Source organism: Phoenix dactylifera, chromosome 1 (genome assembly GCF_051530095.1).
Source record: "Phoenix dactylifera cultivar Ajwa chromosome 1, Ajwa_hap1_PhDact_Kaust_v1.1, whole genome shotgun sequence".
Taxonomy (NCBI): domain Eukaryota; kingdom Viridiplantae; phylum Streptophyta; class Magnoliopsida; order Arecales; family Arecaceae; genus Phoenix; species Phoenix dactylifera.
This window is the reverse complement of record NC_143190.1, coordinates 46,818,286-47,032,245: the sequence shown is the minus strand read 5'-3', so window position 1 is coordinate 47,032,245 and position 213,960 is coordinate 46,818,286. Positions and strand designations below refer to the sequence as shown.

At 39.9% G+C, this 213,960-nt stretch overlaps 14 protein-coding genes and 2 pseudogenes across 35 annotated transcripts; 7 read left to right on the top strand and 9 right to left on the bottom strand.

Annotated features, from left to right (window-relative positions):
- Positions 1–15,391: 15,391 nt before the first annotated feature.
- On the top strand, positions 15,392–30,859 carry LOC103705641 (WD-40 repeat family protein / notchless protein). 2 transcript variants are annotated; one of them, XM_039125664.3, is made up of 15 exons: positions 15,392–15,668; positions 17,713–17,871; positions 18,056–18,137; positions 18,268–18,357; positions 19,567–19,692; positions 23,527–23,654; positions 25,296–25,495; positions 26,113–26,176; positions 26,620–26,730; positions 28,230–28,367; positions 28,989–29,131; positions 29,206–29,260; positions 29,699–29,755; positions 29,849–29,959; positions 30,495–30,859. In XM_039125664.3, exons 2-14 carry the CDS (start codon positions 17,713–17,715, stop codon positions 29,930–29,932), a joined length of 1,437 nt encoding a protein of 478 aa, XP_038981592.1. In that variant the 5' UTR covers positions 15,392–15,668; the 3' UTR covers positions 29,933–29,959; positions 30,495–30,859. The 2 variants fall into 2 exon arrangements, with proteins under 2 accessions (XP_038981592.1, XP_088560071.1); XM_088703945.2 differs by having other exon boundaries at positions 15,444–15,668; positions 16,467–17,871.
- A 2,863-nt stretch (positions 30,860–33,722) lies between these two features.
- On the bottom strand, positions 33,723–47,565 carry LOC103705640 (Protein phosphatase 2C family protein). Of its 3 annotated transcripts, none has more exons than XM_089924690.1 (11): positions 47,426–47,565; positions 46,551–46,999; positions 45,722–45,830; positions 43,317–43,353; positions 40,945–40,989; positions 38,605–38,657; positions 37,985–38,149; positions 36,201–36,284; positions 34,829–34,918; positions 34,668–34,715; positions 33,723–34,056 (listed from the first exon to the last, which is right to left on the bottom strand). In XM_089924690.1, the coding sequence occupies exons 2-11, from the start codon at positions 46,952–46,954 to the stop codon at positions 33,946–33,948; spliced, it is 1,146 nt and encodes a 381-aa protein (XP_089780816.1). In that variant the 5' UTR covers positions 46,955–46,999; positions 47,426–47,565; the 3' UTR covers positions 33,723–33,945. The 3 variants fall into 3 exon arrangements, with proteins under 3 accessions (XP_089780816.1, XP_008787673.4, XP_089780817.1); XM_008789451.6 differs by having other exon boundaries at positions 46,551–47,070; positions 47,426–47,557; XM_089924691.1 differs by lacking the exons at positions 33,723–34,056; positions 34,668–34,715; positions 34,829–34,918; ... (1 more) ...; positions 37,985–38,149; positions 38,605–38,657 and adding exons at positions 39,030–39,523; positions 39,602–39,617 and having other exon boundaries at positions 46,551–47,070; positions 47,426–47,557.
- A 1,548-nt stretch (positions 47,566–49,113) lies between these two features.
- LOC103705638 (B3 domain-containing protein Os11g0197600-like) lies at positions 49,114–54,468 on the top strand. 5 transcript variants are annotated; one of them, XM_089924688.1, is made up of 6 exons: positions 49,114–49,418; positions 49,531–50,083; positions 50,182–50,337; positions 50,492–50,647; positions 50,793–50,956; positions 53,901–54,468. In XM_089924688.1, the coding sequence occupies exons 1-6, from the start codon at positions 49,356–49,358 to the stop codon at positions 53,925–53,927; spliced, it is 1,119 nt and encodes a 372-aa protein (XP_089780814.1). In that variant the 5' UTR covers positions 49,114–49,355; the 3' UTR covers positions 53,928–54,468. The 5 variants fall into 5 exon arrangements, with proteins under 5 accessions (XP_089780814.1, XP_008787669.3, XP_008787668.3 ...); XM_008789447.6 differs by lacking the exon at positions 53,901–54,468 and adding an exon at positions 53,170–53,694 and having other exon boundaries at positions 50,528–50,647; XM_008789446.6 differs by lacking the exon at positions 53,901–54,468 and adding an exon at positions 53,170–53,694 and having other exon boundaries at positions 50,495–50,647.
- A 7,170-nt stretch (positions 54,469–61,638) lies between these two features.
- Positions 61,639–72,875, top strand: LOC103705637 (CDP-diacylglycerol--serine O-phosphatidyltransferase 1-like). 4 transcript variants are annotated; one of them, XM_008789439.6, is made up of 13 exons: positions 61,639–62,078; positions 63,492–63,681; positions 65,269–65,334; positions 65,633–65,692; positions 66,401–66,491; positions 67,123–67,177; positions 67,274–67,353; positions 67,471–67,587; positions 67,678–67,762; positions 70,850–70,941; positions 71,911–72,164; positions 72,274–72,362; positions 72,466–72,875. In XM_008789439.6, the coding sequence occupies exons 2-13, from the start codon at positions 63,518–63,520 to the stop codon at positions 72,591–72,593; spliced, it is 1,281 nt and encodes a 426-aa protein (XP_008787661.1). In that variant the 5' UTR covers positions 61,639–62,078; positions 63,492–63,517; the 3' UTR covers positions 72,594–72,875. The 4 variants fall into 4 exon arrangements, with proteins under 4 accessions (XP_008787661.1, XP_088560060.1, XP_088560064.1 ...); XM_088703934.2 differs by having other exon boundaries at positions 63,485–63,681; XM_088703938.2 differs by lacking the exon at positions 61,639–62,078 and adding an exon at positions 62,111–62,241 and having other exon boundaries at positions 63,485–63,681.
- A 3,751-nt stretch (positions 72,876–76,626) lies between these two features.
- Positions 76,627–78,358, bottom strand: LOC149768705 (palmitoyl-acyl carrier protein thioesterase, chloroplastic pseudogene; annotated as a pseudogene). The gene is made up of 3 exons (XR_016396566.1): positions 77,707–78,358; positions 76,883–77,016; positions 76,627–76,774 (listed from the first exon to the last, which is right to left on the bottom strand). The product of XR_016396566.1 is annotated as a palmitoyl-acyl carrier protein thioesterase, chloroplastic pseudogene (transcript).
- Positions 78,359–80,099: 1,741 nt separating this feature from the next.
- Positions 80,100–83,216, bottom strand: LOC103705636 (alpha-1,3-arabinosyltransferase XAT3-like). 2 transcript variants are annotated; one of them, XM_088703928.2, is made up of 4 exons: positions 82,578–83,216; positions 81,709–81,828; positions 80,407–81,611; positions 80,100–80,248 (listed from the first exon to the last, which is right to left on the bottom strand). In XM_088703928.2, exons 1-3 carry the CDS (start codon positions 82,720–82,722, stop codon positions 80,428–80,430), a joined length of 1,449 nt encoding a protein of 482 aa, XP_088560054.2. In that variant the 5' UTR covers positions 82,723–83,216; the 3' UTR covers positions 80,100–80,248; positions 80,407–80,427. The 2 variants fall into 2 exon arrangements, with proteins under 2 accessions (XP_088560054.2, XP_038981595.3); XM_039125667.3 differs by having other exon boundaries at positions 80,229–81,611; positions 82,578–83,215.
- Positions 83,217–87,457: 4,241 nt separating this feature from the next.
- Positions 87,458–102,602, bottom strand: ORC4 (origin recognition complex subunit 4). The gene is made up of 16 exons (XM_008789435.6): positions 102,487–102,602; positions 102,280–102,370; positions 102,146–102,202; positions 101,978–102,025; positions 99,582–99,632; positions 99,429–99,472; positions 99,235–99,298; positions 98,898–98,984; positions 97,547–97,638; positions 97,361–97,442; positions 96,905–96,990; positions 96,716–96,825; positions 88,516–88,608; positions 88,367–88,431; positions 88,136–88,279; positions 87,458–87,930 (listed from the first exon to the last, which is right to left on the bottom strand). The coding sequence occupies exons 1-16, from the start codon at positions 102,585–102,587 to the stop codon at positions 87,889–87,891; spliced, it is 1,257 nt and encodes a 418-aa protein (XP_008787657.4). The 5' UTR covers positions 102,588–102,602; the 3' UTR covers positions 87,458–87,888.
- A 2,852-nt stretch (positions 102,603–105,454) lies between these two features.
- LOC103705634 (oxygen-evolving enhancer protein 1, chloroplastic-like) lies at positions 105,455–107,226 on the top strand. Of its 2 annotated transcripts, none has more exons than XM_088703912.1 (2): positions 105,455–105,790; positions 106,283–107,226. In XM_088703912.1, exons 1-2 carry the CDS (start codon positions 105,455–105,457, stop codon positions 107,039–107,041), a joined length of 1,095 nt encoding a protein of 364 aa, XP_088560038.1. In that variant the 3' UTR covers positions 107,042–107,226. The 2 variants fall into 2 exon arrangements, with proteins under 2 accessions (XP_088560038.1, XP_008787656.3); XM_008789434.6 differs by having other exon boundaries at positions 105,460–105,824.
- A 2,269-nt stretch (positions 107,227–109,495) lies between these two features.
- Positions 109,496–119,272, top strand: LOC103705632 (sec-independent protein translocase protein TATC, chloroplastic). 8 transcript variants are annotated; one of them, XR_015968558.1, is made up of 5 exons: positions 109,496–109,923; positions 112,255–112,553; positions 113,251–113,541; positions 114,253–114,536; positions 116,398–117,358. XR_015968558.1 is itself a non-coding variant. In XM_008789432.6 (4 exons), the coding sequence occupies exons 1-4, from the start codon at positions 109,680–109,682 to the stop codon at positions 114,460–114,462; spliced, it is 1,047 nt and encodes a 348-aa protein (XP_008787654.1). In that variant the 5' UTR covers positions 109,534–109,679; the 3' UTR covers positions 114,463–114,730. The 8 variants fall into 8 exon arrangements, 2 of the variants coding, with proteins under 2 accessions (XP_008787654.1, XP_008787655.1); XR_603815.6 differs by lacking the exon at positions 116,398–117,358 and adding an exon at positions 114,615–114,730 and having other exon boundaries at positions 109,513–109,923; positions 112,252–112,553; XR_015968554.2 differs by lacking the exon at positions 116,398–117,358 and adding an exon at positions 118,546–119,272 and having other exon boundaries at positions 109,533–109,923; positions 112,252–112,553.
- On the bottom strand, positions 116,499–117,200 carry LOC148715342 (uncharacterized; annotated as a pseudogene).
- Positions 119,273–119,707: 435 nt separating the features above from the next.
- On the top strand, positions 119,708–121,433 carry LOC103705631 (ribosomal protein L7/L12 domain-containing protein). 2 transcript variants are annotated; one of them, XM_008789430.6, is made up of 2 exons: positions 119,708–120,468; positions 120,993–121,433. In XM_008789430.6, the coding sequence occupies exon 1, from the start codon at positions 119,841–119,843 to the stop codon at positions 120,453–120,455; it is 615 nt and encodes a 204-aa protein (XP_008787652.1). In that variant the 5' UTR covers positions 119,708–119,840; the 3' UTR covers positions 120,456–120,468; positions 120,993–121,433. The 2 variants fall into 2 exon arrangements, with proteins under 2 accessions (XP_008787652.1, XP_008787653.1); XM_008789431.6 differs by having other exon boundaries at positions 120,891–121,433.
- A 10,597-nt stretch (positions 121,434–132,030) lies between these two features.
- Positions 132,031–145,807, bottom strand: EMB1865 (CRS1 / YhbY (CRM) domain-containing protein). Its single transcript, XM_008789429.6, has 9 exons — positions 144,006–145,807; positions 142,534–143,023; positions 142,307–142,437; positions 135,559–135,903; positions 134,853–135,009; positions 134,482–134,774; positions 134,213–134,272; positions 132,350–132,427; positions 132,031–132,267 (listed from the first exon to the last, which is right to left on the bottom strand). The coding sequence occupies exons 1-9, from the start codon at positions 144,867–144,869 to the stop codon at positions 132,160–132,162; spliced, it is 2,526 nt and encodes an 841-aa protein (XP_008787651.3). The 5' UTR covers positions 144,870–145,807; the 3' UTR covers positions 132,031–132,159.
- On the bottom strand, positions 142,904–148,734 carry LOC103705628 (2-hydroxyacyl-CoA lyase-like). Its single transcript, XM_008789428.5, has 3 exons — positions 147,211–148,734; positions 145,767–146,100; positions 142,904–143,023 (listed from the first exon to the last, which is right to left on the bottom strand). Exons 1-2 carry the CDS (start codon positions 148,645–148,647, stop codon positions 145,786–145,788), a joined length of 1,752 nt encoding a protein of 583 aa, XP_008787650.1. The 5' UTR covers positions 148,648–148,734; the 3' UTR covers positions 142,904–143,023; positions 145,767–145,785.
- Positions 148,735–165,122: 16,388 nt separating this feature from the next.
- Positions 165,123–169,778, top strand: LOC120110518 (stress response protein). The gene is made up of 6 exons (XM_039125669.3): positions 165,123–165,450; positions 166,099–166,155; positions 168,501–168,754; positions 169,024–169,152; positions 169,265–169,327; positions 169,527–169,778. The coding sequence occupies exons 1-6, from the start codon at positions 165,237–165,239 to the stop codon at positions 169,608–169,610; spliced, it is 801 nt and encodes a 266-aa protein (XP_038981597.1). The 5' UTR covers positions 165,123–165,236; the 3' UTR covers positions 169,611–169,778.
- Positions 169,779–172,129: 2,351 nt separating this feature from the next.
- On the bottom strand, positions 172,130–181,144 carry LOC120110519 (histone chaperone ASF1B-like). The gene is made up of 3 exons (XM_039125671.2): positions 180,743–181,144; positions 172,990–173,105; positions 172,130–172,899 (listed from the first exon to the last, which is right to left on the bottom strand). Exons 1-3 carry the CDS (start codon positions 180,849–180,851, stop codon positions 172,561–172,563), a joined length of 564 nt encoding a protein of 187 aa, XP_038981599.1. The 5' UTR covers positions 180,852–181,144; the 3' UTR covers positions 172,130–172,560.
- A 2,836-nt stretch (positions 181,145–183,980) lies between these two features.
- LOC103705615 (uncharacterized) lies at positions 183,981–203,571 on the bottom strand. Its single transcript, XM_008789405.6, has 12 exons — positions 203,287–203,571; positions 200,643–202,061; positions 198,607–198,614; positions 194,439–194,614; positions 193,669–193,729; positions 193,489–193,587; positions 191,640–191,734; positions 191,262–191,375; positions 188,707–188,774; positions 188,478–188,588; positions 184,962–185,205; positions 183,981–184,286 (listed from the first exon to the last, which is right to left on the bottom strand). Exons 2-12 carry the CDS (start codon positions 201,956–201,958, stop codon positions 184,176–184,178), a joined length of 2,403 nt encoding a protein of 800 aa, XP_008787627.3. The 5' UTR covers positions 201,959–202,061; positions 203,287–203,571; the 3' UTR covers positions 183,981–184,175.
- Positions 203,572–213,960: the final 10,389 nt, after the last annotated feature.

Sequence of the window (213,960 nt, the reverse complement as noted above, 5' to 3'; positions counted from 1 at the left end):
ATTAGTAAAGTAAACTAGCTTAGGAGCTAACAGAGGAGAGACGGTGGATTAGATTCTCTGATTCTCACCGGACACCGGGAATTGGGAATCCAATTTGGGATCAGCCGATCAGTGATTCAGACACAGAGACACTCAGTGAGACAGTGAGGACTGAGGATGGTGGAATGTGGATTTTGGTCCTTGGAGTGAGCCGAGCTGCCGAGTGCGGACTGCGGAGTGCCGAGGAGCGGAGGAAGCCGGAGCGGCGGAGCCCGAAGGTCGGAGGAGCCGAGGACGGCGAGGAGAGCTGGAGTCTGGAGAGGACTCCTCTCAGAGGAGAACCGGGCGAGTGGCTAGATCCGGCCGGCGGCTAGCCACTCGCCCGGTCTTCCGACGGCCGAAGCCCGAAGGTTAGAACTTGGAGGACGGGAGGAGCCGACAGCCGAGGACGGCGACGTCGGGCGTCGGCCAGGGCCCAGGAGAGGAGATCCGGTCGGCGATCCAAGAGCTGGAGAAGAGATCCGGCCGGCGGTCCAAGAGCTGGAGAGGAGATCTGCCTTCTTGGAGCCGGAGGAGGAGGACCGAGCCACCGAGGACGGAGCCGGAGGAGGAGGGTTCTGCCTTCTTGGAGTCGGAGGCCCGGAGCCCGGAGGCCGGAGGTCGGAGCCTCGGAGCCTCGGAGGAGCCGAGGACGACGAGTCGACGAGGAGAGATGGAGCGGTGCTGCGAGCCTGCGAGTCTGCCGAGAACGGAGAACGGGAGATTGGGAATTTAGGATTTGGGAGAAGGTTCACTGGTTCTCCTATAAAAAGGAAATCACCGGCGGCAGAGAACTGAGAAGGGGGGAGAGAAGGAGGGAGGAAATGCCCGTTGCTTGTCATTTGTCAACTGCCGTAGCCGTTGCCCAGCCACTCTGCCGTTGGGGAGACGCTGAAGGCCGAAGGAGATGCACTGTAGCCGCTGAACTGCCGTAGCCGTCGGCCGTCGCCCACTGCCCAGCGCCCAGCTACGACTGTCACTTTAGGTCTCTAGCTATCGGAGATCAGGAGATGGATGGGAAAGGCAGAAGGCTACGGTCCGCTCAGCGGCTCAGGGGTGGGGATGTCACCATGTCAAGGAGTTCCAGGCTTCCAGAGTTCCAGCTCGGCTTAAATAAAAAAAAAAAAAACTATGCTGTGGCGTGTGGGAAGTGGGGACCATGGGGTGGGGGCCTTCCGTTGGTTGGGGGCCTTAGGCGACTGCCTCAGTCGCCTAAGGCCCGAGCCGGCCCTGCCTTACCGAACCCATTTGCCTTGCATGTACCTGATATTTACACTTGTATACATACCACATACACACACATATGTATATGAAATATATATGCGTACATGTTTCCATATATGCATATATATATATATATATATATATATATATATATATATAAAATAAATATATACATGTCAATAGAAATTTGTCCTCTTTACCTTTTATAATATAATTTTTTGCATGAATACCCTCCTAAATATCGAATTTTGCATGAATATCCTTCCAAAATTTTTATCTTTATTTTTGCATATATACCCATACCATCTAACGCCATTACAAAATTAACGGTTTTAAATTAAAATGACTAAAATATTCTTAATGAATAGATGTGCAAAAAAATATTTATAAGACAATCGCGATAGAGGATAAAAAAGTAATTTCAAAATTTTATTTTATTTTTAATTAAAATAAATATTATTTTTATTAATGGTGTTAGAAGAACTGTAATATCATGGCATTTGTACGAAAACAGTGTCTATGAGGGTATAGAAATAAATATAAATTTTAAGAGGGTATTTACATAAATTTGAATATTTACGTAAATTTAAATTTTTAGAAGAATATTCATTAAAAAAAAAAGATCTTTATAATATAGAGTTTTGGTTAATAGGATTACACAGCAGAGGAGATGAGTGAGAAAACCAGGGCCCAGGTTGAAGCTGGCTCTACATCACCGCCTGGTTTTGAGCAACCAGGTTGGGGTGATGGCGAGCACTGAGGTCCTGGTCTATTGTGGCCAAGGGTGATTCCAGGTGGTGCTGGGAGACGTGGCCCTTAGCCCCAGATGATATTGAAAGGCTATAGCAAAGGTTCAACAAGGGAGGAGTTACCTTTGACAAAGGAGGAGTTCCAACGACTGAGGTAGCCATTGGAAGCTCCGTCTGAATAGCAAGTTCCTTAGGCACCGACTACCACCGGAGATCATAGTCTGTGAACTAACAGCCAAATGGAAAATAGAGCATGGATTCCAGCTCTTTCTCGCATTAGCATAGATTGTGGCATGGGACCGTCGTTGGTTGAAGGTCATGTAGTGTTCTTTCTTTTTTTGCTAAGACGGGTGGATCATATCTGACAAGTATGGATACAGCCAATAAAGTCAAAAAATATGATACCTTGGAGTGTCAGCGGCAACTCCCCATCTCCAGCCCACAGGGTACTGCCGGAGTGATATATTACATAAGCAGCCACCCAATCTACAGCCCCATTGGCTTCGCGGTATACATGCTTGGCCTAGAAGGCCCCTCTATCCCTCACCATAGCCCAAATGTTTGAGAACAATAGGTGGTCACAGCCGTTACCCTTTGGACCCCCCAAGATCCAACTGATAATGGTGGCTGAGTCACCCTCCAGGATGATGGACCTGGCCTGTAACATGCACCGGGCAAGACGAAGGCCTGCCCAAGTAGCCCTCAGCTCCGCACTTGAAATCGAAGTGTTAAATAACTGACTGCCCCCAGCAGCCATAACCCCGGCAGACGAGTCCCAAATAACAAAACCCACACTGCCCCTCATGCTATCGTCCATGACTAACCCATCAAAGTTGACCTTAAGGAAACTCGGGGATGGGGCCTCCCAGGTGACTCTAAGCTCCAATGCATGGTCTGTAAGGACTGGTCCCTATAGCTCCACACCTCCTACGGGACCCTTGCAAAACACTAAGTCACACTAGCCCATGTGCATTGAAACAAGGCATGGTCCACCGTCTCGTCCACACCACAAACCTCACACTCCAATGGGATCCTTAGTCCTCGTCCCCCAAGAACAACTCTCGTGAGAAGGTCCCAGACCACTATCCAGAGGAACAGCGCAACCCTCGGGTGGAGTCCCAATCGCCAGATCTAGGCACAGTCCGACCCAGGCTCATACTCCCACCTAAGAATGCGGAAAAGATCGCCTACCCTGACGCTAGTTCTGGTAGAGGTACTCCACACCTGCACATCTGGTCCACCACTCTCTGGTAAAGAGAGGGATCGGACCCGCTCTGCCAGATGCTCTCGAAGAGCTGGGCCAATCGAGTCTCATCCCAACTGCCCCTCCGGGGGCCATAAGATCACAGACATGTAGGCCCTCCCCAGCCTCGACACTAACCGTAGTCAGCCAATGCCGTAGAGGGAGGGCATCGACCCATGGGTCCCCGGCCACATTGATGCTATGCACGTCGCCTATTAGCCATCGAGTGTGAACTGACACCATAGGCAAGTACCTCGCTACCTCATGCCACAAAAAGGAACATCTCCGCCTTCCTCGAGCCCAGCCCTCCGGGCCCACCCCCCATAACGGGCAGCCATGATCCGGCTCCAGAACTCCTGCTGCTCCAAAAGGAAATGGATAGCATGCCGGGCGAGGAGCAGCTCCCGCCTCTCCAGGAGAGACCGGACCCCTAGACTGCCCTCACTGAAAGGGAGATAGATTCTCTCCCATACCACCAAGTGCACCCCTCGACCCCCTCCATGCGAGCCCCATAAAAAGCCCCGAAGAAGTCGCTCGATTTTTAGTAGCGCTGACCTCGGCACCACCGTGTTTGCCATGAAATAAACTCTCAAAAATTAAAACTTAAAACAAAACCTAAATCAGCCTGCTCTGGACTCGTTGCACCAACCCGGTGCACTCGGATACCCGCAATCTCCTACCTGAGATCGGAACACCCAGGTAGGTCCAAGTTCCATCCTGCTCAGGCATCTCTGGAATCCTCCGAATCCCCCATCAAACCTCAGGCGACGTGCTAGAGCTAAAGAAGATGATGGACTTTTGGGCATTCACTCTCTGACCGGATGCAGTGCAGTAGACAGCCAAAACTCTCCTGATAGCCCAAGCATCCGCTATTCGAGCCCTAGTCACAAGGAGATAGTCATCGATAAAGAGTAAATGGGATATCGGCAGGGGCCCTAAAGCTAGGACGTAAGCCTCCAGTTCTCCGGTGGCGCACGTAGCCCATAGTGACCGAGACAAGACATCAGAACAAATGAGGAACAAGTATGGGGATAACGGGCATCCTTGTCGAAGCCCCATGGTAGATTTGAAAAAGGAGGATGGAGAGATATTGACCAAGATAGAAAACTTCGGTCCCCGGACACACCCTAAAACCCAACCAATCTAGGTCTCGTGGAAATCCAGACTCTCCAAAGGTAGCCTAAGAAAACTTCACATGATTCTGTTATAAGCTCGTTCCATGTCCAGCTTGATAGCCATTAGGCTTCGCCGCTTTGGGGCCCGCCGGAGATCCCACATCATCTCCTGGGCCACCATGACATTGTCGGAGTTACTCCTACCTCCCACAAAAGCACCTTGCTCTTGACAGATAATGTTGGGAAGGAAGGGCTTCATACGATCCATCAGTATTCTTGCTACAACTTTATATAAGATTGTGCATAAACTGATAGGCCTAAAGTGGCTTGGCTCCTCCGTGTCCTGATGCTTCGGTATCAACGTGACAAATGTGGCCTTTCAGTCGTCAGGCATACCCAACTGAAAAAGCACAAAACTGTTTCCACCACCACAGTTCGAACAATGCCCCAATATCTCTGAAAGAAGAAAGATGGGAAGCCATCTGGACCAGGAGCCCTATCCTCACCTAGTGCCCAGACCGCCTCCCGCACCTCCCCCTTCATCACCGATCGAATCAATAGCGCATTCTCAGCAGCCCCAATTTGAGAATTGGCCCTCGAGAGCTGGCCGGCGGCATCATACCCACTATCCTCTGTCCATCGAGAACGGAAAAAATCGAGCAAGAACTGGCTAATCGCCGGATCACCTTCCACCCGGTGGCCCCACGTCCCGCGGGGGTCAAATCATATTCCTCTACCTTCTAATGACCATAGATCGATAAAAGAAACTAGTATTCCGATCACCCACTCTGACCCACTGGATTCTAGATTTTTGTCTTCAAAAGATCTCATATTGACGTAGGATCGAGTGGTGAGTGGCGAGAAGCCCCCGGAGGCCCACCATGTCGGCCTCAGGGAACGCGCCCACCTGATGTTCTTTTCTTTGGAGGTCAGCAATCGCGGCCTCCACATCCTCCAACTTCTTAAAGATATCGCCCACTACCTCACGATTCCAACGACGTAGCCGTCGCTTGGTCAACTCCAATTTACATGAAATCCTCTGCATGGTGTCACCGCGAACCGGCAAACTCCAAGCTCCTCGGACAATGTTCAAGGATTAAGGGTAAGACAACCAAACCTTCTTGAAACGGAAGGGGCACTGATGACTGAGACCCGATGCCGTCGAGGTTAGCAATGGACAGTGATCCGAAGCAATCCGGGTAGATGACTAACCCTGTAGGAGGAAAATCTAATAAGCCAATCAGTGGAAGCAACCACCCTGTCTAGCTGCTCCCACACCCTAGCTCTTCCAGACTGGTTGTTACACCAGGTGAACTGCGGATCGGAGAAGCGTAGATCCACCAGGCCATTGCGCGAGAGGAAATCACGGAACTCCCTCCTCTCCACGGTGTCGGTGAAAGCCCTTCCTCCCCGTTTCTCGCTCCCAACTTGGATGCAGTTAAAATCACCCACCACCGCTATCGAAAAACCCTAAGTGATTAAGTGGGTGAGCTCATCTCACAAAACTCTCCTGGTCCTATGGTCAGTACTAGCATACACTCTACTCAAGACCTTCGATGTTTCATTAAGTTCCAAGATAATCATAAGGACCTGTTGGGAGCAGTTATGGAATACGTTAACTGTAGCCGCACCACGCTTCCACAAAGCCACGATGCCCCCGGACAACCCCTGAGATTCTACAGCATAGGACTCCCAGTCAACCTCAAACCGTTGTAATACACAGCAGAGCCCTCTACCAGAAAACCGCATTTCATAGAGAAGGCAGATCTCTGGACTGTGGACCTGTACCAGCCTCCTAAACGACGACATAAAGGATGGCTTTGCTGCCTCCTACAGTTCCATGCAAGAATCCTCATGGAAAAAAGTCCGAGAGGTCGGCCACAAGCACAACAACCTCCGAGCCGCCTCGTGATAAGAATCATCCTATTGGCCATCATCCACACTGGCCTCGGACACGACCTGCAACACTGCTGCCTTCACCTGTTGTATGACCGTCGGGTGATCCGCGGGCCTGCCTGCAACCCCCTCATATCCACTCAGGTCACCTACCCCCGGCTCCACAAGTGCAGGCGTATCTCGCCCACCAAAGAGTCACTCACAGGGCGGTCTACGCAGACTGGGTCCCCAATCATCCTAGTCGCATCGCCCAGCTCGGACCCGCCCGAGGCAACGTCCCCCTGACCCGTATCCTCCTCTAGATGGCCTAGGGTAGTATGAATTTCGGAAGGCGGATCCACCCTCGAGGCTTGGACCCTGAACTGGAAAATCGTGGTCACTCCGCCGACTAAGGTCTCCAAGGGATCCGTCACTCCCAACTCGCTGGGCACCTCCATAAGCCGGAAGGGCCCCTGGCCCCAAAACTAGAAGGCTGCCCCACTAGATTCACTTCCAGAGGCAGGTCCACCTAAGCTGGCGCCGGCCCCCGCAGGTCCGACCATCAGATCGGGCCCGCAGGCCCAGTGGCAGGCCCCATAGGGCCTAGTTGGGTCCTAATTAGGGTTGTCAACGAGCCGAGCCGAGATCGAGCTCTGCGGGCTCGGCTCGGCTCGTTCCAGAAAATTTCGGGCTTGGGCTCGGGCTCGGTATTGAGCCCTGTATTGAGCTCGGGCTCGCTTAGTATAGCCTGGCAAGGGCTCGGGCTCGTAAGGCTCGTTTGCCCGAGCCCGCGCCCGCCCCATCTCCATCGTTCGTCGGAGGCTCAGAGGAGAGAAGAACGAAGGAAAGAAAGAAAGAAAGAAAGAAAGAAAAGAAGAAGAAGAGAAGAAAGAAGGGAGCGGCCGCGAGCACCGCTGGCACGGGTGTCGGCCGCAGGCCCGGCCGCGGGCTCGGCCGCAGGGGAGGGAGTACGGCGTCGTCATCGAGGGCGGAGAAGGGAGAGCCAGAGTCTCGAGAGGAGAAGGGAGAGCTGGATCGGGTGTACCGTGTACGGCGTCGTCATCGGGGGCGGAGAAGGGAGAGGAGGAGGCGGCGGAGCTTCTCGGAGAGCTGTAATCGGGTGTACGGCATCGTCATCGTCGTCGTCCTCGTCATAGCCGTCGTCGGAGGGGAGGGGGCATCGGCTTCGGGCTTGGGGGCGAGCCAGCGAGGAGAACGAAGAACAAAGGAGGGGTTGGAACTTGGAAGCAGGGAAGGACGGAAGGTTCTGGACTCTGGAGAAACCAAAAGAAAAGAGAAGAGATTTAAAAAAAAAAGGTTAACGGGTTGGGTTCGGGTTAACGGGTTAAGTCCGAACCCGAACCAATCCAATTCGATTTAAAGAAATTAAATGGATTTGGGTTAGTTCGGGTTGGGTCTGATCTAAATCCAACTGGGTTCAATCAGATTGGGATTTAAATTGATTAAGCTAAATAAAATTTAATTGGGTTGAGTCCAAGTTTAATTGGAATCCAATTAAATTGTTAATTGGATTGAGCCCTCATTTGGGCTCGCGAGCTGCTCGGGCTCGAGCTCGAGCTCGGGCTCGGACTCGGATTTAAATGGGCCTCATTTTGGGCTTGGGCTCGGGCTCGTTTGACTAACGAGCCGAGCTCGAGCCGAACTTTTATCGAGCCGGGCCCGAGCAGCTCGGCCCGTTGACAGCCCTAGCCCTAATCAGTGGAAGTCCCCCGCCCATGGGGGCCTTCCCCCGATCCAACGTGCGCGGCCCAGCAGATTTGGGCCGCTCGCTAACCTCCGTGCGGCAGGCGTCGCGCGATTCACCGCGCGTCGCGGACTGGCCAGGCCACAGTCCGCACCGCCCATTCGACCCCGGCCTAGAGTACTACGACCCACATCCAGTAGCAGCCCAGGATTCCTGGGCTACTTCTTGTACTAACCCACAGGCTAGCCCATAGGCATAGCGCTTGGGCCAGCCTGCTGTTCCGACTGGCCGGCCCGCCCCCCAGGCGGCCCAACCCCACCCACTAAGGGCACAGAGTCAACACAGCCCACGGGCGAGTCGTTAGCCATGTCGACTCAGAAGCCCTCATCTTTCCCACCAGAGGCCGGCGCCCCCACCGCCACCGCCGACTATCCCTTTAGCGAGGAGCGGCAGCAGGCCACCTTGGTGAGCTTTTGCCAGCCCTCCAAGTTCGATGGGGACACTGGAGGGCCGAGCGGAGCAGCCGGGGAGGAGGGCCGAGAAGGGGGCGACACTATCGAGGGCTCGGTCGCCTTCCCCAGTTGCGGCGGCCCTTTCTCCCGGGGTGGCCAAGCGCGGGATGTCGCCAACCACGGGCCATAGATCGACCCGATATCCCCCTCCCCCAATGTACCCCCCTGTCGGCACCAGTGCCCCGAACCGGCATGCTGGCTCAAAGTGTCCGATTCTTCCAGACCAAACACAGAGCTCCGAGATGCTCTCGAAGACAAAAGGCTGCCAAAGAGCCTTTATCCTCCCAAGGATCCGGACTCCTGGGAGGAGGGGTTCGGTGGCGTCAATCGCCACCTTCACCCGGGCGAAGCCCATGGCTCGCCACCCCTCTATGACTCCGTCCACAACCATAAGCCGCCCTGCCTGTGCCGCAATACCGAGAATGGTCAAGGTCGACCAGTACTCCGGCGGAAGCCCAGGTAGCCAGAGCCAGACCACCATGGTCTTCACTGGGGTCTCCCTAGGTAGGAAATCCGGGGTCCACGACTCCATGGCTAGGGGTTGCCCCGCCACCACCCAAAGCGCCTCCGACAGGGCACGGTCTCGGTCCTCCGACAATCGGAACCGCAACACAAACCGCCGCCACCTCTCTTGTTTTCCTCAACCGGGCAGCCACATCCTTGGCTACCCACTCGACCAGCACCCACCGGCCAAGGCTCCGGCCGACCAGCGCTAGTCCCTCCCACTCCCGGCGGGCAGCCTCGATAGGCTCCTCCAGGAGCTCGAGGACCAACGAAAAGCGTTGGCTCAACCAAGCCACCTCCGCCTCCATTAGCCAGTGGGTCACCCAGGGCCCTGGTCGCACCTGGCCCCCAGGTCGCTCTCCTCTTCTCCCCGCGGCCGTACCTTTTTCTTGAGCTGCCACCTCCGCCCACGTCCCTGTCATTAGTGCCACGGTCTGCTTCTCGATGCATTGCCTTTGGTTGCGTCTGTTAGGAATTGTATCCTAAGAGTCAATCATCAGTGCGCTGATGATTAAATTTTGTAAATGAATTGACAAATTAATAAAATGTTATTTGGCATTGTTCATCATTTCATTGTACATCTTCAAATGAACTCTTATATGATGAAGTCCATAGGACTTGTTTTATGATAAAAAAGGATTTATCTTCAAGTCCTTAAAACTGTTCGCGATCAAATGATATGTTGTTACTAGAACAACAGCATTATCGAGATTAGGTCGTTGTGTGACATATACGTTGGTTGTCCTCTTAACCAAGAAGTGTGGAGACACTGATATGTCACACAGGTGAAGTGTAGGAGTACATTTCATTGAACGTGACCAATTTCGGAACATTCTACTGTCAAGAGATGTTCCGAGTGGATATGGGTATAAGTTTGGCCCTCTGACCTGAGACCGCAACCTGTGACTAGCAAGCAACTCACTGTACTTTGGTACCAGACTACTTGAATTTCTAATTCAGTGACGGAAGGTCACTGGGTATAGTCAAGTACTTACGTAGTCAGTTGTGAGTCAATATAGAATTGACCCCTTCTCGAAACAGGAGATAATGCCTTGTGTTCAATTTAGCAAAACCTTGGCTAGGATAATCCTTGTGAGAAGTCACAGGATTTCTAAAGTTGAATCACATCATGGATGCACTTATTACAGAGTTGACAGAACTCTAAAGTCATCCTGGCATTTAGAAGTCATAGGGATAAATTATACGGTAACCATAGTCCAAGGGTTCTTGAATGTTGCTTTGCGATCATTGGGCCTATCCGGACGTCGGGTACCATTGCTAGATGGTCATTTCAATTAGTACAAGAAGTTGTTCTTGTGCTACCGGCTTAGGTTCGAACCTATGGGGTCACACGCATAGAAGTTTCTAGGTTGATCAAATGGCTGATTAATGATTAAGAATCATTCAGGGGTAATTTGGTCAATTCGATTGACAAATTATCCTAAGCAAAATTTGCATTAAAATAATTATCGAATTATTGGAGGGTTAATTAGTAATTGGATTACTAATAAATTCAATTTGATTGAATTATTGGACTTTAATTAAGCCAAATTGAATTAGATTCAATTTGGGCTAAATTAGGGTTTGACTTAATTCGATCGGGTTCGACCCGAGCCGATTGGGCATAACCTAATTGATCGAACTTGACCCAATTGGATTGGGATTGACTCTAGTCAATTAAGAGTCATTATTATGAAGAATTAAGTGGAATTAATTGTAATTGGATTGCAATTGGGCTGATTTAATGAGCCAAATCAAATTGGATTCGACCCAAATTAATTTGGGTTAATTTGATTAAACCAAGATTTGTGCGGATTTTAAAGACCACATGTCATCGTAGGATGAATATGACTTAAGTCATGTTCACACTATGCGGACTTTAAAGTCCACATGGCGTCGTAGGATGCATGCTCCCAAATCAATTAATTCTCCTAATGAGATTAGGAATCCTAATGTGATTAGAAAATTAATCAATTGATTAAGTGGACACATGTCATGCATCTATGAGCACAAGGATTGGACACTTGGCATTAATCCAAGGGTGGGTTATAGTCTCATACTCCTAATAAGATTAGGAGAAGCCCTAAACCCAATCTATAAAAGGGTAGCAAGAGAGACATTATCAATTAATTCTCTCCTCTTCCTCTCCACGCCAAGGGTTTAGTGATTATGATTTTTTAAGAACTTAGAGTTCTAAAAAATTCAGAAAAGGGTCACTTCATTACTTCTCCTCTTCTCCTTCTTCATCTTCTTCCTTCATCTCATAAGATCAATTAAAGGTTGATTGATTTTAGAAAGAACAAAATCAGCCACAGTAGGGTTCCGTACAAGCTAGCACTTCCACGGGATCAGATCAACTCGGAGCTTCGCGTCGATCATCCATAGAGGCCAGACATGTGTGTGGCTACGAAGCTCGACTTTCAGATCTTCAAATCCAACCTCTTCATCATAAGGTATGAGATTTATTTTATCTTAGTTAGGTTTAGAACTTAACAAGGATTGCTGATTTTCTAATTCTATGATTAATCATGCTTATAGTTATTTTAACATAAATAATTTAAATATTCCAGTAATTTATTTTTGAGATATGATCTCCCTTGAATGCTTGGAATTAAAGAGTTTAATTCTATCTTTTTTCTGTATTTTTTTAGAAATTTTTAAAATTACATGCACGCAAAAACCGGCTTTTTCCTTTCCTTTCAGCGTCCACGGTCGTCGACCTCGACGTCTGCTCCCCTGTCGAGCCTGTTGACCCCGCCATCGGCTGCTTCCCCTTTGCCATGTCCATTGGACCTCCCTGAAATAAATAAAACAAGACACAAGTTCAAACCCTCCACTCACCCGCCTCTGGTAGCACCCCTACTGGCTGAAGAAGAAGCAATGGTCGCGAGCACTGAGCACACGCCGAAGCCGAGCCTCCTTGCACAGTTCACACATAGTGCCCAAGCTTCCTGACGCCTCCTGCGCTGAGTGTTGATCACGTTAGGCACGGAGGCTCGCTTTCCTCTGTCCTCAGTGAGGAAGTAGCCGTAAGGCGCTTTTCCATCTCCACAGATATTTCCTCACTCCTCGGATCGATCTTGCACACAGAATGTTAGAAGAAAAACCAAATAGAGCACGGTGCGTATTTGAGAGAAGTCGAAGCTGCGCCCAAGCTTCCACCGCATACTGCCGGCGAGGTCGGCCTCTGGGCTCTCCCCTGCTCCCCGGTGGGTACATGTGGCCGACGACAGAAGCTGCCAGAGCCAAAGCCTCCTTGGGTCGCAATAGAACCTCCTTGCCCTCACGGATCCTCAACCGCGGACAAAGAAGATGCTTGTCGAGCACTGCCTAGAGTGGGAGGGCATGATCATAACCTTTCACTCTCCTCGAGTCGCAGTAGAGCCCCCCTTCCGCCGAGCACCGCCGGCGAAGAGCTAGCCATTAGGGTACGAACAGAACCTTTCTCTCTCCTTGAAGTGTCTCACTCTAAAGAGTTGTTACCAATATCGGGCATGGCATGAGTTTCTCACTCTAAAGAGCTGTTACCAATATCATGTAGTGCTCTCACTGGAGACCTAATGACCCAAATTTGTGTCGGTTGCCGATGCTATTAAGACAGCACTGTAGGCCTCGCTCTAGGAGTACGGGGATAAGCTTATGGTATTAAACATATAAGGTTGCAAATGGGTCCGCGTGTTCGGCTCGAGTTCTAAAATTAGACCCAAACTATTTTATGGGTCGAGTCTGGGTTTACTGAATCTGAACCCGACCTGACCTGACCCATTATTTTTTTGGGTCTATTTCGGATTTGCTGGATCTGGACCTGATCCCGAACCGAACCAACCGAAGAGCCGACCCAAACTCAAAATGGAGTGGCATAAAACAAGCAGCACAGCGATGGGGTTTTGTTCTCCCGAATTCCTATTGCCATTCTTCATCCTCCGAGCGCCGCCTCCTCCGAACCCCTCCTCCGGGCGCCGCCTCCTCTGAGCGCCTCCTCCTCCGAAGGCCTCCTTCGAGCCCCTCCTTCGAGCGCCGCCTCCTCCGAGCCCCTCCTCTGAGTGCCGCATCCGTCGAGTGCATCCTCCTCCGAGGGCCTCCTCCGAGCCCCTACTTCGAGCGCCGCCTCCCGACTCCCGACTCCGGACTTCGCTACTCCCGACAGAGGTTCGATTCCTTCTATTTTTTTTTGTGTTTACAGTGATTTATTCTTTCTGAAGCTGGGAAGCATGATCCGAGTCCAAATCTGAAGTGTATTCCAAATGTTTCTGTAGCCATGATTACTGTTTGCTTACTGTTTGCTTGTTGGCTAATTTATTCTTTGATTTTATATCAGTAACCATGGAGTCACTAACAAGTAACAAGTGACTGAATTTTGGCCCTTCATCGATAGTTTGTGTAATTTTTCTTCTTTTGCAGCCAGTTGCTTCTACAATAAACACATTGGCAGTTGCTTCTTTTGCAACTATTGCTTCTACAAGAACTTATTTACGTGCACTCATACATGATTTCTCGAGTTTGATTAGCAATGGAAAATTATAGAATTGAATGGGAAAAAGAATATAGAAGAGTCATATCAAGATGTGTGCATTCTTTTTTAATGATGGACTAAGTACTATATGACTGAGGTTAGGTGACCCGGAGCTGACCCGATCTGACCTGGACCCAATTTTTCTGGGTCGGGTCTGGGTTATACATGGACCCGACCCGAATGACCAATTGGGTCAAAAATTGTAGGCCTGGACCCAACCCGACCCGACTCGATTTTCAACTAGGTCGGGTCTGGATCCAAAATTAGAACCCGAACAAGAAACCGGATCGAGTCGGATCACTCAGGACTTATAGATGTAGCCATATTAACAAGTTTAGGTTGTAATCTTGCAAACTCAAATACTTGATTTAGATGCCCTGTACTTGCTTCCTATTGAATTGCAAATGAAATTGATGAAATTTTATCTCGTTACATGTAAGAATTATAGTTATCACGAGCTTCATGTTATTGTGGGCAATACTCTACAGTAGCGCGACCGTGTCACGAGCCGGATCTGAGGCGAGACAAATCATGTCCGGATTCAGATTGTGACATTTAATGGTATCAGAGCGAACTCAGCCCATAGCTTATGTGGACTAGAAAATACTACAGCCGGATTCATGGAGGCTGTCCATGGGACTATCGTGGTGTTTGTAATTAGATTTGAATGGATTTGAACTCTGTCAGAACTTAAACGGGAGGAGTATGTGAGGATCCGTGCGGGCATGTGTTTAGTTCCACATCGATTATTCGCCAGAGAGATCTTGGGTACTTATACAGGATCAAGAAATCCAAATAATACCTTCCGGCTAACCATTTTGGGTGAGATCCTGGGTTGTTACAAGTTGAGTTACCTATTTATTAAGCACAACACCTTCAAGTTTCAAATCCTAACATGTTCAATAAATAAGTCAGATTCAGATTTGGAATTTTTGATACAACCACGTGTAACCTATCCGTATATGATCAAACCCGTATCTGACTCGACCTAACTTGATTATTTGGGCCATCCAATGGCGACCACCCGTATGACCAGAGGTGACCCGAACCCAACCCAGCCCAAGCCGCATGCAGGCCGGCTTGGCCGACGTCTAGGTCCGATTGCGCACTCGCGCCGTCCCTTTTGCATTTCTTCTCCTACTAATAGAGATGATCACGGGCCTTCTAGCCCGCCCAGCCCGGTCCGAAATTTTTCGAGCTTGGACATTAAAAAAGGACCCATTGGTCGGGCCTAGGCAGGAAAAGCGGCCCGACCAAAAAATCGGGCCAAGCCTGGATACATTAAAAAATAGCCCGGCTCGGCCCGGCCCGGCCCGGCCCGGCTATAAAACACTGATATAATATATTAAAAAAATTTGAGAAACCCTAAATTCCTAACCCAAATAATACCTTCCGGCTAGCCATTTTGGGTGAGATCCTGGGTTGTTACAAGTTGAGTTACCTATTTATTAAGCACAACACCTTCAAGTTTCAAATCCTAACATGTTCAATAAATAAGTCAGATTCAGATTTGGAATTTTTGATACAACCACGTGTAACCTATCCGTATATGATCAAACCCGTATCTGACTCGACCTAACTTGATTATTTGGCCATCCAATGGTGACCACCCGTATGACCAGAGGTGACCCGAACCCAACCCAGCCCAAGCCGCATGCAGGCCGGCTTGGCTGACGTCTAGGTCCGATTGCGCACTCGCGCCGTCCCTTTTGCATTTCTTCTCCTACTAATAGAGATGATCACGGGCCTTCTAGCCCGCCCAGCCCGGTCCGAAATTTTTCGGGCTTGGACATTAAAAAAGGACCCATTGGTCGGGCCTAGGCAGGAAAAGCGGCCCGACCAAAAAATCGGGCCGAGCCTGGATACATTAAAAAATGGCCCGGCTCGGCCCGGCCCGGCTATAAAACACTGATATAATATATTAAAAAAATTTGAGAAACCCTAAATTCCTAAACCACCCCCCCTTCCCTCGCAGACAGCCCGATAGCCGCCGCCCGCAACACCCCCTCCCCCCCCCCCGCCCCCCCCCCCCCCCCCCCCCCCCGCGGCGTTCCCTCGCTCAGAGCCTGATAGCCGCTCCCATTTCCGATTTTCCGCCGGTTTCCCTGTAGCCGTGCCGTCGCCTCTTCAACGACCGACCGGCGGCTCTTCGCGTCCTTCTCCCCCGGACGGCAACCTCCGCGGCTCCGGTCACCGACTCACAGTCACCGGTAAGATTTTTCTCCTCCTCCTCCTCCTCTTCGAGCTCGATCCCGGATGGATTTTGCCCAAGCTCGGAAGTAAAGCCCCATATAGCTTCGAGCCCGGATGGAAGAGAGAGAGAGAGAGAGAGGTGGTGGGGAGAGAGAGAGCTCGGAACTCGGAAGTAAAGTCCGGACTCCGGAGCTTCGAGCCAGGATGGAAGAGAGAGAGAGAGAGAGAGAGAGAGAGAGAGAGAGAGAGAGAGAGAGGTGGGGGGGGGGGGAGAGGGAGGTGGCTACGAGTCTTCCCCCTTGATGGAAGGGAGCTTGGAGAAGGATTTGGTTGGCTTGATACACACGTCTGAACTTGGGAAGTTGGGGACAGTAGTTTTGTTTTGGGTGGAGACTGGAGACTGGAGACTGGAGAGAAAGAGGGTGGAGGGATTTGGTTGGCTTGATACACACGTCTGAGGAGGGATTGGAGATGGACTTCCGGAGTGATCTTTCATCCCTTCTCTTTTTTGGTTTTGGTCTTGGTTTTCCTTCCCTCACATTGCTCCTGTTCCAGCTGGGCCATCAGGAAGAAAGATCGGGGGATTGGAGGTGGACTTCTTGGAGGGTGGAGATTCTTTTAATTTTCTCCTCTCGGCTTCTTCTCCCCTGAGATGGGCTCCCGAATCCTGATCCTTTTTTTTTTTTGGGTTGGATGGGGCTTTATTTTTATTATGATAAATACTACTATCCCAAGTAATGAAGGGATGGTTTGTTGATAGGATAATTTTTATGAACTGAAATTTTTGTATAATTAGTTGTATAATTTTTTGATAGGCTTATGTCAATGGCAAGCGAAAGTTCACCTATTCCTGTGACGGATAATGAGTACGAGGATGGAAGAATCTAGTGAGGATGAAGATGACGAGGAAGAGATGGAATTATACAACTAATTATACAACTAATTATGATTACATTTACTTTTGAATGTACAAAGATGCATGTTTGTTATAATGTTAATGGAACAATGTAATTTGTATTTTATCTAAATATGTAGTTGTTTAAGTTTGTAGTTTTTATTGTTGGGTTGTAATTTTCAGCTGGACAACAGTGTTTCATACATTTTAGTTTCTTTCTATTAGCTTGAAGCTGCAATTTTTTTTTTTAATGTTTGTAGATATTTCCAAATTCCAAAGTTTGAAACTTCCACCAATACTATCTATTTAAAATAGGCTAGTTATATTCTTAACATTAACCAATTAACCATTGGAGAAACAAAATAAAGATAGAAAAATATATCCAGTTTTAGAGAGCTCATTAAGCTGTTGGGCCATTTTGGCCCATTTTTAGATTCCAAAAAAAAAAAAAAAATCGGGCATGTCGGGTCGGGCCTGTTGGGTCGGGCCTGTTGGGTCGGGCCTGGGACCAGATTTATAAAGTTGGGTCGGGCCTGGACAAAAATTTAAGCCCGACAGTCGGGTCGGGCCGGGCCTGGGCATAGCCATCGAGCCTAATTTCTGCTGTAGAGCCCGGCCCGGTCCGGGTTTTGATCAGCTCTACCTACCAACCGCCCCGTGCCTCTTCATTTTTTATCTTCGTTGCTCTCTCATCAGAATCCGCCAAATTCCCGCCCCGCTCTCTCTCGTTGATACTTCGCACTATCTTTTGGACGAGGAAACTAAAATCATAACAGGTTTTTTAATCTACTTTCCCCAATCCCATCAGTAGTAATAGTCATCAGAGATAGTCTCCTCCGTCTATTTACAAAGCAAAGTTAGGGTTTTAACCATTAGGGTTTTTGGTTTCCGTCTCGGACCAAATGAATCCACCCAAACTGGAATGTTCTTTTAATCCAAAAAGTTAGCTTAGCTTGGATTAGAACGACTTTTTGTGATTTTTCTATTCTACTTTAGTTTGGCCTTTTATAATTACTTATGCTTCATCGTCTTAGTTCAATGAGTAAAACTCTGTTCTTTTCTATATGTTTGTTAGAAATCATTTTAGTTTTATATCGAGATTCAACTATTGGAATGGTGCTGTTTTAGAGGTTGCGATTAAATTATGTCAAATACTTGTTGGTCAGATGGCGGCAATGGATGAAGGGAGGGAGATGAATAGCAATAACACCGTGATGTGTCTGCTGACAAATCCTGAAGGAGAGCCACTTGGTGCTCCACTCTATCTCCCGCAAAATGCTGGTCCACCTCAGCTCCAGGAAATCGTCAACAAGCTTCTTAACAATGTAATCTTGACCATCATCTGCTTTTTTATCTTTTGCTTCTCTAGAATTCAGATTTTAAAGAAAATAATTTTTTTTACAAGAATGCATTTTTTTTGCTTCCCGCTAATTCAAACTTTCCATCCGTAATTGGTTAATTCCGGTCCTTAAAAAGATACTCAAATTTTTCTTCTTTTGTTTCTTTCAGGAGGAGAAGTTGCCTTATGCATTTTACATATCAGACCAGGAGCTTGTTGTTCAGCTAGGGACTTACTTGCAGAAGAACAAAGGTGTGCTGCTGTTTATATAGCATTTATATGGAGAGACTTGTTTTCATACTATTTTTTCGGATGAAAGCTTTGTACATTAATGTGATCATTTGCTACTTATTTGCTGATTTTGTATGTTTGAGTTCTGCAGTTTCGGTGGAGAAGGTTATACGCATAGTCTACCAACCACAAGCTATTTTTCGAATCCGTCCAGTCAACCGTTGCTCTGCAACAATTGCTGGTACCTCTGTTTGCCTGTTAATCTTTCAGTCTAAGCATTTTCTATCTTTAAGTTATAGTGATTGTGAATGAAATGTAAGTTTAAGACTCATAAATGTTTCTCTAAAAGTGATGTTATATGCATGGATATAAATCAGTACTTTTTGTCCTGACATTTTGAGCGAGAATACAGAAAGGCATTAAGTGTTTTAGATTTTTATAAGACAAATTATTATCTGTACTTGAATTTGCATATTTACTTTTTAGCCAGAAATTTCCTAGCTTTAAATGTTAGCAACTATAAAACCAATGCAATGCCAGTATAGAACATCTGCATTTTTTACCTGGCTTGTCGATGGAGAATATAAAAAATTGCTAGTTAGGTTGATCAGGGCTGCACATAAGGGTGTTAAACATGATATACATTTTTAACCCATTCACTATCAACTTAAGCTTTTGGAGTCTTGGAGTCAAGTGGTTGGTGCGCCCTAGATATAGAATTTGTATTTCTTAATGGATAGTTTCCTTTTAGACTCAATTTCAGGCATTTTGTCGGATAATTGTTTCATGTAGCTTCCTAACCTGTCTCTTGATTTGCCATGGTATTATTTATGACAGAAGTCAATAGGTTGATCATGTTTCCTCATTGTAAAGCAAAAATTTTTTAACTTCATTTTTTTTGGTGCAAAACTATTATATGTTCACCTGCTACATAAAAAATTCAAGGACTCAAGTCTTGGCGGGATGTCCCGCAGAACACCAGGATGGGGTACCATCCTAAGCGTCGGGACAAGACCGTCCCACCATTGTCCCAACATCCCGATTGGCACGGGTTGGAACATCCCCTATCCCAAGTGTCGGGATGGCGGTGCATTCCATTTTATGGGATAACCAAGACGGCCCCATCCCACGGGACTTAAAACCTTGCTTATAATGATTATGATTTGCTTAATATACTTCATTGGGCATAGATTCCCTCACAAAAAAAGGGATTATGATTTGCTGAATATTTCTGCAGCCTCCATGCAATTGCTTGCTTCCAAGTACTGATCTGAAATTGATTTCATTTTCACCAGAATGTGATTCCTTTTCTTCCAAACCTTTATCACATTGGTGTACTATTTGATTAGTTCTAAGTATTTGGATTCTATGTTTGCTTCACTTAAACCATTTTTTTAATACTGTGCTTTCAAAGCAGTAGCAACTTTGTTTTACTTTCCTGCATTTGCAGGTCATACAGAAGCTGTGCTATCTGTTGCCTTCAGTCCTGATGGACGTAATTTAGCCAGTGGTTCTGGTGACACCACTGTACGATTATGGGACCTCAATACACAGACTCCACTGTTCACATGCTCAGGTGATCATTTCTTTAATGATATTTTTCTTTGTGCTATGGTATGTTGCCTTACTAGTTTTTCCCCTGTGAGTGCTCTTATTTTTTTCTTGAAGCTGTGGCATATTTAATTGTTTTAATTTATGCATGTTGTATAGAATGTACTATAATTTTTGGGTAACTTTTTTCTTTTCCTGTTTGTTATTGTTCAATTAAATGCTAAACTCTTCTCATTGTTCTTTGTCAATGCAAATGCTGACCAGGAGGCTTGCCTTCTATAATTCTTAGTAACTCATGTAGCTTTATCTGTAGCTTGTAATATCTGTTGTCCTCAGACCTGTTTCATAACACAATCCAAACCTTGGCTTCTACTTTTGCAATGGACTAGTGATGCCCCTTAAACTCTGCAGTTTTTTCCTTACAGTATTTATCATGTTCAGATAAGGTATGACAGCTTAAATTTGGGCCTTCACCAATCAATCATGGCAATACCTTAGTGTGGGCCGAGCTCAGTTAGAAACCAAGGAACTACAAGGACTCAATCTCAAACCAGAACCTTAGTCTGGACTAGTTCTGCAAGTTCTTCTTGCTATTCTTAGTCTTTTTATCTCCCTTCTTTAATCTACAAATAGTAGCCTGTCCTATCCCAATCTAAAACTGGTAGCTGATAGGATTCCAGAAATTCAAAGGCTTTTTCTTAAGTGATTCTTGAATATAGAGATCAACTTTCTAACAAATCCATGAATCCGCAATTATAGTAGACGGAAGCCTTAAAGCAATCCCGAGGTATGAATATCAACTAATCCAAACGAACTCCAGCCTCCCCTCCCCTCCCCACAGAAAAAAAAGGAAAAAGGAAAAAACAAAAGGAAAAAATCCTCTTAGTCCTTCCAGAAAGCAGATTTTTTCCACCGCCTCCAATGGGGAAATTTGGTCGTGCATCTTTTCTTCTGCCTCTATTGGCCACCACCTGCTAGCTTTTTCCATTGAGAGAGAGAATATATATCAGCAGTGGGAGATCCAGGGATGAGTGATGGATTTAGTAGCTTGCAAGGCCTGGAACTTCTGCTTTGAGGTTGAGGGGCCCCACCAAGTGAGAATGACAGGTGGATTCCTTGTTGGCCACACGACTAAGAGAGAGAGGAGTAATGGGTGCTTCTTGCTCCTCTCAGCAGCTTGTGATCATGGTTATTGGTTAAAGGCGAGGAAGAAGGGAGATCCAGGATGTGTTCTTTCTAGGGCTGGGACTCGAGAAGGCATTGGATCCTAAGTTAACTTTCTCTTTCATTTCTTTTTAATTTTTATGTTTTGTTTCCTAATCCTTTATGTTGTGACTTGAACAGGTTAACACTGATTTGACCTAGGCCACTCAAATGGCTGAACTGCTTGGGACAATAGGATGAATGTTTTTCCAAAATTTTATCTTCTTGTTTGGTGAGTCACCTAGTCGACCTGTTTAGGTTTTAAAACATTAAAATATACTTATAGAAATGATGAAACAACCTTAACGTGATTCTAAATCCCAAAATATTGAGTAAACATAGCATCCATGGTCACTTTAGTCAGTGGCCAAACTAGCCTAAACCATGAAGCAGGACTGAAACTTATTAGTTTCAACCAAAACCAATGAAAAATACCAAAATTGATCAAAATCGTGTTGGGGGTGGCCAGGGTGGCGGATTAGGTTTGGCTAGGTTCTTCCTGGTACTAATGCAGCCTGATAGGCCTGTTTGGATTTTACAACATTGAAGTGCACCTGAAGAAGTTAAAAAAATGACATAAAAATGATACTAAATACCAAAATATTAAGTAAACATAACATCCAGGTTAGGATTATCCAGTGGTTAAGTTGGTCTAAGACACTGATGGTAGACTGAATCACTGAAACTGGTGAATTTTGGCCAAGACCAACTGAAAATGCTGAAATTGATTGCAACTTAGTTTCTGGGGTTAGTTTCAGCTTAGTTCCAGCTCAAACTGTTCAGTTTTGGCCCTAAAGGGATCAATTTCGGTTGAAACTTAATACCTTTTATGTATATGCATTTTTACATTCAGAAAATCTATAATTTTGAATACTAACTTTCAATTTCCTTCTTCCTTTCTTGTTAGTTTTTGTTTAAATTTATCTGTGCATCTGCTCATTTTCTTATGAATTGTATGGAGGGTATCATTTTATTTTTGTAGTAAATTACCAAGGCTTTGTATACTGTTGTCCTAGCAAATTCTTCATGAACATTTTTTAGGTTTAAGTGTCCTGTCAGTTCCCTTATAAATGAAGCTAACAGCACCTTGTCAATGTTTACCCGGCTTCTCTTTGTTTAGGTCATAGAATAGATTTTTCGTCCAAACATCAAAGTGCACACATAGCTAGAGCCAGCATGTACATTAGGTTCTGGTTTTCATGTTGGTATGTCAACCTGAGCACCTGGATTTTGTATACCACTCATTTTCAATGCAAGAAAAACTATTTTGATATCAATATTGCTTAATCACACTTAGGGGGTGTTTGGTATGGGGTGATCGTCCCAGGATCAAGGATGATGTGGGTGGAGGTGATGAGATCACCGCGTTTGGTTGCACCACGGTGATCCTACGTGGCGGTGATCCTAAATCACCTCCACTCCTCAAATCACTGCCCAACTCGGTGATGGGATACCCGTCCTTGAGGTCGGAAATTCAAGATCACCCCAGGGCAGTGATCCTAGGTTGAAAATTAAAGACAAAAATACCCTGCAATTTAGCAGAAAAATTGATATATCAATATACCATCAATATATATTATATATAATATTGTGTTGATATTATATATTATATTAATGATATATATATTATATTATAATATATTACTAATCATATTATTATCCTATTATTATTGAAGGATAATTTTAAATTATAGTAGAAATATATTATTATATTTTATATTTATATAATAAAAATATTTAATATATTACTCCTATTTACCTTATTTTTCTAATCAAAATAATTATTAGTATTAAAAAATCTATTATAAGTATAAATAAAAAAATTAATTCTATAATGAAAAATAACATATTTTTATAAGATTAATAATTTATAGAAGTAATAAATATATTTTTATAGAATATATTAATAATTAATATATTGATAAACATATTAATATTTTATTATAATATATTTTATATGATTAATAAATATATGATAAGGGTTACTAAAAGTAGAATATGTGACAAAATTATGAAGCTATTATAGGAATTAGCATATTGACTTACATTTTTGATTCATGAGAATTAAAAATACATAAAAAAATCCATCTAAGATATATCAGGGGTATTTGTGGTATTATATGGTCGGTGATCTTGGATCCCTCTACCATACCGAACAAGTTACTCATAGATATCCGCAGATTTTTAATCACTGGACTATGGCCTGCCAAACACATTGATCTTGGATCACTGGGGATCAAATTACCCCAGCATTTGGATCACCAGGGATCTTAGATCACCGTGGTGATCCTCTTGGGGTTACCAAACGCCCCCTTAGTGTTTCTTCTTCAACTGCTATTCAAATCATAGCCATTCATTGAAGAAATATATTATTTTTCATTATTGAACACCAATTAACTAATTATATGTTTTAATTCTCTTAGGTTGTTATCATAGAAGCTTTTATAATTCATTCAAAGGATACACATTTACACTCACCGCTGGCAATTGCCGTAAAGAAATTTCTTCTCGCGGATATTAAGGTCCTTTATTCATTTAAGTTTTACTAAAGTGTATTCATAGGAAACCTAAAGTAACGTAGATACATGTTGTTTTGATCTTCAGTTGTTACTGAATTCCAAATTGTCCTAACACTATCTTATTTTATTTTCCTTAGGCCATAAAAATTGGGTGCTCTCTATTGCATGGTCGCCAGATGGTAAGCATCTTGTGAGTGGTAGCAAGGCTGGAGAACTTTTAACATGGGACCCGCAAACTGGGAAGCAGTCTGGTGGTCCACTTATTGTAAGTCTGTATGGTCATTCTTAACTTGTCGACTGTCTGCATACTTCTAATTGTTTGTCTCGATATTGAGAGGTACTCATAGGTTTAATCTCCATTAGACCGAAGATTTATCGATGCAATCTTTGTTCTGTACAGAAGTATGAAGGTATAATCTCATGGCATATCTGAATGCAAAAGGGGGTGGCCCACGTTACTTGTAAAGTGTTGTGGTTTTAAGACTCTGGATTTAGTAACCTCTAAAGTAATTTATGAATATCGGACTGCAATATTCATTGCTGATAGGTAAATGCTTAACGAGAGAGCGGAACATATGAAAGAAGGGTTTTATTTTTATCAGAAATGCAGGTAGACTAAGTAGATTGCAACTTCTTGTGTAAAGTTCGGCCATCATAGTTCTCTAAGCTTAGCATGCAAGATGTTAGAGTAACATGCTCTTAGCTTAGCATGTGAGGCTTTTTTGCACCAAATTTAAGGGGATCGTAGGCATTATTGCTCTATGATTACATTAATTTCTTTATATTGCTCCATAAAATCTTTTAACATGTAATTGGACTGATAATTATTTGTTGTCTCATGTTTGGTCTGTTACTCATTAAATTGTATCTAAAGGGTCAGCCAGTTATAGGAGCATTTTAGCCATTTGACCAGTCATGTAGTGGTTTTCCTAGTTATTTAGTTAGAAAAAAGGAAGCATTGAACTGATACATTGACTGTAATCCCCCTTTCTCATTTCTACTTACTCTTAGTCATATCTTTACATTCTACTCATTCCTTGTCTCTTATATTTGTTTTCATTTTATTTTCTGTCATCGTTGGAGGGATTTTATGTTTTCTTTGGTTCAAGATTTGCAAGCAAATTGGTTTTAATTTTTTATTTGAAAAAGGGACCAGAGGTTTGGATCTTACTACTTCTGCTTGAGATCTCAAACCATATAATGCTAGGATGGTAGGGTAAAATGGTACACTACCAATTCACCATATAGATCTTCAATCGGAATGATTCTAAATCAAAGTATTTTTCTGTTCGTTGCAGAAGAGTTACTATCACATTCATTATCCCTTCATTCCACTGATTAGAACTCCTATGCAGTTGAAAAAGTTCCTCCCTGTGTTTGTATAATAAATTTCTGTTCTGAAATTTTTTCATACAATTTCTTAGAAACTGTTGGTCCAACTTTCACTTAGTATTTGTTTATTTTTATATATTACTTGAAATCAGTTTGAAAGAGGGTGAGCGTTGGCAAAAAGGTAAGATTTTTTCATGGTGACATAGGTGTGATGGGTTCAAAACATGGAAACAATGTTTTTGTATGTGGGGGTAAAGCTGCATACATCTAATCCGCCCTAGACTTGGCAGTGGCGGGAGCCTTGTGCACTGAGCCTCCTTTTTTTATTATTACTTGAAATCAGTTTGAGTTTTGTCTATTTTTTGAACTCATCCCAAGTGATGATTTCCCCTGTTAAGTCTGATCAAGTGGAATCAGTTTCTCTTTCCGCCTTGCTTGTTTTCTGATGCCAACATTTTTGTGGATATAGGTCAGGATTATTGGCATTTTTAGCATGCTTTTCTTCTTTACTTATTGATGACATATTTTTTAAACAATGTTTCTGATACCTATCTGTTTCTTTATCACATTTTAGGGCCACAAGAAGTGGATTACTGGTATATCTTGGGAGCCTGTACACCTGCAAGCTCCTTGTCGCCGTTTTGTGAGTTCCAGTAAGGATGGGGATGCACGTATTTGGGATATTTCTTTGAGGAAATGTCTTATTTGCCTTACTGGTCATACTCTGGCAGTGACCTGTGTAAAATGGGGTGGTGATGGGATGATATACACAAGGTAATATCTTGATTAGCATAGACTCTCCAGAGATTGTAGATTATATTTCTATGGTTTCGAAAAGCCTGTAAAGATTTCAAGATTGCCAATTTGGCAATTTCACACTACAAATTCATAGCTTATAGTGCTTTAGCTATTTAGTTTATAATTTTATTTTTTTCTTTGCAATGCTTTATTTTACTTTTCTTTGTAATGCATTCCATCTGATTCATAGTTCTTTCACCATTAGAGAAGTTGCAGGAAAAATTAATATTAAATCATTTGATAGATTCTACAGAGAATGTCTTTCCGACATTCCCATGTTAAATAATTGTTTTCAAAACACCTAAATAAAGTTGTTGGATTTTTCATATCTTGTCTCCATGGACATGGCAAGAGTAGAAGGGTTAAATTATGCTCTAGTATATATAAATGCTCTATAGATCCTTTTATATGTACCTTTCAGTTTTCAGTTTTAGTTGGTTTTACACAGATATTGGTCCCACTCCCCCAATCTTTATCTTTGTTTCTTGAATAAATTAGACCAGTTTTTTAGATTAACTTATAGAGGAAACTTTATATGAGCTTGGTTGGTCTACAAAGTAGAGTTTCTGAAATATCCAGTGTAACTTGTGCAGCTCTCAGGATTGCACAATCAAAGTTTGGGAAACTTCTCAGGGAAAGTTGATACGTGAATTGAAGGTAATGTCTTCATACTTGTGCTCATAATGGATAAATACTAGTTGCCGATTCATTTCATTTGCAGCAATGAATTGCCATGGGCATTGCCATCTTGCTGGATTTCAAATATTTTTCAATTTAGTATTCCAATTGTTTAATGACATTATTCGGCATTATTCTGCTTGCTATTCAAACCTTGTTGATAACATGAGCATTTTTAGAGAATTTATAAATAAAAATAGATGAAATCTTTCCATGTCACTTTGCTGTTTAATACTTATAATGCTAAACTAAGTACTTGGCTAGTGGCTCCTGGTTTTGCATTTGTTATCTGACATAGGTATTTCTGTGCTTTGTCTGATTACCCAGTGTCAAACATCACTGGTGTAGTTTAAATTATAAATGTATACTGCCTCATTTATGAATTTAGCATTACGTTCTTACCTATTGAATGGTGGATTCAGGGGCATGGACATTGGGTAAATTCCCTTGCCTTGAGCACCGAATATACTCTCCGGGCTGGGGCATTTGATCATACAGGAAAAACATATTATTCACCTGAGGAAATGAAGGAGGTACTCTGTCTTAATTCTGATATTTTTCTAACACATTGTTAATTTATTTTGAAATTTGTAATTGAAGAATGTTGAACACCACACTCTTGTATAGTCGAATTCATCATTCATTTTAAATTAACATTTGCTAAATCTATGTTTCTTAAAGCAGCAAATGGAATGCCCTGTAGGGCCTGTACTTGTAGTATGATCAAGGCAGTCATAGGCAACAGATCAATAAGATAGATCATTAAAACATTCCTGCAAAAAAAGATGCTTGTAGTTGCTGATTTCAAAAGGGAATACAAATTAACAAATGCAGAAGGGGAGTGAAGCTTAAACAAAGTTTGAATAGATATTAGGGATGGAAGGAGCCCCAAAGTATCAGATCAAAGCAAAGGATATTAGGGAAGCAATTCTTCTTGTAGAAGTTTTGGACAATGAGGGGAGATGTGAATAGATCTAGTAAGGAAGTATTAATTACTTGGCATGTCGATCTTGGTCAACATTTTCCCTCTTTCTTGGCGGTCCACGGCCTTTCTTGTGATATCCTCTAGTCACATTATTTTTACTTTGGACAGATGATAATTCTCCTTCTCTATCTTGTGACTTAATTTATCCTTGGCTGTAAAGAATGGGGAAAAGAAACTATAAGCTTACTTCACTTGGTTGTGTGAAGAATATAGAAAGGAAAAATATACTGGGAAAAGTTGAGGCATGATATTGTACCACATGCTGAACTTTGGCAAAAAAATAAATAAATTATTATCTCATGCATGCTGAAATTTCTTTTTTCAAATTTCAGGAGATAATAAACTCAATGGCAATGAGGAATTTGTTTGTCTAAAGTGTCACGGCTATATAAGGTCGTCAACATCATTTCTAGTACCATTGCTATCACTACAACTAAAAACACCATCATCACTAACACCACTGTCCTTGCTATTATCACTGCTATTGCCACCTTTTCCACCACCCATCACCATTATTGCCCCATTGATGCCACTGCACCATCACTCATTCACTACAATGACAATCATTACAATTAGCATCACTTGTCATTTCTTGATGTAACCGCTCAATAAGAGATTCTTAATTTTCTTTCTCTCTTCTTGTTCAAGCTCTATTAAAGATTCTCTTTCAGCCATATGCAATCAAATACAGCCTAATGTTGGGATCAAGATTTACATACTGGTTTTGATACCTATTCTGATATCCAACTGGTACACCCTGTACCATTTGTTTGTTGGCAGGTGTGCCTAGTACCTGTTCCCTAATTGTACAGTATGATACATGCTGTATCGGCTAGTGTAATCGTGTACAGAGAACCTTGGTGACATTAGTTGCTTGATTTTCTCTGTTGTTTAGGTGCACCATCGTTACATCATCCATTAGATATTGGTGGCTTCACCCACTTTCAAAAATTAGAATCATGTTTAGCATGCATCGATAAGCATTCATCATTATATTTTCCATCTGTTATTCAGTTGAGCATTTTTTTTTTTTTGCTGTTAATTTAGGCAGCTCTTGCAAGATACAACAAAATGAAAGGTAATGCTCCTGAGAGACTGGTTTCAGGTTCTGATGATTTCACAATGTTTCTTTGGGAACCTGCAATCAGTAAGCATCCAAAAGCTCGCCTGACTGGTCATCAACAGGTTTATATGATTCACTTTTTTTCATCCTTATTAATTATTCTAGCATTATTTCATTCTTTTATACTGAAAATAATAATAATAAAAAAAACAAAACTTACACAAAAAATCTCTATTGAAAGTTCTTGAATGCAGCTCTTTAATTCAAGAAGATTCTTTTTCAGTCCCTGTTCTTGCAATTACTTCACAAGATATTTTAGATATATGATTCGCTCTAAAAATTTTAACCTTCTTCAGATCTGTATTTAAAGTCAGATTTATATTTATAATGAAACAATATTTTTACCCAAATTGCCTTGAACTGTTGCAATATTTATGATTTCTATTTTACTCTTGGTGCTATTGGCCTGCTAAGAGTATTTATCAAGATTTGCCGTACTGGTAGGTACCATACCATACCGATACCGAATCGGTATGTGGTATCATATCGTACCGGCACTTAATATGTTGAACCTTACTTACCATATTGCATACTGACACTGTAATAAGATGGTACCGGTCGGTATGGGGTTCGATATCTAGGCAACAAACCTTTACTATTGCCAAGTGAATAATCTTGCTTTGTTCTTAGATTTATTTTCTTGTTAACATATCTGAAAATCAGATGATTTTTAAATTTTGCAGCTTGTAAACCACGTATACTTCTCTCCAGATGGGCAGTGGTTGGCTAGTGCATCCTTTGACAAATCTGTCAAGTTGTGGAATGGAATTACAGGGAAATTTGTCACATCCTTCCGAGGGCATGTTGGGCCTGTATACCAGATCAGGTTTTGCAAAATTTTTATGCCCCTTCCATACTCCTCTCCGATTTGCTAACATTTTTCCTACTTTCTTGGCATAGCTGGTCAGCTGACAGTAGGCTTCTGCTAAGTGGGAGCAAGGATTCCACGCTAAAGGTAGCTTTATGTATCTTAGCATGGAGCTTTGGCCCCTAATACAGTTGTCCAGATTATGATATATTCTTGAATTTTTATTATCTTTCCACAAAGAATCTGTGTGCTTATTTCATGTTATGGCAAAATATAAGACTAAGTTCAGACATACCTATAATTAGTTCTTCATATCATCTTTTGAACTCTCTTTAATTGCTGGCTTCTTCATGAATCATTTTCCTCCAAACTTAATAGCTTTTTCGAAGCTGAATATTTTGTACAACACTGTATTATGCTTTCACACTTAGAATGTTTCTTTTCTGTTTCAAGATCAATGGGCTTAACCGCTGTGTTGAAGGCATTTGTTACTCTACTGAAATGAATATGTAGTAGTAATATGGTCTAATATAATTTGTTCCACTTACGCTATAATTTTGTTTCGACTTGTGGTTTATTACCTAGGTATGGGATATCAGAACACACAAATTGAAGCAAGACCTTCCAGGCCATGCAGATGAGGTATTTCCTTTTACAAAAAGTCTGATTGATCTGATAAATGCTGAAGTTCCAAATTGATCCTTATCCTATTCTTTTCATCTGCATTTTGACAAGGTTTTTGCTGTGGATTGGAGTCCTGATGGTGAAAAGGTGGCATCTGGTGGAAAGGATAGGGTGCTCAAGCTGTGGATGAATTAGGCGTAAGGCAACTTGAAGCAAGTACAGGTACAGCATTTTTGATGGTAGATCAGATTAAGACATGCTATGCCGGAGTGAATGCATAGTATATCACTCCAGAGAGCCAATTTCTAACTTACATCATAAACAGTCATTTGCTGAGTACCTATACGCGATACAATCTATACCTGTTTTGGACTGAATTGTTTCATATGGACCATTAGAGCATTTTATGTCTGGTTCAGCCTGAGACATAATAACATGTAACGGGCTTTCTGACCCGAAATGTTTATAAGAATTGCTTTAATCAGTGTGCAGATGGTAGATATGCTATAACGTAATTGTTGGGGTTTATATTTTGTATTTGGAGGGCTCTCCAATATTTGATTATATATTTGGTTGCTGATATTCTTTTGATGATCAAAGTCATTTTTGTCATGGTTTTTGATCCATTTAAACTCGACTATTCTTTTCACTTGAGAGAACGAGCTTGTAAGGTACATCATGTGTTGCTAATATAAATTATTAAGGAAGAAATGGAATGGTAGGTTTGGATCGACTAAATGTAGAGTGTATTTTGCAGGACATACCAGATTGTTGCTTGTGTGCAGAATGCTCATCCCTTTGATCGAACTGGTTGCAAGTTCAAATGAGATGTCTTCACGTTCAAAGTGAGAGAAAGGCCCCGCAGCTTGGCGCCAATGAATAGTATGTGCTTCCGCCTTGTACTGGAAGAATTGGAAGTGCTACAGTGGAAGCTCAAGGAAGTCCAGCCATTACTGATGCCCATTATGGCCGCAACAGTGGAAGATTTTGGTGTTTTGTAATGCACGTTGTTCTTTATACTGCTCTATGGTGGATCCTTGAATAACTATTTGACTATTATTTAATGGTTTCTGGTAAGCATATAGGCTAATTGAAGTTGTTAGATTTTTTGGTTTCTTGAAATTGATTGTGGAGCTGGTCTTTGAGCAACCTTATCAGAATCTCTCATAGGGTTTAGTCTTTGCTGCGCGAGCTTTCCAGCACCAGAGTTCCAACTAGTCCCAAGATATCATGTACCGAGACCTGTTCATGTTCTTCGTATTAAAAATTCCAACTAGTCCCGGCATCTCGCATGGTGAGACTAGTTCACGTTCGGCATAGGCTTCTGGTACCAGATGTTCCAAGGCAATGATGAGAGGGAGGGGGAGAATCTTTTTTCTTTATGATGAAATGTGGGCTTATGCTAAATAAATAGATTACCATTCTTCTACTAGTCTACCGTCCGATCTGGATGGTAGCACTTATCAACCTTTAGGTGGTTTTCAAGTGATCTCTTTTTCTCATGTTCTTAGCCAAGGGTTGGTCATGTATACCTCTTTTTGTCAACTTTTTTTTGTTGTTGCCGGTTTTTTTGAGGTAAGCAAGTTAGTCTGAGATGTACGATGAATTTAAAATTATTCTATAATTAGCTCTTTTTTTTTAGAACAATATTTAATTTTGATCTTCTTTCTCCATCTAATTAGAGCAGAGCCAAATCCTTTGTGAGCCCTTCTTTTATCAAAGTAGGCTTATTCTAACTTTAAAAGTTTGTGTTTTCGTTCGTATCATTCTTTTTTTTAAGAACTCGTTTGGTTTGTAGAAGAAAAAAAATAATATGGTCAAAAAAAAAAATCTTATTTGGTTGGAGTTTTCATAAAGATAAAAAATTAGCATTTTCATGGAAATAAAATTTCTTTACTTTAGAAAAAAAATCCTGAGGGATGTGGAAAAACTATTTTCCCATCCGATGAAAATTGAAATTCTTTTTTTCCAAACTATTCTTAAGCTATTAAAATTCACAAATAAGATCTCTCTTTTTATTAAAGATGTAATAAGTATTTCATACAAATTTTCAGAAAAGTAGACGCCTAATCAAATATAAATCATTCTTAAATGTGCCATCATGTTATAGTCAACTAAATATGTTAAAATTATTTTTTAAATATTATATTATCAAAAATTAAAAAAATATTTTGATGATTCTTTTTTTGATGCAAACCAAATGAGTTCTAAATAGAAATGGTATGCTCTTATTCCCCAATCTCGAGTCCTAAATAAAACTGGAATTTGACAGAAGCCGCTATCAGGTGTTCCGACTAAGTCATGAGACAAATTTGAACTTCTCGGCACGTGGCTTGCCGGGACTAGTTCAAATTTTAGAAATGAATTACAACGGCTAACTCCCATCACCGGCGATGGCACGGTGGGGAGCGGAGCAAAGAAGAAGGGAGGAGGATTTGAGACGCATCCAGCTCCTGATAGCCGGCTGCGGTGGCGGCGAGAGAGGAGTTGGGATGCATCCGTAGAGACTCCGACGGTGCACAGCCGGCAGTGATGGTGGCGGACGAGGGCATGATGGTGGAGTCGTCCGGGCAAAGCACTGGCCTCTGTCCTTTCCAAGGCATCTCCCTAGCCTCTATATCCTTTCCAAGGCTCCTGAATGCCTCCCGAGGTCCGTATATTAATTTCTATGCGGATTTTTTTTCCGCATAAAAATTTGACGCGCATGTCTTACGTATTGTCTGATACGTGTATAAATTTTTTATGCGAAGATAAATCCATATAGATATTGATATTAGGACACTCACGTATAATATCCTCCGTAGGTCTCCAAGAAGGGAGATGGGGAGATTATTTGCGAACGCATGCATGCATCCTCTCTTTTTTTTGGGTACGTACGCATGCATTCTCTATCCGGAAGAATAACCACGTGGACATAAATATGGAAACCGCCCAATAAGAAGCTTCAATGCGGACGGGCTCATAAGATATTTATGCGGAAGAAGATCCTGCAAGAGTAAGAATGAGGACATCCGTACCAAATTTCGGGATTTTATTTTTCTTATCCTATACCATCATCAATATCATGAGCATATCGAGGGTTTTCTGCATCCCTCACTCCAGATCACGTTGCCCCCTCCCTTTACGGTTCCAATCCCCCTAATTTAGGGTTTCCACACCTCGAAACATCCAAATTAGGGTTTTAAAGAACCCTTCTTACTCCAATTCCCGATCTTGGCGGGGCTTGAGAAGAAATTACTTCCATTTTTCCATTTCCCGAGGGGGGTCAGGATTTATTCTCACCGGTTCTTGGGTTCGGTTTCGGAGTCGCTAGGTTTCCGGCCATGAATTCGGTACCGGAGGCCCACTCTAGGGTTTTGGCTGCAGGTATATTGTCGAAGGAGTGGTGGTATGCAACCAGAAACCGGAACCAAAACCAACGGCGACTTTTTTTTGGGACCTCAAGAGAAGAAGACCTGTCGCTTTCTTCTCGCTCCCTGCTCTCGAGGGCTCGCTTGGAGGCAACGGCGACAACGAAGGGCTCATACATGATTAAGAATAGCAGAAACCTAATATGGACACTCCTTAAGACTCGAACGAAATAATCTTGGTGAGAAAATTTGCACTTCGGCAAGTGGCGTAACAGACTGTTCAAATTTTAGAAGGGAGTTAAGATGGCCAACAATCTATCGGAAAAATGAGTCTCTTATCGTGTGAAGTTGCCAAGACTACATATGACACAGAGACTAGTTCATATTTGCCGAGAGTTTGGTACCATGAGTTTGATGAGTCTTGACAGATGGGTTGCCAATACTAATTTATATTCACCAAAATAGCTTGTTTCCGCAAGTTCCAACTAATCCCAGTAAAGAGAGAGAGAGAGACCCTGGTAGGCTTAAATAATGAAAATAATTCACAACAATATCACCATGTAATTCGGGGTCCCTACCTCACACTTGGATGTGATAGTTCTCTCATAATCACGAAGTATCTTTCGTAGCGTCTCTGACATAAATCTGATATTTTTTATAAAAAAATAATTATGATATATCTGCTTCCCTAAATCAAAAAGGATACCAAGTCCTCTAATATACAATATCGAAGGACTTACTGTGACTGCACTTTCAGGCTTACAAGCTGAATCGATGATTGCGTCAGGAGGTCATGGATCATTAGTCACAATTAGCCACAACACAAAAGTTGTTCACCAACCAAACTGTATGCATCAATTAATTGTGCCTGAACACAATGACTATAGCTGTGCAATTATCCTTGCAGCGTCGCTCACGAACAGCTTCCCTTACAAGGCGGCGGGCTGCAGTAGTCGCCGATGATGTTTCCTGCAAAGCTCAGGGATACAATGCCACGGTTAACTACCACTACAAAGCATTGCATATTACAAGAGAATACTATATCAGCATGTAGCTTAATGATAAGACATAGCCAAACAAGCATGCCATGATCTAGAACTTTAATACACGAATGTCCCAAGGAGGTAGTAGGAATATAGTTGGAGCTCAGACAATTGCCTTCATAAGGCAAAAGAACCCACAAATTCCTACAAACATGAACCCACAAATTTCTAAGATGGGTAAAATCTAACAACTGTTCAAATATGGAATCTCATTTTAAAAAATGATATAGATTATTCTATGATATCTATCTTTTTCTTTCATTCTTCTTTTTTTAACGAATGGAAAAACTACCAAAACATCCCATGGATGTACGTCATAATACCTAGAAAATGTCTGTAAAATAAAACAGTACGCTCACAAATATTGTGTTTCAGAAGCCATCATTCAGTTGCAGAGGTTATTTATATGCCAAAAGGAAAGGAGAAAATTGTTACACGTGCTTCAAGAAAACAGCAAGAAGTTGAAAAAATGGCAGTCCTGAACAGAAAACAGTAATACTGCTCAATAATCACTTAATATCTGTAATGAAATGTTACCTCTAACTGTTTCTGAACAAAATCAACAGCATCACTTGGTCCAAAAACCTGAATGTTTCAGCAATATTTGAGATTAAAAGGTAAATTTTATTTGGTCATCATGTGCCACCAAAACAGTTCTGTAACTGGTAGAGTGAGGGATTCTAGGACGTATCACATACCCCCCACAGTCCATCACAACCAAGAATGATGAACTGCTCTCTTCTTGTAAGTTCAAAAGAATGAACATCAGGGGTTGCAATAACCCCCACCTGCACAGTAGTATCATATATTGCCAATGTAAGTATCAAGTAATTTGAATATTTTGACTTTATCTGACAGAAGCAAGAATTTGAACTTGGCATAGATATTATAGAGCATTACATGAATGTCAACAGATCCTAGTTCATACTGGTCTTAGTGCTAAGATGCACATATAATATAACCAAGTTTTGAAAAACCAAACTCCCTTTACTGAGGCATAATGTGGATGTACCATACCTTAACGTACCGCAATATATCAAATCTTGGATAAACATTGAAAAGATATGGGGTACCATGGTATGTACCATACCAAGACATAACTGGTATGCACCCGTACCACAGTACTTCAAACCTTGATTATAATAGCTTATAATACCTAAATTGTATATATATTTTAGCGGAAACATGCATGTTCTTAGGTTCCAGTCTCATGACCTTCACCCAATGAGTGTGGAAGAAAAATCTGCTTCCAGTTGGAAGTAACCATCACACACACACACACACACACACACACACACACACACACACGCATATAATAGAGAAACTTCTCTATGTCAAGGGCTTTCATGAAAATTTGTTTCCATGTCAAAGTTCGATACCTATATGATATTTCTACCAGAAAATTAAGGAGGCATAAATATGAGAGAGTGCTGGCAATGGAAGGATGTCATGCCATGTTTTACCTCGTGAAGGGAATATAATGAAGACCACTTCATCCTTCTTTATACTAGTTTTATACATTAAGCTAACAGTGCATAGAGTCCATGCTAGTATGTTACATGCAATACTAGTTAAGCTGAAGCTTTGCTCACATATCTAATATCCATTACCTATAAAAGATAATTCTTGCTATATATTGTTGCTCTAGAGCTAGAATACCAAGGATAACATAGCATGAGATTCAGGGGAAAGATTAAAAGAGCATGACAAACCATAATATAGAATAGCATATGCAAGTGAACTTAAGCATCAAATGAGATACTTTTTTTCACACATGCGGAAGCAAGAAGATTAACACTCGAGCTAGTAAGCTTTGCCATGGTGTGAAAATTTCCATTACTTGAAGCCACGATTAAATCAACATAAAAGCAATGTTCTTAAACCACGAGTATCTATGCAGCCATCTAAGTTAGAAGAAATATGACACATCTTTTTAGTAATCTCTCTACGTTTCTTTAAAGACAAACGATCACTTACCCAAAATGGAATGAAAAACAAGAGCTATGGAGGATGATTTTTTCATAATGTATAAAAAATTCAAAAGAATAATTGGAATAAACATAAGGCAACCTTCTTGAATTGACGATCTCCAAAGGCTCTAGAAACCTCAAGGCGACCCTGCAATCGTCCATTAGGACCAACAGAACCTCCAGCCTGAACAAACAAGATATAAACATTATTATCCATGGACATTAAACAACACATTTCATGGATAATCCATCTTATACTTGAATATATATATATATATATATATATATATATATGAACATCAAGTGAATATTCACAAAATCAAAAGTGAATGGAGAAAAAAAAAAATAGTTAATATCAAGAATTTTATGTGTGATCTTACTAAATAATTAGCAAGCCTAGAATTTGCTGTTGGTAACCATTACATTTGACCGAAGCAACTGCACTTGCAAATGCATTCTCATTGATGCACCTGCAATTACTTTCAGGTGCTCCTGCCAATCTTCTATCAAGCATCTTGATAAACATACTTCTAGTAAGTACTCACAAAAATTGACTCCACATTTTTACACATTGTTATCTTAATTGCACGTGCTCCTGCCAATCTTCTATCAAGCATCTTGATAAACATACTTCTAGTAAGTACTCACAAAAATTGACTCCACATTTTTACACATTGTTATCTCTTTTTGAAAGCACAATCATCAAAAGTTTGAGTTATTTTATCATTATTTTTATATTCGATTTTAAATAGACACTTCCTAGTGCCCAGTTCAAACTCTGTGACTGTCACTTCCTGCTCCCACTTCAAGTTAATTGATATTCACATGAACTTAACAAAGCATGGCACAATTTATTTGAAACTCATCTTGAGAAAGCAAGCAGGTGAACTTATAATAATTCATATCAGCAGGAAAACACCATGAAATACAGGCATAAGAAGACCCTAGGGGAAGATGAACCATGTAATAATTTACTAGATTTTAACTAGATAATAATGGCTTGTGTTAAATGAAAACATAATGAGGCATTAGCAAAATCTGATGGCCAACACAGAAACACTAGAAAGGATGCAAGAAAACAGAAAATAAAGATATTTTATGGGAGCCAGACAAGGATCCCATTTGTAATTGAAGCAACTTGCTGGCAAAACTTAATGTTGGAATACACGTTATTGCAGTGATAGTTCAGAAAGAAAATATGGGAAAAGAAAGTTCAGAATAATAAAAACTTTGATATGATCTATCACTAGACTATGGCAAACATTTTCCCGAAGTTTTCAACAGTCAACAAACAAGATTAGAAACCATATGGAATCAATTTAATTTAAAAACAAGCAAAAAAAGAGAAGTGTTAGGATACATAGGGGAAAATTGGGGGGAAAAGTTAGTAAGAATGAAATATGTACCATCTACAAGTAATGTTCAGCAAAGAACATACAGATTTTGTTAGAACAAAAGGCGAGAAAGTTTAGTTTGTCTATAAGAAAGGTAGACAGCATGAAAATAGGGAACATGGGAAGTTTAGGCAGAACATGACACCTAGTTTTGTTCGTTCAGGTCAGACCGAACAAGCTTGGGAGTCCAACTTAACATAGAGAATAAATTTTCAGTAACTAAGCGTACAGATTTAAACAAAGTTCTTAGATTTAACAGAATGCTATGATTAATACTACCTATGCAGTATGTCTCCTTGCATGAGCTAATGAATAGTGAATGCCAACCACGAGATTAAGAAACATATGCAGAATATATCTAATGAAAACGAACATTGATTATGGAAGTTTTACATAGAACTTCTTTGTGATAGAATGACAAACATACTAAACAATCACTTGGATGACAAGTTATCGCTTTTAAACACCAACCAGAATATAGAGTTCGTACTTTTTGAATGCGAGCACGTTCTTGAGGATAGATAGCTTTGTGTTCTCTTGTCATCACAATGGCCTTCAATGTAGATCTTGATTCATTTGAGAGACTTAGGGATCCATCAGCAGAAGATGATCGCGCTAATATAGCCTTAGCATCTCCAATATTAGCAACTAAAACCTAGACAAATTGACAGTACATTGGAAAATATTGACAAATATAAGATCAGACAAAATCTAAATAATATATGACTAAGCTCATGAAGAAAGAATGCTTTTAAGCACCACAATCAATATAAAGATATCAAATTTTAAGATAGATAATAATGCAAAGAAAGATTTCAACAAAAACCAAATTGATTATTCTAAATAAATTATTCGATTCTTCCTAGTGCCAAAGATTTTAACTTTGTTAGAAACATTAGAAACTAATTTACTTTGTACATTTTAAATTCAACACATGCACATGCACACACATACAACAATATGTGTATCCCATAAAAATCTCTGAAAGCAGTACTCATATCAGTATTCAAGAAACAGATGAGAAAAAAGTGGCAGATCATTCAAGATGATATAATAGAAGGTTAAGAAGGTGGTGAATCAACAAAAAAGATGAAGGAAACAAAAACTAACTGTTTGCCCCAAGATCCAAACGCATACAGCTGTTGCACCATCTAGCCAATTCCCTGAGATTTCAGAAGCAAATTATAGAATAAGGTAAGATTTAGAATAATATCCATATTAATCAAATGTAGTACAAAAATATTTTTTATAGTTCAGGAAAAAAAATAAAAAATCAGAGGGCATTTAATAGACAACTGCAGATCTTAAAAAAAGAAAAACATAGAAAGTCAATGATTGACTAGGGCATTGCTTGTGCTCTTGACATAAAACTATTGTGGTGAGAGATAGACAAGGGTATAGTTGGTCGAACTTCATACATCATGGTGAGAAATGGACAAGTTTTGGCTAGGGCATTCATTGAAAATGAAATGCTACAACTCAATGCCGATAGGCATACCTCATGAGCCAGATGGATTTGTATGTGCGTGTGTGAAGTAAGGTCCGCTATACCGACCGTACTGACATACCGGTGGGCACGGGTACCGGTACGGTACCGGTATCGTACCGAACCGGATCATATCGCGCGGGCGCGCAGCCCCACGCATGCGAAATGCATTTCCGCGCGTTTTCCTCATTTTCCACTTAAAACTGCAGCCCGCAAATGCGTCTTCCGGCGCTATTTTCCTTGCGGGACGTGTTTCCAGTGCGGGATACGTTTTCTGCACAGGATTTTCTTCCTTCTTCCCGAGCCTTCTTGTTTCTTCTCCCCTCTCCTCCGCTCTTCTCCTCTCTCCTCCGCTCTTCTCCCGCGAGCAAGCCCCGAGAGGATCGCCCCGATGAGGATCGCCCCGACGAGGCCCGGTACCGGTAAGTCTCCTCTTTCTCTTCTTCTCCTCTTCCTCTTCTTCCTCTTCTTCTTCTTCTTCTCTTATTTCTCGTCTTCTTTCTCTTCTTTCTTCCTCTTTCTTCTTCCCCGATCGGTTCCGACCTACAAGGGGTCGAACCGATTTTATATGCTGTTCCGGTCGGTTCAGCATACCTTGGTGTGAAAAGAGTATTCCCTTACCACTTAGGTGTTTTAACTTCAGAAAAGGGACGAGGAGAAAAAAAAATGGTTAGGCTAAAAAGGTTTATGAAAATGATAATGCATGTTTACCAAACATTAACAAAATAAAAGAAACCTAATAAGATCATCGATGGCTATATAATTTAGCAATTTGTGATAGAGAATGTCAGAATAGAGGTAGGGATATTAGTTTTTGTGGAGTTATAGTTTTACATGATCATAGGGAAAGATCCTATAAGTGATGGACACCTATCATGTACCCCTTGTTTTATGGGGCTATGGGCCCTGATAGGCATCAAACAGTTCATTTAAGTTGCTAGCCTTTTGGCGTAGGCCTCAAACAAAAATGTGCTAAGATTTTCTTTTCAAGCCTTATTTTTAATGGGTTGGGTTCACTTGGCCAGTGTGGAGATTCATAAGAACATGAATGAAACTTTTGTGTTAATTAACAATGAAAAATGGGCTAAGTAGGGCTAGCAATTAGTCACATGGACAAGTGAAAAGTATGTAGCCAAATCAGAGTTCCAGAAAGGGGAAATAGTTATTCTTCCTAGTCCTATTTAAATTAGGTAATTTTTCCACTGAATTGCCTCAAGAATGTGTTTTGGTGGAGCTGGCTTCTTTAAATGCCATTGCACCAGAAGTACGAATATATGATCGACTACATCTTAATTTCTGTAAATGCTAATGCACCAAAAGTACAGATATATAAAAGAAGACACCTTTGAACGAGATGCCTGGATTAATTCAAGGAATGGAGGAGAGAGGGTACTTATTAGCAATAAGTCATCTAAGGATAAGATGATAAGTCATGTTTCATACTATAGAAAACATGGAGGACAATTTTTCACCAAAAGTTACATGTTGGGCATGCAACAAAGGATTTAAAAGTTGAGCATCAATAGACTGCTATAAGTTCACCAAATATGTTACAAAGACATCATTCTCCTCTAACTAGATAATGAGCACAAAACTGTGCATTGGTTACTCACTGAACAACACCATGAGAATATTCTTCATCAGATTTCTTGCATTTCTAGAAAGCTATATATGCAGTCATTAAGTCATATTAAGATAATGACAGTTGATAAGGGTACGGCAAAGAAGTATTAGCCAACATAAACTCTATAGGGCATTTTTTTTTGTCACCCTAGTACATTGTTTTCTTTTTTTCACATCTGACATTTGGCAGAAAGTTTTATGTTTAGTGATAATTAAAAGATGTGCCCTTGAAATAGAAATATACTCTTCAGGGAGCATTTTGGATGACAAATAGGCAAGGTATCACATTAATTCACATAAAAATGAGAATGTTGTTAATTCAAGAAAAATAATTTGTCTACCTTTAGCACTTTCTTGAAGTAATGATTCGTCAGTTCTCCGAAACCCTGTGGATTGAAACAAATACATCAATTAATGATGGCAAAAGGAGTTTCGCATTACAATGATTTATAATAAAAGGGAAAAGAACAACATACATTATACATTATTGTGGTAAACAACTAAACATAAAACAAGAAGATCGAAACAGAAGTAGATATAGAAGCACACAGCAGCACTGAATTAATACTTAATCTTGCTATGGTTTGAAATGTTTCTTTTGCACAGTAATAAAACAGGCATCCTAGAAGGATAAAATCCAGGTACAATCACTACCCAAAGTACCGCACACTAGAAATATATAATAGTACACATTCAAGACACCTTTCCTCATATTCCCACAGTATTCCCACAGTCCCACCACCACCTAATGACATGCCCAAATGATTTTCTTGCAAATGCATCATGTTTGTAGCTAAAAGGTTGACTAGACCTATATATAAAAAATAAAAACTAGTTCTCCCATTCTCTCAAATTTAACTTGTTATTTCATTAGAATAGATCAGGAATGTTCTTCAGTGTCCAACCAGACGTTTGTTAAAAATGCATTTAAGAGCCCATTCTACATGCTCAGGTCCCCCCAACTGCTTCAGAGCTCCTGCCAGGTCTTATTTTAAGCATGCTTATGTGAGTTTGCATGTGCTCATGCATGTGATACTGACTTTTTAATTTTTTTTAATTTCCTCAATAACATGCCCTATATAAAAAGCATGTGAATAAGGGGTAAGCTCACTTGCAACACCAACTAATTCTAAAATTTACATACTGATCCCACTACCCCAACCACTTAAAAAAAAAAAAAACCAAAAAAAAGGTGTAAGGGCACACCAATCCATGTAATTTCAAGCAATGTGCTCAAACTTTTGCAACTGGCACTCAAATTCTGCATAGATTTCAGAACTCACATATTGAATGTCTACTCTTATCTCTAGAAACATATTGGAAGTGCTTTACGATAAATGTATAAAAATTTAGGCAATTGGCAACCAACTAAGCAATTATCTTATCCCTTATAAACCTCTAGACTTGGTATTCTCCACTTGCAAGCAAGTTCACTTCTTTTATGCATACAGATTATTATTTCCATTTATGTTGGAGTACTAATTTTACATTCCCTGCATTTATCTGCTCATGGTCATTGCTTCTGCAACCATATATTGGAGAACATGATAATATTTTTTTACTTGTATTCAGCAAGTTCTTGCAAGAGCCATATCTGATTTGTATTTGTTTTTGCTTGTATCAAAATGAATAGTCTCCATGCTTCATGTTTGTATCAGTCAATAGGAAACAGACATTAGTATCTAGAACATCATGTACATATATTTGATCCATATTTGATCCATTTCTGTCCCTAAAGGATTTAGGAAAAAGAAAGTGACTTTCTTTTCCTAAGTCACAACCTATGAAATAGTTGCTTGGATCGTTGGCTGCCAAGATGGTTTGAGAATCAAATGGTATTAGTGTGTTGCTTTTCCCTAACATTCTTTGATCCTTAAGGTCCAAACAGGTACCAAAAAATTATCCTAATTACATGAACAAAAATGTAATCAACCAAACAACTAAGATGAAGCAAATTAAAGATAAAAGTGAAAGGGTGAATCACTTTACTAAGATAAACTCAGCTCAACTCAACCAAGCCTTAATCCCAAACTAGTTGGGATTGACTAATCATTTTACTAAGATGTACAGTGTAATTTGTGGTTGAACTCAATGCAAGGAATTGCTGCTCAAATGATATCTATCTTCAGGAGAAACTAACAGAGTAAATGGAATTATCTTACCAGAGCAATTATTTGAAAACCTACAGGCATAACATAGTCATAGCTAACAACAACATCACAAGAAATAAAAACCTCGTGTATGTAAAGAACAGACACAATCCCCATGTAACTAATTACTTCAAGAGACACACAAGCACAATGTCTATGTAAGTTAATAACAAAAACCATCACTACTTAACATGCATGTGCTGTTATATCCAAAAAGCACAGGTCATCACTATTTTACATATATATGTCACACTGTATGTTAAGGTATAATAAGCTACCACATCAATACTCCAAACACATGCATACAACAACACAATATTCAACTCAAAAATCATTCTAAATTAAGCTTTCTATAAAAGAAACAGCACCTTTTATCCAAATATTTGTAATATAATGGAGTTGCAAACAAAAATGAATCATAACATTAGATATCAAGGTAAAAATGATCAGCATCTAATCAATGCACTACAAAACGGCAAAAATGACAACCATAAATAATTTCAAACACTTCCATTACAACTAAGCATAACAGGAAAATACCATAGGTTTAGATCTCAAATTACCTTCAAGGATGGCCCTTTTGGCAGCTTTTACATCCATCTGCCAGAAAAAAAAAATAATGCACAAAGGATAACATTATAGAACACCACGTATACCCTAAGATATGCAAAATAATTACAACCATAGAATAAATAAAACTTTGAGCTACACATTTACCTAAAATACAAAAAGAAAATATAACTAGGAAGCATAATCAAAATCTCATGCCAATAGACACATATCCTAAGAGAGTGACCACCTTAGATCTGAGACCTATAGGTTTAAAGTCGTTGAATTGGATTAACCAGCACCATCCCTGTTAGACAGGGCATGGCAGCGAGGGGACATTGGTAGGACACTTAATCTGCAGTCCCATCCCCTCCCTCACCTTAACTAAGTGCTTCTCCCTCTTCCCTTCCTTCATTTCTCTCCTATTCTCTCATTCCTATTCTCCACCATCATTGGACCCATCCTTCCCACTGTTGTTGCCCACGTCTATCAGACCTTGGCCAGCAACTCCATAACCATCACGGGGAAACAAACCCCAATAGTCACCAAGGAAATAGATGAAGATAAATAAAATTTCAATTTATCTCATGGTTCTTCTCTTCACTCATATGGATGGCAAACTCCGTCTTGGCTATAAGCTTTACCAGGATTGATGATCTACACCTACAATCATGAAATCTACAGTCTATATTTTCCTACTCCTTTCTAACACCATAAAATGTATGTATGTATGTACGTATGTATGTGTATGCGTGTACATATATAATTTGTGGATTCTTGCCAATAATAGATTGTTAAAAAAAAACTTTAGTACTACTAGGTTATGTCATGAATAAAATAAAGCAGATGAATGTGCAAAAGAGGGGCAAAACAGTCACAGTTTCATGGAAAAATTGGGTTTGGTGCACCGCAAAACTTCAAAGAATAGGGTTAAGAATTGCAAGGATCAAAGGTAACTCATGAAATAGGCTATTCAAGATAAAGGAAGGCTTAGCTGATTGAGATCGGGTGCAACTAAGTTTAGAAAAGGCTTCAACAGGGAGCACTTCAAAAAATTTGAAAAAAAATATATAATGGAAACCATGAAAAGGTGCAATATGAAATTCTATGATCCAAAAGAGACAAAAGAGGGGGAAAATGAGGTTTGCATGCAACTACAGGAATAATCAGAGAAAGCATGTCGACACTCATTAAGAATGAAACAAGGACAAAGGAACAATTAAAGAGTGACAAAATGACTAAAGATAAGTAAATGAATAGAGGTAAAGTTAGACGAGCATAGATCGAAGAAGCATAGTGCTGCATCTACATCATAAATGGTTTCATCAAATCTGCTTAGCATCCTATGTTCTATGCTTCTATCAGTTTTCAGCAACAGTTGATGTATTTTCTTATAATCATCAATCTTGTAGAACTCATTTAGGATAAAGGAACAACTGATGAGTGACAAAGCTACTGCAAATATTTAAATCAACCAGGGTAAATTTTGCAAAGCATAGAAAAAAAAAGAATAGTTTGCATGCATGTCATAAAGAGTTTCATCTTGTGTTACATGGGCACTCGTGCATGGCTCCAAGAATATGTGTTCAGATACATATCCAAATCAGATACGCATCAAACACTTGGATCCTTAAATTCTTTTTTTTTTTCCGTTTTGCAGATAGATGGATAATTTGACTCTTCCAATAATGAGTTCAACACAACATAAAAATATCGAAAGTTACTTTTTTTTAAAAAAAAATTGGTCAACGATGTACATATTGCAATAATTTGCAAAATATCTTTCTTTTTGTATCTCTTAACAAATTAGGGAAGTTTGAACATATAGTGAAAATTCTTTAACTAATAATATATATACTCCAATATTTTATTTTTTAATAATATTGGAAATATATAATCTAATTAAAATTATTTTTTATGTATCCTTGTATCTCCTTTTTTACCTCTTGCCGAGCTACACACTTGGACACATCCAAATCCAATTCTCATAACATGTCCATCTAGCAATGGTTTCATCTAATCTACTTAACGTCCCATATTCTATGCTCCGATCATTTTTCAACAACAAATCAATGCATTTTCTTTTATACCATCAACTTGCAGCACTCACTTAGGACACCTTCTATTCAGTGATCACTTCTAAAGATTTAGGATCTGAAAATACTGATGTTCTGTAAAACATTTTGAGTTGTAATATTCTATAATAACTAACAGATATAAGTTAAGTCATTTCTTTGCTAATTTTTAAGCTAGATTCAGAAATGCATGAGATTAGTGTTTCGCAATTGGCATGAGTACCCAAGATGGGATATTTCAATGCTAGAGAAATATATTACATGAGATGACGCAGAAAACTAGAAGCAAACACACACACTACTTATGCGTTAAAATTTAGAGTAAACAGACAAAGCAAACACACCGACTCACGTGGTAGCCCTGCTACAAGAACATTTGCATGTAAATATCTCTGTGCATATTCAGCAGCCAAACGACCACCATGTCCATCATAAATTGCAAAATGTGCACATCTGCAGAAAAGATTTCAATGAAATAAATCACAAACACAATTTATGCATAAAGAACATAGAAAAATATTTGCAGCAGATGGTTATCTGCATCCCACATGATTGATAGATCCTGAAAAATGAAAAAACAAGAACAATTGTGGCACCAAAATGATTGATTTAGTTTTCGACTCACAAAAAAAGCAAAGAAAAGAAAAGGAAGAAAAAAAAAAAAAGAATATGACAGATGGAATGACATATAGTTAGGAGATTATCAAATATTCTAATTAAAACTGTAACAAGATATCTCAGCACACATATATTGTTAAAAAATCATCCACGAAAAATAACTAACATATGCAGCCAGCAAGTAAGTACTTAGTTTCAGAGAGCAGTTAGAAAAACACGTTTAAAAGATCAGATAACTGCAACACGACGAGGAACAAAAGCTTGATTGGGAAATATTACCTCTTCCTGAGAAAGCAAAACAGTTATTTCACAAAATGTCATGTAAAACAGTTTATTTCACAAAATATCACGACTTAAGCAAAGTATTCACAAACTGCCATCAGCATATTTCAGAAAAAAAAACAGGAGTGAAGCAATTCAAAATTCAAATACACCTAATACCATGCATGACAAGAAACTGAGAGGCCACGTCAATTAGTAGGACACATTGGGAAATTAAAAGAATAGCAAGGCAGCAATCACGACTAGGAGACAAGACAACAAACAAATGGGTACCTTAAGTGTCCGGGATATTCCAAGCTTGCATCTGGAAGAACCACCCATGCATCCTCCATCGTGTGTCTAGAACCCTTGTCTTCTGCTGCATCAGCTTCAATACATGACAGTTTGCAAGCTTCTTGATGTACGACTTTTGAATTGCACAAGCTTGCATCTTCAGATGCACTATTGATCCCAGGGATCTCAGTGTCTTTCTTGCAGTCCTTCAAAAGCTCTTGCAGCGAATTACTTCCATTTTGGCCATTTGTTTCATTGGAAGCTGGCTGGTTTCTTTCCAGCACATCATTTTCTTTCTCAACCCTTCCCTTTTCCCCACCTCCTACACCTAAGTCAGTGTCCTTGGTCCTCTTTGCAATGAAACATTCATCCTGGAAGCCGGCTTTGCGTTTATGATCAGCCATAATATTTTATTATTCCTCAACCCCAGACAGTTGAAAATCCGCGACCTGCTCTAAGACGAGGATCTGATAAAATGATTCTTCCAGGACTTCTACTTCTGTCCGACTATCACCAGAAGCTTTCGAATATATACAATAAGCATTACTAGATGCCCGTTAGCTTTATGCAATACAAACAAGAAGCTAGAAGATTAACCTTTAAAAGATTGTAAATGACTTCCAACCATACACAAATAGAGAGAGAGAGAGCATGAATCATTATATAATTGGGACATGCATATCAATGAATACATTTCGTCATCTTCATGCATTCATATCACTGATTAGAGATTTTCCACAGAATAATAAATTTAGCAGGTAGCAACGGTAGGGGAATGCTTTTTTTTTTTTTAGACTTCAGTGAGATTGCGGCATTGATGTAGTTGATGATATAACTCCGGCTGGAAGAAGAAGATTTAAGATGAATCAAATTACCTGAGCTCGACCGCCGAACGCCAGCAAATAACCACCGGTCACCACTCCTCCGGCGATCCCCCTTTCGGTCACCCTGTTCTCTCTCTCGGACCGGCTAGGTTTAGGGTTTCGGAAGATTGCAAGGAAACTGAGAAATAACTGGGGTTAATCTGCGAAACCGGCCTGGTTCATCGCACGGGTTGGTTATCGGGTACCGGGTTAATGGGTACAGACCCGTTTGTTTCCCCCGCTTGGGGGCCCGCCTTAGGCTGGGCCGCCCATATGAGTTGCCCAGGCCCACGCCCGGACCCGAACGAGCCTGAAACAGCAACCTGATCGGATACTTGAAGGCCTGAGCTAACCTAACCCGAATACGGGTCGGATCAGCCAAATCCAAGCCGGAAACTGACCCAGCAAGTCTAATAATATGCTTAGTTTCTGATAGCTGATTCTTTTCATTTAGAGCTGGAACTTCAGCAAATCTGGGATTGAATTGGAGAGGTCCGAGGTCCAATTCCCAATTCACCAAGGATTCTATGTTGTTTCTTGTCTTGCAAATTTGACCGAACAACCCCACCCTATTTTGGATGGACCTGTGATTTTGTACCAGTTAGGCTAGGTTGGGTTGAAAATACTCGATCAAGCTTGATCCAACTTGCTCCATCAAATTTAGTTTCATTTTAATTGCATTTTGAATAATTTAATATTTAAATTTTAGTTCTTTTATAAATTTTTTTTTTGAAACATACGTAAGTTCCTATAAAGTATGGATATTTCTAATGACATAATGTGTTGATGCCGGGTATAAATACTTGTCAAACACTTTTTGGATGTGTGCATGTTACCTATATAAAAAATCATATTTGTAAAATTAAAATAAAAATTTTGCATATTTTCTGGATACATTTCAGATACTTCTCTAGTATTTCTAAAAACAAGTGGAAGATATTTTTTCTCTTTATTGCCACCATTTAGTGATGAAGACTTAATTTTGTAGTATATGATGCCAATATTGATACTTATGACTAAGTGATGAGATTGTGAAGTTGATGCTATTTTAATATCCAACCATACTTTATAATTTTTTAACATATATATATATATATATATATATATATATATATATATATATATATATATATAAAGTACACACATGCATGCACATCTATGTAAGTGCTTCATAACTGAGTTCATTAGATATATCCAATTTTTATATTATTAATCTTGTATTCTAATAATTTTTCTCCCTTTGATTTCTTTCTTTATTTATTATTTTTCTTAAAAAACAACATTGAGAATAACAACAAATACAGAACTGCCTTTATAAGGATATTCTGGCCACTAATTCCAAGTTACTCAGTAGACTGCTTACCGAAAATATTTCCATAAATATATAATCATTGAATTGAAAAAGAAGTGCAGAGAATCTTTTTAGGTCGGGAAAACATCGAAGAATCAGCGTCAGCTCACGAGTTACCTTCAAAACATTCGTCCTCAGATTTTCTTTTCCAAACCCAAGACCCAATATATCCTACCACTAAACGTGCGTTCTTTTTTAGTACTCTAAAACTCTCCTACCCGATCAAATGCAACAGCAAATCTCACCTCAACAGTCCACTAATATACTGACACGTCGTCAATGTAACCCACAAAACACCACGTGTAATTACAGCGGTTCCTTTTCATACTCTACCATACACAGCTGATCCATTCCACCGTCCTGATTTAGTTTGATAACGAATTCGTAATCATTACGCTCATTCCCGAATCCCGACTTCGGCGCATCGCATCATAAAAGATCAAAATTCTAGGGTTTTAGATATTAGAAACCACGGACGCGCCAAGAAGAGGGGAGGGGCGGAGAAGTTCCCGATTCGAACCTAGCAAGGGGGCAAAAAACCCTGGAGGCTTCCAGAATCCCGAGTTAAAGCATTGAATCGATCGAACTCCCATGGCGAGAGCGAGCCCGCATTTCTTCAAGGTTTACTTCCCCCAGCTCTCCTCCGACCACCTGGTATGCCGTCGATCATTTTCTTCTCCATCTCCCCATTCAGGTTCTTTGGATCGAAGATCGAATTTTGATCCATAGAATATCTTGAAGTTGTAATCTTTTGTGGGTTTTGCAGAAAATCCCGCCGGCATTCCGCGAATACATCGAGCACGAGTTGCCGGGAACTGTTTCTTTGAAGGGGCCGAGTGGGGGCACATGGAATGTGGAGTTCGTAAAGACCTCGAAGGGGCTTTTGTTCGCGAATGGGTGGAAGAAGTTCGTCGCCGACCACTCGATAGAGCTCGGCGATTTCTTGGTTTTCCGGTATGATGGCGGGTTGCACTTCTCGGTGCTGGTTTTTGATGCGACTGCCTGCGAGAAGGAGGCGGCATTTCTGGCTAGGTCATATGGAGGAGCGCACATCACCATTGTCGATGGAATCGAGGGCGGCGAGGAAGGGGAGGATACTATGGGAGAGCATGATTCAAAAGCTTTGGTTTTATCACCAAGTGAGAGTTTCGGAGTTAGTCGCAAGAGGACTCTGTGGAATATTGATTGTCTTGCGATACAGGGCCCGCCCTCGAAGAAGGTAAACAAGAAGAAGGATTCTCCTTCCCATGAAATCGCTGCAATATCTCAAGCTGATTTGGATAGTTGGAATTTGAGAAAATCGAAGAGTAAGGCACCTGGTAAGAAAAGTTGGTTTTTTACTATATTGTATAATTATTTCTGTACCACTTTTAGCATATATCCAGATCATCAGATTGGAGTAATTCGATGGTTGTAGATCGTATAAGTCCATCTTCTGGAGCTTTGGCCGCGCCTCATGAGAAAGTTCATGCAAATACCACGAGAGAGAAGGCCTTGCATGAGAAGAAAACCGTCTCAAGCGAATATACTATAGCTGTGAAGAAGGCTAAGGCAAAACTTCAGCGTGGGCGCTGTAAGTTTTTTTTTATATATATAATTATGAACAAAGCTTTAGTGAGAAATTAAGTTTTAATGCTCATCCATGTCCTGGAAAATTTTTTTAAGTGTTTCTTCTTCAGCATTACTCGTGCAAGATTTTGCTAATGTACTAGATTCTTGAGTTCCAGCAGCTAAAACTAGTCCCCTTTCTGCAACATCGACAGCAAAATCCTTAAGTAAGAAAATAGGCAGACCCAGTAAAATGAGTGCCTTGAAACAATCTAGTCAGGTGTCAGAACGCTTAAAATTGCTCCCATGTAATGATGTAACTCGGCGTGGGGAAGGTGAGCTTTTGCCTTTCCAAACAAATATTGTGATTGTATCTTCTTATAGTTACCAATTCTCATGCTGGTGCAGTACTAATTTGATTGTTATAGATTATTTTTCTTTCAGTTAGTGATAAGCCTTGTATTGTCTTGCTTCTTGTAGTTGTGGCAAAGGTACAGCGAATGCCAAGTCTAATATCACAACGGCGGCCTGTCACAAAAGAGGAAGTAAATGAGGCTCTTGAACAGGGAAAATCATTCAAATCAAAAAATCCTTTTGTTCATGTGGTTATGCGGGACTCCTATGTTTATGTTAGCTTTTTCTTGGTAAATTTTCCTGTCTAATTCTCCTGCTTATTATTTCTGATTAATTGTTTAAGAGACCAACAACTTTAATGCATTTCCTTCTTCCACGTATCACCGCCAATTTTGCTCAAACTGGTTGAGTTTGTTTTGAGAAAGTGCTCATTCCTTCTTTTTCTCTATTTTTTTTTCATTTTGAATACAGCATGTCTGTTGGGAACTTTTGCAATTTGACCTATTTTTTTTAAAAAAGTCAGGAGATGGGAGAATAATTGAATTTTCAGATTATCTATTACAACAATTATCTCCATTGCAAAATCAGGCATGTTTGTTGAATGAAAGTGTCTCTTTGAAGGCGGAAGCTTTATGTCATTCAATTGTTGCATGTTTCTCTGCATTATATGCACTCATGACATACTGAGGATAGTAGTTCCTGTGTTAATTTAAAATAGCTGTTCTTGATGTTTAGTCATTCCCGTCTCATTCATTGCATTACTTTAAAGGTATATATGAGATAATCATAGCAGTTGATGACAATATGTAGGTATTGAAGCATGGCTGGGGAGGTTGTTTAAATATAAAAATGGTTCTTCTGACTTACAGTTGTCCAGAGAACCCTGCTGATATCAAATCTTTGGACATTCAATTCTGGCAAAGAGTTATTGTAGGAATCAGATGATACATCTATGAGACATACTTACCAATTTCTACTCATTCTAGTGCAGAGGCTCTGTTTTCTTATGCCTGTTCACTGCATGTTGGGTTCCATCTTTGGAAATATCCAACTCCTTTAGTTATTCAGGACATTTATTCTCTCTCTATTTCTGTTAGAGTAGTATTATCTGATGCAAGATAGGCACTAGGAAGAAAATCTTGAGAAATAAAAACATTTTATTAGGCATAGTCATTAATTTCTACTCCTATCAGTGCAAAGGTTCAGTTCTCTTATGCTTGTTTGCTCTGCATTGTTTTTCACCTTCATAAAGTATCTGGTTCCTTTACTTCTTGAGGATCTCTGTTCCCTCTATATTCTTTGTAGGGGAGTACTATCTGACTTAGGTTTAGGGTTATGGAATAAAATTTGAGAAATAAAACATGGTGCATGGGGAGTCAAAATTTATTATTTGCATTAATGGTTTATACTTCATACTCTTAACAGATTTTGGTTAAAAACTAGCTAACTGTAGAAAAGTGGCAGAAAAGGAAACTTCTGGAGAAACAATTAATTGATTCTGGCAATGCCCTGTGACTTTTGTTTCGTGATTAAATTCTCACATGCTCTAGACTAATTGTAACCTGCTCAGGACTAGTTGTCAAAGCAGCTGGAGAAATCCACCCACGGTATGTGAGGCTTAACCTCTTTTAAGGAGTAGAGCAGTCAATTATTTAAGGTCTTTTCTTTGGACAAAGTCTGAGCCCATATGGTTACTTAGACACTTCTGGTTACTGATGTCTTTATAATTCAGTTGATGTAAACGTTAAGTAGAAATCATGTAATTAGGATTTCTTTAGGTCATTTTTAAGAGTTAAGAGTTGAGAGTTAAGACACTAGTTTTCTGTTAAAATAATAAGCTCTGAGCAAGCCGTTTTGGAGAACTGTTAGAAAGAGTAAGAAGAAGAGGTTTTGGGTTCAAGTCCTGCGTTGTGCATCTCCAAAAATTTGGACTTGGAGTAAGAAAGAAAGAAGGAAAGAAAGAGAAAATGTATAGCACCTCTAGGTATGTTCAATATTACAAGGTCACTTGACAGCATATATATTCTGTTTGAATCTAGCCAAAGATCATGGTCACCTACAATCCTTCCTCTGAGAATAGTTCTCTGAAATGTTCTACGTTTAAATTTTGCTTGTGTCTATTACCACTATTTATAAATTTTTCTAATGTTAGACCTGCTGCTAAGGACTGAAGGGAGTAATTTTTGAATACATAATCTGAAATGGTTCCCTAGAAAAGAGATGCTACTAGGCATAACTTTTTATAAGATTTTGCTGAATCTTTTCATTTATTTCTAAAATAGAAGGAAAAGATCACGTCGTAATCCTTGAACAAAGACTTTTTTCGCTAAACCAGTTGGCCTGTAAACTCTGCCTCTTACCATTTTGCAAATGTAGCTTGTATTTCATAGATTCCAATGCCTATTTCTTGGAAGTTTCAGTTACAATATGTTTCGAATGCTGGAGGTCCTTTCTCTGTAGGTTTTAAACTTTTTAACTTTTCCTCATGTTGCATGAAATGCAGAACATTCCTTATCCTTTTGTAAGAGAGCATCTTCCCAAGATCAGTAAAAAGATGACCCTTTGGGATCCAAACGGGAAGCCATGGGCAGTCAACTACGTAAGCTATAGCAGTCGTGGTGGTTTCAGTGCTGGTTGGGGTGGGTTCTCTTACGCCAATAATCTGGAGAAATATGATGTTTGTGTCTTTGAGCTTATCAAAAGAGATCATATGAAGGTGCATATCTTCAGGGTGGTCAAGGAAATTGCACCATTGATTCGTAACACCAAGTGCAAAAGTTAAACTTCATAAAAAGTGTCCCAGTTCATAAGGCTTTTGCCACTACGGATTTAGGGAGGCTCAAATGTACGTAGCCTTAACCCCGCATGCAGGGAGGCTGTTTCTATATTTCAAATTACACCTAGATCACAATTTGCAAAAGTTTAACTTTGATTGTATTTTTCTAGTTAGTAAGCAAACTTGTACAGCTTCAATGTTTCTACCTATTGAACTAAAATATCTTGTGGCTTCAGCGGTATGTTCGTCTCATGTGTTACTTGTCTTTTTATTTTTCTTACGTAAATTTGAAAATGCTCCTCTTAAGCAAATCATGCTCTATAGCACCACAATCTTGTGTTCTGATTATCACAGATGATTGTAAATTGGATATGGAATGCTTTATTTATTTGCTTTAAGAGAAGAGCAAATCATAATATAAACTGATCTGACAAGCATTTGGTTTATATCATGATCAGCATGTGAACACTTTATTGATTCGATGATTATCTTCTTGGCCAATGATTACTCGGGACATGCGGGTTAACTTCTTGTTCTGATGTTTGGCACCTTTGAATTGGAGAGAGGCATGTTAAGTTTCTAAAGTTATGAATTGATAAACGCCAAAGCCTGGTGAGAAGCAAACAAATAACTGAGCAAAAACTCTATTTAAGGTGTTCAGCTATGATGTCATGGCAACAAAATTCTTTTCTACGGCCACCAAGCACTTGAAGGTACTCTCAACTCCTTGACGATCAATTAGACAAAGTGATCTCCAGCATCCTTCTGCTTGGTGCCATTGTGTGTCAATTGGATGTTCTTGCCACACAATTATGCAAGGTGCCTTTGTGACTGCGCTATTATAGTGGGCTCTGATTCTTTCTCAACTACTTTATCAGAGATGCAATAATAGTGCCTTAATCCTGTAAGTAGTAATTGATATCATTATTATTGTAATGTCGAACTTATAAAAATTCCTCATGTTGGGTCAAAACAAGGTGTTGTTCGATAAAAATAAATAAATAAATAAATAAATTTTCTGCTTAACTGGAATATTTTTGGTTAGTTACTGTCTAATGGCCGTAATAGTAGGTGGAACTAAGCTGGGTTCAGACTTGATTGGAGTTAAGGATGGCAGTTCTTTTTTTCAGCAAGAGGGTGGTGGTACTTTGCCATATTCACTTTAATGTGCTCTCTTCCATGAGATAAGAAACAAAATACATCAAGCAAAAGTATCAATCTAGTTAGACCACGAACATAATAAATATTCCAGTATCACTCAAGAATAGACCCCCTCTCCTAAGTTGTCATATACTGCCAAATAAAACAAATGGTTATGGCTTTGATTGGATATTCTGAAATAAAAAATCTAGCAGTATAATAATCTTTAAAATAACAGTTGGGTCTTTACTTTGTGGGAGAGAGAATCTGCACAGGAAATAAGTTCATATTGTTCCATTGTGCGACTAAAGGACTGCAAAAGTTTCAGCTGTGAAAGGTGGGTTGCAGGCATGGATATGCTTAAATGTGACACTCTAGGCCATCCATTTGTTGTTTTTATGATGTTCGTTATATTTATATTACAATGGTTACAATGGTATATATTACAGTAATGATCGTAACAGCCATTATTTGTTCTTGTCCTAAAAAATTCAATAATGCTTCTTTGCAATGATTATTTTACATATGTTCATGGTTATGTTGTTGAAATATGAGCAGATTCATTCTACTACAAATTGTTCTGTTCATCATTGTTTTGCTCTTAAAATTGTTTACCAAACTAACATTTTAATACAAAAAGCTAGATTTTCAAATAAAGATGAATTTGGTTTGCGACACATATGAACCGTAGTGCTTACAGGAACCGTTGATGGAGACAATTACTGATTGCCGCAGAACTATTTTGATTGTCATGTGAATATAAAAAGTGAGGTTGCATTTATTAATTCAAAGCTGGAAATTTTGCAATAATAGGCCACTTTATTTCCCATAATTTAGATTTGGACTCCTTTTTTTTTCTGAGAGAGAGATAGAACATACAGGGGACTACTTTTATTTTATTTGCAATGTGATCTAGTTTGAGACTCTAAAAAACTTTGCGTCTCGACATAGCAAATACATTCTATATTTGATCTAGATTCATGCCCTTCTATAGCGAACAAGTCACAAAATGATATTTTTCAAACTTTCATCATTCTTCTGACCTGAAATATTTTTTTCTAAGGGAAATGGTCTCCATATCTTCTTGAAGAAATTCATTATAGTTCATTCCTCTTGTTGCAGTTGGCCGTCTTCTTTCACCGTGGCATCTGCTTTGTTCTCATTAATTTTCTCTTCCACCTCTACTCCAGTTCCTTATGCCCGAGAGAAGCATTGAGCAAGCTCTTCAGGTACTATGATAATACCGCGTTCCATCAGATTTTTCTAAATTAAAAGAAATCAGTTTCTAGTGCAAATTGAGACCTTTGAGCTAAGCTGAACTAAATTCCATTTTTAATTAGCTTGGAAAGAACATACAAATATCAAACCTATTTATTCTCATGTAGTCTTAAACTTAATCTGTGAAGGCAATTGCTTAAAAATATGAAAGTAAAGAACAAAGGAACAAGGATTGGGCAATCATCAAATGAGCTAGCTCAATGTGAGACAATTTCCTCTTTCCGTCGCTGTCGAGAGTGACAACTCGATGCCATCCCACTGTGGGCCATGCTGTCGGCTATTTCACCCGCAACACCGGATCTCGGTAGAAAGCACTGTACGTAGACAAGCTGATTCGATTCTATTGGATCGCGCCAATTGCACTTCCGGTTAAAATTGGTTCACATTTTTTCTAGTTAGTGGGCCCCGAGCGACACCTGCCCGATGCGTTGACCGGTCAATTGGACCTCTGTGGTCCGACACCCACTGACTCCACGACTTTACCTCCTCCGCGGTCCATCCGGTGGGTCCCAAGTGAGATATTTTTTATGTGTTGAGGCGTTGGCACCGTCCGATCAGGATCCAACAGCTGACTGAGCGGTTAAAGGGAGAAAATCTGGTCCTTTTTTTTCCGCTTAATACGAATACATCCAATAAAATCAAAATATACTAGCTCGCGAAGTGCCAGTAGCAGCATCCCCTCTCTTGACCAAAGAGTGTACCCTAAGTGGTGGGCCGCGTAGGCAGCCATCCAGTCGGCCGCCCCATTGGTTTCTCTGAATACATGCTTAGCCTGGAAGGCCCCTCCATCCCTCATCATCATTCCTATGTTCCGGATCAAGGGATGGTTCGTGCTCTCACCTCTTGACCCCCCGAATCCATCCGATAATTCTGGCCGAATCATCCTCTAAAATGATCAAACTGGCCTGCAGCAACACCCTCCAAAAAGTCCGGCCTTTGGGCATCTTTTTTGGTTTGTTTTGGTAAGCATGATCCAATGCTTGAATAAATACATTCATGTATGAAATATTTAAAAGCTAGAGTTCGATAATATGATTCTTTTACAAGTCGCATACTATTTGCTTTCCAATCAACATTGTAGTCTCAAAAGAATAAAAGGAGACAATCATATGTGAATGTTATGAGGCCAATAACCAACTAATCACTATCAAAAAATCTCCTTTCGAAGTAATTTGCGAGGCTTTTAAAACATATATGCCAAATCTTCCGATCTATTTCAGAAAGTATGCTAGTTTTTGTTTACACGATACCTTGAAATAAACTTGCATGACTTCCATAAATAAGAAAGCCAATTCACATGCCAGGTAGAGGTGGCAATCGGGTCGGGTCAGGCATAAACAGGTCGGGTCAAATACAGGTCGGGTCAGAAAACTATAAATCTGAACCCGACCTGTTTATTAAACGGGTCAGAAATTGCAAACCTGAACCTGACCTGTTTATTAAACAGGTAACCCGACCCGACCCATTTAACCTGTTTAATAAACAGGTAACCTGTTTATCCAACCCGACCCGACCTGTTTAACCTGTTTGCCCAACCTGACCCGTTTAACCTGTTTAGACCTGTTTAATCTGTCCAACCCAACCTGTTTAACCTGCCCAACCCGACTTGTTTATACCTGTTTAGACCCGTTTAACCTGTTTAGACCTGTTTAACCTGTTTAACCCGTTTAACCCGTTTAACCTGTTTAGACCTGTTTAACCTGCCCAACAGTTAAACGGGTTAAACAGTTTAAACGGGTCAGACATCTAAAACCTGTATCCGACCCAATTAATAAACAGGTTAAACGGGTCGACCTGTTTACGACCCGAACCTGTTTAGGCCAAACCCAAACCTGTTTATGGCGGGTCGAACACGGGTCGGGTTGGCGGGTCGGGTCATATTTTGCCACCCCTAATGCCAGGTCATTGTGATTTATGTTTTGAGGCAAAGGAGTCTATTCAGAGTATGGCAACTTAGATACGGAGAATGACCCTAGTTCTAGACTCACAGACTTTTCCTTCTATATCTTTGGATGAGTTGCTTTTCTTTCTATATCTTTGGATGAGTTTCTTTGGATTATTGCAGAGAAATCTTCTTCTAATGCGAAATACTTTGAAGCATTTTTTATTCGTCAAATTACTTATCACATATAGTTGGCATGGAATGAACGTATATGTCAAAATTTGAGATAAAGTGCTTGATTGATTTTGCTAAAAGCTTCTACACAAGCTTATGAATTCCTCTATAATATTTCTTCAGAGGGTTCTTTGATAGTAGGAACAACCTTTAGCTCTTTTTGGGTAGTTTCTACATCCTCACGGATCTCTTATTTTACTCGGAAACCTCGACTTTCGTATTTCCTCAAAGTCAACTTTTATGGTAGTGTATAGGAGGGAGGTACTTTTGGTGGAGCATCTCTTATTATTAGAAGTGCTAGTGGCACTTTTTATGACTGCTTATGCTATTAGGATCTAAGACACAACTGTTCCAGTGGTCGAATTGCATGCTGCATGGGAAGAGCTATTTTACGCTACTCAAATATTACGTGTTTGGATAGAGATTCCCTAACATTGTTAGCTAGCTTTCTAATCCATTGCCTGCCGAAATTACGCTTCATCCTCCTCTCCTGAATTGCTGGCAATTGCTGCATTCAGTATTCACATTCGAGGTTTCTCATATGTATAAGGAAGCCAATAATGCAGCCATCAAAATGGCATTTTATGTAGCCGCGGAATCAATATTATGGAATTGTAGGATCCACCTTTCTGTTCAATTGTTAGATATTTTGTCTGTTGATTCCCGCAAATATATTTATACTTATTTAGTTTAATTTATTCAATTTAACAAAAAAATTAATAAGACAGCCAGCTATGCCACCTTGCTATCAATCCAATGTGGTGAACCACTGGGCTGCCCACAGCTCGGATAGAGAAAAATGCCAAAACAGGAGCAGCAAAAGTTATACCCGTAGAAACATTAATAATGCAATGAGTTTTTTTAGTTTTAATTTATTTAATTGTAATTCTTGGAATAAGTTTTGAATGGGGATTTTCTATCCGTGGAGAACTTAAAAGGAGGCTTGGACGGCAGCTTTGCGTCAGGAATAGTTTATAATGGCTCACCCTTGAAATGGTTATATTTTGTATAAGCAAACTTAACGCTTATTTTCCAAAGACTATTTAGCAGTGTAAAGTTTATATCAAGAATTATATGTGCTTGTTTTATTTTTCATCCGAATGTTGTCCAGTGAATGTTGAGTGATGAGGTCGGAGGGTATCCTCCTGAACCCCAGAGCTCAGTCCTCATATCGGGCTCAGACAGCGGAAGCGACTGCTTCTCCTCAAAGATATTGTCCGCTTTGAAGGGGGTTTCATAGTCCCTTCCCGACGTACGATTTTGTCCCACAAAAAATGCCTCTGAAAAGAAAGAGATAGCCTCTCTCCATTTAAGGAACAGACCTCTTCGCTATCTGGTCGATGTGGGACTAAGTTTGGATCCTTTATTGCTACAATATTGAGTTTTTGAATACAAGCCCGCATGCAATATATGGCGTTCTCTAAAGTTCACAGGAGGCTTCAAGGTAAGTTTTCAGCATAGCATCGAGCATGTCAAGACAAACATGAACTCGTTCTTTTGTGCATTGCAAATGGGTCTTTGGTGGAAATTTGGAATCCGTTTCGGGTTATAACTAAAGCCTGCCTTGCGAATTATACTAATCTCATCATGCCAACATGCCATATTAACTGAGAAGAAGATGGAAGAATTAATGTCGGGTTCGGCTAAAATTAAACTACCGCAAGGTAACTTATTGATATATTCTCTTGATGGTCATCATATATTGACAAATTGAGTTCTGGTTTTGGCAGATCCAAGGTTGCACGGGTTCAAGATATTGCAGAATTTTGGTAAAGGATAAGCTTAATGATCGAATCCAAGTATCCAGTACCTGATGCAAGAGCAAGTCAATGTGTCTCCAGCCACTGAGGAACGGGGCCTTACTTCCAACCAAGTGATTTCGAATTCGAAACGCGCGAATGTCGATTAAATTGTGGAGACCGGATGCTCCCTGCTCGGATACGGGGTCTGGAAGGGCTTACTGGTCTGCTGGTAGCCTCGGTGGTACTAGGTGCGACGTACTCACACGGAGAGTTCGTGCCGGAACCCAGAAAAGTAACCAAGCCGGGCCCACGGATGAAGAGGGTATAAGTAAAACCGGCCAGGGTATCCAACACACGATCATTTTTACCCACATCGAAAATTCTCCTGGTGGGATGAGGGCCCGATGGGGGCTGCTATGCGGGGATGGACCTCCCCCTCCCCCTCCCCCCTCCCTCTTTAATGCAAAAAAAAATAAAAAAAATAAAAAAAATCATTGTGTCTCCTTACCTCATCATGCAGCCTAAAATAATATATAGACTTATTTGAAAACTTGTCTTCGTTATGATATTTTCAGTGTTTATCTAAATAAATTTTTATGTTAAATTAATTATTAATTTTTGGGTTGGGTTTCGGTTTGTACTTTTGAGGGAAGCCATCAACATTAAAATTATAACACGAGTCGGTGTCTCTCTTCCCGAGGTATCCTGGTCGTGTACTCTTAATCAAATTAATATGAAATGTAATAGAGAAAAGGTGGCGGCCGGTGGCCAATTTATGATAGAAAGAGAAAAGCCGATGGTCATATTGTCGCCTTGCAAACGTTTGTCGCCTTGCCCGTAGTTTCGGGCTGGCAAGATGATGACAGTACTTTACGGAAGTTCTTTTTGTCCAAGTCTATCGGCTCGAAGCATTTCACGCTCGGTGATGCCATTCTTCGCGTTTAATCTTTCAACCATTTACCTTTCGTCGCCATTATTGCCGGCAGATTCCTTCCCTTTTATGGCACCTGCATGCACTGCGGCATACCTTTTACCGTCCTTCCATTTTCCCCTTTACCTTTTTCTTAAAGGAGTCATATCATGTACAGTACACTTGATATCTTATTTATTCTTTATGACTTCACACACATTATATATATATATATATATATATATATATATATATATATATATATATAAGATCTTCTATAAAACTTGACTATATTATATTACGGTGACATAACTTTTTTCTTTTTGTGTCTGTGCGCGTGTTTTTTCGAATGTGAAGAAGGAAAATCACCTAAAAAAGTTGTGTTACTTAAATAAATGAGTTAAAAGACATTTGAGGTCTATTTGAGGTCAAGCTTTATACCTTTTAAGCTTGAAAAAAAAAAAAATCTAAGATAGGACCAATGTCGATATGAAATAAAACTGAAAGAATAGTTTTCTAGACTTGCTTCATTTCTCAAATAATGGGTTATTGTGTTCAAATGGAGCTTTTTATCTCTCTTGTTTTCTTTTTGTGGTTAGTTTAGATGCTTAGTTTGCACATATTCATGAGTCCAGTCTTGAATAGGGATTAACCTTGACTGGTTTTCTAATAAAACAAAACTAAATTTGTGATTGCTAGCCTAATTAATTGCAGAAAGCAATGCTTGACGAATCTAGTATCTTACACATCAAAAATTTTGTTGTCAAGTGACATAGAGAGGATTAGCGTAAAATTTGAGAATCAACGCAATACATGGAAGCATAGTTCAATGTAAAGTCGTCGAGTTAGTATGAGTGAACTCTAGGAATATCTTGTGCGCCATATAGCATGTTTTGTCCATATTCCTTTTTGGTTCATCTGCAATCACCAAAGGCCTGTTGTCCATAAATCCAAAATTAAAGAAAAAGAAGTGATAAAGTGATAGCATGAACTTTCCATGCAAATAACCCCTTACATTATCAAGAACAGGAATAAATTCTCTTTCAAGCCTGCTGAAAGGTATAATATTCAAAGACAATATCCGAATTCCATATCTTATCGCATAATATAAGAATCCTCTTTTAAAAGATTATCTCAAGGGTTCGTGCGTATCCATGAAGGCATGATGTCTTCAGATGCCAAAGAACGTCCATGCCTTTTTATTCAGAGAAACCCAAAAGAATCCTCTTTCCATGCCCATCAAGAGCTCTCTCGCTCCCCATATCCTAGAGCTCTGGTTCTTCGCCTCTCTTCCTACCCTCCGTCTCTTTAATAAACTCTTCCTGCCCGGGGCAAGAAGCTAACGCGCTGCGGTCGTCTTGAACGATTTGGGCGGCCAGGATCTCCTCGTCTCGTGATCGAACGGAGGAAGCGAGCTGGTCGGCTCCTTCTCGTGAGTACCGAAGAAAAGGTAAAAGAAATAAAATAGAAAAAAGTAAGATGGCCAATTAAAGGAACCGTTTTTTTCCTGTGCTCCTCTTCTCGTCACATCTTTTGATCCGTCCTCTCTCCTATCTCCCGGATTTTTCGGTTTTATGATACTACCGGATTTTAAAATTCCCCGGATAGCCGCCGTATGCATTCAATTCCACTCCTTTTTTTCTCCCCATAATTCTCGATCAAACGTAGTCTTATTTTCTTGGATGGTTGCACGTAGTTTTTCTTGATTTTCTTGTTAAAATTTAAAGGAGAGGCCTTTCAGAGAGTGGCTTGGATTTCTATTTATTTTTTGTCATGATACTGTGCCGGGCGATTTAAACTCTCCCAAGAACAGGCTTTCCTGTTTCGTCTTATGGAGATAAACATTGCGGTGCTTGGATTTTATATGTTATTTGGTGAATTAATATTATTGATTTTCGGTTATTAGAATTGTAAATGGGTGAATAAAATCATTTTGCATTGGGTTTCTTGCAAGAATACCCTAATGAATGATCTGGGCTAACATGATATCTTTAAATTTCTGCTTTGAATTGGTTTCGCATGTCTTATGCTTCTCGATGTTACTGATGATGATGCTCTGGTGGAGTTGCATCCGTACAAACAATGCAAATGTGGAGTTTTTTTTAGTAAACATGTCATTTAGTTTTTTTAATTCAACATGCACTTGGTTATGCTGGTTAAGGTCAGCAAATGTTTTCCATCATAGCTGAAGTTTACTTCCATTAATTCTTGTATGTATGTTGGAGTAATGGGAGATTTATCTTTCCATGAGGTGGGGAGAATCATGTCTGTGATCATCAATCTCCATTTGTTGTAAGAGATTTATTGGTTAGTGTGTTATGGATGGATTTAGTCTTGGAGATTATTTGACCTAGACTCTTAAAAAAATGGTGATATTTTTGAATAGATCAGATAAATATATGTGTTGGAATGCTACTGTCTATTCACAGATTAGTAAGTAATTAAGTATTTCTTCTCCCTTTCTTCTTTCATTTTCTAATTTCTTCAGGTGGTTTTGGTGGTAGTTTTTGTTCGGCGATTAATGTGAAGCTGAATTTCGTCTCTATTTTTGTCTCTGGATTGCAAAAGACTTTGATGTTATAGTTTGTGACTTCTATGGATTAAATATCTGCAGCATTTAAAATATCTAGCAACTCATTTCATCATGTGGGCATATGTTGGTGTCCCCTGTCCACAAGAGGATACTATATGTTCATGTATTTTTTTCAATATAGTAGGAAAGTAGAGTTGGAATATTGATTTGTTATGACAGAAAATGTTTCCAAGTTCTAAGAAATTATGAGTGTAAAAGTTTGCGTTTGTATGCCAACATTTTCTCCCTCACATTATCATGCATTTATTTCTCACTGTTTCAAGGGAGCAGGTTGATAGTGCTAGAGGATTTTGCTCATGGAGGTCAATGGCTTACGACAAATAAATAGAACAGAACATGCTATTCAGGAGTATCATGATGCAAAGTTAGTGAACGATGTTGGTGAATTTGACCCTTGGACAGCATGGGCATACAAGCCTCGCACAATTTCCTTGCTGCTTCTTGGTGCAGGTCTTTTAATGTGAGTCTTTATGAATGTTGATATTTTTAGTTATTTTTTCCTTCTTTATGTTTTAAATGAAAAAAAAGGTTGCCTGCTAGTATTACTTATCTGCTTAAAGCATAACACAAGAGTATATGTAGCTGAAAAGATTGTCATGGGCTCATAAATTGAGATATGCTTACAAAATTTTCCTAATCAGATAACTTTATCAGGTTCAGAATTACCTCATTGTGCAAGTTCAATTTGTGCAATTCAAACTTCTATTGACAACTGCATGCTTGAGGATGTCAAGGCATAATGTCTACTCCATGTGCCTGCTAACTTCTCACTTAGGTCCTTTTTGCATACCAGGGACACCTCTATGGTTTTTCTAAACCCTAGGTCGCGTGGGAGGGCACGAGAGAGAGAGAGAGAGAGAGGTAAGTGACAGAATGAGTGTTTCACAAAAAAAAGGCGAAACAACTAAATCATATGATCTACTCTTCTTGTTTTCCTGAAGCTGTTAACCTTCATGAATAAAACTATCTAGTACCATAGGCCTGCCATTTTGAATACCTTATAATGTGTGTCTTTTGTTTGGGGTGTTTTTTTTTTTTTTTTTCTGGTGGGGGTGCACTTAAGTGCTATACCTTACTCTTCTTTTTCTCAGGAGAGATGGGAGGCACCATTTAAATGGACTGAGCTGCCTTATCTCCTGATAATTGGAAAATTGAGGTTGCCTCCTCTGTCATGGTTTAAAATAATGGAAATTATAATGTTATAACAGCTGTACGAAGGTTTCAGATGGGGTCCTCTATATTATAAATATTAATAGAGGACATTTAAATAATGGCCATTAGTTGACCGTTATTCTGTTACAATGGTTGTTATATAATAGGAAAAAGAGCTGTTATTTGTCATCTTTACAGTTATCTAATAAAACAATAAGTTTCTTTCAAGATTCAAATTATGATAGCAAGTTTCCCTCCAAAAAAGTTGGTACAAAGTAATTTTTATTGAGTGAACAATTATTTGGAAAATAATGCCGTTATTTTTTTTTATCATTTCCTGTTATTTTCTGTTATAACTCCATTACAGCAGCTTTGATAAAAGCCATCATTTTAGTATTAAACAATTTGCCTCTTCAAAAAAGATTAAATAATTTTAATTCACAAAGTATGAGGAAAATAACAGGATATGTTATAAATTCTCTGGTACTTTTTTGATAGTAACAATTTGATTCTTTCTCCTTTCACAAAACTCATCAAGAAACAATTCTTTGATAAAGCAGGATATGTTATATTTCACAGGTTGGTGGTGAATTTGAACTGCATATGCTATGAAAGAAATGCTGGGCTAACCTGAATTAGGATTTAGGAGTCGTATAAATATAATCATGCTAAGTGGATTAGCTTTTATCTTCTAACAATTTTTTAAAAAATCAGTTACTGAAAGGGAAAGGTGAGGCCATGCTTGATGGGCTTAACAAGCAGTAAAGTAAAGTCCAGTCTCAATAAATTATGTGTGCATGAGCTCTGAGAGAACATGGATGATATTTTTCTTTCTTTATTTTAATAAAGGAATAGTCGAATATCCACATATTGATCTTTCTATATGTTCTTTCAGTTGGGCAAGTGGAGCACTTGATCCAGAAAGGACTGCATCCAACGACACTGTCACATCCGTGAAGGGGTAAACCTTTCTGTTGATAAACTTGTTCGCAATGAATTTTTTTAGCAACAGTACACATTAATCTGGATGGCCTTATTACATCTGTAAGGAGCATCACTCTGCAGGACAGCATTGTTTTCTCTCATTTAAGTAAATCCCATTTTGCAAAGATTTATGATGCCTTATAGCCACTGATAAGGTGACATATGACTTGTTTGTTTTTATAATTATTTGTATGCTCTATGGTTTGTGAACTTCCGATTACCACTTCTAATGGAAAAAGGAAAAAGTTGCTTATCCCTTCTCTCTTATTTCTCAGGGGTGTCTGGGCAATGGTTGCAGTATTTCTCGCATATTGCTTGCTTCAAGCACCTTCTACGTAAGATACAATTTCTTTATGCTGACTCTAATGATTTTATGATATTAAATATCGTGGTGTAATTTGCTTAGTAATGCAAGGTTTTGCCCTGGAAGAATGCATGTCTAGGGTAAAACCTTTCACCATAAATCGGATGTGGAAATTATGAAGCATCATCATATGCTGTACTTGTAATTTTACTCAATACCTATAGTGCAACGTATGTTCTTACTATCATATATTTGTAGGTCACCATCTCTATGTCAGCATCTAATGATTACCTATACAGTTCTGTTATTATTAGTATCTGATCATTACAGAAGAGTTCAATATCCAATGTCAAATTAATGTGGGAATAGTTGGTCCAGCTTGTTTATTGAAGCTAAAGTTTTTTTCTTTCTCCATCAGAACTTTCTTCTGTCTATAAGATGTAGCAGTTGTGCCTTGTCATGCAATGACTGGTTTAGCCATGCACACGACCATGATAATATTAAAACTGCATTCTGTTAGGTAAATAATAAGCATGACCAAGAAATAATTATGAGAAAAGCTTGGAAAAATTGTCATAAAATTTGAAGTCCTTAGTTGACTGACAAGATGTTTCTAATGCTATAAAACCATGGTGAGATTATTTTCTGCAGGCTGCAGCCTGCAGCTGCTGGTTGTTATCTACCAATAAGAAGCAATAATAATTCCTTCTATTATTGTTACTGGAACTGTGATTTTCAGGGTGCTTATTAGGCCACATCCTGCTGTTTGGCGCCTGGTTCATGGAATGGCTGTTGTCTATCTTGTTGCCCTTACCTTTTTGCTCTTCCAGGTTTGTTTGTTTGGTTCCTTCTTTTTCTTTTGTGTGTTTACATGTGCTCGTGTGCGTGTGACTGCGTTATGCATGTGTGCCTGTGTGCATGTCCGTCAAGGCACAGTGATTTTTTTGTGAGTTTTTATTTTTTCTTTTTTATTAACTTTTTTAAGGACATCACTTTGTTTTTTTGTGCTGGTGTTTCCTATTGTCTTATTTGGCGCATGCTGTTTTACAAAATTGGACTCTGAAAATTGATGTGCTTGTAATTTTAAAAAATAAGGATTTCATTGCCATATGCTTTCTTTTTCTTTCCCTGGTATCATGTAAGATTTTTTTTTTATATTGATTAATTTTCTTGTGATATGTTTTGAAACCATGACCCTACCCAGATATCAGTTAACACTTCTCTGATTTTCCATTAGATTAATAGCTAGCTTAAAATGCATTTAATGTAAGATGCTCATCTCTTTCATAAGTTCATTGATGAAAGATAAACCATCTGACATGTTGATTGCCAGATGCTTTGTATTCTGAGCTTTTAGCCATGTTAACATTATATATCAAAACATAAAAGCTTATCATTCTTACTCCACATTATTGTGAAAGTTCTCTTCATGATAATCTCATAAATCATCCTTCTTTGCAGAACCGTGATGATGCTCGACAGTTCATGAAGTACCTTCACCCTGATCTTGGAGATGGTAATCCATTTAGTTATTAAAAGTGTTAGTTTGATGAGAGAAAGTTACTATTGCTGCAAATCAATAACTGTGAAATCCTTTACTATCTTCATGCAGAACTACCTGAAAGATCTTATGGATCTGATTGCCGTATTTATGTACCAGAGAATCCTAAAAGCAGGTTTAACAATGTTTATGTACGGCATCTTCGTTCACCATCAACTAGCATTTCTTCATTCATTTTTTGAAATTTCATCGTACATTAGCTTTTGGGATTCTGCGATTCTACTGATTTGGGTTATAACTTCTTCTAGGAAACGCTGTTTGATGAGTTTGTTCTTGCTCATATTTTTGGCTGGTGGGGCAAAGCTATAATGATAAGGAGTCAACCACTATTGTGGGTTCTGTCAGTTGGGTTTGAATTAATGGAGGTTTGTTTTGAATAATTTCATCACATATTGTCCCAAGGATTCCAATATTTTCACTTAATGCTGAAAGTTTATACGTTTGAAATTTTGCAGCTCACTTTCCGTCATATGCTGCCAAACTTTAATGAATGTTGGTGGGATAGTATTATTTTGGATATTTTGATCTGCAATTGGTTTGGTGAGAACCCAGTTCTAACACTCTAGCCTCACTTTTCAAATTATAATTCCTAGTGTCAGCTCAAATAGACCAGTAACCAAACGAGACTCATAAACATATTTGTATGGATTGAAAGGCTGTCTCGATAAAAAATTATAATTGTGTGGATCTTAAGTTTCAAGGGTTTTCATGAAGTATACTGCTGTTTGTTCAACTACGTGATATATATGATGATAATATTTTGTGGTATCATTTGAGAAAATCTCTCAAAAGTTTTGGACAGAATAGCATCACATTGATGTGTGTTTTTATAATGCTTAATGCATTTTATTGATGTTTTTGTTTATTTAGGGAAATAAGTTTAACTTAAACACAGCCTGACATGTGAAAATGCTATGTTGCCTAAAGGTGGTTTTTATTTGTTTAAAAAACTGAAAAAAAATACATATGTACACTTTTCTCTCTTGAATGCTTGATATTTGGTTTCTGCAGGCAGTCAAGACCATGTTTACCAAATATACTGCATTATAGTTATACAGACCAGTATTCAGCATGCTGAGGCATGCACTTTATTTAAGAGGAGGAAGATTAAGGGGTGACAGTTTTGATATAAAAATTAGATTAGTACAAAAGGCTTACCTGTTGAGAAGGAAGCATGGGAACTCAATGCACCAATAGTAATAAATAACAAATGCTGTTTGAAGGCTTCAAAATCAGGTCCTGCATGGCCACGGAATTTACCCCTCTGGTGTGTAACCAGATGTTATTGTAACACTTTCAAAGGGCACATACTATATTGAGCCAACATGGGCACCTGGCATGCGTTAGCATTGTTACTAGTGCACTTCAAGATCTAGATATTTGTCATAGACGCTTGGACACTTGGATACTTCATGACACTCCTTGAGACTTCAAATCAGCAAATTATAACATAATCACAATTACGTATCAACTTTTTTCACCTGCACTTCGTAGTTTTCTAGTCTAATGCAATATATGGCAAAGGTTTTATGAATCCTATTAAATTGCAAAGTAGTTGGTTCGACAAATTATTCATTGTATGAGTACATCTGTACATATAAACATATTTAGATATGTACATGCTGTATATATGTTGTGACATTTGAAATTTTGAAAATCATGTCTAACATTTCCAGATCCTCGACACCCATGACCCATGTTTGGAAACATTATTGCTCAGCAAAAAATCTACTAAATCAATTTTTTATTTTTTAATTAAATACAAAAGTTGAAGTATTGATATCGGTATTAGGGCCAAGGAGGTGCAATAGTTGGTGTTGGCAAAATAGAGGTGACACCAACTACATGTGTTGGCATGATACAATACAGAGTATTGAGAACTAGTTTCCCATCATTATGGTACGATTTGCTAGTATAGACCGGCACAAGTTGGTGCTACAACATGATTAAACAAAGGTTTTGTCACTAGTTTTCTTTTTTTTTTTTGTTTTGGCACTAAATGACATGATACAACATAATATATGCGATTAAGGTTCACAAAACCGATACCACGACCTATACTAGTTAGGTACCAGATTGGTACGGTAAAGATATTGTGTACTGTACCAACACACAATATGCATGCGGATGCGTGTCAAGCACCAATTCACCCACGAGCCTGGGACTTACCCTTAAATTGAGGGAGAGGAAGAGGGAGGGAGGCATTAGTCTGTTGTCTTACTAGTGTTGGTGGAGAGGATGATGGTGTTGGGCATGGTAAATAAGTTGTGGAAGCAAAGGATGCTGAGGGTGATACTAGGCTTGACAAGTTTGTAGCATCAATGCTAAGGCCGAGGCGATGGACAGCCATGATGGATGAGCTCAATGGGGTAGACATCGAGTGCAGCCAAGGGGATTGGGATCAGATGACGAGGGAACAGAACAGAGGCGAGTGAGAAAGAGAGAGGTGAGGGGTTGGATCACAATTGAGAGAGAGAGAGAGAGAGAGAGAGAGAGAGAGAGAGTCGGAACTCATGATAGGGGTGGTTTGGTCTGGGTCAAAACTGCTTGAAACCAGATGGAACCAGTCAGTTCAGCCCGGTTTGGTTTGGTTTTGAGGGGTCTGTACTTTGTCCCTTTTTCAGGAGCTTGAACTATCCCAGTTTCTGGCCAGTTTGGTTGCCCCGAATTGCCCGGACAGTTTTGCAAATCCTATTTGCTATGTTGTTAAATGATGAGCATGGGCTTTGGCACTGTGTCCTAAAACCTTGGTTATAATATTAAAATGATTTCATGATCATTATAATGCAAATCTCCAATGGACGTTACCAACATTTTTTGATGGGTCTTGTTGCATTAATTCAAAACTTACCTTTTCTCCATTCATTAATTCAACATTTTCTGTGGTCGCATGAGAGAGAATGTGGTGGGGGCAAGAAAAATCCTATTATTTGCTGCTTTATGACAATAATGAGCATTTTGGGGCACCCAAGGAAAGATCATCCTTTTGGGTTCACATGCAGGCAATGAAATTCTGCAGGGGCTTTTGTGCTGAAATTAATGTCTAGATTTTCATCTAGAGGCTGATCGTGCCTACTGTTTTGATATTTTTAGCACCCTAGTCAATACAAAAATCTTAGGGACATTATAAGAAGAAGTTAATTGGAGGGGACATATATCAGGTGTTAAACAGCCAGCTGTATCTTTCTTCTTTTCCTTTCTTTTTCTCCTTCCTTTTTCTTTGCTTCCTCCCCCACATATTATCCTTGTTTCTCAAACTCATTTTCCATTAGCAGTGAAGACAGAAAATTCTGTCCCAAAATGATGCCTTATTTTGGCACATATTGTTATAGTTGAAATGGTAAAAGATTGAACAATAATACCCTTAACGACTCCATTTCTTTAACCAAAGAAAAGACTAGATGCTTGTTGCTGATTCCAATATGCCATTTCCAGATCCAGACATTCCTCAAAAATCTCATTGCTCCTATGCATACCCTAACTCACCAGAGATTGTGTATCATTTTAAATGACATCCAACATGTTACTTATTCATTTCTTACTGCATTCATCATTTTGAAAGATATGCAAGAGTCCAATAATATCTGTTGGCTTGCGATGATAATATTCATTTCTCTTGTTATTTAGGTATCTGGGCAGGAATGCATACCGTTAGGTACTTCGATGGTAAAACATATGAATGGGTTGGTTTAAGCCGCCAGCCAAATATCATGGGTAAGGTACGTTGATGGCGAGTGCTTCGTTTCTGTCTATAGCTTTCACTGTAAGATTCCGAATTCAATTGCTACATGGACCTGGATATGAGTTTTGGTTATAAATACATGTCCTAGTGCTGGGTTCCTCTCATCTTTTAAAAATTTCTGCTTGCAGACTCTTAACCCAGGTGTCATACCAATACCTATTTCTAACTGTTGGGTGTGGGTAACAGGGGCATCGATGTATGAAGGGTTCATCAATAAATGTAGGATCTGGCAGCATTGCTTTATAATCAAGCCCATTTGGTATGTAAGATAGTTTGCATATAAGAAAACAAATCCACATTGTAATGATTAAAAGAAAATAAGTGGTTAAATTATCTTTCTGATGGATTTATATATTCTTGTGTTGATTGTGGAAGGAATATTTGGTGACCATATGGGAAGAAAATCAGATATTATTTATTTGAGGGAAAAATATTACTGAATCTTTGTTTGATAGAAAATATTATTCAATCTTCATCTTATAAAAAAGAAACTTTGAAAATCTCTGATGTCTGGGTTTTGCTGCTGGACTCTTTTGGGGAATCTTTTGCCCTTCTTCGTGATTAACAATCATATGTTTTTGGTTAGAATCATCTAATCATCCTACTGACCTTCGATATATTTTTGTTTAGAATCATCTGATCATCCTATTAACCTTTGATTCTATTTTCCTGTGTTAAAACCTCTGCTTGACAAGATGTGATAGGTCAAAAAGCATGCCTTTGTGCAGCAGATCATGTGGTGATTTCAATCCATGCAATTGAATCAATCACTTTGCACTTTAATCATGTTCTTTTAAATGTTATCTGATGTCACAGAGTGTGTTTGGCATCTTTTCTGCCTATTGGTTGGTTTGCTTAAGTCATAAACTAGGCTATAATATCCTGTATAGGTTTGTTGAGTTACATTATCATACATTTCTCTGACTCTTACCTTTTTCCTTTGAAGGTGAAAAGAACATTGGGCCAGTTCACACCTGCACGGTGGGACAAAGATGAGTGGCACCCGATGCTTGGGCCATGGAGGTTCATCCAAGTGCTCAGTCTTTGCATTGCTTTTATGACGGTGGAGCTTAACACCTTTTTTCTCAAGTTCTGTCTTTGGATTCCTCCTCGAAATCCCGTGGTTGTGTATAGGTTGATCCTATGGTGGCTAGTAGCAATACCAACCATCCGTGAGTACAATTCCTATTTGCAAGACAGGTCTCTCTCTCTCTCTCTTCCGTGCGCGCATTTAGTCTTATTTTAGCATGCATTTCAGGTATGTGCTTTCAATGCTCATGTGATAATTATATGTCATTAATGATATTAGAAAACCTGTGAAAAAGGTTGGAGTATTCTGTTGGCTTTCTCTAGCCATATGCATAGTGGAGCTCCTTATCTGTATAAAGTTTGGGCATGGTAAGTGCTAGCTCTCTGTCATGGAGGACTCTATCTTCAGATTGTTGTGATTGTTATATGGTTTGCAAATCACAGACAGTGACTGACAGCATTTTTTAATCAGGTCTGTTTCCCAATCCGATGCCTCCATGGTTGATAATTTTCTGGGGATCAATTGGAATGGCATTTGTGATTTTCCTGCTAGTTTGGTCTTGGAGAATTCATCAAACTAGACTGAAAAAGAGGCAATGATTTCCATCGCTTTAATTTTCTATTTATTCTTTTCTCCCATTTTTGTTTCCTGGATGCATACCTTGTATGTATGCATCATCAAGTTCTGTAAATGCTTAGGCTCTGCTTAGACTGGAAATTAATCCAGCATGTATAGTATCTTTAGATTTACATATTTTACCCTGCTAGAAATATCATTCAAGCCAGAGGTTAGTTTGCTTTTTCACTTATTTCTTCTATTATACAAAAGTTGAATACAGGGCTGGATACTGATCATCTAATAAAACTATGAGCTTTTGTCAAGTTATTATTTTTCTTAGTCTAAATTGCTCTTTTCACAATAGAAGGTTTAGCACAGAATGTAACTTGCTTTGTTAATATTGCATCGCAGAGAGCTTTCATTAATACTGTTTGTCTTAATTGTTATTCTTTTCAAAACATAATAAATTTACAAATAATGATTGCTGTTGTTTCTTGGCTTAAATTCATTCTGAAGATGCTTGTGTTTGCATTCAATGCCACAGGTGAATAAGAGTATGATTTTTTTCGATAAATACCACAACTAACAGTCAATTATCCACATAATTTTTTTCATAAATATGCAATTACATGTTTTCTGCTATATACTTTTTTTTCCAAGAACACATTTACTGCTATATGCATAGCTTGTTTCAAGCAATATATGACAATTTCCAGCATCAGTTTAATTACAGTAAATAAATAATAAATCCTTTGTGATGATAATTAGAAGATTGTTGTGAAGGAGATCATTCATCTGTCAGGGGGCCGGTTAAAAATATGTTCGATAAGAAGGATAAAGATGTCTAAATCACTTGTCAAAGAATGCAATTTGTTGATAAATAATGTGCCCTATTCTGCATAAAGATTGCTGGATGAACTGCATTAATTATATAATCCTACAGATGATGATTAGAAGATTCAAGTGGCGATCTTTCAGCTGTTAGTGAGCCGGTTTACAATATTTTTGATGAAAAGGACAAAGTTTCCCAAGTCACTTGGCAAAGAATACATTGAGGTTACAAATTTTCTGGCCTACTCCGCAGAGAGATTGCATCTTGCCTATAAGAGCCTATACCATGTAGCTTCATCTCGCTTCCATCCATCAATGTAGGTGAGGGATGTGGGCATTTGGATGGTTGTGGAATTAGGAATCACGTAGCTAAAATTTCTAAGCTTCTACATCACTGATGCATCAGGTTGGAGCAACCAGGATGAGCATTATTGAGAATTTTGGATCTTTTGTGAACTAGAGGCTGGGATATGGTTGTCATGGATCGAGTCAGCCATATGTAAGTATCAACGTAGAGTCACTTTAAGGTGCTGGAGATGTACTATCAAAGTTATAAGATACTTCTAGGATTTTGTTCTATAGATTTAGCCAATATCGATCATGACCTCTGTAGAAGAAACAAGTAGCTTATTTTATTTCTGGGATGAAATATGGCATTCTAGAGGTGTGCAATTAAAAAACTCCTGATTTTGATGATTATACAAACAGACTTTATTGATAATATTTATTTTGCTGAACCTTTTAGTTAATGTTCTTGTATTTGAAAAAAAGTGTTCTTTTTTTCAGCGAAAGAATTAATATTTTCATAGTGAAAGAGTTATCTATTGGTGTTTACTTTCAATTGGAAAGTAAGAAATATAGGCATCTGAATGCACCTCAATAAGAATGTATATCTTCGAAAAAAGTTCAATTTCAAACGTCTAGGAATGTTACAATACCATAAACAAGCGTAGTTCTTTTTCTTTCTCTGATTTTTGCAGTAAAGACAGCTCAATATTAAAAGTATAAAAGATAAGCAAGCTTTGGACATGATAGGAATTATTGATTTAGACCTAGGGACATCATGGAGAGTGTTTAGTTGTTCAGCCTATTTAAATTATGGGGGGCAATTAGGATTTGTATCGGTGTCAGGTTGAGTTTTGCTGTATCCACGATAAAAAAATTGTTTCAATTCTTAGATGTAAATAAGATAAATAAGGATTCTTGCTCAGCTACTCATTTTGAAGAAGATATTCCGTAGTTCTTTATTGTAGAAAATGAGTTTGGGCAGCCATTTGTGAAATGGGATTACAAGAATGAAGGTTCTCTCCTGTGTAATGGCTAAAGAAACTTCTTCCTAGGTGTTGACATAAGATTATCTGATATGTTGTCTTAAAAATTTGCATAGATAATGCAGATAGAGGTTGAATTTGCTTCTCAAAAGTAGCCTACTCATCAATTATAGGTTGAAAACCTCAATGCCATAGGTACTAAATAAGATGTACTTATGCAAAAATTAAAAAAAAAAGGAATGAAGTCGTGTATGCCATAGATTAGTATAAAGGAACATGAAAGAATTCTTGCATGGATATAAAGGATAAAAGAGGAAAAAGTATTCAAATTGCCTGCATTATGCCATGGACACTACTTCAAGTTTTGGATCATCTCAACTTGGAACACTTATTCAATTTTACACATCTTTCGATAAAATATTTCATCCAATCGAATCATCTGAACATAGTAGAATGAGAAGAAAAAAAGCAAAGAAGAAGAAGATACATTACCGACTACACATGAGCTAATGGTTTATTATTAGGATCAAAGTTGTGAAGGCATTTTCGCTTCACAAACTTCTTCAGGATCACACCACGTGAGCTCTTGTGCCATGAAATAATGGTATGAAGTGACAGAACATCAAGAATCACGACCTTTTATTTATGATATAGCAATGCCCAACTAAAGCCTAAGTTAAAGTATTTGATAGCTTTTTCCTCCATGTAGTCCTGCCCCTGACAATCTCTTCATTTCTCTGCTTCCCTTCGATTTGGAGGAGATGGGTATATCTTGTTGGCCATTTGTCGAAGGTGCCAGCTAATCCGCAATCATCAAGAATCTCAGATGCCAATGAATATCCCGTCAATATGTTGATATTATCATCCCTTGGAATTGAATCTTCATCAGGTTCGCAAACCGACTGCACCACGTCAGAACTACCACATTCCCTTCTATATTCTAGTATGATACTCGACAATTCGTGATTCTCCAAGAATATGTCAGGAATAGTCTGTAGAACACAACCACTGAGATTAGTTTCGATTCATCTCAATCACAAGAAAATTAGATAAGCAATCGGTATAAGGAAAATAAGTAATCAGTATATGTGCTTTTGTTAGGTATTTCACTATGGAGGAAAATCAGGTATGAAGCTGATAACCCTTACCTCAAGCATCCATCTTACATACTTAACATTATTCACATGGTGGTTCATGTCCAAATCACTCCGCTTCGGCTACAAAATCCATAAGTACAGTCTATGAGATCGGATCGGAAACATATTGTCTAGACAAGAAAATGATATTTTGGACATAAAAACATAGGATGCTTGAGGATACTGAGAAAATCCATAATGAAAGCCTTGATCTGAATTTCTTCGAAATCCTGCTCTTACCTCAGAAAGCTGTGAACAGGTTTAAGTTTCTAATTTTATTTGCTGCCCCTTGAACAAACTCTCGCAACTATGTTAAACTAAATCTGAAGGATAAAACCAGAACTTAAAAACTGAAGCTGGGGTGTCATAGTTACCGTTAATTAGTTACCATTAATTTCTTTGCAGCTGAACTACCTATTTAAATAAGTTATCAAGTAATGTTTAGATTACATTTAGTATCAAATCTTGCATCTTCTTGCTTTTATGATCTAACTTCGAGCGACCTCTGAGAAAAGGGATAGAGAACAATCACTTCTTTATAATTAGAGCTACACAGTTGGAGCTCTAGGTGCTGAAGTAAGTATAACCAAGGTTTCACCAAAAACAAAGATAGCGTACCTTCAAGTTGGAGTCCACATACTTTGCACTATCATCTAGCTTGATGATCTTTTCAGGAACTTCCTCTTTAATGGCACACCTTTCAATAAACCATGGTGAGATCTCATCTCTCACCTCTTCTGGCATCTTAGAGAGGCGCCTTGTCTGTTGGTTCATCATGACCCAAGTGCTGCTCATCCACAATATATAAGATTAACGCATCCATAGCAACATGTGAGCTAGGTCACAGGAGAAGAGGAAAAAAGATCATGCCTTGTTGCTCGAGCAAATGTTTGTCCCGTTAGGCGGTTCTGAATTAGCCAGTCTCTTCGCATTCCATTTTTTCCTGATCGCCCGACCCATGTGTCAATCTCCACCACCTCCCCCCTGTCCACAGTTGAACAGTATCCAGAAGTTACTCTATTGGATACTTGGTCAGTTATCATCTAGAGGAAGGAAGAAAAAGATGGGAGGATGAACAATAATAGAGATTACCAGATGGGATACTCATCGACTTGGACATGCATCCTGGTGACAACCCATATGAGATTGTTTCTAATCATACCATGGGTGGCTCCAAATCCATCACCAAGTAGACCCGACATCCAGACATGATTCAGAGCAGTTTCCTTCATTATGGAAAGCAATGAAGGCAAAAAACTGATCATGAACTATGAGATTTATTCATATGTACAGATTGGTGGGAGTTAAGATCATGGAGCAGATTAAAGCTTATCATGGGGTTACTATGTTTATTTGGTTTGATATATAGCTTTGCTTCTTGCTCACGCTCGAAGGACTCGTTTGATTTGCAAGAAGAGGAAGAGTGAAACTGTGGTCAATGAAAAATTTGAGAAATGGTTTGGCGCATAGCTCTGCTCTTACTCATGCTCGAAGGACTTGTTTAATTTGCAGAAAGAGGAGGAGGGAAACTGTGATCAATTGGAGAAATAACTTATGTTTGGTTGGAATTTTTTTAAAAAAGAAATGAGAAAGTAACTTTCTCATAAAAATAAGATTTTTCGACAGCTAGAAATTGAGATAATTTTTTTTCAAAAATATTTTTCAGCTTTTAAATAGAATGAGATAAGATTTTTTTTTTTGGTTAAGAACATAACATATATTTTGTACATTTTTTTTCTTCAAAAAAACAGATTCTCAAGTTATTATGTAAAAGCTACTTTTTTAAACATTATATATCAAGAAATCAACTTTTAGAAGAAAAAAAATTCTATGAACCGAAGGAGCCCGAAAGAGTTTGAAGTGCTCTTCCATGTGTTACTAACAAAATGGTACTACGGTCACATCGTGGTATTTACCTGAAGAAGATTGAGTATGGCCTCCAACGTGGCCGTCTTATCAGGGCCAACCTCATACGATCGGATGACTAGGGTCTGCCTGTACCTGACGCCGCCTTCGATGATGAGGCCCTGTCTAAAAGCATCCACTGTCTGCTTCTCCGTCGGTGTATTCTGCCGATTCTCTTTTATAGGGATGCTCTTGGTCACAGAGGCAGGAGAGGGGAAGGCTGGGCAGGCGATATTGGCTGCAATGGCAGCGGACGTGCCATTTATTTTGATGGAGCTGCCTTTGTTTGGATTATTGTTTCTAGGGCCATCCTCTCTTGCGGCGGAACACTTGGGTGGGTGGAAGAAGGCATAGGACTGGGACGCCATGGTGTTTAGGATTGTTGCTGTCGTTGCATGAAGGTATTGAGAGGAGGGAAGTGGAAACAAAGAGTGCTTTTTTCTAAGAAGGAAACGAGAATTCATGGCATTGCATTGCTTATATAGTCGTCTGCCAAGAATCTTAAGTCGGCGGACCGCTCCATAGATCGATCCTTGAGTTGTTACGCCAGGAGACAAGCAGTTCTTTTTTTTTCTGGATTTTCCAAGGCCGGAGGAGGAAAAGAAAGGCTTTTCTTTGTTGGGACTGGAGCTGAAGACGAAAAAGGGCCTAAGGATAATCACCTTTAAGGGTCGTATTAGGAGGAAAGACAAAGAAGGTCATGGCTTTGCCTTTGTTGGCTTTGTCTTTGTTCGGGGGGGAACCAGGAAGTACAAATTAGGTTGGGGACCTCAAGTTTCTTGCTCTGTGTCTCTCTTTTTATGCTTGGAAACTCTCGGATGTTTTACAACGACAGCCCAAAACCTTCGCACGATTCTTGGAACCACCTCTCAATTTCTACTTGAATATTGATAAGCTGGTGATCGAGGAGTATATTTTCTGGTGGGTTCGGATAGGTTATACTTGGCCCATGTTGATGTTGGCTCGGTATTTTCGAGTTCTGACTATGTATCGAACCCACATGCAATGCAGGCCAGGCTGCGTGGCGTCATGGATTTGTAGGCGGATAGGGGCCCAGGCCCGAGGCCTGTTGAGCCAGGCTGGCTTCGGGCCGGGCTCGGTCAGGTTGTTTGGGTTGGGCTCCGGGCTAGGCATGGTCCCAAGAATATTTCATGATGGGCCTGAAGCCTCCGTTCTCTCTCCCCTCTCCGGTCTCTCCTCTCTCTTTATCAAAGTGTGATGCGTATGACGTGGCTGTTATCCGTGCATAAAATTCTTATGCGGCAGCGAAACCCCATGGAGAAAGATATGCGGATAACGTATTCCAAAAATCGATCTTGCACATAAACTTTTATGTGGATATCCTTCGGCATAGAAATGTATGTGGAATACCAAGCGTATGGGTTCTATACCCACATAAAATTTTTCTATGGAATTAAATATTGATAGATAATAAATATACGGACATAAAATTTGTATATAGGGAGCATATCCGTACAGTAGGTAGGAATGTGGAGATGTCCACAGCTTATGAGAAGTGCTTCCCCAGTCCTGATGCTGGTGGCGCCTCCGCCCCTTTGTCTGTAAACCCTAGACCATCCTAAACTCTATCGGCCACTGCCGATGATCTCAATGCCTAGAGTTTCTTGTGCGATGCGAATGACCAACGTCAGCTTTGGTGGCGGGAGGTGAAAGGGAAGATGAAGGCGGTGGGGAACATTTTCCCTCTATTTGCTCAACTATGCAAAAACCCCTCCCTCCCCCTTTTCTCTTCTCACCCTTCTCTCTCTCTCTCTCACCCCTCTCTCCTCAAACTATGCCCTATCTTTCCTCCCCCACCCCTCTTTCTCTTGAATGATATTTTGGAGTTCAATTGGGGCTCGAAGCTCGAATTTTTTCTGGTCGGACCTGGGCTGCATAGAAACCTAAACCTACTTGTCTTTGTTCCACTTCTATGGGTTAGCCTGGTTCGATGAAACCCTTATTCAAAAGGTCATCGAAAGGACCGAGCAGTGCTTGAACTTCTTTCATCTATCATCCCCTGTTTGCATCAGGGCTAACTCGATTTGCCTTTCCTTGCCTTTATGAAGAGGCAGATGGGACAGCTAACGAGTAGATTAGTCGTGCTACATAAAATAAATAGTCAGTTCAAAGTGACAAAGTTCTGTATATTTGGACAAAATGTGCCTAATATCATCTTAACGAAACAACATTAGAAATGAACATCTTCATCTTTACCTTTTCCAACTTGAGAGGACTCTGCATGCTCTTGGAAGCATACCCTGTGGTTGCATAAGTAGTCGTTCATTAGGATGTATGGCAGGTCTTTTTCTTGCTTGATTCGACAATACTTATTTAGAAAGCGTTGACGTAGTGGGCTAAGAGCTAATCAAAAAATGTTCCTCCTCTGTTTTGTCTTCCTTCCTTTTTATAAGAACAAAGTTTCTGACCTTCCATTAATGATGTTTGATGCGCAAAACCAACGACTAATCCTTTCCCGCAAGTCAGGATTCCCTTGTATTCTTAGAGTTTTAGATGCCTGATGCATAAGCTCTGCTCATAGAATACACCATTCTGTACATTACATTGCATTATATTAACCTCATATTACACTCATGAACTAGTTTCTGAAAACCATATGCTGAAAGAATAGACTTAAAGATTCATAATTGTCTCTTTCTTAAAAAAAAAAAGAAAAGAAAAAAAGAAAGAAAAGATCTGAAATTGTCAACCTTTAAAAAGCTTCCATAATCTTATCGATGGAGATGCCCAAGAGCTTCTGATAGAACAGTCCTAAACCTCCTTACATCAAGTCTTATATTCTGCTTGTACAAGAACGTATCCCTCACAGCACCCCATCCCTGTTTGTGGACTGAGAGGGGGTCCTTAATGATGGGGTGGTCGCGAGGATACTGCTCCATTAGCGAGCTCTCCTCCAGACTAATCTCGTACTGCAAATACTTGAGTCTAGCATTAGATGCAGACCATCCAAAGTCATATCTAGCTATTCCTCCCAGCTGCCCCCATGGAACGATTTGTATCAGGACGGCATTCCTTGGAAGGAATACCATATTCGCAAGCCCAGCCCCGTGAACACCCACCATCACGTCGCAGGAGTTCACTATCCGAGCAAATTCAGCCATGTCCGTCCCTAAGCTTGGCTCCACGACAACAACTTCATATCCCACTTCTTCAGCCATCTCAACTATCTGATTGGTGTTCGTCAATGATCGTGTCCGCTTCCTCGATATTATCAGCAGCCTCGGTTTCCTTCCGGTGTGCTCTCCGGCCTTGGTTATCATCTCCCTCTCCAAAGAGTATGAGCTCCTCATGAACTGCGTCAAGTTGGCCATGGAGTACCCGGCCGGAGGCCTCGAGGGGTCGATGTTGAACTCCTTGTGACATCGAAGACCGACGATCACATGCGGGAAGCAATGGATTTCATCATCATCATCATCAAAATCGATGATTTTGTAGTATGAGAGATGCCTCAGCATTTGCCCATACTTCCTTATCCACCATGGCTTCATGTTTGTTATAAGAAATCGAACCTCCCCATGGTATCTGTGAGAAGTCAGGAAGAGAGGGATCAGCATGTCGGAGAAGTCATGGAACATGTTCCCGGCGTACCCTGCGGTCGAGAAGACGATAGCAGGAACACTGTGGTTGACGGTGCAATCAGGGGCTTCATCATGCCTGCTCATCAATCTTAAAGACAATTCCCGCACGCTGTGCAATGCTGTGATGTCCCCTTTCCGAGCATAAGGTTTAATCTTTTGCCATGCTTCATTTCTTCGAGAAGTATTAGAGGAAGCAATCCATATAACTGAGGAAGAATTCCCATGAATCCTTACATCACCATCCATTTCGCAGACAATCGACCTCGGACCCGAGACATCGCATGTAGGCCTGCTCTCCAGCTTGGAATCATTCCTCCCTGCATTTTAACAGGTGAGGTGCATTAGATTATACCAAACATTGTCGTCGAAATGTAACTCACTGAGTAGAGTTGCAAGAGGTGATCATGGACTTACCATGTTGCTTTGTGCCGGCGAGATCGTCTTTCTGAGATGCACTATTAGTACCCTTTCGACATGAACTCATTTCTTGTTCATGGCATGCAGGGTCATCCTCCAGTGTCTTGTTCTTGATCCCTGTGATACGGATAGAGGGGGTTAAAAACTGAAGCATTCTGTGAGAATTAGACCGCAGGTTTCCAAACTATAGGTCTCCACAAATAGGATGACTCACCAACAAATTACACTGGCTGGATTAGTTCTCAATCTAGACACCACTGTCAGAATTAATCGTTGTGCCTACAAAGTTCTTATACAGTTATACCCGAGTGTTCAGAGTCGAATTGTTCCTCACTTAGGCCTAATTTCGACTTGATCCTCCTGAAGTAATGGCACTGTTTTCTGATCCGAAAACTAAGACCATTGAACCTGCTCAACCAACATAATTTGTGCTGAATTGAGTCGTCAAGATTTTTACCCAGATTTAGATGGAACTGGATCAAGATCGAGCAAATCATCAACCAAACCAAACTGGTTCTGCAGCGCCATGCAAAAACTGATATTGCTCGTTTGAATCGAACTCGCCGACCTACCCGCTAGCATCGTTTTCAGTCACAACTGTTCAGTTTTCATAAAAATCTGACCATCGATTGCTTTAAGAAACAAGAAAATAGGTTCATCTCCTATCTCAGCTAGCCATTGAGTACCTTGCACTCAATGACTAACGTTATATTTACTGACAAACTGATTGAAGTTATAGGAGTCTAGACTTACTAATTAAGCATTTAATATGGATAGAACCTGTGGTGAACAATTATCAAGGGAAAGCAGGCTTTACTGAACAGGACAATAGTCAAGGATTAGGTGTCTGAGATTAAGGAACTTACAGTTGGAGAAAGAATCCATGCAGGGTTTAGTCATTGTGAGAATGGTCGGCGAGAGGAGGAGAAAGCATCCGACGACTGCCATCAGGCCAAGCTTCTGCAGCTCGAAGCGGCTGAGGTTTCTAGCCAACTTGAACTTGTACTCCATGTCTTGGTTCTGCCTTCCTCTATAGTCTTCTACTTCCTGCAGGGAATTGCTACCAAAGGCACACCAGAGGACCCTAAACAGCTTGTGGTGGAGCTTGGAGAGCTATGTTTTTTTAATCTTTCCACAAGGATGCTTGGTGCTCCTCATGATCAGTTTAGGCCTTTATATATAATACATATATATGAAATGAGTGATGGGGGGCTGTATGGTCGACCCATGCAACTACCCACAACCTAATTTTTAACTCACCTCTCAGACTTCGTGTTCAGAGTGATGGACTGAGTCCATGGATTCCTGCTCAGAAGGTCATTGGTGGAAGAAGCAGTGATGCTGATTGCCAACAGCAAGATCTGACTGATTTGTTAAGAGGGCAAGCTTGTTCTGAATTCAAGAGGGGGAAAAGATTATTTTGAATGTAATCATTTTTTTAATGAAAGAAATGATGGTGATAGTTGAATTATTAGTTTGTGTTCCCCTTTTAAGAAGTATGATCGAGATTATTAGTTACAAAAAAAATAAATTTGCTTGAAAAAAAGAACTGATGTCATGCCAACAACTTTACAGAGTAAATAAATAGTTTTAAGAAAACAGCTTGTTACATAAATAAATCTTCTTAAATCATTACGAGATACATGACTTCTTTGATGCCATGACACCCAATGCTCAGAAATGAACATCCTCTTTTTACTGGTAGAATACGCCCGGAGTTTTCAGTTTAAGAGAAAAAAGATATACCAAACGACAAGATAATGATAGCAGATATCTCATGCAATATTTGCTCACAGAAACAATGGAAATAAATACTCTGCTATATTTTTATGTTCAAAATACAAATGACAAAAAATTTCTTAAGTAGTGATGAACTTGGAATATTTACTTCTATGATTATGATTATGTATTCTAATGAAGTAAGTACTCTTAAAATGTACAAATATCTATAGCTATAATAGCATCTGATATAGCATATTTGCTTCTTTTTTAAATCATAAAAGAAAGTTAATACATTTCTTGTGTATTAAAGAATGGAAAATAGGATATTATACACCTAAAGCAAATTATATAATGCATAAGTCCATCATTTTCTTCACTGATGACTAAAAATTAGTTTCTTTCTTGAAATATTATGTACTGAAGAATAACTAGATCTTTGAACTAGTGTATTCTATTAACTCCGAGATTTGCCTTTGGGGATTTATAGCCCAATTCACCTGCTTCTAAAGTTTTTATCATGGCCAAAGACATAAGATTAATAATAAAATTCAAGTTTTTCCACTTGTGTATTGTTGAATACGTCTTAAGTTTGCAAGTTCTAGAAAATAGAACCTATAGAAAACAGTTCTAGAAAGTCGAATTAGGATACCAGTTCAAATCCACATTGATTCACAACACCGGTTTATATTGGCCTATCTCAGTTATTGTATGAATATTGGTTTGAGTTTAAATCGATTTACTTTATTTTATATATATATATATATATATATATATATATATATATATATATATATATATATATATATCTTGTAACCTTAAGAAAAGAGTGCGATCGAGTATTCTAGAGATCAGATGTACTAGAGAGCCAGATTTTATGAGGTAATTTTGTGCTCTGTAATATCTTTTTTTTATAGTGGAACTTTTGCATTGTCTGTACCTTTAAACGTAGGTTACTAGACCGAACCACATAAATATTGTATAATTTTATTTGTTTCTTTTTTTTTCTTGCTTCATTATTCTCCCTTCTTGTCGCAACATATATGGTGTATATATAATATGTTATATTTTAATTTTGTTTATCTAACATCACTAGCAACCTAGCATAATTACAGTTAACTTAAGATAGCATTGGGTACATGAAACATAGATTTTTCTTTAATGTTAATAATATCAACGATCAGGATTAAGTAACCATTTGACTTCTTTTTCTAAAGCGGTATAATTAGTGGAACTATAAAGACACTTTCGTATGATAAAAAGATTGACGCTTTCTAAATAGATAAGATTCTCCATCTCTCACCAACCGGTCTCCCCCCACCCCCCACAATGGTTGAAGGGCCTCTTCCAATGATGTTTAAAATACTGAATGATTCACTTAGGATATAGCTTACTTAGTGTAGGTGGTATCGTAACTCTCTGAAAGAGGACTAGGCTTTGGATCCTAACATGGAAATGGGGAACCCTTTCCATGGAAACAAGCATGCAAGGTATGTGAGTGTGCTGAACGACCACAAAATCGAGAAAACATAGCATAATTTGGGTCAAGAGCTAGAAAGATATCCTGAATATATGGCTCTAGTATGATATACTCAAATTCAATAGAATTTAAGCATGGATATAGCAATCATCATCATTTCTCTCCTGCTCATGCAAATTTAAGCATGGATTATGTTGAGGAAAGAAATATCTTCGATCATTTGAAGCAGTTTAGAATTCGGATCATATGCAATGCGCCATGGATCAATTCAGGAGAAAGAAATATCCGATAATATAAAAAAAAAGTTATAGCTTTTTCTGATCAGACAAAACCCCCATGTTTCCTTCTCCAAACTTGGTCTTAGCGTATACCAAGTCCCAGCGAGACACACCTCCCCTTTCTACGTTACACCGACACCCCGGTTCTAAAACTCTTCCCATTTTTTAATGTCATGGTCACAAAGGCATCTTTTCTCTCAAATTGTCGGTGACTTTCTACCAAAAGTCAAAAGCAATGAAACTTTCGTTTGATGATACATGATTTTGATTCAAATAATATGCGGTTCACATGGTATCCGCTACTGGTACGATCACCTTTAGCAACCTACATAGCCATTGGCTGTTTGGATTAGAGATCAAAAGAACACTGTTTATAAGATAAAAATAAATAAATTAAATAGAATTAATGTCATATCAAGTTGAGATTATTGGCATAAAAAAATAGTAAATTCATGCTATGAAGAAATAGTCTGCATCCAGCTTCAGCAAAAGAAAAATCTTGGGCGAGAGAAGGTTCCTGAATGGACAATTTACTAATTCTTTTGAGTATTTAAGACAGAGACCGGTCTCTCCAATTAGTTATGATAATTTACTTTTCTAAGGCCCGTGGAAGAACCAATCAAGGTAGGTAGGAACCTTTTCCACCATTTTTATTAGTTTATTTCCTCCTTTGGTACAATTATGTCACTCTTAGTTGATGTAATGATCTTTTTTCTTTTATTAAAGTTCTACTACTTTTTCTCTTTGCCACGATAGGGGTGTAATGCGATCAATAGTTTGTCCCCATAAAAGAGATTCCCAGGCAACGAGAAGTAATCGAGTCAGGCTCGAAAAAGACGTATCATATGACACTGGGCCAACGTAGAGCAAGTAGACCCAACTTGGCCTAACTTAACCGGACCTGATTCATCCCAACTTGACCAGAAGCACATTTGTTGACGAGACCCTGTGCAAACAAACCCAACCAAATCATACCAAACCAAATCCGTGGAATAATACTAGCTGCAACTAGACCGAAACTTCCGCTACCTTGACACGTATTCTTTGGGTTAAAAAAAAAAGAGAGGCAGGGCCCAATGTACTCCATTACGGTAATGAATAGAGTACAGAGAAGGAGAAGAAGAGAAGTGAGCAATAACTTAACAAAAATTAGAGCTCATTAATATCCTGCTTGAACTTTAAGACTTTGAAGGTAAGCAAGATCTTATGTTGGTGCTCAGAAGCCTCTTTTAGCCAATCATACCAGAGAAGATCTTTGTAAAGTCCTCTCCAGCCATTAACCCTAGCAAATGATCACCACCTCGTTTCTCCATATGGCTTGGATATTAACATGTCTCCAAAAAGTCCACAGGGCTTTCAGATTAATTGAAGAAAACAAAAATCTCTCAGCTGCAGGCAGTGAACGATGAGTATTCTTGCCAACTTGAGGAACCATTCATCGAGCTGAATAGACAGTGTTTCTGGTTTATAGTGTTGAAGTTTAATCAACAACGAATAATTACTGTCCATGCCACTCTCCTTGAGAAACCTCTGCTTGCCGGCCTGACCTAACCTAAAGTTGAATCTATCAAAAAAATCCATATATCATTTCCACATGGACATAATGGCAACCAATTTCAATCTTGCTTGATTTAAATGCGAAAGGTAAGAAAGAAACCCATCTTAAGAAAAAATGAATGAAAAATATTTTGAATACCGACTGGCTTTTGGCTCGTCACCAGGTTGATAATCACCATCAGTCAATGAAGCAGTGGATTCATTTGATGAAGCCATTCTTAAGCTGAGCCATAGATTTACAAACAAGAATGATCTAGGGGAATATCAGGAAAGATCTTCAACTTTGATAGGGACCAATATTACCTTGTTCTGCAACACCTAAATCAGACCAAGTCAAGTCAATCTTTGAAATTTTCAAATGGAAGGACCACATTGTGATTGCAGAAATTTTTCAAATGGAAAGTTGTTCTATTTCTTCAAATATCTCACAGAAATATATTAGAATGTCCACTACAAACCTGCTTACCAATGTATGTTGCGACCATTTCAACTTATGAGCTTGAATGCATTTCCAAAATGCATTGATTATGATGAAAATCATATTCAATTGAATGGTTAGCACCTAGCACAAGGAGTATTATGACACAGGTCCTTCCAAGCATGATGCACAAAATTGTGAACATAAAAAATTAGTGTGGAATGATTTGGAATATAACCAAAAACAGGAAAGACAATGGAGAATACAAGATGGCACTTGTTTCAACTTCTGATCTAAGCCAGAATTTGCCATTGGTTTTCACATTTCTACACATTTGTCAGAACAAAGAAAGCATCTAATTGCCCCTTCCTGTGTTTTCCCACTTAGACAACTTGTGTTCAATAAATACTGATAATATTTGACAGTTTACAAGCTGGATGCTAGCCAATCTGGTTGCACTGCATGCATATCTCCATATGCTAGCAAAGCATGATTAAAAAAAATTGTCCATGCATGGAAACTGATTAACAAACAAAAAGCATATCAGTCCAAGGAGGAAGCGCATCCAACATCAGCATGTCTTTCCTTCTACTGCAGGTCATTAACAGCTCACTGCCCACAAAGAGAAAGCAAACAATTTTCTCACCTCAAGACCACCAAAGTACCATCGGAGTTGGAGTTCCAGTCAATCAGCAACTTATGGAATAACAGAGAACACCAGCCAGTTACTTGTAACTTTCATGATCGAACAATTTCTGAAGAATAGCCTAGCAGAGCAAACTCAGCTGGGTCAATCTTTTTGACAAAAATATCATGCTACTCCGAATCACATACTAGTACATAATATAGAAAAGATTAATAATCAAAAACTCTTCACTTTTTTATAGAACTTTCATTGTCCGGATAAAAGTGTCAGGAAAATCAGTTATCTTGATCTCAACTTGCATGCTAGAAATGATAAAAGCAACTCACAGGACAAGAAGAGTTTGACTTCAACCCCTGATAAAGTTCACGAGAGGAAATCAAAAGTTTCACAGGGCGAAATTCAATGGATGGAGTCCGTCCCTTGCTGTCAGTAAAACCAATCAATTCCTGTTCTAGAAGATGTTCAAAAGCCTGCAGCATAAAACCAGAAGCTTGTATGTAATTTCAACAACATTCTTGAGGAAACATCTGCTCATTTTGTGAATTGATAATACTCACCCGTAAACAGACATTGTTTGCATAGTTGTCAGAGGTCTTATAAGCATCATGTATAGCTTTATATTCTGCAAAATACGGGACCAACCAAACTCAGCATTTTATTATCTCCAGAGCCAATAGTGTAGCATAGGAGCAAAAAGAAACCTGACCTTTCATTATAGAATTGAAGTTATATGAATTTTGTTCTTTGGTCTCCAACCTGTTCATGCAGACTAATATATATAGCTCTAGGATGGAGGCATCTGCTTGAAAATGTTTCAAATGAGACAACTAGCTCATGATAAAACCTTTGTCAATTTAAAGACAATTATAACAACTTGGGTTATGTGTAACATGAATCGGGTAAATCCACCAACATTCCACACTTGCTGTAAAAAATTTATGCCAACAAAATAGAACATCTTCAATGTTAAAGTACGATATGGACTTTGCATCAGTAAAAGGGCCAAGTCACCACCACACTTCTGGGAAGCATGCATGTTCTGTCAGCAAGAAACAAAAAGTCTATCTACATTTCTTGATATGGTAGTTTCATTGATACTTTCAGATACAATTTCCTGTTTTAGGCACCAGCTTTCATATTTCAAAAACAAGTATTACAGGATAAGGCCTTTTACCTATGGTTGTGCTTATCTAGAGAACAGTCCAGTCATGCCAAATTCTCTAGACAATTTTATTGTGATGTACATTTCCAAATTTACATAAGATTTTCTCATATTAGAAATTCTATCCAACTTTTTTGAGCCTCCATAGATGTTGATTAGGTTGATGATACTAAGAATCAACATTCCACAATTCACCTTTGCAATGAACAATTCACCTTTGATGATACTAAGAATCAACATTCCATGATTGCTCCTCTCCTTAAAAATAAAGAAGCAAGAGTGCATGATGATCCAGGACGATCTCCACCCATTCATCATCACTCTCTTCACTTTCTTCGTCATCCATTTCTCTCCAGCACTCGAGAGAGAGTCTCGGATAGTTCGAGAACGCGGTGCCCGAGTCCCATGTGAGAGGGAGAACGCCGTGTCCGAGTCTCAAGCGGGAGGAAGAACGCTGTGCCGAGTCCCATGCACGACGAGCCTTCGCATTTTCGAGTTCCACGCACGACGAGCGAGTCCTATGCATGACGAGCTCGGCGTTCTCTCCAAGCTTCCCCGAGGCATGCATGGGTTTGATTGCGAAAATGTGGAACGCGGGAAGCCACGTTAAGCGGAAGGAAGAAACCTTCTTCCGAGCCATCTCGAATCAAGCACGGCCCCCGTTGTGAGGATGTGGGATGTGGGGAAGCCAGTGAGAAGTAGTAGCCTGAGTCTCACGTCAATCAGTTGGAGGGAAAGACAAACAAAAGCCGGAGTCTGGAGGAAAAAGAGGGAGAGGGTTTTGGAGTTTTAAAATGTGAATGTAAGCTTCTGTGGCAAAAAGGGGGAATGCCTGTAACAGAGAGCTTGGGGAGAGAGAGCTTGTAACAGAGAGCTTGGAACAGAGAGCTTGGGAGAGAGAGAGAGAGAGAGCCACCTAGGTGTGCAAGAGCTCTTCCCAATAAAACCCATTGTTCCCAAGACGTTTCTCTCTCCTGTTTTGACGATCCTACCTCCCTTGTTCGGATCAAGTTTTGGTATCAGAGCTAAAGATTCTCACTTGTGCATAGTTCTAACCAAATCCGGCTACCAGGCAACCGGCGAACCTTTCTCCGTCTTGGAAGTTCATCGTCGGCCAACAAGGAAGGCCAAACCTTCATCGTCGATGTCCACCGACATCAAGCAAGCACCGGACCAGCTTGACCTTACCACTAAGGTTGATCGGCTGGCCAGCCAGCTAGAGTCCATCATTGCGTGGATCCAAACCCGGACACCCCCTCTGCCACCGGCGGAGGCCAAAGAGAATGACGGTGATTTCGCTCTACCGAGGGTGCGCATAATGGCCACCAAAAACAAGACTGAGGGCACCTCGGTTTTGAAGGAGGACGACGACCACGACCTTGATGGTGCAAGCATCGCGACGCTGATAGAAGGGAGGTCTCGACCTTTTAAAGTCGAGGCTAGAATTGACATTCTGATGTTCGACGGCACCGCCGATGCGGAGATGTTAGATTCCTGGATAGATCAACTAGAGACTTCTTCACCCTTCATGGATTTAGTAGCAACGAGAAAGTCGTGTTTGCACGGCTTAAACTATCAAGCCATGCATTGGCTTGGTGGAACTCCTACCTGAAGGACAATAGTGACAAGGAGGTGACCTGGGGAGAATTCTCTCGTCTGCTCCGCCAGGAATTCTACCCAATGGGATACTCGCAAGATCGATGGTTCCGCTAGCACAACCTTAAACAGCGCCATAACCAAATCGTGCAAGAGTACACCACCGAGTTCCGACGCCTAGCGGTGATGCTGGGCATCTCCCTTGACAATGAAGATGTCTTCACCAAATATGTGGCTGGTCTGCATCGACAAATTCAGAACAAGCTACGGCTGTACAATGTGACCGATGTCTCCAGTGTCAGTGGCATTGCCATGGCTATCGAGTTAAAGAACAAACCCGACGGACAGAAGGGCTCCGAAGGCGTCCAGAAAGAAACTTCTAACCATTTCCGTTACAAGAAGCACACCCGAAAAGGTAAAACTTCCTCTTCGTCGAATGTTGACAAGTTCTGCGAACACTGCAAAATCGCAGGACATGAAAAGGAAAAATGTTGGAAACTTCATCTAGAACTTTTTCCAAAGAAGTGGAAGAAAGATGACAGGAGCAAACGTACAACGGCAACGGCAGTCTCCACCGACACTGTCGAACTCGGGCAGGTCAAAGGTGTGGATAAGGGTTTGTCTCGGATGGCTAGGCCGAAGGAGACAGCCTCGAACCCGCCGACCGTACTCGATAAGGAGGAACTGTTCACCCTACGGATTCAGGTGAAACAAGAGGTGATTGAAGCCATCATCGATACCGGCAGTCAAAAGAACCTGATCTCGGCAAGCTTAGTTCAAAAACTGGGCTTGGAAACGACACGGCATCCACGACCATACCCGCTTGGATGGATCCAGAAAGACGTGGAGCTTAAGATCAATCGGCAGTGCAAGTTTCAATTCACCATAACCAACTAGTACATTGAGGAGGTAACATGCGAGGTGGTTCCCCTCGACATTTGCCAAGTGATCTTCGGCAGCCCCTACCTCTGGGAGCGTGATGCCATCTATTTTTGGCGCATCCTGAAGTATCGGTTCGAAAAAGATGGGAAGAAATACATCATCAACAAGGACAAGGCAAGCCAGGCCGTCGATCTAGTGACTGTCTACCAGGCGAGGAGAATGGTGAACGCTTGCCAAAAGTTTGTACTAGTGATGATCCGCCCGTTAGAACTTGAACGCAAGGTATCTGTACTAACCTTGTCTTGTAGAGAGTTGGAGAGTCAGTTGGGAAAACTACTCGGCGAGCATGCAAGCCTTTTTGAAGAGGCTTGCAGTTTACCACCCAAGCGGGCAGTAGAACATGACATCCAGCTCGTCTCCGACTCTACGCTTCCTAACCTCGGCATGTACCATAACTCAGTGTTAGAAAATGAGGAGATCAAGCGGCAAGTGAACGAACTGCTCGAAGGCGGTGTTATCAAACCGAGCAATTCCCCCTGCGGCTCGCCGGTGGAGCTTGTGCCGAAGAAAGATGGGGGGTGGCGAATGTGTATAGACTATCGCGCTCTTAATAAGATCACTATCAAGAATCGGTACCCTCTTCCATGCATCAATGACTTGCTGGATCAGCTGAAGCACCCGACCATCTTCACCAAGCTGGACATGAAATCTGGATATTACCAAGTCCGGATCCGCGATGACGACACTTGGAAGACCGCGTTCAAAACGCGGCAGGGGCTTTTCGAGAGGCTAGTGATGCCATTCGGACTCTGTAATGCCCCCTCCACCTTCATGCGGCTGATGAACGACGTTCTGTGGCCTTACATCGACAACTTCGTCATCGTATGCCTCGACGACATCCTGATTTATAGCCGCTCATGGGAGGAGCACCTGACACATGTGCGGAAGGTGTTCGAACTACTGGAACAGCATCAGTTGTGTCTGAATCGCAAGAAATGCGAGTTCGGAAAACGAACCTTAGTATATTTTGGGTTCGTGGTGGGCGACGGCGAGTTACAAGTCGATCCCGACAAAGTGAAGGCGATCAGAGGGTGGCTAAGACCCTGGTCTGTGACTGAAGTCCGGAGCTTCATGGGCGCTTGCCAGTACCTCTAGAAATTCATCCGGAACTTCTCTGTTTTAGCCTCCCCGTTGCATGCATTGACGAAGGCAAACCAAAAGTTCGAGTGGGCTCCGAAGCATGAGGACACTTTTCTCCTATTAAAGAAGATCAGCGAGGCACCTATTCTCGCCTTGCCCAACCTCCAGAGGCCATTCGAGCTCGAGGCACATGCGTTAGGGTATCCCATGGGAGCTGTGCTAATACAGGAAGGATGGCCGGTGGCGTATCATTATGAGATGTTCCAAGGAGCCGAAAAAAATTACCCGACATATGACAAGGAGTTGCTTGCTCTACATCAGGCAGTGAAACACTGGCGAGTCTATCTCTTGGGCAAAGAAACAGTGGTACACACCGACCATCGGCCGCTCCAATATTTGCAAACTCAGTCCAGGTTGCAACAAGCGCGTCATATGAAATGGATGACATACCTCCAATAGTTCAACCTGGTGATCAAGTACAAGAAAGGCATACACAACAAAATGGCTGACATGCTATCGAGACTGCTAGCCATAGCCCTTTGCCCGTCGATGGTTATGCAGGTGCAACCAACCATCCATGAGGAGTACACCGGCTGGTATGCAGAGGATCCTGATTTTCAGGGCGCATTAGCAGATATTAAAGCAAAGAGGCCAACCGAGTTTGCCCTACGGGATAAGCTCCTCTACAAAGGAGTGTTGCTCTGCGTACCATGGGCGGCCGAACATGTGCAATGGATACAGGAGGCGCACACCTCGAAGGTAGCTGCCACTTTGGAGTCATGAAGACTCTGTAGAATCTCCAGTGATATGTCTTTTGGCCACAGATGCAACAAGACGTGGTCCGATTTGTGAAGGGCTGCATGTTGTGAAGGCCGCCCAGTCGGGTTATACACCCCATTGCCCGTCCCGACACGCCCATGAGAAAGTTTCTCTATGGACTTCTTGGGTGGCCTTCCAAGGACGCGGTGAGGACATGACTACCTATTTGTAGCAGTCGATAGGTTCTCAAAAATGGTGGTGCTCATGCCTTGCAAAAAGACTATCACAGGTGGCGGCACGACTCTTCTTTTAGAATGTGTGGAAAAACTTCGAGCTTCCCGGCTCGATTATTTCCGACCGCGACAGTCATTTCCTAAGCAAGTTCTAGTGTTCTCTACGGGCCAAGATGGACATGAAGCTTAAACGGAGCACGGCTTTCCATCTACAAACGGATGGACAAACCAAGGTAGTCAACCGGACTATTGTGCATCTTCTTCAGGGCTACAATGCTCGAAATCCTAAAACTTGGGACGAAAGCATTGCTCTCCTACAATTTGCCATCAACCACGCAGTGCACAACTCGACTAACAAAGCTCCAGCCGAAGTTTGCCTGGGCTTTCTACCACAAAGTCCTTTCGACTTGGAGTTCACGATCAGGACTACACCACAAACCACCAGTGAAGAAGGTGATATGGTAAGGGCACAACGCTTCTTGGAGAACATCAGAAGAGTGCACCAACAAGTGGAGCAACAGCTACAGAAGGCCCAGCAAAAGTATAAGGAACGTCATGATCGGCACCGAGTCAAAGGTGATTTTCAGGTGGGCGATCTTGTTTGGTTGCATTTGGAAAAGAGGCGTCTGAAAGGTGAAGGCAAAAAGCTCAAACCCATCCATTATGGACCTTTTAAGATTCTCCGAAAGATCGGCGACAACGCTTGCCAGTTAGAGCTTCCAGTTTATATGGAAATGTACTCGGTTGTCAATGTCAAGAAGTTGAAGCCCTTCGGGCTGTCAATGCTGGACGATGAGCCCAGAGTGACATTGCCAACTATGGAGGACTTGGTGACCGAACAGGAGACTATATTGCCTGAAGACACTATCTTAGAGAGGAAGACGACCACAACCAGGCGCAGCATCAGAGAGACCTTCTGAGTTGGACGAAAGGGCCAGCGACCCAGTGAAGCAAAATGGTTCTCAAAGAAAACTGAAAAATCTTAGTTTCTCCACCTCCAGTTCTAGAACCAACAGGAGCTGACTCCTCCCAAAGAAGGGGAATCGTGATCCGGGACGATTTCCACCCATTCATCATCACTCTCTTCACTTTCTTCGTCATCCATTTCTCTCCAGCACTCGAGAGAGAGTCTCGGATAGTTCGAGAATGCGGTCTCCGAGTCCCATGCGGGAGGAAGAACGTCGTGTTCGAGTCTCAGGTGAGAGGAAGAACGTTGTGCCGAGTCCCATGCACGACGAGCCTTCGCATTTCCAAGTTCCACGCACGATGAGCGAGTCCCATGCATAACGAGCTCGGCATTCTCTCCGAGCTTCCCCGAGGCATGCATGGGTTTGATTGCAAAAACGTGGGACGCAGGGAGCCACGTTAAGCGGAAGGAAGAAACCTTCTCAATAGACATCACGAATCAAGCGCGACTCCCATTGCAGGAACGTGGAACGCGGGGAGCCACGTTAAGCGAGAGGAAGAATCATTCTTCCGAGCCATCTCGAATCAGGCACAGCCCCCGTTGTGAGGACATGGGACGTGGGGAAGACAATCAGTTAGAGGGAAAGACAAATAAAAGCTAGAGTCTGGAAGGAAAAGAGCGAGAGGGTTTTGGAGTTTTAAAATGTGAATGTAAGCTTCTGTGGCAAAAAGGAGGAGTGCATGTAACAGAGAGCTAGGGGAGAGAGAGCTTGGAACAGAGAGCTTGGGAGAGAGAGAGAGCCACCTAGGTGTACAAGAGCTCTTCCCAATAAAACCTATTGTTCCCAAATTTTTCTCTCTCCTGTTTTGACGATCAGAACGAAGGCTTTGCAATCCTACCTCCCTCGTTCGGATCAATGTTTCTTCCAACACTAGCGATATGTCATGTAATGAACCATATGAGGATAGAAGTTGTATAGCTTTGTTCCCTTATACTTGACTTATATGACATGTTTACTATATGTTGGAAACTGATTTTACATGTTAATAGCAGAATATGGTCATTACATGATTTCTCAATTCAAGATTTCCAATTAAATTTGAATTTCAATTATGACTGACAATGCTACAAACATAAAATCTCATAATTAATAAGATCATCAAAATAAAAATTGCAAAACTATTTCAGAAGCATTGTCAACAAATTTACAGAAGAAAGTTGAAGCTCAATATAGCAGAGACTTTAGTGGAATTATGTTTATTGCATAACCACCAAGGGATAGGGAGACAAGGGTGGAAACAATAATTTAGACAAATTTAAAAAAAAAACATTGCAGACTATTTTGATTTTATGAGAAAATGTTATAACTACTTGTAAAATAAGATAACTAATCTATGCATGGCTTTTCCTAACTCACATGATGCATATGAACAAAATACAGCTAAAGATCATGCTAGGGATTGTGGATAACTGCTCATGTCTCTCTACACATTATATTAGTAAGAACACTCTGTATTTACAAGAAGGGCACAAGGTTTGGAGCACTTGCTGATGGTGTAGAAGTAACTGATAAAATGAGAATTCACGTAATGCAATGTAGAATTTAGGTAATTCTGAGGAAACTCATGGAAGCTTATTCTCTGATGTATTCAGAATCTTAAGTACACAGAACATCATTTTACCTAAATCTGCAACTGGAAATGCTTAAATGGCAGATGCAGCCCTTGATAGGAAAGAAAGGTAAAGACAGAACTTGAGACCATAGTATAAATGTTGAGTGTGTTTCCAGCTACATAAGTGGTTACAGTCATGGATACTCATGTAAATTACAGGACAACAAATATGACAGTCTTCAATTAAATCACTGGATATCACACATATAGAGGGAAAAAAAAAAAGCAAGCGAAGAATTTGCATGTTGTTGTTTTATATTCTAATCCCAATAGAGTTGTTTCATTGGCATCAATAAATGCAAGTAGCCTGCTTAAGGTCATGTCATAACATTTGATCTATAGAAATTGCATCAGGCTTAACCAGAAAGATACAGAAGCAAACTTTCAAACACAATCCATTATCTGCTGGCCATGCCAAATTTATAATTGACATCTTCACATTAGAATAACAATGAAATGCTTCAAGTGTTGAGCTGAAAATCAGATGGAGGCCTTTATTGGGAAAAATCATCTAATAATAAATAATTCACAAGTCATATATCCGAGTGACCAACCTTTAAGGTTGTCAATCTTGGGTTGCCTGTAAGTACATAAATATGCACTTTTGAAGTTTTCCAGTGAGAGCAATCCAGACTCCATATCCATGTACGACACGGCCCGGAATCTGAAATAGATTTTTCTAGAGCTAAAGTTTAAACAAAAAAATGCCGAGAAGGATAAATTTGCAATATGGGAGAACTTACAGGAGCCTCAACAAGTTGCTAACTGATCCATCAACATCTAACAGTGAATCGACGATTTCTTTGAACTTCTTGTCAATTAAAATATTCTGTAACATGTCAAGGGCTTATTTAAAATTTCCAGGATTCTTTGCTAGGAATAACTTCTTACCTTTTCTAGCATTAGCCAAACAGTTAACAAACTCTAGAAAAAGCACAAGGGAAGAAAAGGTATTTGCTATGATACTACCATGTAAACATTCAGAAAGATTAGTGACGTCAAACAAGCACAAATAGTACCTCAAAAGCCAACAACTTGGATGATGACTAATTTTTGCATGAAGATACCACCATGCAAATTGGAGCAAGAACTAATACTTCATTGGTTTCAAATTATCATAAATATTATTCATAGGCTGTTTAGAAAACCTGGTTGGTATTGTTTCAAGCGTCCCAATGAAATGCTCAAAAGAAGGATACAGAGAGCCTTGCGTTGAATTCTGTGACATACTTTGAAGGAAAACTTGAATCTTTTGGCAAATGCAGTAAGTATTCCAATAATCTGCACACCACATGGGAGGAAGACAACAAGGATTATTGTGGAGCAGGTTGGAATAACATTCAGCATAGATATCCAAATTTTGTGAGAGGATATGAAGGAACCACCTTTGTATGTCTTCTTTTGAGGGAGGAACAAAAAGGAGTTTCCTGTGAGAGAACCGAGATCTAATTCTTTTTTCCAGAAGTTGGTCTGCATCCTTGAAAAAAAAAAAGAAAAAAAAAAACTTGAAGTAATAAGTCTAGCAACACCACTAATCCGATAAGTAAGATCACCTAGGTACAGTAATTGGAAATTACATAATATCAAATCACTATCTATCTTAAGAGCTAACAAGGTTATTCATAGGCACATTCGTATTGAACCTACATGTCATGGAACATATGCAGTTTCTAGATCAACATGCTTACAAATCAATTTGCTACCAATGGCATTTACTTTTGAAGTCTTGTTTCCTACTCTAAGGCCTTCCTGAGCTTTGTCTAGCTGTAGTTTACTGTTGTTTCCTTCTAAATAATTCTATCTTGATCATTAAGAAATTCTTCATGCATATAGAGGAAAAGGTATTATGTCCATTGCCCCATCCCACTGCTGAGTAATCACTCTTCCGTAAGATTATGTCAGTCATGTCAACTATGGTGAGGGCAGTACAGTTACTGATCATTAGCCAGCCCAGATGCTCCTCTGCTACAGGTGCCATGCTGTAAGTAATAGTTAGCCCAAATTCCTCCTTTTCCAGATTCAAACATCTGTTAGTGTATGCTAAAGTATCTGCTCTACCAAGCTGGTAATCCACTCCCGAAATGAATGGGTGACACAAAAAGCCTCCAGGATGCTATTAGCTCATCCAAAGGTGTGTGCACACTAGATGACAGCTTAAGAGCATTACGAGAATAATTAAAGAATACTCAAGTCTGTAGGCTGCTAGCAGCCAGTTTCCAAAAACAATGAATTTAAGGATTTCGGATTTTATAAATAGGAGTTAATACCAAAACACATGGAACTGCACCCACCTGAGGATGCAAATGATGTTGCAGAGAGTTTGGTAATTAGAGATATATGATTCAACCATGAAAGAGGCAATTATAGAGCAAACAATACAAAGCAGAAGAGGCAACATATAGCAATACATCAAATCACATAAATTCTTATTTCCAATTTTTCAAACATTACACGTTTATCATGTGTCTGAAGATACCAAAAAAAAGATGACAAATTGGATCCATTAGAAACTTGCTTTTCATTATTTGGGCATTCTGGCATGCAATAAAAAAAAAATTGCTTCTGCCTATTTGAAAGTCTCCAAAGTCTAACTATTCTCTAACCTAGTCAGAGCCTTATATGCATCATCATGGTCTCATGGCATGTTATTTAAAACAATGATCATCATATAACCAGCAGATAACCATTTAAATACAATTTTAACACCCTCATTTCATTCTAGTGTAAGTCTCATACCAAGCGACAACTCACACCAATGACTACAGCCTGAGAATTAAGAGTTTGCATTGCATCTAGCAAGCTATAGAGCAACCGCTGCTTTCCCTGCAAATCAGAAATAGAGTTAATTTTACTCATCAGATTAGTATATTGGCATCATAATTGGTAGTATTGAATAGGGCAAATTCTGCATTCTATATTTTATATTATAAAACACAAAGAACATCTGATACAAAATCATCACAGCATTGCAAAGACTGATATTTGACATATGCATGACTAATTATAAAAAATATTCAAATAGAAAATGACTTTTGAAAAACTTGGTAGCGAATATATTTATTTATCAGTTTACCTGAGTGAAGAGGTCAAATTCATCTAATACGAAAATGACCGTCTTGTGAGCTAAACCACACTCTCTGGCAAAAAAAAAAGGGTCATTGAAATGAGAGAGGGAAATTGATCCAACCAAGACAAAGTAGCAAATTACAAAAAGTTGCTAAGTATAACCGTCATATACAAAATGCACATCTGATTATTTGCACTCACCGTAACATGTCTATCATGAACTGAGAGTTATCATCAGATGAGGCCTGTAAAGAGATCATAATTGTAAGAAGCACAAGACTTTCTTATCTTACAATATGATATATATCATACTATTTTCAGCCCTCGAACAACAGAATGAAAGTTCAGAACTACCATTTTAGAGAATAATAGTTGGTGCTCCACGCATAATTGCCTAGCAATTTCCTTGAAGATCAACAAAAATGCCTAGTGAGATAATAAAACTAAAACAGGAAACATTTCATGATATCTCAATTTAGAAGAAATAAAATAAAAGGCATACTTGTATAAGACGGATCAAGGGCAAATGTTCAAGAATGAAAGGAGGCACCATTTTATGCATGCCTAACCAAAAAGTTCATCTATTTATTGGAACATCTTAGTAAAATGTAAGGTAACTTAAAATTGTCTTCCAAACAAATTATTTTCCAGTGGATATTATTCATTATTTTTCTAATCTATCAATCAGGGAAAGGGAAGAAAGGAAAAATAACAAGCATGGGATATATTTATCTTTAAAAAAGAAAACGATAACCAAGATAAATGTATATTCTCCAAAATCACAAGAGTTGGTCTCTGCTCCTTGAAAAATATAAAAACATTAACAAGTTAGAAAGCCAAGTTCATGCATATGAAACATATAGACACATGATATAAACTTATTAAGATAATGAAGAGACCAGGGATAGTTTTAGATACAGAATCGCAACCACCATACATGCATCATATAAGGCCATGCATAGTTCCTCCTACAAAATATGTCAACCACGACTTGTGCCATCGCTTTCATATTTAATATAGTAATTCACCAAAAATCATCTAAAGGATTAGCATAAAGATATGAATGAATGAGTATCTAGATGACATGAGTTGAGTGATAAATATAGACTAAATAAGTCCTTAGTCATCACAGGATCTTAAAAACAAAGGCATTTCACAAGCAAACAAGGGTCTCGCTGAAGATTTCTGAATTGAGATGATGTGCAACAAGAATGATAATTCTAATATAAAAATAAGAAAACGAATCAAAAATTCTCATGAGTTAACATGAAGGCCCAATCAGTCTCTGAATGCATCCATATTCTAGCTTCTACAGGTGTAAGCATAATGCAATTATAGTCCTAGTGACTTAAAAAATGTGAAAAATTGATAGAATACAAAAGGCTTATACAAGATTTTTTTAATTTCACCATTTTGGTGCATTCTAACTTTTAAGTAGAAATCCACTATAATGGACTATATGATTTGTACAGATCATGTATTTTTTTTCCTTCTTATAATTTGACCTGTCTCTTCAGAAATGGCTTGAATTGCATAAACAAATCGAGCAACATTCTGATTTGCACCTTTCATGGGTATCAAAAGAATTCTAGTAACTTTCCCATCACAGTCTTAAGACACAGAATTGATGCAAGAAAGAGAGCTGAACTTCATTCCATTGTTGTTAAAATTTTATGACTCATGATGTGGATATTACTATCCAGATCAAAATGACCTGAACAATCCAGATCCCATCCCTAGATAAGGATTAGTTTAGTATCACAAGATTTAGATCCTTATGATGGACAATAAAGACATGTGGATCACAGGATCCAACTTGATTATGTTATTTACATGTTAAATCATGGGTACACCCATTTTCTATGATTTCTTTGACTATGTGGTTCTTAAATTACTTTTCACTAATAAATCCTAAATAGTAAAATTAGCAAGTTTGTTATTGGTGTTCATAGAGTTAAAAATAAGATGCAAGTTTTTTAAAAAAAATTTACAGCCATATGTGTTCTCACTTGGCCCTTGTGGTTACTATGGAGTCATTTTGTTTGGTTCTATGTAACACTGCGTTTCCCATACCTCAAACCTCCTATACCAGAATTCACTCATTTAAAGAGCGTTTGATTAGTGCAATGTGCCCCACCATCTGTGCGCTTTGACTATGTGGTTCTTAAATTACTTTTAACTAATAAATCCTAAATAGTAAAATTAGCAAGTTTGTTATTGGTGTTCATAGAGTTAAAAATAAGATGCAAGCTTTTTTAAAAAAATTTACAGCCATATGTGTTCTCACTTGGCCCTTGTGGTTACTATGGAGTCATTTTGTTTGGTTCTATGCTACGTTTGATCTATCAAGAGAAGTTTTCAGTTGATGCTGTAAAAATTCCAAAGCAAGAGTGCAGATCTACATACTTTCAAAACATTCTTCATTCTTCCACATGTGTCAGGTATTGCAATCCACAAAACCTAGATCAACACCCAATATGCTTCATGGTGGAAATAATGGTTTCAGTTGGTCCACTTAACTACTGCATGCATAACTGTTACTTAGGATTCCTTTTTTTCCCAATTTTTTTAATTATATTTTGTTTCCATCCATCTTTTTTTTTCTAAATATGATTCTAAATCAATCTTTGAACAGAACAGAAAAAGGAAAGGAATCTAATGTACACTCCATGCTATCATACCAATCATAACAAGAAGTAATTATTAGATCAATTCTAGGAAGGAAAAAAAGATTTATATAAGGATCCAACCTTGAGCGCACAATTGCCATCGCTGTGCAGCAGCCCGTTCAATCTGATCTGAAACACGCACACCCGCCCCCATTCAATTACACAATACTTATCTTGCAATCACACAGACCCCAAAGAACAACAAGAACCAAATGCACTAAAAAATAACATATCCAAATGGGGTTGTACCACAGAGATCGCGTCAGGGTGTTCAGCCTTTAAATCCTCAAGAACCAATTCCACCACCTAGAATCCAAGAACAATTAGAGATACAAGTAGCAAAGATATACAGTATCAAATGTATAAAAAGACGTGTTTATCACCGCAATTTTTCCGGAGCCGCGGGGACCGAGGAGGAGGACGGAGTTGTTGCAGGCCTCTGCGATGGAACTGGAGATGAGGAACCTCAGCTTGCTGTAATGGAATGGGAAAAAACAAAGGCGACGCCTTTAATAACTTCTTGAGGGAAATTTTCACGGGAATCGAAGGGAAAACATAGGGCTTGATCGGAGGAGGAGAAGGAAAGGGACCTGTAGTTGCTCTCGGGGGAGGATTTGAAGGCGGCATGGGCGAAGGTAGGGCTGCAGAGCCGCCGCCGGAGAAGGGCTTGCGCTTTCCCCGCCACCGTCATGGCTTCCCCTCGCACTTAGGCGGGAAGCAGCGAGCCTTGTGCGGAATTTATATTTAGCCATATCGGTACGTACCCGATACGGAGACGAAACGAGATACCGCTTTACCTTGGTCGAGATCGGATGGCTGCATAAGGTTTAAAAGGTTTTTTTTTTTTTTTTTCATGAATACCCATCTAAATATCAATATTTTTCATAAATATTTTTTCAAAATTTACATTTGTATATATATCCTCGCCAAACACTTATTTTACTATTCTATTTTTTTAATCTTTATTTTTGCATATATACCCACGCCATCTAACGTCGTTAAAAAATTAACAGCTTCAAATCAAAATGATCAAAATATTTTTAATGGATAAATATGCAAAAAAAAGTTATAAAACGATCACGATGAAGAACAAAAAAGTAATTTCAAGATTTTATTTTATTTTTAATTAAAATAAATAAAATTTTTATTAACTATGTTAGAAGAATTGTTATATTAGAAGTATATGTGCAAAAACAGTATTTTATAAAAATATAAAAATAAATATAAATTTTTATAAAGTATTCACATAAATTTAAATTTTTAGAAGGATATTCATACAAAAAAAAATCTAATTTAAAACAACGTTAAATCCGAACCACTTGGCCTAACTAAATAGAAAAACTACTCCCAATTTTTTCTACCTCCTCTCTATTTTCCCGCATCTCTGTCGGCCTCTGCTAATAAGAGGTACTTTGGAGGATTATGATGCACTGGTTTGAGGATTAATACTTGCTAACTATTCATGTTTTTATTCACATATTAAAAAAAGATTTATAATTTAACATATTAAAATAAAAAGATCGTATCATATATAAGATGTTATGAAAATTTTAGCCAAGCATCAATTGTGAAACTTGAGATTATGAGATGTGCAGCATGAAACATGTACCATATATTAGCTATAAAATAAATACCACTTCGTGTTTATTGTAAGATCAGTCCAATCACGAAACAATATACACAAACGTATCTATTGTGCCCTCTTTCTTTTCGTTTATTACCGTGCATGTTGCTTTGCAGTTGGACTGGTCCACTAGCTGAGCAAAGGATCTGGTCCAACCAATAATCACTTCTTATCTACTCACCATAAGAGTAGATTTGGACATGAACATCGGGTATCTTAAGCACGTTGTTACTAACCCCCGCCCATGCGCCCCCCCCCCCCCCCCCCCCTCTCTTCCAAAATACCATGGGCCCCCCCCCCCCCCCCTCTCTTCCAAAATACCATTCCCATGGTTGAACTATTTGCCGCACGGGCTGGGCCATGTTGTCGACAAAGGGGGTTCATCCATGTCATGTCGTGGATCATTGAGACAAAGCCATTCTTGCATGTTAGATATCTTGTTCTCACACCGGCCCAATTCTTAGGTAACTGAGACGGTTGCCTAAAGCTCCGGCCCAAAGAAGATCCATTGTAGGGGAAGCCTCAAAGACAAAACACAAAGAAAAAAAGTCCTCTGAGTTCATCTTAGGCCGGCCCACTACAAGGAAGGCTTCAAAGACAAAACAGAAAGAAAAAAAAAAAAAAAAAGACTCCTTTTAATGAGTTTGCCTTAGGACAACAGGGTGATGGCTAGCCTATTTTGCTCTTATAAATGGTTAGTCAGCCTTTTGGACATATGATCTCTTGAATGCTACAACTAGTATGAGCAACTCAGGGTAGTAGTTTGAGCACATCAGGCTGGGCATGTTAGTCTACTTTTCTTACTGTGTTTGAGGTAAGAAGAAATAGAGACGCCAATTGACTGTTTCCCAAACAAAGTTTATCAAAAATTTTAAATAGGGCCATCAGGATGGTCTGATGCAAAACTATGAACTCATGCATGTAGTTTAGTTCCTTGACCTCTTACTCGAACAAATAGAGCTGAATCAAGTAGCATCCCAATAGATCTTGTGTGGCAGCTGTGTCAATTTTTTATATCCCTTGTCTATTTTCTTAAGGAATAAGTGTAGAACTGCAAGTGAGTTAGGGATGGGCCTAATCCAAATCCAAACTATATTTAAATTAAAAAAATTAAATCCAAACCTAATCCAATACCTTTCAGGATTGGATTGAATAGGTTTTAATATTAAATTAATCAATTCATTGGATTTTTCTTATCAAATCAAGTCAAAAATAACCTGCGCACAAATCATAATAAATATATGTAAAATAATTACCTAACTATATCATAAGCATATTATGCAATAAAAATAGTAACAAGCAAAATATAAATATTATTAAATTTATGTTCTACATGGCGTTTGACCAATAACTAAATATTTATAATAGATAAAATAAATTATTGGTATATTATAACATAAAAAGAAGATTGATTTCTCATATCCAAGGAGAGTCTTCTAATATATAATGTACTAGTTTTGTATCATATGGACTAAAAATTTAAGGATCTAAGTGCAATCCACATCTAAAATGGGTCAAATTTTTAATTCTAGCGTAATCCAAATAATTATGCTCTAGATTGAACTGGATTAATTTTTAGATCGGTTGCGGATTGGAGCGGATCCGATCCATTTGCAGCCTAAAGAAGGTAAAGGACAAACTTATGCTCCTATATGACTCAAAGAGTTCCAAAATCTAATGCTCACGTGTTTCTAACGGAAACCACAGAGGTCAGACATATTACATCCACGTGGCAATCGCAATTCTTTTACGTGACATGGCAACTGCCTATTGGTTGACTACCATGATCCTCCAACTACACTGGCCACATCTGGAAGAGCACCACACGATTAAGAGCGAACAGAGGCATAGACAAGAAAAGAAAAAAAAAACAGAGGCATGGAAGACTGCCACGCGTGAAGCGAGGAAACGAGCACCGTGGCATCGAGAAACCAATGAGAGGGAATCCCTTATCCAATCCTGTCATCCACCACCCAATAATCCCTCGTCTCCCTCACAAAAAGCCTTCCGATAGATTGCTCGGAGGGAGAGGGAGAAGAAGCGAAGCAGAGGAGAACAATGGCAGCGTCGCTCCAAGCCGCGGCTATGTTGATGCAACCGGCAAAGATCGGCGCCACCGGCCGGAGCCTTGCCGGGCAGCAACTGAGAACCTTTTCCCACCTCTCCAAGGCCTTCGGCTTCGAGCCGGCTGGAGCCGGGCTCACTTGCTCGCTCCAGACGGATCTCCGAGACCTGGCTCTGAAGTGCGCCGACGCCACCAAGCTCGCCGGGTTCGCTCACGCCACCTCGGCCCTCGTCGTTGCGGTAGAAACGATACGCTTCTTTTTGACACATAACCCCTCCCTCAACCCCTGAATCTATAAGTAAAATTTCCCACGGGCTTAAGAGTGCGTCCCGTTTTGAGAAATTAAAACTAGACCCCAGGGAGTTCTTCTTGTGTATGTGTAGCTCAATAACAAATTCTAAATTCATGCGAAGACCCCTCGTCTTGAAGGTTATAGGAGTACAAACCATTGTAATATATGGTTTCCTCTTTTCTGTAGCTCCTAAGATCAATGAAGTTTATAGGGGACATGAGTATCAAAATTTCCTACTTCATTTCATTCTCAAGTGTCATCACTAAAATATTTATGCCTCAAAAAATCGATTCGCGTTTCCATCGCAACCTTCTTATTTTTATGGGTTCCTCTTAACCTTTTTTATAATAAAGAAAAAAAGTTCTTTTGGAGGATACTTCTTATCACCATGGGCACATGAAACAGGGAGCCAACGCAGAGGGAGTGCCCAAGAGGCTGACGTACGATGAGATCCAGAGCAAGACATACATGGAAGTGAAGGGTACCGGCACCGCCAACCAGTGCCCGACCATCGAGGGCGGCGTCGACTCGTTCGCCTTCAAGCCCGGCAAGTACCAGATGAAGAGGTTTTGCCTCGAGCCCACCTCCTTCACCGTCAAAGCCGAAGGTATCAACAAGAACTCCCCAGCCGAATTCCAGAAGACTAAGCTCATGACTCGCCTCACCTACACCCTTGACGAGATCGAAGGCCCCTTCGAGGTCTCTCCCGACGGCGCGGTCAGGTTCCAGGAGAAGGACGGCATCGACTACGCTGCGGTCACCGTCCAGCTCCCGGGAGGCGAGAGAGTGCCGTTTCTCTTCACCATCAAGCAGCTCGTGGCCTCGGGCAAGCCGGAGAGCTTCGGAGGACAGTTCTTGGTGCCGAGCTACCGGGGCTCCTCCTTCCTCGACCCCAAGGGGAGGGGAGGGTCTACTGGTTATGACAATGCCGTGGCTCTGCCGGCCGGAGGGAGAGGCGATGAGGAGGAACTCACCAAGGAGAATATAAAGAACACATCGTCGTCGACCGGGTCGATCACGTTGAGCGTGACCAAGAGCAAGCCGGAGTCCGGGGAGGTGATCGGAGTGTTTGAGAGCCTTCAGCCTTCTGATACGGATATGGGTGCCAAGGTTCCCAAGGATGTCAAAATCCAGGGAATTTGGTATGCACAGCTTGAGTCGTAGAAGCCAGTAGTGTTGTTAAGTGTCAGATTATATCCTTCTCCTGGGCTCTTTCAGCCTTGATTTTTTCTTCTTTTTCTTGAAACTAGAGATATATACATATATATGTATATAGTAAGGTTAATTTCAACCGTGTACTTCCTTCCATCTGAGCTGTTGGACAAATGGTGAAGGTCAAATTTATCTAATCCTCCATGGCTACTACTGTATTTTGGGCACAAGGTGGCAAATTAAATACTTATCTATGTCTTCTTACGTTGGATGAAAAATCCAGCATTTCAGTAGGGGATATTAGTTGGTTGAGTTGGTAAAGTGAGATACCATTATGTTGGGTTCGATCCCATCCCCATAAAGTCTCTAGAGTTTTTTTGGTAATTCAGATGATTTAAATTAAACGAAAAAAGATACATCGATAGGAGTCAGAAAATAAAATATTGCAAAATTGAATGGAAAGATCAGCTAAGAATGCCCATAAAGTGGATTTAGTATGATTTACCACATACCATGCTATCCAATTAGCAACAATGTTATATACGAGGCATTGAAAAATGATGAAGCCTACACTCAGTAAAAGACGAATTAGAAAGCCATTTGATAATCGTAATAGGATCACCTTTCAAATAAATTTATGAAGCCCGTAATGTATGTATAAATTCTCTAGATTCAGAATTATATGTATTGAGATTAATTCCAACCTCCATTTTGCATGAACAATTACAACTTATTAGTGTTGGCTACTCGGATTCTTGCATATATTGAATTAGAACTAGTAAGAGGAAATATTTTTTTCGTATTCTTAATCATCATTATGAAGGATTAATGCTTAAGCATATGACATGCATAAGCTGAAGAATTAGGTTGTTATCCTATCTGGTTAACATTTTTTATTAATTATATTAATTTTTTTTTGCTAATTTTGATTACATTCGTCTTATTTTCACTTTAGTAAGATCAAAAAAGATCTAGATTTGTTCATAAAAAAAAAAAAAAAAACCTAGATTTGAGATAGGTTTGATGATTTAGGAAAGAGGCACGTTATATGAGTGACAGACGGACCAAGGCAAGTATGTATAAGTAGGTTAGGCTTCACAAAAATTTTAAAACATAGTTGCTTCTGATGGTGTAAAGTTTGGCGCTGGGGCTGCTTTATTTTACTCCTAAACCTAGGTTGAGTCAAGAGTCAACCGTCTCATCTTCTACACTCCCATGGCGGTGCCTGATCTAATGGCAAACTTGGCCTACTTAATAGTTGTTAAATTGCTCTTGCTGAAATTCTAACATCTTTGCCAACCATTTGAATAGGGTTGTGGTATGGAGTAAGATTTTCATGATGAAGTGATTTTATTATAATAAATCAGACCGCTTATTATTACACTAAAAGCAATTGCTATTAGTGTAGGCGCTATTCTAATACCTCAATCGTCCAGTGGCCCCTGTAGCGCGAAGCGCCTCGAGTCAACTTGACCGACACCCAGCTGGCCTCCGCCACGTGTGACCCACACACCAGAGACACCAGGCATCCATGCTGGCAGGCGGCAGAACTGACTCGGCCTTTTTGTTAGTAAAGGCGTTACTCTAATACCTCAACCGTCCAGAAGCCCTTGTAGCGTGAAACGCCTTGAGTCGACTCGATCGACACCCAGCCGACCTCCGCCACGTGTGACTCACACGCCAGAGACACCAGGCATTCACGCTGGTAGGTGGCAGGACTGACTCGGCCCTTCAGGCCTCCGCCAACAAATTATCAACCATTTATTATTATATATATTTTAAAACTATTCATTATTAGAATAAATGACAATTGTAATAACTATTATAATGTTATAGTGGAAAACTACTAATGATGTTGACAAAAAAAAAACAACTAATGATAGCAAAGGGACATCATTATTGTTCAAATCATCATTTAGTACAAAGATACAATTACAATAAAATAATTAAATTTTTTTTTAAATTTAAAAATTTTGAAGATATTATTTATAAACACAGATAATATTTAAACAAATAAATAGTGATCAAATAGTAGTCTTTAAATTTTTTTATTTTACAGAAAGATGAACAGTGCGACCGACTAGATGACCTCATATGCGGCCCACCACTCTGGAGAGTTCACCTGGAGCTATTATGCGTCAGTGCCTGAGTTCCTGTGTTATTTTTTTTTTCTTGATTTTGTTGGCCGTACCATGCCTGGCATGTGTGAGATACCATTGTATCCAATTTTTTTTAAAATTTAAATATTAATCTATCTATTTTACTATACAATATGTGCCCTCAAATGCATGTTCTTGGGGCTCAGCATATTTACAATTTTCTAGATGTAGTGGCTATCGACATATCTTCCATGGATCTTATACTAGACGCAAATCAAATGAATTCTAATATTTATTTTTTTAGTTTACTAAATTCAAATACTCTTTTTTTTTTTCTAAAAGAAGAAAACAAAAACACTAACGTCGAATGGGGCCAGGCGAGAAAGGGTGGGGAGGAGGGAGAGACAGAAGGGTGGGGGCGGGTTGGAGGCGAGAAGCCGTCATAATATCTAGCGCGAGCCATTTCTGGCTCACCTCCAAAACGAGAAAGAGTGGAGAAGAGAGAAAGAGAAGCCTGGTCCGCAGGAAGAGTGAGAGAGAAAGAGAGACAGATGGGAAGCGCGTCTCTGCTCTCCCATCCACAACTTAGCAGCTGCTTTCGCCGCCTCGATCCGGCCGGGCAGCACCGATACGCTGCCCCACGGATCAAAGCAGCGCCCTTCCGGAGCTCTCCCCGCAGGCATCGTCGGCTCCTCCGCTCCGCTCTCGAAGACGACGGCAGAGAGGGGCGGCAACAGGAACAGCAGCAGCAGCCGTCGTTGGGCGGGGTTGGGGCCGCCGTCGAGGAAAGACCCGGTAGGAATTTCTTCATCCTTTTCAACAGTTCTTTTGAAATTTTCTTTTGAGACTCCGAGTTTCGGATATTTTGTAACTTTAAAAAGTATAGATTTTTATCATTTTCGTAGATTCGAAGTTTTCAAATTTCAGAGGTTTTAGATTTTGGGGAAATATTTCCTTGGTGAATAGAAATTTTTATGACCGAAATAAGAAAATATCTACTCTGAATCTCCCACTCAAGATAGAATTTTCCAGTTTCATGTTCTGATGGATTTTCTTGAATTTTCACTTCACGAGCAAGCGACAACATCATGACCTGTTATTTTAAGAATCATGCAAAATCATACGAAATTACGAATTCCCTTACAGTAATGGCTTTGAAAGTTAATTTTTTGCATCTTCGACTCTAAATTAGTGATTTTTCTTAAGCGAGGTCTTGGATTTCATAGTTTTGTTTGTTGAAAGTTGTTCCTATGTTGATGAAATTGTGATGTTGTTGCAAATTTGAAGCCTGGCAGGGTAAAGAAGTAGAAAAGCGCATCATGATCTGATCCATTTTCATAATTCTTACAGCTACTAGATTTTTTAATATGAGAAGAGGGATGAGGAAGGGGTGAAGGTGTGGTAAACCATAACCTACCTTTGTGATTCTAACCTGAGTTTCAATGTTATTGGTTGATTCAGTTGTCTCTCTTATATGGGTTTGTCATACAGTTATAACATTGTGGGTTCGGTCCAGTATTATGTATTTCATGTGATCTACGAATATGTGAAATTTTTGTTATGTAAAGGGGGTGAATAAGATTGAGATTTTAGAGGTAATGGCTTAGAATTGTTGCACAAACCTGAGGACTGTTGCACAAATGGTTCCTAAAAAGTAGGTTTTATATTTCATTTTCCAAAACAAGTGTTGAGAATGGTTGATATGCTTCCCTGCTTCCTTCTCTCTGTGAAAAGGTTGAAGATTCTTTAATTGGTGAATTTGGTGGAAGGAATCTCATGGTGACACTATATCCAAAGAAATTAATGAATGAACATATTGTTGGATATACTTTGATTTTTAATGAATAAATATACGTAAAGAACCTTTCTTTTCAGGGAATCATGCAAGTCTCTTTAATAAAACAAAGTCAAAGGAAACTTAAGTACTGCAGTTACAGCTTTGGCTTGAGGAAAGGGACTAAGGGATCTTTAACGCATAGAATTAAGAAAGAAGTGCTATTATGCTAGAGTTACACATGACACTAGTGTTATCACTTGCTGATGTAGTTATAATTTAAATGGGGCATTGGTTAAGGTCTTGTTACTTTTCATAAAATTTTAAGTTAGCATTTTAATGCATATGATTTGTTAACTACAGACAATGTTTTTTTTCTTTAAAAGCCAAACTATTGATAGTGCTATTTTTCTTCTAACATGTTAATCCCATAGAGATTTGGTGCTGAATTTGCAAAGGGTATAGCTTGAGGCAATGCCTCAAAATATGGATGACTTTATGGACAATATAACAAGGAAATGCTTGATATTTCCATAAAAAGAGAGCCAATGCTTTTCATTTCTTTTACTCGTACAGATTTTTTGGAAATTTTTTTGGAAAATAAGCTGGTTTTGTGTTTGTACTTTGATGATAGACCCATCTTTATATGATGTTGAAATTACAAAACTTGATTAGAATGGAAAAAAGGCATTTATTATTGGACCTATCATCAATGTGCTTTAACACTTTAAAGCATTCCTCTGCTTCTACATATAGTTCTGTATTGGTTGATATACGTGGATACCAAAGATAACCCAGTAATAAGGTGATCTCCAAATATAACGATCGCTTATCATATAGCTGAAGATTAGTATATGTAATGTGAAACTTCATGCAAATAATTTTTCAATCGCTATATCTTTACATATGTCTATTATTTATGTTCATTTCCTTTATTTTGCCATTCCATGGAAATGGATGTCCAGTTTAGTTATGTCTGTAAGTACTCTGACTCATACATAACTATTCTTGTCATTCGCTACTCTGACTCATACTTGACAATGTAGTTCTCAACATCGGCAATCAGTCATCCAATACTTTCTCTGTGATCAGCAGCTATTGTAAGTTGAGTCCCGCCATGCATTGGCAGCTTTATAAATCTATAACTGTAACTGATAATTTCCTATTTATACATCTAATTTGCCTTGAAATATCAGATGCTTTCACCTGGTACTAGATCAATATTTTCTAAATCTTGCTAAGTAACCCCAAGCATTGGAACCAAAATCATTTCTTTTAAGATGCAACATGGAATGGAATACATAACTTTATATCCATGACCTAAATTCAATTAATAATTTTTGTTGTAGCAGAGAACTTCCAAGAAGACTCCGCAGAAAGCATCAAGCAAGATAATGGGCAAAGCCCTGTCTATAGTTTTCTTTATCCTAGCAAAGAGCTTCTCCCTGATGATAAAGAGATGAGCATTTCTGACCATTTAGAGGAGCTTCGCCAGAGAATATTTGTCTCTGTTTTGGCTATAGGAGCCGCTATCTTAGGTTGCTTTGCTTTTTCAAAGGATTTAATATTGCTCCTTGAAGCCCCTGTAAGTGCTCAGGGAGTTCGCTTTCTGCAACTATCTCCTGGGGAGTTTTTCTTTACAACTCTGAAGGTAAACTTTCAAAAATGTTGTTGTTGTCTTTACTTACTATTTGTCTTTATTAGAGGTGTTCTACATAATTACTGCTATGACATACTTTTTGCTTGTCTTGCAATTACACCATTTTTTTTTGAAGCTGATTCTCCTCTTCAGATGTATTTGTTTATTACAATTTAGTAAATCCTATGCTAATTGATTCCATCACGTCTTTGTGGCACTGGATGTCTGAATAGCCTTTTCTAATGTCTCTTTCTCATTAATAATGGCTGAGATTTATTGAACATTGGGCTATTTTTACTCTCTCTTATATAACAAACTTCAGTGAGATTAGAAAATGTCCAAAGATGTATACCTTCGATCATGTATAATTAAAAACTAATTGGATTTACTATGAAGTAAAGGCTGTCTTCACTCACGGTACTTCTAATATTGGTTTAAATCTGGCGACATGCAGAAGAAGTGATTCTGCTTATTATGACAGAAATGTTTCTGTTCTCTCTCTCTCTCTCAACAAACTTCTGTGAGATTAGAAAAGGTCCAAAGTTATATTCCTTTGATCATGCATAATTAAAAACTAATTGAATTTACCATGAAGTAAAGGGCTTTCTTCACTCGTGGTACTTCTGATATTTGTTTAAATCTGTCCACATGCAGCATTTTAAAGAAGTGATTCTGCTCATTATGACAGAAATATTTCATTGTTAAGCAGGTATCTGGTTACTGTGGGCTGCTTCTGGGGAGTCCTGTCATCCTCTATGAGATCATAGCATTTGTTCTTCCTGGTTTAACAAGGGATGAGAGAAGGTTCCTAGGCCCTATTGTCCTGGGCTCTTCGGTGCTTTTTTATGCTGGCATTGCTTTCTCCTATTCAATTCTAACTCCCGCAGCCTTAAATTTCTTTGTCAACTATGCGGAAGGGGCAGTGGAATCATTATGGTCTATTGATCAATACTTTGAGTTTGTCCTCGTGCTTATGTTCAGCACAGGACTATCCTTTCAGGTACTGGCGAATATTTCCATACATTTATATTAAATTATGATATTGCATATTACTTTAGAGATCCCTCTCGTCAAACCACATTATGCCCTAAGTAATTCATCTTAGGAATGAAAGGCTATGTGTTTGGGTGGAGTTGTCTCTTAATGGCAGATTAAGTGGAGATTAGAAACAAGAATTTCTCGAGTTTTCTGTTGTCATAGAATTCTCTCTCCTCTCTCTCTCTCTCTCTGTGTGTTTCTGTCTTTTAACGGCTTGTAGCGTATGCTAAATAGTTAGAAGTCGTCAATTTTTTTGTAGCCCATCTCATTCCCTCATATATAACTATACAGCATACAGAAAAAAATTATACAAATCACTCCTGGTACTTGTAATATATGTATTCCATTTTTTTCATTAGTTCATTGGCCACCCTTCTGTCTTATCTCATGCATTGTTCTTCCGGCACATCTAAACATCATCATTGCTTCTACTGAAAGACTAAGAGTAATTTAACAGTTCATATGTGACCTTCTCAGCAGATATAGGGATTGAATAATAGCCCAAAACTGCTGCTATTTGATTCTTTCTGGTAAATGAGTTTGCACATCTATAAATCTATGAGAGATGTTAGTTGGGCAAGGGTTGTTGCAGTTAAGAGACCGTATTCAGGGTCAAGCAAGCTGAAACTTATTGCTAACTTATTGCACATGCTTTTTAATTTTTGATTTGTAGGTTCCGGTTATACAGCTCTTGTTGGGACAAGTTGGTTTGGTGTCTGGGGACCAAATGCTCTCCATCTGGAGATACGTTGTGGTTGGTGCTGTTGTTGCTGCTGCTGTGCTTACACCATCAACCGATCCCTTGACCCAAATACTGTTGGCAGGGCCACTGTTAGGGCTCTACTTAGGTGGTGCCTGGATGGTGAAGCTAATTGGCCGTTAACTGCTTCACCTAATGCATAATTTGCATTCGAATGGGTCTACAAAAAGCCATGATGTATCATTGGCACACAAGAGGTAAATGTCATTTACATTTAATATTCTCTCTGTTTTTGAATTATGACCACTCCCAATGTAGTATAGTTTTATATACAGGTGGATGGGAGGCCATGTACTTCTGTTATTCTTTCATGGGCCACGACATTTTTTGTTTGCTATATTTAATTACATATTTGTACATCAGCTGGCAAGAAATTTATCCAGTTAAAGCAGATGTTGGTGCATTCTGATTCCTGAGGTGTACCACCTCTGGAATTCTCTTTTTTGTTTTTTTCACTTCACCTCATGAAGCAAACAGAGTGAGAACAGAAACCAATGCGATAGCATTTTTTTCTAAGCAAGACAACGTGATATTTTTTAACTCTTTGATTCCGTTATTCCACCCAAAAAAGGAGGCAGTTTGACTGTTTCTGGCTTGTCATTTGGCATTTGACTATTCTTAAGCAGAAGTAATCCTGGAAAATTACTCCAGATATTCAAGACTTAGTTTTGCTACTAAAACCCTGAGACTGAGGTAGTTTTTGGAAGCCATTTCCTTGTCATGATTATTAGAGTGTTTCAAAAAGATCTTGTGCTCCATTTAGTTATGAAACAGTGGTGTTTTGGCTCATCCATCTGTAACTTCTGCTTTGGTAATGAACATAACTACCAAAAGCATAGTTATCGTCTCTCTTTGTGATGCATAGATAAAAACACAACCTAGCTCAGAATTGGGGCCTTGCAGAAAATAGTTGGCGGGAGGAAAACTGGTGTAGGAAATGATGGTCTGGAAAGATCTTAATGTGGAAATCTGGAATTATTATCATGAAGAAGGCAAAAGTATCATGCATGTATGTGTAAAATGAATCCTGTCCCCTATAGAATTCTTTTAGAAACGGGGAAAAACACAGACATGAACCTGTAATCAGCTCGGCTCAGTTTCACCCCTAGTCTGATGCTGGAAATTTTAAGGACACAGCTGTGCGATTCATTACTTTATCTAAGTTTGATAAACACAAACTAATGTAAGAGGTATACATAGGGATATGTATGTATATGTATATATATACATAATCTCATTGTTTACAAGAAGAGGAAAGAAACAGAAGGTACAATATGCCAACTCATAAATGTTACTGCTCTCGTTAGTTTTTTGGCGTTAGATAAAACCCATCACAATCAGTGAACTGGAGAACTTCTCGCAGAATCGGATATGGTTAATTGAAGTAAATGGTAGTATATCTGTAGGATTGTGTAAATCTCTTGCATTAGGATGCTGATTGATGGTAAGTTTTAATGGCTGGCAGGCTCTGAATATTGGGTAGATGCACATAATGAAAGTGATGAGATTGTTTACATTTAATACTGTTTGTATGCATAATCTTGATGCTCTTGTAAGAAGTACATATTAGGAATTATAGCATTTTACTTCTTGAATATGGGTTGTCATTCATGTAACCTGTTACATGGGTTTTAGCCATTCAGATTGCACATGGTAAATCAACAATGGGCTTGCATCAAACAACGACAGGGAAGGAAAAGGAAAAGTAATGTTCATGGTCATGTAACTGGTCTTTGGTAAATCAGCTTATAAAAATTTGAAAAATCAAATACACAACATTTTTCTCTCCTTTTATATTAATTTCAGCCAACAATCACAAGAAAAATTTGTACATATATCTCCAATATGATCCGTTAGAGAGTGTTGCTGTCATAACAAATGTTGCTTATCTTTTTTTCTTTCTAAAACTGAAATAATTTTTTTAAAAAAGAAAGCTGCTTTTCATCGTGGCCTCTTCATGATCATGGGACCATTTAAGAATCAACCTAATGTGATCAAATTAGAATGCATTAAATTCCCACTCTCTTTGAATCTTTTCTTAAGTTCACTTCTCTGCAGGAATTTCCTCAACAAACGGCCCTCAACTACTGAACTATCATGGCTCCCACAGTTAGGCTAAAAGAAACAGTTCAGATAGTACACAAAATATCCCTGACATCCTACATGGTAAGCCTACCCATTTCAGAGACCACATCATCACCCAATCTACTCTCCAGTTTCCCCAAGGAATTCTCCAGTCCTTCAAAGGCCTGAAACACATCTCATCGACCCCATGTTGCATCTTTTTAGAACTCATCTTCATCTGAGAGATCTCTTGCGGTGGGTAAACAGAAGCTCCAAGCTCATTAACCTGTGCTCCCATCTCTTGGCAGTAGCTCAGCAATCTCTCCAATGAATCAATGCAATCCTCAGTGCTACGCTCACGATTTGAACTGTCGAGCGAGTGAAAGCTAAGAAAGATTATCTCTCTAATGACAGTAAGTGTATCAGACACCACACTAATGGTTAACTGAGCGATGCCCTTCTCCTCATCCTTAATCAAACCACCCTCTTCATCAGTCTTGTATCTTCTCAGCAGCTTCATTGGAAGTTCCATCTGCCGAATCATCAGCAGCAGACTTAAGTTCTCTCATCTCCTGATGGACATCCTTAATGAAGATTGCAGCATCTGTCATGCCCCACACTATGGCAGGGAAGTTTGTGGTGGGGGTCTTCTTGAGGGCATCACATGCTTCCCAAACTAAGCCTGATAGCTTGGGGATCGATAGTTTTTCTTTGGAACTGCTAGAGCCTGCACAAAATCCATCAAAAAGATTAGACTGTTTTATTTTCAACCTAAGAGCTACTATGTGCCTAAGCATAATGTAAAGCTTTCCATCTTACAAATGGAGAAGACATCATTTGAAGCAAATACGAACAGGAGTTGACCAAGAAACAGAAAAGTAATCTTAAGCATGCGATTATTTGGACAAGTTATTCTCTGATTCAATTCACAATTCACAGTTTTTAAGACCCAAGACTTTGGACTTATTTCTTCAATCAGTATAATTTTTTTATCCCAATTTCTGTCTTGTCTGTTGATAGCGGTGAAAGCAAGAAATATCAAATCTAATACTCCGGGCTCATCAATTCCTTTCTGTCTTGTGATTGTATGTGCTGAGATCACGTTACAAACTATAAGGTCTGGGGTTATTAAATTGATGAAATATGACGAACCCTAGCGATCTGTATTTTGGTCAGTAACATATTACTAAGAAATATACAGATTAAAATGCTAATCCATTTTTCTAATGGGTTCATGGAGTGGTCAAATTCAACCGAACAAGAGCTACAGTAATTAGGTATCTTCTTTTGTTATACAATGACATGTCTAAATGGGTGTGGAATTATTTAAACAATTAGTTGGTAGAGCCATACATACATCAGACCCTTTGTTCTCTCTTCTTTCCTTACTCTTCCCTTCTCTCCTCTAATCTGCTTTCTGTGATGTTTTTTTTTTTTTTTGGTAAAAACGGCTACTCATATCATATAGTTCGAACGTGAGTACAGCCCTCCAAATCACGGGAGCATTCTGTGATGTTTACCATGTACATTTACACACATGATGCACATAATGCATGCATAGGAACACATACACATGCATAAGCATTTGTGTTTCAATACCATTTTTTCATCACAATGGAGTATAAAAAAAGCAAACAGGAGGAGAAGCCATGCATCACAATAGTAATTGGAAAGATGCCCTCAGAAGCACAAACAACAAAACAGACCGAAACACATAAATTCTGATTCAGTAAGGCACCATTGGAAGAAAGAAAGAATAAAATTGAAGAATGGAAGGGAACATGGTAACAAGAGGAAAGGGAGAGAACCAAAAACATTGCACTTTGAGTTTTAGATGCCAGCCCTTTCTATCTTCAAGCAGCCAGCTTTTTAGCTTCTACAAGCAATAAGTTTACCCTTCTTTTATTGAACTTTTTATTACATGCCAATTAGGTTAAGCATCTCTAGTTTATATTTGTTTATATTCTATCTTATTAAGGAGTGAGTTCATGTACATTATCAGAATAACAGGCTCATGTTAGCTGTAGAAGAGCTAAGTGGCCTGTTGGATTTCCACAAGCCCGATGGCTGCTACCTCGGAAAAAGGATAAATATAGCGTTTCCAGCTTAAATTTGAGGCGGTTCCCATGGTTGCTTGTTTAGGGATCTCGTTGGCGAGTTTGGTGACCTGGGACCATTCCACCTCGTCGAGAGACGAAGCTGCTGACTTGTCGAAGTAAAGGTAAGTCAAAGGAAGAATTGGAGGAAGAAGATCTAAGAGGAGAGCGGAGAAAGTGACGAAGACTCCGCCTAATCTTTCTCAAAAAAGAAAGATTAAAAAAGAAGAAAAGGAGGAGAACGGAGATGGCTAAACCTAATTTAACCGCGCATTGTGCTAATTGCAGACTACTAGATTGAGGATTTATAAATTTGTTTCATTATTTGGATCATTTTTGTGGAAACAAATTCATTGAGAACTAGTTAGTAATTTAGACGTATGATTTATTAACAAAATTTTCATGACTTTTGAAAGCAAAGCCTGTTGATTATTACGATTGCCTTCACAAGCAAAGGCAACTTTCAAGTCGGCAGGTGGTACTATTCTGACAACCCGACCTCACTCAAGAGTTAAGAATGGATACTCGAAAGGCTATCAATCAAAGGAAAGAAAGAGGATTTTCCTCGGAAAACTCTCCTCTCGGCTAGTAACTCCTCGATCTTGAACTCATACGGTCCATCATCCTTGAAACTATCATATGTGCCTCTGTCCTTGAAAGCAATCTTTTTTTAGAAAGCGGAAGAGGTCAGGAACCCCCTATTCGTCTCTCTCAAGCCATTTTTAAAGTCAGCCGATCAGTCTTTAGTTAAGTAAGTTAGCCGTTTGGAATCCAATGGAGATCTTAATAATACAACCTGTCCCATATGCGAAGCAAATCTTGAACACCGTCAATATAAGATTTGATATTTAATCATATAAACCCCTTTGATGTTTTAGCATGTTTTAATGGTAAGAAATTCCATTTGAGTTCTTGTCATATTTTGACATATACACCCATAATTTGACAGAAATAAGTATTTGATGTTTTTGCATGTGTTGGAGTTGTTTTGATATTCCATAATTTTTTTTCAAAAAACATATCCCATAAATGACCAGGCATGCAAATTTATGTTCAAAATAATCATGAGATATTTCACAACCTTACTTTACATTGTTTGGGCCAAATCCACAGACATATTTTACGTGTGCATATGTTAGCCCAAATCCAGCCCATGTACTTACATCATCGTAGTGGGCCTAGTGGCTTGGGATGAAAAAATTGGAACCTGAACTTCCCAAGTCCAAGCCACTAGCCCGCAGACTTTGCCAGTAAAGGAGCACCGGAAATGGCCGGTTCACCGTCTCTTCTTCCCTCTCCTAGGCCCTAACCCTAATTCCCTGCTCTCCTTCTCTGGAGAAGATGAGCTCTCTCCTTAGATGTGGCCACCGTCTCCTCTCCTCAAAACGCTCGAGATCGATCCCTATCCTCCGACGCTTCTCCCTCCCGGCGAAAGAGGACGCCGACGATGGAGGGGAGTCGGAGGTGTTCGACCAGCGGAAGCTCCCCGCCGACTACGACCCCTCCACCTTCGACCCGGCGACCGCGCGGAGCCCACCTTCTGACCGTGTCTGGCGCCTGGTCGACGAGGTCTCCGCCCTCACCCTCGCCGAGGTCGCAGAGCTCTCCTCCATCCTAGTGCGGAAGATGGGCCTGAAGAACCCGCCGGTCATCGGCGTCATGAACGCCGGGGGCGGCGGGGCCGGGACCGCCGCTGCCGGGGCGGCGGGGGCGCCGGGGACGGAGGAGAAGAAGCAAGAGAAGACGGTGTTCGAGCTGAGGCTGGACTCGTTCGACGCGGCCGCTAAGATCAAGGTGATCAAGGAGGTGAGAGGGTTTACGGATTTGGGGCTGAAGGAGGCGAAGGACTTGGTGGAGAAGACGCCGACCATTATCAAGAGAGGCGTCTCGAAGGAGGAGGGGGAGCAGATCATTGAGAAGTTGAAGGCCGTTGGAGCAAAGGTTGTTATGGAGTGATGAAGAAATAGAGGTATTCTTGTTATAATTTCTATAATTTGTTCACTATGTTTTAATTCTCATGGATGTAGATACAAATTGGATCAAAAGTTTGGATTTTTGCACCATTTTATCTTGTTATATTATGGGAGCTTGTGAAAAAGGTAGGCTTTGGGCGCAAAGAAGATGAAGAAGGCACGAGAAGATCTCTGCTATATGTTTCTTGCGCCTATGTTTGGACGCCAAGATGTTGGTGGGTTGACAAAACATTTTGTAGGGGGATGCTTATATTATTCTTCAATCTTTTGCATTCAGGAGATCAGTTCTTGGCTCGGTTATGACTGTGCTCTCACAACTGTCTCATTGATGATATAATTCTCATTTATTTAGCAAAAAGTAAATAAATCGAGAAGTTGCTTATTGATCAAACTTTTCACATATTACTTTGATTCACAGGCTTAAGGCACACTTTAGAATAAATCCTGATGCTGTCATGTGCATGCGTTGTTCTTTAGTTTTGCTCTATACTTCAGTGACACGAGAGAAAAATTGCTGCAGTATGCGGGCAGCTGGGATATTGCCTAGTGCCTGGGTGGTATACTAGAAGGAGCTAGAAGAGGATGGGAAAGGAAAGGAGGGCGGAGCGGACATGAGAGAGGAGAGGAGGTGGGGGAGAAGGATGGAGGAGGAGAGGAGGCTGGTTGCTGCATAATGATTGAATGGCATTTTCTGCTGGATCAGCATATAGTTCAGGCCACTCATGCAGGCCTCCTAGGCCTTTGTGAGCACCTAGGCAATGTTAAGAAGCCACATCAACAGCTTTAGAGCAATGATATAACTTATGTATTGTCTTATGAATTGTTCACAACTTGGAGTTCCATTTCCTAAAGTTCATCCTGTTTGCATAGTCCTAAGGTATTAGAATTAAGTGCTTGATCTTTGTATTGTTAACACTTGCTTGTTATTGCTTGCTAAAGTTCACCAAATGCCTCATTCAAATCAAGTCTGTGATTGATTAGTATACCTTCTGCCAGTAGCATGTTTCATGATTCAACAACAGGCAAACTCAGAGGTTTGTGACATGACACTTTTTTTAGTAATCAATATGTTATCCAGATAGCCTTTGTTGGTTAACAATTTAAATTAGGCAGATGTTTTTTTTTATTAGCAAAGAATTTCAATTGCTTCCCATTTATGAATGTTGCGAGGACTTGCTCTTTCACTTTTGTAATGAGCTGACAGAAAGAGTTTATTATGGGAAAATAAATGTTTTTATTATCATAGTATAACTACAACTGATATGTCTCATCCCATTTGTTTGGAGTTTTGCTATATCAATCATGTTTCAGTAATCACTGTGATTCATGTACTGCTCTGCATATTGTGAGGATCCTCTTATACTAGATTACATCCAAGAGTTGGTGTCTAGACTTGACCCAAATTGTCCAAAAACGTCAAATGCAATGAATTGCACCCACTAGCAATAGCATAAGAGCAAAAGGTGGAAAACTGAAAGAGGATAAGAGGGGGAATCCCCTCTCTAGTGCCTGCTTTGTTTCCACTTAGCATGAAGGCATTGGAAATCCCCTTGGCCATTCACCATGTAGTGTTTTTGTCCCGCTCCAACGAATCAAACAGTATAGCTGGCCTTTTAAAAGTCTAGTAAATTCTTCGAGAGTCTTATCATTATACAGTAGCACAACACTTAAAGAACTTCGCCTGCTTGTTATAGTTCTGATGGAGATACTTCTGGTTCGCATTATCATGGTATAAATTTGTTAGAAGATTATATCACATCTGGCACAGCTCATTAAGTGCTGCAAAATATCATCCCTCAGGCAGTTTTTTGTTTGGTAGGAATTCCTTGAGCAGTTAATTTGGAACATCTTTTTTGAGACTCGCCCACTCTATCTTGCAACTTCGTTGATCGTCAGTGAGATAAGCAACTTGAGGTTTAAAGAGTTGAAGGTCATTAATAATTGTAAAATTACTCGAGTATCTCAAAGGAAGATAGGAGCAGGTAGCTGCAAGAGTGTTCTGGGATCTAAGCTGTCTTATGTTGGTCCAAGGAATAGAGCTGATTCAACAGAATCTTACTCATGAGTATTGTGGAGGGACTAATGCAAGGGACCCGTCATTTCATGTTGTGTTTGAAAAATAATTATACATATAACCTGAATAAGTTAGACATTGAATTTATATTGATAACCCTATTATATTAATGTATGTATATAACTAATGACAAAATGTTCAAAATTGTTAACGGATGAGGCATATTGTTGAATGATCAAGGTGTATAATACACATACACGCTATTGTCACATGTCAGGTTATTCTACATGAGGCACTATTTTGCCAAATAATGTATCATTTCATGTATGCACTTCTCCACCTTTTGTTTGAATGACATGGTAATGATGGGAGGAATTGTTAACTCCTGAGCCCTGTGACAACTTCATTGACCTATATTATGATATGCTCAGTTTAATCTAGTCACAACCATTGCTTTTAACATTTTTCCATCGTTGTATGCTCATTTGGTTTTTCCCACTGAGCGGTTCATTGATATCTGAAGATTGCTCATTCTGCAGCCACTGGAATTTAAACATGCTAAAGGCATTTGAAATTGTAAAATAGTTACCAAAATATCTTTCCAGTATTTGCGGCTCAAACTTGCTTCAACAATTAGCAGACATGAGTATTATCTCTGTGGCTGCCTTGGCTCTACCTTATCACTGATGAGTTCACAGCCTGGCTATGCAATCTTGAGTTTAATGAATTCCCTCTTCATATACTTCCATGATCCTTTTTTTTGGGTTTACTTGACTGTTGTAAATCCTCACCTAACTTTTAAGACCATTTCTGTACGCGATTGACACCATTTTTTTTTTAAAAAAAAGATGTTGCCTCTTACATAGATGGAGTTATAATGTGAATCAGCGGCAGAAAATGTTATCATAAATTTCATGTCTTTTTCTTTAATTACATGTTGAATCTACTGAAGCATAACCCACACTTATTAAAAAGGAAAAAAATAATAAAACAAGTTGCTTAATGTTTGAGTTGTTGATCGTGTATGCAGTGTATATTGTAGCCTGTCTTGCTTTACATTGACATATTGATTTTGGTCGTGCTTTGAGGTCTGTTCTGGTATTACAATTGTTGATGCAGCTAAGTTCCTAACAAATCAGCAATTGTTTGACACTTGGCCTCTGGGTATATCCTCTAAAAGTTGCAAATAATGTCTCCATGAAATCTCGGCCAAATATTTGCATTCATAGAACTGGCATTGGTTTCAGTATATTGAGCTAGTGTTGATAGCTTATTGTATCGCTGTGTTTAAGAGTGAGTGGTTGCATGAATGAGTTATAGATGCACTTGTTGTTAATGTTGAACTGTCTATATTTTATAGGATATCTCATGGCATCTTTCCTACTGCGAAGCTCTCTTATAGTTAGTGATTGCTTTGCATTTTATCTTTATTGGTCACCTCTGAAGTGTCTTTCCTTAAGTATAGTTCAATTGACAAATCAGGCCAAGGATGAATATCATCAACACATAGTGATAACCATATAACTAGCTGTGGTCATGTCTAGGCAGTTAAACTACTGAAATTTGTATTGAATATTAACCGGTAAAGCTGATTGAAATTTTTCGGAGTGAGCCTTCTGCCAAATGAATGTTTTTATTGTTTGGGTAAGTTCTTCATCCTGGTTACGTTCATTACTCTCTTTTTCCTCATCTTACATCAGTTATTTCAGTTCATCCAATGTGCCTACTCGTATGACTAGATATATGCTATGTTCATAGCGAGAGTTTCTACGGCATCTGTTACTTTTCTAGAGAACTAGATAGCTTCTTGTCAACTAGCATGAAGGTGATGTTATTAGTGAATATGAAAACAAAAAGAAGCACGAGAGTGACATTTTTTAGGTCCTATCGATGATAAGTTGAAAAGAGAGGTCTGTTTGTCTCTCACCTGTGTGTGATTTGTGTTTTAAGCTGCTCCATTTAAGAGGTTTGAAGTGTGTCAAGCTGTTTTAAAGAGACAAATCAGCCCAAACGTGAATATGATCACAAGGAATAAGCATAGCATGTGACTTCATTGCAAGGTAGATTGCATCATCCATAAACTATTGAGATTTGGGTAGAATGTTTAGCCGGTGAAGCATATTCGAACTTTTCCAGGTTTATTTTATAAAAAAAATCGCTATATTATCACTCGCGAATTAAATTATGGAGAGCAAATAGCTTAAAAGAGAAGAAAGGAAGAGAGAGAACTCGCTTCTTTCTTACCATCACCACTGCCATTACCACTTGTGCTTCTTATCTCTATCCAGCATCGTCGCTAATTTTCTTTATCGATCACCACTGCCTCCAATCTTCATCGACCCATCATCATCATCAAGAATTTCCATCATCACCTATAGCAATCTCTACCATCAACTACCACAGCAAGTGATCTCCACCACTACCGATAGTCTCTACTACTGATACGAAACTTGGTGAGCTTTGCTGTTATCCTATTTCCATCTTTCCATCGTCTACCTTGTCAAGCCGTTTCCACAATCTTCCAATTTATAAATGACATAACAAAAGAATTAATAGTGAGCCATTAACTCTACCTTTTAAGAGAGAGAGAGAGAGATAAAAAAAGCCCAATCCATTTTCAACCAGCTTAAGGAAAAGACAAGTGCGTTAAGTTACCAAACATGTCGTAACAACGGTTGCACTTAAACCTCACCCAAGTTGGAATTTCATCAGGCTATAAATCATGTCTATTAAGACTTGCCAAAGACAATCATTTGTACAAACAACTACCTTCTATGTTATTATAACCTGAAACGTTTCTAATACTGATTTGATTGCTGTCCTCTATTTTCCATACAATTTTTTATTCTACCAGGAAAAAAATCCCAATTTTCTCTTAATCTAATTCATTAAATTGTTCTCTCTCTCTCTCTCTCTCTCTCGTGTGTGTGTGTGTGTGTGTTGGGGGGGGAGGGTGTTATTTGGGGAAAACCTTTATTGGTAGAGATGTCGATCCATGTTTCAATTACAAAGGAGACCCCAATATAAACCTCGATTCATACAAGATCTGGCTGAAGCCAAAAATGCAAGCTAGCTACATCATTATCTGTGCAATTCATCACTTCTGATCAACTTAGGTGGTAATCTTTCATCAAATATTCGCTCCTTACCATGTTTGCATGCAAAGATTGACCAAAAAAAAAAAAGATTAAACGTTTCATGAATGTTCCTTAATACTAATCCTGCAGGCATTCTCTGTTGCAAATCAAAGAAAAAGTGCACTCGTAGAATAGAACAACGTAGCTGATAAGATAATTATCATAATACAGTCTACCAATATTAATTGAAAAGTTAGTTATGCCCTCACCTAATCACTGTGACAATCAGTGCATCTTCTTGCTGTAATTTGATTTTACCATGGAATAGCACAAGAAAATTTAAGATGCTTTGTTGTTTAAGTAAGACATCCATTTAACAGAGGCTTAGTAAAGAGAATAGCAGACCTGTTGTTCCCAATTCGTGAAGCCTCATATCAGAGAAAGAGCAAGCGTCTGCATTGTAGACCCAAAAACTACACTAATACAATGGCCCTTGCCTCCTACATCCAATAGAAAACCCAAAACCATTGCTATTGGAATTCCAATCAGATAAACAAGCCACGAGGTTGATATAAACGCCCATGTGCTGCCATCTGCATCCTATTGCAACACCTGATAAATCAAAAGATGACCACATAATGGTTGTGTAAGAGTTACATTCATTTTCTGAGATGGTAATTTATGTATGCTTGTGCATTGACCATGTTTTCACCGTAATCTATACTCTTGATTAGAATTGTTGTATGTCACAATAGATCACTATTGTTGCAAAGACAACAAAAGCATTTTTCATGAGCTATTGAAGACACAAAATCAAGATTTTGTTCTAACCAGTCCATAGAAGCTGATGGTCCAAAATTAATTTTTTTCAATGGATTCCATTCCTACATTGAACTCATTAATTGTGCTAGTTCTCCAAGTTTTGGTACCCCTAGACAGATGAGTCTGATCCTGGATCCCAGCATAAGCAATGACATCCTTAAAAGGGCGTCCAAGTGCTCCTGCCACTGGATTAGGGGAAAGTCTGATGTACCCAACCTTACCCCCTCATTTGGAGAGAATGTTTTTATATTTCGAACACCTGACACTCATATCACGATGGAGCAACCATACCATTACACAAAGGCACGCCTTCATAATTTTATGCATTCTAAATATGATAATTTTAGATCCCTAAGAACCGGAAATTGCAGGCAGTAACATACAATATTAGATGTGTCTAGCAAATAACTAATTAGATTTGTTTCATCTTGGAGATTTTGACCTCAGACCTTTTTGCTAAGCTTTGACCATTCTCGGTAAAAGACTTTCAACATGATATGTAGTCTTAGTCACTTTCAGTATATCTGCTTATAAAAGACAAGCTATGTCATTTTGCTCACATGACTACAATACCACTGTTTGTTAACTTTCTCATGATTATAATTGATCCACGAAGAATTTCGAGAACAAGGTCATGAGAAAACAAGAATAAACGAATGACTTTGCAGTATGGCCTAGTCTTTTCTTTGATACATTTAGAGTGAACTCTTGCCTCAAATCCATGATTATCGACAATTCCTCATCATACAAGTTATCATTGTAAGTATTTCCATTTATAGCGATGGACATTCCAAACAGCTACATCTTGTAGGAGTGTTAAAATTTTGATATTAAGAATAAATCAATATGGATTGAAAAGATAATTTATAAGTAAAAAAGCAACCACAGAAGACTACAGAAAAACATTTCAAAAATTTTCAACCACAGAAGATAATATCTTAGATTGAATATTGGTGTCGCTGTTACTCTAGTCAAAAGACATAAAGATGAAAGGAATATATTAATTGAGAGGACACCTTGTAGGCTATCCATTATAACTGAGACATAAACCAGAGGAACCATTTCCCTGACATAACTAATGACCTCCTCATTACTATTGGCATACCCCAAGATGCCACGCATGGCAAAAAAGGCCAGAATGGCTCCATAACTGCAAGAAACATCACAAAACGTACTGCTAACTGAGATCTTTATGGTTTCCCCGCTCCTAATTCATTTGACACCTTATTCATAGGAAAAGAAAAAAATGCACATCTTATCAATTATACATGAAGAGATATAAAAAGTGGAATAAATATAAATAGGTATATGAGTTTTGAGCTTACCTGGCAGCAACACCAAGTCCATATGGAATGTCATAGAGCAATGAGATACTGGCCGTGGATTGGTTACTTGGCAACACCCATGGTGGTGATGATGCTATCGTAGGGCATGGTCCAGGTGATCTAGATGATCAGCCACCTTGGCAAGATCACCCTCTCCAGCTTCGCCATGGCTTCGTCGCTTACCAGCATCACTGGCTTCACCCTCCTCGTAAGTCCAATTCCTTCCTTGTGTTCCTTCTCGTGCTTCATTACTATAATTGGCTGACTAATTGACATGATACACATAACAATAGCTTGGAATGGCAAGTGGACGGGAAACTCTATGTGGGCAAGCTTATGGAGCACAACAAAGCTAGGAGTTCACATTTACAGAGCTATTCTATCTCTTGTTGTGGTCTGCTTGTAAGAAGACACCAAAAACAAGATAAGAAGCTCAAACCACCACCATTCAAGGCTAAAATCAATGTTGGCAAAATATTCTTTATTTAATAAATTCATAAGAAAATGAAAAGAAAATTCTAAAATTTACGATGATTTTTACCATATATTATTGCAGATGGAAGTGCCAGCTGTAAGACTCATTGATCCCTCTAAAGCATTCCATTGAGTTTGGTGAGCGAGTAGCTTTGCAAGATCCTGAGTATTTGATAATAGCTAGGACATAAGCATGAAGATGTTCGACTAATGTGATATGCCTATGTAAAGTTGGTTGAACTCCATAAGCATATCACATTGGTTGAACATCTCCATACTTGTGTACTAGCTATGATTAAATACCCAGAATCTTGCAAAGCTACTCGCTCACCAATCTCAATGAAATATTTTAGAGAGATCAATGAGTTTTTACAGTTGACACTTCCATCTATAGTAATCATAAGGTAAAAGTTATCATAGATGATACTTTCACCAATCTCAGAATCTTTCATTTTTCTAACGAATTTATGGAGTACATGATACTTTGCCGACATTGTTTTCAGTCTTGAATAGTGATCGTTTGAGCTTCTTATCTTGTGTTTTGATTTTTCTGAAGATAGACCACAGTATGAGAGAGAATGGTTCTGTAGGTATATATTTTTAGCTTCTGGTATTGTTGTGCTCCATAGGCTTGCCCACATAGAATTTCAAGTCCACTTAACATTCCCCATTGTTGTTACGTGGATCATGTCAGTTAGTTAGCCATGTGTATGCTCCACTTACATACCCCATGCCAGCAGATCTAATGGTCAAGATGAAAAACTTAGAAAAGTATGAAAAAGGTACCAATATGCAGCCTTTTTTTTACAGTTAAAGTCACAAATAGGTTGATTAAAGAGACAACCCTTCATCTTTGGTTCTAACATGTCAGATGCTGCTTGCAGTGTTCAAAGATGAAGTTGCAATATGAAACAACTTCTTTAATCCAACGCCCCACTATAAGCTGTCCCTTTCTAAATGGCCTTGTTTTTTTCTAACATCCCCCTATTATATTCCCTGCTTCTGGGCGTGGTTGCGTGGCCTTACAAACACTTCCTATGGAACCTATGCTACTGGTGCTAACATTCACGAAAATAAAAAAATAAAAAAATAATGGTGAATTTTCGGTAAAGCTACCTTGGGCGAAGGGTAATCGAGCTGGCCTGGCCGGAGATGCCCCGGCGGCGCTGCGCCTTGAGATCCGCGGAGGAAGAGGCCCTCCGCATCCGGCCATCTTCGGAGGAGAGGAGGGGCTAGGGGGACCCTGGGGCGGGGGAAGCGCTCGAAGATGACCATGACGAGGAACATGGAGATGAGAATGACGGTGGCGACGAAACCGAAGGAAACGGCGTCCCCAGTTGCCGAAGTCCCTCCACCTCTCCTTGCCCCCCCCCCCGACGCCCGCTCTCCCCCATTCCCATCTCCTCCTACTCGCAGGGTCTGTCTCGGAGGTCTAGCTCGATTCGTCTCGGTCCTTTTAATTTTATTAGGGAGGAGAGGATCGGTAGTTACCGGAGGAGAGGACCGGTAGTTAGGGAGGAGAAGATTGAGGGGGGAGAGAGAGAGAGAGAGAGGTCTTCTTTTACCCATTTCGACATCTACCATTGCTCTTCCATTCTTCCAGTGAAATGAAGTCTTCCCCATCTTTGGGCATAATTCATTTAGATACCTAGGATTAATTCCTGCCCCTAGGCCTTCTCTAGGTGCCAAAATGATCCCTTTCGAACATATATATATATATATATATATATATATATAGTTATTGCTATCTTTATTATCATCATGGTATGCTCAACCGGTCGATACGGCCGGGTCGGCCCTTACCAAACGGATTTAGTGATCTATCGGTACGATTCTGCCGTACGGATTGAGAGGCCTAACAATATGCAATTTATATAATAAAATAAAAATTGTATGTTCCGCAATTTTAAAGAACAGGTTCTAGTATGCATTTGTAGGCATGCAACATGCCTAATGCTCAAACATATAACTATTTGGGATCTACCTCAAGCTTTGTAAGTTAGATATTGTGCTGTTGGAAGGTGCATATTCTCAAGTCCAAGGGGAAGAAAGAGTGGAACTAACTCAGAGCATGAAATACGTGGAACTGTAAAACCTGTTCGTGAACCAACTTTGGGAACTTGATAGGTCTGAAGATCTGCCAGAGATTGCAGTGGCAAATTTCTTACTTCAGAGGGTAGTCTTGGTACGTCTTCAGTGTTAAAAGAGCAGTTAATTGTTCCGTAGTCTTGAGATGCATCTTATTATTCCAGCCTCCAACAAATCTGAGTTAAAGAACACAGTTGCTAATGATGCGCCTCCTTGCTCCATTAACGCCTCACATATTTATAGACAGACTAATAGTGCTGCTGATTAGATGGCATCTTATGCAATGCACCATACAGAATCAATATTATGAGTTTCTTTGACCAATCTTCCAATTTAGTTTTTAAACATTTTATTTTCTAATTTCCATGTATCTATTCACGTTTAGTTCAATTTAACGCATCCGATTTACCAAAAAAATAATTAAAAAAAAAGAAAAAACACAGGTGCTAATTTAGCAGAAGGCAATATTGAAATGCAGCAAGAAGTTCCAGCTGCAAGGGAAGGACTCTGCAGGATGATATGGTTGGTGGGAATGATAGCCAGTTCACCATTGACAACTAGTGGTTAAAAGTTCTAACATTCAGTAGGAAGCCCACTTGGCAAATGATACAAAAGCAAATCGTGAGGTTACTGATTGTTTAAAATCAGAGCGTCATTCTGTTAATATGAATCCTGTAATCGATGATTCAACGACTTCAGCAAATACTGGTTCTGTTTTAGTGGTTGATGGCTTAGGAATGCAGGCAGTCATTGAAAACACCAGGGAACATGAGTCTTACTGCAGGTAATGATAACCCCCTTCAGTGTGTAGAACGACGTAATAAGGCCCCAACCAGAGCAGATCTCATACAAAATGTGAGACGCAGAAATAAGTGAAAGCAAGAAGCAGAGAAAATAACAGAAGGTCATAATAACCTGAGGGCTTCAGGCCAGGAGCTGGGCTGACTACAGCTTTGATAGAGGAGTGGATGGAGGGCAGAGGAGTGGGCAGTGGACAGGGGGAGGTTGAAGTGGATGGTGAGAGGAGGGTTGTGGTGAAGTGGAGGCTCATATGTTGACAGTCAACGCACATACCTTCTATGTGAATGATGCATATAAAATGTTTGTGAGACTCAGGTCGAAAACTTCCAAATATTTCAAAACTGAAATGTTTCTGAATAAATAAATAAATAAAAGTGACTCAAATGTGCAAAAACTAAAATAAAGTGGGCAAACTGCAAAGTTTCACAGAACTAAAGCGTACAAGTTGGGGACAAAGATAATACAATCATACGTGCATGGCATGCCTTATCCCAACTAATTGGAATCAGCTAAATAGATTATTATTTACCCAACTAATTGGAATCAGCTAAATAGATTATTATTTACCAATCGTTCCAGTTAAGAAAAATCTCTGGTGCTATTCTAAGCTATTTTTCAAATTCTTTTTTTTTTCGTACAATATTTTTCATATTCTTTATAACTGCTTCCATTCATGTAGATTAGGTCTTCTTTCTTAAGCCCTTTGACCTTGACCCAAGCAACTTGAAAGAAAAAAAATACTCAAAAAGCCTACACAATCAGTTCAAAGAATGCAATCCTAAAGTATCTAAATCAGCAGATTAATGAAGTACCGATTTTTTGATGCATGGATATAGCAATGACATTGGAAAAATATGGTCATTGTATCCCTGTCCTCATAAATGGGAAATGATGTCTGTGCGTGTATCCTAGTGCCTTTTTTGTGTGTTTGTGCGCGCGCACGTGGGTTGATCCAAATTTGCATGGATAATTATAGTTTCATCAAAAATGAATAATTAGGGGGAAAAAATGATACACTTATGAAGCAAAATGCGTTGATAGAATGCTCACAAGAATCATTGTACACAAGAATTCTAGCATCATAGATCATATGTCAGAAATGTTTGTCTCAAAATCTGAACCTTCATCATCATTATAATCATTGTCACTGTCATCAACATCTTCAGGCTCAACATAGGTCTCTTCCTCTTCGATCTGAAAAGTAAATATTAAAGAGTGATGCATATTCCCAATTAAGGAGCATAGCAAGATTATAAATCATACAGGGAAGCATTACCTCACTGAAACATGAAGTGGAACCAGATTGAATAAGCTGTGGATTATTGCTATCTCTTTCCTCACCTTCTGAGATTCCCTGTGCATCATTTAAATAGATATGAGAATTTCTGTGCGGTAGGTCATACAAAGCCAATAAGCAAGACTATTCTGGACCAAGGATAGCCGGCACTAGCAACAAAAAACCACTAACAACTAGTTGAGCCATTTTTTATCCATGCCGAGACCATATAGATGGCATTTACCCAGAGCTAGCTTCATCAACAACATCGAATTTGACTTCTAAGATATAATGCACCAACTTTACCTTACCATCGTCATCACATTTTGGTGGCATCAAATTGATAGGCAGATTTGCTCCAACCTTAAGATCTCCTAAATATGCCAACTGCCAAACAAGCATGCAAATTTGGTTTTATCTGTGGATACCCACAAGGATCAACTTTTAAGTGACTATGATTTTACTTAATGACCAAGTGGTTGGATGACAATCAGAATGAGCTCGAGACATGGGGTACGCACATCCTCCACTATACAAGGCAGGATACCAGCATTCCCAGGACCATCAGAAGCTTGATTAGTCCCTTAAGCCACTCTGGGAACAATTTCTACAAAGAGCCACCTCATACCTTATTACTCCAATTAGTCAACTGGGACTTGTTGGTTCTAACATGTCAGATGTTGCTTGCAGTGTTCAAAAATGCAGTTGCAATATAAATGAGGCAATGGAAAGTGAAGTACCTAAGGAGAATAGGACCACTTAGGCAGATGCCTAGACAAGTTAATTATTCTAAAAATTTCTTGCAATTCATGAATATATAAAGTAAATGCAAAATTAGAGGCACAAATAGGTTGATTAAAGAGACTACCCTGTGTCTTTTGAGGATCTAGTTGTGTGTGACATTACATGTTTAACTAGTAAAATTACAAATTTCACCTCTAAACCATGCAACAACATTCATTGTTATCAAATAAAAGTGTATTTCTTAAAAATTTAATGCAACAAGCAATCATGGCATAAATAAACAATTAATCAAAAATTAGTAAAACTTGTAAGCTATTCCTGATAAATTTGTCCGGGCACCAATGAGAAAGACAGATGGTTATAATTTAAAAGATAGCATTCCTAATATCCTGATCCAACATAAAGTACAGACCAATCAGGACATCCTAGGTCATGTTACGTAGGCCTTAAAGAGCTGCACTAAGTTTTCATCCCACAAATGTAAGCCACATGAGACAGTTTGGCCTTTTGGCAGCCAGGGAACTGCCCAAGCCTAGGCAGCGCTGTCCAACTGGTGCATTTATAATAGACAACAAGGTCATTTTTCAGAAAGGTGACTAGAAAGAAGATGCACCCAGAGGCCATTCTTCATTATTGTTGCCCCCATGGTCGCTATAAGCTTTCCTTGTCCCATTTCGACATATGCCATTGCTCTCCTTTTCATGCACCGAAATGAAGTCTTTCACATCTCTGAGCATAATTCATTTAGATACCTAGGATTCTGCCCCTATGCCTTTTCTAGGTGCCAAAGTGATTGCCGTTTCGAACATATATGGTTATTGCCATCTCTATTACCAATTAAGTTATAAATTTAAGCTTAACTCTTGATAAAATAAAGGTTAGACAAAATGTGTGGGTGAGAGAGAGAGAGAGAGAGAGAGAGAGAGACTTTAAAAAAATTGAAGAGTATGCTGCAAATAACAATTTAATATCAAAATGCTATGTTGCCAAGACCAAAAAGTTAGTAATTACATAAAAAATAAAATAAAATTCCTATTTTTGCAATTCTAAAGAACAGGTTCTGCTATGCATATGTACACGCAACCTAGTGCTTAAACATATAACAATTTGGCTTCATACCAGATCTAGTTTCATCTGCTCTATTGTTTTCTCCAGCTCAATTATGTGTTGGCTGAGTGCCTGCATGAGTCATTTTAAACTGAATTACAACTTAGAATTTGTGAGTTCCACCTCTTAACTAAATCAAAAAAATGACCGGCGAATATGAATTACAAAGCCTTCCCCAATTAGTTAGGAAAAGGCTTGATGGTTGTTACCAAACAAGGCTCTGTGCTATAGGGAGTGCCCCACATCTCATTCTTGTATTGAGTAAAAAGAGATGAACAAACCTCATGGCGTTGCATTGCAACTGCACGTTTTAATGCTTTAGCCTTTGTTAGGAGATTTCTAGGCCTCAAGCTGATAGGTCGTCGATAATTTTTTCCACGGTAAAAAATTAGTGCAAAACCTTTGGGAACTCTTTCAATTGCCACTAAAATTCCACCACTCTCATATTCTAACAGATGTGCTGTATCCTCAACAAACGAAGGAGTTTTCTGCTTGGATATTAGTTTCACCAGTTCTCTATGCTTCCAATGCAGGTGCATATTTTCAATGACACCATCAAAAACACCACGTATGCCTGCAAAGGAATTGCAGAAGAGTAATTAGCTTATAGAATGGGAACAACATTTCTGCAAAATGTTGCGAAAAAACTGACCAAGAGGCAAATATGCCTTCATTCGCAAACCAATTCTGCGGAAGACAGATCTTTCTTCATCGGTTATCATTTCCTGGTCATCAGATGGGCTAACAGGAATCATTGATGCTTCTATCTTTGCAAGCAGTCTCTCTGCTCTTAATTTCTTGGCTTCAGCCTGTTCCATATATTGCCCAACAAACATCATAATCAAGTACCAGACCATCTTTTAGTCTGAAAGAGAAGCCAAAGAGTAAAACCAAGATGGCATGTCAAACTGGAAGCTATAAAGAAAAAGTAGAAAAGAGTTGATATCCTCCACACTCTGATAGGGGCAGCGCAACATTGCTTACTCGATGAACGGTACAATGCAGAAGCAGGTGTGAATGCCTTCTAAGTCACATTTCAAAACAAGACCATGCAGCAAGCTACACATTCGAAGGTTGAATGATATCGACTTGCAAGTTATGGAAGCAGGGGAATAAGGAGGAAAGTAAGCACACAAAAGCAAAAAGAACAAGAGCATAAACATCAGCACAAATACTAGGAAACTGACAGAAAACAAGGATGGGAAAACGAGGGAAGAAGGAAAAAAATACTAGATTCAAAAAGTTTTTGGAAAATTTTATGTTAAGAAACAAAATAGAAGTCGTCTGTCAAAAATCAGCCCATTCTCTTATATGAAAAAAGATTTCAAGTGGATGGCCCAAAGGAGAAACTGGCTTACAATATGAAATTTATGTTCAATCTTCTTGAATAACCTAGCCTTTTCAGATCTGGAAGCTTCTTCTTTCATTGCCTCGTACTCCTCAGCAGATATATTTCTTCCCCACCTTTCCCGAGCCTCCTGAAATTCAGCTAATGTACCTGCAAGTGCATACCCTTCAAGTCCATCAGCATGAGATACCCCAGCCATACAGTTGCGTGCTTTCTCCTCTAGATCTTGAATATTTCTTGTCAATTCCTGCCTTTCAGCCAAAGCAGAGGCCACTGAGGTTGGAAGAAAATCCTTTCCGCGATATATGACAATGTAATATTTGTTCCGGAGAAGCAAGATTCCTCCTGTCAGTTTCTGATAAGGTAAAACAATTTATTGCCTACACACACTGAAACTCAAATTCATAGATAGAGTCTCTGCCTTTTTATCAATTTATAGTTTCTTTTTTCCCCTTAATCAATAAAGCAACCTTCATAAGTTAAAAACTAGAAATGAGTGCATAAAATGGCCTTGGAGGGAAAGAAGATATTCAAAATAGTGGTTTACAGAAAATTGAGTAAAAGAAGACAGTGAGCAAGAAACAAAGGTACAAACTTGAAATCTAAGTTCAGTTAATATATGCATTGTTAAAAAAGGTAGAAGTACTAATAAGTACAAGTACCATAAATCACGCCAAACCATGCAGGTGAAAATGGAAATATGATATAATAACTTGATGCAGCCTTTAAAATTTAACTTAATACCTATTCCGTATCAACGTCCAATACCTAATAACTGATAGAAGAAAATGGTGGTTATTTCCTCGAACAACATCAAAGTGGAAATATAAACTTTTAGGCTTAAAGTAGACCTGAGTTTGTAGCATCATTAAGTGTTAGATGTATGCCCTAGAAGCCAATCTGGCGGACACATTATTAATTCTAGGATATAAATTTGTACTTGACTTTATTGTTATTGAATAATAAATGGGCATCTTTTTCATTCATATTGTTTATGTGTCTATGAATCGTCCAAGGAATTAATAAGATGATGATACATATTCTCAAGAGTTGAGAATTTGAGCCATGTATCATTGGTGATTAATTTCTAAATGCTCCTGATCAATGGATCATCACGAGGACGGTGATCGATCCGATCAGTGCACAGATCACTATTCTTCTGGATGGACGAGACTCGAGTCCACAGTGTAGGGACACTGAAGTGATAGTGCAGGTGCTTGTTAGAGAACAAGGGTACTGAGCGTGACCAAGACAAGAAGTCACTTGGATGTCTATCCACTCGTCAATGACTTGCTTGATGTTGCAGTAGTATGACTGGTCCTTTGACCTGCAGTGCTTCGGCTACTCACAGTGAGGTTATTATAGTTTGACTACACGTATACATGGTCTCTAGCCATATGGGTCCTTGTAGTGTAGATTGGCTGCAGTAAGTTCACTGTAGGAGTAGGGTATGCACTTACATGGAATCTATCGACCTTGATAGAAGAGGAGTGATCCTATGTGATTTATTAGACTGAGTTCTAAGACCTTGGCCAGGGCAGTAATATAAAGTGGAGAAAGAGTTTTCCACTATCGAACTCAAGTCGAATAAATCTAGACATATGACAGACGACGGGGTTTGACGAGTTATCCATGACCTCCGGTCTATAGGGATCCACGATAGAAGGACTGTATCATACGATAACTGCACCTAGAGGTTCATCATTCTATTCTGCTGGGTTGCCACTACATACTGCTAGGTGTCACTGGTGGATGGTGAGACTCACAGGGATCATCTTGATGGTCGATAAACCCTGATGAGTTGAGCTGAAATTGTTTCAACCCATTGAAAGGAGTTTTCAATGATATTGTGATAGAGATCGCAATATTTCTCACTACCAGTCAGAATAGAACCTATGGGGTCACACACATTAGAGGTATTGACCGATCCGATGGTTGAATGTGATTAGGAATCACAAATAATCAATTAGATTGATAAATGGATAACCCGCTAAGAGTTAGTGGTTGGAAGAAGGAACAATTGCAATCGAATTGCAATTTAATTTAATTAATTGGATTTAATTAATTGGACTTGATCATGAGTCCTACTTGGAGTGGGAATCATGGAGTCCTAATTGGATTAGGATTTCAAATTAAATTAGAATCCTATTTGGAATAGGATTTCTAAAGTCCAAATTGTCTTAGGGCTGAAAATTGAACAAGTCCTGATTAGATTAGGATTTTCTTAAGTCCTAACTAATTTTAATTTTAATCTAATTAATTTCATGACTCCTAATTGGATTAGGATTGAAGAGTTCAATAGAGTCATGGCTCAATTAAATTCTAATTGGATTAGGAATTGGAGGAAATTGAAATGGGTTCACAAAAATCCTATTTTAACTAGGATTGGACTCAAACAATGGACCCAAATTAAAACCCCCTTTAATTTATTTAAATAGCAGATTTAAATGAACTTGAGGGAGGGGCCCACGCCCCTCCCCTTGGGGTGTGCGTGGGAGAAAGAGGAGGGGCGCACGCCCCTCCTTGTTAGCCAAAAAGAAGAGATAAAGATGAGTTCCTAAAAAATAGGAACTCATCCTTATCTCTTAACTAATTAAAAGGGAGCATGGAATTTCGAAAAAGATGAATGTTTTCTCCTCATTCCAGCCGTGAGCACCCTCCTCCATCTTCCTCCTTTGAGCCACAATCAAGAGAAGAAAAAGAAAAGCTTGGGACGCCCTCTTCCTTCTTCATCTTGGTTCCAAAAGGAAGAAAAAGAGAAAGGCTGCGGGTCTTGTTTTCTTCTTCCTAAATCCATCCTTCTTCTTCTTCCTCTCAATCCAATCAAAGGTTGATTCAAAGGAGAGGACTTCAGCCATCCATAGCCATCTCTGCAAGGGAGCTAGCACCCCGGTGAGATTCAAAGGCTTCGATCGAGTCAGTACTTCGTGTGGATACCTGTAGAGGCCGGACGCGTGTGCGGCTTCCACTGAGCCTTGATCAAATACCACGTAAATCAGATTTGCGGAGACCATCTACCCGCACAAGGTGAAGATCTGATCTTCTTAATGATTTTAAAATGGTTTAAAATAATTTAATTCTAATCTATCTACAAACGAATGGTTTTAAAATACGTTCATGCGATGAACGGATCCCGCATAGTTTTTCCGCTGCAATCTGAAAATTATTCAAAATTTTCATGGCATATGTGGGATGCTAACATTAAGTTCTAAGCAGAGTGCTTCACTGCCAGCACAAATATGGAGACAACCATGGCAAATTTAATCAATGTTTTACTCCCAATCGACTTTTGCTGTACCTAATTAGTCCTTCCAGGCTTACTTTTATAGTTCAAGTGAGTTGGCTTGAGTTCATGACTCCCAAAGACAACCAAATTTAATGGGATTTCAGACTAGGCCTTAGTAGTTAAAACAAATTAATTGCCATTAGAAGGTAACCAAGATGTAATCGTCAAACAGTTTCTGCATATGCACAACCTATTAGATGATTAAGCTGTAACAAAATTTGCAATAAATTTATAAAATAAGTAACTTGGGACAGAGACGTGAAAGCCAAAAATCACAAACTACCAACAGCATTAAGTTTAGTAAGTAAATGCTACATTTTTAAAATATGGGGCATGATATTTTGATCAACTCTAAGAGTAAAAGGAGAGAATATATACAAGATTAGGTACGGAAATACAATTGAAGGTGATAGCAGTGATGCTAATATGGAGAAAGGAAGGGGAGTCCCAGGGGGGCGGGTGTTGTTTGGGGGCAGGGCGGTGGCCCGGGTGGTGGGCGAAGGAGGGAAAGGATTATTTTTGCAATTGTGAGGATAAGAAAAATGTAGAATAAAATGGCAAAAGGCATTAACCAATATAGAAAACTGTTCTTGGCCGGACATCTAGAGCAACTTCTATTCTTCAATCTTCTATTTTTTAAGGAAAATGAATTAATTGCTTTGCTTCAGCATGCTTGGATCATATAAAATTACCAAAATAGAGCTATTGAGTTAAATCTGCACATGAGGAAGCTTACAATCATAATCATCATTGGAAGTGTTGCCCTAACAAAATCATTATTATGTGTGGAATCCTTTGAGGCATTTATGAGATAGCATTTATCTTTTATCATCCATATGAGGTAAACTTTATGTTACCATTAGAATCTTGGCATGGTATAATAAGGGTACTTAACATACATAGCAACATCATAAGAAATTCAATTAGTCACTTCAACTTTCAAGCAATCAAGGGAAAGCTAAGGGTGCAATTCATTGTTTCTTAAACCAGTGAGCTGGGCAGACATTTGGGCAATTCATTCATACGCTGCAAGTTGTGTATAGTGATCATACAGTGATGGTAAGTTGTATTGGTTGTTGAGGTGGCCACTCCACACAACACAAAATGTGTCATTACAGACCAGAGTGCACATCCTGTTGAAACAACACTCTCGGATAGATTGTGTACTCATACATGATGATCATTGCACATCCCTGACCGGGGTGATTCACGTGCACTATATCACTCACTGACACTTAGATACCAGATTGTGTAGACCAAGTTGTAGGTTACAATTCAAGAGGCCTATCAGGTGGGTGCAATTGTTAGTAAGGACAAATTGAAGCCCAACTAGGATTTGACTGCCTAATTAGCAGAAATCTTGACTGAGTCAAGCAGACTGATCGACAATTAAATCCAGTGCTAGTGATTTGTTAAATGAGTTTGATTCTTTTTGCACAAAATAAATACCAAATATATTATCAAAAAATTATTTATCTGAGAAAGAATTCTCCAATGTTGATTGAACTCTGGTGCCTAATAGACATTGCTTATATTGGTTGTGCATTGGATAGTGTTTACATAATTATCCCATCAGACTAATATAAGAAAACTGTTAGGCAGGCCTATGGGCCTGAATGCAAATACTTGCATCATCATTTGAACCTACCTCACGATATTCCAAATTCTAGGGAGTAGTTGTAATAACATCTTCTCATACAACCTCCAATTTTAGGGGAGGGATACAAGAAAATTGATGTCTGATAAACTGCATATCAATATGCATCTTGTAGCAAATAAATTGGTATCACAATCTTAGCCTGGCCGCATCGTCCTAAAAGCTTAGATATTGGACTAGCTTATTCTGGAATGCTGGATCCACCAGGCTGAAGTATTGGTACCTGGATCCCATGACATTACACCCATAGAGCACTACACAGCAATGATGAAGGCGTTGCTAAGCTTCAAGCCTATGTAAGTGAGTGCCCTTTGCACTGTTCTAACTACACAAGGAGGTAGACTTTTCTTCCATTGATGTAAAAGAAATAAGGGGTCAAACCATCAAGCTCCCCTCCATTTTTGGTAGGGAGAACGACTATACTAAGGGGTCTTGCATGCAAGCAGAGTCTCGTGCAACCTGGGATTTGGTTCATGAGTTGGAATCACCCTGATTCTACTAGGGCAGAACTATGACATTCTTATCATCTTAAGCCTATTTTGCCTCAGAAAATTTTCTACATGCAACCTCAAACCTTGGGTTCCATTGAAATGCAACATTCGACTATGTCTGTAGTTGAGAACTTGCAAAGGACAATGAGAACTCACTAGTTAAGTTCTTTCTAGAGCTGACTACTTTACCACTTCCCCTATATTGCTGACTCTCTTATTTTTAGATGCAATTTCCCTTACGTTAATAGTCCATGCATCACCTCTTGCATCTCTGTCACATATGAACATTTCAATGGCATAGGAAGCTTTGGAGCATCTCGAGGTACTTTTATCCTCTAAGTACAAAAATGAGCCATATTTTAGAAAGTATTCAATAGCTACCCAAATCATCATTCAATGTTGTCACTGAATAAGGCAGATTGCTTCGCTCGAGTATGTCAACAAGTAAAATTACCGTTCCACTAGTGTCTACCTTCAAATAAGCCAACCATTCTAGAGTATCAAGATTTCACCACAAAAACACAAGGGTTATCAGGTCCCATAAATTTTACAGAGGCCTAACAACAAGTAATATCGCCGTTCCACCAGTGTCTCTCTTCAAATAAGCCGACCATTCTAGATTGTCAAGATTTCACCACAAAAACACAAGAGCTATCAGATCCCATAGATTTTACAGAAGCCTAATGAGTACAACATATTTTTTTGATACCCAACATACCCTCAATAAGTAGTGCCAATATTTCTCTCATATCACCTATAACATAAAGTGATTTACTGAAGCAATTCTAAAAGGTATGTGATACACAAAGGCAAGTATACATGCGTGCACCCAGATATGTGCTTATGCCACATGTTTGTAGTTGGAAGGGTACAAGTTCATACTCATATGAATTTATATTTGGCGTAATAACTATACTGGCCAGGTCATGTTACATTGAACCCAGGCGACATAGACAATTCTCTAATTAAAACAAGGTTTGGTTTTATACATGCCAGCTAGCAACCAATCTTTCATTAAAGACAAATACTTCTAAGACAATACATACTATACACCAATATTAAAAGCGATATATTCTGATAATGTTAGATGGCAAGTTGCAAGTAAGGAATTCTTATTTAAAAGACTGAATCCACGTGTTAAGGTGAAGAGTATCATTTTTTTCCCTCAGGTAAATATATGAAGATGCCTATTTGTGAAGCATGGAGCAAAACTTTACGACAAATGTATCAGCTATAAACATGAGATAATTTAATGATAGATGCAGAAATTTGAGAGACTATTATCGAGTCAAGTGTGTGTTTTAACCAATAGAGAATAACAAACCTTCAGCTCCTCAGCCATTAGCTTATTGTTTGTATTCTGAATTCCCCGTTTGACAGCAATTTTCACCACTAAGCTCTTTTCCCAGAGCTTCAGAATAGCAGCTGCCAAGCCTTGATGGTGTCTATTTCTGCCTATACAAAGTTAAGGAAATGTCATAACTCATAAGCATGTACAAGCATACAATATAAAGAGCAATGACAACAATCTATTTTCAAAATGTGAATTACCGAGGGCAAAATGACAAGGAAGAGTTTTTGCCAGCTTTCGCAAATTAGTCATCTCAGAATTGGTAAGCCGTGACCGCATTCCTGTGGGAAGAAGTCTAAATGGCGTTTTATAGCCAGGAATAGTTTGAGGCAGTAAGTCAGCATCTACAGGTAAAATTCCAGTACCCCACCAATCAACAAAGCGAGGACCTAACTCATCAAGCAATTGATTAAAGTCTGCTTCCTCCCCCGTCATGCTTTCAGTGCTCTCAGGGGTCATTAGAGATGGTCTGGCCTGTTCTGCTGTTGAAGATATAGATTGTTTCTCATCAGCCAATTTGGGAGCACCTGAAACATCTGGAATGAACAGTGTGCTGCCTTCATCTGAGAATTTTGTAGAATTGGTCTCGAGATCTGAAGATTGAGACCTCAAAGGCCGTTTATAGTTACTACCACGATAGACCACCATAACACTTCCTGATCTCCATATAACCAATCCTCCAGTCCGACGCTGATCAGCATAAGAGGTCATTTAGTAAGCCATCTTAACATGTAAAGATATGTAAATAGATATATATGTTTGTATGATAGAAATCCAGATAAAGTAGAAATGGATATTACAAAAAAGTAAAAGCCTGAAAAGTTTCTGTGAAAAAAAAGGTCGCAGCATTGCATAACTCTAAACAATGGAAGAAAAGTGGGCCATATGGCATGCAATGAGGTGTAATGACAAGCCACAAGTGCACTAGAGCAAGAGGAAGAACAAGGCATATCTCCTACAGATATGCATGTTAAAACTTTGAGGAGTAAGGGATTGAGTAAGTTTAACGAACAGTATTATATACTAGTCGCAGACCAATACACAGATCCAAATTGGACTGCATTTCTTTTGACAATTCACAAACCATGCATTGAAATATAACATGTTTGTATGCAACCAATAGGCCTCATCAAAACCTTGGGAAATCATAAGCCAGGCTATGTTAAAAGGTTGTTTTTTGGTCATTGTTCCTTCATTTGAGTTCCAACAATTAATTATATTTGACCCGTATACTGTCGGAAAGATTGGAAGCATTTGATGGATTGCAATAAACTCAGGAAAAAAGTTTAAATGCTTGGGAGGAGATTTATTAGGACAAGACGTGGTGTGGCTTGGAACTTCCAAATAGTGGGTTTGCAATATTAAGCATGGATTTGTGAGATATGAAATCAATTCTCCTCTTCGGTGCCAAGTTCCAGAAAACAAAAACTTCCAGGCATATTTCTTTGTCTTCTAGATTGAGTAGATCAGTCATCAATGAGCAAAAATCTTGTGGATCCATAGAAAAGGCCAAGAATTTAAAGTGCATGTCTTTTCTTTTCAAAGAAAAAATATGAATATGTTATTTGTTTCTTGCTTCTTCGGACAACTCTATATCAACATTGAAATACCTCGACTTAATAGTGAAACATATTTCATAGGTTGAGTTTGGCATTCTATCAGACATACCGACCTCGACAAGCTCATGTGCCGTCTTCATGTCATGGGCCAATGCCTCATGGAACTTGAGCCGGACCAGCTCCGACTTCCGCCAGGCATCGTGGATCTTCCCCACTATAGCCTGCGTCACACCAGCCTTCGGAATCGTCATCCTCTCCCTCAACAACATCCCTTGCCGCCTCAGCCTCCTCAGCTCCGAATCCTCAATAGTCAGCTCCGCCAGGGTCGGCGCCTTCACCCTCCTCTTCTTCAAACCCTCCCCCTCCCCTTGAAATCCACTCTCCCATTCCCTCTCCCACGGCAGGACCGCCTGGTCCGGACCGGGCAAATCGGGGCGGTTCCAGCTCCGTTCGAGCAAATCCCCCAGCTTCTCGCTCCCATCCAGCGGCCGCGGCTCCTCCGAGCTTCCCACCTCCTCGTCGTCCTCGAGGCCCAGCCCTAAATTCCGCAGGCGGTGCACAATCCTCTCGATCGAGCCACGGCCGGCGTTGGCTTGAGAGAGCTCTCCGACGGCGACCGGGCTCCTCTCCGAGGGCGGCGGCGAGGCAGGGTGGAGGGGGTCGGGAGGGGTCCATTGCTGGAGCCAGGGGGCGGAGGGAGCGGCGCGAAGGGGGTGGGTACCTGGGGGGTTTCTGGGGTTAGGGTTTTCGCCGGCGGAGGATTCGTCGTCCCAGGGGTATTTGCGGTGTTTAGGGGTGCGGCGAGCGTGGGAGTCGCCGCCGCCTCCGCCGCCGCGCTCCGCGAGGCGGAGGGAGGCGGAGGTCGAGAAGAGCAAGCGGAAGCGGTAGCGGAGGAGGGAGATGGAGGGGCGGGAGCAGAGGGGGAGGGGGCCATGGTGGAAGGGGATCTCCGATAGCTTCGCCGTGGAAAGAGCCATTTTTTCCGTTTTCTTGAATGTTTTAGATTTTGTTTAGAAAGGCGAGAAAATGGCGCGGAGCGAGGGGAAGCTCGGCTCTCTCCAGTGGGAGAGAGATAAGGAGGTAGCTGACAGGGCGGAGGATATTTTGAAGCAGTTATGTGTGACGTAAACTTCTTTGCTTTTCTCCTCGTGTGGGGATGGATGTTTTACAGCCGGGCGTGAAGTTAACAGGAAGCCGGTATCGGCCGTCAATTGGATTTGCTCCTCGGTAAAAATCGAGCCAAAACAGTCTAATATTTTCGCTAATATAACATTTTATCTTTTTTCCTTTGCCGGTACAAGAATCTCCGTGGCGCGGCAATAAGCCGGAACGGAGGGGTCGTAATAAGCAATTTTGCCGATTCCACCCAGGAGCAACGCTAATGTGAGGGGTACCCAAAAAAACTTGTCAGCGGCCAACTCTTAGGCAACTGAGGCGGTATCCAAAAAAAGACCCATTATAGAAAAGATCTCAAAGACGAGAAAAAAAAAAGTTTCTTGTAAGTTCGCCGCCCACTGTAAGGAATGCCTCAAAAGACAAAATGACTTTAGGCCTCCAAATACATTGGGCTGCTCCTGTGTGGCAAATGGATCGGGTCGCGTCAGGTACGAGCCCTATACAATGCAGCTCAAATAGGCCAATTCGGACTGATCTTTTTACTAAATTTATCAAAAATTCAAACCTAAATAACTTAACCCAACCTGCATCAAATATCTTCAACAACATATGGAGGCAACATCATCTGCCTAAATTTCTAATTTACAAACGTTTACATGATCGGTGTCATGGCAACTGACATGAGGTAAAACTGGAAAGAAGATACATTGCATGAAAAGCAAGGATTATTAATTGGAATGAAGAACCTGGAAACAGACCAAGAGTGTGACATGGCATTTAGTTCTTATGTTGCATTCTCCCACCCTCCGCACCAGCATATGGATCTACGATAACGTTTATTACAGCTGGTTTCTTTGCAGAGAAAGATTCGGCAAGAGCAGACTTGAGCTCTTGTGGAGTCCCGACAAGATAGCCTTTACCTCCAAAAGCCTCCATTAGAGTATGGTAAGCTGCACCTGGAACAAAGGAGGTTGGGGCAGGGTCATTTTGGTATGGTCCAGCCATTTCATCAGGGCTTCTTCTATCGCCACCATACACTCCACCATTGTTGAACACTATGATCACAACGGGCAATTGGTACCTTACCAATGTCTGCAACAGGAGAATTAAAACAGTCATCTCTGAAATAGCATATAGAACAGTCCAGTAATGTTTGAAGGAAGATGCTCAAACTTGGTAACATATAGAACTACATGCATAAAATGCTTCGATAGTCATGTTTTTTTCCTAAGTAGTTAATATCTTCAAAAGTAGCAATTGGATCTTAGAGTGAGAAGTACAGATCAAAAAGACCTCAAACTTGGTTTAAAACTCATTGGTTACATACAACTCAGACCACCATACATAGCTATAGAAGTGAAGGCAAACAAGCCAGTGCAGATACCTAGCTTAGATATTGTGATATTTGAAGAACCTATGGCCAAAATGCCATACATCCGGCGATGTCCTCTAGATTCTTGGTCTGACAGCACAATCAGGAATAATCTGGGGCCAGTGCTCGATCTTCCTTTTCTAAAGAATTAAAGAACTATGTGGGATTTGCTGCTGCCTCGCCTCTTCGGTCTTCGTTGAAGCACTGGGTTCGTGGGTTGGGGGTCTCCGCTTTCTTATCCGTCCCTCGGTCTTGGTTCGGGGTTAAACGAAGCCAGTGCTTAAACGAAGACCGAAGAGGCGAGGCAGCAGCAAATCCCACATAGTTCTTTAGAAAAGGAAGATCGAGCACTTATTTGGGTTGGGGGTCTCCGCTTTCTTTAGAAAAGGAATTCGATAGATATTATTCGATCCATTTTCACCCTTATCTCTTAGACAAATCAAGATACTCAACCTATGTAAATCAAGATAGACAAATGAAATACTTCCATCATATAACTGATGAACATTTCCAACCTATGTGATCATATGATACTCATGCATAACAGTATGAAGTGAAACGTAAAGTGCCTCTGAAAAATTCCTCTGTTTCTCAGCATGTATTTAACCGGCTATATGTATACAAAAATAATTAAAACTACTAGAATTAGACATTGCACAAAATTTGCATAATAAAATGTCATATAGCAGCATTTCATTCCAGAACATGAGCCAATTGTCATCTATGTTAATGCCCCTGCTGCTATATTGGAATTCATCCAAAAGGATATAAATCTAACCAAACCATTTGATGTACATTTGTATCATATGTACGGAAAAGATTGACCATACCTCGACTTCCATGGCACTAAATCCAAAGCCAGAATCCCCTTCCACAGCCACCACCAAGCGACCAGGTGAAGCCACAGCAGCTGCAATGCAATAACCCAAGCCAACCCCCATTGTTCCCCATGTTCCTGCATCCAACCTTGTCCTTGGCTCATTCTGAACCAGTACTGCCCTCCCAACATCCATCGTGTTTGCACCCTCCGACACCACTATTGGAGCTGGGCTCCCCTCAGCGAGAATTGCATCTCTTATAATCCTCATCGGGGTGAAGAAATTGAAGGGAACCACATCCTTAGCCAACTGGGCCTCCATCTTTGCCACATTTTCCTTTGCCTTCTTTGAAATGGCCTCCACCCAAGGATGCGACCTCCCCAAACAGAAAGGTTCGTCCTTGATCTCCTCATTGATCAAATCCAGCACCTTCCTTGCATCAGCCACCAAGCCCAAGTAGGGCTTTCTGAGATCGATCTCCTCCTTGGAGATATCCACCAGTATAAATTTCACATCTTTAGACCATCTTGGAGGTTCTCCGAAGTGGAGGAGCCAATTGAGCCGTGCTCCCACGACTAAGGCAACATCGCAGCGGCTGATGGCTAGCGATCGGGCGGCGGTGGCGGCAAGCGCGTGGGTGTCGGGCATCAAACCCTTACCCATCGGCGTCGGAAGGAACGGAATTCCGGTGGTATCGATCAGCTTCTTTAGATTATTCTCGGCCCGAGCAAAGGCGGCGCCTTTTCCGAACACGATCAAAGGTCTCTCCGCGTGCCTCAGTAGAGACACCGCCTTTTCAATATCCAGGGCGCCTTCGTACCTAATTTCTTGAAATCTAGGGCATTCAGCCTGGGATAAAACCCTAGCGACTTCCGATTCAGGAATCGTCTGGTGGAGGACGTCGGCGGGGAGATCCAGATAGCACCCTCCGGGCCGTCCGGAGACGGCAACGCCCAGCACCTCGCGAACCAGGCGGGGGATCTGGGTTACATGGGTGGCCTTGGCGGCGTGTTTGACGAAGGGCTTCACGGCAGCCAACTGATCGAGCTCCTGAAAGTCGCCCTTCCCGAACTCGGCCTGGTCGCAGGAGCCGGAGATCATGACCGCCGGCCAGGTATTCGCGGCGGCGTTGGAGAGGCCGGCGAGGCCGTGAACGCAGCCGGGGCCGGAGACGGTGAGAAAGACACCGGGGCGGCAGGTGAGGTAGCCGTAGGCGGAGGCGGCGTAGCCGGCGGACTGCTCGTTGTGGAAGGCGAGAAAGCGGACGCCGAGGGCGACGGCGCGGGTGGCGACGGCCGTAACGGGGATCCCCACCACGCCGAATATGTGCCGGACGCCCGCCCGGGCGAGCGAGCGAGCCACGACGGTGCTGCCATCGACGAGGGTCTCGGGAGGGCTCGAATCTAGGGTCAAGGTTTCCACGGTTTGTGAGTTGCCCTCCGCCGCCATTGAATGGTGAGTTGGCGTTCGAGCTCGAGCTCGAGCAAGAGACTGGAGAATGTCGCGGACGAGAGAATCGGGGGCAGGCGAGGCATCTTGATGACAAAGTTAGTTATTACATTGCGCCGCAGATCAACGTAATAAAAATAGATTTTATTTTTGAATGGTTGGGATCTTTTTCATTGGTTAAATTGTTAGATAAATGGTCGGGAGCTTACTCGGTCTATATTATATACCGCGGTGCATCGTAAGAGGGAGAGTTCTGTTAATTTTGTGAAATTACCGACTTAGCCCTGATGGATGAGATCGCCAGGGTCGTACGAGTAGAAAATTTAAGAATTTGTGGATATTTCACAAGATCCAGGCTCCGCGGTAGTTGCGGTGCCGAATGGGACCTTCACTATATCTGGATTAAAGTATGGAAATGAAACAGCAAACACGGTGCAGATCGCAGTGCAGCTTGACATGTGCCCGTTTTTAGCAACTTCTTTATCAGACAAGAAGGTTTAGGCTTTACTATGTACGTTTGTACATGTCACGACCGACGACCAGATGACGAGATCTTCAAATTTACTTCTCCGGCAGAATGAGGTCCGTGCGTGGATAGGCAAGATTTGTTGAAAGATTTTGGTAAAGGGTTCTACTCTTGTCTCATCTCTGCTCTTGATGACTTGTTATACATCATCTTTAATATTCTGTGAACTTTATGGACTAAAAGAAAAAAAAAGAAGATATTATTGAAGATAAGCTAAACATATTTGTAAAAGGAAAAAAAAAAAGATTTGGGCAAATAATATTTGGGCTTTCCTGTAAATTATGATTACTAATTCCCTTTCTCTTCTCATTCTTAAGATAGATCTTGGATCAAAATATCTAATAATAAAATACTCCAATTGGCTACCTAGAAAAGAATGGAGTGCTGTTTGTACTTCCTTGCGTATTATGATTGCTAGTTCTTTCTTCCACATCCTTTATTATAAGTTGCAGCGATCATTAAAGACTATAAAATAAAAGATCTAAAAAGAAAAATAGTCTAATTGATTAAGTATAACATACTTGCATTGGCGTCCATACATCAAAATTGCCAATCTCTTCTCTCTTCTTGTTCTTTTATCATGAGATGCAACCAAGACTCTAATGAAATGAAATAATCTAAACAAAAAAAAAAAATGATGGTTTATAAGTAAAAAAACACTAAAATTGGCACATTCAAAAATGAACTATTGTTAGACGATGAAAATTAATAAGAAGAAAATTGATCAAAGCTAAGTGTCCCAAAGAACAATGATGCTTAGATGTTGCCCCATGATGGACGCTATTATAGGGCATTGGGAAAAAAAAGAAAAAAAAAACAAGTTGATAAACCATTTCTTCTAAAAAATAAAATATTACAACATGATCCATACATAAGCATAAGACAATCTTATCTCATATTATATTTGAGGGCATTTGTTGTTCCTTAAAGGTTCCATGGTCTCACAAGAAAAGGTAGTATTGGAAAAGAAAAATTGCTCAATGCTAAGAATCCTAACAAGCTAGTTTAGCTAGTATTTAAAATAAAACCAAGAATCACATCTTGTAACAATATGAGCCAAAAGATCATATACTTGTAGCAAATGAATGTTGAGCCAGCTTAATGAAAGAGTAGATGCCCTATAAGCCAATCATTTGATGGGTTTCTCTTTGTAATCCTCCAAATCATGTACTTTGACACTCGATATATATCAATAAAGGCATTGTGTTTCATCATTTGCTGCTTATCTATTTTATTATTGGATGATGAACCCCATAAATTAGGACATTGGTTTTAGGGTTATGATGAGATCATACAAGTGAGACCTAAAATCCTAAAATCCTAATTTAGAATATTCCCAGTCAAATTGGTATATTGAGTCGGGGATCAATATTACCGGAAAGACTGGCACATCTTATGTATGCTCAATGTAGAGGGTGATTGATCTCACAATCACTTGTGTGAGACACTAATACAAAGATATGAGTGCTCATTAGAGGAATGAGTTCACTGAAATGACCAGCCATGAGAACATCTTATGGATTCTTACTTAATTATCAAAAGATGGTTCTCATAGTGGGAGTTGTGCAAGTGATCCTTAGACCTGAGATCACCATGGTACCTTGTGCACTTGAAGCTATGTTTTGGTTTACCCTCATTCACGACATTGCGTTGTGTACGGGGTATTCTGGATATGGTGGATTTTGTACGAAGGTTGTGAGTAGGTCAACAAGGAATCAGTCACTTCTAGTAAGAGAAGGTAACATCCTACTTACTCTAATCTTATGATGATTCAAGAAGCCTTTGATCAAAGCAAAATGAATATTAGAAAGAGTTTCTAATGTTTCATTGTTTGAATTATCATATAAAAGATTGAGAGAGACATGAATAAGTGATTGAGTTTGATATTGATCCATACTCGAGCACTTATTCAGGATGTAGTATGACTGAGGGATTGAATTGCACAGTAACTTTTCACTGAAGGGTATGTTTGGATTTGTCCAATACATTCTTCATCTTTCGGGTAGACATGATACGTTGCTAGACGTCAATCATGTCTTGTGGGTTGATCGGATCAAAGAGTTTGATTAGATCAAAGCATCAGAAAGGTTCTGATTGCTAAGTCAGGTTTAGCACTAAATTGAACCTAAATTGGATTAGAGGTATTCTAATCAGGTTAGGTCAACTTGCATCTGCACCTACTGCTGGCTAAGATAAGGAACCCAATAGGTCACACACAAGGGAATTGATCAAGGGTCTAATTGGATTAGATCATGTTTGCAAGATGAACATGCTAGCACGTATTGCAAACCCTAGCTCCTGATTCAAATTAAATTCGAATATGATTCTTAGATTAGGTTGATCTACTATGATTAGATCATGACCTAATATGGGTTAGCCAAGAGTTGAAACCCATTTGGCTTTAATTAGACCTGATTTGATTAGGTTTAATGTTTTCTTTAAGTTGGTTAAACCCAATTGGATTGGGTTTGATAGGGCCTTCACTTCTGGACCATTGGATCGCTTCCTGGATGAAGGATCTGGTCCACTGGTTGGCGCCTTCATCTGGACCATTGGATGGCTTCCTGGATGAAGGATCTGGTCCACTGGTTAGCGCCTGAATCTGGACCACTGGATGGCTCTCTGGATGAAAGATCTGGACCGTTGCTCAGCGCCTGAATCTGGACCACTGGATGGCTCTCTGGATGAAAGATCTGGACCGTTGCTCAGCGCCTGAATCTGGACCATCGGTGATGGCATCTTGCTTCTGGACCATTGGATGGCACCCTGGATGATGATGCCCTGATCTGGACCATTAGATGGCGCCTAGATCTGGACCATTGGCTTTGGTTCACTGCATTTGGGCCCTTGGATCATCAGGATTTAAGAGGGAGATGTGAGAAAGAAGTTGATACACCCTTCTCCTTAGCACCCCATCATGATGGGATGCATCTCTTGGCACATGCCTCATCATGATGAGGTGTGTGGATGGGATGCATCCCTTTATGATGCATCCCTCCATCTCTTATAAATAAGGAGGTGCCTTGGGGTTCTAAAGATCATCCAAGAAAAAGCCTCTCCTTCTCTCTCCCTTATCTCTTCTTTCTTACAAGCCTCTCTCTTTTGTCCTAACCCAAGACAAGAGGGTCTTCTTTAGGACAAAAAGGCTAGTGAATGTTTTAGAGGTAGAAAGGAAGAAGGAAGTGAAGGAAAATCAGCCAATTAAATCCTTTGGAAGGATTGAACAATTAGAATCAAGTTTTGGTGGAGCTAGAGTCTTAAACCCATTCCTGTGTGGATCAACATCGGAGGGTGAACATTTGGGCACCTTAAGACATCTTCAGATATATTGGATATAGCGTGATAGGTATTCTTCTATACCAAGATTATATTTTATACATTATTTGGTTATACTATTAAGGCGATCTTAGCTTATTAGGGTTTCATATAATGGGTTTTATAAGAAAATTTTATAATTCCGTATCTTCCGCTGCGCCCTAGGGCACTAAGAAACCCTAACAGTGGTATCAGAGCCACCCTTAATCAGTTTAACCAAATGATAATACATGCTATTATCTTGATGCTATGAGATAGCTAGGTTGTTTGTATGCATGATTAGTTTATGCTATGAGATAGTGTTATATTCATGTTGTAGCATAGTATAATTGCTAGTGCTAAATTATAGAATGTGCAATGAGACCAATATAGTAGTATGAAAACTTTGGGCTGACCCATTCTGGAACAATCGACTCAGTTGGTGTCTAGGAAGGAAGCCACAGGTGGTTACTTAATTAGGACCTCACTCTCTGAGTGAGGGGTGCCTCCCACCTGCTTTCCTGGCCAATTATTTGATTGTCCTTTATGGTTGAGCTTAATGTTAGTAAGATACTACTATTTGAAAGCCCTCACTAAATTCATAATTAAGTCGTAGTGTTAATTGCTTTAAGCTGAGCCATTCTGAATCAATTGACTAAGTTGGTGTCTAGGAAAGAGGCTACAGGTGGTTATTTAATTAGGACCTTACTAAGTAAGGAGAGCCTCCCATCTGCTTACCTGGCCAACTATTTGATTGACCTCCATGGAAAAGCTAATTGCTGATATAACACTATAAAGGTCCTTCCTTCATGCTTAGATATTATTATGTCAATATCTACGCTAGCTTGTTGTGATTCCCACAAGGCTAGTATTAGGGATTGATATTGTAATATCTTGGTGCATATGATGCATATGGCATATTTTAATATGTTGCCTTGTTGTGATTCCCACAAGGGCAGCATTATTCAAATATGACTGTATAAAAATGAAGGGTTTGACTTAACTAGACACAATAGTTTGTTGTGATTCCCACAAGACTATATGTGTGCTAGAGGACAGAATAAAGTTGGGAATTGCATGGGATGCAATTGGAAAGAGTTTCCTACCTTTGAACTTATAAGGGCTTGTTGTGATTTCCACAAGGTCTTTTATAAGGAATTTGGATCTCAACCCCACTAAGAAAATTAGTATTTTTCTCGTTCATCATACTTGAGGGTTATGATATTCGATAAAAATAGTGGAAGTAACAATTAGATAAAAGTCCTTATTTGATTGAATACATGTCATCATGATTGGTCTGCTTATATTAGTGTTCTTTGTAATTATAGATTAATTCTGCAAAAATGGCATCTTCACTCTCACTTAGAGGTATCTTAGATACAAACAAATTGACTGGTCCCAACTATGTGGATTGGTTGAGGAATTTAAAGATTGTTCTCACACAAGAAAAACTTTCCTACATTCTTGAAACCCCGACCTATGGTCAGCAGGGGAAGATGCAACTGAGGAGAAATTGGCCACATATCGTATGTGAAAAAATGACAGTTTGACTGTCAAATGTATCATGCTTGCTTCTATGAATAATGAATTGCAGAGGCAGCATGATAGCATGGATACTCACTCCATACTCCTTAACTTAAAGGAGTTATATAGTGAGCAGAGCAGAACTGCTAGATATGAGATATCTAAACAGTTGTTCCGTGCTAGAATGATCGAGGGATCGTCTGTGCAAGACCACTGTTTAAAGGTTATAGACTTAATCACTCGATTAAGTCAACTTGGTTTTGCTATGGACAGTGAGCTCAGTCAGGATTTGATCCTGCAATCACTACCCGACTCATTCTCGCAGTTTGTCGTGAATTATCACATGAACAAACTGAATTCCTCCCTGCCTGAGCTTCTAAATATGCTGAAAACAGCAGAGTCTCACATCAAGAAGGACAAGGGTCCGATCTTTCATGTTGGTGAGAGCTCAAAGAAGAAGTCGGGCAATAAGGGTTCAAAGAAAAAACTAAACTCTAAGAGTCACATCAAAAAGAAGAAGGGAAAGAAAATCTCTGGATCCGGTACTTGTTTCCACTGTGGCAAGATGGGGCATTGGAAAAGGAACTGCAAGAGCTTTCTTGCAAGTGTGAAGCCTGATGTAAGTGTTGCATCAAAAGGTATGTTTTTATTACATGCCAATATGACATTAAGTTCTTCTGATTCTAATTCATGGGTATTGGATACCGGTTGTGGTTCTCACATATGCAAATCTTTGCATGGACTGCAGAAAATTAGAAGATTGAAGAAAGGTGACTTCGAGCTATATGGCGCTGGAGGAGAATCCATCCAGGCTGAAGCTGTTGGCACCTACATACTAGAGCTACCCTCCGGAAAGTTCTTGAAGCTAGAAGACTGTTATTTTATGCCAAAAATCATTAGAAATGTAATTTCAATTCCTTTGTTGCTTAAGAAAGGATTCGAAATAAATGGAAAGAGCAATGGTTGCTCTATTTCTTTATCTAATGAGTATTATTGTCATGGCACTATGGAAAATGGTCTTTTAGTATTATGTCTTAATAATGTTATGTTTCATATTGGCAAAGATAATAAAAAAAAAGAGAAAATATTAATAATACCCTCCTCTGGCATTACCGATTAGGTCATATTAGTGAGACAAGGTTACATAAGTTGTATAAAGATAAATTCTTTGATTCTTATGATTTTGAATCATTAGGAACTTGTGAATCTTGTCTTATGGGTAAAATGACCAAGTCTCCATTCTTGGGACATGGAGAAAGGGCAAGTGAGTTATTAGAACTCGTACACACTGATGTGTGCGGTCCTATGTCAACTCAAGCTAGAGATGGATACTCTTACTTCATCACATTTACTGATGACTTATCAAGGTTCGGTTTTGTGTATCTAATGAAACATAAATCTGAAGCCTTTGATAAATTTAAAGAGTATCAAAGTATGGTCGAAAAACAAACTAGAAAGTGTATTAAAATCCTTCGATCTGATCGAGGAGGAGAATACCTTTCTAGTGAATTTTTAGACTATCTTAAATTAAAGGGTATACTCTCTGAATGGACACCTCCATATACGCCACAATTAAATGGTGTAGCTGAAAGAAGAAATCGTACCTTATTAGATATGGTACGGTCCATGATGTGCTTCACAAATCTTCCAATTTTCTTCTGGGGACATGCCCTAGAAACTGCTGCATTAGTATTAAATAGAGTACCATCTAAGTCTGTATCTAGCACTCCATATGAGATATGGAAAGGAAAGAAACCTAATCTTAAGTATCTTAAGATATGGGGTTGTCATGCTTATGTCAAAAGAAATTTTGGACATAAGCTAAGTGCTAGATCGGACAAATGTATATTTGTAGGTTATCCTAAAGACAGTTTAGGATATATCTTCTATAATCCTACCGAACAAAAGGTTGCTAGGCATGCCATTTTCTTGGAAAAAGAGTTTTTTTTAGAAAAGGGCAAGGATAGAAAAATTGAACTTGATGAAGTTCAAGACCTACAAGGTGAGACACATAATAATCCTCAACCAGATATACCCATGGAAGAGGTATAGCCACTACACACTACTCCTTTTCGAAGGTCAGAAAGAGTGCGAAATGCACCTGAGAGGTATGGATTTATTATTGAGAATGATGAAGCCCACATCGTTGATAACGATGACCCTCTGACCTATTCGGAAGCTGTCAAGAGTAGGGACTCTGACAAATGGTTGGACGCCATGAAATCCGAGATAGATTCTATGTATACAAACCAAGTGTGGACTTTGGTTGATGCACCTGAGGGAGTGATTCCAATAGGGTGCAAATGGGTATACAAGAAGAAGATAGGAGCTGATGGTCAAGTAGAAACCTACAAGGCCAGGCTAGTGGCAAAAGGTTTCAGGCAAAAACAAGGCATTGATTATGATGAAACTTTTTCGCCAGTAGCTATGCTCAAATCTATTCGGATTATGCTTGCTATAGCTGCATACTATGATTATGAGATCTGGCAGATGGATGTCAAAACCGCCTTCCTTAATGGTCACCTTGAGGAAGAGGTCTATATGACACAGCCAGAGGGATTTGTCTCAAGAGGGAGAGCAAATCAAGTATGTAGGCTTAAGAAATCCATTTATGGATTAAAGCAGGCATCTAGAAGTTGGAACATCCATTTTGACATGATAGTCAAAGAGTTTGGCTTCATTAAAAATATAGATGAACCTTGTGTGTACAAGAAGACTAGTGGAAGTGCTATTGTCTTCTTGATATTATATGTGGACGATATATTGGTCATTGGAAATGATGTTCCAATGATGCAATCGGTCAAGACTTGGCTATCAAAGAAATTTTTCATGAAAGACTTGGGTGAAGCATCCTATATACTTGGTATAAGGATCTATAGAGATAGATCTAAAAGGATGCTAGGTTTGTCCCAGTCTAGGTACATAGATAATGTGCTGAAGAGGTTCAACATGGATGGAAGTAAGAAAGGTTTCTTACCCATAGGACATGGCATACAACTCTCTAGGAAGATGTCTCCTAAGACATCTGAAGAGAGGAATAGAATGAGTTCTATTCCCTATGCTTCGGCAGTAGGGTCGATCATGTATGCTATGTTATGTACCAGGCCTGATGTAGCTTATGCCTTGGGTATGGTAAGTAGATTTCAGGCAGATCCCGGGGAGGATCATTGGAAAATTGTGAAAAGCATTCTCAAATACTTGAGAAGGACTAGAGATGTTTTTCTAATTTATGGAGGATCAGAATTGAAACTAGAAGGCTATTCAGATTCTAGCTTTCAATCTGATCCAGATGATAGCAAGTCAATCTCTGGATATATCTTCACTTTGAATGGTGGAGCTGTGAGTTGGAAAAGTTCTAAACAGCAAACTGTAGCTGACTCAACTACTGAGGCAGAATACATAGCTGTTAGTGAAGCTGCTAAGAAAGCAGTTTGGATGAAGAAGTTCATCACAGAGCTGGGTGTAGTTCCTGAGATTGCCGGACCAGTCCCAGTTTATTGCGATAACACTGGAGCAGTTGCACAGGCTAAGGAACCAAGGTCTCATCATAGATCCAAGCACATTTTGAGACGCTTCCACCTTGTTCGAGAGATAATCGAAAGACAAGACGTCAAGATTGAACGAGTAGACACAAAGAACAATATAGCAGACCCATTTACTAAAGCTCTACCACAGCAGCAATTCAATCGTCACCTCGATTGTATGGGGTTAAAATATAAGGGCGATTGGCTTTAGTGCAAGTGGGAGATTGAAAGAGTAGATGCCCTATAAGCCAATCATTTGATGGGTTTCTCTTTGTAATCCTCCAAATCATGTACTTTGACACTCGATATATATCAATAAAGGCATTGTGTTTCATCATTTGCTGCTTATCTATTTTATTATTGGATGATGAACCCCATAAATTAGGACATTGGTTTTAGGGTTATGATGAGATCATACCAGTGAGACCTAAAATCCTAAAATTCTAATTTAGAATATTCCCAGTCAAATTGGTATATTGAGTCGGGGATCAATATTACTGGAAAGACTGGCACATCTTATGTATGCTCAATGTAGAGGGCGATTAATCTCACAATCACTTGTGTGAGACACTAATACAAAGATATGGGTGCTCATTAGAGGAATGAGTTCACTGAAATGACCAATCATGAGAACATCTTATGGATTCTTACTTAATTATCAAAAGATGGTTCTCATAGTGGGAGTTGTGCAAGTGATCCTTAGACCTGAGATCACCATGGTACCTTGTGCACTTGAAGCTATGTTTTGGTTTACCCTCATTCACGACATTGCGTTGTGTACGGGGTATTCTGGATATGGTGGATTTTGTACGAAGGTTGTGAGTAGGTCAACAAGGAATCAGTCACTTCTAGTAAGAGAAGGTAACATCCTACTTACTCTAATCTTATGATGATTCAAGAAGCCTTTGATCAAAGCAAAATGAATATTAGAAAGAGTTTCTAATGTTTCATTGTTTGAATTATCATATAAAAGATTGAGAGAGACATGAATAAGTGATTGAGTTTGATATTGATCCATACTCGAGCACTTATTCAGGATGTAGTATGACTGAGGGATTGAATTGCACAGTAACTTTCCACTGAAGGGTATGTTTGGATTTGTCCAATACATTCTTCATCTTCCGGGTAGACATGATACGTTGCTAGACGTCAATCATGTCTTGTGGATTGATCGGATCAAAGAGTTTGATTAGATCAAAGCATCAGAAAGGTTCTAATTGCTAAGTCAGGTTTAGCACTAAATTGAACCTAAATTGGATTAGAGGTATTCTAATCAGGTTAGGTCAACTTGCACCTGCACCTACTGGTATTCTAATTGGATTAGAGGTATTCTAAGCCAATGGGTAACACACAAGGAAATTGATCAAGGGTCTAATTGGATTAGATCATGTTTGCAAGATGAACATGCTAGCACGTGTTGCAAACCCTAGCTCCTGATTCAAATTAAATTCGAATATGATTCTTAGATTAGGTTGATCTACTATGATTAGATCATGACCTAATATGGGTTAGCCAAGAGTTGAAACCCATTTGGCTTTAATTAGACCTGATTTGATTAGGTTTAATGTTTTCTTTAAGTTGGTTAAACCCAATTGGATTGGGTTTGATAGGGCCTTCACTTCTGGACCATTGGATCGCTTCCTGGATGAAGGATCTGGTCCACTGGTTGGCGCCTTCATCTGGACCATTGGATGGCTTCCTGGATGAAGGATCTGGTCCACTGGTTAGCGCCTGAATCTGGACCACTGGATGGCTCTCTGGATGAAAGATCTGGACCGTTGCTCAGCGCCTGAATCTGGACCACTGGATGGCTCTCTGGATGAAAGATCTGGACCGTTGCTCAGCGCCTGAATCTGGACCATCGGTGATGGCATCTTGCTTCTGGACCATTGGATGGCACCCTGGATGATGATGCCCTGATCTGGACCATTAGATGGCGCCTAGATCTGGACCATTGGCTTTGGTTCACTGCATTTGGGCCCTTGGATCATCAGGATTTAAGAGGAAGATGTGAGAAAGAAGTTGATACACCCTTCTCCTTAGCACCCCATCATGATGGGATGCATCTCTTGGCACATGCCTCATCATGATGAGGTGTGTGGATGGGATGCATCCCTTTATGATGCATCCCTCCATCTCTTATAAATAAGGAGGTGCCTTGGGGTTCTAAAGATCATCCAAGAAAAAGCCTCTCCTTCTCTCTCCCTTATCCCTTCTTTCTTACAAGCCTCTCTCTTTTGTCCTAACCCAAGACAAGAGGGTCTTCTTTAGGACAAAAAGGCTAGTGAATGTTTTAGAGGTAGAAAGGAAGAAGGAAGTGAAGGAAAATCAGCCAATTAAATCCTTTGGAAGGATTGAACAATTAGAATCAAGTTTTGGTGGAGCTAGAGTCTTGAACCCATTCCTGTGTGGATTAACATCGGAGGGTGAACATTTGGGCACCTTAGGACATCTTCAGATATATTGGATATAGCGTGATAGGTATTCTTCTATACCAAGATTATATTTTCTACATTATTTGGTTATACTATTAAGGCGATCTTGGCTTATTAGGGTTTCATATAATGGGTTTTATAAGAAAATTTTATAATCCCGTATCTTCCGCTGCGCCCTAGGGCACTAAGAAACCCTAACACTTAATATAAGAAACAAAATGCAAAACAATTAAAACCTAGAGTTGTCTTGAAAAAAATGCAATAAACTCATAAAAAGATATATATTATTTGCCTAACTAGAAAATTTTAGTTTCCAATGCTACTCAATAAAACTCAAACATAAATCTCTCAAAATAAAAAATCTATATTGTTGATTGTGATATAATTTAAAATTATGTGGGGATCTCTTAGTTTATTTAATAAGAGTTATTAGTTTTTAAAATTTTTGTTTTTTATCATATTTTTGTCAATACCCTTGTACTTTTGATTTTAGCAATGAGTCTAGTAAGTAATCAAAAAAATCATCCTTCACTCATTTTTCATTTATGTAAGGTGTCCTGATGATATTTACCTCTCTTGACCCCTTATTTATATTTTTGTTATTGGATATGTAGCTCAACTCCTTATCCTAGGTCATTTACGCATTGAGAAATAGAAAAATATAACAATTTTGTAGTTGTCGATGCAAATGAGTAATAAGAAATATTGGATGGTAATTGTTGATGCCCAAATTCAACTCGAGCATAGTCTAATGATTTGGAGGCGTGGAAGACACGGATCAATCCGCTCTATCCATAATGGTGGAAGATGAAGCACCAACTTACCATGAAGAGTCGTAGATCTACACATAAAGAGAAAAGAAAGGCCCGACAGGATGCTTCCAGTCATGCCTCCTTCGATGCTTCATTCAGATAGGGTTTTGGAATAACGGCGAAAAATAACAACAGAAGATATAATAAAAAGCATCAAAGTAAAGTGATCTTTCTGGATCATTAAGCCTTGAGTGTTTGGCTTAGATTGTTCATCTTGGAGTGCTTGGTATGGAAGCTTGGCCTAGAATACTCAGCATGGGAGCTCAGTCTGGGGAGCTCGACATGGGAGTTCAGTCGGGAATGCTCGGCCTGGGGCTCGGTGGCTCGGCTTGGTTTTGGCCACCAGTTGCGCATTCTATGTGCACGACACTCGTGTCTCAGGTGGCACAAAAGGGCGACCAAAGACTCACGTTTTGGTCTCCAAGGATGTCGGTTTCGTACGTGTGGTGGTTGTGCCTCGGGTGGCATGGAAGGGCGGCCTCTAGGGACTCATGTTCTGGTCTCCAAGGATATAGCTCCCGTATGGAGAGAAAGCTTGGCCTCTATCTCAGTAGCTCAGTCTGGTTCTTATTGGTCTTCTTATTGGTGGTCATGTGTTTCATATGCACAATGCTTATATCTTGGGTGGCACGGAAGGGCGGTCTCTAGTGACTCATATCCTAGTCTCTAAGGATGTGCGGCATGCAAACTTAGCATGATTCTTGTTGGTGGTTGCATGTCCTGTGTGCACGATGCCTGTATCTCAAGCGGCTCGAAAGGGTGGCCTTCGAGGACTTACATCCTGGTCTCTAACGATGCATAGCCTGTGAGCTCAACATATGAGTTTGGCCTGGGGCTCAGTAGCTTGGCCTGGTTCTAGTCGGCCTTCTGGTCAACGATCGTGCATCTCATGTGCACAACACTCTTGTCTTGCATGGCATGGAAGGGCAGCCTTCAGGGACTCACGTTCTAATCTCCAAGGATGCATGTTACATATGCACGATACTCGTGTCTCGAGTGGCATGGAAGGGTACCTTCGAGGGCTCGCGTTCTGGTCTCCAAGGATATATAACCTATCTGGAGAGGACAAAGTGTGTGGGGACGACTATGGAAGAGGAGTTAGGCACAGAGATAGCCATGAGAGCTCGATAGCCTCTCTTGGAAGCTTCTCACTATCTGTGCTTGGTTGTCTCCAATCGTTCCTTCTCTCTGGGGATCCCTTGGGCTTGTTTATATAGCGGAGGGGGGTGTGATTTGTTACAATTTGAAAGTGAATACCAAAGGATTGTAGTAACCTCCTTTCTTATCTATATTCAAATATGCTGTAATCTCCTTCCTTGTTTAGACCCTGCCAAAATTTCAAATTTTTTTGAATTCAAATCTTTTCAAAATGCTCACCGCATGTCAACCTATGCTTAGATCAAATCGAAGATGTTATACATGTATCACTTTCATGTCCCTTTTTGCAATGATATAGCTTGGATTCACCATCCCTAAAATCTTGCCTGATGGCTCAACTTGCCAACCAAATGACGATAGGTGTCCAGCGAAATCAATGGCCAATCAAATCTTTAAATAATCAATATGATCAGTCATAGCTCAATGCGATCTCAACATGTCTGAAAAGGAATATCGTAACCGACCAAATTAGCAGATAAAAAAATGCCCGATCATGGCGCACCTGAAAAGAAATATTCTAATCGTTCCGATCAACGGATATAGAAAGAGGTCAACTACTCATCTGCAAATCGTATCCTAACTACGTAGATTCTCACTTTCTCCTCTATAAATACCAAGCACAGGATTCCTCAGTTATAATGAGAAATCTGAATACAATACCTTCATATTTCTCTCTTTTTTCTCTTCCATTTCTCTCAAAATTTTGGCTGACATGAGCATCGGAAGATCCCCAATCGGATACCTTCTAGTGACCCCCTAATTTGTGGTTGCAGATCAGTTCCAATGCCATGCTACACCATACCAGCCTAACCAAGCAGTGCAGCATGTTCGCCAGCTCATCATTTGTCAAGTCGGATTTCGAGTGGCAACAGATTAGTACTAGAGGAAAAATCCTCTTCTTTTGAGGTTTCTGGAGATTTAATGATGTAGCACAACTGCAGAGAAAGAGGAGGAGGAGGAAGAACAAGGGAGGGAGAAGGAAGAAGAGGTTATAGAGATGCAGGAAGAAGAAGAAAAAAGAAGGAGGAAGAAGAAGAACAAGAGGAAGGCTAGGGTTTTTTCATTCAATCATCAATTCCTCATACATGAGAGGGATGGTCTTTATATAGACCTTACATCGTGACCAAATCAAGTAATCAATTGACCAAACCAATCAATCGACAGTGACTAAATTTGGATCCTTACATCAATTAATTTCTTACCAAATTGGTCTACTAAATTGAGCCAATTACATAAACCCAATTAACCAGTCTAATAACAAAATAACTGACCAAATTGAGTTCACTAAGATAAAAAGCAAATAATGTAATAAAAAAAAAGACTCGGACTCAAATGGACCCAATTCGGGTCTGACTCAATCCGAAGGTTCAGGATCATCTGAATGAAGGGCTCTGATGTCCCCATCATTTAAGAGTGAAAAAGTCCCGACAAAACAATTACGATTCCACAAACCAACACCAGTAGGAGTCCAATGACTCCCAACCTAGCCCTCATATTCGACTCCACAATAGGCTCCTAAGGCGGTAATGGCCAAGCAGTTTAATTTGCTTGTTCAGTAGGTGCAAACTCTGACGGATCGGGGTACGCAATGTCCGAACCAACAAACTGCCGCTGTACCACCAAACCACCAGGACGATCCAATGAAACACATCGATTGTCGCCCGAGAATACTAGCCAACACCTAGAAGATAGTCTCCCTAGCACCCATTCCGAAATATTCTCCAACCCGAGAGATTCAGAGCCCTCCAGCCGAAGGGGCTCTCTAAGAGAGAAGCTGACCTCAATCAAAGGATCGAGGAGATGAACAATAAAATTGAAGCCTTGAGAGAAAGGCAAGCCGATTAGGAAGAAGGTCTAAAAATTACAATCGATTAACCATTCTCCAAGGCGATCATGGAAGAACCATTACCAAGAAAATTTAAGATGCCACTATTTGAGGTGTATGATAACACCTATCCGATGGACCACCTCAAGAGCTTTAAGGCTCTCATGATGTTACAAGAAGCAATTTATACAGTTTTGTGCCGAGCTTTTCCAACCACTCTAAAGAAATCAGCACATGCCTTTGATATTCTGATCTCTAACCAAGATTTATTCATTTCTTCTATCAGCTCAACCGTTAGTTCGTAGCTCACTTTGTGAGCAGCCGGAGGTAGAAGCTATATCAATCGCTTTAATATAGGGATGTCGAAGATTCACTACTTAGATGAGAAGAGTATCATCAACAAAAAGCGGGTTGCAATCTTTTTGTTTCTACTTCTCCTTGGAGAAGAGGACTCCCAAAGACTTAGCTGAGCTGTTGTTGTGAGCTGAGAAATATATCAAAAAGGCCGAAGAGGCTATAGCAGCTCGGAGGGAGGAAAATAAAGGAGAAAAGGGCAAAAAAAGGAGCCAAGAAGAAAGCGAAGAATCAGAAAAGAGGTCTAGAATTGCAAGGGACAGCTACCGACAACTGAGCAACCCACCATCAAGGTTCGAGAGGTATAGTCCTCTCAACATGCCCGAGCCCAAATCCTAACAGAAATAGAATTTCAGAAATATTTGCAGTAGTCAAAGAAGATGAAGACCCCTTTAGCTATCAGGAATCTCAAAAAATATTGTTGGTTTCACAAGAATCATAGTTATGATACTGATTAGTGCGTTCAACTAAAGAACAAGATCAAGACTCTCATCCACCGAGGACATTTTAACCAGTATGTAGAAAACCGATGCTCATCCAAGAAGATGGAACACCATCTCAGATATATCTGCAGCAGGAGGATTGAGTTCATCGGCTCGGAAGACTTATGCTGGAGCATGTAATCCACTATTGAAAGATATCATGGTATGGAAGTGGAACTTAATTCTCTTCAAAGCAACCCATGACTTCCATGTGGCGAATCAAATGGTTGATTGGGCAGCAAATCAAGCAAGGAAGCGTTTTGCGTCGCCGGAACTTGCGGACCTGATTCCGACACAAAAACATTAAATAAAAAAAAAATGCAAATGAATACTCAAATTAACAATCCAACAAGGACATCCTAACGGAAAATCTTTTCTCAGATCTACGCATAGGATCGTAGCCATCCATCATGCATCGTATGGTCTATTGGACGCGCAAGTAGCGATGGGTCTGGACCCGTAATCGTGTGGGGTCCGCCCGCTCCGCTAGGGGTGTAACGACACCGGGAGTGCCCGCACCCGAGCTTCCTCTCGAAAGTCGAAAGGGACAGCCCCAACCCTCCACCTTCTCCGCCGCGAAAGCGCCAAAAGAGAGGAAAAAAACCCTCCACGGGCCGTCCGCCCCCTCGGCTCTTCTCTTTTCCGCCGGCGAGAGATGATAAAGCGCCGTTGCTACAAGCAAGACCACGGCGATAGGGACGCCTCCTCCACCTCCTCTTCGTCCTCCTCCGATGACGCCTCCGATTTTACTCCGGAAGTGGAGGAAGAGGAAGAAGAAGACGAAGTAGAAGAACAAGAGGAAAAGGAGGAGGAGGGAGAGGAGATAGGAGGAGCAAAGGAGGACGAAGAGCCGCTCTCGCCTTCGTTCGGTTCGTTTTGCCGCCGTTTTCGTCCCCTTGGAGATCCTTGCTGCATTTTTTCCTATTGATTTGTTTCTTCATATTTCTAGTGTTTTGATCTACTTGTATGGAAAATTTTTTTGCTTTTTCAATCGCAAAAATTTCTTTTTTCTCTAAATATGTATGATAGCCCGAAATGAGTGCCAGCTGTTTACTTAATTTAATGCGTTTCAGGAGAAAACCAGAGTTTTCGTATATTTTGTTTCTACATCTAATATTCTGTAGTAGTTGATGGTAGATTTTGTGGATTACTTCGCTTAATTGATGAAGGCTCTGCATAGATTTGAATATCGTTGGTAGGTTCTGTTCTTGGTACTTTGAATAACGTTGCCCTAGAATTGATAGCTTGCAGCCTGTTCTATTGATTTTTGTGATGTGATTTTAGGTCTTTTTCCCCCAAATTTTTGTTGATTGTTGTGCCTGTATCACACGAATTTTACATTCTTGAGTTGTAACATGGTGTTTGAATCTTTCCTGGATGTATAATCTTTGATGCTTGTAAAAATTCTAAGATAATGACTGGGATCTGAATCTGTATCCTGGGCTTTGCTCATATGCTTTGACTTTATTTTGTATTTCTGTATTTTTTTTTCTTTAAATTTGTCTTTGTCTTGACAGGTTCGGGATACGAGAGTGAGGATAGCTCTGGGAATGAGGTTGATGGTGATTCTTCAGGTATGAATTGGTTTTGCTCTTGATGGTAGGATGATGATAAGTGAGTGTTTTCTTTGGGGGATATCTTTTTCCTCCCCGCCTGGGTAGGATGGAAAGCTGCGCATTGGGCTATCTCCTTTATTCTTTGACTGGTATTTTGGGGAATCACTAGGTTCATACTTCGTTGAGATACGGTTTCTGTTGTTCAAGTTATTAACTTAGGGCTTGTTTGGATGCCTGTAGTCCTTGTCCAAGATACATTGCACTGGCTGAGTTTTGTGTTAATAAAGAAGAAGGAGAGGAGAAATCGGAGAGATCGAGGATTCTGTTGCTCAATCAATCCTGATTGTTTAGGGATTAATTATTATAGTCTGAAAAGTGATTTTCTTCTTTTAGTTTCAAAAAAAAAAAATGCTATGATGATTGGAATCTCTCTTGATCCCTCTAGCTTCTTCTCTCTCACATCCTTTCAAGCATAAAGTCCTGTTAGTGGGGAGGTAACCCATGGATAAGGGGCTGAGTGTCCAAACAGTCCTTAGATGCTTGACTAGCCTCATTGAACTGGTTGTGTAGGTGTCCAGTTTTTTCTGTTGGAGAATTGCTAAAATGAAAATCCAGTAACTTGGGATTCATGAGGAGGGCCAAGGATGGCGACATGTTGTATGAAAATATGGGTCATTATCCATTGTTGTGGCTTTCAAGCTATAGCTTAGCTCCTGCTAGAACATAAAAAGTATTGCAGGACTAGCTCAAAAGATAAAATCATCAATATAGATACCTGTGTTTACATGTTTAAAAGGGAAGATTCACAGCACATTCTTGGATACTTGAGCTGTGCTAGCTAGGCATGCAATAGTGACACATCATTTCTTGTTTTTGAAGAAAAAGATAGTTTCATATGTAAGTCCATGATAGTCTAACTAGAAGGTAAAGAAATGTTGTTAACTAAACTCTAACACGTTTTTGTTTAGAGAAGCTTTTTCTGTAATAAGACATGTTTTTGCCTTAGGAAAATGAAAACTAAAGAACTTTGAAACTATGACAATTAATAAGCTATGTTATGATACATATTAGAATTGATGATTTGAACCTTGATGGTACTGATGGGAAGTTCATGTTGGTAGAGGTTCATGGTTAAAAGGGAAAAACCTCCCAACTGGGTGAAATGATGAAATCAACCATAGTTTTTGGCTGCTTTCTATGTTTGATATTAAGAATGCCTCTCCTGACTTAAGGCTGATCTTTGTTCTAGACTTTTGATAAGAAAATCTCAACATGCTTGGGACTTGATAGCTGGTATATTGAAAGAGGACCATGATGCATTATTCATGGACAATGCAGCATTATCCAATGTGTTGCTGATAAGGTCAAGTGCTTAATTGGAGAAGTTATTACGCAATGAAAGTCTTGAGCAATAAGGTTCTAAAATAGTAAGTAGAACCAAGTCCATGGAATGCAATTATTGTGGGACTTAAAACAAACCTATGGCCTGAGCCAACATTGCGAAACCCCAGTGATAATTTTTTTCCTTGTTCTACATATAAAATAATAATACCAAAATCAGAGCAAGGTGCTTGATGCACAGTAGTGCCTCTAGGATGTCAAGCAATCAGCTTATGCCTTTCTAGGACTCAAGGAGTATTTTATGTAATGGCATTAATGTCATTGTTGTATCTTCTGGCTGTCGATTTTATCTTGAGCCTCATTTTCATTTTCACCCAACTAAACGTATAATCTGTATACAGGCTTTTTCTTGGAGGCCTATTTCCTCAATCAATTTAACAATGATCTGGCCCTTGAAATGAAACTTGATGCCATTTACAAATTGAGTTTGGTATTATATGCTTGGAATGAAATTTGAGCAGTACATAAAATATGGTAGTCTGGATGATGTTAGACTGTTAAGCACGAAACAGAATATGATGGTACCACCCCTTTTTTTATCAACTCATCAAGAAATTGCAGAAGACAGATTTTGCCGCCAATCCTTTAATGCTCTTGATATGGTTTGCTTTTCCAATTTATTTCCACTGATGTTGGCGTCCTGCAAAATATTCTCTAAATTAATGCTACTATAAGATCTTTCATCTCAGAGTAACAACTATATAGTTACCTGTTACTCTTTCATTTGATTATTATGGGTTGTATACAAAATTTAATTAGCAAAACATGTAGTCCTCTTATTTTGCTGTTTTTGGATGATGATGCATTCATTGGGTTCTCAACCTCTAGCTCACAGGATCTCACATGTCTTTCATTTATGTACTAATCTTTAGTTGAGGAATGCCACTTTACACATATTTGTTCTATTTGATTCAGTATAACATTTACACCTTAGATGCATAATGGCTTCAAGCTGTCACTAGGTTTGCTCAGTAATGAGGAGAAAGGACCTGAAAGAGGTTATGAAAGCCCTAAAGATGGCCAGCTGAACAATGAAGTTGATGTTGAAAAGAATGAGAATGCGAACACCGGGAGCAGTGCCTTTGATTCAAATGATCCAATTCAAGCTGATCTGAGAAGTTGTATCTTGAAGTGCAAATCAGTTTTTAAGTGCAGACTTTGCCCAAGAATTGTATGCTTAAATGAGGAAACAGTCAAGCAACACCTTAAATCAAAGGTAAAGCATAATAGAGCTTTATTTTGCCAGCAGCCTACAATTGCTTAGAGGGAGATATTTTCACTTTTCATCCTTGGAACTGCTGAATGAGATGCAAAACATAACTGCATTTTTCAAAGTTCCATAAACTTAATATTATAGCTTGCTTGCTAAGGGTGGAATAGTATTTGCAAATATAAAATTAACTATTTTTCTTCACTGGATGTTTGAAACACCATCTTTGTTAATTAAATCTGGTACATTCATGTGTACCTTTTCCTTGCTTCAAGAGACATGCTCGTTCCAAGAAGCTATTAGGGGAGGGGAGGCTTAGGCTGATGCTCAATAGCGATGGGGAGATCGAAGAGGAGCAGGAAACTCATGCAGAAAGGCATGCCCGAACTGTAGCTCTTGCTCAGGTAACACAACTTATTATTCATAGTTCTGATGTAAAATAGAACACAAACTAAGCTTTTAATATGATCTTATAGAGGGCATACTATTTCGCTATGATCTGCTCTAAACTTTCAGGAATTGATTGCTCCGAAAAGGAAAGACACAGGTCGTCAGCGACAGAACTGCCGGAGGAAAAAGGTATCTTCTTTCACTTTCTGTAAAGGTCTCTGAACAACTGCACTCATCATTCGATGGACAGAATTCCTCTTTATAAGGGTCTTTGAATTTAGACCGGATGGTCTGTAGAAAGTATATTTTCTGACAAAGCTTCCATTGTCCAATCTCTGTATGGGATACAAGGATTACTGATTTTGCTGCTTTGCTCATGTTTTGGCAGAGGTTGCATTATCGTTCTGAAAAGGCAAAACCAGAACAGTTGGCAGAAAATCCCACAAAGAGAAAACGGAAATTAGAAGATTGAAGAAGAGTGAATTTTGCTATAAACTGTTAGTTGTCCTGCGAATTTTCCAGGCAGGAAGTTTTAAAATGCAATCTTCAGTTGCATGTTTTATGCTATTTGTTTCTTATGCTATTGTTGTTTCAGAGTTTTTATTTAAAAAAAAAAACACATATAAATCAGTTTTCAGAATGTGAGAGTTTCTGCTGATTGGATTTACAACTTCGGGAAGTTTGTTGGAGATGCAAATGTGCAGTCAGATGCATTGGAAGCAAATACACCCGAGATGGTTAGGGTTTCGAGACATGGACAATACAGGTGGAGTGGGATGTTCTGCAACACATTTCAGGAAGTGTTCTTCTACTTAACCATCTGGAAAGTCACCAGACATGCTCATTTCATCACTGAACCTTGGTTTGGTGGCAGGGGGAAGGGGTTCGATTCTGAAGGGCATCGGCCTTTGTTTTCAGCTCAGTTTGCCTGGGAGCCTGGACTCCAGCTTGGGGGTGGGTGGGGGTCGGTATTGGGTAGATGGTTCGAAATAGCTTCTAAAAAAAAGAAAAAAGAAAAAGAAGAGAAACTAGATATGATCATGTCATGGCCTAAACAGTAGCAATCATGTCCAAGCCAGTTAATTCTTCTGTCCAGGTTGTAAAGGATCTCTAAGCCATGAGGAAGCGTTTTCAATGCTTGTCCCCTTTTTTTTTTAGCAAATACTGCAATCCCTTATATGCCGTGAGTGGATGGTAACTTTTTGCATCTTATTTGTCTTTATGCCGTGAGCGGATGGTAAGCATGAAACTTTCACAGCCAATGCATCCTCGGGACAAAGAAACAAGTTGAAGGATCCTGACAAATATGGTGCATCAGGAATTTTGTCTGGTGAGTGCCATTTAAAATTTAGTCCATGTTGTCAGTCTTTGATTTTGATGAACATCTATATTTAATTCCCATCTTAGTGTACAAGAAAGGGATGACTTTGTACAGAAACAGATGAGCAAAACATAAAATGCTATTTGCGAACAATCGAAACATGAAAAAAAGAATAGTCTAACGTGGAGAAGCACTATTTTTCTAGATTCTTTTTGTGCGATAAATCTAGTGTTCCGGAGTCCTTTTAATGCTTCACATAAGATCCAACTCATGCTCTTTAGCTGCATCGCTCAATCGAAAAGCATGTCATCAAGGAGCTCTTTCAAGAACAATGGAGCTACAACTAAGATTTCCATTACTGGATAATAAAGCTATTTTGCTACAAAAAAACAGATGCACGACAGATCTTTTCCCCTCCTGGCCGACCAGTATACTTGTTAATTTCTCTCCCTCAAAAACGTAATGTTCATAAACGTTAAAAATCTAGTCACCCTATATACTCATCTACAACAGGGTTGTTCACATTTCCAAGCACCTCACCTTCGTCTCATAAATCTCAGCTTAGGAGCTTTTCCAGGGGTAAAGCAATTTGTTTCTTTTTAGATTGTTAGGAAAAGGAAGCAAGATCCATGGAACTTGGCCCAGTCTTATGCCCCCGGCTGCTTGCCGTCCCGGCCCTAGCCTAAAAAAGAAAAGAAGCGGAAAATAATGAGCTGGTATTTATCGAGGCTTAGCCCAAGATGGATATTACTCAAATGCTTTTGAGGTCCTCCCAAGAGTTCAAGTGTTGCAGATGGATTGCTATCAGAGTTGATAATACAATGCATGCAAATTGGTCGGTTGTTTTTCCCAGCCACTCGGTTCCAATAATAATATAGCCCCAGTTAGCCTAATAAAAGACTTTTGCTGTTTACTCCATGCATGCGTCTGCAAGGGTTTCAAGCTTAATCAACACCACCACCTAAAAACAAACCAATTGACACATGGTTTCATGCTTCAAAATTATGTAAGAAAAAAGAAAGAGTACTTGGATCACTTGGAGAAAAAAGAATCCTCAGGTCAAGACTTTCTTTTGTTTTAAAAGGTTAGGACAAGATTTCAAGGCAATGTTCTAAACCTTGCCAATTGCCATCCAACTGAATTCTTGTTCAATCCAGATTATTATTGACAAAAGATTCTAGTTGGGTTGACGATAAGATTGCTCGATTATGATTCAATATTCCCAAGTTTTCAAGGTGCTCAAACTTGATTGAGCTTTCAGGAGTACCCCCATGAAAATTTCTGATTGTTCTACCAAAAAGACAAAACAAAAAAAAACCTAATCTATACCATACATATTTATTTTCGTTGATTATTATTAATATTTATCTTTTATATACTTTTATTTGTATTTATTTAACTTTTTATAATAACATGCTTTAATTTTTTACCATGTGATACTTGATTCTAATATGTATTTAATTATTTTCCTCGCACATCAATTTGCCTCTGTCAAAGTGCCATTCAGATCAATTAGAAATGAGTTTAGTTTCACTTGCTCTTAAATTTCAAGGAATTTAAATGCAAAATCCAGAAGAACATATTCTAAACCATAACTGCTTGAGCTAAGAGGAGCTAGCTTGAAAAAATTCAATAAAGAAAAGTTTAACTAGGAACATGCCTAGAATGAATTGAATGAAATGAGTTTCACTAGGACGCATGCTTAAAACAATTGACACAGTGAATCATGACATTGGGCTCAAGTATATAATAGAGTTCCATCATCACAAAAAGTTTGTTACACTTTGTGAATCACTTGAACAAACAAAACAAAGGCATCAGATCAACAAACAAGAGTTCCAGCAGCCACCAAAACCATGCTTAACCAGCCCATAATCATCACTTATGGTATACCAACATTCAAGCGATGCACAAAAATATTTGCATCACAAAATGCAGTTGAGCTGGAATAGCATGCTCACAAGCCACTGGAACAGTTCTATTTCTACAAAGACCCCAAAAGGTTAAGCATTTGCATCCGTTCGCCTTACCAGAGCCATAACCATCAAGCCTTGTCCATATTGTTTCGGACCTTCTCACTTTATATTGATAAAAAAAAAAATCATTTTGGAAGCTGGTCAAACTGTGCCTCATCACTGACACGGTTTGCAGGCGAAGTAGGTGGTGGTGGCTGTTGCTGGCCGCCGCTATCACTGGGTTCAGGATGGAAATTGATGGGGAACTTAGTGACACGGGGCTTGTCAGCCAAGATATTTCTCTGAACTCTGTCAGTTAAAACCCTTGGCGGTGGTTCTTCTCTTAGCTGTTCGTCATCATAGTCATTGTTCACATAGTAGCCTACTCTGATGAACTCCTGACCTAAATAAGAGCAAGTCAAAAGCAGCACTGTCACACCTATAATGTCTTCTTCACGTATCTTTGTAGGGTCTGGTGGGTCCGCCTGAAAAGTACAAATTTACAAAGACTGTTAATTCAAGTTTTGAAGTAGATGAAATCATGTCAGATATTGATTCAGCTTGAGAAAGATTACCTGGAATACAAAGCGGTAGTTCCCGACATTGACAGGACCAACAAGCACACTCTCAAGGAGCTGATCATAGGTCTCATCCTCTGCAGACCCTACATATATGAGTTTCCATTCCAAATCTGCAGGGTTGAACAAGAATATCTTTTGTCAACTCTCAGCAAAGGATTAATATAGGATATATAGAAGTTTTGCTAATCATGAACTGTCAAACAGAAACACCAATTATTCGACACCAGCCACTTTCAGGTAAGGAACTCCTATGCTACTAAACCATGCTCATTTAGCATAACGGTGATAAAATTTATTGATGAAAAGAATAAAATTGCATATGATTTTTCAAAAAAGAAAGCCAAGATCTTATTACTATCCTTTTTATCTGCTAGTTCTGTTAGGCTAGAGGTCTCAAAATCATTTTATTTTTGGTACACAAACAGTTTAGAGGTAGCAAATCACATCAAAGAGTCTAGATCATTGATATGGGACCCTTGTTATATAATATAGATCTAGCTAGATCTAAGTAGAGATCCACTCGAGGATAACCAAGTACAGCTCTTATCTATATCCATATCTATATATATTATATGTATGTATGCATATCAAAGACAAAAAGTTGAATAATTATATATATCAAGAAAAAATAGTTGAATTAACTTATATTCCTTACAACTATAGCAAAATTCTCAAGATATTAGCACTTTCCTTCAAAACTAACACGAGTATTGCCAACTGCAAACTATGATGCTTAAAGGACACGGTGAAAACCTTTTTAGGATTTAAAAACCTGTCATCACAGTACAATAATGAAAATTTTACTCAAACAATAGGGTAATTCACCAAAAATAATGTCATGAAAAATCAGCACTGGAAACTTTGAATTAGGAAACTGTAATGGCCTATGGCTATTAGAAGTTAATACCTTGCAAGTTGAGAATTCAAATATCATGTATTCATGAAAATGACAAATTAGATATCTATGTTCTGAAAACCCATTTCTCATGTTTGATGGTGCTTTAGGATTATCTCATCATACACTGACCTAATCCAGTACAAGGAATAAGTCCTGGTCATTATGTTCAATATCAAGAAACCATGGTACTGCAAGGTTTTGTAACTCTTTAACTTAGCAGGTTACTAAAGGAACTTAATTTAGCATCAATGAAATATAACCAGGAAAAAAAACTATATCTGCATCCTTCATATATATCTGCATACTTTTGTCATACCAGTCAACTGTAGGTATGGCTCCAAACATATCATGTAAATGCAAAAGGCAAAATGTCTGCCGATGCAAAATCATATTGCACATTGACAGAACCAAACTTCAGAGCAAAGAACGCGGTACCGATTGTACCGACGTACCGGTGGGCATCGGTACCGGGACGGTACCAAACCAAATCGAGCTGAACTGATACTGTACCGATGGGGCTAAAAGCCAAAAAAAATTTGGAGCCGGTACGGGCCGGTACCGGTCGGTACGGGCCGGTACCGAAATATGTAGCTGTACCGTACCGGTAGGATCCGGTACCGGTATGTACCGGCCGGTACTGACCCGTACCGACCGGTACGACAGACCATGCTTCAGAGAGATTATTTGCTTAAGTGAACCCTACACTGTGCAATTTGACACTACCCTACCATTCTGCAACTATGTAGGTGCACCAAAGTCCATTTATCTAAAATTTTGAGAAACATTCTCTATAATGCGACAACATTGAAGTCAGTCTGCTTAAAAGGTGGCAAGGCAAATCCAGAATTAGAAGTTTAAACTACAATTTATGTTCTTTCAGGCAAAGTCACGAACCAACTTGGACAATTCTTCCAAATTATGCAGAGGATGATGATGACATGTCAATTGGTCTGAGACCCTTAACAACCAACCGGCCCTAAATTAAGCCTCTGGAATCCTACTCAGCAATAGTAATTGATTCTTCATGCACTTACTTCCGTACACATGGCTGAACAACAAAGCCCTCGTCAGACTATGCAACCCCTTCTTCATACAAAAGGAAATTCTCTCCAGATGAGCGCATGTGTTTTCCGAGCCAACTGTACTGGCATTTCTTAAAGACCTACTTTTATTGTTAATGGAATTCATTCATCAGTTGTCAAATAGAAATTTACCTTCCTGGAAAAAGGAGCAACGGTTAAAATGAAGAAGCTTAATTATTAACCATCCAACATCACTGTCTTCAGCTATTAAGCTTACTGGCTTAAGTCCTTAACTGGCAATATTTACCAGAAGAGTTTCTCAACTTGTGCAACTAACTTCATCTCTTCCTCCTGTACAGAAAAACTACAAGGTTGACTTGAAGCTTCAACACTGAAAGGAACCAGATAAATAATTAATTTTAGAGTTCATCGGATGGGCAACTTAATGGTTTATCACTTCAAACAGTACCAACCTTATAGGTATCCTCCTCCATAACAAGAAATATTATCACTGATTTCATAATGACATGGTGCCTTATTGTTGTTGAGAAGATGAAATATGGAAATGATCATTGTCAACAAAGGAAGTTAACTCTATATTCAAAATGACCTTTCAAGAAAATCTTATGGATATAAAATATAATTTCCTGGAAAGCATCAAATTTGCTTTTCTACACTGCCGATACGATGGAAAAGAAGTTTACCGATCGAATCCCCATACAATAGTCGTTTAGTTGGGGAAATGTATCCAACTGGTGCATTATCTGACCCTTTTAGTCAAGCAACGAACGAACTTAAATGATCTTATCTTTGAATTACTACTTGCCTTTCCCCCTATTGAGGGGCCATATGGTCCCTAGAATAATAAAATTCCTCATGTTACACTTGCCTACCAAGAAAATACCTTAAAAAAGAATGTCCCAGTACACAAGGCTCCTACCACTACAAGGTCTGGGAGGGTTGGATGTACGCAGTCTTGCCCTTGTAGGCAGAGAGATTTCCGTGTTTCAAACCTGCAACACTCGGGTCACAATGAGCAACTTTACCATTGCGCCCTCGCCTACCATGAAAACACCTTAAGATGAGGAAATAGGAGTTTGCTACTTTTTTTAAAATAAGGCATGGCAAGGGTTTTGAAATCTGTAACAATGACAGACTGTTTGTAAGAAAACTATTATGGGTCCATATGTTTTCATAGTCATTTGCATACTCTTGCTTGCTAATTTCATCATCTTGAGTACATGCAACCATACCTAGGAATTGACAAGTAATATCCATATCATGTGAATGATCAACTTAGAAAACAAAACAAAAACCTAACAACTCCCTCATATTAGTAGGTTGTTAAACAGAATAATATAGTGTCTACCAGATCCAAATTCCCGGACAGGGCCATATAAGATAGTGTGAACACTTTCCAAAAGCCAACAATCTTACACTAGGATTAGCATTGGCAGTCTTTGATTTGTTTGTCCTAAACGGATGTAAGATCGGTAATCATTCACCAAAACAGTCTCGATCGTACAATGACAACATCAACATCTATAATATACTATCCCTTTATCCTTGAACTCAGAAACTTTAAACTAATCTTGTTGTTCACATCCCAAAAACAGTTAAATATATTAGTTCCACTGTAGCCATCTAACAAAGTATAAAATGAATAACATGTGCAGCAGAAGTGAACATGTCAACAGGCATATCTTTCAGACTCGTGAAATGCTGAGTTCTCATCTAACCCTGCCATATATGTTCATTCTCCCTTGAATAAGGACTCAACATCCTCTATAACATGGTTAAGGTGATGCCATTCTTGGCATGACTTGAAAAGGTACTTGCTAGCTAAACCTTATAAAACTACTCTCTATAAAGGTTCAGTATATGGTACAAGCAACAGATTCAGAGAAAGATACTGTGGATGCTGGCAATAGGATAGGTCATTGTTACTATATCAAAATGCATTGCAGGGTAGAGAATTGATGCTTTGCATAGTCTAATTAAATTGACCTTATGGTGGATTTCTGTTTCCAGGAATTGAGTAAATGATGTAACCTCTTACTTTTGCAGCATCTAGATGATGTCTACCAACTACAAGCTACTTCCACTAAGTTGATGAAGCTCATTAATGCACTCGGCTTTCGATATATCCCAATAAAGTATGTCTTAGTTGACTAATCTGATGGATTAACATCATCAATTCTATATTCTTCAGCACATTTTTTAAGTGGAAGGCAATGATTATGATCTATTGAAGGATCAAATGGTAGTTGTAGGCTGTAGAATAGCTTATCATTATCCAAATGCCAAAACCTGGTGGAAAACTTAAATAGGCATAATGATTGGAAAACAAGTGAAGGAAAAGAACAAAAGAAAAATATGAGGCTGTGAATTCACTTGCACATTTTAATTTTAGACTAATTGTTACAAAACACAGAAGTAGGTTTGAGAGTGTGTGCATAAGAGTATTTGGTTTATGAGTCACTCCAGATGATTCTGATAGAGTACATTTATTCACGAGGAGACATAGGCTAGTCACTAGAGTACTAAGATGGTTTATGTAACAATCCAAAAGATTCTAGTATATACATTGTTTCCCCCATAGGTTTGACACTGGTGATTAATCCTATAAGCACTCTAAACTTTGTGGTTTTAAGTTTACCAACCTAAGTTATTGGGCATTTCAATGTTTGTGAACTCCTTCCACAAGCTTCGTCAATTAGGGCTACAAGTGGGTATGTCGTACTGCAGATTCACTTGGTCCAAAACCATACCCATTTAAATTTGGGCCCAACATCTTGTTTGCCTGAAACTACTTATAGATTGGACAGGGTAGGGTCCGTCTAACAATTCTTTTTGTTTTTCTTAAGATCCAATGAGGATAGTGGCTAGGGTAGGTAAGTCAAGAACCAACTCAAATCCAATTCTTTTAGGGTTAGCTCAAGATAAATTTTACTTCATTATAATTCTTATGTAGGCATTGAAATATAAGATATGCACAATGCAATTTGTAATCAAGAGCTAATGAGGCACAGAAATTTGAGAACATTTAGAACTTATATAAGTTCCTTAAAGAATTTTGTATTACAACTCAGCCAATTCATGGCTTGTGGAATTGGAAACAAACAAGAATACTTATTTGAGGCTTCGCTCTATAAAGAATCAGCCACACGATTCTTTCAAAAGGAGAAGTAACAAAATTAGCAAGCCATAATTACACAATGATGCACCAATCACACTATAGCATAGGTGCACAATATTAATTCAATGGACTGCCATTATTGACTCCCCTTATTAAGAAAATTATGAGAAAACAGTTTCAAAGTCAAGGAGTATCGCCTCTTGATACCATCTGTCAACTTTTATGTCAAAAATACCCTTACTTTAATATTAAAATTTCTACTGTATTTAGATATTAAAGGATGAGAAAAATAGAAACTAATTCTCTTTTCCATCCCAAGCCCCTAGCCCGTCAACCTCTCTCTCTCCCCCCCCCCCTCTCTCTCTCACATGCGCACACATAAATACATACCCTTCATGTATGCCCCTCCCCCCTCTCCCGCTCCCTCTCCTCTCCCTCTCCTTCCCCTTCATCTTCTCTCTCTAACCCTGTTTCTCCTCCTTCTAGGGTTAGAGTTAGGATTTTCTCCATCTCTCCCCTCCTCTTCTTCCGATCCTTTATCTGCGGTACACCTCGGCTTGGTAAAGTATATACCGATACTGTACCGAACCCATAGTCGGCTGGTAAGATCTTTAATACTGGTCCAACGAACCTTGCTTGGGACACTTTATGACACTTGTTGAGACTTTATACTATCAAATTATAATACCATAATCATTACATGTCTGTTTGGCACTTCTATATGAAAAAAATGTATTTCTAACATAACAATTAGCAACCATTTCTTCAAATTTCATGGACTTGAGGAGCATATGTCTTGCTCATTATTCATTTTATACATACATCAATATATATTTATACACATATAAGATATAGACATGTCCCCGTGTCCAATTTTTAGGAGATTCTTGGGTCAAATTCTTCTGGACACTTGGATACTAAAACGTGTCCAAGTAACGTGTGGAATAGATATGTCAATGGCACAAATTACTTTAAAGGAATCTGGAGCAACTCTTTTTTGGTGGGCTTTAGCTTGTCAACCATCAACTTACTTTAAAGCAATCTTGTAATATAGCACATCTCGTCATTGGAGATTAGAATATATCAATGGATAACAATGGGTTTCAACCCTAGGAACCATCAAAATCATCTGTATAATTTGAAAATATCCAACCTCATAACCAAAACTATCTCATATATTTCCATCAGTATACTCGGGCTATTCTGCATATTCAAGATGTTTTCGATCTATTCTTAAATATCTCTATAACCAACGAGGCACTTTTTAGGCATGGGGCTAAGGATGCCCCTTATTGTTGCATCAAAGGATCCAGCATATTTGTTGGCTCATCACGGAGAACTTTCAACAGTCACTATTTTTTTGTTGCTAATATTAGCCATCGGCCCAAAGCTTGATTTCTTACTACTTGAGAACTCATGGAGACTACCTTGTACTATCTTCTTATTGTGCAATTCTCATTCCTAATTCAATTAGGTCATCACCCGTGAGCAGGATTAATAGGAGCCTGCACTTCGAGAAATGCACGTTCATTGATCCTAATGCCTTGAATCAAGTATACACATGTTTTGTTTTGACAAAGATAAGAGAAATGAAAAAAATGGTAAGGAAGAGTGAAAATATCAATTACAGGGTCATTCTTTAAGAGAAAAAACAGAGATTCAAACTGTAAGAGGAAAAAAGGCACGCACAACTTTCTATCATGGTGCAGTTGGGCACTGGATTAGAGTCGAGTCCTGAGGTAGTATAAATCAAAACAAAGACATAATATATTTAGAATTTTATTTTTCTTTTCAATGCTCTTTCATCCTAAAGTGCATGTCACTATATCTCGCATACTAAGAACCTTCTTGGATACATACAAGCCACATCTGACATCCAAGTGTACACATACAAGACCATAACACAAAAAAAACATGAAAACAGCATTTAGAGAACCGTGGATATATTGTACAGCCAAAAAGCTTAGGTAAGGATACTTGGATAGAGTATTGTGATGAAATAGTCAGTACATTTCAGTGCAGAAAAGTAATAATTGATGCCAGGAGCAGGCAACTTACCAACATATCAAGGATAAGTATTGTTCTAGTGAAACCTCAATCCATAAAAGGTATATCTTAAAGCATGACCAATTCACGGTGATAAATTAGATTGTGCATCAAAAATTTTAGTTGGGATATTAAAAATATGGTTAAGTAATTAGGGTTTCACTTTCATAAACTTGGCATGAATCTTACAATATTTGCAAGCTATTCACTCATCAACAATTGCTGGAGGCAGACTAGGGTGATAATTTAAGAAGGAAAAAATATTTGGTTTTTCACATCATTACAGACTGATGCATTTCCAAGCAATCAACCCCTTTTTCTCTGTCCATTGCTCTCCATCTGCTGTTTATTTTCTAAGGGACTCCTGAAAGCAGCTCATGAGGCTTAAGATCATCCTAGCCTCTTCTTCTCCTTCTTGCTCTTATTCTATCTCCAAAATTTCTACTTACTAAAGCTCCAAATAGCACATTAAAACCAATAACACATCAACATCGCAAACCCTAATCTTTCAAACAGACTAAAAAACCCTAAAACAAACACCTCTCGGAAACCAACAAAAAAATAGGACCAAAAACAACAGCTTTAGAACCGCATCCGACTCCAAAATCCGAACCAAACAGAGGGATTGAAACAAAACCATACCATCTTCGAGTGGGACCAAGCACTCGTAGGAGATCTCGAACTGGAAAGGGTTAAGGAACGCCGCCGGGTTGTCCAGCACGGTAACGTTGGTGATGTTCACAGCGCTCATGGTCTTCGCTCCTCTGAGAACCTAATCGATTCGATTGAAAACCCTAGATCTCAGCGCCCGCCCATCTATCGGCCAAAAACCCTAAGCCACAGATAGATCGAGGCGTACAGAGAAGGCGGGAGCTCGAAGGAGAAGGAGAAAGAAGGAGAGAATGGGCTAACAATAGAAAGGGGAAAATTAAAATTTTTGGTTCGCTCCCGGGGATGGGCGTCGGCGAGCCGCCGTATGCGAGGATACGAAGGAATGGAAGGGGAGGAGGTTAGGCTTTTCCCGGCTGGGGAAACCGGAAGGGGACGGAGGCTACCGGGAGTAGCCGGTTTTTCCGGTTGGGGGGGATGGCGGGGAGGAGGTTGGCGGGAGATTTTTGAACCGCCGCTTCTACAATGGAGTAGAAAAAAATGGAATGAGAAAGAAGAAATAAAACTTAGAGAAATAGAAGGCGAGGAGGTTAATTCACATACAAAATCGCCTTGGACATTGAAAAATAAAGGTGATTTCTATACATGCTTGCACTCAACCCCGATGCTAGCAATATTTTGGAACAAAAAATTGAAACGAATATATGGTATGGCATCTTAGATGCTAAAATCATGAAATTAAGATGTGTTTTGTTGTTGTTACTTGTGGAACAAGGCAAAATAAATATATCTTTTGGAGAAAAAAAAGATGAACACTTATAATGAATAATATTATTAGAGAAATTTTGGACTAACTTTTTCTTTCTCACCACAACTACAATCATCGTATCGCTTATAATTATCAAATGAGAGATCAAGTCTTTTTAGTATTACTGGAAGGATCTCCTAATAGGTATTCTCTTGTATCTTTGTTTTTTTAATTTTATTATGGATCTACTACCAGAAATTCAATGCGTAATCTCAGCATTCAATGTGTATTCCTGAATAATCTAATTTTTCAATTATTCAACCATTTCATTTTACCAAGTTCAACGTTAGCCAGATTAGTCAACATTTATATGTTTCGATGCAATTTACCTCGCCTCGGAGGGAGAGCTTTTATTCGACATAGACTAATACAGCCTCTTAGGGGCCCAAAAGAACTTCTATTTTTTGAAGGAAATGTGCGTTAAGATGCGTAGGCGTGCAAGATACGTTAGCTGTGTAGCGTAGATAGGATTTCCAACCTTAGCCCTGTCCCAAAATTGAGAAGAACAGGAGCACACATCCCCTCAAACTGAAAATAAATATGGAAGAACATAGATTTGAGCGGTTTCAATGAGTATAATTTTTATGTTCGCCGGAGGATGCTCCTTGCAATCAAATCATTTTGTGAGTATGTTTTGCTTTCTACACTCTATTCTCTCTCTCTCTCTCTCTCCCTCTCTCTCTCTCATTGTGTTATTGCTTAAACAAGAAATTAGTAAAAAAATATTTTAGCTTTTAGAAGAGCTATAACTGTGAAACAAGTTACCAGTGACCATCCAGCTTTGAAATGAATGCTCTGATTATAAGTTAGTTATCCATCATAGGCACTATTTTAGTAAAAAAATTGTCATCGTACATGAACATGCATTTGTTCAAGGAAGTCTATTACTTGGCTTAAAGGATTTACGTTAACAAGCAAAGAATTCCACATTTTGCTATAGTGCTCCTGAAAATCCATGTAGAATAATCTTTAGAATTTTCTCTACCGTCCACTATATAATGGAGCAACTGGTCATAGCAAAATTAATTTAGGCAGCGAGAAGCCCAGGAATGACAAGGCTTTGTAATTTAGGCAAAATTAATTGACAGCCTGTTCCCTCCCAATGGATCCAAAACCCTCATTCTCATCGGCCTACACCGTCCTCGTCTTCTTCAATGCTACCTAACTATGCTCCAAGCCTTACATCTAGCCTCCGACAATGACAGGCGTGGGAAGAAGCCGGAGAGAACAGGCACGATGAAAAGGGAGAGAGTGAGATGGAAGGCAAAGCCATGGCCGGTTAATGTTTTATTCTCTTATTTGCCCCATATTAGTTGGACAGTCAGAATTCAAAGTTTACAACAACTAATAGTTTGAAGAAATGGCCGAAAGATAGATAGGGTTATCAAGCTACCTTCTGTAACAACTATCCCGGCTGCTGAAGACTAGAAGCATTCGTTAAATCGAAAAGGAAAAAAAATGGAACCACAGCAAATCCTAAGAATTCCGAATGATTAACTAACCCCAAGATTGTGCCCCTGGCCATGACTTCAGCAATCTCTTGCTGGAATTGATGCATCTTAAATCAAATCATGTTCGTGCATGATTTAGTGAAGCACTTAAATAAGGACAGATCACTGAAATTTTAAGGAGTCAATCCTGGTTCGGTTCTCCTTATTTTATTTTTTCTCTATTATGTACAAAATAGAGGTTAAACCTTTAAAGAAAATAAACAAAAGAATTAAGAGCGACCCGAAGCGATCCGCATACAGCGGATGAGCGAACAGAGATCGGGATCTACCGTTCGATGAGCAGTGCAAGTGTCTTTTAGTTTTTTTTTTTATGAGCTTATCTCAAGCATTGATCTTGCTGATTATAGTTCACTGGGGCTCCGTGTCAGATACCACTGAATTGAGCTTTTGAAAGCACAAGTTTTTCCCAGAGAACTTTGTCTGAAAAAATAACAAACCAAAGGGACGAGATTCAAGAACAGGTTCCCCTTTATTCCTGGTGAATGATCCACTTTTATTCAAAAAATCAAACACAAAATTGACACCAAACGGGATCAGTTTCAAGATGCACGATTCAAAGTTCACAGGAAAAAGTCCTTGAGAATAACTCTCGAAATTTTTTTCCTCGTTTTCAGGCAGCAACAAAAAATAACACAAAGGGCAAGAAAAAATAGGATATAATTATGATTATATAATCCATTTTTCAGCAAGTAAATCATCACAAATGAAACAGAGCAGCATCACATGCAAAATTTGAAAAACAATACCTAGTATTCTTATGATCAAAGACTGGATGACCGACCAATCTCGCAGAGGCAAAGATTATCTCAGGCCAATGAATTTTGAAGATTATCTCAGGCCAAAGATTGTCCTGTACTAGTTTTTATAACAATTAACCACCATTCCCAGCTGATAGTTTTGTAGCAAACATAAACATCAAGTGAAACACTTGCAAATTCATTGAACATCATCATTGAAATTAAGGAAAAACTATCATAAATATCATTTACTCATAAAATACGATAATAAAACAACCTAGAGTCACCTCATTAAACAAAGGAAGTCACGCCTTAAAGAAGGTTTAACTATCAGCATTATATACATGGATACATATATTTTGAATGAAACTATAATTAAATTTAAGGAGACTAGAGATACATATAGATCACTAGTTTGGGGAGATAAAATGGACTCGAGCAATGGCATACTCCTTCCCTGCCACCCAAATGCCAGTCTGTGACCACTGAACGTCTTCCCAATCCACATTCTCCTCCAATATCTGCATCAAAACAGCAATATAAGTAGATGAGTGGAACAGTATGCTCTTAACATGGAAATATTAAGATGCCATCTTAACCAAGGAATATCGTCCTTCGACTATCTTTCCAAAATTTACTTAAAGTCCATAACATTTCAAAAGCACCAGGCTGACAGGTTATATTACATGGATGAACAACTGAGGAATGCCACAATCAGACCTAATAGCCTATTACTCGTACTTACCATACCAAAACCATAACTTTGAAATTTCTGACTTGATTTTCTAGTAGAGTTCCATACCAAAACCATCCAGATATTTCAACAAGCTATCAGATTTAGACTAGCAGGAAGGAGTAGCCACCACTGGAGAGCACCAAAACTTGGACAAGGAGTTGATGGTGGACAAAAATGAAAGAACTTTAACATTGAATATCTAGTTCCAATTAAAAGTGAACTTGATTCCCTGTGTTGATAAAATGATTAACTAAAATACAATAGCTGCTTAAGAGAACATAAAATTAACATATCCCCAAAAAATGCTTCCAATGTTCCCAAAACGTGACCAAAAATTACCTCCAAAGCTTAGTTGTGCCTCAGACAAAAATTAGTTATAATAATACAGCCAGTTAACCATACCCAACAAAAAATAGTTATTAGGGGTAGTTTTCTCAGTAGAGGGAAACCAGGCACCTACCTCCACATGTTCCATGGGTAATGGGATTCCAATGGACCGCATGGTTTTCTCAGGATAAATCTTCTTACAGCGAGACCACCGAAATACATCAATGATGTTCTCACGGTCTGTTGAATTCCTGTCACCATTTTGGACATAATAACTATGGATTCGAGGCTTCTTGTGCTCCGACTCTGGTGCTTGAGATGAAGTCAACATTGTTCCATTACAAACTGCTTTCTCCCCATTGAAGCATAACTCATACCTGTAAGGAAAAAAAACAAAGAAAAAAAACCAAGGACCTGGTTCAAAATAGTAAAATTCTGATACTGTTGAATCCAGTCCCAATTTTTAAATACACCAATAGACTTCTCAAACCCAGAAACACAAATAGATGGAGACAGCAGAACATAATGAGGGACCGGTATCCTAAACATTCAACAACTTTGTTATTAAAATACATTGGTGAATAGCATAGTTCCTTGACCAACAAATATGTTAACAGGAATAATGAGAACACCAGTTCTCAAAAGCCTCGAGTCCCTCTTATCCAACAACCAAAGGATGGAATGCCCAACCAATTGGGTTGCCCCTACTCCTCTACCTCCCCGCAGTTTCAGATCATCACTCCCAATCCTTGTTTTGAATCTTTTCAATCCTTCTTTTAGGAACCTCTTAAGCACAAACTTGCTCCCTGAACAATATTAGATCTTCAAAACCATGGCATACATTATCTATTGCATCAATATGTAGTTATAGTTAATCATCCAACCCAAACAGCTCTAAGAAAATGTAATATCAGTAAGTTGCATCAGGCATCCTCACCTCTAACAACTTAAGGAACACCCTCAACAAACATAAGGACTTCTTAGACAAATCTTAAACCACCAGAATTGTATTTCAAATAGAAAAAAAATAAGGTATGGTAATCCCTGTATAAATGAAATAAAGAAGAGAGAGTTGTCTGCCTACTAGAAATTCTCCTCAAAGTGAGTTATAGGCATGAACACCCATAGTTTGCATTGTAAGTATTATAATATCAAGATGACCTTGATACGTCACCTTGTGCCTGACAACTATGCCATTGATAGCAATTGCATCTAAAACTTATAAATTGGTACCACCTTTTATAATTCAACTTGACCAGAATCCTTTATCATAATTACTGAGTGAAACTTCGTAGTGATTTCCATTAGTTAGTTCCAGCTGCTTCAAACTCCCAGTATTACAAGCAGTCACCTACATGAATGACCAAAGTTCACAATCCAATACCAGGTATCATACCAATCCGATACCAAGGTGATATAGTACTATACCATATAGACACTCAGAATGTAAAAGCGTATCAACACAATACAGGTTCACTATTTTTAATTTTTACATTTATCTTTTAACTTTTGATTGCTACCATTATTTTAAGATTTTAGGATCTTAGAAATATGATTTTAAGATTGGTTTATTGTCATTTTACTTCATATTGGTCCATGAGACCATATAATTGCTTGATGCATGCAATTGTAATTAACAAAATAGACAATGCGTAGCTTTTAGCTTGATAATACATATACCAAGATAGATTTAATTTATAATATATATATACCGACATCTAGTCCCTTGTGGACTATCTAGACTGCTCATAGATGTCGGGATCTTGTTCAAGGGGCTTTGGACTTGACTCCAACCTGGGTGCTATATCCACGCTGATAATTGTCTTGAATAGCAATGCTGATATTGATACTCTGTCGGATGCTAGACTGGCCATCCTACTCAAGAAAAGATCATGGCAGCAAAATCTAACCCATAGTTTGGTTGAGACTGTGGAGGGTAGGAGCCACTCGAATATGATGTGTTAGATGAAAGATATGCATATAGACCATATACTGCTCGTGTAGAATAGGATCCAGCAGTGAGCATCCAGAGATGTCTCGAAATATCAGCATCCTTATCCTTCTTAAATCCATTTTTTGCAAGCTTGACGATCACATCATAAACCACCTCACTCATTACTACGAATTACATAAAATGAATCTACACTTTACAAAAATAAAAAATATCATATATTTTTTAGACATTAGTGACTATAATTTAATTTCACTTAACACGTGGTAATGCCGAAGGAAATATGTCCCAATTACCAATACACATTGTGATAATTTTCATTATGTTTGGTTGAATTAATATTTTTTTAATTATGAAATACTTAAAAAAATGATCTTACATATTGTAATGCAAAAAATGGCTGGATTACTTTAGAAAATACTTCAAAACTAATTTGTTTCTGCTTTTTAAATATTTTGATTAGTTTTCAATAAAAAATATCATGTAATTATAAAATATATGAAAAATTAATAATAATATGGATTTTGTAAAACTCTACCAAGGGTACTACATATTTTTTTTAAATCCATGGGACCTTATTGAAATTTATTTGAATTTGGACTTGGGTTTGGGCAACCATAACCATTTCTGAATTTAAAGACATGTAACATACACACTCCTAACATGCTACCATTTTTAATTTTCAAATATTATTTTCATATTTAAAAAATATTTTTTATCTTAAAAATTGCATGTTCGATGAAAAATCATAATTTCTTCTTCAATGCAAAGATCATGCTTAGATCTACAATAAGTCAAGAAATCATACCAAAATAAAAGACTTGGTAGGATCTCTTTTTGTTTTAGCAATCTTTGCCTATTTAGTGCTGAAAAGAAAAAAAATGAAAGAATAGAGGGAATAAGACTTACCTTTTTTCCTTCTTTCAGCCAAGCCACTGGCCTGCGAAATCCCACTACTCTTTTTTTCCCTAGCATCCAATACTTCCAAGCCTTCTGAAATTCTAAAAGAGAGGAGAATGTGGTCGAGAAGGCCCTTTCTCCCTCTTCAATTATTAGCTTGGAACCAATAGGCACCAGTTTGAAAGAGGCGAAACTGGACAGTTCCACTCAATTCGAAACGGTTCGGACCGGTTCCTGTTGAGTCATGAACCGAACCTCCTTATCAACTTGGTTCTGCAATGGTTCGTTATAGTACACCTTGAACCAAGTGGTTTGAGTCAGTGTTGAGAGACTTGCTAATGACGTTATGATAGTGTGACATAATCATCATTTACTGGATGATTTCTATTACTCTCAAGACTAACCTACATTAATTTTCTCTACTCTTATACAGTAACAGTGGAGATGCAATATAAAAAATGTCAAGTATTTGTCTAAGATATAATATTTTGAAGAATAGATGGGATACGGAGGCTCAGTAAGCATCCAAGACGCTGTAAACCAACCAGCAATTAAAGAGACTTTTTTAATCAGCACCATCTAGCTATATATATGATACTGATCAAAAAATTTTAGTTACAGAATAAAAAGTAATATACAATACAGAAGTGATTCACCTATACTGGCAGTTCAACTTAACAGTACACAGAATAGATCATTGCATGTAAATTATGAATATTTTTCAAATAGTAAAATAAATCAAATGAAAATAATCAGACAAGTTCTTAAGAGAAATAAAATTCTAGATAAAGATCATACCTACTAAAATGTGTTTCCAGATATAGAACTTCGCCCTTCTTCAGTCGCGCTGAAGTATAGAGAGGCTTCTTTAGTCCCTTATCAGCAACTACATTAATACTGTATTTCAGCCTGAAGCAATTAAGATGGAAAGAAAAGAAACCAAAAGTCATTTCATCATATAAAATGCATAAACAGGCTCCCTGCAGAATGAATTCCAGGAAAAAGTTTTTAGGTGATTAAATATTACCATGGCTCATTGCAGAGATTGTACTGAACTGTGACTTCACGGGCAAACCTTTGCTGACGCAATGCATTCTGCAGCAAAGCCATGCAATGCCTTTTCAATACTTCACCCATAAAATCTCATATGTGTCCTTTTTTTTTTCTCCAACACTAACATCAAAAAATTTTAATAGTGCAGCAACATGAGAGATACAATAGTTTAGAAGTAAATAGCAAACCAAAAAAAGTAGACATAGGCAAAAGATTCCATGCACACCAATGACTACAAATGTACATGATAACAATGATGAACAACAAAATCAAAAATTTTACATAGTCCATATCCAGATTAATATGCCTGTATCTTATCAAGGAGTTGCCTTGTGTGTTTTCTACATAATGTGCTCTAATTAGAGGCATCCATACAGTAATAATACATCAAAACATGTATCAAATAAGAGCTATTTAAAAGCATCGATCCTTTTGTAAGGACACAACGTGAACTTTGAAAAATATACGTCTAATAGAAATCTAAGCATGAATCTTCTTCAATTGAAGTGTGGTGTGTCCTTACTAGTGCAATAATAAAATAAAAATATTTTCGAAACTAAGATATAGGACCTTTGATACCAGACTTTCAGATTTAGTAACATTTGGATGTAACGAAATCTGAGGGCCTTAAGATACAATATATACCTTTAACCTTTAAAATTTGGTATTTTGACCACATCCTTAAAATCAGGATTTTTGTTTTTGTGCAGGAAAGTAAACCTTTCATTCTAACGGAAACTAGATTTGCTTATTTTTTATGAATTCAAATATAAGGTTGTTCCTTTTTATACATAAAATTTGAATTAGTAAAACATTTACTTATGCAATATTCATGCAATAAAGTTTGACTCTGGGTCTAGCGACCAAGTGAACTGACTTACCATGCTTATAAAGAAGGGTTATGGAAACTAAGCCAACTATACAGAAACAAAAATAGAGGTAGTAGGCTTTTGGTGGAGGGAGAGAGAGAGAGAGAAGATGAGAGGGGGGAAGGGGGGGAATGAACAAGGATTTTGCAGGCTTCATTTGTACCGTGCTGTAAGAAATTCTTCCATGCATTTTCAAATTAAGATCGCTAGTGCTTTTTTGAACCTTTAAATTGATTCGTCTTGTATTATTTTCAATATCTAAAAGCTTTGTTGGTTCCTGAAATTCAGGGTTTCTTATTACATTTTGGACTCTAATTAGCTTCAAGTACATGAAGTTGTTGCATAATTTGAAAGCATAGCTAGCTAAGAGTTCTTGGCTTACTGTTATTTGGAACTCTGGACCAACATTAGTTTAAATTTGTTTTTAAGTCTCTACCTGGAAAATCTGATTGTGAGTTTTCAAGTTGATATTTTTGAACTTGAGTGCTTTGAATTGCAAGACACAGCTGTTGTGCATAGGAATGTTTGAACTATCTATGAGGATATACAAAAACATCTAATCAAATGGTATATTTGGAACTCAAATCAATAATGAGAATATATGTAGACATATGGGCCATGTGGTATATAATTGGGCCTCTGAATTATTGGATGATTGATATAAGTGGGCCTCTGGCTAGGTGGTACATTTTGGTCTCAGTCAAATCGTCAATGAGGATGTACATGGTCCTCTGAATGACTGGCATATTTAGGAACTTATACGAATTATAGATGACACCATATGTGCACCGTCAGGATTTTTGTGGCATCATCCTTGTTATTAATCATGATATATGCAGACTTCACCTGCATTCGCAATGGAGATATATGTGGCCTTGAAAAACCGTGAAACTTTACAATAAATGTGAGCCTTTGTGAATTAACTAAGCTCTTTTTAGAAAATAAATATGAACATTTTGCAGTGTCTCATTTTATATTAGAAATCCTGATATCCTGACTTTAGCATGTTATTGCAAAATAGTTCCCTTGATCTTTTGCTTGAGCTTTTGAATATCATTTTTTGCACAGTAGGAATTTATATTATATGTTTCAATTCATTTGTTTTTAGTGACTTTAAATACTTTTGACCACACTGAAGATTACTCAGAGCTATGTAGCTTATTCAACCATAATGAAACCTTTTCAGAGTGAGTACTAATTGCAGGGGTGTACATTCTGAAGGAAGTGGACTCATGACTAGGGTTGCCTGTTCAGTTTGGTGATAGTTCAGATAATACAGGCACCTCAGTATTGGTGCTTCTAACATCTTACTATGCATCTTTATAAAGTTATCGTCTTTTATCAGTAAGTAAGATTCTACGATATGTAAATGGACTGTGCCTATGACTTATGACTGTATAACACTTTTTTTACTTGTGAACTATCAATCATATTTTGAACAATACAATCATAAAAGATGGCCTACTCTTAAGTTACTTTTGCATAAATAATAATGGCCGCAACTTGGGATTCAACAAGATTTGAGTCTCAGGAAGTGAACTTTATATTAGAAACAGTAACATGATAACCCTGAAAGTCATAAAATGGCTAAAAATGTCTAACAGTACAAAGCAACATGTAAAAAAAAGGAAAGAAAACATAAGGCATCACATTATATTACCGAAGCTGCAGATCTTGTTGTCATGGTGCGTTCAACAGATACAGGAGCAAGAGTTGGTTCCACTGCCGATGTATGGGTAAGACAAGGCTCCAGATTGATTGTCCCACCACCTTTCTGTCACATAAAATTAAAATAAGCCAAAGAAAACAAGATAGATTATAGAAGAAGTTGCTATAATACTTCCAGCATTCGCAATGCATAGTACAGATCTAAAGAATAAAAATCATTAGCTGCAAAATGTTAGAAACTAATCAATCCACTTAATGAGAAAATTAGACAATAGGTTGTCTGAACAATTTACAAAAGCCAAATGGGCATTTCAAGTATCAGATATTCCAAGTGCAGTCAAAGTAAGAAATAATAGCAGATGTTTACTACCTTCACAATGCAGCATCTTTCTACATGGAAACTACAGCCAATTCCAGCCCCCCAGGCACGTGAACGGACATTATTTCTTAATGTTGAAGCATAGCCTAAACAAATGTTAAGAACATAAATCCCACAAACTAACATACAAATAATATAATTTAATTTAAGAAAAACTATGTCTGCAGCAAGCAACAGTGAAACAATCAACTGTTCACCTGGAGTGGTTCCACAAGTATGAATGGTATCTTCAGTGAAGAATTGAAATAAAATAATCACGTTCTCTCAAAACCCATTTTCAGGAACACTATCACTTTTAAACATGAAGAAAAGGAGGCTAAAAATTTTTAAGTGAACTAAAAGCACAAAAGTGGATGCATAGTAATGAATACTGATTCATAGACATGCAAGCTTCAAGTGGCAAATGTTGTTTGCAGGGTATTTTTTGAAGAGTAGGATCTTTCGACTTAGTTACTGCTGCAGCATACATAATGCTGGAACAACCTATGACAGAGTAGTTTCCTTGAGCCACATGCTATCAACAGAAATGTTGCTTGAGCAGCACATGAATAGCTCATGCCCTTTCATAGGGCTCTATGATCAAGAGAAAGGCAGTTGATAGTGTCAGGATAAACTTCAAAAGGGGGACAGAGGTAGACTAATACAGTAGTAACTAGTAATCATCATAAACAACTATGTTCACACATATTCCCTGTTCTTATGTGGGTCCCATGCCAAGGATCAGCATGTCCTATATAGCACGGGGCATGTGCGATGCATGACAAAAAAATAACAGCTTTCACCAATGCATGCCATATACACGTCAATATCATTACTTCTGACCAAGTTTGGAAGGATGCCTTTAAGAAGCAAACACAAGCAAGAGAAATTTTGTATATTTCATTTAAGGTTCAAGAGGATGAGCGTTGGCGCCACAGTAAGGTTGCTCCATTCTAACCTGGGTGCAACGGGTTCGAAACCACATGAAGGGATAAGACTGCTATATCTAACCCTTCCTAAACCCTGCAGTGGCAGAAGCTATGCCCGCTAGGCCGCCTTTTTTCATTTAAGGTTCAAGTTGTCATGGAAAGCTGGCAACCACTTTTTAAACACAAACAATCAAAGGCTGATATCAAGTAGCCAATATCAAGATGGAGGCCAGGTTGAAAACTGTTTCAGTCCCTAATGCCTGATGAAGAAACAAACAGAGCTCAAGCTAAAAATATGTGCAATAAGACTCCTTTGGAGCTAATCTTTCTATCATTTATAGACTCCAAGCTGTGATGTCCATATGATAATCGATCAGTCAGATTATCCATCAAGAGGAAGGGCAGGCAGTACCATTGCAAACTTTTACTGATCTGTGATACATACCATTAGATCAATGCAATGCTTTAGAGGGATGGATTGCCCTAGCAAGATTCATGTGTCTAAATGCATGCAAGACAATTAAGCTGAGGGAGAAATAGAATTCAAGGATCCTCGTAGATTTTAACGTTTGACATTATAGCAGTTTTGGTCAGGTCCAAGCTAAATGTTCAATTTGTTCCACTTATCATAGCTGCAAGTCCACAGTCCTCATCAGATTGTAATAGGTTTTTACAACTGATAGTTTAAGGGAAACTGCCCCTGATTACAAAACTAAAAAATATTTCATAATATGTCAAAATTTACACCAAATTTGGGCTACTTAGAATGTAACATTCAGGGACTCTTGAAGATACCAGAATTTGACAAGTATAGCAATATTGGTATGGCCACATCAACACTGATGTGTTGATGTGGTTGAAAGCATGCATATCTCCCAATATCTATAACATACAAAAGAAATAAATAAGAAATGTTGAAATTATGAACTTACCATCCTGTGGTGGCAGAATTCGAACTGTTACCCATAACTCTTGAATGGTAGGTGGGGGAGGGGATGATGTTGGGCAGCAATAACCAGTGTGCATGAGAACTAGCAAATAAGGCCCATTTAAGAACAACATAGTGAGGAGGAAAATAAGGTCACAAATAGCATGCACAGGGAAATAGATACCGGCAACTAGATCTGAATCATTCGTATACATATCTGTTCCCCATAGCTGGGCACCTTTGACCTGCAGATGACGGCCGTTAGTAACCCCCCTAACATATTTCTCGAAACATAACCTTAAAACAATCACCAGAGATGTGTTAGAAGCTAAAAACATCTGATATTTTAAGATCTATAAGCACATGCATAAAAGCAAAGGCTATGAAGTATGAACTGTACACCAAGAACTTTTCTTTTGGGATATATTTTTGATCAAGCAATGCCACTTCAATAACATTAGCATCCTCAATTCACGATTAACATCATATAAATTAGGTTTTCATGTTTCTCATTATAAAGTGTACATAAACACAGTACATATCAAGAAATACTTGTGGGTATATATAATTCTATGTTTATTCATTTATTGTTGGGTTAATAATATGCCTCCAGCTAACCGGCATAAACCAACTACTTTAGTACATCTTCTGGCATTAGGTTGGCACTTGTTACAAATAATACTATTCCATTTTGCAGGTATAAGTCCTACAAAAGATGGATTCTGAGTGGATAAAGTTATTAATATTTTCTTTACTATTGTACCATGGGGCTAACTTTTAAGGAATTTTCTTGGAAATATTTGCATCATCATTATTCAACCACTTACAACAGGTTGCCATAATCATTTTCATGTGCCCTATATAATTTACAAGCTGAAATAATTCTCGTCAAGTATTTGACAAAATACTGAGATGACAACAAAACAAATCTTAACCTAAGAAACTAGTACTCACTTGATGGTTAGTGGAAGTAACATATTCCGCAGGTATTCGAATTTCCAGAGTCGGACCATTTTGCAAGCTTTCATCACTTTTAGTATGTTGAGATGCTTGAAATTCTTTCCAAGATTGTAGAAGTTCTTGCATACATTCACCAGCTTTATAAACAATTGCAGATACTTCAGTTTTGCCTGCAATATAAGGGCAACCAATTACAAACAACAAAGGAAATAATAGAATGTTGTCAAAGCATAAACAAGTAATCCATGTAGTTCTTATTCTTAAAAACAGCCATTGAAACATGAAGAAGCCCCAAAACACCTTGCACTTATTCTTCAACATATGTAAACCCATCAAAATTTCCCTGATCTTTTTACTGTATTTTTTCCGATCAATAAACATAACAAAATTCAAGTGAACAAACAAAAGGTAATATAACAAAGATAACACATTGAGAAATGAAAACGCTTTGTTTTCAGTAATATATGTCAAAACTTGATATAGCAATTCAATGACAAAGAGGAACATGGAAGTATCCATTTCCCTGTTCTGAACTAATCAAAACAAAATTAATTGATCCAGGTCGAGTTGTATCTAACGTGGATCAAAACAAAAGGTCAAAGTTTAAGTTTAATGGCATTGATTTTTGTGGATCCTTCAGGTCCAACTTGATAGATTCAGGTCGAACATTTAACACTGAACCCACAAACCAGAAGCATTCCACAGAAATTGAAATCATAATATAGGCATTTGGCTTTACTTGATACTCAAGTAGATTTCATTTATCTACATTCAAGTACAATCTACCTACAAAAAATGACAGATAAATAACAATGACATCAGAGACAGTAGCATCAAAAAGCAATGCCTAAGCACCTAGATGCTTAGAGAGTGCAGACTGCCTAAGTAATAGCATACTAGGTGCTCCTATATTAACAGATATATACTCTCTCTTTACTTCCATACTTTATTTTACTATTGTTGCTGAAATAAACTCCATGTAACCTAGATATGAAATAATAGAATGAAGATATATTTTCGTTTTGCTCATTCCTTCGCCCATCCCTTCCGACCCAATGCCTCCGTCATTTCTCAATGCTGTGGCAAGTGATTGCCCTCAATCAACTGTCATATACCCATCTGCTCCTGCACCACCCACTGGAGGCTCTGGTGGAACCCAGCAACAACCACCAGCTGCCCTCCAACAGATGCCTGAGGTTGTCTGACTCTCCAAAGGCCTAATTTTTTTTAAGAAAAAAATCATTACTAACTCTTTTTCTTTTTTCTTCCTCTTCCCTTCTCATGTCATTTCTCTTCTTATTACCCCCCTCTCATGTTTTTCTCTATTTTTTCCTGTTTGTATCTACATTCCTCCTTGTTTCAATCTTTTTTTCGGGTATGCAAAAATGAGATTTCAAATATAATTTTTAGGAGCTTTATTTTTGATAGTTGTCAAATTTGTCATTTTCAGATTTAATGTTTAAAATTTACTTTTCGTATCACATATCTCTTTTATTTGACTTGGCCAATAAATATCATGAAATCATGCTATGGTTTTGAGTAATCTTGACTATTGTTATGTTATTATGCTATATCCGGTTGTTTATACGTATTATTTGAAAAAGGAACTGGGTTACCTGAGTTATTTCTAGACCCTTTATACACTTTTTGCCCTTTTCAAAGATAGACTACTGAAATCACTAGGCAGTCCCCGCCTAGGGGCCTCGGCAGTTAGGGTCCCAACCAATTAGGGGCCACCTAGGTGCCCTGACAATCTTGATCAATAAAAAATAGCCTATGCAATATCAAATTGACTTCACATCTTATGCATGACAGGCAGAGAGGGTAACTATGCAGCTCAATAATCAATTATTAAATGATTATATAGGTGCAGATAGGAGTCCTCCTAAATAAGCACCTCAATTCTCATACACAATGAATGAAGAGTAGTGAAGAATTCAACAATAAAGCTAGAGCTCAAAATAAATAGGCTTCTAAATAAAAAATGCTTGAAAAATGATAGAAACATTTAGACATTATCTGTATAACAAATTCAGTATAGACATAAAATTGAGGGACTTAAAACTTAGACATACAAGAATAGAAACTGAAAGTATACAAACAACATTTTCTTTGAGAATGAGAGGGGTGAAGACATATCCCTCAAGATAGTAACAACAGATTCTGATGTGTTTATTTTGGTGGGAACCTAAATATTGAGATCAGCAGAATAAACGACCATCAGAAAACCTGCTGCCATGACTTTAAGTTCCCAGTAATACATCTGTGTTTTTTACAATGTGACATGTCATGCATTGTCGCTGACCCAAGAAGACTAATGTGTTGATCAATTGGCATGATCCACTAGTTCCTTCTAAAAGGAAAGTTCTCTGAGATGTCAGGGAGTTGAAACATATACTCTCTTAAACTGACAATTATATGTTGTTCTTTTTATCCTAATAACTAAAAAGCATGGAACTCACACTAAAGCTTTGTAATACACTTTAAGACACAACAGAGTTCATCAATGATCTTTTATCAGCAATTGCTCTTTGAGGTCATGATTCTGCCAACATCCAACCAGACGATGGAGAGATGAACTTTAAGGAACACGGGTAAGCACTTATTATAAACTCCGGTCATGTTTTGTATCATCCAACTTATGTCAGGTTAACACATCATCTAGTAAAATTGTTACCTACAGGCAAGATTTCAATCTTGTCCAACAGCCTAGGCGACTCCAGGCAATAGACTATGCATGTCACCCAGGAAGTTTTCTAGACAATAGCCTTAGTCCAAACATACCCAATAATTCATTAATTCAACTACAATAAGCTAGCATTTCAGCATACTTTATAGTACACACTGTGAACAAAACAATTAGAATGCTTGCAGGATATATTATAGTTTGCTAATGGTGAACTAAATTCAAATAAACATAAAAGAAGTCATAGTTTTCACTATGTGTTAAACGCTAAACTTAAGACAACTTATTTGTTCACAATACTGCAGATTTTCTTGGGATCAAAACTGAAGTATGTCACTCCTTGTTAGCATATACCTATAATTTGCTAGATAAAATCACATTAATATTAATATACGATACATGTATGTTTATATGTTTAGACATGCTTAGGGACATATTCCTACATGTGTGTGTGCATGTTCTTATATACCACATGCATTCACATATTTTTACATTTTGTCGAACCGAGCAATTCGAGGCATACCAAACCGGACCGGTCGGGAAATAGCATGGTTCGGCCCTTCAATTTAACCCTTTTTTTAACATATAAAGTGAGCGAGCAAGCCCGCAGCCTCTGGAAGCTTCTCTCCTAGAGATCTAGGTCAATGGACGCTGATGTTGAGCCTGTCACCCTTGATCAATGCGGACGCCGTCACTCTTGATGAGTGTCGATGTCGGCACCTCTCCCTTGGTAATGCCCCTCTCTCTCTCTCCCCCTCCCTCTCCTTCTCCCTCTTACCCCTCTGCGCTCTTCCTTTTTCTCCCGATTGTCTTCTCTCTCAACCCAGTTTCTCCTCCTTCTAGAATTAGGGTTAGAATTTCTCCCTCTCCCCCCTCCTCTTCTCCCGATCTTTCGCCTCCAATACACTTTGCTGCTACCGTACCAAACCAATCGCCAGCTAGTACAAGCCCAGATACCGATTCGGCGAACCTTGTTTAGACATATATATATGTGCAATCATACATAGACATATTGACATATAGCATTTTGATGTGTATGCGTTTAAGCAAGTATATGTGATAACCTAATGAGGCTTGCCTATGCATTCAAAGGCCTACTATCACCCCAATGGTAGCCAAGGTACCCAGGCAACAAGCTATAACAACAAACAACAAACCATATGTAGGCTGATAACCTCATGATAGATCCTCGGTTAGTAGGTAGTGAATTGATGAATCCACATACTTTCATCAGCACAAATTAAAAATTATAGCCCATAGATCAATCAAGCTATTATGAAAAAGAAAGCAAAAAGGAATAATTGAAAATAATTATGCAAGTATAGATATTGCTATCAGAAGCATATCCATGAACTTAAATTATAGAAGAAAAACTTGGCTTTGCACTAGCAAGATGTTCCTCTTTGTTCCAACTTGCAATCAAGCATTTGAATCAGCAAAACCCGTTAAAAGAAGAGAGGTAATAGATTGGCTGACCTTGAGATCTGCAAAAGCAAAAAAGTGTGAGAAAAAGTAATGAGCATAAGTTAATGAGATAAAGAAGCATGTGATGAAGCTACTAAAATAGCACATAGAAAATCATTTAACAAATTTAAAAGATAAGAGTAAATGTCCAATTTTCACGTGTTTTTGTTCAAAAATACACTTAAAAATAGCATAAATTCAACCCAACAGAGTTAGGAGAATTGTTAGTAAAACTGAAAGTTTAATGCAAAAAATGAAAAGAATAAATAATATAAAAAGATGACGAGATAGAAACCTGTCAAGGACATAGCAATAATGGAGATTTCAAAATGTAACCAAAGGACCATGGGCAGAATTAAGGAGCCTCGCATGAGTCATGGCAACAAGAAAGTTTCAAAAATTCTCCAAGAACCTAACCCATGTTTTTAAGAAGTTTTTGCTATTGACAAGGCCCCCATCAACTCTCTCCAAAGATTTATATCCAACCTATTTGTGAACCCCATGCATTCCACATTCTTTGAAAGTATTGTTTATCCAGTAAGAGGAAAAAAGATCCTGGGAAATTTTCGTCAGCTTTAAGTAGAGATATTAACTTATTAATTGCTCCCACCTTTAAATAACCCACAAGTAGCCATATTTCCAGCCCACCCACATGGTTTTCCTTTGTTAAACATTTTCTTTTCTCTGTTTTTCCCACCAAGACCACTCTTTTTCCCCACACACACCAACGATCTCAAAACTCACTTGTTCTTCTCTTTTACTCGCAGATTGGCTGTTGAGTCCAAATCACAACTGTTCGTATTGAGAAAAAGAATAGGACAAATGGCACTGACTTGGTTTTAACTATTTCTCTAACAGACCTACTTTAAACTAGCTTCTTTTTCGATAACCCACTAAGCCAGACCTTGGCCAACATATTTCTTTCTACAGTAGTTCAAACCGTCTTTTTGCCAGCATTACTTATTGCATTCCTCTTTTTATATATCATACATTCTCATCTGCAGTTATTCTGTTGCTCTGTTTATCACCTTAAGGAGGGAGACTTAAGGTTATTTTCTCTGCAGCCTGAGCGTTTTTCTTTTCCTTAAGCATACTTTCTACAATTGCTATTTTAAATAGAAACCAACTTAAGGGAAGCAAATGAAGCTACAATCAAGGTTGTCTAAAGACTATATTAGGAACTGCACATGTCTATGAAAAGTTCTCACAGGTACACAGATCAGGATTTTTTCCCCACAAAATAATGTAGACACATGGATCACTGCAGTGTTTGAAGTAAAAGCTAACAAATCGTAGGCAGCTAACTGGTGGCGAATGGGCTGCCTAGCACTTAGGAGCCGTGAAGGTGCCTAGGGAGATGCACAAAGGTCAAAGCTGCGCAAGCATAGTAAATTCAATTTATATAAGGAGAAATCTGGAAAAATTAGAATCCAAAATAATAATAATAATATATCAAATAAACAATGAACAGTGCCAGCATAACAGCAATAACACTAATTCACAGACTATATCTCCTCTTTAATGTTCAAACACGATGCAAACAATAAGGCAGGCACGAAGGCATTTGAAAAATATTAAGTACAACCAAGCAGCAAAAATGGCGTTTCAGTGCACAAGGCTCCTTTGCTGCTGTGGGGTCTAGGGAGGGTTAAATGTATACAGCCTTATCCCTACGTGCAAAAAAGTTGTTTCCATGTTTTGAACCCATGACACTTAGGTCACAATGAAACAATCTTACCATTGGGCCAAGGCTCGCCCTCAAGTACAACCAAGCAGCACTTAAGTGAAAAACTCCTATAGTGGCAGTTACTATAAGAATCAAGAGAACTAACTAGGAACAGGTCCAATGCCATATTCTGCATCTTCCTCACAGGGAGGTGGACCAAATGCAGATGATCTAACTAAACTTTGGTGCTTATCACCAACTTCAAAACCTCACAGAAACTGAGCAATAAAATTTCAATTAAATGTCTCTCTCAACCATGGCATGTCAGCATATGGTATAATAAGAAAACAACATGTATGCTTATATTCAATTTACATCATACCCCTCGTCCCATGCTCTAGACCGAAACCGAGGTGCTTGAGGAGTCCCCATTGACCGCAACATCTTCCTACGTTGCTGAACACCACCAAAAACGTCCTTATCCTTTTCTGTAGCTCCCTCTCCTTCTGCACAACCATCATCTGATTCCTTGTCATAACACCTGTCACGTCCATGTCCGTCACCTGCATCTGCATCCCTTTCCCTTTTCCTTTCTTTAAAATCCCTATCATAAAATTTCCAACTGTCAACTTTAAGCCTCTTAGATTCAATTGTTGTATTTTCCTGCTCAGAAACTTTGATAGATCCATCCACAAACTCCTTCTCATAGTGTAAACCCTCCTTTTCATTTGCATTTGATGATTCTCTCTTCATAATATCCTTCTCCCTGTCATTCCATTCCATGTCTTTTTGAGTGCCCTTTCTCTCCCTCTCCCGCTTCTCCACATCTCTCTCTTCTCTCAGCACTTCTTTGCATTCAGTACTAGCAGCACCTTGTTGCAAACAGTTTCGACGATCATTTCTATCCTTCTCCCTTTCTCCATAATCTCTATGCTTGTCATCCTTCCTTTTCCTATCCTTATCTCTGAATTTTTCTTCACCTTTCAGATCAACCTTGTTTTCTCCAACAGCCTCATGTGTTTCCATGGAATCCCACTCTTCACCTGCTGTAATATCTTTTGCAGCTTCATCTGTGCTTTGTAATCCAGGCCTTGCAGCATGCCATGAGTCCAAACCATCATTACGGGACTCAAAATATCTTTTACCCCTTTGGTGCTCTTTACTATCTTTCCAATTTAGGTGAGAACTTATTGAAACATAATTGTCTTTATTAAATTTGGTGTCACCCTTATACTCAACATGAAACCCCCTATCAGATTTAAGTTCCTTTTCATCCCCCCTAGTATCCATCGTTGAATGATTCTCAGCCTTTCTATCTTGAGGATCCATCCTAGTATCGGCGTACAAGTCCCTAACCTGTGGCTTTGTTTCCCGGTTTTCAGTCTTAACTTCTCTAGCATCCTTTGAATTTTTGAATTCTAACTTGTTGTCGGATGTAACTGGATGGTCTAAGGAGCTGTTAGAAGCTGAAGCCATCCAATGCAGCTGAGATGATCTCTTATCAATATCACGGGGTTCAACACGTGGGACTTTTGCAAATCGTCCATCCTGCCCGTATTCAATGGGTAGGCAAAAATCATTACCAACTGGTTGAATTAGCCTTCCAGCACTCAAATATATGCCGGTCTCTTCAAGTGGCCGTTTTAAAGGAGTAGAATGGCCTCCCTCCTCATGTAACTTCTTCGGAGCAATACTCATAATGTTTTGAATGTTACAAATCAGCTATTTCTTTGCTGAACAAAAAGAGAAGGCAATTGACTGAAAGATCTGATAGCTTCAATTAACATCTCTCAAGCATCTCCTGCTGACAAAAAAAAATCAAGGATTTGGTCTATCAGTAACATAAAAATAAATAGAACGACTTATCATTCTGGGTTGATTTTAATGCAACAACTCCATCAATTATTTCCACACAAGGTACAATTCACTAAGAAATAGCACATATTGCTTAAATAGTCAAAAACAGATATATCAAAATTGAAGAAATGATGCAAACAAAATAAAAATATATGAATATAGCAGTGGTAACCAACGACCATACCCATGTATTCTCAGCTCTTAAAGTGGATTATATGCGACATTTTAAGATGTAAGCTCCACAGATTATCCTGATAAATCTAAAAATCTAAGAAAAAACAAGAGAAAACCGCAAAGAATATGAACATTGTGTCTTTACTAAGTTATAAACTTCCGATCGCATATCGCAATGCTAGATATGCAAACAGTAGGTAGCATATAATAACATCTAACAGTACTTGGATTTGACGAAATATCAGTATTTGAGTCCAAGGATAAAATCGCTATACCCACCACCCAATTTGTTCAGCACATACGTATAAAGACATGAAAATTAAATGAGTAGAGAAATTGGTGACCATATATGTTCTGAACAGTAAGATACAAAAAAAAATTTACCCATATCCATATGAGTTCTAACAGATGCACATACAAGCTAGACATAAGTTATATCCATATTTTCTGTACATGGATAAAGATATACTAATGAATGCATATAATCAATAGAAACCACGTGATAGCCAATTGAGATTTTAAAGCCTAATAAATATGATAATATAGTGAGTGCACTTCATCCTCCTATCTCAAATCAATTTGAGGACATAGAATTATCAGATAAATGAATAGACTTTTCATCTGGATCACAAATGTAATTCTGAAAGACTTTGATTTCAGGAAGCATTATATGTTCAGATTCAGTTTAATGATGAAGAATTTTGAAATCCAATTTACTAATCAAAGCCAAAATCAAAGTGCCCTAACTCAAAGAAGATAGCTGGTCACTTATTAGTCCAATTCAAGCGCCGGGAAACAACAAAGGACGGGTGACAGAATAACAGACTCTCAATGTGGATTCAAAAAATTCATCTACCCATTAAAAGATATTACTATCTTTCATATGAAAAAGTTTTTTTAATCATTGGTAAAAGGGCAAAAAAGTGTTTTCCCCTCATCATAGAAACATCTTGATTCATTCCGGAGTCAAAAACGAAGAGGAAACACAAACATACCCACAGTTCTGATCTCTGTTCTCCGATTTCCCTTCTCTCTTTCCAACAGCCAACAAAGCTCCAAAGATCGCAGAGGAGATGGAAAAGTTACTTCACTCCTGAGAAGAAGAAGAAGAGATTACCTCAGCTAGGGCTGTGGATGAGCGACGAGTTCCGAAGGGAAAAGGCAGCTCAGCGCCGGAGTGGTTTTCGAGGAGACAATGGCAGCACCGGAAAGGGAGGGGAGAGCGAAAGCTAGGGCAGATGGAGAAGGAGGTGGGGAAAAAAAGATAGGAGGGGAAAATCAGGCCTTCAAGACTTCAACGGGACGGTAATGTAGGCGGTGGGCACGTGTCCATGCACGTGATAGATGAAAGGACGGTCGTGAGTCGGAAGCGCACCTAAAAATTCAAAAAAAAAAAAGTAAAAATTGAAACGTCTTCGATTTGGGAAAATCGTGGGACGCCTAAAAGCTGCCCGAAACGGCTGTGCTGCAAAATACTTTTTTGGGCGCTCCTAATACAACCATTACCCCGTGTCTCTGCAAGGTCCAGTGTTTTCCATGTCTAATGTGACAATAATATGGGCTCATTTGGTTTGCAGAAAAAGAAAGAAGAAAAGTGTGATCAACAAAAAAGTAACGAGATGCCTCTTGTTTGGTTGGAGTTTTCAAAAAAGAGGGACGAAAAAATTGTATTCTCATGGAAATATAATTCCTATATTTTATGGAAAAGTCTTTCCTATGAGAAACATTTATTATTTTTCCATGAGGCAGAAATCACTCTATTTTTATTTTTTCCCAAAAAAGCTCTCCAGCATTAAAAAAGCATTAAAGAGGCATTAAAGATCTAATTTTTATTAAGGGCATAATAGGAATTATACATAACTTTCCTAAGAAAGTGGATGGCCAACCAAACATAAACATTTTGCAGATTTGTCACTTTCCCATTGTCAACCAAATATGCCAAAAGTACTTTCCTAGGCATTCTCTTCCTAGAAATTTGTTTCCCAGGAATCATATTCCTAGAAGAAAAAATACTTCCCGCGAACCAAACGAACCCTATAAGTCTGGACAAATAACGACTAAACATTGTTTTTTTCTTAAAATGACTAAGAATTGTAAATCATGAGCAAACATAAATTTAATGATGATTAAAATTAAGATCTTTCAATGTTTTTTTTTTTAATTTTAATAATTAGGCAAAACTCGCCCTTCTCTCACTCCAACCAATCAAGCCGAATCCAACAAAAAATTTTTCAAACATCCCCTCAACAGAAATTTTTTGCACTACCACTCACCTACTTAGCTACTGCCATTGCCATTAACTTTTTAAATATGATTGCAGGCTACCTCATTCTTTAAGCCATTAAGGGCTCGTTTGGTTCGCGGGAAAAGAAGGGAGGAAAGTGTGGTCAACGGAAAAGTAATGAGATGCCTCTTGTTTGGTTGGAGTTTTCAAAGAAGAGAGACGGGAAAGTTATATTCCTATGGAAATATGATTCCCATATTTTATGGGAAAGTCTTTCCCATGAGAAACACGGGAAAGTTACTTTTCCATGAGGCAGAAATCACTCTATTTTTACTTTTTTTCCAAAAGACCCTTCAGCATTAAAGAAACATTAAAGAGGCATTAAAAATCTAATTTTTATTAAGGGCATAATAGGAATTATACATAACTTTCCGAGGAAAGTGGATGGCCAACCAAACATAAGCACTTTGGAAATTTGTAACTTTCCTGTTGGGGGAAAACCCAAGTCGTGCCGGCTCGGGAGCGCCGACTAGAAAGGCGCCGACCAGAGAGGCGCCCGACCTCACAACGCTCAAACTGGAGGCACCCCGCTGAGCAACTGGCTTGGCTCGGCACCCGACCAGGTGCCGAGCCCATGCCTTGTCCAAATATTCGACCCCAGCCTAATCCCTTAGAGAATCTGACAACTAGATACCCGACTCCACCGTACTCTGTTACCGTCGTCAAGCCATTAAGGCATGTGACCTCCGCAGGCCTTCGGCACGCCCTATCATTAATGCGTATGACCCCTGCGGACCTCCAATGCACTCAACCATTAAATGAACACGGCTCAAGATGATCTCCGGATCACTAGACCATCAAAGCGTATGGCTCTCCCTGATCACCGGTTCACTCAGCAATTAATGCACTTGCAATCTGCGAACCCCAGGCCCACCACGGCCGGCGGTTCAGCCACCCCAACAGGTCCGATCAACCATGACAGTTCGCTGACTCCGGTCTGATCCGGTCTTATTCTCCACAACGCCATTAATGAGCATGATCGTGCCCAATTATCACAAAAAAGACAATTTACCCTGTCACCTCTCAGGTAACATAATATCCTTCTACAAAAGGGAACCTGGGGGGAAAGAAAGGGGACAGACACAAGAACAAACATTCTCCTCTTTTACTCCACCATATACTAGCCCCCCTCTGACTTAGGCATCGGAGGGCCGGCGCCGGAAAAGCCCGGCCACCGGCTTTTTTGCAGGATTCTCCAGGAGGACGCCACCAGCTGACGCGCCGCCACCTACTGTTCCAGCAGCGGAGCTCCTCCCCTCTCGGCCCACGGTCGCCCCCGGGTCCAATTTCCAGCAACAGTTGGCGCTAGAGGAAGGGACCGAGTCGCGGCCATGAAACTGAGAAGTAAGGGGGCTTCCAATGCCTCTCGACGTCCTCCACTCAGTCCTGGACACTCTGTCCAGAACTCGCCACCTCCGGCCGAGTCAACCCCTCAAGTTCGGCCGGAGCAGTTTGATGCCCTGGTGCAACAAGTGCAGGCCTTGGCCACCGCTGTCCAAAGCTTGCAACCCAGGGGCATCCCGACGGCACCGCTCCCTCCGGCCCCAGTTCAGCCGGTGCCTCCTGCAAGCGGACTCCCCCTTCGAGGTCAGGACTCTCAAGTCCAGGCCTCCCTCTAGAGAGAGCATCCAGTTAGAGGTCCTGGTGGCTGGCCACAACCATCAGAGGCTGAGTCGGTCCCAGGGCAACCTGCACCGGAGCGGACCGCCGCGGCGATCCCCCAGAATGATGAACTCGACAAGAAGGTCGAGAAGCTGGAGCGCCAGATTCAGGCACTCCACGGAAGGAAGTCGGGACGTGATGGTAACTTTGAGTTCACCACGAAGTCCCCCTTCTCCCAACAGATCGAAGATGAGCCGGTCCCGCCACGATTCAAGTTGCCCCAGGTGGAGCCTTACAACGGCAGGACCGACCCCCTTGACCACCTGGAAAGCTATCGGGCCTTAATGGCCCTACAGGGAGCCTCGGAGGCCATGCTGTGCAAAGCCTTCCCAGCAACACTCCGAGGACCAGCCCGGCTTTGGTTTACCGGGCTGAAGCCAAGCACTGTTTCCTCCTTCGAGCAGCTTGGCAGATAGTTTGCCAGCAACTTTGCTGCCAGCCAACCCCAGCGACGGACATCGGACTCCCTCCTTGATGTAAAACAAAAGGAGGGGGAGTCCCTTGGGGAATATTTGGACCGATTTACCGCCGCGACATGGGAAGTCCGGGAGCTTAACCAGTCAATTGCCATGTCAGCACTAAAGACTGGAGCCCGGTCTTACAGGTTCCTCTTCTCCATCGAGAAGAACTTCCCTGCGGACCTCACCGAAATGCTGGTTCGGGCGCGGAAGTATGCGAAGGCCGAGGAAGCCGTGGCCATTAGGCGGAGCGGGGCCGAGCAGACTTCCAAGAAGCAGAAAAGATGCCGTGAGGAGCGTGGCCATCCTAGAAGCCCGTCCCCGCGCCGAGCCAAGAATCCGCCCCGTCTGAAGAGTCCACCCCGATTACGGGGACCACCTCAGCAGAGGTCACCGCTCCGCCCGAGGTTTCCACCACGGGCCCGCATACCCGAAGGGAGGTATGAAAATTACACTCCCCTTACTGCTCCTCGGGCCGAAATCCTCATGGAGATTGAGGGCCGGGATTATTTCCGGCCCCCGCCCCCGAGACGAGATCCCGGAGCCCGGCGTGATCCCCGAAAGTACTGCCGTTTCCATCGGGATCACGACCATGATACGGAGGGCTGCTTCCAGCTCCGGGACGAGATCGAAGCACTCATTCGCCGAGGGGTGCTCGATCGGTTTGTACGAGGCCGGCGTGAAGAGAAGAGGCCAGCGGAGAGAGCCGCACAGCCTAAAGATCACGCCAACAGGCCCATCGCCGGCACCATCAACACCATCCGAGGCGGGGCCTCGGTCGGAGAAGCTTCAGGAGAAGGGATCTCCTCGAAGCGCCTACGCGCCTCGGAAGCCATCTCATTCTCAGACGAAGACTTGGAGGGAGTCGAAACTCCCCACGATGATGCTGTGGTCATCTCTATGGTTATGAATAGATTTGATGTAAAACGCATCTTAATCGATAATGGAAGCTCGGCGAACGTTTTGTATTTTGATGCCTATTGTAAAATGGGGATGACAGAAAAGCAACTACGGAGGATGAATGCTCCGTTGGTCGGATTTACTGGGGACTCGGTCCCAGTAGAGGACGAGGTCGATCTCCTGGTCACGGTCGGGCTCGCCCCCCGGAAAAGTACCGTGAGAATGGGCTTCCTTGTGATACGCCTGCCCTCGGCTTATAATGCCATTCTTGGAAGACCAGGTCTCAACGCCCTTCGAGCCGTGGTCTCAACTCGCCACCTGCTCATGCGATTCCCCACCAGCCAAGGAGTTGGCGAAGTCCGTGGGGACTAGGCGGTAGCGAGACGATGCTACATGGCGACCCATGAGGCGAAGCGACCGGCCGAGGTGTCGGTCCCAGCAACAGACCAGCCTTCGGCTGAAACCCTGGAGGCACGGGTCGGCCCTCAGAAGAATCGGGTAGAGCCCGGTGAGCTACTAATCCAAGTTCCTTTGCACGAAAACTTTCTCGAGCTAACCGTGCAGGTCGGCTCCGGCCTCTGATCGCGAAAGGGATCGTCTCGTCGACTTCTTGCGGAACAACATGGACGTCTTCGCCTGGTCACCCGCGGATATGCCGGGAATAGATCCGGAGGTTATGGTCCACCGGCTCCAAGTAAAGCCAACCTGCAAGCCTGTGCGACAAAAGAAGCGAGGTGCCGCTCCTGAACGACAACGAGCAGCAGCCGAGGAAGTTGATAAACTTCTCAAGGCTGGCTTCATTCGGGAGATATCCTATCCAGAGTGGCTCGCCAACGTGGTCCTCGTCAAAAAGGCTAGCGGGAAATGGCGCATGTGCGTGGACTACACCGACTTGAATAAAGCCGGCCCAAAGGACAGCTTCCCACTCCCCAGCATCGACCAGCTCGTGGACTCCACCTCGGGACATGAGCTGTTGGCATTCATGGACGCCTTCTCCGGATACAACCAGATCCGTATGGCGCCCGAAGATGAAGAAAAGATGGCCTTCATCACCGACGGGGGTACCTACTGCTACAAAGTAATGCCATTCGGCTTAAAGAATGCCGGAGCAACTTATCAGAGGCTGGTCAGCCGGATCTTCAAAGACCAAATAGGCCGAAACATGGAGGTCTATGTTGATGACATGCTGGTGAAAAGCAAGGTGGCGCAAGACCATGTGACCGACCTTAATGAAGCATTCTCTACACTCCGAAGGTACCAAATGAAGCTCAACCCGGCCAAATGTGCGTTCGGAGTCACCTCGGGCAAATTTCTTGGCTTCGTCATTACGCAGCGGGGAATCGAGGCCAATCCTGAAAAGATCCGAGCACTCCAAGAGATGACGCCTTCGAGGACAGTCAAGGAGGTACAATGGCTTACAGGCCGAGTCGCAGCCCTCGGGAGATTCATCTCCCGATCGGCCGAGCGCTGCCTTCCATTTTTTGCGACTCTTAAGAAGCCAAAGAACTTCCTATGGTCGGCCGAGTGCCAGCAATCTTTCGAAGAGCTCAAGCACCTTCTTGCTTCTCCTCCCCTGCTCACAAAGCCTCGGCAGGGTGAACTCCTCTACCTTTACTTAGCTGTTTCCCCTGTAGCAATGAGCTCGGTCCTGGTTCGGGAGGAGAGCAAGCTCCAAAAACCAGTATATTACACCAGCCGGGTCTTGAGGGATGCCGAGACCCGATACTCCAAGCTAGAGAAGACTGTTTATGCCTTGGTCATCTCAGCTCGGAGGCTCCGACCCTATTTCCAAGCCCACACGATGGCCGTGCTGACCGACCAACCAGTAAAGCAGATCCTGCAAAGATCAGACCGCGCAAGCCGGATTACCAAGTGGGCCGTCGAGCTCGGGGAATTTGACCTCGAGTACCGACCCAGACCGGCGATCAAGGCACAGGCACTCGCCGACTTTATAGTCGAGTGCACTGTGCCGGACGAGGCCGAGCCCGAACCTGAGCCTGCGCCAACAGAGCAGACCCCGAGCTTGACATGGGCTCTGCACGTCGATGGTTCTTCAAACTCGGGGGGTAGCGGAGCGGGTCTCATCCTCACCAGCCCGGATGGAGTGGTTGCCGAACAAGCTCTACGCCTCGAGTTTCCTGCTTCCAACAACATGGCGGAATACGAAGCACTCGTTGCCGGGCTCAAGTTAGCCAGAGAGCTAGGAGTGAAGGACCTGAAGGCCTTCAGCGATTCTCAGCTCGTCGTAAACCAAATCCTGGACGATTTCGAAGCCAGGGACCCCACAATACAGGAGTATCTTCGGAAGGTACGGGATCTCACCTCGACCTTGAATTCTTTCCACATCCAACATGTTGCCAGGTCAGAGAACCTTAGAGCCGACCAGCTGTCAAAGCTGGCCTCCTCTCGCATGAGCGAGCTTCCCAAAACGGCGGCACTGGAGTATCTCCAAAGATCCAGCACGGAGGAGCTCGAGCAAGCCCTTTGCATTGAGTTCGAGCCAAGCTGGATGGACGAGCTCATCAGCTATCTGCAAGATGAAGCCCTCCCCAATGATGAACGTGAGGCTCGCCGAATGAAGCGTTCCGCCGCCTGATACATATTGCACGAGGAAAAGCTTTATCGAAGATCTTTCACCTCTCCCCTCCTCAGATGTCTCCGCCCGACAGAGGCTAATTATGCAATGCGTGAAGTCCACGAAGGGATTTGTGGAAATCATCTGGGGGGACGAGCACTGGCGCATAAGATTTTGCGCCAAGGATACTACTGGCCGACACTCCAGAAGGATGCCTTGGACTTTGTCCGACGATGCGACCGATGCCAGAGGAACGCCAATGTCCAACGCCGACCCTCAGCTCCGTTAACCTCCATCAGCTCCCCTTGGCCTTTTGCCCAGTGGGGGATCGACATCTTGGGACCATTCCCTCTGGCGACCGGGCAAAGGAAATTCCTAGTCGTCTCCATCGACTATTTTACCAAGTGGGTGGAAGCCGAGCCACTCGCCCGGATCACCGAGCAGAAGATGCGGGATTTTGTCTGGAAGTCAATAATCTGCAGATTTGGACTCCCCCGCATCCTCATATCAGACAACGGCCGCCAGTTCGACAACCTCCGCTTTAGAGAATTCTGCTCCGAGCTTGGCATTGACCACCGCTTCACCTCGGTCGCGCACCCTCAGACGAACGGAGAAACCGAAGTAACAAATCGTACTATTTTGCAGGGGCTCAAAGCCAGGCTCGACAAATCCAAAGGACAGTGGGTCGAAGACCTATACAATGTCCTGTGGGCTTATCGGACCACATTCCGTGTCCCCACCGGCGAGACTCCCTTCAATTTAACATATGGAACGGAAGCTGTCATCCCGTTGGAGATCGGACTCCCTTTTCCGAGGGTAGAACACTATGATGCCAGCTCCAACTCCTCAAGCTCAGAAACAACCTGGACCTAATCGAGGAGACAAGGAAGGCCGCCCGAGTTCGCATGGCAAGGTACCAGCAAAAGACAGCGCAGTACTACAACGCCAGAGTCAAAGTTAAATCTTTTAAAGCAGAGGACCTCGTCCTTAGGAGAGCCGAGGCCTCCCGACCGACCGAGCAAGGGAAACTGGCTCCAAACTGGGAGGGACCTTACCGAGTCACACGCGTCCGGCGGCCCGGAACGTACAAACTGGAGTCTCTCGATGGGACCCCCATTCCACGAAGCTGGAGTTCTGAAAATCTCCGCGTGTACTACCAGTAGAACCCCAAGGGGTTCCCTATTTTTAATCATAAATCTCATTTTATAACAGCTCATGTGCAATTGTTCAAATGCGCCAATTCTCCTAATGATTGTCTCATGGTACCAGACCTGACCCAGTTCGTCAATCAGCATAGAGCGAAGCCAGGCGCCTTGACGAAACCTTGGAGCATCAAACATCGAGCTCGGCTCGATCTCCATCAAACATCGAGCTCGGCTCGATCTCCATCAAACATCGAGCTCGGCTCGATCTCCATCAAACATCGAGCTCGGCTCGATCTCCATCAAATACCTCGACCACGGTCGGGATGCCCCGATACTTCGGGATGATGGAGCACCTACGTGGTCTCCCCGAAGATGTTCGTGAGTTCGTGAGTTCGTGAGTTCGAGATGCGGTCTCCACCAAACATCGAGCTCGGCTCGATCTCCATCAAACATCGAGCTCGGCTCGATCTCCATCAAACATCGAGCTCGGCTCGATCTCCATCAAACATCGAGCTCGGCTCGATCTCCATCAAATACCCCAACTACGGTCGGGATGCCCCGATACTTCGGGATGATGGAGCACCTACGTGGTCTCCCCGAAGATGTTCGTGAGTTCGTGAGTTCGTGAGTTCGAGATGCGGTCTCCACCAAACATCGAGCTCGGCTCGATCTCCATCAAGCATCGAGCTCGGCTCGATCTCCATCAAGCATCGAGCTCGGCTCGATCTCCTGTTCGTGATCAGCGAGGCATTCGTGATCGGCAACAAGCATCTCTGATGGCAACTGATTTCTTCTATTATGCCGGCGTCCCCAGAAAACGGACTCCGAGCAGAAGAGCGTTTTCAAAATCGCCGAGCAAAGTTCACAACCTCGGCATAAGACGCTCATGGTACCAGGTACCCTTTTGATTAATGTCTTACATTATTTCATTTACTTCATTCCTGATTAATTAAGTACCTGAATAAAACCCTGACCAGCGTCGAGGTACCTTGCCGGGCCAATCATTGCCTGGCCTCGCTCTGGCCTCGCCCGTCCTGCATGCACTGCTCGACAACGAGCTATAGCCTGGTTTATACCGACAGCTCGATGAATTCCCATCCCGAGCTTCGGGATATCCGACTTCGTTTTGTCGAAAGAAGTCCGACAATCCGCCTCGGCAACCTAAGGTCCGAGTTTGAAGTCCGAATAAAATTCGAGTTGGGTTAGTGACCTTTGGTCCTAGGGCTCGGCCGAATTCTGAGCTAAGCTCGAGAAGGCTTGCCGAGCCTAAGCGCATCTTCTCAGACCTAAGTATCGCGATTTCGCTGGTCGAAGGTCCGAGCAGCGGAAACTTGGACCTGAGCTCGGACTGGACAGATATGCCGAACCTAAACACAGGTCTAACTACGCAGCGGACGAAATTGGGGCTGCAGAGCCCAAGTCCTTGGAACCTAAAGCGGATCCAATTGAAGAAACCTAGGTCTACCAAAAATCGAAACATAAACCAATTGCAAGTTACGAAAAAATATTCATTCTATTCATTTAAAAGAGCCCAAAGGCTAAGTACAAAGTTTAGGCTCGACCTTAACAATATGGAGGCCATCCCAATTTACAAAAATAAAGAAAATGAAAAACTTAAAGCTCGGCTCTACTGTCCTCGGCGACTTCAGGAACGGCTGGTTCCTCCGCGACCGAGGTCTCTACCTCAGTAGCCTCGGCGACCTCGGGAGCAGCCTCGGGCGCCTCGGCCGGGCCCTCCTGGGCGGCCCCGTCAACTGCCGGAGCTTCCGTCTCCGCCTCTGACTCCTCGACCCCCGCTCCTGGTTGAAGCAGGTTAAGGTCGAAGTCCGGGAGAAGTCGTCGTAGTTGGTTGCGGAAGTCTTTGAAGCCCTGGATGAGCCCGTTTACGCCTTCCTCCTCCAGTAAGTCGCGAAACTCTTCCGATTCACGGAAGAGTTTAACGGCGTCCTGGGCCTGTTCCCGAGCCTCCTTCTCCCGAGCCTCGTGGTATGCGGCCTTCCGCTCCAATTTTTTTATTTTCCGTTCGCGATCGACGAGCAAAGACTGCGCGTCGAGCAAACGGGCCTCGAGCTCTTGGGCCTTGAGGTGAGCTTCCCCCACCTCCTGCTCGCGGATGGCGAGCGTCGACTCGGCCTCGGCCAGACGAGCCTCCGCGGCGCGCACTTCAGATCTGGCCAGTATATGCGCGCCCTTCTCCTCTTCGAGCTCGGCGGTCAGAGCCCGAATCTCGTCCTCGGCCGCCCCCATCCTCGCCTGAAGCTCCTGGCGCTCGGCCTCGGACACCAGGCGCCTCGCCTCGGCCTCCTCGTGTCCCCGCTGATGCCTTCGGGCTCGCTCCCGATAGTCTTGGATGATGTGCATCAGCGTCTCCGTCTCGTGTAGATGCTGTAAAAAGAGGGACGTGAGAAACGAATCCAATTTAAAATAAAACTTGCACAAATATAGAGGTTAACTTACCCGGACGGCAGAGCAAAGGGCTGAGTCCATGAAGGCGCCATAGTTCATGGACCGGATCTTGGCCTGATCGGCCGGGAGCAGCGCGACCCGAAGAACCTCGCGCGCTACCTGGGGGTTATCGAGGGCTGAGTCGCCCTCGAAAACCGCCCAACCGGGAGCGTAAGGCACCCTCTCCCGGGGACCCGACG

Excerpts from the sequence above, each read along its gene's own strand:
- LOC103705631 (XM_008789430.6), top strand. The coding sequence starts at position 119,841 with ATGAGCTCTCTCCTTAGATGTGGCCACCGTCTCCTCTCCTCAAAACGC.
- LOC103705638 (XM_008789445.6), top strand. The coding sequence starts at position 49,356 with ATGGCGAGAGCGAGCCCGCATTTCTTCAAGGTTTACTTCCCCCAGCTC. Across the intron at positions 50,084-50,181 it reads ATCGAAGAGTAAGGCACCTG|ATCGTATAAGTCCATCTTCT; the intron begins GTAAGAAAAGTT and ends CGATGGTTGTAG. Across the intron at positions 50,338-50,491 it reads AAAACTTCAGCGTGGGCGCT|CAGCTAAAACTAGTCCCCTT; the intron begins GTAAGTTTTTTT and ends CTTGAGTTCCAG.
- LOC103705634 (XM_088703912.1), top strand. The coding sequence starts at position 105,455 with ATGAGAGGGAATCCCTTATCCAATCCTGTCATCCACCACCCAATAATC. Across the intron at positions 105,791-106,282 it reads GACGCCACCAAGCTCGCCGG|GGAGCCAACGCAGAGGGAGT; the intron begins GTTCGCTCACGC and ends CACATGAAACAG.
- ORC4 (XM_008789435.6), bottom strand. The coding sequence starts at position 102,587 with ATGACGGTGGCGGGGAAAGCGCAAGCCCTTCTCCGGCGGCGGCTCTGC. Across the intron at positions 97,443-97,546 it reads TCAAAAGAAGACATACAAAG|ATTATTGGAATACTTACTGC; the intron begins GTGGTTCCTTCA and ends TGTGGTGTGCAG. Across the intron at positions 88,609-96,715 it reads CAAGATTGACAACCTTAAAG|ATGCCTCCATCCTAGAGCTA; the intron begins GTTGGTCACTCG and ends ATTTTCAAGCAG.
- LOC103705640 (XM_089924690.1), bottom strand. The coding sequence starts at position 46,954 with ATGGCTGATCATAAACGCAAAGCCGGCTTCCAGGATGAATGTTTCATT. Across the intron at positions 38,150-38,604 it reads TTTGGATCTTGGGGCAAACA|GTTTTAGTTGCTAATATTGG; the intron begins GTTAGTTTTTGT and ends CAATTTGTCTAG. Across the intron at positions 34,057-34,667 it reads TTGTTCAGAAACAGTTAGAG|GAAACATCATCGGCGACTAC; the intron begins GTAACATTTCAT and ends TGAGCTTTGCAG.
- LOC103705636 (XM_088703928.2), bottom strand. The coding sequence starts at position 82,722 with ATGGAGTACAAGTTCAAGTTGGCTAGAAACCTCAGCCGCTTCGAGCTG. Across the intron at positions 81,829-82,577 it reads CATGGATTCTTTCTCCAACT|GGATCAAGAACAAGACACTG; the intron begins GTAAGTTCCTTA and ends TCCGTATCACAG. Across the intron at positions 81,612-81,708 it reads CGCCGGCACAAAGCAACATG|GGAGGAATGATTCCAAGCTG; the intron begins GTAAGTCCATGA and ends GTTAAAATGCAG.
- LOC103705632 (XM_008789432.6), top strand. The coding sequence starts at position 109,680 with ATGGGAAGCGCGTCTCTGCTCTCCCATCCACAACTTAGCAGCTGCTTT. Across the intron at positions 109,924-112,251 it reads CGCCGTCGAGGAAAGACCCG|CAGAGAACTTCCAAGAAGAC; the intron begins GTAGGAATTTCT and ends TTTTTGTTGTAG. Across the intron at positions 112,554-113,250 it reads TTTTCTTTACAACTCTGAAG|GTATCTGGTTACTGTGGGCT; the intron begins GTAAACTTTCAA and ends ATTGTTAAGCAG.
- LOC120110518 (XM_039125669.3), top strand. The coding sequence starts at position 165,237 with ATGATAAAGCGCCGTTGCTACAAGCAAGACCACGGCGATAGGGACGCC. Across the intron at positions 169,153-169,264 it reads GAACTGTAGCTCTTGCTCAG|GAATTGATTGCTCCGAAAAG; the intron begins GTAACACAACTT and ends CTAAACTTTCAG. Across the intron at positions 169,328-169,526 it reads AGAACTGCCGGAGGAAAAAG|AGGTTGCATTATCGTTCTGA; the intron begins GTATCTTCTTTC and ends ATGTTTTGGCAG.
- LOC103705637 (XM_008789439.6), top strand. The coding sequence starts at position 63,518 with ATGGAGGTCAATGGCTTACGACAAATAAATAGAACAGAACATGCTATT. Across the intron at positions 65,335-65,632 it reads ACTGTCACATCCGTGAAGGG|GGGTGTCTGGGCAATGGTTG; the intron begins GTAAACCTTTCT and ends CTTATTTCTCAG. Across the intron at positions 72,363-72,465 it reads CTGTATAAAGTTTGGGCATG|GTCTGTTTCCCAATCCGATG; the intron begins GTAAGTGCTAGC and ends TTTTTTAATCAG.
- EMB1865 (XM_008789429.6), bottom strand. The coding sequence starts at position 144,869 with ATGGCTCTTTCCACGGCGAAGCTATCGGAGATCCCCTTCCACCATGGC. Across the intron at positions 142,438-142,533 it reads TCCTTGTCATTTTGCCCTCG|GCAGAAATAGACACCATCAA; the intron begins GTAATTCACATT and ends AACTTTGTATAG. Across the intron at positions 134,775-134,852 it reads GAAGGCATATTTGCCTCTTG|GCATACGTGGTGTTTTTGAT; the intron begins GTCAGTTTTTTC and ends ATTCCTTTGCAG.
- LOC103705628 (XM_008789428.5), bottom strand. The coding sequence starts at position 148,647 with ATGGCGGCGGAGGGCAACTCACAAACCGTGGAAACCTTGACCCTAGAT. Across the intron at positions 146,101-147,210 it reads TTAGTGCCATGGAAGTCGAG|ACATTGGTAAGGTACCAATT; the intron begins GTATGGTCAATC and ends CTCCTGTTGCAG.
- LOC120110519 (XM_039125671.2), bottom strand. The coding sequence starts at position 180,851 with ATGAGCGCTGTGAACATCACCAACGTTACCGTGCTGGACAACCCGGCG. Across the intron at positions 173,106-180,742 it reads CTTGGTCCCACTCGAAGATG|ATTTGGAATGGAAACTCATA; the intron begins GTATGGTTTTGT and ends TCAACCCTGCAG. Across the intron at positions 172,900-172,989 it reads ACTACCGCTTTGTATTCCAG|GCGGACCCACCAGACCCTAC; the intron begins GTAATCTTTCTC and ends TGTACTTTTCAG.
- LOC103705615 (XM_008789405.6), bottom strand. The coding sequence starts at position 201,958 with ATGAGTATTGCTCCGAAGAAGTTACATGAGGAGGGAGGCCATTCTACT. Across the intron at positions 191,735-193,488 it reads AATTCTGCCACCACAGGATG|GCTATGCTTCAACATTAAGA; the intron begins GTAAGTTCATAA and ends ACATTTGTTTAG. Across the intron at positions 188,589-188,706 it reads AATCTCTGCAATGAGCCATG|GCTGAAATACAGTATTAATG; the intron begins GTAATATTTAAT and ends TAATTGCTTCAG.
- LOC103705641 (XM_088703945.2), top strand. The coding sequence starts at position 17,611 with ATGTTTGTTAGAAATCATTTTAGTTTTATATCGAGATTCAACTATTGG. Across the intron at positions 18,138-18,267 it reads TTACTTGCAGAAGAACAAAG|TTTCGGTGGAGAAGGTTATA; the intron begins GTGTGCTGCTGT and ends TGAGTTCTGCAG. Across the intron at positions 25,496-26,112 it reads GATGGGATGATATACACAAG|CTCTCAGGATTGCACAATCA; the intron begins GTAATATCTTGA and ends TAACTTGTGCAG.